This window comes from Chanodichthys erythropterus, chromosome 16 (genome assembly GCF_024489055.1).
Source record: "Chanodichthys erythropterus isolate Z2021 chromosome 16, ASM2448905v1, whole genome shotgun sequence".
In the NCBI taxonomy this organism is placed as follows: Eukaryota; Metazoa; Chordata; class Actinopteri; order Cypriniformes; family Xenocyprididae; genus Chanodichthys; species Chanodichthys erythropterus.
This window is the reverse complement of record NC_090236.1, coordinates 31,634,226-31,922,583: the sequence shown is the minus strand read 5'-3', so window position 1 is coordinate 31,922,583 and position 288,358 is coordinate 31,634,226. Positions and strand designations below refer to the sequence as shown.

Genomic DNA, 288,358 nt, shown 5'->3' with positions numbered 1-288,358 from the left:
ATATGTATTTTGAGATCATATAGTCACTATGATCTGAGGAATGTTCATCCATGCTACTTCATTCAGTAGGCAGACCCCCAATCCTTCATGCCGTCCGTTGAACATTTCTCCCAGCCAAAGTACTCAACTGTTGGTGAAACTCAAGTCAGTTTTTTCTTTGAGAACTGACTTGCCATTCCACATCAGGGACAGCTTTAACTTCTAAAGTTAAACTGGTCCCTGCACCCCTCATTTTGACACTCTTGAGTGCTCCCCTCCTTGGTACCGTGCACCGATCCATCCACATGAGTGGCTTGTGTTAAGTGTTCAAACACTGGCTCTCACTCCTGGGCACCTCTTCTAGACTATAGGTGCCAAACCAGAGGAGGAGGCCAGTTCACTAGAAGCCAAACCAGGAGATGAACCAGATAAGGTTGAGCCCAAACCAACAGATGAACCAGATAAGGTTGAGCCCAAACCAACAGATGAACCAGATAAGGTTGAGCCCGAACCAACAGATGAACCAGATAAGGTTGAGACCCAACCAGGAGAAGTTGCTGATAATATTGAACCCAATCCAGGAGATGCTCCTGATAATGTTGAGCCCCAACCAGGGGATGAAACCAGTAAGGAGGGTGCTGCAAACAATGGGAATGAGGAGGTAGATATTCACCTGTGATTCTGCACTTTGGTATGCAGACCATTGACAAGACCCTGGTTTCTTTAAACCTCACTGATTATAATCAAAATGCTTTTAAACAAATCTGTTCTGCTGAGTTTTTATTTTGTAACTTGATATGTGAAATGTCAATTATTTTTCGGCAAGGTCTAATAATGCATTAGCTAGCATAAACCAACATGAACAATTAATTTTTACATCATTTATTAATCTTTGTTAATGTTAATCGAGCATGAAGATTAATAAATGCTGCATAAGTATTGTTTGCCGTTAGTTCATGTTAACAAATGAGACCTTATTGCAAAGCGTTACCTATTTTTCTTTTATACGGTTGTTTTCACTTTATTACATTCTCTCAAGTATGTGTTATGTGCATAAAGCATGTGTGGTCTGTTTCATGTGTATTACGTAATTGTGTCAAGTTGTTGGTCAAAAATATACTTACAAATCTTACCTTAAGGTTTGTCGTTTGCACATTGAGTGATTCTATTTGTTTGCCTCACCTCAGGAGAAGATGCCTATCCCTTCTGTTGTTATTGAGCCTGCCTCTAGTAATGAGGGCGATGATGACCGTGATGGTGATATCACATCTCCAATAGCAACCAGTGACAATGGGGTGATCGCAGAATGCCAGACAACCAAAGACATCTCCTCTGGAATGCCTTCTGGATACCTTTACAAGGTGAATATAAAGCAAACACCATTGAAGTAAGGGATAATTGACAGTCACACATTTACTTTGCAGTAATGATAGAGTGACTGTACATTATCCTGTTCATTACATAGTTACTCACCAAATAAGTAAACACATGGTGAGGAAATATTGATTTTGCCCATATCCACCTAACTTTGTGCAAGACCTCCAATTCATTAGCCAGTATAACTGAAAGGATAAAAATGTGCAGGAAACGGTAAAACATCAGCATGTTTATGATTACGATAAAATATTAAAATACTATGATAACAAATATCAGTTTGCCATTTCAAGCAGCACAACAAACTGGCTGGAACCCGGAAGCCTTGCACAATCAAGTTAAAAATTACCAAGCTCCCTCTTACCTTAAAAAGATATAACCCTAAAGCTACCGCTAAGAAAAAATATAGTCCATTACAGGTTACAAAACATTTTGCCTATAGCAACAAAACAGACACTGCAACAATATTACAGCAATATTAATTAATGAAGTCCTCTATTTAGGGTGACCAGATGTCCCATTTTTTTTCCGTATTTCATCTCTATTTTTAGTGTCCTGACTTATTAAGAAAAAATCATGTTTTGTCCTGTATTTCATCTTTCCTAAAATTTCGTTACGACTGGGTGATCATATAGTAGTAGTAGTAGTAGTAGTGATCTGTCATGTGAGATCAGCACAAACAAATTCCTCAAAATTACCATCCAATCACAATTAGCTATCAAATAACTTGCTGTTAGTGAAGGCGGGATAGGCGGAATCGCACTGAATGACATACACCGCTCTCTCTCGCGCGCGCACGATCCTCTCAGACAGAGCGCAATCAGTTCTCTTTGCGCCTAAATGGTCAAATGCACGCATAGTTGCCAAAATGTCCATCATGTGGAGTATCTCATTTAAATACAGTAGGTTATGGCTTAAGTGGTGAAAAACCGGATACGTGTCAGTATATTACATCCATGAATTCGGTCTTAAAGGGACAGTAGCCTAATTGAATATTCTTCTGTCACTAATGTTAATCCATAACTGAGACACAAGATGCCATCAGTTGCATTTATGAAACAAAAGACATACACTATATTGCCAAAAGTTTTGGGACGCCTGCCTTTACGTGCACATGAACTTTAATGACATCCCATTGTTGATTTGTTTAATATGGAGTTGGCCCACCCTTTGCAGCTATAACACTCTCAACTCTTCTGGGAAGGCTTTCCACAAGGTTTAAGAGTGTGTTTATGGGAAATTTTGACCATTCTTCTAGAAGCGCATTTGTGAGGTCAGGCAGTGATGTTGGTGAGAAGGCCTGGCTCGCGGTCTCCGCTCTAATTCATCCCAAAAGTGTTCTATTCCTCCACACCAAACTCACTCATCCATGTCTTTATGGACCTTGCTTTGTGCACTGGTGTTCAGTCATTTTGGAACAGGAAGGGGCCATCACCAAACTGTTCCCACAAAGTTACAAATTGTCCAAAATGTCTTGTTATGCTGAAGCATTAAGAGTTCCTTTCACTGGAACTAAGGGGCCAAGCCCAACCCCTGAAAAACAACCCCACACCACAACCTTTACACCACTGCATCTGACGCTTTGCATTGCACTTGGTGATGTAAGGCTTGCTCAGCCATAGAAACCCATTCCACAAAGCTCTCTATGCACTGTTCTTGAGCTAATCTGAAAGCCACACAAAGTTTGGAGGTCTGTAGCTATTGACTGCAGAAAGTTGGCAACTTCTGCGCACTGCATGCGCTGACCCCGTTCTGTGATTTTACGTGTCCTACCACTTCATGGCTGAGTTGCTGTTGTTCCCAATTGCTTCCACTTTGTTATGATACCACTAACAGTTGATCGTGGAATATTTAGTAATGAGGAAATTTCACAAATAGACTTATTGCACAGGTGGCAACCTATCACGGTACCATGCTTGAATTCACTTGAATTCACTGCCTAGGTGCTTGATTTTATACACCTGTGGCCATGGAAGTGATTGGAACACCTGAATTCAGTGATTTAATTCTAGATGGCGCTATTGCCATTGACAAATCAGAATCAAGTGTTCTAGAGAGCCGTGGAATTAAAGTCACCATGAAACGGAAGGCTTTTCATCCCTATTGTGATGTATATCCGAATGAAACTGCTTCTTGAAGAAGAAAAAATGTAGGGCAAGACTTGATTTTGTTTATCAGGAATTGATTGGATTGTTGTTGCTTGCTATTGCTGTGATCTCATGTGACTGACAGGTTGTCCCGCCCATGAGCCAGTAAGAACATCATCAGAGAAGAAAAGAGATATCGCTGCAGGAGGGATATGCACGGATGCACACAATAATGATGTGCTCAGATAAATCATACTGCATGAAAAAATTGTCAATTTTGATTTCATAGTGACTTCACACTGAAAATTACCAGAGCTTTTAAGTATATGTAATAATGGTCTTGTTCTTATGCTGTCCTGTAGGTTGAAACGATGCATGACTTTGAAGCAGCAAACCCAGATGAACTGGAGCTGAAGAAAGGAGACATTGTTTTGGTAGTACCTACAGAGCTAGCTGAAGATCAGGTAGGATTTGCTTGAATGTTTAAAGGGTTGGTTCACAAAAAAATGAAAAGAATCCCATAATTTACTCACACTCAAGCCATTCTAGGTGAATATGACTTTCTTTCTTTCAGTCAAACACAATCGTAGTTATATAATAAAAAATATCCTGACTCTTCCAAGTATAATGGGAATGAATGGTCCCATAGATTTTGAAGCCCAAAAAAAGTACATCCATCCATCATAAAAGTAATCCATACGACTCCAGAGGGTTAATAAAGGCCTTCTGAAGCGAAGTGATGGGTTTTTGTAAGAAAAATACCCATATTTATAACTTTATAAAATATAATTACTGGCTTCCGGAACAAAAGTCGAATTCCAGTGGAAGAATGTAGGAGTAGCATAAGCTTAGACGCCTCTCGCGGTTTAAACAAATAGGGCTGTGCAACAAAATCAAGCTCCTCTTCTCTTATATAGAAACTGATATTTCTCTTTAAAAAAATCTTGTTTTAGACTTCTAATTTGTTAGCAGTGTTTTGTTTCGCTCTATCCTTCGCACTTACGCGTTTGTCAATACATCATATGTCGAGTCAAAGGTCACTTTTCGGCCAGGAACACGACTCGCGTACATCCGTTACCGGAAGCCAGTGATTATAGTTTGTAAATATGGATATTTGTCTTACAAAAACCCATTGCTTTGCTTCAGAAGGCTTTTATTAACACCCTGAAGCCGTATGGATTATTTTTATGATGGATGGATGCGCTTTTTGGGCTTGAAAAGAGTCAGGAAATTTTATATATATTTTATATATTTATATTTTTTAATTTAACTCCGATTGTGTTCCCCTGGAAGAAGAAAGTCATATACACCCAGGATGGTTTGAGGGTGAGAAAATCATGGGATGATTTTCATTTTTGAGGTGAACTACCCCTTTAACTTTTGTTTTGTCTTATTATCTTTTCTTATTTTGACATTGTGATAGTCAGAACTTGATTTTAAAGCAAATTTTTTTTTTTTCTTTAGGATGCTGGTTGGCTCACGGGCATCAGAGAGAACGATTGGCAACAGCGCGGAAGCTCAGCTAAGAAAGGACTGTTTCCTGAAAACTTTACACAGCGCCTAGAGTAAATGACCTCAGCGTGTCACGAGAAGGCGCGTGGACCTGGACGTTTGCAGACAGAGCCACCCACCATGAGGTCTGATGTACTGATGACAGCTGTCAATCAGGCCAGGCAAATACCACATAAGAGGAAACAACAAAATCGACTAAACGAAGCAAGTGGAGACACAAATACCTACTCGGAGCATAAAGAAAATAACCAAGCATGACGTGATAGTATGGTAAACCTTTTCTCGCAAAACCAAGATAAAATCCCTGTTTTTTGTTTGTTTACCTGTGAGCAGCAACGAATTGATGTGTGCTTTGTTGGAACTCTGGTGACCTCCACATATAATCCCTGTCTGTTTAAAGAAGAACTAAAGTAAGAGTTTCCCCTCTCAAGACAAAAAAGTTACCTTATCCTCTCTGCACCAAGTGTATTGTATTGACTTTGTTGCTCTGCAGCGAATTTTATCAGAATTTGTAGTGATATGATCTATTTAACCATTCTAAGTGTTACACAAAACTTAGGTGTTTTCTTTGAGATATTTCTGATATAAATGTGACATTGCATCATCGTTAGTGTTCTCTGTAGTTTCACGGCTGGCCGTGCGCGGCTATGGTGGTGGTATTTGGCATATATTTGATATTGACATAGTTTATGGCCGAGACTTTCAGTGTTTATGCCAAATTAATCAAAGTCCTCTTGAAGAATATGGATTTGTGTTGAGTTTACAGCATGAGAAATGTTGTGAGAAGAAATCTGAAATATTGCACCTGGCTAATTCAGCTTTGCAAAACACAACATGTAGCTCCCTATAATTACAGACATTATGTGTATTATATTCACATTGACATAAATGCAGAACTTATCCTTGAATGGACGTGGAGACATTAATTTGTGAATGATGTTTTATGTTTGGAGAAATTGTATTTATTCAACTCTATATTTTTTAAGCCAATGATGAGTGGGAAAGTTTGGGGTGGGAAATCGAAAAAATATGCAATACATGTAATTGGTTAATAGAGTAATCATTGTCTTTGTTTGGTTCTGAAACAACAACAACAACAAAAAAAAAAAAACAGCATCACTCCTGTGTTCGTATTGTTAGCCTTACTGTAGAGCATTTCTGTGATGTACATATCTGTGCTAATTTAACTGTAAAGTGAATAAAGAATAGTTCATATGAGTTTTGGTCCATCTTCACAAATGGAAATAACATAAATGACATGTTTACATAATGGTATTAGCTCGACAAATCAAATATCACTTGTTTTATAATCACTGTTCAGGGTGGAGCGTTTAAAAGCAGTTAGTTGTGCAGTTTAGCAGTAAAAAAAATTAATTTTGTTTGTAATGACAACCAACTAACGCAAGGGGAAGACATTTGTCTTTTTCCAGCTCTCTCTCTGTGTGTGTGTGTGTGTGTGTGTGTGTGTGTGTGTGTGTGTGTGTGTGTGTGTGTGTGTGTCTGCGGAGAGCTTTTATAGAATGGTACAAAACCTATAGAAATTAAAAAACTGGTTTAAACAGTTGAAGCTCTAAAAGCACAGGTAATATCCATTTCAAGCGTTTACCAGAAAGTGAAAGTAGATAGGCTATACTCAATATGCTTCCGCAGGTTGGATGGAGAGTTTTAGTAGGCTGTGATGTGGTTTGTTTTCGGTAAACAAAGCAAACATTTCAAAAGAAAAGAATATTTACTAAGAACATACATAGAACATACTAAGTATGGTCATGGATGCACGCACTGCGCCGAGGATCTATCTTCGTCCATTTTGCCGCCAGTTGTTTAGTCTTCAAAAAAAAAAAAATGATGGGAAATCGCCGAACTTCACGGCACATGTGACCTACAAGAGTGATACTGATAGGCTGTCATCTGCAAAAAACAAAGAGTGTAGGCTACTTAAAGGTGCAATATGTAATATTTTTGCAGTAAAATATCCAAAAACCACTAGGCCAGTGTTATGTATTTTGTTCACTTGAGTACTTACAATATCCCAAATGTTTTCACCTAACGTTTGTAAATCGTTTAACCAAGGCTCCGGGACGTGTCATCATACCCACATTACCCTCGGTATCCGGTTTTATTTTGTAGAAACCATGGAAACACCAAAGACGCTTTAATATATTATACGTTTTATTAGACATCATACAATACGTTTTAAAGTTAATTGCATGCCATTTATCAACACAAGCCCTACAGTATTTAATATGATATTCTAAAATGGATCTATCTTACTGCAGTGTGTAACAGAGTCTCACAGCAGCTGAATGCACAGAGTCAGGCACGTGCACACATAGACAAAAAAGGGGCTTGAGCCCCTGCCCTTTTTCTTCCTCGAGAGAAAGTGCCCTTTTTTCTGGGGTGTTTTTTTTTTTTTTTTTTTTTTTTTTTTTAAATAAATAAATAAATGGATATATATTCCTGTTTGCGCAACTTCCCTGTCAAACAAATATATTTACTGAATTAAAAAAAAATACTATATCAGGTCGGCTTTGTCAAGTCGAGTTCAGATGACCTCACTCCGCGACGCGCCATTCATGCCCGCGCGCGCGCCACGCCCCACCTCACGTCGAGTTTGCTGCTGGCTGAAAACTTGTGACAACTATTCCCGCGAAAATGCAACTGCTGTCTGGCGATAAGAAGCGAAAAAGAAAAAAGCCCTAGATGGATGCATCTCGTGCATTTCTTTCAGGTAGGCTAGCCTATGTTCACAAACCTTAAAGTTTTGGCTATTTAAGGTTTATACATTTAACGCTGCATTAATAGTTGTTACCACAATCAACACATCTGTCTGATTTGATACTAATGAAATTTATGTCATATTATAATTTCAATTATTTTATTGTGCTATGCATTGCGTTTTGAACCATGGTAAAGATTTCGGTTGGGCTGTCGATACCAGAAGAGGAGCATTCCATGGACGCACATCCATGAACCACATTATTAGACAGTTTTCTAAGGATGCATGGTTTATTAAAACTATTTAAAAATCATAATACAGCATCAGCTACATAATGCTACCCACTGAGCAAATTACGCCCAGAAGACGTCTTTTTGAGGTCTTGTCTCAGGTTGAAAAGACGTCCACTGAGGGGCCAGAATGAAAGTTTTTATGACGTCTTTTTTGACGTCTTCTGGACATCCGATATAGACGAACACGCAGAATCACCAAAGGAGAAAAATCACAATTTTTAAGCCACCATCGTGGAGATGAGTGTTTGTTTTAGTTGTGCTCTTGACCCTTGCCTTATTAATATTAGAGTTTGTTTGGGCTGTTAACTGAGTCATAACAGCCAGACAAGTAAAGAGAACTGATCAGGTGTTGATTATATTCTCACATAACCATTATTTGACCTGAATCACTGAACTCATGAAGAGCCCAATCTCTGAGTTAGATTTACATTATTGATTACAGGAAAACTGTGAATCTACAGCACAAGATCAGCTTTTACAATATGATTCAAATGATTTCAGAAAAGGTGTGTTGAACAAAAAAAAAAGTATTCATTTTAGGCACACACAGACATCAAGAATCAGCCCGTGAATCTCAACAGTGGTGACCATCAAAAAGCATGTTGCAGTGCATTCTGGGAGCCACCAATCAAAATTCATCCATGGCTCCCATCATGCATTGCTGCATGAATAAATTATGAGCTTAATTGTCTTAGTAATTTCCTTTATTCTCATATTTTATTTTGTTCTGTTTATGCGACTTTTTAGTAGCTTGTTTTCTAATGTTCAGAGTTGATCTGTTTATCAGAATATGTTGCTTGTCACCGTCATTGAGATTCACAGGCTGATTCTTGATGTCTGTGTGTGCCTAAGAGAATTTTTTTTTTTTTATCCTTTATATTATATTGATAAAGCTGATCTTCTGCTGTAGAATCGCAGTTCTGCTATAATCAATAACATAAATTTAACTCAGAGATTGGGCTCTAAATGAGTGATTCAGGTCAAACAATGGTTATGTGAGACCATAACCAACACCTGATCATTTCTCTTTACTTGTCTTGCTGTTATGACTCAGTTAACAGCCCAAACAAACTCTAATATTAATAAGGCAAGGGTCAAGAGCACAACTAAAACAAACACTCATCTCCACGATGGTGGCTTAAAAATTGTGGTTCTTCTCCTTTGGTGATTCTGCGTGTTCGTCTATATCGGATGTCCAGAAGACGTCAAAAAAAGACGTCATGAAAACTTTCATTCTGGCCCCTCAGTGGACGTCTTTTCAACCTGAGACAAGACCTCAAAAAGACGTCTTCTGGATGTAATTTGCTCAGTGGGTATTCTTAAATCTACGCTTACACAGGATAATACGTCAATAAAAGTTTAAACCCTCGCTCTGTCTTTGCATGTTTGATGTCCACATATTCTTGTTGAAGAAATTACACTGGCTGTAGCATTTCTTTCACAAAGAAGTGGCCGAATATTATTATTTAACTAATAATAAATTTTTAATTATGGTGGTTGGATTTGATCGTGCTGTGCTGTCTAACAACAAAAATCAGCAGGCTTTTGGCGTCCTCTGCAGGAATTTGTTATAATATATAATATATTAACAGTTCAGGGAAAAAAAAATCTTGATGTGTTTAAATATGCAGATTAGCTTATTTTGGTTAATTTAGAAGAAGTCTACAGATGCAAACAGACGGAGTGTAGTAGGCTTAAAACAAACTCCATCTAAATGTGTAGGGTTAGGGATAAGTTTTCTTTCCATTAGAGTAAAAGACATGGCAGCAAAAATTGACCACAATCTTAAAATTGTCCACTTCATGAAAGAAGTATTCCAATAACACCAAAAAAATTAAAACGATTTATTGATTTGTGCAAAATAAACAAATTATTAGTGAAACTATGTCCCTCTCCTTGGTGCAGTCATTTATTCTAAATATATATAGTTGCTGTTGACTTCTCTTGTGATAAACCTAGTGAATACTAAAGAAGACCATGGTCTCTGTGTGAACTAATTATTTTGTAGAAATCTGTGGAGTATAAAACAATTGCGTGAGTGGAAGTCAAAGTTGTCTTAATATATTTAAGGGTTCATTATTTTTTAAATAAATAATTATGAGAAGTGCCCTTTTTTCCACTTGAGCCCCTGCCCCCCAAAATGTCTGTGCACGTCCCTGCACAGAGTAACGTTATAACATAATTTTTAACACTCTCAAATGTATCTAATATGATAAACAGAGCTGCGTTACCTCATACTCATGACCGGAAAAGCGGAAGCAGCGCCGGCGACTGTGTCATAATAAAAGTACCGCTGCTCTTGAGGCGTGTGTTGTGCACTCGCTCCAGCGGCCTCATTCAGCTCCCGCAACACTCGCTCCTGCTCTGCTTCCATACTAAATCACCTCCTCCATGAACATGATTTGCTCCCGAGTCCTATCCATATTCTTTACCCTATTCTGCACCGTCCGTTGAGATGCAGACCACATGTCCCAAGATTCCGCTCTAAAACTTCAAGCTACGCCTTTGTTTTGAATAGGCCTCTAGCAACCTCTAGCGGCCAAAGTTATTACATATTGTACCTTTAAAGGATTAGTCCACTTTTAAATAAACTTTTCCTGATAATTTACTCACCCCCATGTCATCCAAGATCTCCATGTCTTTCTTTCTTCAGTCGAAAAGAAATTAAAGTTTTTCATGAAAACATTCCAGGATTTTTCTCCATATAGTAGACTTAAATGGGCACCAAACAGTTGAAGGTCAAAATTAGTTTCACTGCAGCTTTAAATTATTCAACACGATCCCAGATGAGAAATAAGGGTCTTATCTAGTGAAATCATCGCTCATTTTCTGCAAAAAAAGAAAATTATATAAGTTTTAACCATAAATGCTCATCTTGAACTAGCTTTCTTCTCTATTTGAATTCCAGCAGTGTAGACACTGCTAAGTGTATTACTGCCCTCCACAGGTCAAAGTTTGAACTAATTGTTATATACTAAACTAGCATATTGCATATAAAAATTAGCTCAAACTGGAATGTTTTCATCAAAAACTTTAATTTCTTTTCAACTGAAGAAAGAAAGACATGGAGATCTTGGATGACATGGGGGTGAGTAAATTATCAGGAAAAGTTTATTTAAAAGTGGACTAATCCTTTAAGTACAGTACAGTCCTCTAGTAAATGTAGGCTACTTCGTTACTGTCAACCTCTGACAAAAACAATGTGGACACTTTCTGGACGTTAGTATTGATTTATGTTAATACTTGCCTGTACAAAACATCTGGCCCATCAACCTATAAAAGTTTAATTGATTAAAATAACTTTAAAGTCCCCCTGTAGTCAATAATTGTATCCCTTAAAACTAAACTTTGGTCACAAAAATGACATATTTGACATATAAAAATATTTCATGCCTTATAGCTTAAATGTAACTCCACAACCTTGCTTCATTTAGTATACGCGGATCAATGAATATGCTAATTAGCCCCACCTCCACTCACTTGCACGAGCTCAGAGATCCACTCGGTCAACTTACTGATTTAAACGCTGCACAATGGTATTGTTTTTTACAATGTCAGACACATAACGGTAATTAATATGATTACTATTTTCCTTTACTACATTATTAAACAGCTAATTATGTTACTAATGTTATACAAACCATGTTTCTGTTCTTCATCTCAGAGTCAGATGGCTGCCTTCTAAAAATCACTATCCTTAGAAACACTTTGAACACCTTAGAACGTCAGTGGAGAAAGGCATATATTTCATCATAACATCGTTATATACGTCATATGCCTGCTATATTGCTAAATCTACATGATTTTTCATATCAACAGAAAAAGTTTATCAGGATAACCTGGCTGCTTTAGAACAGTCATATTTAATGATATGCTAAAGCCTGCCAGCACATTGACGTGATTGGTTACAAGGTAGTTTGTGACATCAGAAACACCCGTGATTTCAAACTGCGTTTTTGAAACTGTCTTTAGATCACTGCAGTTTAAAAGAGAAAACACTCAGCAATGCTGTTGATTTATGAATTTGCACATGGTTTATCTTAAAGCATATTAAAACACCACATTGACATAAACACCACTGAAAACTTGATTTTCACCACAGGGGGACTTTAAGCATTGATGTTGCATTGATCAAACAAAAAGGTGTATCTCTCTAATAAATAAGCAAATATCTTATAGATATGTGGGTATAATATAACATAATGTAACATCAGTTAGTGTAAAAGATGCAAAATGTCTGTTCAAATGGTTTCTAAGGTAACTCCATTTCAGGAAATGACATCAGCACCTTATTTTTGAAGCTCATACAAAAGCAGTGTGAAAACCGGAAAACTACACCAAGGATGAATTTTTCTTTTTTTCCAGCAGATGAATGATGCTTTTATACATTTATATTTTCCTCCTCTTAAAGATGCCAGGTAAGTAAAATTTATAAAATAAAAAAAAGCAATAAAAAATGAAAAACTGATTTAAATGTAATGAATTTGGTTTTGTCAAAGCAGCAGTTCTGGGAGTGAGTTTGGATCAAGGGTCAAAGGCTGTGGCTAAAGCAGAGGGCAAAACCGTGTATCTGCCCTGCAAAGTGACCGGTCTGAGTTCTTCAGATTATATCCACTGGTACCAAATAAAAGACGGCAAAGCCCCGTCAAGACTGCTCTATATCAGTACAGTTGGTAGTATCATTCGTGATAGCAACAATCCCCAAGCAAACGACTTCACAGTGGACAAAACAAAGCTTTATAATCTAAAACTGAGTGACACTAAGAAGAATCACAGTGCCGTTTACTTCTGCGCTTACTGGGAAAGAGGGATAAGAAGCAGCCACAGTGAGAACATTTACTGTACATAAACTATAATGACTGAAATATTTATATACTTTAATATTTATTTACCTATCACATTCTGTTTAAATTCTCAATTTGAATTAAGCTGCATATAGGATGACTGGATGAAGGTATTTGGATCTGTTCAGATCTGAACTTTATTGCCCTGCTGTTCATGGATACATTATGCATGCATGTATGAGGTTCCCTTTCAGTCGGTCACTTTGGGGATCACTTTAAGAGACCAATCTACTTTGAGTGTAAACTAAACGAACCAATACACATTGCATGCAATCTTCGCATTCAATGCTCCACCCCACCTTTCAGGAATAAATGAGGAAGTGTATACATGGCATATTTGTTTTATGCTCCGGAGTTGAGTGGCTCTACTGTTCCTGCTCTGCAAGGCCTTGAAGAGGTTTCTGAAGAAAGCCTCTTAAAGTTGGTGTTGGTGTGACAGCGCAGACAGTGGTGGATGCAGTCTCACAGAGAGTTGTCAAAAACAGTTCAGGGGCTGTGTACAACATTAAACAGAGCATTATTAGGCCTATACTCTCCCACTTTTAGAATGATGTTTGCATACATTTATATTGTCCTTCTCTCAGAGATCCCAGGTAGGTGACATTTAAAATTAAGCCATTACAATGTTTTTAATTTTTTTCAATCAAAGCAGCAGTTCTGGGAGTAACTTTGGAACAAGGTCAACAGATGTTGGTCAAAGCAGTGGGCAAATCTTCATATCTCCCCTGCAAAGTGACCGATTTGCAGTCTTGGAATTATATCCATTGGTACCAAAAGAAAGAGGGTGAAGCTCCATCAAGACTACTGTATATCAATGCAGGCGGTAGCTTTACTCATGATACCAACAATCCCCAAGCAAATGACTTCACTGTGGACAGAACACAGCTCTATAATCTAAAACTGAGCAACACAAAACCCATTCATGCTGCAGTTTACTACTGCGCCTACTGGGACACGAGCAACCACAGTGAGAACATCCACACTCATACTGTACATCAACTACTGGATATTATCATAAGATAGTATTCATTATTGACTTTTGAATAGAAATATCAACTATTCATAGAGCTGATATTTCAAGTAAACCCAATTTCCACGTCCACTATTGTAAGTCCCTGAAGTTCAACACATGAAGGTGTGATTTTTTTCTTTCTTCAAGCTTTTATCAAATAATCTCCTATATTTGTAGTGTTTGTTCACAGTTGTTTGTTTGTCATGCAGATCTTCAACAGTGGATGGTGCTATTGAGCTGCAAAAGAGGATCTGTTTCAGCTTTAAGGCTCTATGAAAGTTAATACATTACTTCTTATAAATTGCATTTTACTAAATTACTTCTGATAAATTAAAGAGAATCTTGATGCTATATCAAATACATCAGTCAAATGTATCAGCTTTTAAAATATATTTTATTCTGATTGCTGTACAAGAACAAATCACATCACAACAGCATTTATGTTTATCATAGCTCCACATCAGGAAATGATGTCACTGAACAATTTTCTGCAAAGATTTTGGCAAAATAATCTAAAGAAGTGTAGAGGAAACTTTATGAGCCATAAATCATCTCACATAACCAAATGAACAATGCTTGTTTTCATTTTGTGCTTCACTTTTCTATGCGTTTGACTTCATGGCATTGTTTTGACATGTGGCTAGAGTCCAAAAACTGGGCGTGTTCAGCAGGCCTGAGCTAATGTAATGTAAGTTTTATTAATGTTACTGTTTTATGAACAGGGCGGGGCGAGAGCCGCGGGACAGGAATGAGGCCGCTGAAGTGAATGCTAATGTGAGACACCTGCGAGCAGACACGTGCACACATAGACAAAAAAGGGGCTTGAGCACCTGCCCTTTTTCTTCCTCGAGAGAAAGTGCCCTTTTTTCTGGGGTGCTTTTTTTTTTTAATAAATGAATATATATTCCTGTTTACGTACAGCTTCCCTGTCAAACAAATATGTTTACTGAATAAAGCAAATAAAAAAATACTATATATCAGGTCGGCTTTGTCGAGTTCAGATGCCCTCCCTCCTCGACACAGCATTCATTCCCGCACGCGCGCGCGCCCCGCCCCACCTCATGTTTGCTGCTGGCTGAAAACTTGTGACAACTATTCCCGGGAAAATACAACTGCTGTCTGGTGATGAGAAGCGAAAAAGAAAAAAGCCCTAGATGGATCCATCCCGTGCATTTCTTTCAGGTAGGCTAGCCTATTTTCACAAACCTGAACGTTTTGGCTATTTAAGGGTTATTTATACACGCTGCATTAACGCTGCATTAATAGTTTGACCACCATAAACACATCTGCCTGATTTGATACTAACGAAATTTATGTCATATTATAATTTCAATTATTTTAATGTGCTATGCATTGCGTTTTGAACCATGGTAAAGATACCTGTAGGGCTGTCAATACCAGAAGAGGAGCATCCATGAACAGCATTATTAGACAGTTTTCTAAGGATGCACGATTAAAGCTATTTAAAAACCATAATACAGCATTACATAATGCTATTCTTGAATCTATGCTTACACAGGATAATACATCAATAAAAGTTTAAACCCTTGCTCTGTCTTTGCATGTTTGATGACCATATTTTCTTGTTGAAGAAATTACAGTGGCTGTAGCATTTCTATCAAAAAAATATTATTAATATAATGGCCGAATATTATAATTTAAATAATAATATATTTTTAATTATGGTGGTTGGCTTTAATCATGGATTTGATCGTGCTGTGCTGTGCAGTGTAACAACAAAAATCAGCACGCTTTTGGCGCCCTCTGCAGGCATTTGTTATAATATATAATGTATTTATAACATTTCAGGGGAAAAAAACTCTTGATGTGTTTAAATATGCAGATTAGCTTATTTTGGTTAATTTAGAATAAATCTACAGATGCAAACAGACGGATGATAGTAGGCTTAAAACAAACACCATCTAAATGGGTTAGGGTTAAGTTCTTCCCATTAGAGTAAAAGAAGACATTAAAGCAAAAATAGACCAAAATCTTAAAATTGTCCACTACATGAAAGAAGTATTCAAATAACCAAAAGAATTAAAACAATTTATTGATTTGTGCAAAATAAACAGTACATAATAGTGAAACTATGTCCCTCTCCTCAGTTCAGTCATTTATTCTAAATATATAGCTACTTCAAAATAGTTGCTGTTTTCTGCTCTTGAGATAAACTCTTGTGAATACTAAAGACGGTCTTTGTGTGAAATGATTATTTTGTAGAAATCTGTGGAGAGTGTAAGGGAAGTCAAAGTTGTCAATATATTTAAGGGTTCCTTATTTTGTAAATAAATAATTATGAGAAGTGCCCTTTTTTCCACTTGAGCCCCTGTCCCCCAAAATGTCTGTGCACGTCCCTGCCTGCGAGAAACACTGGCCTTTAGTCTGGAGCTTTTATTATGCTTATGCTGCAGTCGGCCGCTTCTGCTCTTTTCATGTGTATGTGGAGTAACACAGCACTGTTTTACATGGTTAAAACAATCATACTAAACACATTTGAACGTGTTGAACGTGACACTCTGGTATGAGAGACTTGTTGCATTTTGCAGAAATCTAGATTGATATTAGAATATCATAATAAAAACTGGATGACTTGTGGTGCTAAATGACATTAAATTCATTTTAAAATATATTGTATGATGGAGAAAGCTCTCTCTGATAATGCAGGTAACGCAGAAATTATGTAATTGACATGCGACACAATGACATGGTCTGTGTCCTGATTAAAATTGATGATTTCTCTGGATTTAAATATTGTTGGAAACGTTTGGGATAATGTAAGTACAAGTCAACAAAATATTGTTCTTTCGGTGTTTGGAAATGGTTCTAAATGCTAAAACAGACACTGTTATGAAGACAAAAACTATTTGGACACTTTCTGGATGTTAGACACTGAATCATGTGTATGGTTAATACTGACTTGTACAAAACATCTGGACCGTCAGTTTTTTCAGTTCCACAGTTGCTTTTTATTCAGCTCTTGTTTTTCCACACAGTCATCTTACTATAAAAGATTAATTAATTCAAATAACCTTAAGCATTTGTTCACATAATCATATTCAAAGAGAAAGGTGCATCTCTCTGATAAATAAGCAAATATCTCACAGATTATGTGGGGATAATGTAACATTTGAAATTTGTTTCAGCATAAAAGGCACATGTCAAATTTCTTTAAAAATGGTTTCTAAGGTAACTCCATTTCAGGAAATGACATCAGCACACTTTTTTTCATACAGCACCCTAAGTTCATACAAAAGCAGTGTGAAACCTGAAAGACAGCTTTACACCAAACAAGGTATAATATTTTTTTCACCGGATGAATGATGTTTTTATACATTTATATTTTCCTCCTCTTAAAGATGCCAGGTAAGTGACATTTATAAAAAAAATAAAGCTATAAAAAAATGAACTGATTTAAATGTAATGAATTTGGTTTTGTCAAAGCAGCAGTTCTGGGAGTGAGTTTGGATCAAGGGTCAAAGGCTGTGGCTAAAGCAGAGGGCAAAACCGTGTATCTGCCCTGCAAAGCGACCGGTCTGAGCTCTTCAGATTATATCCACTGGTACCAAATAAAAGACGGCAAAGCCCCGTCAAGACTGCTCTATATCAGTAAAGATGGTGCTGTCACTCGTGATAGCAACAATCCCCAAGGAAGTGATTTCACAGTGGACAAAACAAAGCTTTATGATCTAAAACTGAGTGACACTAAGAAGAATCACAGTGCCGTTTACTTCTGCGCTTACTGGGACACCAGCAGCGGCCACAGTGAGAACATTTACTCACATCCTGTACATGAACTACACTGGTAAATCTAACTGATGAATGACATATTTATATACTTTAATATTTATTTATCTGTCACTTTCTGTTTAAGTTCTCAATTTGATTTAAGCTGCAAATGCACAGAATAACTGGATGAAGGTATTTGGATCTGTTCAGATCTGAACTTTATTGTCCTGCTGTTCATTATGAGGTTATTTGTACACACTGTATTCTTGTGATTTTGGAATATGTCAGGTGTATCTCATATTTGTTATGCTTTGTGAAGATATAAATAAAGTATTTGGCATTTACAGATTTGTAGTTTTCAGTTTGATGAAGAGCTCAAATATCACTTGTCCTTGTGTGGTGAAAATTAATTCTATATATTCAACCCTATAGTGCCAACTTTATGTGCTTTTCACATGTATTTTAAGTCATTTCTGAAGCTGACAGACATTCCACAAATATACTGAACTCTAGTCTAATTGAACAAATGTATGAATATTGTAGGCTATAATATAAAACTGATCTTACAATTTATTTTACAAATAAAAGCACAAAAAGAGTGACTCCTTTTTTCTCTTAAGTTTATCTCTGTGACCAATTTAGCAATCGCCTATCACTGTTTTAATTAATTACATCACAGATTTAAACTAAATGTTAGCCTACTCAGAGCATCTTGTCAACACAGACAATCTGTGAAACATCTTCACCTGTTCAGCATCTGTTTAAATCCACACAAGCCACTTTATACCGAGTGCCACTGAGGAAGAGCCGCTTACTGTGAGATCTGCTCTGGAGAAGCTTTTAATAAACCAGGGTTAAATTACATGTTTAATGTTGCCTAACCCATGATTGGTTTAACTTGTGTGAAAAACCTTCTTGTGATAGTGATGACGATGAGATAAAGAGGAAACCACAAGGACATCATCATATCTTCTGATTGGCAGATGCAGTTCATAATTCATCAAACTCCTGGATGACAGATGTAGACATGGCGATGTCTGGAATGATCACATTTGTGTTCTTAGTAATCTTGATAGGTGAGATTTAAGTATTATAATTATTAACATTTCTCAGTCAAGATTATTTAGTGATTTTCTACTTTTAAAAATGAATTTCCGTCAGTAATTTTAGGGGTTTCGTCAACTATCTCAAAACATTTTAAACAAAACTATATTTTTGTTGTAGGCTATATACCTACTTATGATACCAAAATTACAGATTATACTATCAGAAAACACTCGCTTCTACGCTGAGCTTCTACTTTAGTTCCTCCGAACTGCTGATTAAAAAGCCACTGAAGAGAGTTTACACACTCAGCGCATTTTAATTGTTTCTCTTATGGTTTTAGGTTGTTTAAATGGACAAAATATTCCTAAGCATTCTGGTCCTCCTGTAATTAAGACAAAAGGTAGAACTGCTGTACTCACATGCCAAGTGAGTTCATCGACGCTCAAGTCCAACGCTCTCCACTGGTACAGAGCTCAGCCAGGGGGAGCTTTCCAACGATTAATGTATTTCGAAGCTGGATCGTCAACAGCCAAAATCGATGGGGGAAATACTAAAAAATATGCAGGATCGGTGAGAAATGACCAAGTGTCACTGACTGTCTCTTCACTGACGCTCCAAGATACAGGAACATATTACTGCGCGCTCTGGACTGACAGCAACACAGTGCTAACTGTGAGAGGAAATCATTACAAAAACCTGCTTTCAGAATCAAAGCGGTTTATGTGGAACAACAGTAGCAGCAAGTGGAATATTTTAACTGTGGCGTTAATTTTTGATGCCAGTATGTCATTAAAAACGATTTTAAACCTTCAAAAAAAAAAAAAAAAAAAAGGTGTATGAGAAGAACCCTAAACACAAAACTGTAGTAAACACAGAGACTGTTAACAACAGGCTGCAATAAAAATGTTTCTTCAACTTTAGGCTAGTCATCTTTATAGGCTATCCCATAGGTTACTCTTTAGCTATTACAATAAAAAGCATTTTCTTTTTGTTAAATGAAGGTAACATTACTTGCAAACGTTTTATTGTGTCTTGATTATGTAAAATGCCTTTTGTGAATATATATATATATATATATATATATATATATATATATATATATATATATATATATATATATATATATATATATATATATATATATATATTTACACTTGTCACAAACTCAGATCCCAATCTTAATTTATGGAAAAACATTTTACATTTACATTTAAAATAGCACTGGGGATTACAGTAATCTTAGTTAAACGATATAGGCTTATTTGAGCATTTGTTGTGTGAAAATTTTTAAATAAAATTTTTTTATATCGATACATTCAAACTGTCCCACAGCTGTGACATCACTTCCTCCACTATCAAATGTTTTGCCTGTAATAAAAGTTTTATCAAAAATGAATGTCTTGACATGCAGATCTTCAACAGTGGATGGTGCTATTGAGCTGCAAAGAGGATCCGTTTCAGCTTTAAGTTTCTATTAAAGTTACTAAATTACTTCTGATAAATTAAAGAGAATCCCAATTCTATATCAAATACATCAGTCAAATGTATCAGCTTTTAAAATATATTTTATTCTGATTGCTGTACAAGAACAAATCACATCACAACAGCATTTATGTTTATCATAGCTCCACCTCAGGAAATGATGTCACTGAACAATTTTCTGCAAAGATTTTGGCAAAATAATCTAAAGAAGTGTAGAGGAAACTTTATGAGCCATAAATCATCTCACATAACCAAATGAACGATGCTTATAAACTTGTGCGCTGTTGTTCTCATAATGATTCATGGTAAGTACACTTTAAAAAGGGGTTAAATAGGTCAAATAAAATAGATTAATATGTTAATAAAACATAAATGTGAAAACTTATTTAAAATAACTGATTTACATTTTATTTCATCGCAGGAGTGGAAGGTTTGAGTTTAAATCAACCTCAAAAGGTTTTGATAAAGTTAAAGGGTAAAACTGTGTCCTTCAGATGTGAGGTCACCGACTTGAGCTCTGGTAACTATGTTCACTGGTACCATAAGAAAGTCGGTGGAACATTTAAAAGAATACTCTACATCAGTCATTCTGGGGTTATTACAAGTGAAGCAAAAGAATATGCCTCTGAAAAAACTGGAAATTCATATGGTATAAAACTCAAAGAGATAAAGGAGGATCATGCTGGCACGTATTACTGTGCATGCTGGGAGAGCAGCCACAGTGAGAGAAAGCTTTGACATCCGTGACATAAACCATGAGAGACTGTTATTCCACCACAGGAACAATGACAAAATCTAACAGTTACAAACCACATTTATTACAGTATTGAATCGTCTGAGAACCACAAAATAGTGCGGTTTGGTGTAGCAAATATGTTTGCAGATAAAAACAACAGCAGAGAGTTAGGATGATGGTTATGAAATATAGTGAAAATGCCTCATGCAGGCCTTCTCAGTGCTGCAATATTAAGAGATGCTGTACATCATCTAATACAAAAGGAATTCATGAACAACACACAATTCAATGCAGTATTTTCAACACAATAACACATGGCCTACTGATATCCCTACAAAAAATAAGTATACTTCAAGGTCATTTTTATTAAGTATTCTTAAGTAACGTATATAGTATAAAAAGTATATTTTTAAGTATACTTTATGTAGTAAGTATACTAATATCAATGTACTATACTTGTACTTTATACACTTTTTAGTGTAATAACTTTTAGTGTACTAAGTCTACTTTTATCTATACTTTAAGTGTAACAGACTATATGTTAAATACACAACTAGTTTATACGTTTTTTTGTTTGTACTGCAACTATACTTATTGGTATACTGATAGTTAAATACTTGTAGCACATTTTTATTCAATGAAAGTACACTTTGAAGTATATTATCAGTGAACTACTAGTATTTTTATACTGCAAGCATATTATGGAGTCAAATCAATGCCACATATATTTACAAAAGAATAAAGTATTGCAAAAGAAAATAAAGTTTTAAAAGGAGAAAAAAAAATGTTTTGCAAACAAAAATGAAGAATTGCAAAATAAAAACGAAGTAATGAAAAAATAAAGATATAATTAATTGCAAAATTCAGTGACAGCTGTAAATTAAGCTTAAGAACTTTGATCCTATTTTATCTCTGCAACATTTTTTTTTTTTTGCAGCAATGATTTTGAGACATATTTGCGACAACCTTACTATAAAAGATTAATTAATTCAAATAACCTTAAGCATTTGTTCACATAATCATATTCAAAGAGAAAGGTGCATCTCTCTGATAAATAAGCAAATATCTCACAGATTATGTGGGGATAATGTAACATTTGAAATTCATTTCAGCAGAAAAGGCACATGTCAAATTTCTTTAAAAATGGTTTCTAAGGTAACTCCATTTCAGGAAATGACATCAGCACACTTTTTTTCATACAGCACCCTAAGTTCATACAAAAGCAGTGTGAAACCTGAAAGACAGCTTTACACCAAGCAAGGTATAATATTTTTTTCATCGGATGAATGATGTTTTTATACATTTATATTTTCCTCCTCTTAAAGATGCCAGGTAAGTGACATTTATAAAAAAAATAAAGCTATAAAAAAATGAACTGATTTAAATGTAATGAATTTGTTTTTGTCAAAGCAGCAGTTCTGGGAGTGAGTGTGGATCAAGGGTCAAAGGCTGTGGCTAAAGCAGAGGGCAAAACCGTGTATCTGCCCTGCAAAGCGACCGGTCTGAGCTCTTCAGATTATATCCACTGGTACCAAATAAAAGACGGCAAAGCCCCGTCAAGACTGCTCTATATCAGTAAAGATGGTGCTGTCACTCGTGATAGCAACAATCCCCAAGCAAGTGATTTCACAGTGGACAAAACAAAGCTTTATAATCTAAAACTGAGTGACACTAAGAAGAGTCACAGTGCCGTTTACTTCTGCGCTTACTGGGAGAGGGACTCAAGCGGCAGCACAGTGAGAACATTTACTCACATCCTGTACATGAACTACACTGGTAAATCTAACTGATGAATGACAAATTTATATACTTTAATATTTATTTATCTGTCACTTTCTGTTTAAGTTCTCAATTTGATTTAAGCTGCAAATGCACAGAATAACTGGATGAAGGTATTTGGATCTGTTCAGATCTGAACTTTATTGTCCTGCTGTTCATTATGAGGTTATTTGTACACACTGTATTCTTGTGATTTTGGAATATGTCAGGTGTATCTCATATATGTTATGCTTTGTGAAGATATAAATAAAGTATTTGGCATTTACAGATTTGTAGTTTTCAGTTTGATGAAGAGCTCAAATATCACTTGTCCTTGTGTGATGAAAATAAATTCAGTATATTCAGCAGAGTGCCAACTTTATGTGCTTTTCACATGTATTTTAAGTCATTTCTGAAGCTGACAGACATTCCACAAATATATTGAACTCTAGTCTAATTGAACAAATGTATGAATATTGTAGGCTATAATATAAAACTGATCTTACAATTTATTTTACAAATAAAAGCAAAAAATAAAGAGCTTTTTTCTCTCTCAAGTTGATCTCAGTGACCAATTTAAAAATAGCCAATCACTTTTTAAACTACATTGTGAATTTTACAACCAATGTATTCTGAATTACATCACAGATTTAAACTAAATTTTAGCCTACTCAGAGCATCTTGCCAACACAGACAATCTGTGAAACATCTTCACCTGTTCAGCATCTGTTTAAATCCACACAAGCCACTTTATACCGAGTGCCACTGAGGAAGAGCCGCTTACTGTGAGATCTGCTCTGGAGAAGCTTTTAATAAACCAGGGTTAAATTACATGTTTAATGTTGCCTAACCCATGATTGGTTTAACTTGTGTGAAAAACCTTCTTGTGATAGTGATGACGATGAGATAAAGAGGAAACCACAAGGACATCATCATATCTTCTGATTGGCAGATGCAGTTCATAATTCATCAAACTCCTGGATGACAGATGTAGACATGGCGATGTCTGGAATGATCACATTTGTGTTCTTAGTAATCTTGATAGGTGAGATTTAAGTATTATAATTATTAACATTTCTCAGTTAAGACTATTCGGTTCGTGTCGCACAAGTGACTTGCAAAACATTTTAAACAAAAATTTTTTTTGGTAGGAGCTATACGGCTTTGTAGATTTGTTATAAAGTCATAAATAATGACAATTCGTTTTATCGATGCAATGTCCAATACGGATTCGAACATGTTGACTCCTCCTCTGGCTGGAGCGACCGCGGTTCCGAGCTTCTGTTCTGACTGTAGTTCGTGTGATGAAACGTTTGAAAAGCAGATGAAGCTTATGTGAGCTGTTTAAAGGTCTGTGACAAAATACAAGTGCTTTAATTTAACTGTTTCTCTTATGGTTTTAGATTATTTAAGTGGGCAAAATATTCCTACGCATCCTGAACGTGTGGTGTTTAAAGCAACGGGTAAAGCCGTTAGAATCAAATGCACTGTGGATTCATCGACGCTCAAGTCCAACGCTCTCCACTGGTACAGAGCTGAGTCAGGGGGAGCTTTCCAACGATTAATGTATTTCGAAGCTGGACAGCCAAAAGCCACAAACGACAAGGATGTGCCCACTGGACCATATGGTGGATCGGTGAAACCTGAGATAGTCAATAACACACAGCAAGTGTCACTGACTATTTCAAAACTGGTGCTCCAAGATACAGGAACATATTACTGCGCGCTCTGGACTGGAGATAACACAGTGCTAACTGTGAGAGGAAATCATTACAAAAACCTGCTTTCAGAATCAAAGCGGTTTATGTGGAACAACAGTAGCAGCAGGGGAGACATGCGGAATATTTTAACTGTAGCATTGCTTTTTGTTGTAAATATTTCATTAAAAAACTTTAAATGTTCTTGCGTATCAGACTATACTGTTAACAACAGGCTAACTGTTTCTTCAACTGTATGCTGTGGTCATCAATAGGTTAATCTTTATCAAAATGATAAGCTTTTTTTGTTGTTGTTTTTGAAGGTATAAAAATTGCTTGCAAACCTTTTATCATGCCTTGTTTCTTAAAATGCCTTTTATGTGTAATTTTCTTTTTGTCACAAACCCAGATCTTCAATCTTAATATACATTTTACATTTAAAATAACGTTTTAAAAAGAGGTTAAAGGTGCAACAGAGGATGTTTTCGTCGACTGAGAAACCAAAGACCGCTAGTGAGTTTTTGAAATGAGCGCATGCGTAAGAACAACCCCCCTGATCGCGTAAACGATTGGCTGATGTTTTTAAGGTCCTACCTCGTGCACAGATGATATATATTAATATTATTCCTTTCAGTGCACCTCATAAATAGTCTTTTATCAGTTAGTAAAGACAGTTTCAAGTAATATTGCAAAAATGTATAAAACAAAACATCCTCTGTAGCACCTTTAAACAATCACAGACTATTTAACCATTTGTGAAATTTATTTTTAAATACATGTTTAATATCAGTTTATTCAAATTACAACTGTCCCACAGCTGTGACATCACTTCCTCATCAAACATTTTGGCCATAACAAAGTTATCAAAAATTAATGTCTTGCATACAAACTAGACAAAAGTGTCAATGAAGGGCATGTCTGAAAAGAAATATGAGACACGGTGTGTGAAGAAAATCAATAAAAATGAAGATAAAGCAGTTGATTGAAGAGAATATTTTTATTCCAAACAAGAAGACAAGAAGTTTATTCAAATTAGCTCACGGATATTATCATTAGATAGTATTCAGTTGACTCTTTCAATATGAATATGAGCTAATTTTTAATGCCACATAAGTCATTGATGTTCAACGCATCCTGATTTTTTCTTTCTTCAAGTTTTTATCATATATTCTCCTATATTTGTAGTGTTTGTACACAGTTGTTTGTTTGACATGCAGATCTTCAACAGTGGATGGTGCTATTGAGCTGCAAAAGAGGGTTTTTTCAGCTTTAAGTTTCTATGAAAGTTACTAAGTTACTTCTTATAAATTGCATTTTACTAAATTACTTCTGATAAATTAAAGAGAATCCCAATTCTATATCAAATACATCAGTCAAATGTATCAGCTTTTAAAATATTTTTTATTCTGATTGCTGTACAAGAACAAATCACATCACAACAGCATTTATGTTTATATAGCTCCACCTCAGGAAATGATGTCACTGAACAATTTTCTGCAAAGATTTTAGCAAAATAATCTAAAGAAGTGTAGAGGAAACTTTATGAGCCATACATCGCCTCACATAACCAAATGAACGATGCTTATAAACTTGTGCGCTGTTGTTCTCATAATGATTCATGGTAAGTACACTTTAAAAAGGGGTTAAATAGGTCAAATAAAATAGATTAATATGTTAATAAAACATAAATGTGAAAACTTATTTAAAATAACTGATTTACATTTTATTTCATCGCAGGAGTGGAAGGTTTGAGTTTAAATCAACCTCAAAAGGTTTTGATAAAGTTAAAGGGTAAAACTGTGTCCTTCAGATGTGAGGTCACCGACTTGGGCTCTGATAACTATGTTCACTGGTACCATAAGAAAGTCGGTGGAACGTTTAAAAGAATACTCTACATCAGTCATTCTGGGGTTATTACAAGTGAAGCAAAAGAATATGCCTCTGAAAAAACTGGAAATTCATATGGCATAAAACTCAAAGAGATAAAGGAGGATCATGCTGGCAAGTATTACTGTGCAAGCTGGGATGGCAGCCACAGTGAGAGAAAGCTTTGACATCCGTGACATAAACCATGAGAGACTGTTATTCCACCACAGGAACAATGACAAAATCTAACAGTTACAAACCACATTTATTACAGTATTGAATCGTCTGAGAACCACAAAATAGTGCGGTTTGGTGTAGCAAATATGTTTGCAGATAAAAACAACAGCAGAGAGTTAGGATGATGGTTATGAAATATAGTGAAAATGCCTCATGCAGGCCTTCTCAGTGCTGCAATATTAAGAGATGCTGTACATCATCTAATACAAAAGGAATTCATGAACAACACACAATTCAATGCAGTATTTTCAACACAATAACACATGGCCTACTGATATCCCTACAAAAAATAAGTATACTTCAAGGTCATTTTTATTAAGTATACTTAAGTAACGTATATAGTATAAAAAGTATATTTTTAAGTATACTTTATGTAGTAAGTATACTAATATCAATGTACTAGTAGTATACTTGTACTTTATACACTTTTTAGTGTAATAACTTTTAGTGTACTAAGTCTACTTTTATCTATACTTTAAGTGTAACAGACTATATGTTAAATACACAACTAGTTTACAACTACTTTTTTTGTTTGTACTGCAACTATACTTATTGGTATACTGATAGTTAAATACTTGTAGCACATTTTTATTCAATGAAAGTACACTTTGAAGTATATTATCAGTGAACTACTAGTATTTTTATACTGCAAGCATATTATGGAGTCAAATCAATGCCACATATATTTACAAAAGAATAAAGTATTGCAAAAGAAAATAAAGTTTTAAAAGGAGAAAAAAATGTTTTGCAAACAAAAATAAAGAATTGCAAAATAAAAACGAAGTAATGAAAAAATAAAGATATATAGTTAATTGCAAAATTCAGTGACAGCTGTAAATTAAGCTTAAGAACTTTGATCCTATTTTATCTCTGCAACAAATTTTTTTGCAGCAATGATTTTGCAACATATTTGCGCCAACCTTACTATAAAAGATTAATTAATTCAAATAACCTTAAGCATTTGTTCACATAATCATATTCAAAGAGAAAGGTGCATCTCTCTGATAAATAAGCAAATATCTCACAGATTATGTGGGGATAATGTAACATTTGAAATTCATTTCAGCATAAAAGGCACATGTCAAATTTCTTTAAAAATGGTTTCTAAGGTAACTCCATTTCAGGAAATGACATCAGCACACTTTTTTTCATACAGCACCCTAAGTTCATACAAAAGCAGTGTGAAACCTGAAAGACAGCTTTACACCAAGCAAGGTATAATATTTTTTTCATCGGATGAATGATGTTTTTATACATTTATATTTTCCTCCTCTTAAAGATGCCAGGTAAGTGACATTTATAAAAAAAATAAAGCTATAAAAAAATGAACTGATTTAAATGTAATGAATTTGGTTTTGTCAAAGCAGCAGTTCTGGGAGTGAGTTTGGATCAAGGGTCAAAGGCTGTGGCTAAAGCAGAGGGCAAAACCGTGTATCTGCCCTGCAAAGCGACCGGTCTGAGCTCTTCAGATTATATCCACTGGTACCAAATAAAAGACGGCAAAGCCCCGTCAAGACTGCTCTATATCAGTAAAGATGGTGTTGTCACTCGTGATAGCAACAATCCCCAAGCAAGTGATTTCACAGTGGACAAAACAAAGCTTTATGATCTAAAACTGAGTGACACTAAGAGTCACAGTGCCGTTTACTTCTGCGCTTACTGGGAGTGGGACTCAAGCTACAGCCACAGTGAGAACATTTACTCACATCCTGTACATGAACTACACTGGTAAATCTAACTGATGAATGACAAATTTATATACTTTAATATTTATTTATCTGTCACTTTCTGTTTAAGTTCTCAATTTGATTTAAGCTGCAAATGCACAGAATAACTGGATGAAGGTATTTGGATCTGTTCAGATCTGAACTTTATTGTCCTGCTGTTCATTATGAGGTTATTTGTACACACTGTATTCTTGATATGAATATGTCTGAATATGTCAGGTGTATCTCATATTTGTTATGCGTTGTGAAGATATAAATAAAATATTTAACATTTACAGATTTGTAGTTTTCGGTTTGATGAAGAGCTCAAATATCACTTGTCCTTTTGTGGTGAAAATAAATTCAGTATATTCAACAGAGTGCCAACTTTATGTGCTTTTCACAAGTATTTTAAGTCATTTCTGTATCATTTCTGAAGCTGACAGACATTCCACAAATATATTGAACTCTAGTCTAATTGAACAAATGTGTATATTGTAGGCTATAATATAAAACTGATCTTACAATTTATTTTACAAATAAAAGCAAAAAATAAAGAGCTTTTTTCTCTCTCAAGTTGATCTCAGTGACCAATTTAAAAATAGCCAATCACTTTTTAAACTACATTGTGAATTTTACAACCAATGTATTCTGAATTACATCACAGATTTAAACTAAATTTTAGCCTATTCAGAGCATCTTGCCAACACAGACAATCTGTGAAACATCTTCACCTGTTCAGCATCTGTTTAAATCCACACAAGCCACTTTATACCGAGTGCCACTGAGGAAGAGCCGCTTACTGTGAGATCTGCTCTGGAGAAGCTTTTAATAAACCAGGGTTAAATTACATGTTTAATGTTGCCTAACCCATGATTGGTTTAACTTGTGTGAAAAACCTTCTTGTGATAGTGATGACGATGAGATAAAGAGGAAATCACAAGGACATCATCATATCTTCTGATTGGCAGATGCAGTTCATAATTCATCAAACTCCTGGATGACAGATGTAGACATGGCGATATCTGGAATGATCACATTTGTGTTCTTAATAATCTTGATAGGTGAGATTTAAGTATTATAATTATTAACATTTCTCAGTCAAGATTATTTAGTGATTTTGGACTTTTAAAAAGGGAATTTCCTTCAGTAGATTTAAGGGGTTCGTCTCGCACAGGCTTATTTTGTCAACTATCTTAAAACCTTTTAAACAAAACACTATTTTGCTGTATAATATGCCTATTTTCTCCAATAAGCTTCGCTTCTATTTTAGTGCGCTCCGAATAACTCGTTGTTGATGACACATTTTAAAAGACACCGAATGTCTACTTACACAGGTCTATGCTAAAAATGTCATTATAGGATTTCAGATACCTAATTGTTGTGTTTACACACTCAGCGCATTTTAACTGTTTCTCTTGTGGTTTTAGATTGTTTAAATGGACAAAATATTCCTACGCATCCTGAACGTGTGATGTTAAGGCAAAGGGGTAGAGCTGCGAGAATCAGATGCATTGTGGATCCATCGACGCTTCAGTCCAGCCCTCTCCACTGGTACAGAGCTCAGTCAGGGGGAGCTTTCCAACGATTAATGTATTTCGAAGGAGGAAAGTCAAAACCCATACTCGATCAGGGTGTCCCTCGAAGATATGCTGGATCAGTGAGTGGTAAGGAAGTGTCACTGACTATCTCAACACTGCAGTTCGACGATGCAGGATCATATTTCTGCGCGCTCTGGACTGGAGATAACACAGTGCTAACTGTGAGAGGAAATCATTACAAAAACCTGCTTTAATAATCAAAGCGGTTTTATGTGGAACAATAGCAGCAAGGGAGAGACATGCGGAATATTTTTTTAATTGTATAGCATTGCTTTTTGTGGCAAATATTTCACTAAAACTACAAAATAGATACTGTAGCCTACCATACACAGAGACTGTTAACAATAGAACAGTAAAAATATGAACAAGAAAACGTACTCGGTTACTAACATAACCTCGGTTCCCTGAGATATGGAACGAGTACTGCGTATGGGGGAAAAGTCTCCCTTTTTCCCCACTACTGAAGCCTTTTCAATAACGCAGTGTAACTGCACCGTCATTGGTTCACTCATAGACAAGTTGTTGAACCAATGGCGGCGCGGCTCAGCTGCGCGGCCTATGAGAAGAGAGCGCGCGAACATTCCCGCCAAAAGGGGCGGGGTAATGTGCTATAGCGAGCGTTTCGCCATAGGCCATAAGGCCATATCGACTGAAGTGACGACCTAAGCCGCAGCCTCGTGGCACGGCAAGTAACGCAGTACTCGTTCCATATCTCAGGGAACCGAGGTTACGTTAGTAACCGAGTACGTTCCCTTTCGGTATTTCACTCGTACTGCGTATGGGGGAACAAATTCAACCGCGCCGTGCCACGGCTGGGGAACGACAGAACTTGACCGGACGCCAATAGTGGGGACCAAGGACAAGTGAAGGCCGAAGCCGCCGTTACCCTGTTACACTACAAAGGAGAGAACTCCTGGGTTTGTCTAAAAAGCGGAACACCTAGAGGGCCGCGAAAAGCCCTAACAGGGCATAAAGTTTCCAGCTCTGGCTCTTCCGATGAACGGTGAAGCGCAGAGAGTGAAATCACTTGTGCTCTGTACGGCGTTGAGAGCACTTTGGGAACGTAGCCAATTTTTGGTTTCAAAACGACCATGGAGTCGTTTGGACCGAACTCAAGGCATGCAGGGCTCACCGAGAGTGCCTGCAGATCGCCAACTCGCTTTACTGATGACAGAGCAAGTAGTAAGGCAGTTTTGAGTGTTAAGGGTCTGAGGCCCGCTAGATGCAGTGGCTCAAAAGGAGGACCTTTAAGAGCTCTGAGGACCACGGAGAGGTCACAGGGGGGAACGGTGAGGGGATGAGGAGGATGCAATCGCCTAGAGCCCCTTAGGAACTTAATGACCAAATCGTTCCGCCCTACTGATTGTCCAGCAATGGGCAAGTGAAATGCTGCAATGGCTGCTACGTAGACCTTAAGCGTAGAGGGGGCTCATCCCAACTCTAAACGCTCCTGGAGGAAGGTCAGGATGAAAGAAACATCACATCCTTCTGGGTCGATGTTGCGTGTGGAACACCAGCTAACAAAGACCGACCACTTCTGGGCGTAGAGGCATCTTTTAGACGGGGCTCTCACCTGTGAAATGGTATCTAGCACTTCCTTCAGAAGGTCAGATGATTCCCGTCGAGAATCCACAGATGTAGAGCCCAAAGCTCCAGCTGCGGGTGCCAGATTGTTCTGTTCGCCTGAGAGAGGAGGTCCCGTCTCAGGGGGATTGGCCATGGGGCTTTTGTGGAAAGCCGAAACAGCTCCGAGGTCCAAATCTGGCTCCTCCAGAGTGGGGCCACTAGCAGAACTCTGTGCTCGTCCTCTTTGATTCGCCTGATAACCTGAGGGATCAGGGCAATCAGAGGAAAGGCATAAAGAAGGGTATTGGGCCATGTGTGGGCCAATGCATCGTCCTCCTTCGAATAATAGGTTGGGCAATGAGAGTTGTCTTCTGAGGCGAAGAGGTCCACCTATAGAGCTCCCATATAGTGAGAACTGTCTGGGGGTGGAGCATCCACCCATCTGAGGGAACGTTGTTCTGAGACAGAATATCTGCTCCCAGATTGTTCTTTCCGGGTATATGAGTCGCTCTGAGCGACCAAACCCTTGGGGATGCCCATTCCAGAAGGCTTTTCACCAGAGCGCATAAGCGGCTGGACGAAAGACCTCCCTGGCAATTTATATAGGAGACCACTGTCATACTGTCCGACTGGACTAAGACGTGGCGATCCGTCAGATGAGCCCGAAAGGCATGGAGGGCTCGTGCCACTGCCAGCATTTCGAGACAGTTGATATGTAGGTGGCTTTCCTCGTGTGTCCACGAGCCGAAGGCCAGACTGCCCTCGCACAGAGAGCCCCAAACCGAGTTGGATGCGTCTGTCGAAAGTAACGTTCTTCGTGATACCGCCTGAAGGGGTACTCCGAGTGTGAACCAAGTGGGGTTCATCCAGGGCTTCAGGGCTTCCAGACAGGCCTGATTGACCTTGAGGCGCAGGCGACCGTGGCGCCAAGCGTAGGGAGGTACCCGAACCTTCAACCAGTACTGCAGAGGCCGTATGCGAAGTAGGCCAAGCTGAAGAACTGGAGAGGCGGAAGCCATGAGCCCTAGCAACCTCTGGAACAGCTTCAGAGGGAGGTAGGCTTTGTTCCTGACGGAGGCCGCAAGCTGCTGAATGGCCAGAGCGTGCTCTGGCGAGAATACTGCCGTCATACGGACAGAGTCGAAAACTGCGCCCAGGAACGGGATACGTTGAGTGGGAAGCAGCGAGCTCTTGGCTGGGTTGACCCTGAGACCCAGGCACTGTAAGTGGCTGAGAAGCACGGATCTGTGGTGCTCTAGTTCTGTGTGCGAGCTGGCTAAAAGGAGCCAGACGTCGAGGTAGTTTAAAACACGTATTCCCATCTGTCTCAGAGGGGAAAGGGCCGCGTTCATGCACTTCGTGAAAGTGCGAGGAGCCAGGGAGAGCCCGAAAGGGAGGACCGTGTATTGGTAAGCCACACCCTCGAACGCGAATCTCAAGAATCGCCTGTGATAGGGGGCTATCTGGATGTGAATGTAAGCATCCTTCAGATCCAGTGAACAGAACCAGTCCTCGTGGCAAATCTGCGCGAGGATCTGCTTCAGCGTCAGGACTTTGAACTTTCGCTTCATGGGGGAAAGGTTCAGTAACCTGAGGTCCAGAATGGGTCTGAGACCGCTGTCTTTCTTCGGCACCAAGAAGTAGCGGCTGTAGAAGCCCGACTCGCTCTCTGGGAAGGGAACTATTTCTATAGCCCCCTTTCTCAACAGGGTTAAAACCTCGGTTCGGAGGACATGTGCGTCGTCCGCTTGTACCGAAGTCTGAATGACCCCGCCAAACCGTGGAGGTCTTCTGGCAAATTGGAGCGAGTAGCCCTGGATTATGACCTTCAGAATCCACTCTGACACGCCGGGGATGGCTTTCAAAGCCTCGGCCCGGGTGGCGAGAGGGAGAATAATATCGGATGACGGCCCACTTAGAAGGGGGTTGAGCACCGTATTGGGCGGAAGAGGATATTTGCTCTTTTGTGAAATATTAAAAAAATGGGTCGCAGGGCGCAGCACATGTGGGCTTTATTACAGCAGATTGTGTTTCTCCCGCGCCCAGATATAAACGAGGCGGAGGGGAGTTTGCACGGCAGCGTTTTTGGGGGGGGTCCGGCCGCGGCGGGACCTTCCCCAATCCTCTTCCTTCTCAGACTAGGATGACTTAGGAGTCACAGGGTCCAGCACAATCCTGGGCCGGGGTCCCTGGCGCCTGGGGAAGGAGGAGCGCTTAGAAGAGCGCGAGCGCTGGCGTTGCTCCTTGGGCGGTGCTGCTTGGGAAGCAGAAGGGGCGGGCTTGGTCTGCTGAGCCGGCGCAGGCCTGGGGCGGCTAGAGGCAGACGCGGAGCTAGAACGTTTCGGCAAAAAGTGTCTCATAGCCTGAGAGGACTTCTGCGCCGCAGTAAAGCATTCTGTGAAGCCCTCCACCGCGGGTCCAAAGAGTCCTGACGGGGACACAGGGGCATCCAAGAAGGCCGTCTTGTCCTGCTCCTTGATCTCCGTCAGATTCAGCCATAGTTGGCGCTCCAGCACAACAAGGCTGGCCATTGACCTGCCAATGGCCTGGGCCGTGGCCTTCGTGGCCCGCAGGGCTAAGTCAGTAGTGCTGCGGAGGTCCTTAAAGGCAGGTGCATCAATACCGGACTCGTCCAGAGAGCGGAGGAGTTTGGCTTGAAAAACCTGAAAGATGGCCATAGAGTGAAGTGCTGAGGCGGCCTGGCCTGCTGAGGCGTAGGCTCTACCTGCTAGGGCGGAGGTGGTCCTGCAGGGTTTGGACGGAGGGCTCTCTTGGCTTTCCATCCCACGGCCGCGGGAGGGCAGAGATGAGCGGCCACTGCTTCGTCCAGGGGCGGCAGGTGTTCGTACCCTTTTTCCTCTGCGCCGTCCACGGCGGTGAGGGCCGAGCGGTGGGTCGTGTGTAGGCGGGCAGAGTAAGGGGCGCGCCACGACTTTGTCAGCTCCTCGTGGACTTCGGGGAAGAACGGGGCGGAGCGTTGGCGAGGGGCCTGGCGGCGGCCTGGAAAGAACTACTCGTCCAAGCGGCTCCGCGATGGCTCCTCTGGCGGAGCCCAGTCGAGGTCCAGTTCCTCTACAGCCTTAGACAGGACGCGGAATAACTTGGCGTCCATGCCAGTGCCGTGATCAATAGGCTCCAATGAAGGCAGGGGGGCGGGGTCGTCCGGCTCGCGGGCATCCTCAAATGTTTTTTCTATAATAAAGTTCTATCAAAAATGAATGTCTTGAATATAAATAAGAAAAAAAGTGTCAATGAAGATCATGACTCAAAAGAAATATGAGACATGGTGTGTGAAGAACAAAATGAAGTTAAAGCAGTTTATTGAACAGAATATTTTTATTCCAATCAAGTTCCAAACAAGGAGTTTTATTAAGTTTGTAAAAGGCAAGACAAATTGGTCAGCCTTTTTAAACAAGTACATTCAGTTTTTTAATCACCTCAGAGTACTAAACACAATACATAATTTTAAATGTCATGGAAGTAATACATGGAATGAAAGAATTTCAAGAAAACATGACAGGGACCTTCTATGTTTGAGGCATTTCCTACCCTGTTTTCCCAATCCACTTATGCATATTGTTTTAAAATTGTTTGAAAACAATGCACACTGCTAATATTTAAAATGTGTGCATTATTTTAAAGTGTAGCATATGTTTTGAAAAATAATGCAAGTGTGAAAACAGGTAATGGGAGTTACTCAAGTTTAGATCAACTAGACTGAAACATGATGACTGAAATTAAATGTTTTGTGCAGAAAACAATCAGGAAATGACATCAGCAAACTGTATTTGAATGCCATATAAGGCTGTGTACAATATAAAACAGAACATTACTCTCCAAAAGTCTTTTTCAACTAGAATGATGTTTGCATACTTTTATATTGCCCTTCTCTCAGAGATCCCAGGTAGGTGCCATTTAAAATTAATCCTTTATGATGATTTTATTATTATTATTATTATAATTTTTTTTTTTATGTTTTTTTTAATGTTTTGTTCAATCAAAGCAGCAGTTCTGGGAGTAACTTTGGAACAAGGTCAACAGATGTTGGTCAAAGCAGTGGGAAAAACTTATATCTCCCCTGCAAAGTGACCGATTTGCAGTCTTGGAATTATATCCATTGGTAGCAAAAGAGAGAGGGTGAAGCTACATCAAGACTACTGTATATCAATGCAGGCGGTAGCTTTACTCATGATACCAACAATCCCCAAGCAAATGACTTCACTGTGGACAGAACACAGCTCTATAATCTAAAACTGAGCAACACAAAACCCATTCATGCTGCAGTTTACTACTGCGCCTACTGGGACACGAGCAACCACAGTGAGAACATCCACACTCATACTGTACATCAACTACTGGATATTATCATTAGATAGTATTCATTAGATTTGACTCTTTTGAATAGAAATATGACATCAGCTATTCTTAGAGCTGATATTTCACGTGTATATAAACCCAATTTCCACCTCCACTATTATAAGTCCCTGAAGTTCAACACATGAAGAGCAACAGGCATGATTTTTTCTTTCTTAAAGCTTTTATCATATTTTCTCCTATATTTGTAGTGTTTGTTCACAGTTGTTTGTTTGACATGCAGATCTTCAACAGTGGATGGTGCTATTGAGCTGCAAAAGAGGATTTTTTTTTTTCAGCTTTAAGGCTCTATGAAAGTTAACTACTTCTAATAAATTGCATTTTAATAAATTACTTCTGATAAATTAAAGAGAATCTCGATGATATATCAAATACATCAGTCAAATGTATCAGCTTTTGAAATATATTTTATTCTGATTGCTGTACAAGAACAAATCACATCACAACAGCATTTATGTTTATCATAGCTCCACCTCAGGAAATTATGTCACTGAACAATTTTAAACATTTAAACATTGTTGGAAACGTTTGAGTAGTGCTTACCCTGGGACATGTGTCAAAAAGTGATTTATGGCCCCTTTGATTGATGACTTGACAGGTGTGACCTTTTGTCCTTCCGTTTCCGGACTGTGTCAACACAACCTTTGACCCCGATGTCATTGACCTATGACCTCCGGATATTAGGATGAATGTAATGTTGTTTGTGTTTGTCCATCTGTTTCTGGACTGTGTTTATGAGCGTCATATGTTTTTATGTTCAGGAAGTGGAATGGTGTTGGGGGTGTTTATACAGGTGTGGTGGCCAATCTGTCGATTGTATTGGATGTGAAATGGTGTGGGAATGTTTATAACAGGCGGTGGGAATTTGATGATTGAACGTATGAACTTTGACACGATGATATCCGCATTCCGGCACGTGTCTGTAAATGAAACAATACAAACAAGATTAATAAATTAGAAGCGCTGTTGTTTCTATGAAACCGTATTAAAGAAAGCATATGAAATAGTGTTTATATGAAATAAGATGAAATAAACTGAAATTATTATTAATATTATTATTAAACCTTTATTTAACCAGGAAATAAAACTCTTGAGATTTAAAATATCTTTTACAAGAGGGCCAAGACAGACAGCACATTTAATTGAACATATAGCAAAATACAGTAATTCACAGAAATACACAAAATCACTCAGATGACACAGAAGCTAGATCCTTTAAAATACCCTTAAAATCATTTAGTGATACAAACTCTTTTAAATGTAAAAGAAATAGAAATTATATGAAAAAAGTATTTTGAAAGCTTTGAGAAGTTTGTTTTCCAGCTTAATAAAATACTGATTTTAAATAATGCAGTTGAAATATCTATCTTATGAATTAAGATAAAATAATATTTTTGATGCTTTAAGAGGTTTTTAACTTTAAGAAAAGTATGATGATAAATGAAACATATAAAAAGGGTTTATATGAAACAGTATTAAAGCATATGAAATAGTGTTTATATGAAATAAGATGAAATAAACTGAAATTATTATTATTAAACCTTTATTTAACCAGGATATAGAACTCTTGAGATTTAAAATCTCTTTTACAAGAGGGCCAAGAGGCAGTACATTTAGTTGAACATATAGCAAATACAATAATTTACAGAAATACATAAAATGCACTCAAAAACAATTACAATCAAATGACTCTGAAACTAGATCCTTTAAAATACCCTTAAAATCATTTAGTGATACCAACTCTTTTAAATGTAAAATAAATAGAAATTATTTGAAAAAATATATGTATTTTGAAAGCTTTAAGAAGTTTGTTTTCCACTTTAAAAAGTACTGATGTTAAATAACGCAGTTGAAATTTTATGAATTAAGATAAAATAATATTTTTTAAAGCTTTAAGATATTTTTAACTTTAAGAAAAATATGATGATAAATGATACATATGAAAGGGTTTATATGAAACTGTATTAAATTTTACTGATGTTAAGTAACGCAGTTGAAATAGTGATTTTATGTAACAAGCTGAAATAGTATTTTTAAGGCAACTTACCAGTTGAGTTGAGATGCATGCAGTCCATTTACTTAACTGAAAATGAGTTGGTTTCCCTATTGCTGTGGGCGGGTCTAACTCTGTCTGTGGATGTGATTGGTTTGCAATGTGTCAAACTATTAAAAGTGAGTTAGGGTGGATATAACACCTCTTATGGTTTATTATTGAGGGATGAAAGCTAAATCTTTCTTCCTTCCTAACTTCCTTCCTTCCTTCCTGGCTCCCCTGACACTGACAACCTGGGAGATGAATAATAACAAATATGTTACTAACATTTCTTTAAACCTTTATAGTTTTAGCTGATGAAATTATGAAAATATAAATACAAATAAATAAATACCATAACTTTAAAATGTTAGATCAAAAAGTTCATTCAAAAACATACACTTCTTTTAAACGATTATAAATAGTATTTATGATTGTATATAACACTCCCTACAATAAACGTGCTACTAAAACAATGTTAAACATTTATTATAGTTTTTAGTTAAATAAAAGTATAAAAGATCTTATATTCTCAGAGAGTTGAAGATGTAACTCCTTAGGCTATATGATGTATATTTATTGAATGCAATAAGTTGAAACATAAACTCTCTCTCTCACCCTATCTGCCCTAACCGCTTCTCACACCAAGGTGTGGAATGTGAGACAGTCACAGCAGTGGGGCAGGGAACAATCTGTGGATACTTCCACATGTGGGGATTCCATGTTTTATGGGGGTTTTCCATAGACATGATTTTTGTAGTGTAACTGTATATTTTAGCCCATACACAAACACACGACCCTCGCAGAAACCTTTCTGTATTTTTACATTTAAGTAATAAATAAATAAATATATTTTAAAAGCTGTTTTTCTGATGGGACAAATTTTGCTCAGGGGTAAAAATGGGTGGTATTACTATACTTTTGGCCGCATTTTGTCCACACAATTAAAAGCAATTCATCTCTATTTTAAATGAAATGATTATAAAAAAATATATAAGACAATGAATAATAACAAATATGGTACTAACATTTATTTAAACCATTTTAGTTATAGTTTTACCTAATTTAAATGTATATATATATATATATATAAATATGAAAACAACTTACATTTTCAGAGAGCTGACAAAGTAGTCCTTTATGTAAAGATAAAAAATAAAATAAAATAAAATAAAAGTGAAATAAATAGTTGTATCATAAACAAGACACTCCCAGATCCACCCATTCAGGGATAAACTCCAGTGTGAAATGATGCTTCAGACCCTCACATGGACGGGGGAGTCAGACTACATGAGCCTCTGTGTCACAGCATATGTTAAGACCGCCAACTCCTTTCCAGAGTGAATGTTTTTTGTACTAAATTTATTTCAAAGCACAATCTTAAAAGTTTAAAAGTGATCTTTTAATTTTAAAAGGTTGTTTAAATCCAGTCTTTAAAGATTTAATAATCTTTTTATCTTTCTGGAAGTCTGCTGTATAAAGATAACATCTGACGAATGATGGTAGAAACGATTTCCTTAAATTTTACCTAAAGTATTATTTTTTATTTTTATTAATCAAGAACTGTAAAATGTTGAAATCAAAAACCTGTACTTAGTTGTCTTAGATCTTATTTCTCAAAGATTGAAACAGTATTTTCGTCCATGCAACACACAAAGTTTTTGAAAAATCTGTATGTTTTTAAGATAAACTGCGAATGTTTCATTCAATTTTTAAAAATCCAAATGTGAAGGTGTCTGTGTGTTTGATGCCTCACAACTCTCACGTAACCTCAAACGAGGGCTTAACATTGCTCTTGTATAGCTTAAGTTGTATCTTTAAGAAATTCACACATATTCAAACAGAGACCAGGAGTTCCTCTGGGCTGTTCCCATGAAAAAAATGTCTTGAGTGAATATTTAATTTTACTCGTCTTAATTCGAAGCATTATATTATTTTAAACTTCAAATAAAAAAGTGGTCATATGTTGTCATACTCTTATGGTGTGCCTGAACTCAACATCTGACATAAGTGCAATACTAGATCATGGCTACTGCAAAATAAGTTACATTCAAAAAATTAACTTTCACTGTTGTTAATTTCACTCAATCCATCCCTGTTCACATTACTAAAAAAAAAAAAAAAGAAAAAAGAAAAAAAAATCATGCAACTACATGAACTTAATTTAACTGAGTTGTTTTTACTAAAAATGAATATTGTCAGGTTTACTTAAGTGTTTGTTCAGTCAACTTAACATTGCCGAGTGAAACACACAAATTAATGTAGACATAACTAACTGGGCAGTGGATCCGTAGTTCCCGGCATGCTTTGCAAGGGTCTGCATTAAGAGAGAAAATTTTCCATTTTTCAGTAAAGGGGAATATGTTGGTTGTTTATGATAGTGTTTCATGTTCAGTTATGTTGGACATTTAGAGAAGTTTCTGTAATGTTTTTGAATTTTGCGGTTACCATTATGCAGAAGAGTGTCGCCTGTGTTTAGGCTGTGTGCACTCGTATATGCATGTTTAGGTTGGAATTCTTGCTCGCAGTTCAATTGAGTTTGATCAATGAGTTAATTTTGAGTGCATTTTGTATAACAAATAGGTAATTCAATAAGGTAAATTAAGTCAATAAATATATTCACCATACATAATAAACATGACATAACAATAAACTGCACATATATATTATGTAACTGACAAATTCAAATGATTTGTATTTACTCAGACATTCTGTCAGCTTTAAATTGTTATTTGTAAATTACTCAATATAGTTGCGACACTTTTCATTTTTATTTATTTTATTTTATTTTTGTAAAATTATTTTATTTTGAATGTGGTCTTTATCAGTGTGGAATACCCTTTACTGAAAATATACAAAAATGTATAATATCGGTTATCTACTCAAAATTGATGTAGAATTTTAAAAATGTTGATGCGACAGTTTGTCTGTTGGTCGCAGTGATGACTCTAGCAGGAAGAATGCCCTTTGACACCCAGCGTTTTTGCAGGGTGTTAAACACCCTACAAGGTAGTCATTATTTGTCATTCATACTGTTAAAAACTAGCGTATGATGTCTGTTAAATATGTTTATTTGTGTTTAAAAACCTTTTAAGGTGAAGTAGGTCACACAAAGCCATCTGATTTTACTTTTCTTATTTCTACAAAGTTTCAATTCCTAGTAAATATTAATTAAACATATGATAAAACAAGAGAATACTGTTGACAAATATGTTTTTTAAGAAATAGGGATTACCATAGTCCAAACAGTTCCTCACATAATGACACCATTAAGGAAGGCCGACACATCTACTGTCTGTGTGTGTGTGTGTGTGTGTGTGTATGAATGGATGTACTGGCCAGATGAACTGCCGCTGTCCATGAGTAGCTAGTTTTACCCCAAATTAAATATTGTATTACACTTTTTCTTCATACCTGTGTTCTGACACAATGTCATTAATTAGTGCTTTTTGTTTTATAAAATGTTCACACTACTTTTATCACAGCTAAACCAGATAACACGTCATTTTTCTTTTTGACAAACCCCCATTTCAGATCCAACAGTGAAGTGGAATAGGTCTTATTCTCAAAGTTTTGGAATTGATGCAAACATGCGATACAGGTATCTGGCTAAAACCTCGTACTAAACAAAGAAGGGAATATGCCTCAGCATGTATAATACAACATTTTTACTCAAAGTATCATGGTTTCAGACCATTTTTAAAAGGTTTTAGTGCAATTTCTACATTTGGTCTCTTTGTAGTTTTTAGATGAAGACTACTCTTTGAGCATAGTAAAACATGCATAGGCATTAATGAACAAATACAGCATAAGAAAATTGAATGGCAGTCCTTATACATTAGACACCTTATGCATTTTTGTTTTGTTTTTTACATATATGACTTTTACACAAGTTACAAATTACAAGTCAATCATGTCACGGACACACAATTTGACATGTTTCTCTTAATAACTTGTTCTTCTTTAAGAAAACCAAAATGTTTTAACATATCGTAAATTTCAATAGTTAGCCAGCAAATGCAAGTGAACTGTTTATTACTGAGATAATTTACAGATATATGTGAAACAAGCTCTGTCACATCAAAGTTAAATTCTAGTTGAACATTGCTATTTCCCCCACATGTTTAACAATGCTAGTGTTCTTGGTCACAAAGTTCTCATTGTAGCATACTGGCTCTGAACACAGACCAAATATTAACATGTAACAGTTTGCAGACATTTGTGTTTTTTATGTTTCTTTCATTTTGTTTACCTTTTTCTGAAACACACTGTTTTACCACGGTTTCATTTTTAACATCACCATTCTTCTTTTGTCTGTAATTGTTTTCCTTTATCGTTTTACCCATTCCATTTTGTCCGAAAAACTGTTTCCTAGAATCTGTTGTAATGTTTGTGAACTTTAGGTGTTCTCTGCATCTCTTTGTTCGTAGCATTTGGTTGATTTAATAAAATGACGGTTTAAATCATCGTCTTGGGTCATTTTATATACTATGTTATATTTTGGGTAATAGAATGCAGAGCAAAGATCTTTGAAACATTTTATTTTGAAAAACATTCAAATAAGGCATTATCGATGTGTAGTGTTATATACAATATGTAGGCCCTACATTGCGTTTAAATTTTACTCGAGACACTTTAATATGACAGTGTCAACAAAAGTCTTTAACTCTTAAAAGCCTTGAACCATTTTTAATATCTTAACATCTTAACTTAATTCTTAAGTAAATGTTAAAAGTCTGCACAAAAAGAAATTCCATCTTATCTACTTTCTAAATGCATGTCATGGAACTATTGCAACAATTCATAAGTGCTTGTTTTTGTTTTGTTTGTGTTCATTTTATTTTATCTATTTTTTAAAACTCGTATAGAATCAGGATTGCATGTTGTGTAATACTGTTTTTAATGATCTCAGACATAGTCATAAATAACAACAAGTGATTCAAACTTTTATTTCAAAGTTATTGAATATTGAAGAAATGACATTACATACATAAGTAAAACAGTAATCATGAAATTACAGGTGATCTAACCATAAAAGAAAATCTCTGCAGACTATCATGTTTCGGTCTAGGATGTGACTGACCAGCGTTTCAACAATTTCGCTGATGGTGGTATCATCAGCATTGTTTGAACGCAGTGAGATACAAACATCTGTAACAATTGTACACATACAGAGAACCACAGTAACTCCTAACTCTTTGGTACATTCAGACATCACATCCAGAATTTTTCTTATTATTACACAGATTGGTTCTTTGGTGTAAACACACGTGCTCGTCACATCAGAGTACCATGAATTTGCCAGGCCTCTTACTACATCCATCTAATTTTTGAGATTTGTTACATGCTTGGTATCCCCCTCACAGTCCTTATTCGAATCAAATGCAGCATCAATGATCTGGTGCATCAGCTGAACCATCGGTCCTCTGAAATAATCTTTAAACATACAGTCCAAGACCCCTTTTAGTGGGCACTCATTGCCCGTGGCGCACAGGCATGCAGGGTGTCGGTGCACAGCCTCATCAGAACTCAAAGGTGGGTCGTTCTCCATCAGCTTTGCGTAGACATTTCAGAAATCCTCTGCATTTTCAGAACTCAACACGGTATAAACTTTGTCCCCTATTCTATGCTGAAAGATTCTAATAGTTCCTGGAATCTCCTGTGAGTCAGTCCTTAAGCCTAGGCCTTGTGCGTTCACGGTTTGAAATTCAGGTTTTTGGGTCTGATCTCCCAAAGTGTGAGTCAAAGATGCGTCAGGCTCAGACAGACAGGAATGTTGATTATGGTGGTCCATGTAACAACCAGACAATGTTCCCTCTAATTTTGCTCAAAGAGATGTTTGCAGTAGCGCAGCAGTCCGTGTTGGTACAGTTGTCTATAGGTTGCAGCACCAGCTCCCGCACACAGAACGGTTAGGAAACTCAGGTTGCTTGCGATAAGTGAGCTCTCTGTAGAGTTTATCAGGACAGCCGATTGGGGACAGCCCTCACCCCCTGTTGTGAGGGATGTATTGGGGTAGCCATCACGAAGTCATAAATAATGATATAAAATTAAAGAAACACATTGTGCAACAGAAATAGCAAAATGTAAAAGTCCTACATCTATCAAAAGAGAGAAGTTTACTCACTCATTTCACTTAATCCAGATATTTTGATTAAAAAGTTATGAGGTCAAAAACAAACAAAACAAAAACAAGCACTTATGAATTGTTGCAATAGTTCCATGACATGCATTTAGAAAGTAGATAAGATGGAATTTCTTTTTGTGCAGACTTTTAACATTTACTTAAGGATTAAGTTAAGATGTTAAGATATTAAAAATGGTTCAAGGCTTTTAAGAGTTAAAGACTTTTGTTGACACTGTCATATTAAAGTGTCTCGAGTAAAATTTAAACGCAATGTAGGGCCTACATATTGTATATAACACTACACATCGATAATGCCTTATTTGAATGTTTTTCAAAATAAAATGTTTCAAAGATCTTTGCTCTGCATTCTATTACCCAAAATATAACATAGTATATAAAATGACCCAAGACGATGATTTAAACCGTCATTTTATTAAATCAACCAAATGCTACGAACAAAGAGATGCAGAGAACACCTAAAGTTCACAAACATTACAACAGATTCTAGGAAACAGTTTTTCGGACAAAATGGAATGGGTAAAACGATAAAGGAAAACAATTACAGACAAAAGAAGAATGGTGATGTTAAAAATGAAACCGTGGTAAAACAGTGTGTTTCAGAAAAAGGTAAACAAAATGAAAGAAACATAAAAAACACAAATGTCTGCAAACTGTTACATGTTAATATTTGATCTGTGTTCAGAGCCAGTATGCTACAATGAGAACTTTGTGACCAAGAACACTAGCATTGTTAAACATGTGGGGGAAATAGCAATGTTCAACTAGAATTTAACTTTGATGTGACAGAGCTTGTTTCACATATATCTGTAAATTATCTCAGTAATAAACAGTTCACTTGCATTTGCTGGCTAACTATTGAAATTTACGATATGTTAAAACATTTTGGTTTTCTTAAAGAAGAACAAGTTATTAAGAGAAACATGTCAAATTGTGTGTCCGTGACATGATTGACTTGTAATTTGTAACTTGTGTAAAAGTCATATATGTAAAAAACAAAACAAAAATGCATAAGGTGTCTAATGTATAAGGACTGCCATTCAATTTTCTTATGCTGTATTTGTTCATTAATGCCTATGCATGTTTTACTATGCTCAAAGAGTAGTCTTCATCTAAAAACTACAAAGAGACCAAATGTAGAAATTGCACTAAAACCTTTTAAAAATGGTCTGAAACCATGATACTTTGAGTAAAAATGTTGTATTATACATGCTGAGGCATATTCCCTTCTTTGTTTAGTACGAGGTTTTAGCCAGATACCTGTATCGCATGTTTGCATCAATTCCAAAACTTTGAGAATAAGACCTATTCCACTTCACTGTTGGATCTGAAATGGGGGTTTGTCAAAAAGAAAAATGACGTGTTATCTGGTTTAGCTGTGATAAAAGTAGTGTGAACATTTTATAAAACAAAAAGCACTAATTAATGACATTGTGTCAGAACACAGGTATGAAGAAAAAGTGTAATACAATATTTAATTTGGGGTAAAACTAGCTACTCATGGACAGCGGCAGTTCATCTGGCCAGTACATCCATTCATACACACACACACATACAGACAGTAGATGTGTCGGCCTTCCTTAATGGTGTCATTATGTGAGGAACTGTTTGGACTATGGTAATCCCTATTTCTTAAAAAACATATTTGTCAACAGTATTCTCTTGTTTTATCATATGTTTAATTAATATTTACTAGGAATTGAAACTTTGTAGAAATAAGAAAAGTAAAATCAGATGGCTTTGTGTGACCTACTTCACCTTAAAAGGTTTTTAAACACAAATAAACATATTTAACAGACATCATACGCTAGTTTTTAACAGTATGAATGACAAATAATGACTACCTTGTAGGGTGTTTAACACCCTGCAAAAACGCTGGGTGTCAAAGGGCATTCTTCCTGCTAGAGTCATCACTGCGACCAACAGACAAACTGTCGCATCAACATTTTTAAAATTCTACATCTATTTTGAGTAGATAACCGATATTATACATTTTTGTATATTTTCAGTAAAGGGTATTCCACACTGATAAAGACCACATTCAAAATAAAATAATTTTACAAAAATAAAATAAAATAAATAAAAATGAAAAGTGTCGCAACTATATTGAGTAATTTGTACAAATAACAATTTAAAGCTGACAGAATGTCTGAGTAAATACAAATCATTTGAATTTGTCAGTTACATAATATATATGTGCAGTTTATTGTTATGTCATGTTTATTATGTATGGTGAATATATTTATTGACTTAATTTACCTTATTGAATTACCTATTTGTTATACAAAATGCACTCAAAATTAACTCATTGATCAAACTCAATTGAACTGCGAGCAAGAATTCCAACCTAAACATGCATATACGAGTGCACACAGCCTAAACACAGGCGACACTCTTCTGCATAATGGTAACCGCAAAATTCAAAAACATTACAGAAACTTCTCTAAATGTCCAACATAAATGAACATGAAACACTATCATAAACAACCAACATATTCCCCTTTACTGAAAAATGGAAAATTTTCTCTCTTAATGCAGACCCTTGCAAAGCATGCCGGGAACTACGGATCCACTGCCCAGTTAGTTATGTCTACATTAATTTGTGTGTTTCACTCGGCAATGTTAAGTTGACTGAACAAACACTTAAGTAAACCTGACAATATTCATTTTTAGTAAAAACAACTCAGTTACATTAAGTTCATGTAGTTGCATGATTTTTTTTTCTTTTTTCTTTAATTTTTTTAGTAATGTGAACAGGGATGGATTGAGTGAAATTAACAACAGTGAAAGTTAATTTTTGAATGTAACTTATTTTGCAGTAGCCGTGATCTAGTATTGCACTTATGTCAGATGTTGAGTTCAGGCACACCATAAGAGTATGACAACATATGACCACTTTTTTATTTGAAGTTTAAAATAATATAATTCTTCGAATTAAGACGAGTAAAATTAAATATTCACTCAAGACATTTTTTTCATGGGAACAGCCCAGAGGAACACCTGGTCTCTGTTTGAATATGTGTGAATTTCTTAAAGACACAACTTAAGCTATACAAGAGCAATGTTAAGCCCTCGTTTGAGGTTACGTGAGAGTTGTGAGGCATCAAACACACAGACACCTTCACATTTGGATTTTTAAAAATTGAATGAAACATTCGCAGTTTATCTTAAAAACATACAGATTTTTCAAAAACTTTGTGTGTTGCATGGACGAAAATACTGTTTCAATCTTTGAGAAATAAGATCTAAGACAACTAAGTACAGGTTTTTGATTTCAACATTTTACAGTTCTTGATTAATAAAAATAAAAAATAATACTTTAGGTAAAATTTAAGGAAATCGTTTCTACCATCATTCGTCAGATGTTATCTTTATACAGCAGACTTCCAGAAAGATAAAAAGATTATTAAATCTTTAAAGACTGGATTTAAACAACCTTTTAAAATTAAAAGATCACTTTTAAACTGTTAAGATTGTGCTTTGAAATAAATTTAGTACAAAAAACATTCACTCTGGAAAGGAGTTGGCGGTCTTAACATATGCTGTGACACAGAGGCTCATGTAGTCTGACTCCCCCGTCCATGTGAGGGTCTGAAGCATCATTTCACACTGGAGTTTATCCCTGAATGGGTGGATCTGGGAGTGTCTTGTTTATGATACAACTATTTATTTCACTTTTATTTTATTTTATTTTATTTTATTTTTTATCTTTACATAAAGGACTACTTTGTCAGCTCTCTGAAAATGTAAGTTGTTTTCATATTTATATATATATATATATATACATTTAAATTAGGTAAAACTATAACTAAAATGGTTTAAATAAATGTTAGTACCATATTTGTTATTATTCATTGTCTTATATATTTTTTTATAATCATTTCATTTAAAATAGAGATGAATTGCTTTTAATTGTGTGGACAAAATGCGGCCAAAAGTATAGTAATACCACCCATTTTTACCCCTGAGCAAAATTTGTCCCATCAGAAAAACAGCTTTTAAAATATATTTATTTATTTATTACTTAAATGTAAAAATACAGAAAGGTTTCTGTGTTACAGATCCCTTGTTCTCCTAGACTCCATTTCCCAAGATCCTCCTGTTCTCCACACCTGCACTCACTTCCCTCGTCATCTCCCTATCATCACGGATCACCTGCACCTGGACTCTATTGTTAGCACTCCCTTTATATGACACTCACTCCCTTCACTCCTCGTCCGTCTTAATGTTATGTTTACGTTGTATGTTTGGTTCTTCTTGCCTTTTGGATTAAAGTATTGTGTATTGTGGAAATCCGTACCTGCCTCATCTCTTCTAACCAGTACAACTGTAACATTCTGCGAGGGTCGTGTGTTTGTGTATGGGCTAAAATATACAGTTACACTACAAAAATCATGTCTATGGAAAACCCCCATAAAACATGGAATCCCCACATGTGGAAGTATCCACAGATTGTTCCCTGCCCCACTGCTGTGACTGTCTCACATTCCACACCTTGGTGTGAGAAGAGGTTAGAGAGATAGGGTGAGAGAGAGTTTATGTTTCAACTTATTGCATTCAATAAATGTACATCATATAGCCTAAGGAGTTGCATCTTCAACTCTCTGAGAATATAAGATCTTTTATACTTTTATTTAACTAAAAACTATAATAAATGTTTAACATTGTTTTAGTAGCACGTTTATTGTAGGGAGTGTTATATACAATCATAAATACTATTTATAATCGTTTAAAAGAAGTGTATGTTTTTGAATGAACTTTTTGATCTAACATTTTAAAGTTATGGTATTTATTTATTTGTATTTATATTTTCATATTTTCATCAGCTAAAACTATAAAGGTTTAAAGAAATGTTAGTAACATATTTGTTATTATTCATTGTCTTATATTTTATTTATAATCATTTAATTGAAACTAGAGATAAATTCCTTTTTATAGAACCAATTGTGTGTGTTTGTGCTAACTGAGCGAAATTTGTCCCATGAGCAAAACAGCTTATAAAATATATTTATTTATTTTAACTATTTATTACTTGAAATGTGGAAACATGGAAACCCCTACATGTCTGGACATGACCACAATATCTCTTATGGTTTGATCTGGCTGTTTCTTCATTAGAATCTTATTTTTGTTACTTGCAACATAGAGAGAAGGTATTGACAAGATTCAGTGAGCAGGCCTAGAGTAACACTTTTAGTGTGTAAACAATTTAAAAACTGTAAGATTAAAATGTTTGGTAAGATCTCTGTCATGTAAACTACAAATATGTAATGCAATAGAAAAAGTGAGTAAAAGTCTTAATAGAAACAAAATAAAGCAAATGGAATATCTTCAGTAGGTGTCAGAAATGAGGTGTCATTTGGGGGGGGGGGGGGGGGGGTCTCCCAGGTTGTCAGTGGAGCCAGGAAGGAAGGAAGGAAGGAAGGAAGGAAGAAAGATTTAGCTTTCATCCCTCAATAATAAACCATAAGAGGTGTTATATCCACCCTAACTCACTTTTAATAGTTTGACACATTGCAAACCAATCACATCCACAGACAGAGTTAGACCCGCCCACAGCAATACGGGAAACCAACTCATTTTCAGTTAAGTAAATGGACTGCATGCATCTCAACTCAACTGGTAAGTTGCCTTAAAAATACTATTTCAGCTTGTTACATAAAATCACTATTTCAACTGCGTTACTTAACATCAGTAAAATTTAATACAGTTTCATATAAACCCTTTCATATGTATCATTTATCATCATATTTTTCTTAAAGTTAAAAATATCTTAAAGCTTTAAAAAATATTATTTTATCTTAATTCATAAAATAGATATTTCAACTGCATTATTTAAAATCAGTATTTTATTAAGCTGGAAAACAAACTTCTCAAAGCTTTCAAAATATTTTTTTCATATAATTTCTATTTCTTTTACATTTAAAAGAGTTTGTATCACTAAATGATTTTAAGGGTATTTTAAAGGATCTAGCTTCTGTGTCATCTGATTGTTTTTGAGTGATTTTGTGTATTTCTGTGAATTACTGTATTTTGCTATATGTTCAATTAAATGTGCTGTCTGTCTTGGCCCTCTTGTAAAAGATATTTTAAATCTCAAGAGTTTTATTTCCTGGTTAAATAAAGGTTTAATAATAATATTAATAATAATTTCAGTTTATTTCATCTTATTTCATATAAACACTATTTCATATGCTTTCTTTAATACGGTTTCATAGAAACAACAGCGCTTCTAATTTATTAATCTTGTTTGTATTGTTTCATTTACAGACACGTGCCGGAATGCGGATATCATCGTGTCAAAGTTCATACGTTCAATCATCAAATTCCCACCGCCTGTTATAAACATTCCCACACCATTTCACATCCAATACAATCGACAGATTGGCCACCACACCTGTATAAACACCCCCAACACCATTCCACTTCCTGAACATAAAAACATATGACGCTCATAAACACAGTCCAGAAACAGATGGACAAACACAAACAACATTACATTCATCCTAATATCCGGAGGTCATAGGTCAATGACATCGGGGTCAAAGGTTGTGTTGACACAGCTGGACACTCAAGGTCAATAGGTCACACCTGTCAAGTCATCAATCAAAGGGGCCATAAATCACTTTTTGACACATGTCCCAGGGTAAGCACTACTCGTTTGGTATAATGTAAGTACACAAGTCAACAAAATATATAACATTGTTCTTTTGGTTTTTGGATATTTTAATCCAAAAAACTTACATATTGTGCCTTTAAAAGAAAAAAAATCTAAAGAAATTTTCAAATGGTTAATACTGGCTTGTACAAAACATCTGGATCATCAGTTTTTTATTCAGCTCTTGTTTTTCCACACAGTCATATGAATCTTACTATAAAAGATTAATTAATTCAAATAAGCATTTATTCACATAATCATATTCAAAGAAAAAGGTGCATCTCTCTGATAAGCAAAAATTTCTCACAGATTATGTGGGGATAATGTAACATTTGAAATTTGTTTCAGCATAAAAGGCACATGTCAAATTTCTTTAAAAATGGTTTCTAAGGTAACTCCATTTCAGGAAATGACATCATCACCCTATTTTCATACAGCACCCTAAGTTCATACAAAAGCAGTGTGAAACCTGAAAGACAGCTTTACACCAAGCAAGGTATAATATTTTTTTCACCGGATGAATGATGTTTTTATACATTTATATTTTCCTCCTCTTAAAGATGCCAGGTAAGTGACATTTATAAAAAAAATAAAGCTATAAAAAAATGAACTGATTTAAATGTAATGAATTTGGTTTTGTCAAAGCAGCAGTTCTGGGAGTGAGTTTGGATCAAGGGTCAAAGGCTGTGGCTAAAGCAGAGGGCAAAACCGTGTATCTGCCCTGCAAAGCGACCGGTCTGAGCTCTTCAGATTATATCCACTGGTACCAAATAAAAGACGGCAAAGCCCCGTCAAGACTGCTCTATATCAGTAAAGATGGTGCTGTCACTCGTGATAGCAACAATCCCCAAGCAAGTGATTTCACAGTGGACAAAACAAAGCTTTATAATCTAAAACTGAGTGACACTAAGAAGAGTCACAGTGCCGTTTACTTCTGCGCTTACTGGGAGTGGGACTCACGCGGCAGCACAGTGAGAACATTTACTCACATCCTGTACATGAACTACACTGGTAAATCTAACTGATGAATGACATATTTATATACTTTAATATTTATTTATCTGTCACTTTCTGTTTAAGTTCTCAATTTGATTTAAGCTGCAAATGCACAGAATAACTGGATGAAGGTATTTGGATCTGTTCAGATCTGAACTTTATTGTCCTGCTGTTCATTATGAGGTTATTTGTACACACTGTATTCTTGTGATTTTGGAATATGTCAGGTGTATCTCATATTTGTTATGCTTTGTGAAGATATAAATAAAGTATTTGGCATTTACAGATTTGTAGTTTTCAGTTTGATGAAGAGCTCAAATATCACTTGTCCTTGTGTGATGAAAATTAATTCAGTATATTCAACCCTATAGTGCCAACTTTATGTGCTTTTCACATGTATTTTAAGTCATTTCTGAAGCTGACAGACATTCCACAAATATATTGAACTCTAGTCTAATTGAACAAATGCATGAATATTGTAGGATATAATATAAAACTGATCTTACAATTTATTTTGCAAATAAAAGCAAAAAATAAAGAGCTTTTTTCTCTCTCAAGTTGATCTCAGTGACCAATTTAAAAATAGCCAATCACTTTTTAAACTACATTGTGAATTTTTCAACCAATGTATTCTGAATTACATCACAGATTTAAACTAAATTTTAGCCTATTCAGAGCATCTTGCCAACACAGACAATCTGTGAAACATCTTCACCTGTTCAGCATCTGTTTAAATCCACACAAGCCACTTTATACCGAGTGCCACTGAGGAAGAGCCGCTTACTGTGAGATCTGCTCTGGAGAAGCTTTTAATAAACCAGGGTTAAATTACATGTTTAATGTTGCCTAACCCATGATTGGTTTAACTTGTGTGAAAAACCTTCTTGTGATAGTGATGACGATGAGATAAAGAGGAAACCACAAGGACATCATCATATCTTCTGATTGGCAGATGCAGTTCATAATTCATCAAACTCCTGGATGACAGATGTAGACATGGCGATATCTGGAATGATCACATTTGTGTTCTTAGTAGTCTTAATAGGTGAGATTTAAGTATTATAATTATTAACATTTCTCAGTTAAGACTATTCGGTTCGTGTCGCACAAGTGACTTGCAAAACATTTTAAACAAAAATTTTTTTGGTAGGAGCTATACGGCTTTGTAGATTTGTTATAAAGTCATAAATAATGACAATTCGTTTTATCGATGCAATGTCCAATACGGATTCGAACATGTTGACTCCTCCTCTGGCTGGAGCGACCGCGGTTCCGAGCTTCTGTTCTGACTGTAGTTCGTGTGATGAAACGTTTGAAAAGCAGATGAAGCTTATGTGAGCTGTTTAAAGGTCTGTGACAAAATACAAGTGCTTTAATTTAACTGTTTCTCTTATGGTTTTAGATTATTTAAGTGGGCAAAATATTCCTACGCATCCTGAACGTGTGGTGTTTAAAGCAACGGGTAAAGCCGTTAGAATCAAATGCACTGTGGATTCATCGACGCTCAAGTCCAACGCTCTCCACTGGTACAGAGCTGAGTCAGGGGGAGCTTTCCAACGATTAATGTATTTCGAAGCTGGACAGCCAAAAGCCACAAACGACAAGGATGTGCCCACTGGATCATATGGTGGATCGGTGAAACCTGAGATAGTCAATAACACACAGCAAGTGTCACTGACTATTTCAAAACTGGTGCTCCAAGATACAGGAACATATTACTGCGCGCTCTGGACTGGAGATAACACAGTGCTAACTGTGAGAGGAAATCATTACAAAAACCTGCTTTCAGAATCAAAGCGGTTTATGTGGAACAACAGTAGCAGCAGGGGGAGACATGCGGAATATTTTAACTGTAGCATTGCTTTTTGTTTTAAATATTTCATTAAAAAACTTTAAATGTTCTTGCGTATCAGACTATACTGTTAACAACAGGCTAACTGTTTCTTCAACTGTATGCTGTGGTCATCAATAGGTTAATCTTTATCAAAATGATAAGCTTTTTTTGTTGTTGTTTTTGAAGGTATAAAAATTGCTTGCAAACCTTTTATCATGCCTTGTTTCTTAAAATGCCTTTTATGTGTAATTTTCTTTTTGTCACAAACCCAGATCTTCAATCTTAATATACATTTTACATTTAAAATAACGTTTTAAAAAGAGGTTAAAGGTGCAACAGAGGATGTTTTCGTCGACTGAGAAACCAAAGACCGCTAGTGAGTTTTTGAAATGAGCGCATGCGTAAGAACAACCCCCCTGATCGCGTAAACGATTGGCTGATGTTTTTAAGGTCCTACCTCGTGCACAGATGATATATATTAATATTATTCCTTTCAGTGCACCTCATAAATAGTCTTTTATCAGTTAGTAAAGACAGTTTCAAGTAATATTGCAAAAATGTATAAAACAAAACATCCTCTGTAGCACCTTTAAACAATCACAGACTATTTAACCATTTGTGAAATTTATTTTTAAATACATGTTTAATATCAGTTTATTCAAATTACAACTGTCCCACAGCTGTGACATCACTTCCTCATCAAACATTTTGGCCATAACAAAGTTATCAAAAATTAATGTCTTGCATACAAACTAGACAAAAGTGTCAATGAAGGGCATGTCTGAAAAGAAATATGAGACACGGTGTGTGAAGAAAATCAATAAAAATGAAGATAAAGCAGTTGATTGAAGAGAATATTTTTATTCCAAACAAGAAGACAAGAAGTTTATTCAAATTAGCTCACGGATATTATCATTAGATAGTATTCAGTTGACTCTTTCAATATGAATATGAGCTAATTTTTAATGCCACATAAGTCATTGATGTTCAACGCATCCTGATTTTTTCTTTCTTCAAGTTTTTATCATATATTCTCCTATATTTGTAGTGTTTGTACACAGTTGTTTGTTTGACATGCAGATCTTCAACAGTGGATGGTGCTATTGAGCTGCAAAAGAGGGTTTTTTCAGCTTTAAGTTTCTATGAAAGTTACTAAGTTACTTCTTATAAATTGCATTTTACTAAATTACTTCTGATAAATTAAAGAGAATCCCAATTCTATATCAAATACATCAGTCAAATGTATCAGCTTTTAAAATATTTTTTATTCTGATTGCTGTACAAGAACAAATCACATCACAACAGCATTTATGTTTATCATAGCTCCACCTCAGGAAATGATGTCACTGAACAATTTTCTGCAAAGATTTTGGCAAAATAATCTAAAGAAGTGTAGAGGAAACTTTATGAGCCATACATCGCCTCACATAACCAAATGAACGATGCTTATAAACTTGTGCGCTGTTGTTCTCATAATGATTCATGGTAAGTACACTTTAAAAAGGGGTTAAATAGGTCAAATAAAATAGATTAATATGTTAATAAAACATAAATGTGAAAACTTATTTAAAATAACTGATTTACATTTTATTTCATCGCAGGAGTGGAAGGTTTGAGTTTAAATCAACCTCAAAAGGTTTTGATAAAGTTAAAGGGTAAAACTGTGTCCTTCAGATGTGAGGTCACCGACTTGAGCTCTGGTAACTATGTTCACTGGTACCATAAGAAAGTCGGTGAAACGTTTAAAAGAATACTCTACATCAGTCATTCTGGGGTTATTACAAGTGAAGCAAAAGAATATGCCTCTGAAAAAACTGGAAATTCATATGGCATAAAACTCAAAGAGATAAAGGAGGATCATGCTGGCACGTATTACTGTGCATGCTGGGATGGCAGCCACAGTGAGAGAAAGCTTTGACATCCGTGACATAAACCATGAGAGACTGTTATTCCACCACAGGAACAATGACAAAATCTAACAGTTACAAACCACATTTATTACAGTATTGAATCGTCTGAGAACCACAAAATAGTGCGGTTTGGTGTAGCAAATATGTTTGCAGATAAAAACAACAGCAGAGAGTTAGGATGATGGTTATGAAATATAGTGAAAATGTCTCATGCAGGCCTTCTCAGTGCTGCAATATTAAGAGATGCTGTACATCATCTAATGCAAAAGGAATTCATGAACAACACACAATTCAATGCAGTATTTTCAACACAATAACACATGGGCTACTGATATCCCTACAAAGAATAAGTATACTTCAAGGTCATTTTTATTAAGTATACTTAAGTAACGTATATAGTATAAAAAGTATATTTTTAAGTATACTTTATGTAGTAAGTATACTAATATCAATGTACTAGTAGTATACTTGTACTTTATACACTTTTTAGTGTAATAACTTTTAGTGTACTAAGTCTACTTTTATCTATACTTTAAGTGTAACAGACTATATGTTAAGTACACAACTAGTTTACAACTACTTTTTTTGTTTGTACTGCAACTATACTTATTGGTATACTGATAGTTATTAGTTAAATACTTGTAGCACATTTTTATTCAATGAAAGTACACTTTGAAGTATATTATCAGTGAACTACTAGTATTTTTATACTGCAAGCATATTATGGAGTCAAATCAATGCCACATATATTTACAAAAGAATAAAGTATTGCAAAAGAAAATAAAGTTTTAAAAGAAGAAAAAAATGTTTTGCAAACAAAAATGAAGAATTGCAAAAGAAAATTAAAGTATTGAGAGAGAAGTTTTGCAAACAAAAATAAAGAATTGCAAAATAAAAACGAAGTAATGAAAAAATAAAGATATATAGTTAATTGCAAAATTCAGTGACAGCTGTAAATTAAGCTTAAGAACTTTGATCCTATTTTATCTCTGCAACAAATTTTTTTGCAGCAATGATTTTGCAACATATTTGCGCCAACCTTACTATAAAAGATTAATTAATTCAAATAACCTTAAGCATTTGTTCACATAATCATATTCAAAGAGAAAGGTGCATCTCTCTGATAAATAAGCAAATATCTCACAGATTATGTGGGGATAATGTAACATTTGAAATTTGTTTCAGCATAAAAGGCACATGTCAAATTTCTTTAAAAATGGTTTCTATGGTAACTCCATTTCAGGAAATGACATCAGCACACTTTTTTTCATACAGCACCCTAAGTTCATACAAAAGCAGTGTGAAACCTGAAAGACAGCTTTACACCAAGCAAGGTATAATATTTTTTTCATCGGATGAATGATGTTTTTATACATTTATATTTTCCTCCTCTTAAAGATGCCAGGTAAGTGACATTTATAAAAAAAATAAAGCTATAAAAAAAATGAACTGATTTAAATGTAATGAATTTGGTTTTGTCAAAGCAGCAGTTCTGGGAGTGAGTTTGGATCAAGGGTCAAAGGCTGTGGCTAAAGCAGAGGGCAAAACCGTGTATCTGCCCTGCAAAGCGACCGGTCTGAGCTCTTCAGATTATATCCACTGGTACCAAATAAAAGACGGCAAAGCCCCGTCAAGACTGCTCTATATCAGTAAAGATGGTGTTGTCACTCGTGATAGCAACAATCCCCAAGCAAGTGATTTCACAGTGGACAAAACAAAGCTTTATGATCTAAAACTGAGTGACACTAAGAAGAATCACAGTGCCGTTTACTTCTGCGCTTACTGGGACACCAGCAGCGGCCACAGTGAAAACATTTACTCACATCCTGTACATGAACTACACTGGTAAATCTAACTGATGAATGACATATTTATATACTTTAATATTTATTTATCTGTCACTTTCTGTTTAAGTTCTCAATTTGATTTAAGCTGCAAATGCACAGAATAACTGGATGAAGGTATTTGGATCTGTTCAGATCTGAACTTTATTGTCCTGCTGTTCATTATGAGGTTATTTGTACACACTGTATTCTTGATATGAATATGTCTGAATATGTTAGGTGTATCTCATATTTGTTATGCTTTGTGAAGATATAAATAAAATATTTAACATTTACAGATTTGTAGTTTTCGGTTTGATGAAGAGCTCAAATATCACTTGTCCTTGTGTGATGAAAATAAATTCAGTATATTCAACAGAGTGCCAACTTTATGTGCTTTTCACGTGTATTTTAAGTCATTTCTGTATCATTTCTGAAGCTGACAGACATTCCACAAATATATTGAACTCTAGTCTAATTGAACAAATGTATGAATATTGTAGGCTATAATATAAAACTGATCTTACAATTTATTTTACAAATAAAAGCAAAAAATAAAGAGCTTTTTTCTCTCTCAAGTTGATCTCAGTGACCAATTTAAAAATAGCCAATCACTTTTTAAACTACATTGTGAATTTTACAACCAATGTATTCTGAATTACATCACAGATTTAAACTAAATTTTAGCCTATTCAGAGCATCTTGTCAACACAGACAATCTGTGAAACATCTTCACCTGTTCAGCATCTGTTTAAATCCACACAAGCCACTTTATACCGAGTGCCACTGAGGAAGAGCCGCTTACTGTGAGATCTGCTCTGGAGAAGCTTTTAATAAACCAGGGTTAAATTACATGTTTAATGTTGCCTAACCCATGATTGGTTTAACTTGTGTGAAAAACCTTCTTGTGATAGTGATGACGATGAGATAAAGAGGAAATCACAAGGACATCATCATATCTTCTGATTGGCAGATGCAGTTCATAATTCATCAAACTCCTGGATGACAGATGTAGACATGGCGATGTCTGGAATGATCACATTTGTGTTCTTAGTAATCTTGATAGGTGAGATTTAAGTATTATAATTATTAACATTTCTCAGTCAAGATTATTTAGTGATTTTGGACTTTTAAAAAGGGAATTTTCGTCAGTAAATTTAAGGGGTTCGTCTCGCACAGGCTTATTTTGTCAACTATCTTAAAACCTTTTAAACAAAACACTATTTTGCTGTATAATATGCCTATTTTCTCCAATAAGCTTCGCTTCTATTTTAGTGCGCTCTGAATAACTCGTTGTTGATGACACATTTTAAAAGACACCGAATGTCTACTTACACAGGTCTATGCTAAAAATGTCATTATAGGATTTCAGATACCTAATTGTTGTGTTTACACACTCAGCGCATTTTAACTGTTTCTCTTGTGGTTTTAGATTGTTTAAATGGACAAAATATTCCTACGCATCCTGAACGTGTGATGTTAAGGCAAAGGGGTAGAGCTGCGAGAATCAGATGCATTGTGGATCCATCGACGCTTCAGTCCAGCCCTCTCCACTGGTACAGAGCTCAGTCAGGGGGAGCTTTCCAACGATTAATGTATTTCGAAGGAGGAAAGTCAAAACCCATACTCGATCAGGGTGTCCCTCGAAGATATGCTGGATCAGTGAGTGGTAAGGAAGTGTCACTGACTATCTCAACACTGCAGTTCGACGATGCAGGATCATATTTCTGTGCGCTCTGGACTGACAGCAACACAGTGCTAACTGTGAGAGGAAATCATTACAAAAACCTGCTTTAATAATCAAAGCGGTTTTATGTGGAACAATAGCAGCAAGGGAGAGACATGCAGAATATTTTTTTAATTGTATAGCATTGCTTTTTGTGGCAAATATTTCACTAAAACTACAAAATAGATACTGTAGCCTACCATACACAGAGACTGTTAACAATAGAACAGTAAAAATATGAACAAGAAAACGTACTCGGTTACTAACATAACCTCGGTTCCCTGAGATATGGAACGAGTACTGCGTATGGGGGAAAAGTCTCCCTTTTTCCCCACTACTGAAGCCTTTTCAATAACGCAGTGTAACTGCACCGTCATTGGTTCACTCATAGACAAGTTGTTGAACCAATGGCGGCGCGGCTCAGCTGCGCGGCCTATGAGAAGAGAGCGCGCGAACATTCCCGCCAAAAGGGGCGGGGTAATGTGCTATATAAGCGAGCGTTTCGCCATAGGCCATAAGGCCATATCGACTGAAGTGACGACCTAAGCCGCAGCCTCGTGGCACGGCAAGTAACGCAGTACTCGTTCCATATCTCAGGGAACCGAGGTTACGTTAGTAACCGAGTACGTTCCCTTTCGATATTTCACTCGTACTGCGTATGGGGGAACAAATTCAACCGCGCCGTGCCACGGCTGGGGAACGACAGAACTTTACCGGACGCCAATAGTGGGGACCAAGGACAAGTGAAGGCCGAAGCCGCCGTTACCCTGTTACACTACAAAGGAGAGAACTCCTGGGTTTGTCTAAAAAGCGGAACACCTAGAGGGCCGCGAAAAGCCCTAACGTGGCATAAAGTTTCCAGCTCTGGCTCTTCCGATGAACGGTGAAGCGCAGAGAGTGAAATCACTTGTGCTCTGAACGGCGTTGAGAGCACTTTGGGAACGTAGCCAATTTTTGGTTTCAAAATGACCATGGAGTCGTTTGGACCGAACTCAAGGCATGCAGGGCTCACCGAGAGTGCCTGCAGATCGCCAACTCGCTTTACTGATGACAGAGCAAGTAGTAAGGCAGTTTTGAGTGTTAAGGGTCTGAGGCCCGCTAGATGCAGTGGCTCAAAAGGAGGACCTTTAAGAGCTCTGAGGACCACGGAGAGGTCACAGGGGGGAACGGTGAGGGGATGAGGAGGATGCAATCACCTAGAGCCCCTTAGGAACTTAATGACCAAATCGTTCCGCCCTACTGATTGTCCAGCAATGGGCAAGTGAAATGCTGCAATGGCTGCTACGTAGACCTTAAGCGTAGAGGGGGCTCATCCCAACTCTAAACGCTCCTGGAGGAAGGTCAGGATGAAAGAAACATCACATCCTTCTGGGTCGATGTTGCGTGTGGAACACCAGCTAACAAAGACCGACCACTTCTGGGCGTAGAGGCATCTTTTAGACGGGGCTCTCACCTGTGAAATGGTATCTAGCACTTCCTTCAGAAGGTCAGATGATTCCCGTCGAGAATCCACAGATGTAGAGCCCAAAGCTCCAGCTGCGGGTGCCAGATTGTTCTGTTCGCCTGAGAGAGGAGGTCCCGTCTCAGGGGGATTGGCCATGGGGCTTTTGTGGAAAGCTGAAACAGCTCCGAGGTCCAAATCTGGGTCCTCCAGAGTGGGGCCACTAGCAGAACTCTGTGCTCGTCCTCTTTGATTCGCCTGATAACCTGAGGGATCAGGGCGATCAGAGGAAAGGCATAAAGAAGGGTATTGGGCCATGTGTGGGCCAATGCATCGTCCTCCTTCGAATAATAGGTTGGGCAATGAGAGTTGTCTTCTGAGGCGAAGAGGTCCACCTCCGCTCTCCCGAAGAGCTCCCATATAGTGAGAACTGTCTGGGGGTGGAGCATCCACCCATCTGAGGGAACGTTGTTCCGAGACAGAATATCTGCTCCCAGATTGTTCTTTCCGGGTATATGAGTCGCTCTGAGCGACCAAACCCTTGGGGATGCCCATTCCAGAAGGCTTTTCACCAGAGCACATAAGCGGCTGGACGAAAGACCTCCCTGGCAATTTATATAGGAGACCACTGTCATACTGTCCGACTGGACTAAGACGTGGCGATCCGTCAGATGAGCCCGAAAGGCATGGAGGGCTCGTGCCACTGCCAGCATTTCGAGACAGTTGATATGTAGGTGGCTTTCCTCGTGTGTCCACGAGCCGAAGGCCGGACTGCCCTCGCACAGAGAGCCCCAAAACGAGTTGGATGCGTCTGTCGAAAGTAACGTTCTTCGTGATACCGCCTGAAGGGGTACTCCGAGTGTGAACTAAGTGGGGTTCATCCAGGGCTTCAGGGCTTCCAGACAGGCCTGATTGACCTTGAGGCGCAGGCGACCGTGGCGCCAAGCGTAGGGAGGTACCCGAACCTTCAACCAGTACTTTAGAGGCCGTATGCGAAGTAGGCCAAGCTGAAGAACTGGAGAGGCGTAAGCCATGAGCCCTAGCAACCTCTGGAACAGCTTCAGAGGGAGGTAGGCTTTGTTCCTGACGGAGGCCGCAAGCTGCTGAATGGCCAGAGCGTGCTCTGGCGAGAATACTGCCGTCATACGGACAGAGTCGAAAACTGCGCCCAGGAACGGGATACGTTGAGTGGGAAGCAGCGAGCTCTTGGCTGGGTTGACCCTGAGACCCAGGCACTGTAAGTGGCTGAGAAGCACGGATCTGTGGTGCTCTAGTTCTGTGCGCGAGCTGGCTAAAAGGAGCCAGTCGTCGAGGTAGTTTAAAACACGTATTCCCATCTGTCTCAGAGGGGAAAGGGCCGCGTTCATGCACTTCGTGAAAGTGCGAGGAGCCAGGGAGAGCCCGAAAGGGAGGACTGTGTATTGGTAAGCCACACCCTCGAACGCGAATCTCAAGAATCGCCTGTGATAGGGGGCTATCTGGATGTGAATGTAAGCATCCTTCAGATCCAGTGAACAGAACCAGTCCTCGTGGCAAATCTGCGCGAGGATCTGCTTCAGCGTCAGGACTTTGAACTTTCGCTTCATGGGGGAAAGGTTCAGTAACCTGAGGTCTAGAATGGGTCTGAGACCGCTGTCTTTCTTCGGCACCAAGAAGTAGCGGCTGTAGAAGCCCGACTCGCTCTCTGGGAAGAGAACTATTTCTATAGCCCCCTTTCTCAACAGGGTTAAAACCTCGGTTCGGAGGACATGTGCGTCGTCCGCTTGTACCGAAGTCTGAATGACCCCGCCAAACCGTGGAGGTCTTCTGGCAAATTGGAGCGAGTAGCCCTGGATTATGTCCCTGGCGCCTGGGGAAGGAGGAGCGCTTAGAAGAGCGCGAGCGCTGGCGTTGCTCCTTGGGCGGTGCTGCTTGGGAAGCAGAAGGGGCGGGCTTGGTCTGCTGAGCCGGCGCAGGCCTGGGGCGGCTAGAGGCAGACGCGGAGCTAGAACGTTTCGGCAAAAAGTGTCTCATAGCCTGAGAGGACTTCTGCGCCGCAGTAAAGCATTCTGTGAAGCCCTCCACCGCGGGTCCAAAGAGTCCTGACGGGGACACAGGGGCATCCAAGAAGGCCGTCTTGTCCTGCTCCTTGATCTCCGTCAGATTCAGCCATAGTTGGCGCTCCAGCACAACAAGGCTGGCCATTGACCTGCCAATGGCCTGGGCCGTGGCCTTCGTGGCCCGCAGGGCTAAGTCAGTAGTGCTGCGGAGGTCCTTAAAGGCAGGTGCATCAATACCGGACTCGTCCAGAGAGCGGAGGAGTTTGGCTTGAAAAACCTGAAAGATGGCCATAGAGTGAAGTGCTGAGGCGGCCTGGCCTGCTGAGGCGTAGGCTCTACCTGCTAGGGCGGAGGTGGTCCTGCAGGGTTTGGACGGGAGGGCTCTCTTGGCTTTCCATCCCACGGCCGCGGGAGGGCAGAGATGAGCGGCCACTGCTTCGTCCAGGGGCGGCAGGTGTTCGTACCCTTTTTCCTCTGCGCCGTCCACGGCGGTGAGGGCCGAGCGGTGGGTCGTGTGTAGGCGGGCAGAGTAAGGGGCGCGCCACGACTTTGTCAGCTCCTCGTGGACTTCGGGGAAGAACGGGGCGGAGCGTTGGCGAGGGGCCTGGCGGCGGCCTGGAAAGAACTACTCGTCCAAGCGGCTCCGCGATGGCTCCTCTGGCGGAGCCCAGTCAGGGTCCAGTTCCTCTACAGCCTTAGACAGGACGCGGAATAACTCGGCGTCCATGCCAGTGCCGTGATCAATAGGCTCCAATGAAGGCAGGGGGGCGGGGTCGTCCGGCTCGCGGGCATCCTCAAATGTTTTTTCTATAATAAAGTTCTATCAAAAATGAATGTCTTGAATATAAATAAGAAAAAAAGTGTCAATGAAGATCATGACTCAAAAGAAATATGAGACATGGTGTGTGAAGAACAAAATGAAGTTAAAGCAGTTTATTGAACAGAATATTTTTATTCCAATCAAGTTCCAAACAAGGAGTTTTATTAAGTTTGTAAAAGGCAAGACAAATTGGTCAGCCTTTTTAAACAAGTACATTCAGTTTTTTAATCACCTCAGAATGCTAAACACAATACATAATTTTAAATGTCATGGAAGTAATACATGGAATGAAAGAAAACATGACAGGGACCTTCTATGTTTGAGGCATTTCCTACCCTGTTTTCCCAATCCACTTATGCATATTGTTTTAAAATTGTTTGAAAACAATGCACACTGCTAATATTTAAAATGTGTGCATTATTTTAAAGTGTAGCATATGTTTTGAAAAATAATGCAAGTGTGAAAACAGGTAATGGGAGTTACTCAAGTTTAGATCAACTAGACTGAAACATGATGACTGAAATTAAATGTTTTGTGCAGAAAACAATCAGGAAATGACATCAGCAAACTGTATTTGAATGCCATATAAGGCTGTGTACAATATAAAACAGAACATTACTCTCCAAAAGTCTTTTTCAACTAGAATGATGTTTGCATACATTTATATTGCCCTTCTCTCAGAGATCCCAGGTAGGTGCCATTTAAAATTAATCCTAATGTTTTGTTCAATCAAAGCAGCAGTTCTGGTAGTAACTTTGGAACAAGGTCAACAGATGTTGGTCAAAGCAGTGGGAAAAACTTATATCTCCCCTGCAAAGTGACCGATTTGCAGTCTTGGAATTATATCCATTGGTAGCAAAAGAGAGAGGGTGAAGCTACATCAAGATTACTGTATATCAATGCAGGCGGTAGCTTTACTCATGATACCAACAATCCCCGAGCAAATGACTTCACTGTGGACAGAACACAGCTCTATAATCTAAAACTGAGCAACACAAAACCCATTCATGCTGCAGTTTACTACTGCGCCTACTGGGACACGAGCAACCACAGTGAGAACATCCACACTCATACTGTACATCAACTACTGGATATTATCATTAGATAGTATTCATTATTGACTTTTGAATAGAAATATCAACTATTCATAGAGCTGATATTTCACGTGTATATAAACCCAATTTCCACCTCCACTATTATAAGTCCCTGAAGTTCAACACATGAAGAGCAACAGGCATGATTATTTTCTTTCTTAAAGCTTTTATCATATTTTCTCCTATATTTGTAGTGTTTGTTCACAGTTGTTTGTTTGACATGCAGATCTTCAACAGTGGATGGTGCTATTGAGCTGCAAAAGAGGATTTTTTTTTTCAGCTTTAAGGCTCTATGAAAGTTAACTACTTCTAATAAATTGCATTTTAATAAATTACTTCTGATAAATTAAAGAGAATCTCGATGATATATCAAATACATCAGTCAAATGTATCAGCTTTTGAAATATATTTTATTCTGATTGCTGTACAAGAACAAATCACATCACAACAGCATTTATGTTTATCATAGCTCCACCTCAGGAAATGATGTCACTGAACAATTTTAAACATTTAAACATTGTTGAAAACGTTTGAGTAGTGCTTACCCTGGGACATGTGTCAAAAAGTGATTTATGGCCCCTTTGATTGATGACTTGACAGGTGTGACCTTTTGTCCTTCCGTTTCCGGACTGTGTCAACACAACCTTTGACCCCGATGTCATTGACCTATGACCTCCGGATATTAGGATGAATGTAATGTTGTTTGTGTTTGTCCATCTGTTTCTGGACTGTGTTTATGAGCGTCATATGTTTTTATGTTCAGGAAGTGGAATGGTGTTGGGGGTGTTTATACAGGTGTGGTGGCCAATCTGTCGATTGTATTGGATGTGAAATGGTGTGGGAATGTTTATAACAGGCGGTGGGAATTTGATGATTGAACGTATGAACTTTGACACGATGATATCCGCATTCCGGCACGTGTCTGTAAATGAAACAATACAAACAAGATTAATAAATTAGAAGCGCTGTTGTTTCTATGAAACCGTATTAAAGAAAGCATATGAAATAGTGTTTATATGAAATAAGATGAAATAAACTGAAATTATTATTAATATTATTATTAAACCTTTATTTAACCAGGAAATAAAACTCTTGAGATTTAAAATATCTTTTACAAGAGGGCCAAGACAGACAGCACATTTAATTGAACATATAGCAAAATACAGTAATTCACAGAAATACACAAAATCACTCAAAAACAATCAGATGACACAGAAGCTAGATCCTTTAAAATACCCTTAAAATCATTTAGTGATACAAACTCTTTTAAATGTAAAAGAAATAGAAATTATATGAAAAAAGTATTTTGAAAGCTTTGAGAAGTTTGTTTTCTAGCTTAATAAAATACTGATTTTAAATAATGCAGTTGAAATATCTATTTTATGAATTAAGATAAAATAATATTTTTGATGCTTTAAGAGGTTTTTAACTTTAAGAAAAGTATGATGATAAATGAAACATATAAAAAGGGTTTATATGAAACAGTATTAAAGCATATGAAATAGTGTTTATATGAAATAAGATGAAATAAACTGAAATTATTATTATTAAACCTTTATTTAACCAGGATATAGAACTCTTGAGATTTAAAATCTCTTTTACAAGAGGGCCAAGAGGCAGTACATTTAGTTGAACATATAGCAAATACAATAATTTACAGAAATACATAAAATGCACTCAAAAACAATTACAATCAAATGACTCTGAAACTAGATCCTTTAAAATACCCTTAAAATCATTTAGTGATACCAACTCTTTTAAATGTAAAATAAATAGAAATTATTTGAAAAAATATATGTATTTTGAAAGCTTTAAGAAGTTTGTTTTCCACTTTAAAAAGTACTGATGTTAAATAACGCAGTTGAAATTTTATGAATTAAGATAAAATAATATTTTTTAAAGCTTTAAGATATTTTTAACTTTAAGAAAAATATGATGATAAATGATACATATGAAAGGGTTTATATGAAACTGTATTAAATATTACTGATGTTAAGTAACGCAGTTGAAATAGTAATTTTATGTAACAAGCTGAAATAGTATTTTTAAGGCAACTTACCAGTTGAGTTGAGATGCATGCAGTCCATTTACTTAACTGAAAATGAGTTGGTTTCCCGTATTGCTGTGGGCGGGTCTAACTCTGTCTGTGGATGTGATTGGTTTGCAATGTGTCAAACTATTAAAAGTGAGTTAGGGTGGATATAACACCTCTTATGGTTTATTATTGAGGGATGAAAGCTAAATCTTTCTTCCTTCCTAACTTCCTTCCTTCCTTCCTGGCTTCCCTGACACTGACAACCTGGGAGATGAATAATAACAAATATGTTACTAACATTTCTTTAAACCTTTATAGTTTTAGCTGATGAAAATATGAAAATATAAATACAAATAAATAAATACCATAACTTTAAAATGTTAGATCAAAAAGTTCATTCAAAAACATACACTTCTTTTAAACGATTATAAATAGTATTTATGATTGTATATAACACTCCCTACAATAAACGTGCTACTAAAACAATGTTAAACATTTATTATAGTTTTTAGTTAAATAAAAGTATAAAAGATCTTATATTCTCAGAGAGTTGAAGATGTAACTCCTTAGGCTATATGATGTATATTTATTGAATGCAATAAGTTGAAACATAAACTCTCTCTCACCCTATCTGCCCTAACCGCTTCTCACACCAAGGTGTGGAATGTGAGACAGTCACAGCAGTGGGGCAGGGAACAATCTGTGGATACTTCCACATGTGGGGATTCCATGTTTTATGGGGGTTTTCCATAGACATGATTTTTGTAGTGTAACTGTATATTTTAGCCCATACACAAACACACGACCCTCGCAGAAACCTTTCTGTATTTTTACATTTAAGTAATAAATAAATAAATATATTTTAAAAGCTGTTTTTCTGATGGGACAAATTTTGCTCAGGGGTAAAAATGGGTGGTATTACTATACTTTTGGCCGCATTTTGTCCACACAATTAAAAGCAATTCATCTCTATTTTAAATGAAATGATTATAAAAAAATATATAAGACAATGAATAATAACAAATATGGTACTAACATTTATTTAAACCATTTTAGTTATAGTTTTACCTAATTTAAATGTATATATATATATATATAAATATGAAAACAACTTACATTTTCAGAGAGCTGACAAAGTAGTCCTTTATGTAAAGATAAAAAATAAAATAAAATAAAATAAAATAAAAGTGAAATAAATAGTTGTATCATAAACAAGACACTCCCAGATCCACCCATTCAGGGATAAACTCCAGTGTGAAATGATGCTTCAGACCCTCACATGGACGGGGGAGTCAGACTACATGAGCCTCTGTGTCACAGCATATGTTAAGACCGCCAACTCCTTTCCAGAGTGAATGTTTTTTGTACTAAATTTATTTCAAAGCACAATCTTAAAAGTTTAAAAGTGATCTTTTAATTTTAAAAGGTTGTTTAAATCCAGTCTTTAAAGATTTAATAATCTTTTTATCTTTCTGGAAGTCTGCTGTATAAAGATAACATCTGACGAATGATGGTAGAAACGATTTCCTTAAATTTTACCTAAAGTATTATTTTTTATTTTTATTAATCAAGAACTGTAAAATGTTGAAATCAAAAACCTGTACTTAGTTGTCTTAGATCTTATTTCTCAAAGATTGAAACAGTATTTTCGTCCATGCAACACACAAAGTTTTTGAAAAATCTGTATGTTTTTAAGATAAACTGCGAATGTTTCATTCAATTTTTAAAAATCCAAATGTGAAGGTGTCTGTGTGTTTGATGCCTCACAACTCTCACGTAACCTCAAACGAGGGCTTAACATTGCTCTTGTATAGCTTAAGTTGTGTCTTTAAGAAATTCACACATATTCAAACAGAGACCAGGAGTTCCTCTGGGCTGTTCCCATGAAAAAAATGTCTTGAGTGAATATTTAATTTTACTCGTCTTAATTCGAAGCATTATATTATTTTAAACTTCAAATAAAAAAAGTGGTCATATGTTGTCATACTCTTATGGTGTGCCTGAACTCAACATCTGACATAAGTGCAATACTAGATCATGGCTACTGCAAAATAAGTTACATTCAAAAAATTAACTTTCACTGTTGTTAATTTCACTCAATCCATCCCTGTTCACATTACTAAAAAAAAAAAAAAGAAAAAAGAAAAAAAAATCATGCAACTACATGAACTTAATTTAACTGAGTTGTTTTTACTAAAAATGAATATTGTCAGGTTTACTTAAGTGTTTGTTCAGTCAACTTAACATTGCCGAGTGAAACACACAAATTAATGTAGACATAACTAACTGGGCAGTGGATCCGTAGTTCCCGGCATGCTTTGCAAGGGTCTGCATTAAGAGAGAAAATTTTCCATTTTTCAGTAAAGGGGAATATGTTGGTTGTTTATGATAGTGTTTCATGTTCAGTTATGTTGGACATTTAGAGAAGTTTCTGTAATGTTTTTGAATTTTGCGGTTACCATTATGCAGAAGAGTGTCGCCTGTGTTTAGGCTGTGTGCACTCGTATATGCATGTTTAGGTTGGAATTCTTGCTCGCAGTTCAATTGAGTTTGATCAATGAGTTAATTTTGAGTGCATTTTGTATAACAAATAGGTAATTCAATAAGGTAAATTAAGTCAATAAATATATTCACCATACATAATAAACATGACATAACAATAAACTGCACATATATATTATGTAACTGACAAATTCAAATGATTTGTATTTACTCAGACATTCTGTCAGCTTTAAATTGTTATTTGTACAAATTACTCAATATAGTTGCGACACTTTTCATTTTTATTTATTTTATTTTATTTTTGTAAAATTATTTTATTTTGAATGTGGTCTTTATCAGTGTGGAATACCCTTTACTGAAAATATACAAAAATGTATAATATCGGTTATCTACTCAAAATTGATGTAGAATTTTAAAAATGTTGATGCGACAGTTTGTCTGTTGGTCGCAGTGATGACTCTAGCAGGAAGAATGCCCTTTGACACCCAGCGTTTTTGCAGGGTGTTAAACACCCTACAAGGTAGTCATTATTTGTCATTCATACTGTTAAAAACTAGCGTATGATGTCTGTTAAATATGTTTATTTGTGTTTAAAAACCTTTTAAGGTGAAGTAGGTCACACAAAGCCATCTGATTTTACTTTTCTTATTTCTACAAAGTTTCAATTCCTAGTAAATATTAATTAAACATATGATAAAACAAGAGAATACTGTTGACAAATATGTTTTTTAAGAAATAGGGATTACCATAGTCCAAACAGTTCCTCACATAATGACACCATTAAGGAAGGCCGACACATCTACTGTCTGTGTGTGTGTGTGTATGAATGGATGTACTGGCCAGATGAACTGCCGCTGTCCATGAGTAGCTAGTTTTACCCCAAATTAAATATTGTATTACACTTTTTCTTCATACCTGTGTTCTGACACAATGTCATTAATTAGTGCTTTTTGTTTTATAAAATGTTCACACTACTTTTATCACAGCTAAACCAGATAACACGTCATTTTTCTTTTTGACAAACCCCCATTTCAGATCCAACAGTGAAGTGGAATAGGTCTTATTCTCAAAGTTTTGGAATTGATGCAAACATGCGATACAGGTATCTGGCTAAAACCTCGTACTAAACAAAGAAGGGAATATGCCTCAGCATGTATAATACAACATTTTTACTCAAAGTATCATGGTTTCAGACCATTTTTAAAAGGTTTTAGTGCAATTTCTACATTTGGTCTCTTTGTAGTTTTTAGATGAAGACTACTCTTTGAGCATAGTAAAACATGCATAGGCATTAATGAACAAATACAGCATAAGAAAATTGAATGGCAGTCCTTATACATTAGACACCTTATGCATTTTTGTTTTGTTTTTTACATATATGTCTTTTACACAAGTTACAAATTACAAGTCAATCATGTCACGGACACACAATTTGACATGTTTCTCTTAATAACTTGTTCTTCTTTAAGAAAACCAAAATGTTTTAACATATCGTAAATTTCAATAGTTAGCCAGCAAATGCAAGTGAACTGTTTATTACTGAGATAATTTACAGATATATGTGAAACAAGCTCTGTCACATCAAAGTTAAATTCTAGTTGAACATTGCTATTTCCCCCACATGTTTAACAATGCTAGTGTTCTTGGTCACAAAGTTCTCATTGTAGCATACTGGCTCTGAACACAGACCAAATATTAACATGTAACAGTTTGCAGACATTTGTGTTTTTTATGTTTCTTTCATTTTGTTTACCTTTTTCTGAAACACACTGTTTTACCACGGTTTCATTTTTAACATCACCATTCTTCTTTTGTCTGTAATTGTTTTCCTTTATCGTTTTACCCATTCCATTTTGTCCGAAAAACTGTTTCCTAGAATCTGTTGTAATGTTTGTGAACTTTAGGTGTTCTCTGCATCTCTTTGTTCGTAGCATTTGGTTGATTTAATAAAATGACGGTTTAAATCATCGTCTTGGGTCATTTTATATACTATGTTATATTTTGGGTAATAGAATGCAGAGCAAAGATCTTTGAAACATTTTATTTTGAAAAACATTCAAATAAGGCATTATCGATGTGTAGTGTTATATACAATATGTAGGCCCTACATTGCGTTTAAATTTTACTCGAGACACTTTAATATGACAGTGTCAACAAAAGTCTTTAACTCTTAAAAGCCTTGAACCATTTTTAATATCTTAACATCTTAACTTAATTCTTAAGTAAATGTTAAAAGTCTGCACAAAAAGAAATTCCATCTTATCTACTTTCTAAATGCATGTCATGGAACTATTGCAACAATTCATAAGTGCTTGTTTTTGTTTTGTTTGTGTTCATTTTATTTTATCTATTTTTTAAAACTCGTATAGAATCAGGATTGCATGTTGTGTAATACTGTTTTTAATGATCTCAGACATAGTCATAAATAACAACAAGTGATTCAAACTTTTATTTCAAAGTTATTGAATATTGAAGAAATGACATTACATACATAAGTAAAACAGTAATCATGAAATTACAGGTGATCTAACCATAAAAGAAAATCTCTGCAGACTATCATGTTTCGGTCTAGGATGTGACTGACCAGCGTTTCAACAATTTCGCTGATGGTGGTATCATCAGCATTGTTTGAACGCAGTGAGATACAAACATCTGTAACAATTGTACACATACAGAGAACCACAGTAACTCCTAACTCTTTGGTACATTCAGACATCACATCCAGAATTTTTCTTATTATTACACAGATTGGTTCTTTGGTGTAAACACACGTGCTCGTCACATCAGAGTACCATGAATTTGCCAGGCCTCTTACTACATCCATCTAATTTTTGAGATTTGTTACATGCTTGGTATCCCCCTCACAGTCCTTATTCGAATCAAATGCAGCATCAATGATCTGGTGCATCAGCTGAACCATCGGTCCTCTGAAATAATCTTTAAACATACAGTCCAAGACCCCTTTTAGTGGGCACTCATTGCCCGTGGCGCACAGGCATGCAGGGTGTCGGTGCACAGCCTCATCAGAACTCAAAGGTGGGTCGTTCTCCATCAGCTTTGCGTAGACATTTCAGAAATCCTCTGCATTTTCAGAACTCAACACGGTATAAACTTTGTCCCCTATTCTATGCTGAAAGATTCTAATAGTTCCTGGAATCTCCTGTGAGTCAGTCCTTAAGCCTAGGCCTTGTGCGTTCACGGTTTGAAATTCAGGTTTTTGGGTCTGATCTCCCAAAGTGTGAGTCAAAGATGCGTCAGGCTCAGACAGACAGGAATGTTGATTATGGTGGTCCATGTAACAACCAGACAATGTTCCCTCTAATTTTGCTCAAAGAGATGTTTGCAGTAGCGCAGCAGTCCGTGTTGGTACAGTTGTCTATAGGTTGCAGCACCAGCTCCCGCACACAGAACGGTTAGGAAACTCAGGTTGCTTGCGATAAGTGAGCTCTCTGTAGAGTTTATCAGGACAGCCGATTGGGGACAGCCCTCACCCCCTGTTGTGAGGGATGTATTGGGGTAGCCATCACGAAGTCATAAATAATGATATAAAATTAAAGAAACACATTGTGCAACAGAAATAGCAAAATGTAAAAGTCCTACATCTATCAAAAGAGAGAAGTTTACTCACTCATTTCACTTAATCCAGATATTTTGATTAAAAAGTTATGAGGTCAAAAACAAACAAAACAAAAACAAGCACTTATGAATTGTTGCAATAGTTCCATGACATGCATTTAGAAAGTAGATAAGATGGAATTTCTTTTTGTGCAGACTTTTAACATTTACTTAAGGATTAAGTTAAGATGTTAAGATATTAAAAATGGTTCAAGGCTTTTAAGAGTTAAAGACTTTTGTTGACACTGTCATATTAAAGTGTCTCGAGTAAAATTTAAACGCAATGTAGGGCCTACATATTGTATATAACACTACACATCGATAATGCCTTATTTGAATGTTTTTCAAAATAAAATGTTTCAAAGATCTTTGCTCTGCATTCTATTACCCAAAATATAACATAGTATATAAAATGACCCAAGACGATGATTTAAACCGTCATTTTATTAAATCAACCAAATGCTACGAACAAAGAGATGCAGAGAACACCTAAAGTTCACAAACATTACAACAGATTCTAGGAAACAGTTTTTCGGACAAAATGGAATGGGTAAAACGATAAAGGAAAACAATTACAGACAAAAGAAGAATGGTGATGTTAAAAATGAAACCGTGGTAAAACAGTGTGTTTCAGAAAAAGGTAAACAAAATGAAAGAAACATAAAAAACACAAATGTCTGCAAACTGTTACATGTTAATATTTGATCTGTGTTCAGAGCCAGTATGCTACAATGAGAACTTTGTGACCAAGAACACTAGCATTGTTAAACATGTGGGGGAAATAGCAATGTTCAACTAGAATTTAACTTTGATGTGACAGAGCTTGTTTCACATATATCTGTAAATTATCTCAGTAATAAACAGTTCACTTGCATTTGCTGGCTAACTATTGAAATTTACGATATGTTAAAACATTTTGGTTTTCTTAAAGAAGAACAAGTTATTAAGAGAAACATGTCAAATTGTGTGTCCGTGACATGATTGACTTGTAATTTGTAACTTGTGTAAAAGTCATATATGTAAAAAACAAAACAAAAATGCATAAGGTGTCTAATGTATAAGGACTGCCATTCAATTTTCTTATGCTGTATTTGTTCATTAATGCCTATGCATGTTTTACTATGCTCAAAGAGTAGTCTTCATCTAAAAACTACAAAGAGACCAAATGTAGAAATTGCACTAAAACCTTTTAAAAATGGTCTGAAACCATGATACTTTGAGTAAAAATGTTGTATTATACATGCTGAGGCATATTCCCTTCTTTGTTTAGTACGAGGTTTTAGCCAGATACCTGTATCGCATGTTTGCATCAATTCCAAAACTTTGAGAATAAGACCTATTCCACTTCACTGTTGGATCTGAAATGGGGGTTTGTCAAAAAGAAAAATGACGTGTTATCTGGTTTAGCTGTGATAAAAGTAGTGTGAACATTTTATAAAACAAAAAGCACTAATTAATGACATTGTGTCAGAACACAGGTATGAAGAAAAAGTGTAATACAATATTTAATTTGGGGTAAAACTAGCTACTCATGGACAGCGGCAGTTCATCTGGCCAGTACATCCATTCATACACACACACACACACACACATACAGACAGTAGATGTGTCGGCCTTCCTTAATGGTGTCATTATGTGAGGAACTGTTTGGACTATGGTAATCCCTATTTCTTAAAAAACATATTTGTCAACAGTATTCTCTTGTTTTATCATATGTTTAATTAATATTTACTAGGAATTGAAACTTTGTAGAAATAAGAAAAGTAAAATCAGATGGCTTTGTGTGACCTACTTCACCTTAAAAGGTTTTTAAACACAAATAAACATATTTAACAGACATCATACGCTAGTTTTTAACAGTATGAATGACAAATAATGACTACCTTGTAGGGTGTTTAACACCCTGCAAAAACGCTGGGTGTCAAAGGGCATTCTTCCTGCTAGAGTCATCACTGCGACCAACAGACAAACTGTCGCATCAACATTTTTAAAATTCTACATCTATTTTGAGTAGATAACCGATATTATACATTTTTGTATATTTTCAGTAAAGGGTATTCCACACTGATAAAGACCACATTCAAAATAAAATAATTTTACAAAAATAAAATAAAATAAATAAAAATGAAAAGTGTCGCAACTATATTGAGTAATTTGTACAAATAACAATTTAAAGCTGACAGAATGTCTGAGTAAATACAAATCATTTGAATTTGTCAGTTACATAATATATATGTGCAGTTTATTGTTATGTCATGTTTATTATGTATGGTGAATATATTTATTGACTTAATTTACCTTATTGAATTACCTATTTGTTATACAAAATGCACTCAAAATTAACTCATTGATCAAACTCAATTGAACTGCGAGCAAGAATTCCAACCTAAACATGCATATACGAGTGCACACAGCCTAAACACAGGCGACACTCTTCTGCATAATGGTAACCGCAAAATTCAAAAACATTACAGAAACTTCTCTAAATGTCCAACATAAATGAACATGAAACACTATCATAAACAACCAACATATTCCCCTTTACTGAAAAATGGAAAATTTTCTCTCTTAATGCAGACCCTTGCAAAGCATGCCGGGAACTACGGATCCACTGCCCAGTTAGTTATGTCTACATTAATTTGTGTGTTTCACTCGGCAATGTTAAGTTGACTGAACAAACACTTAAGTAAACCTGACAATATTCATTTTTAGTAAAAACAACTCAGTTACATTAAGTTCATGTAGTTGCATGATTTTTTTTTCTTTTTTCTTTAATTTTTTTAGTAATGTGAACAGGGATGGATTGAGTGAAATTAACAACAGTGAAAGTTAATTTTTGAATGTAACTTATTTTGCAGTAGCCATGATCTAGTATTGCACTTATGTCAGATGTTGAGTTCAGGCACACCATAAGAGTATGACAACATATGACCACTTTTTTATTTGAAGTTTAAAATAATATAATTCTTCGAATTAAGACGAGTAAAATTAAATATTCACTCAAGACATTTTTTTCATGGGAACAGCCCAGAGGAACTCCTGGTCTCTGTTTGAATATGTGTGAATTTCTTAAAGATACAACTTAAGCTATACAAGAGCAATGTTAAGCCCTCGTTTGAGGTTACGTGAGAGTTGTGAGGCATCAAACACACAGACACCTTCACATTTGGATTTTTAAAAATTGAATGAAACATTCGCAGTTTATCTTAAAAACATACAGATTTTTCAAAAACTTTGTGTGTTGCATGGACGAAAATACTGTTTCAATCTTTGAGAAATAAGATCTAAGACAACTAAGTACAGGTTTTTGATTTCAACATTTTACAGTTCTTGATTAATAAAAATAAAAAATAATACTTTAGGTAAAATTTAAGGAAATCGTTTCTACCATCATTCGTCAGATGTTATCTTTATACAGCAGACTTCCAGAAAGATAAAAAGATTATTAAATCTTTAAAGACTGGATTTAAACAACCTTTTAAAATTAAAAGATCACTTTTAAACTGTTAAGATTGTGCTTTGAAATAAATTTAGTACAAAAAACATTCACTCTGGAAAGGAGTTGGCGGTCTTAACATATGCTGTGACACAGAGGCTCATGTAGTCTGACTCCCCCGTCCATGTGAGGGTCTGAAGCATCATTTCACACTGGAGTTTATCCCTGAATGGGTGGATCTGGGAGTGTCTTGTTTATGATACAACTATTTATTTCACTTTTATTTTATTTTATTTTATTTTATTTTTTATCTTTACATAAAGGACTACTTTGTCAGCTCTCTGAAAATGTAAGTTGTTTTCATATTTATATATATATATACATTTAAATTAGGTAAAACTATAACTAAAATGGTTTAAATAAATGTTAGTACCATATTTGTTATTATTCATTGTCTTATATATTTTTTTATAATCATTTCATTTAAAATAGAGATGAATTGCTTTTAATTGTGTGGACAAAATGCGGCCAAAAGTATAGTAATACCACCCATTTTTACCCCTGAGCAAAATTTGTCCCATCAGAAAAACAGCTTTTAAAATATATTTATTTATTTATTACTTAAATGTAAAAATACAGAAAGGTTTCTGTGTTACAGATCCCTTGTTCTCCTAGACTCCATTTCCCAAGATCCTCCTGTTCTCCACACCTGCACTCACTTCCCTCGTCATCTCCCTATCATCACGGATCACCTGCACCTGGACTCTATTGTTAGCACTCCCTTTATATGACACTCACTCCCTTCACTCCTCGTCCGTCTTAATGTTATGTTTACGTTGTATGTTTGGTTCTTCTTGCCTTTTGGATTAAAGTATTGTGTATTGTGGAAATCCGTACCTGCCTCATCTCTTCTAACCAGTACAACTGTAACATTCTGCGAGGGTCGTGTGTTTGTGTATGGGCTAAAATATACAGTTACACTACAAAAATCATGTCTATGGAAAACCCCCATAAAACATGGAATCCCCACATGTGGAAGTATCCACAGATTGTTCCCTGCCCCACTGCTGTGACTGTCTCACATTCCACACCTTGGTGTGAGAAGAGGTTAGAGAGATAGGGTGAGAGAGAGTTTATGTTTCAACTTATTGCATTCAATAAATGTACATCATATAGCCTAAGGAGTTGCATCTTCAACTCTCTGAGAATATAAGATCTTTTATACTTTTATTTAACTAAAAACTATAATAAATGTTTAACATTGTTTTAGTAGCACGTTTATTGTAGGGAGTGTTATATACAATCATAAATACTATTTATAATCGTTTAAAAGAAGTGTATGTTTTTGAATGAACTTTTTGATCTAACATTTTAAAGTTATGGTATTTATTTATTTGTATTTATATTTTCATATTTTCATCAGCTAAAACTATAAAGGTTTAAAGAAATGTTAGTAACATATTTGTTATTATTCATTGTCTTATATTTTATTTATAATCATTTAATTGAAACTAGAGATAAATTCCTTTTTATAGAACCAATTGTGTGTGTTTGTGCTAACTGAGCGAAATTTGTCCCATGAGCAAAACAGCTTATAAAATATATTTATTTATTTTAACTATTTATTACTTGAAATGTGGAAACATGGAAACCCCTACATGTCTGGACATGACCACAATATCTCTTATGGTTTGATCTGGCTGTTTCTTCATTAGAATCTTATTTTTGTTACTTGCAACATAGAGAGAAGGTATTGACAAGATTCAGTGAGCAGGCCTAGAGTAACACTTTTAGTGTGTAAACAATTTAAAAACTGTAAGATTAAAATGTTTGGTAAGATCTCTGTCATGTAAACTACAAATATGTAATGCAATAGAAAAAGTGAGTAAAAGTCTTAATAGAAACAAAATAAAGCAAATGGAATATCTTCAGTAGGTGTCAGAAATGAGGTGTCATTTTGGGGGGGGGGGGGGGGTTGTCAGTGGAGCCAGGTTGTCAGTGGAGCCAGGAAGGAAGGAAGGAAGGAAGGAAGGAAGAAAGATTTAGCTTTCATCCCTCAATAATAAACCATAAGAGGTGTTATATCCACCCTAACTCACTTTTAATAGTTTGACACATTGCAAACCAATCACATCCACAGACAGAGTTAGACCCGCCCACAGCAATACAGGAAACCAACTCATTTTCAGTTAAGTAAATGGACTGCATGCATCTCAACTCAACTGGTAAGTTGCCTTAAAAATACTATTTCAGCTTGTTACATAAAATTACTATTTCAACTGCGTTACTTAACATCAGTAATATTTAATACAGTTTCATATAAACCCTTTCATATGTTTCATTTATCATCATACTTTTCTTAAAGTTAAAAACCTCTTAAAGCATCAAAAATATTATTTTATCTTAATTCATAAAATAGATATTTCAACTGCATTATTTAAAATCAGTATTTTATTAAGCTGGAAAACAAACTTCTCAAAGCTTTCAAAATACTTTTTTCATATAATTTCTATTTCTTTTACATTTAAAAGAGTTTGTATCACTAAATGATTTTAAGGGTATTTTAAAGGATCTAGCTTCTGTGTCATCTGATTGTTTTTGAGTGATTTTGTGTATTTCTGTGAATTACTGTATTTTGCTATATGTTCAATTAAATGTGCTGTCTGTCTTGGCCCTCTTGTAAAAGATATTTTAAATCTCAAGAGTTTTATTTCCTGGTTAAATAAAGGTTTAATAATAATATTAATAATAATTTCAGTTTATTTCATCTTATTTCATATAAACACTATTTCATATGCTTTCTTTAATACGGTTTCATAGAAACAACAGCGCTTCTAATTTATTAATCTTGTTTGTATTGTTTCATTTACAGACACGTGCCGGAATGCGGATATCATCGTGTCAAAGTTCATACGTTCAATCATCAAATTCCCACCGCCTGTTATAAACATTCCCACACCATTTCACATCCAATACAATCGACAGATTGGCCACCACACCTGTATAAACACCCCCAACACCATTCCACTTCCTGAACATAAAAACATATGACGCTCATAAACACAGTCCAGAAACAGATGGACAAACACAAACAACATTACATTCATCCTAATATCCGGAGGTCATAGGTCAATGACATCGGGGTCAAAGGTTGTGTTGACACAGCTGGACACTCAAGGTCAATAGGTCACACCTGTCAAGTCATCAATCAAAGGGGCCATAAATCACTTTTTGACACATGTCCCAGGGTAAGCACTACTCGTTTGGTATAATGTAAGTACACAAGTCAACAAAATATATAACATTGTTCTTTTGGTTTTTGGATATTTTAATCCAAAAAACTTACATATTGTGCCTTTAAAAGAAAAAAATCTAAAGAAATTTTCAAATGGTTAATACTGGCTTGTACAAAACATCTGGATCATCAGTTTTTTATTCAGCTCTTGTTTTTCCACACAGTCATATGAATCTTACTATAAAAGATTAATTAATTCAAATAAGCATTTATTCACATAATCATATTCAAAGAAAAAGGTGCATCTCTCTGATAAGCAAAAATTTCTCACAGATTATGTGGGGATAATGTAACATTTGAAATTTGTTTCAGCATAAAAGGCACATGTCAAATTTCTTTAAAAATGGTTTCTAAGGTAACTCCATTTCAGGAAATGACATCATCACCCTATTTTCATACAGCACCCTAAGTTCATACAAAAGCAGTGTGAAACCTGAAAGACAGCTTTACACCAAGCAAGGTATAATATTTTTTTCACCGGATGAATGATGTTTTTATACATTTATATTTTCCTCCTCTTAAAGATGCCAGGTAAGTGACATTTATAAAAAAAATAAAGCTATAAAAAAATGAACTGATTTAAATGTAATGAATTTGGTTTTGTCAAAGCAGCAGTTCTGGGAGTGAGTTTGGATCAAGGGTCAAAGGCTGTGGCTAAAGCAGAGGGCAAAACCGTGTATCTGCCCTGCAAAGCGACCGGTCTGAGCTCTTCAGATTATATCCACTGGTACCAAATAAAAGACGGCAAAGCCCCGTCAAGACTGCTTTATATCAGTAAAGATGGTGCTGTCACTCGTGATAGCAACAATCCCCAAGCAAGTGATTTCACAGTGGACAAAACAAAGCTTTATAATCTAAAACTGAGTGACACTAAGAAGAGTCACAGTGCCGTTTACTTCTGCGCTTACTGGACAGGCAGCACAGTGAGAACATTTACTCACATCCTGTACATGAACTACACTGGTAAATCTAACTGATGAATGACAAATTTATATACTTTAATATTTATTTATCTGTCACTTTCTGTTTAAGTTCTCAATTTGAATTAAGCTGCATATGCACAATAACTGGATGAAGGTATTTGGATCTGTTCAGATCTGAACTTTATTGTCCTGCTGTTCATTATGAGGTTATTTGTACACACTGTATTCTTGTGATTTTGGAATATGTCAGGTGTATCTCATATTTGTTATGCTTTGTGAAGATATAAATAAAATATTTAACATTTACAGATTTGTAGTTTTCAGTTTGATGAAGAGCTCAAATATCACTTGTCCTTTGTGATGAAAATAAATTCAGTATATTCAACCCTATAGTGCCAACTTTATGTGCTTTTCACATGTATTTAAGTCATTTCTGAATCATTTCTGAAGCTGACAGACATTCCACAAATATATTGAACTCTAGTCTAATTGAACAAATGTATTACAAATAAAAGCAAAAAATAAAGAGCTTTTTTCTCTCTCAAGTTGATCTCGGTGACCAATTTAAAAATAGCCAATCACTTTTTAAACTACATTGTGAATTTTTCAACCAATGTATTCTGAATTACATCACAGATTTAAACTAAATTTTAGCCTATTCAGAGCATCTTGTCAACACAGACAATCTGTGAAACATCTTCACCTGTTCAGCATCTGTTTAAATCCACACAAGCCACTTTATACCGAGTGCCACTGAGGAAGAGCCGCTTACTGTGAGATCTGCTCTGGAGAAGCTTTTAATAAACCAGGGTTAAATTACATGTTTAATGTTGCCTAACCCATGATTGGTTTAACTTGTGTGAAAAACCTTCTTGTGATAGTGATGACGATGAGATAAAGAGGAAACCACAAGGACATCATCATATCTTCTGATTGGCAGATGCAGTTCATAATTCATCAAACTCCTGGATGACAGATGTAGACATGGCGATGTCTGGAATGATCACATTTGTGTTCTTAGTAATCTTGATAGGTGAGATTTAAGTATTATAATTATTAACATTTCTCAGTCAAGATTATTTAGTGATTTTGGACTTTTAAAAAAGGGAATTTCCGTCAGTAAATTTAAGGGGTTCGTCTCGCACAGGCTTTTTTTTTTTTTGTCAACTATCTTAAAACCTTTTAAACAAAACACTATTTTGCTGTATAATATGCCTATTTTCTCCAATAAGCTTCGCTTCTATTTTAGTGCGCTCCGAATAACTCGTTGTTGATGACACATTTTAAAAGACACCGAATGTCTACTTACACAGGTCTATGCTAAAAATGTCATTAGGATTTCAGATAGGCCTACCTGTTTATGCGCATTTTAATTGTTTCTCTTATGGTTTTAGATTGTTTAAATGGACAAAATATTCCTACGCATCCTGAACGTGTGATATTAAAGCAAAGGGGTAGAGCTGCGAGAATCAGATGCATTGTGGATCCATCGACGCTTCAGTCCAGCCCTCTCCACTGGTACAGAGCTCAGTCAGGGGGAGCTTTCCAACGATTAATGTATTTCGAAGGTGGAAAGTCAAAACCCATACTCGATCAGGGTGTCCCTCGAAGATATGCTGGATCAGTGAGTGGTAAGGAAGTGTCACTGACTATCTCAACACTGCAGTCCGACGATGCAGGATCATATTTCTGCGCGCTCTGGACTGGAGATAACACAGTGCTAACTGTGAGAGGAAATCATTACAAAAACCTGCTTTAATAATCAAAGCGGTTTTATGTGGAACAATAGCAGCAAGGGGGAGACATGCGGAATATTTTTTTTAATTGTGTAGCATTGCTTTTTGTTGCAAATATTTCACTAAACATACAAAATAGAGACTGTAGCCTACCATACACAGAGACTGTTAACAATAGAACAATAAAAATATTAACAATAAAACTGTTTATTCAACTGTAATCTATATCTTTATAGCCTATCATAGGTTAATCTTTATTAAAATGAAAAGCATTTTCTTTCTGTTATATGAAGGTAATATTTATACATGACTTCACTTGTAAACGTTTCTAAAATGCCTTTTATGTATAGATTTTCTTTTTTAATTTACACTCATCACAAACTCACTTTTAATTTATTGAAAAAGATTTTACATTACAATAATCTTAGTTAATCAATCATCATTTGACCATTTGTTGTGTGAAATTTATTTTTAAATACGTTTTTTATCATGCAGTACATTCTAATTACAACTGTCCCACAGCTGTGACATCACTTCCTCCACTATCAAATGTTTTGTCTATAATAAAGTTCTATCAAAAATGAATGTCTTGGATATAAATAAGAAAAAAGTGTCAGTGAAGATCATGACTCAAAAGAAATATGAGACATGGTGTGTGAAGAACAAAATGAAGTTAAAGCAGTTTATTGAACAGAATATTTTTATTCCAATAAAAGTTCCAAACAAGGAGTTTTATTAAGTTTGTAAAAGGCGAGACAAATTGGTCAGCTTTTTTTAAACAAGTACATTAAATTTTTTTAATCGCCTCAGAATGCTAAACACAATACATAATTTTAAATGTCATGGAAGTAATTCATGAAGAATTTCAAGAAAACATGACAGGGACCTTCTATGTTTGAGGCCTTTCCATAATACCCTGTTTTCCCAATCCACTTATGCATATTGTTTTTAAAATTGTTTGAAAACAATGCACACTGCTAATATTTAAAATGTGTGCATTATTTTAAAGTGTAGCATATGTTTTGAAAAATAATGCAAGTGTGAAAACAGGTAATGGGAGTTACTCAAGTTTAGATCAACTAGACTGAAACATGATGACTGAAATTAAATGTTTTGTGCAGAAAACAATCAGGAAATGACATCAGCAAACTGTATTTGAATGCCATATAAGGCTGTGTACAACATAAAACAGAGCATTACTCTCCAAGCGTCTTTTTCAACTATGATGTTTGCATACATTTATATTGTCCTTCTCTCAGAGATCCCAGGTAGGTGCCATGTAAAATTAAGCCTTTATGATGTTTTGTTTTTGTTTTTTATGTTTTTTTTAATGTTTTGTCCAATCAAAGCAGCAGTTCTGGGAGTAACTTTGGAACAAGGTCAACAGATGTTGGTCAAAGCAGTGGGAAAAACTTATATCTCCCCTGCAAAGTGACCGATTTGCAGTCTTGGAATTATATCCATTGGTAGCAAAAGAGAGAGGGTGAAGCTACATCAAGATTACTGTATATCAATGCAGGCGGTAGCTTTACTCATGATACCAACAATCCCCAAGCAAATGACTTCACTGTGGACAGAACACAGCTCTATAATCTAAAACTGAGCAACACAAAACCCATTCATGCTGCAGTTTACTACTGCGCCTACTGGGACACGAGCAACCACAGTGAGAACATCCACACTCATACTGTACATCAACTACTGGATATTATCATTACATAGTATTCATTAGATTTGACTCTTTTGAATAGAAATATCAACTATTCTTAGAGCTGATATTTCACGTGTATATAAACCCAATTTCCACCTCCACTATTGTAAGTCCCTGAAGTTCAACACATGAAGAGCAACAGGCATGATTTTTTCTTTCTTCAAGCTTTTAATAAATAATCTCCTATATTTGTAGTGTTTGTACAGTTGTTTGTTTGACATGCAGATCTTCAACAGTGGATGGTGCTATTGAGCTGCAAAAGAGGATTTTTTTTTTCAGCTTTAAGGCTCTATTAAAGTTACTATAAATTACTTCTGATAAATTAAAGAGAATCTCGATGCTATATCAAATACATCAGTCAAATGTATCAGCTTTTAAAATATTTTTTATTCTGATTGCTGTACAAGAACAAATCACATCACAACAGCGCTGACATTTATCATAGCTCCACCTCAGGAAATGATGTCACTGAACAATTTTCTGCAAAGATTTTGGCAAAATAATCTAAAGAAGTGTAGAGGAAACTTTATGAGCCATACATCGCCTCACATAACCAAATGAACGATGCTCATAAACTTGTGCGCTGTTGTTCTCATAATGATCCATGGTAAGTACACTTTAAAAAGGGGTTAAATAGGTCAAATAAAATAGATTAATATGTTAATAAAACATAAATGTGAAAACTTATTTAAAATAACTGATTTACATTTTATTTCATCGCAGGAGTGGAAGGTTTGAGTTTAAATCAACCTCAAAAGGTTTTGATAAAGTTAAAGGGTAAAACTGTGTCCTTCAGATGTGAGGTCACCGGCTTGAGCTCTGATAACTATGTTCACTGGTACCATAAGAAAGTCGGTGGAACATTTAAAAGAATACTCTACATCAGTCATTCTGGGGTTATTACAAGTGAAGCAAAAGAATATGCCTCTGAAAAAACTGGAAATTCATATGGCATAAAACTCAAAGAAATAAAGGAGGATCATGCTGGCACTTATTACTGTGCATGCTGGGAGAGCAGCCACAGTGAGAGAAAGCTTTGACATCCGTGACATAAACCATGAGAGACTGTTATTCCACCACAGGAACAATGACAAAATCTAACAGTTACAAACCACAAACTCTCTGAAGAGAACGGCAAAATAGTGCGGTTTGGTGTAGCGAATATGTTTGCAGATAAAAACAACGGCAGAGAGTTAGGATGATGGTTATGAAATATAGTGAAAATGCCTCATGCAGGCCTTCTCAGTGCTACAATATTAAGAGATGCTGTGGAACAACTTCATATCTAATGTAGAGGGAATCCATGAACAGCACGCAATTCAGTGCTGAGCTTCAATTCATTGAACGCAATAAAACATGGACCACTCATACGCATGTCAACAGTGCAGTCACTATGTTTTGAAGTCTTCTATTATTTTATTGCTTTGATTAGGTTTTAAGGAAAAATACAATGAAGTATATGGAAATAAACAAGCAAAAAAATTCCCTAAGACTGAGGTTAGATGAGATTATGCAACACTTCTGAGATCTGAGGATGGTAGACTATCAATAGGCAGAAAGGTTTGGTTATCTTTAATGTCACTTTGTGTCGCAAATTTACTTTAGGATATGAACATAATGCAAGTTCAAAGACTTTAACCACACAGTGAAATATAGCTACTGGAACTACTACTTCATGCTCTGTTTCTTTTCTCTTGGTGCTGAGGCAATCCAAACATATCAGATATCATGTTAATTGCAGACCACTGGACATGCTCAACATTCACTCATAAAAGAATTGCAAAAATGATACCTTTAATACAACAGCTTGTCAACTTTGTAGGTTCAGGATTAGATCTTTTCTGAATTAAAATTTCCTGATAATTTACTCACCCCCATGTCATCCAAGATGTTCATGTCTTTCTTTTCTTTCAAAAATTAAGGTTTTTGAGGAAAACACTCCTGGATTCTTCTCCATATAGTGGACTTCAATGGGGTACAACGGGTTGAAGGTCCAAATAGCAGTTTCAGTGCAGCGTCAAAGGGCTCTACATGATCCCAGCCGAGGAATAAGGGAATAATATGAAGGAATTATATGTATTGCTACTCTAATGCACCTTTTAGGGCAGGGGTATTCAATTAATGTTCCAAGAGATCCGATCCTAAACACTCAAAATAGTCATCAAATATGCGAATCTTTGGCCCATAGACTCAAGGCAGTGATGTCTTAGAATTTTTTACCAAACAAAAGCAAATATTTCTCCAAACTGGAAATGAATAGGCCTATAAAAAAAGTTAGATTAGATGTTTTAACAGGATTTTTTATTTATTATTTATTTTACATTTAGACACCCACGTGAATGGCACATAGAAGGCCTTGGTACTGAGAAAACATACTGGGTAAACAGGGGTTACCTCTGAAGAAAAGTATGGACCATTTTTATATTTTGCTCAAAGCAATAAACTACTAAAACATGAGGACAAAACAAAACTAGTCATTTAAAAAAAATAATTTGTCTTCTCTAGCCATCTCTAATTAATTTTCCAAATTATAACATTGTTTATTATGAAATGCCCTTTATATGCTGATTAATAGCCTAATACTAAATGTATAAAAACATCTAAAGACGCCACACATTAACTTGTCTCAAACCTGGGTTAATAGAATTTTTCAGTCAGAGTCATCTGGATGACAGATAAAATAATTGTTTATAAAACTGATAGTTCGGGCCCTTGATTCTGATTGGTTGAGCCGCATTAGAAATTCCTGAAAACATACAGCTGACCGATTTGCATAAGTATCGCTGCGCCACTGAGAGTGTATGTTGCTGCGTCTGTCTTAGCAACGTAAACATATGTTTGTTGACTGTTCGCAAAGAACCGCCCCCTTTCGTTACTGTTGCTGTGTCCGACAAGCCATGCCGATCTCTCGCCACACATCATGTTTACATACATTGTAGAGCAAAGAGGACACTGACAACACGTTGACAGACAAGACAGGTTACTTTTGATATGAAACAAATTCTCAAATTTCAAATTTTGTCATTTTTAAATATATTTTAACAATAAATACCATTCGTGACAGATCACTGTAGCGCCTCAGTCCAAACGGCTTGTGAACCGATCATCTCTTATAGCATCAAATAAATAAATAAATGTTGTTTCAATCGCAGAAAGACGTCAATACACACAATTTTTCAAGTGCAAGTCCATCTATGTTAATCTGCTAACTCCCCTGACTGCTTTGTTGGACAAATTGTCAAAATTATGATTGGTTAGATCGCCTGTCAATCAAACTCCTGGCGAAGGATTTTGTTCATTGAAGCTTACTGCATTATGTAGAAGAGAGAGAGATATTGAGTGATTTTTTTTTAGCATTTTCCTTCAGGTCAGTCCTGAAAAATCTGTTTGAATGTCCGCTGCGAACTTGTCCTTTTAACATTTAATGGATTTCCCCGTGCCCTGCTGACACTGACAGCACTAGTCGAAGCATTCGTCATTTGCGTCTTGTTCCGTGTTCACAATGAGTTTCAATATAAAAGTCTTTGCAACTGAGTGACTCGCTCATAAAGACAATCTTTGCTGCCATCTAATGGCGTAATAATGTAATTTCTGTTGCTATTCACGGTCAGGGACTATTTTTCCAGAGGAAGGAAGGCCTTTAATGATTTTACTTCATGAAAGTTGCATTTCTATATATTTTTTTGGCTTTAATATTTGTATTGTGTGGTAACCGTTTTATAAAAGTAATAAGCCGTGTGAGGCCATGGTTTACAGTGAATTTATAATAGCTAAAGGGGTTTTAGGCCTAACAACACCCCTTAGCTGTTATATAGCCTCTTAAGAAGACCTCAGATGACCAACACTTATGAAGAGATGGCGCCAACCCCTGCGAAGAGCTCAGAAGATGAAACATGCACATTCCCAAATTTCTATATATCCTAATTATTGTTGATGTATTTCATTTTTCCAGGAGCTCATTGCTTCTACCTTAAAATTAAATGCTAACAGTGTTGTAAATTACAGTAATTGCACAAATTATTACATTATTTGCTAACTGCATTCTTCTAATATTGTAATTTTAACATGCATTCTCTGTAAAGCTGCTTTGAAACAATATGTATTGTGAAAAGCCCTATACAAATAAATGTGAATTGAATTGAATTGAATATAAATTTACTGTAAACCAATTTTTTTTTTTACAAAATAAATATTTGTTAATTTACTTGGATAACTTGAGTAGCTCACTTAATTTGGATTTGTAGCAAAAACTTATTTAGTATAATTATATATTGCACGTCTTATCTTGAGTAATCTAGACAAGGTTTTGTAAACACGTGCATTTCCAACATACTATTTAAGTAACATTTATTTAAATATTTACTGCTGGATTTGGCAGATGCAATGGACCCTTTTCACATGCTGACGACGGTTTTTTTTTTTTTTTTTTAATATTGCAACATAAATCTAGCAATTTTTCACATATTTCATATTTTAAGGCATTTTTTTTACAGTGTTGTCAACAACAGCCGTGACCGTTGTTTCGCGCCGCACCGCGCAGCTTACGGTCCGTAGACATCGGTCTATACACTGCGACGCATCAATGGAAACTTTACAAATCCCGACCTGGAAGCTTCGCAATCGCGTGCATTACCTCAGGTACAGGGCATCTGTTTACCGTCTCATCGCGCTGCACCGCATATTGTTTACCTTGCTTTTGACGCGTTGAAATGCTCCTCGCATTGCTGTAATCTTGTCTTTATTTATTTAATTGTTTGGAAAGTCGTGGATTTTTGTTTTGTTTTACTACTGATATGGAATCACTCAGTCTAAACGAGGATGTTTGCTGCTTTTTCAATAGGCCTAAATGAACATTTACTTAATTTTATTGTGTATAATCTACTTACTGGGGGATATCTAGTTCCCAGAATGCTTTGCATCAGATTTAATTCGAAGAGAAAATGTTTATTTTGTTTATCTTCACGTGTTTATAAGCAAGATAAATAAGTAGAAGTCTTGTTATTATTGTTTAATGTTCTATTAAGGTGGGATTTAGAAAGGTTTTTGTCTTGTTGGGAGTTTTGGGGGTTACCGTCGTGGTGACAAGTGGAGCCTGACGTTAAATTGACTACAGATTAGAGTAGAATGGCATGTAAAACGAATACTTAATCAGTAATTGATAGTAGTAACGTTGCTATGCGTCTTACATTGACAACATACTGTTCTTTATGTGACGTAAATCTTACGTGTGTCTAAGTGAAGCCATAATAGTGATGTTTGGAATTAACATAGTGTATATTTAGTATAACTATGTTGTTGTTACTCAATTTCTTTGCATTATTATTATAAGAAAAATTGAGTAGAAATGACTCATAGGTGCATGTTGAAGACATGTAAAAGCCAAGTGGTCAAACACAAATTAGATGAGTTCAAAATACTTAGAAGTCTGATGCAAATAGTTGCCTCAATTTTTTTGAGTAAAACCAAGGCAAGATTTTTTACAGTGTGGGGCTAATTGCTTTTATAAACCCTGAGTGCTTGTGGTGTGGCACTATTTTTTTAGCCGTGGTCCGCCATTTGAATAACATTGTTTTAGTGGGAAAAAGGGGTAGTGATTTAAGGGTACAGCCCCAGTGACAAGCCATCGTACCTTTAAAGGTACAATTTTTACAATGTTTTTCTGAGAGTGTTCTAAAGTGGTGGAAATGAGGAAGTCCATCAATGATATCCCAAAATCATTGGACAGGAACAAGCTTTCTCTTGGGTTAAGCTCAGAATGGGGCATGTCTCGATTAGCAATTAGCACGAGGACTGGAAACTCAGTAGCAATGCCACTTCCTGTTTGTTGCTGACTAAAATATATTCCTCCTTCATCACAGAGCAAACAATGAATAAGGCTTTCTCTGCTACTATGACTGCTCTTTTGACGCTTTCCTTTTTCCTGCTTATTCAGTTCATATGCAAAGGTGAGTCTATTATTGCTTGTCAATATAATTGAATCTGTATTATAAAACTAGTTTTTAAAGAAAAAATGTTATATATATATATATATATATATATATATATATATATATATATATATATATATATATATATATATATATATAAAAGAAGAAGAAGAAAATATTATGATCTAACCAAATATTCTATAGTTTGATTAGTGAGTTACTTTTTGCAGTGGATGGAGCCATTAAGCTGCAACAGAAAATCTCACTGACCAAAGCAGAGGAAAAGTTAGCCATTATAGACTGTCACTTCCCTTCAAACTGCTTGTACTACATCCACTGGTATCAGCAAAAAGAAGGAAAACCCTTTAAGAGGATACTGTATGCTGACATAAATGATGGAACTGCAAAAAATGATGCTGGATTTGAGTCCATAAAATCAGAAAAGAAATCATCAAATCATTTTGCTTTGAAAATCACCAAGCTGAAAAAAGAGCATTCAGCGATGTACTACTGTGCTTGCTGGATCTCAGGCAGCACAGTGAGTATAAAAACTGAAGCCCCACACAAAAAAACCCACAACCCTTCCTCTGATGTTGATATAAATACTATCATGACATTCTAAAGAATTACCCTGAAAGATTAACAGGGTTTCTGTCATTCTTATGAAGCGCAGGATGTATTTTTATGTTGCCTCTGTCTTTCTGCTGCAACATAATCTAATGCTTTCATAGAATAAAACCTAAGAACATCCTGAAAAAAATTGCTGACAAATTTACAGTAAATTAGCAAGCATATATATATATATATAGTTAATATCAGTTAATATTTATATACATTTTAAAACATTATCCCCCCCCAAAAAATTTTTTTTAATAAAATAATAATAAAAAAATTATAAAATGAATGATCCTAAAAATGTCAAGTTATCAAACTATCAAGTAACAGGAGTATACACAACTTTGCAAAAAATAAAAAAATAAAACACATTTTTCAAGTTAAAATATCATATCATTAAATCATGAATATATTTATGAATAGCCTTATTTGACTTGAATTAACTGTGCCTTTTCATAAAAAGGGTCAAACTGACTGACTTTAATCCAAAAGAGAAAGATCCAAACATAGTGTGAACCTGTATCTAAAACCTCATTTAAACTCAGATTAGCATGAGGACAGGAAACTCAATAGCACTGCAATTTCCTGTGTTTTGTTCATATAAATAAATTCCACCATCATCCCAGAGAAAAGACAGAAGCTCAGTATATTAAATCTGCCATCATGAGTCCTCAGCCGCAATTATTCTTTTTGCTGTTTATTCTCCTTACATGTAAAGGTAAGTGTTTAATGTGTGGCCATATCATCTTCATATCATCTTTAAACCTTTAAATTTAAACTTTTAAAACCAGAAAATATTAGCTCAAATAATTGTGTATCATTACATTACCTTATGATCTATTCCCCATATATATATGAAAAGGTAGTTTGATTTGTGATTGTTGTGTTGTTGCTTTTTGCAGTGGATGGAGCCGGTGAGCTCCAACAGAAAATCTCACTGACCAAAGCAGAGGACAAGTTAGCCATTATAGACTGTCACTTCCCTTCAAACTGCTGGGACTACATCCACTGGTATCAGCAAAAAGAGGGAGAACCCTTTAAGAGGATACTGTATGCTGACATAAATGATGGATCTGCAAAAAATGATGCAGGTTTTGAGTCTATAAAATCAGAAAAGAAATCATCAAATCATTTTGCTTTGAAAATCACCAACCCAGGTAGCAAAGACTTCTGGCCCTGATTTGGCATGAAGCCGGCACAGCTGGCATTCAGTCGGCACTGGCATGAGGCATGTGAACCGAACATGGCCCGGTTATGGTGGACATGGAACCGTCTTTAAGACGGCAAACAAGATATGGGCCAATTGTTAAGTGTATTATTTGGGCCACATGTAAAATATAGAACTGTGGGCCACATATGTGTGGCCAGACTTTTCCCACAGATATTTCATAATTGATAATATTTTCATGAACACAGCTGTTTCCCCTATTCCTGTTTACAACGTGGGTTTATTGCTCTCCATCAACAAGGTTTAATCAATTATGGGACACCATAAACTTTAAATTTATATTACATTTAGGCTACATTTAATCATTCAGCAAACTCTTTTATCCAAAGAGATTTACAATAGAGGACAACAAACCGTAAGCAAACCAACAAAAGCGCAATACTAAGACAGTCTAACACAGTACACAAAGCATATATATGTATGTATATATAGCTATATATATATATATATATATATATATATATATATATATATATATATATATATATGTATGTGTGTGTGTTTGTAATAATTTTGTTTGTGTGTAATATTTGCTTTATATATATATATATATATATATATACATATACCTACATATTAATGGTACCTATATACTGTATAATAGTGTTAGAAGGAAGCAAGCTTTTTAAATTAGCAGCAGATAGAAATTTAATTGTTTGATTATCTTAATTTATGCACAAACAAGGCCAATTTCACACATATGTTTTCTTTCTGAAAATGTCCTAGTATTATTGGGCATATTGGAGCAAGAAAAAAAATCTACCAATCAGGTCGCATCTAGAAAAGCGCGCATAAAGCGCAATGCTTCATGGGTTTGCCGTTTTAACCTCATTGCAGTCAGGACACACTCAGACTCAATCTTGTACCTTTATTGTTCGATTTGGATTTTTTTTTTTTCTTCATTTAAAAGTGTGTAATCTTGCGATTTAGCTGGTTTGGTTAACGTTTTAGAACGCTTTAACCAAAAAAAAAAAAAATTACTCCCGGAATCAGAGTTATTGAAGAATTGGGCGGGCACTGAATGCACTTGAGGCTGCACATCTCTAACGGCCGTGGACTCCTCAATTGACTCGAGCATAGCGAACGAAGTTTGGTAAGTGAATATTGTAAAATATATTTTATAGCCTATATTTGGTTTAACGTTACTTTTTTTGGATTGTAGAGTAAGTATGAACAATGCATAATCGTAGCTGTTAGGCCTATATTAAAATGTAATCAGTTCACTAATGTTAAATGTTCGTCGATTACATTCCCAGATAGCAAGCTATGATCAAAATAATGTTGAATCAATGTTAATTTGTCAACGTTAACATCATTGAATCAATATCACTTTTGCACCCTCAATTAATGTTGAAAATATGTTGAAATTTCAGCAAATAAAAGTCAATGGTAGTGGCATTGAATAAATGTTTGCACTCTCAGAAAATGAAACACAACTACAACTGACTTCAAGCCACAGCCTGAAATCAACTGAAGATAAAAGACGACAATAAATCTCTCAAGATAATTCTTTTTGAGAATTAACAGGTTTAGATGTTGATGTTTTATTGAAAATGTTTGGTCACCAACATTGGTCATCATTATTTAAAAAAATCTGAATATGATCAGTGGCAAGAAAGTATTATTGGTAAATATTTCAATAACAATTAACCACTTTTGGTCAGGAACAAGGTTAGAAATATACTCTGCTTTGTGAGGCAGAAAACTGTCTTATATACTAGTTTATTGTTTCTTGTTTCTTTGCAACAAATGGTGTGTTTTAGTAAACACTGTTACAAAGAGCACAAACTCACACAAAAAGCCCAGAGTCAAACTGCCCAACTAAAAGAACCACTGACCACCAAAATGGTGACCAAACATTTTCAATAAAACATCAACATCTAAACCTGTTAATTCTCAAAAAGAATTATCTTGAGAGATTTATTGTCTTCTTTTATTTTCAGTTGATTTCAGGCTGTGGCTTTAAGTCAGTTGTAGTTGTTTCATTTTCTGAAAGTGGAAACATTGATTCAATGCCATTACCATTTATTTATTTATTTATTTATTTATTTTTTGTTGAAATTTCAACATTAATTGAGGGTGCAAAAGTGATATTGATTCAATGATGTTAACATTGACAAATTAATATTGAATCAACATTATTTCGATCATGGCTTGCTATCTGGGTTCAGATTGTAATATTCAAGTTGTATAGATTTAATAATACAATGGTGTTGTTTGACAAATTATGTAATGAGAGCAAACGGGTTTATGTGTTTGTTTTGATAGTTTGTCTTTCAATTTGAAATGAAATAAGCAGAAATTAAGAAAACAACAACACCGTTGTTCATTTTTCCATTTGTTCAACAACAACAAAAACAAAAATATTTCTGCTTGATTTTTTTGGTTCATGTTTTTAACCTGTCAATCAAAAAATATTTTTTTTGGAACAAATGAAGAAAACTATTAAAGGTGCCAACAACTATCAAAACGTACATGGACCTTGTAGTTTCACCAATTCATTTATGATTTTCTTGATTGTGTTTGGTGTGTGTGTGTTTGCTTTCTGTATTATTAATAATTTATATGATTCATTTTACAATTTGAAATATTTTCTTTTATTTGTTGTTTCAGGTTGAAGAACAAAAGACCTGAGTAAAGCCACGGTATGGAAAAGACTTGGATGTACAATGATAGGGGCAATTCACGAAGAAAGGCATTAAGGGTAGTCAGTAAACTAATGGAAAACGAGCATGATGGGGAAAGAATTGTGAATGATGAGACAAGTGTTAATGTTGATGATTCAGAGGAATCTGACATGCAAATTGGTGATGAAAGTGATGATGATCTAGTTGATGGCACTGAGGATAAGGAAGTACATGAAAAGAGTGCAGCTTCTGTTGAGGATCTGCCTGATCTTGGAGAACAGTGTAGTGAGATGGATGGTGGTTTGCAGAGTTCTCTGGCAGACTGGGCAATTGAATTTGGAATATCTCTAATAGCTCTGTCAGCGCTTCTCAGCATCCTCAAAATCTGTCATCCCTCTCTGCCAAAGGATGGACGAACGTTGTTGAAAACAAAAACGAGCTACAAAATTAGCAGTGTGGCAGGTGGTGTGTTCCATTATTGTGGAATTCTGAATTCTATTCGGAAAATTCTAGATGTCATTTGGCGTAATGTGCCAGACAGACATGTTTTTAAACTGCAATTAAATTTTGATGGATTACCTATCTTCAAGAGTACAACTACACAGTTTTGGCCAATTCTTGGTTTGTTGCAAGGATACACCAAGAAACCTATTTTGATTGGACTGTTTTGTGGTACTTCTAAGCCAAATTCCTTGACTGAGTATCTTCATGATCTGGTTCAAGAGCTAAAAGTGTTGAAAGATGGGTTTCTGTTCAAGCAGAAAACTTTCTTTTTGAATGTTGTTTCTGTTGTGTGTGACACCCCAGCACGAGCGTTCATCAGAGGTGTGAAGTCACACACTGCTTATCATGGATGTGACAAGTGTCACCAAACAGGTATCCGCAAATCGAATAGAATGACATTTCCTGAGGTTAATGCGAGGCGCAGAACTGATGATAGTTTTAGGCAAGCCACAGATGAAGAACACCACATCCAACACTCACCTCTTACAGAGGTTGGCATCGACATGGTCACTTGTTTTCCATATGATTATATGCACCTGGTTTGTCTGGGTGTAATGAGACGTCTCTTAGACTTGTGGATCAGCACCACTGGTCCCTTGTACTGTCGCATTTCATCTAGTCAAGCTTCCATAGTTTCAGATAGACTTCTTGCACTGAGAAATTACATTCCAAGCGAGTTTGCTCGAAGGCCACGGGTTCTGGCTGAAAGATGTAGGTGGAAAGCCACAGAACTACGCCAATTCTTGTTGTACACTGGTCCAGTTGTGCTGAGGGGTATTCTGCAGCCTCAGATCTATGACAACTTCATGCTGTTGTCAGTAGGCGTGTATATTTTGGCAAGTCCACAATATTGTATGGAGTTGAATGACTTTGCTAAAACTCTTTTGGTGTCATTCGTTGAACACTTTGGCCTGCTTTACGGTGAGGAGTTTTTGGTATACAATATTCATGGTCTGGTGCATCTCAGTGATGATGTCAAAGTCCATGGTAATTTAGACCTTATATCAGCATTTCCCTTTGAAAATTTCTTAGGAAAACTAAAAAAATTGGTTCGAGGTCCACTTAATCCTTTGACTCAGGTGATACGAAGATTATCAGAGATGGAAAATGACAGCTACAGTTCTGATGTTAAAGAGGCAACTCAAAAACTGGAAAATGAGCATATGGATGGGCCAGTGCCAGAATGCTTCTCACAACAAGTTCGTCAATATAGAGTGCTTGCTACAGATGATGTAGTTGTGAAGGTCAAAGAGAGAGATTGTTGCATCAAAATTGATAAAAAGTTGTTGTTAGTCCAGAACATTGTTGAGGATAAAGGAATAGTGTACATTGTGGCCAATGAATATAAACAGGTGGAACACTTCTTTACATATCCTATTGACTCAAGAGAGCTGGGAATTTTTGTTGTTTCCAACCTCTCTACTAACATCAAATGTTTCATGGTTAGAAATAAGCCCCAGAAGTATGTGAGACTACCATTCCAAAACCGATTTGTTGTTGTTCCACTATTGCATTGAGACAAATAGCCCTTTTGTTTTAGCATTTCAGTTGGCTAAAGAGTATGTTACTGTGGTTTCAATTTTTTCTCATTAGATGTTTCACATAGTTGTTTTTGACAACACCAATGAGGTTGAAGTTGTACCTTCCATTTGGATGAAAAATGGAGAGTGCATGTGGCCTCCAAATAAAACTGATGTAGCAAAAGCTGTAAAATTACAAGAATGTCCTGGAGATGAATGGAAGCCCCATAAGGCCAGAATTATTTACACATCACGTAAGTTACATTAATTCACCTCTTTCTTCAAACTGAACTAGTGTTATGTATTACTTAAAATTGCTTTTTTTTTTTTTTTTTTTTTTTACTTTCCCAGATGACTACAATGAAGCTAGACGGAAACTTCCTCAAGCTGTTGATCACACTGACATTGGAAGTGATGGAGGGAACTCACCAATTAAATTTAAAAGAAGAAGAATGTAGGGGGAAGAATGTGTTTCATTGTTTTTTTTTTGTTTTTGTTTTTTTATTATTAATTGGTGGTGCACAACATTTACTAATAATTGCATATCTTGAAATGATGATATATGTTCTTAGACCTAAAAACAATTTTTTCCCCGGAGAGGATGATGATGATGAGATGGAAAGCACTGTGAAAGAAAAAAAAATCAAAAAAAGGGTAAGAACCTACTGCTATTTTAAATTATAGTGTATTTTATCATACCAGATAAAGTGCTAAGATCTGTTGTACTTCTAAGCAGAAAGTATCCATTGCCCAATGCTCCAAAGATCGTCAGACAGCACAAAAGTCCTGCATTAGAACCAGTAAAGCAAAACATCCCCAAGCTTCACCAAAGAGGCCACGGTGTTCCTGAATGTCACTATGATGACATGGAAGGCACCCTGGAAGGAACAATGTCAAGAAAAGGGTAGGAAGCTTCAGTATTTTTAAAAATTTTATACACTTTATCACAGCAGATAAAGGACTAACATATTTTGTACATTTGAGCAGAAAGTATTCATTGCCCAGTGCTCCAAAGATCAGTAGGCAGCACACCACTCCTGCATTAGACCCAGGAAAGCAAAACAGCCCCAAGCTCCACCCAAAAGACCACAGCACTGCTGACATCCACCCAAAAGACCACAGCACTCCTCAGGTCCACCCAAAAGGCCACAGTGCTGCTGACCTCCACCCAAAAGACCACAGCACTCCTGACCTCCATCGAAGAGGCTACTGCACTCCTGAGCTTTACTCAAGTGATGACAGCACTCCTGACCTCTACCCAAGAGGCCATAGCAGTCCTGAGCACAACCCAAGAGGCCACAGCACTCCTGACCTCTACCCAAGAGGCCATAGCAGTCCTGAGCACAACCCAAGAGACCATAGCAGGCACATTATCACTGAGCGCTGTACATCGAGGCACATCAGTTCTGAGATTCGTCCATTAAGGCATGTCAGCAGTGAGATCCACACATCAAGCAGCATCAGCACTGAGACTGGTAGATCAAGTCATGCCAGCTCTGAGAGCCATAGACCAAGCCATGCTGCACCTTCTCTAGTCCCATCAAAGCATATTGAGCCACACCAGACCAGGGAGCAGACATCTAGTTTGCAAACATGTGAGTATATTAATATTTATTATAGTTATGTTTGTTTTTCGTAATTTTTTTCCTCTGGCAAATTACTATTTGTACTTCATATTGTTTTTTACACTCTTTCTTATACAAAAAATGACTACAAGTTAAAACTTAGATGAACGTATGTTTGTGCCATCAACTTCCAAAAATTCATATCTCAAGAATGTTTTGTTGAGATGTTGTAATTTGTGATGATAAAGAATAGTCCCAATGGTGATTAATCCACAATTTTAGTCGTTTGGCATGTTAACTTGCAAATTTGACTTGCATTGGAATACAGTTTTGGTTTGGACAAGCAAATGGTCAGTGTTTACCTAATTAAGTGACTGAAAACTTATATTTGTCTTTCTTGTTTTCTTCCTAGCCCTCCTGCGTAATATATTAACAAAACAGGAAATGATGATGGACCAACTGCGAATCATCTTCAAGACCCTGCAGAGTATGAAATCGGCTGATGAGACAGAGACAGTCCTGGATCGAAATTTGTTGCCACTTAAAGATGTCAGTTCTCTTCAGGAAATGGAGGAACAACTACATAGTAATCCTGACCTCCAGAAACAGTTGGTATGTTGGCAAATCATCACATTTCCTAAAACTGAGGTTACTATCTTCAGTGTTTTCCACAGACATGCACTCTATTTGTGGTGGCACTTACCCTGTTAAATGTGGGGACAGATTTATAATTGATTAAACCATTGCTTAAAAAAATAATTCATGGTGATTTCAGGTAAACACGCTGGCTCTCAAAGGTGGGGTGGACGTCCACGAGTGCATTTGGAGGATTATGCAGGGCCTGATTACTAACTCTTTGGCGCAAAAAATCAACATGAGAGGAATAAATGGAAAAATTGGTTTCCAGCGCTTACGTTTAAGGGATGTTGTGATTGGTAAGTTGTACTTTATGCCATAAGAGTGCTTTAAGTGTTTAAAAATCTAAATTTATTTAAATTGATAATTAAGGTTACAAGGGGAGTAGAGGAAGAGAGGAGAACGAGATGAGGAAATGTGAGAGAAGGGATGGAAAGAGGGAGGGAGAAAAAAGGGCAGAGGAAAAGGATAGAGTGGAGAAATTGAGGGATGAGGGAAAAAGATGAGAGGAGGGGACAAAATGAAGTTATGCAGAGAAGGGAGGAGGTAGATAAGAGGTGGTGAGCAGGGGAGAGGAGAGGAAACACAAGTGTTATTTTTTATTTTACAGTGTCCTTGCTGCATGTTACATGTACTTAGAGTAATAATAACAGTTACTTATGAATAGTTGCATGCAGTAACTTTAAACCAAACCCTAATGCTAACTATAGTAAGTACTTCAATTATATTACACTGTTCTTAAATTAACAATTACACTGTGTAACAAGGAAACCATAAAACATAGTGTAACTGACAATTCCACTAAAACTGAACCCGGGACATTCTGGTGTATACATGCAAAGACCAGTTTAAATCGAAAGTGTAGACATACATGACTAGTTCACATGATTCATATTGTCCTTATTATTTTCTGCTGAACAAATGGTATTGAAACTATCATAGCATTGCACTAAGGCCAAGATTTTTTTGAAAAGTATATCTGTATTGTATATCTGTACTTAACCTGGTCGGATGATGGTGCCAGCTCATTACTAAACTGATCTGCATTAATTTACATTCTCTATGTGTAGATGTAACTGAATGTCTGTAAATAGGTTCTGGGTTCAGTTTTAATGTATTTCTCCTTTAAAATTCAATAGCCACATTAGCTTTTGATACAGGAGCTGATTTCAAACCATGTTTACATGTATGTTTCAGCGGCTGTGAGGCGTAACCGTCTGACGTCTGCGGCCACAGAAAAGGACATTGATTCCACCATCAAAAGATGGCTATATCTGGCCCCAGATAGGGATGGTGGCAGGAGAGAGAGGATGAAGAGAAAAGAGTGTCAGGAGAGTACAACAGGTTAACGGATCTGTGACTTGTTTGGATTTTCAAGAGTTGTGTCCAGTGCCGCTTGTTCATAAACTGAATCATAAGTTGAAGAGTTGTGTACACAGTGCTGCTTGTTCATTAACTGAATCAGATGTTGAAGAATTGTGTACACAGTGCTGCTTGTTCATGAACTGAATCAGATGTTGAAGAATTGTGTACACAGTGCTGCTTGTTCATGAACTGAATCAGATGTTGACGAATTGTGTTCACAGTGCTGCTTGTTCATGAACTGAATCAGATGTTGACGAATTGTGTACACAGTGCTGCTTGTTCATGAACTGAATCAGATGTTGACGAATTGTGTTCACAGTGCTGCTTGTTCATGAACTGAATCAGATGTTGACGAATTGTGTACACAGTGCTGCTTGTTCATGAACTGAATCAGATGTTGACGAATTGTGTACACAGTGCTGCTTGTTCATGAACTGAATCAGATGTTGAAGAATTGTGTTCACAGTGCTGCTTGTTCATGAACTGAATCAGATGTTGACGAATTGTGTTCACAGTGCTGCTTGTTCATGAACTGAATCAGATGTTGACGAATTGTGTACACAGTGCTGCTTGTTCATGAACTGAATCAGATGTTGAAGAATTGTGTTCACAGTGCTGCTTGTTCATGAACTGAATCAGATGTTGACGAATTGTGTACACAGTGCTGCTTGTTCAATAACTGAATCAGATGTTGAAGAATTATGTACACAGTGCTGCTTGTTCATGAACTGAATCAGATGTTGAAGAGTTGTGTTCACAGTGGCATTGACATGCAAGCATTGTTTTTTGTTTCTTTTGTTTAAATGTGAAACAATAAATATTTTTTCAAAATACTGTTGTTGTTCAGGCATTTTTCATTTGGGCCAAGGGTGTGTATAAAGTGGCTAGATTAAGGTTTTGTTGAGGCTGACATGTGGAACCAAATGTTTGGTCCTGAATAGTACCAGAATAGGGCCAGCTATTGTCATACATTTGGCTGAGATATGGCTATGCCATGGGCCATATGTGGCCCGGGTTCTGGCAACCTGACCTGGTCCAGTCATGTACCGTAATTCACTGCTGTATTTGGGCCAAGTGAAAGTGGGTTGTGTGGCCCATCACTGGGCCAAACCAGTTTTGCTATGTGGGAAGCTGCAAAAACAGCATTCAGCGATGTACTACTGTGCTTGCTGGATCTCAGGCAGCACAGTGAGTATAAAAACTGAAGCCCCACACAAAAAAACCCACAACCCTTCCCATTTATGTTGTATCTGTCTTTCTGTGCAACAGAATAAGATGCCTCCACTGAATAAAACTTGAGAACATCCTGAAAAAATATATTAGATTTTTTTGCTGACAAATTTACAGTAAATTATCGTCCTGTCCTGCCTGCAGAGTAATGAAAGAACAAACCCCAAACAAATAAATATTTTTTGTACAGTTATACAAAGCATAAAAAACAACCATAACTAAGTATTAAGTAACACGTGTACGCAACTTTGCAAAAAAATTGCAAACATATTTTTCAAAGCATCATATATCATTAAATCATGAATAGCTCATAAGTTTGGTTAATTTGACAAACTGTGCCCTAAAAGGATCAAAAACCTCAATACAAACTCATGAGCACAGGAAATAGCACTGCAACTTCCTGTTTTTGCTCAGAAATTCATTTTACCATCATCCCAGAGAAAAGACAGAAGCTCTGTATCTTAAATCTGCCATCATGAGTCCTCGGCTGCAATTATTCTTTTTATTGTTTGTTCTTCTAATATGTAAAGGTAAGTGTTTAATGTGTGGCCATATCATCTTTATATCACCATTGTTCTATCTAACCATAAATGTTTTTTTAACCAAAAAATATTAGCTTGATTTGTTAGTTTAATTTGTGAGTTGTCACTTTTTGCAGTGGATGGAGCCATTAAGCTGCAACAGAAAATCTCACTGACCAAAGCAGAGGAAAAGTTAGCCATTATAGACTGTCACTTCCCTTCAGACTGCTGGAACTACATCCACTGGTATCAGCAAAAAGAAGGAAAACCCTTTAAGAGGATACTGTATGCTGACATAAATGATGGATCTGCAAAAAATGATGCTGGATTTGAGTCCATAAAATCAGAAAAGAAAGCTTCAAATCATTTTGCTTTGAAAATCACCAAGCTGAAAAAAGAGCATTCAGCGATGTACTACTGTGCTTGCTGGATCTCAGGCAGCACAGTGAGTATAAAAACTGAAGCCCTGTGCAAAAACTTTTCTCAAACCTTTCTCTGAATGTTATATTAACATAATTGTACTAGTTCAAACATTAGATCATGGTGCTACTGCTGCTAATAAAACCAAATTACCCTGAAAGATTAACAGGGTTTCTGTCATTCTTATGAAGCGCAGGATGTATTTTTATGTTGCCTCTGTCTTTCTGCTGCAACATAATCTAATGCTTTCATAGAATAAAACCTAAGAACATCCTGAAAAAAATTGCTAAAGGTTGCTAAGGGTAAATTAGCAAGCATATATATATATATATATATATATATATATATATATATATATATATATATATATAGTTAATATCAGTTAATATTTATATACATTTTAAAACATTATCCCCCCCAAGGGGGATAATGATTATTACCATAATTATGGGTTTGATTCCCAAGTAATCAATCAACTACTAAAATGTATATCTTGAATGAAATGGAATGCATATATATATATATATATATATATATATATATATATATATATATATATATATATATATATATTTTTTTTTTTATTTATTTATTTATTTATTTATTCTTTTTAAATAAATGGGCAACAAAGGCAGAAATAATTTTTCAAATAGTTAAAAGAGAGCTAATTACTTTGCTTCACGACCATGTGGTCCTTTGCAGGTGTCTGAATGATGTCACTTCCTGTCACATGATGTTGACTGCATGACTTGATCCAAAATGGTCCCTTTTTATTGGTTACTCCGAATGACATCAATGAAATTCATTTTTCCGGACATTCTTTCTCATAACAAAGCAAAGTATTCTACTCATAATTTTAATATCATTTTGTACTATGTTGATATATGATGTTAGAAAATCATGTCAGAAAATAAAATATATACATTTATTTCATTTTAAGATATTTTAATCACAAATGAAATGGCTGTATTGGGTGGTTAAACCGAATGACCTTTTGACACTTCAAAATCTTTAAAATACATTTATATGTAGCAAAATATGTTTGGATTCAATAAAAGAGATCTAGTTGTACTACCTGACATACTTTGGATGTCATATTTTTGTTTTTTATTATAATTAAGACCTTTGGACAAAAAAATGACAAAATCAGCGGATCCTGGGTATGAAAACCTCATAGAGAAAATGGGTATTGATGCCGTTCTGTTCGGCATCGTGGTGATGGGCTTGCAAAAATGTCCTCATACTTTACACCTTATTTTGGAAAGCGGAAGTAGGCCTAATCTATTTTCTGTTAATGTGCAAGACTTCCTTTTCATAAGTAAATAACTAGAAGAATATCAAATGGCAGTAACTGGCAAAGCTACAAACCAGTGTGCTTATGATTTTGAAAATAAATTAAAACAATGTAACAAATGCCAGTTTTCAATATCAAGCAGCATAACTGAGTGTTTTTGTACAGCTTAAATAACTGGAAGTGGGTGACGGTTGCATAAAACTTCCTTTTCAAAAGACGTGAACTTATAATGTGGAAACGATTAAAGTCCTCATGTAGTCGATAATTTTATCCATTAAAACTCATCTTTGATCACCAAAATGACATATTTAAATGTTTTTTTTTTAGCTTGAATGTAACTACACCCTTGCCTCATTTAGTATATGCGGATCAATTAATATGCAAATTAGCCCCGCCTCCACTTACTCACACAAGCTCAGAGATCCACTTGGTCAACTTACTGAGGTAAACGCTGCACAATGGTATCGCTTTTTACAACTTCGGACACATAATGGTTATTAATATGATTAGCATTTTGCTTGACTACGTTATCAAACAGCTAATAATGTGTTGCTAATGTTACACAAACCATGTTCACATTCACGAGTCAGACAGCTGCCTTCTAACAATCATATCCTTGCAAACGCTTTGAACAACTCAGAAAGTCAGTGGAGAAAGGCATATAGTTCATAATATCATTGCAACATCATACACCCGTCATATTGCTTTTTTCTTATTTCACTTCAGTTTTAAGAAGAAAACACTCAGCAATGGTGTTGACATATGAATTTGCACATGGTTTGTCTTAAAGCATATTTAAAACACCACATAGACATATGAACAACATTAAAAACTTTAACTGCTGTCTAGACATTGAAAATATACATCCCCTGCTGGTGAAACTGTGGTAATATTTTGCACATAAAGAAATAAGAGTTCACAAATGTCTAAAAACATACACAGTCTAAGCTGCTCAAGGATCAACATTGCATTTCTTTTCCCAGAAAAAATACCACATTGTGTGTCAATCAGATTCATTACCAATATTTTTGTACAATATCGTATTGTCAGAGAAAAATCATATAAGTACACATTAGTGTAATACTGAAGGACAGAGTAGAAGCTGTGGAATCTGTCACATCTGAATCATGAACCACAAAACGAACTCAGATTAGCACGAGGGCCGGAAACTTAATTTTATAAACGTCCCATATGATTTCCCCTCATCACAGGATGAAGACAGAAGCTCTCCAGACACTCCCTGCCATCATGAGTCTTCAAATGCAGCTACGCTTTTTGTTTCTTATTAACCTTTTATGTATAGGTAAGTTTTTTATTTTAATCATTTTTATCATTCCATAATTTTTTATTCCATAAAACGCTAATATGATAATCTTTATTAATTTAACATTTATGTTGGCTATCTTACCTTGGGTAACATACTGTTATGCTATTTTTTTTGTAGTTGATGGAAACGTGAAGTTGCAACAGAAAATCTCCTCAACCAAATCTGTGGATAAGACAGTTGTTATAGACTGTAATTATCCTTCAGACTGCAGTGGCTACATTCACTGGTATCAACTAAAAGAGGGAAACACCTTAAAAAGAATACTGTATTCATCAATCTCAGATGGAAGCACTTACAATGATCCTGGTTTTGAATTGTTTAAAGTAAATAAGAAAGGGTCAAATCTGGCTCTGAAAATATCTGAACTAAAAAAAGAGCATTCAGCGATGTATTACTGTGCTTGCTGGGTGTCAGGCGGCACAGTAGTTATAAATACTGAAACCCTGTACAAAAACTCAGCAGGGTTTCTCTTTAATCTGAAACCACAAGCCACAATATTTAACAACCATCTGCTAAAAAATGAAACAATCCATTTCTTTCAGCCCTAATATATTAATTCACCCCAAAGAGTGTTTGCTGATCCTCAGCATTCGAGGAAAGAGGGTTTAAAATGGGTTATGAATTAAGTTTAGACTGATGAAGGACAAATGTGATGTTGAACAGTGAGAAACATCAATAGGCTTTAGGATTCAAGGAATTAAAGTTGCAGAGATTAGTTGAAACAGACCCATTGCTTAAATTAATTCATTAATATTAAATATTTTACTCAGCGTTTAGAGGGTCCTCTTTGGACACATGCCCTGGACAATTATCCCGTTTCCACTGTCTGTCTGGCCTAAAGCGTGTTCAAAGCGTGTCGCAGGACTTGTAAACAAACTATTGCAGCCCCTACTGGTAAGAGTGTGACATGACACTGTACAGAACACTTGCTGGATATATTCACCACAGAAGTAAATTAAGTTTTAGCACTCCAGTGATGAAAAACATGACTGATATAGCTTTTTACTTTCTTTTTTAGTATTTTAAAAAGTATACAGGGATATTCTTAAACAATGTACATGAGGAAACTGCAGATTCTCCTCTGCACAAACTCTGTCTTTTTGTTTAGGAGTAAATGACTGTGGGAGACAAGAAAGTCTTCGGTTCGGGTACAAGACTATATGTGACAGGTAAGACAAAATTCACATAATTATGGTCTACTAAACCTGTGTTAAGCATTTTAAAGTTAGTTAATTATTTCTGTAATTCAGCTGGCAACTCAGAGCTGAATAACTCTTTAGAGATTCCAGCAATTCCATCTTGAGTGCTTGTTTATGTTTATATAAAACAGGAGAAATTTTGTTAAAGGGATAGTTCACTCAAAAATAAAAATGTTGTCATCATTTGCTCACCTTCATATCATTATAAACTGGCATGACTTTCTTTCCTCTGTGGAACACAAAAGAAGATATTTTTAAACATGTGTCAGTGTTTATTTGTCCATACAATATAAGTAAAGGGTTTCAATGTTGTTTTGAACTGTACTGGCTTTTATTGTATGGACAAACACTGCTGAAACATTCTTCAAAATATATTTTGTGTTCCACAGAAAAATATATTTTTAAAAAATATATAAAGTCATACAAGATTGAAACGGAGAGCGATGATGACAAAATGTGTATTTTTGGGTGATCTATCCCATTAAAATAGTGTAGATCATCAGAAACAGTGGTCTTCATCAACTAAACCAGGCTACAAGTTTAGTATTATTCATTAGTATTTGTAATAGACTTAATCTGAGTGGGCGCCTGGATCAAAAGGTTTGGAACAGGAACACGGCTGACAGTAACTGGTAAGAAAAAGTGTCAGAATTTATTCAGACAAAAGAAGATATTTAGAAATATGTGTCAGTGTTTGTCCATGTAATGAAAGAAAAGGGTTTCAATGTTGTTTTGAACTGCACTGGCTTTTATTGTATGGACAAAAAACTGTTGAATCTTTCTTCAAAATATATTTTGTGTTCTACAGAAAAATGCAGGATTTTTTAATAAAGTCATACAGGTTTTGAACGGCATGAGGGCGATGATGACAAAATTATACTTTTTGTGTGAACTATCCCTTTAAAATAGTGTAGATCATCAGGAACAGTGATATAACAGTGATATAAAACTAAACCAGGCTAGTTTTACTTTATTCATTAGTATTTGTAATAGACTTAATCTGAGTGGGCTACGCTATCAAAAGGTTTGGAACAGGAACACGGCTGATAGTAACTGGTAAGAAACTGTCCGAATTTCTTCAAACAAAAGAAGTTATTTAGAAATGTTCATCAGTGTTTGTTTGTCCATATAATGAAAGTAAAGGGTTTCAATGTTGTTTTGAACTGCACTGGCTTTTATTGTATGGACAAAAACTGCTGAAACATTCTTCAAAATATATTTTGTGTTCTACAAAAAAATGCAATTTTTAATATAAAGTCATACAGGTTTTGAACGGCATGAGGGCGATGATGACAAAATGTGTATTTTTGGGTGATCTATAACATTAAAATAGTGTAGATCATCAGAAACAGTGGTCTTAATCAATTAAACCAGGCTAAAAGTTTTGTATTACTCAGAAGTATTTGTAATAGACTTAATCTGAGTGGGCAACTATAGGATCAAAAGGTTTGGAACAGGAACGCGGCTGATAGTAACTGGTAAGAAAAAGTGTCAGAATTTTTCAAACAAAACAAGATATTTAGAAATGTTCATCAGTGTTTGTTTGTTCATACAATGTAAGTAAAGGGATTCAATGTTGTTTTGAACTGCACTGGCTTTTATTGTATGGACAAAAACCGCTGAAACATTCTTCAAAATATATTTTGTGTTCTACAGAAAAATGCAGGATTTTTTAATAAAGTCATACAGGTTTTGAACGGCATAAGGGCGATGATGACAAAATTAGTATTTTTGGGTGATCTATAACATTAAAATAGTGTAGATCATCAGAAACAGTAGCCTTAATCAACTAAACCAGGCTAGAAGTTTTGTATTATTCATTAGTATTTGTAATAGACTTAATCTGAGTGGGCAACTACTTGATCAAAAGGTTTGGAACAGGAACACGGCTGATAGTAACTGGTAAGAAACTGTCCGAATTTCTTCAAACAAAAGAAGATATTTAGAAATGTTCATCAGTGTTTGTCCATAAAATGAAAGAAAAGGGTTTCAATGTTGTTTTGAACTGCACTGACTTTTATTATTTGGACAAAATCTATTGAAACATTCTTCAAAATAAATTTTGTGTTCTACAGAAAAATGCATTTTTTGTAACACTTTACAATAAGGTTCATTAGTTAACATTGGTTAACTGCGTTAGTTAACATGAACTAAAAATGAACTGCACTTATACAGCATTTATAATCTTTGTTAATGTTAATGTCAACATTTACTAATACATTATTAGCAACTGTCTGAATTTCTTCAAACAAAAGAAGTTATTTAGAAATGTTCATCAGTGTTTGTCCATATAATGAAAGAAAAGGGTTTCAATGTTGTTTTGAACTGCACTGACTTTTATTGTATGGACAAAAAAACTGTTGAAACATTCTTCAAAATATATTTTGTGTTCTACAGAAAAATGCATTTTTTTAAATATAAAGTCATACAGGTTTGGAACGATATGAGGGTGATTATGACAAAATTAGTATTTTTGGGTGAACCCATAAAATTTTTGTGTTCTACAGAAAAATGCAGGTTTATATATATATATATATATATATATATATATATATATATATATATATATATATATATATATATATATATATATATATATATATAAAGTCATACAGGTTTTGAACGGCATAAGGACGATGATGACAAAATGTTTCTTTTTGTGTGAACTATCCCTTTAAAATAGTGTAGATCATCAGGAACAGTGATATAAAACTAAACCAGGCTAGTTTGACTTTATTCATTAGTATTTGTAATAGACTTAATCTGAGTGGGCTACGCTATCAAAAGGTTTGGAACAGGAACACGGCTGATAGTAACTGGTAAGAAACTGTCCGAATTTCTTCAAACAAAAGAAGATATTTAGAAATGTTCATCAGTGTTTGTTTGTCCATATAATGAAAGTAAAGGGTTTTCAACGTTGTTTTGAAATGCTTATATTGTATGGACAAAAACTGCTGAAACATTCTTATATCAAAATATATTTTGTGTTCTACAAAAAAATGCAGGATTTTTTCATAAAGTCATACAGGTTTGAAACAGCATGAGGGCGATGATGACAAAATGATTCTTTTTGTGTGAACTATCCCTTTAAAATAGTGTAGATCATCAGAAACAGTGGTCTTAATCAACTAAACCAGGCTAGAAGTTTTGCTTCATTCAGAAATATTCGCAATAGACTTAATCAGAATTTCTTCAAACTCATAAAATGATGTAATTTCCAAGTGAAAACTTTCTAAAGTCACCCTCTATTTGTTTCTTATCTCATTTGCTTATTGATCACTGAAGTCATGTTCAACATGTGTTTCTCTTAAGACCAAGGGAAGGACAAGGTCATTGCACCGACGGTATCAGCATACCTACCATCAAGAAAAACAAGTGGCAAACAGGCAATGTTATGCCAGGCCAGTAAAATGTTTCCTGACTTGGTGACATTCACCTGGAAAAAGAAGAGCAATACAGGAGATTGGACGGATGTATCGAATGATGATGTTGTGGAACAGAGTAATTCTGAAAATTCAAAAGTCACCTCCGTGACGAGTATGGTGATTGTAGATGAAAACACGGCTAGAGACAATCTCTACAAATGTATTGTTAAGCATGAAGGAGGCAAGGATCATGAGGGTATTGAACTGAAGAAAGGTAATTTGAAGAAACTCCTATTTGCTACATTCATGTGTCAGACTCCTTAGAAAGAAAGTTTAAGACAACTGACACAGGTTGCAGATAGAATCATGAGCTTTGATTATAAATCATACAAAAACTTTTTTTTTAAAAAACCTTTATTTCAAAAATAAAGTAAAAGTACATCATTTTCTATTCATTTGTATTAATATAACAAAAAATGAATAGAAAATTAATAAAAATCATGTACTTTTAATTCTAATTAACTCTGTACTGTATCTATACACTGTATTGTATTGTATAATATACACTGTATTGTTATATTTCAGATAACAAAGAGTCAGCAAAGAAATCGAATGAGCCGGAGCCAACGTGCCCACCCGACACTGATGACACTGAGAAGACCGATGAAAACCAGATATCAGGTGAATAAATAAAAATGACTATATAAATGAAATGCAAATTAGGATGGATTTTAAACTAATTATTTTTGTGTTTAAAAATCCAAGCCAACATTTAAATTATATATATATATATATATATATATATATATATATATATATATATATATATACACACACACGCACATAAATTTTAACCTAAGATCTTAATGTTGATCAAAAACAAAATGTTCACAGACATGTTATGCCTCGACACCCTATAGTATATTAAAAAAATTATAGACGTGTAAATGTTTCATCAAAGCATTCAAATGTGTTTTTTGTTTTTTTTTACAGACAATTCGGAGCAAGTGCCCAGCCTGTACCTGTTTGTCTACGCGTATGGTGTCATGCTTATGAAGAATGGACTATATTTTTGTGCCATCTCTATCTTTCTATTAAAGAGAAAATTTGGAAAGAAAGAATAAAGCTCTTAGAGACTAAATGCATAAGATAAACATCAAGCAAACAAAGATTTATCATACAGAGTATGTTTAGCAGCTATCTGCAGCTATGTTAACTTTGCTTAAATGTATTGTTTTTAAATGTAGTTGTTGTAGATCAGCTTTGCACAACTGGGTGAAACTTTACAATAAGGTTCATTAGTTAAACATGAACTAATAATGAACTGCACTGATACAGCATTTATTAATCTTTTAATAATACATTATTAAAATCTTGTTAGCATTAGTTAATGCAACAACTGGATTTGCATTAACTAATGTTAACGAAGATTAGTAAATACAGTAACAAATGTATTGCTCATGGTTAGTTCATGTTAGTTAATACATTAACTAATGTTTAACTAATGAACCTTATTGTAAAGTTATGCACAAATTTTATTTTTTCATCTTTGAAATGCAATATTTTGATTTTTTTTAAAAAGTGTATAATATACCAACATTTTTAAATGTTTTGTATTTGTCTTTGTGGCATTCTCTGAATTTGTTAAATAAAATCTGACAAACATTTCTTCTTCTTGCTCATAAATAAAAATGTTAATTTCATATTAAAATGAATTCTCTACAAATGCACTTTATGCTTATGAATAATGAAATAAATTATTAAAGTTTAAAAAAATCTTATCTTAAAAATGAAATGAAATTATCATATAAAAAAGTTGTTTGCCTAGACATTATTTTAGAAATATTATATGAATATTTATCCAAATACCAATACAATATGTAGCAGATACATATTTAATTATGTGCCAAAACTTAATTGAATAAAATACAGTAAAATAATAATAATAAAACTGACTATATGATAAAATAAAATAAAACTTTTTTAAGATTTACGCAATTTAATTAACAGTAAAACTGGTAACACTTTACAATAAGGTTCATTAGTTAATATATTAACTAACATGAACTAACCATGAGCAATACATTTGTTACTGTATTTACTAATCTTCGTTAACGTTAGTTAATGAAAATACAGTTGTTCATTGTTTGTTCATGTTAGCTCACAGTGCATTAACTAATGATTTTAATAATGTATTAGTAAATGTTGAAATTAACATTAATAAATGCTGTAGAAATGTAGTTCACTATTAGTTCATTTTAACTAATGTTAACTAATATTGTAAAGTGTTACCTTTTAATTGAATAGTTGATTAAATATTTAAGGATAATTTAATTTAATTTGACAGAAATTTACAATTAAATTGCATAAAACTTAAAAAAAAGGCTCACGTTTTTTTGAGTTTATGTCTGCTAAATGACTACCTAAAATTACTACTTAAAAAAAGAACACTTCTAATCTAAGAATACTTTACATCTTTATATGGTTTACTGTTTTAGCTACAAAAGAGCATTTCTTGTATCAGATTTAATGAAGTTTAAAGATCAAAACCCCAGACATGAATTTGCAAACATGACGCTGGTGATTGAAACTGCTGCGGTAGGAAAATTTGGTTGGGTATGTACATGCCACAGGCGGAGGCGCTTACTGGAAAGAAAACAAGCAGCAGTTTAACCACAGCATGATTGGCTGATAATTTATTAGCGGCTGCAGCCTGTTTGTCTTGTTAACCTAAGCTGTTATTTGCGGGTGACGAGCTGCACCATCCGTGAGAGCAGCAGGGGTTTCCGCTCCCCTCGCTGTAAAACTGATGCATAAAGACTTGCATTTAATAAAAACATTGTTTAATACACAACCAAAGAAGAATATACAATCTGCCATTATCCTGCATACTTTGTAATGGATACATATGGAGATTCTCTATATATATTCATAGAAAACTGAAGGTCCCAGACCCAAACCAGGTACATAAGCCCTTATTCAGTAAGCATGGCACAAGTAAACTCAACAGGAAGTAGATCTATTTAACGTACTTAAGATGATTTAGGAATGCTTACTGAAGAGGAGCCAAAGACAAACATAAAAACTTTCTTATATACCCATTCATCATTACAAGTCAGAGTTCTTCATTTAAGTGCTTTTCATGCAAAACTAAGCCAGTCCTTTATTTTGCAACTCTCTCTGTTCATTCCGAACACGCTCAGACTGGTAGAAAAAAAATCATTTAAAAAAAGAAAGAAAAGGAGAATAAACTGAAAAACATGAAATCTTCACATACTAAAGAGTGGCAGTGCAGACCTGAGACTTTACTGCTATTCACATGTAGGTCTTGTTAATACACATTTGAGCTTTACTGCATGAACATGTGGCAGTCGTTTTGTTACACGGAAGCAGAGTTGAAGAGTGTCGTGTGAAAACAAGCTAAATGTCGTGGTCAACACTGGTATTACTTGTTGATTAACTTCAAAATACACATTAAAATCCTTCATTTTTTCAGTAAGTGCTGCATAAGCAGAACAGTGTTCAGTGGGAGAAATTAAGACGCACACAAAAATGTGACTGCACTGAGAGCTTGTGTGGGCATACAGAGACAGATCAACAAACTGCTGATGGTGGCGATGGTGGATCTAAGGCAGCGTGAATGTCTTGTTCTGGTCACCCATGTACACAAACCCATATTAAGACACACAGCCCGAGGTCGAGCAGCGCTGGAAGAGGCTGATGTACTCCAGTAGTCAGTGTTTACTCCAAGCTCCTAATAAAAAGTGAAATACAATCATATTAATTAGATTAAGATAGATGGAGGAATGAAAAAAAAGTTATAATAATGTATTTTGAATACCTGTTAGACGATGGGCTTCTCTAGATCATGTTTGTCATCGAGGTCTTCATCAGAGTCTACAGAAGCAGAAGATCATATAGTGAGTGTTTAACATTGCTGTAGGCCTACTGTATGTACATGCCGGTTGTTTACACACAACAACAAGGATGTTTTATGTCATGTTACTAAAGTACACATAATTTTGATGTCTGTGCTGTTTTTTCGAAGTGCTAAAAAACTGAAATAATATTAGAAAAAAATTTATAAATGTTCTTGAATATATACAGTACAGTCCAAAAGTTTGGAACCACTAAGATTTTTAATGTTTTTAAAAGAAGTTTCGTCTGCTCACCAAGGCTACATTTATTTAATACAGTAAAAACAGTAAAATTGTGAAATATTATTACAATTTAAAATATAATGTTTTCTATTTGAATATATTTCACAAAGTAATTTATTCCTGTGATGCAAAGCTGAATTTTCAGCATCATTACTCCAGTCTTCAGTGTCACATGATCCTTCAGAAATCATTCTAATATGCTGATCTGCTGCTCAAGAAACATTTAATGTGTACAAAATAAATTTGTGTACAATATTTTTTTTCAGGATTATTTGATGAATAGAAAGTTCAAAAGAACTGTGTTTATCTGAAATCTAATCTTTTGTAACATTATAAATGTCTTTACTGCTGAATAAAAGTATTCATTTCTTTAATTTCTTTTTAAAAAAATAAAAATAAAAATTCTTACTGACCCTAAACTTTTGAACGGTAGTGTATAATGCTACAGAAGCTTTGTATTTCAGATAAATGCTGTTCTTTTGAACTTTCTATTCATCAAGGAATCCTGAAAAAAAAGTACACAACTGTTTTTAACATTGAAAATAATCATAAATGTTTCTTGAGCAGCAAATCAGCATATTAGAATGATTTCTGAAGGATCATGTGACACTGAAGACTGGAGTAATGATGCTGAAAATTCAGCTTTGCATCACAGGAATAAATTACTTTGTGAAATTATATTCAAATAGAAGCAGTTATTTTAAATTGTAATAATATTTCACAATATTACTGTTTTTTACTGCATTTTTAATTAAATAAATGTAGCCTTGGTGAGCAGACGAATCTTCTTTTAAAAATCTTAGTGGTTCCAAACTTTTGGACTGTACTGTATATACAGTGAATAAAAATCGTTCGGGTAAGTATTCATTCTGTGTTTCAGAAGCTCTGTTTAACAAGATGAACAACAGCTGTCTGAATTAAATCAGCACAGTAAAGTGATCCTTTTTTCTGGCTGTGAATCTAAAGCACAGGCATGTGGCCTACAAGGCGTGTCCTACACTCTAAAAAATGCTGGGTTAAAAACAACCCAAGTTGGGTTGAAAATGGACAAACCCAGCGATTGGGTTGTTTTAACCCAGCGGTTGGGTTAAATGTTTGCCCAACCTGCTGGGTAGTTTTATTTAAACCAACTATTATTTAAAAATTGCTATATGGCTAGCTTAAAATGAACCCAAAATAGTTGGGAAATTAAAAACCAGATGCAATTAGAGACAACAATAATAGACAAAAGATGAATGTTTATTGATAAGCTTTAATAGTTAATTAATATAAATTTATTAATAAGCAATTTAATAAATGTTTATTGTTTAATAATTATTCATCGAACATTAATAAATGTTAATTTCCAACATACTTTGGGTTAATTTTAATTAAGCAATACAGTCATTTTTAAACAATAGTTGGGTTAAATAAAACTACCCAGCAGGTTGGGCAAACATTTAACCCTACCGCTGGGTTAAAACAACCCAATTGCTGGGTTTGTCCATTTTCAACCCAACTTGGGTTTTTTTTAACCCAGCATTTTTTAGAGTGTAGCGCAAAGACATCTGCAATCATTTAAAATGAGTGCATTGAATATGAAAGGGAAGTGTTTAGTTGCCCCCAATGGACTGGACACTGCTGATTCAAGTGTAAAACTGAATGCAAACACAAGTCAATAAATAAATAAATAAGCAAATTTAGAGATAAATGAGCAAATCCACAGATAGATCAACAATACTGTGAAATATCAATTTACCAGTAATTTAGTATAAATGTATATGCAGATTTGCTCAAGAAACATTTCTTATTATTATCCATGTTTAATTATTAGGATTCTTTTATAAGTAGAATGTTCAAAATAACAGCATTTATTTGCAATAGAAACGTATTGACTATTATATATGCAGTACTGTGCTAAAGTCTTGGGTCAACGTTAGATGTTTTAGCAATAGTATAATGACCATATAGAATTATTTCTCTTTATTAGAACAATATTAGAACATAACCAGAAAATACAGGAAATTTGTATGTGCTGTATAAAAAAAAATAAAATAAAAAATAAAAATCAGAAAAAACAACAGAAGAACATTTTTGGGTCATTGCAAAAAAGTGTGTAAATCTCAATTAAAAAAAAAAAAAAAAAAAAAAAAAAAAAGCTTTTATAGTCTAAAGCGACAAGTATTTATTGACCTCCCCTTACACTTGAGCAATAGCTGGAAAATGGCTCTATTAATCCCATATGAAACGGAAAAGGACTGGGAGGCCAAGAAAACTTTCAAAATCTGATGAGAAGTTTCTCAAAGTTTCTTTTTTTGGAGAAAAGGGAAGAAGTCCAAGAGGTCACACTTAATACTGATTTTTGCTTAAAGAAGCATTTTTTTTTTTTTTTTTACATTTTGTGTACATATTTCCTGTATTTTCTGTTTGTATCGTAATAAAGAGACTGAAAAATAAATATGGATGGTCATTAAAACATTGCTAAAACAATAAAACTGGTGGTGGCCTAAGACTTTTGCACAGTACTCTGTGTTTTTTTTGTATATATTACACAATATATATTCAAATACATTGAATCAGTTAAAATCAGAGTAAAATCATTTGTACCTTTTCTTTTCATGCTTTATAAAGTCATTTAACTGACTGATCTAACTGATCTAATTGTACCCCTTAATGAACCAAAAAGAAAAGACAAAAAGGGGAGGAAAATGTGCAAACATTGTCAAAATGTGTACAATATATGCATAGTTTACATGAATTATTGCTAGGAAAAATGTTTTTGGATTGACATGTAAAACTCTATGATAAACTTTAAAGAAATGCAGATGAGTCATAGCACCTAAAATATATGTGTGCATATATACAGTACTGAGCAAGTCTTAGGCCACCATTAGATGTTGTTTTAGCAATGGTATAATGACCATATATAATTATTTCTAAGTCTCTTTATTAGAATATAAACAGAAAATACAGTAAATTTGTATATAGTATTTAAAAAAAAACCTTTTATAGGCTAAAGCGACAAGTATTTATTGACCTCCCCTTACACTTGAGCAATAGCAGGAACCGGCTCTCTTACACCTATATGGAACGGAAAAGGACTGGGAGGCCAAGAAAACTTTCAAAATCTGATGAGAAGTTTCTCAGAGTTTCTTTTTTTTTTTTTCTAAAAAAAAAGGAAGTCCAGGAGGTCACATTAAATACTGATTTTTGCTTAAAGAAACAATTTTGTTCATAATTACGTATCATAATAAAGAGACTGAAAAATAAATATGGATGGTCATTAAAACACAGTACTGTATACACACACACACACACACACACACACACACACACACACACACACACACACACACACATACATATATATGTAGTAATCTATCAAAAACTTGTTTAAAACTAAAACTTTTATTGATCTTTATTAGGCAAACAAACTGAAACAACTAAATTGTCTTTATTTACACATAATAACCTATATATGTGTGTGTGTATGTACATACACATATATATACATATATATACACATATATATATATACATACAAACATTTTATTCTTATTTTGTATGGCCTAATTTGGCCTTGAAAACAGCTTGCGTTCTTGCTGGACTTGTTTTTATGTACTTTTCCAGTCTCTGTTGTTATTGACTTACAAATAGTTTCTAGTTGTTCCCAAAGACCTGCTTTTGATGAAAATTTTGTTATCATTAAATCGTAACAATAAATATATTTTAGCATTAGAAACACTACTGTGACTTAAGAGCTTACATTGGTGTAGATTAACCATTACAGAAACATAAAAAAATGTTAGTTTAGGACAGCTATGGCACAAACTTACATTGGGTGGTGGTCTAATAAATTTGTTAAGCACTGTGTGTGTGTATTTATATATAAGATTTTATCATTATATATATATATATATATATATATATATATATATATATATATATATATATATATATATATATATATATATATATATATATATATATATATAAAAATAAATAAATATATATGAGAGAGAGAGAGAATTTTATTATGTATAAGATATAAAATGATAATGGCGCAAAATATACACTTTGTAATTTATTAAGAGGAGACGGTAATGGTTTGAATTTTTTTTTTTTGCGCTTTAATACTGCTGCAACACCTCTAAATACATTTATCACTGATAATATCTAGCGCTCACCACAGCGCACCTGAGCTCTAGCAGTGCTATTTCCTGGAAATACACGTCTGTTACTGTTGTATAAACGTGGTGAGAACATTAAATCTCTCATTTGTAAGACTAATCTCTGTTTAAATAAAATATGACTAAAAACAATGCAACATATACTAAAAAAATAAGGATAACACATAAACAAGAACAAAATTAACAAAAAGATTTACTAATCTTTCAAGCTATAAATGGTTCTCATGGTTGCCCGGCTAGTATTGGACAGTTAGTGAGCTATTACCTGCCATGGATTCAGGAGGAGAGTAGAACTGGCCTTCCGAAACAGGTCCTCCTGGGTATAAAAGAGGTTCTCGATCTGGCGCACTCTGCGCTGAGAGATACCCTGTGACACAAGACACACATGATAGCTAAACACCATGATACTGACATACTGTGAGAGCAAATGAGTTGTTATAATGTCGTCTACGTCCATTAGCCTGCACTGACAATGCTTGTGATCACTGTTTGCTTGTCTCACTGTAATTAGAGATTATATTAGATCATTTGATTCTCACTGATTTCATCACCAGCCTCCTGGGGCAGGACTTTGAAGTCCAGCAGCCACGTCTCTATCCATGCCAGAATGAAGGAGATGATGGGTAACAAATACCCAAACGCCCCCTGAGACAGGAGCTGGACAACAGAAGAACATTTTTGGGTCATTGCAAAAAGTGTGTAAATCTCAATTTAAAAAAAAAGCTGAATGAAAAACATCTCATACCTTTGATACAACTACTTTCACTATTAAGAAACCAGTGGTGATTGCTGTAGTTATCTGTAATGAAGAAATGTAAATATATAATGATCATTACATAAATCTATATCTAATCTACTATTTTTTTTTATAGTTATATGTTTAAGTGAAGCTCAGTCATGTTAAGTACTGAAACAAAGTTCCATCATGTTATTAATGAGTAAAGCAACAGTGCCCTCTGGTGGAGGGTGGAGGAGAATAAATTAAAAGGCTGCCTACCGCAATGGCCCACCAATGACGCAGTCTGCACACTGCATAGGCCAGAATCAAGACTGCAAAGCGGAACACAGCCAAGAGCTGAGGAGAAAAACATTCTTTCTGTAACATTAGCTTTTGCTTCTATATATACAGCATAAACAGATTATTGTTCAACAGTTTGGGGTGTGTAAGTTCTCTTTTTTGGAATTTTTTTTTTTTTTAGAAAACTTATTTATCAAAAAATAACATTTTATTCATTTTGAAAGAAATTCAAAATAAATATTAAAGCTGCAAGCAGCGATGAAAGGGCCCTCGCACCCGGGCTCACCGCCACCCGTTGGCCTCAAGAAAACAGCGAACAGTGGGCGACATGCATGTAAGCGAGTAAATAAAGGAGAATTATAGCAACATCATGTAAAAGTGCCACACTTCCTGCTGCCAACAGGTGGCGCTATAGCTAACTGAATATTGTCATATAGATGTCTTTAGGCCAGGACTTTTATCACTCATGTAAAGTTTGGGGCAGATCAGACATAGTATGCATGAGTTACAGCAGTTTCCTCTTTCATGGCGAAACATCAGACTTTGTCAGGCCGCCACGGACACGCCCTTCAACGAAAACTCTAGATCTTTGCAATTTAACGTCACAAAGGCCTTTAGATTAGACTGACCAACATATGATGTTGATCTGATTAAAGCTATAGGAGGAGTTAATCATAGTGTAAAACATGTCATTTCCAGTTGCCCCCAGGTGGCGTTATGACTGTAACTGAATATTGTCATATAGATGTCTTTAGGCCAGGACTTTTATCACTCATGTAAAGTTTGGGGCAGATCAGACATTGTATGCCTGAGTTACAACAACTTCCTGTTTCATGGCGAAACATCAAACTTTGCCAGGCCACCACGGACACGCCCTTCAGCAAAAACTCTAGATCTTCACAATTTAACGTCACAAAGGCCTTTAGATTAGACTGACCAAATATGATGTTGATCTGATTAAAGCTCTAGGAGGAGTTCGTTAAAGTACAACGTCTGGAAATGGCAAAAACTGCCAAAATTTTGTAGAGAAAATTAAAAATATCTCACTTCCTGTTGGGTTTACAAACTTTGCACCCAGGGGCTTTTTTGTAGGTATTGGGCTGTTACATCTTTCTACCAAATTTCATAACTGTACCTGAAACGTAGCATGAAGGGCGCTTAATTGAAATTTTGTAGGTGGCGCTATCGAGCCATTTTGCCACACCTAATTCTGAAACCCATATCAGATGTAAATTTTCACCACTTCTGACGCGTGTGCAAAGTTTTTGAGAACGTTTAGGCCCTCAAAAATGCGATTCATTTTGGAGAAGAAGAAGAATTGGCTGAGCAATTCCAATAGGGTCCTCACACCATTGGTGCTCGGACCCTAAAAATTTTATTCATTTTTTACATTTTGAAAGAAATTAGTTTTATTCATTACTTTTTATTCATTTATATTCATTTATTCATTACTAAGGATGCATTAAACTGATCAAAAGTGACAGAAGTCATTTATAATGTCACAAATGATTTCTATTCAATATAAATGCAGTTATTTTAAACTTTCTATTCATCAAAGAATCCTGAAAAATGATCATGGTTTCCACAAAAATATTAAGCAGCACAATTGTTTTCAACACTGATAATAATTAAAATTGTTCCTTGAGCATCAAATCAGCATATTAGAATGATTTCTGAAGGATCATGTGACACTAAAGACTGGAATAATGATGCTGAAAATTCAGCTTTGCCATCACAGGAATAAATTACATATATAAATATATATTCAAATAGAAAGCACTTTTTTAAAATTGTAATAATATTTCATTATTTAACTGTATTTTGATCAAACTAATGCTAAAAGGTTTGTACTGTAGTGAATGACACACTACACTGTGTGCTATCTACCATTCAAGACTGGTTTATCAACATTTCATGAAAGATTTGTTGCTTTAAAACTTCAGTTTAAAGAATGCTGTCAGGTAGCATTTTCAAAATAGCATCTCACTGTGTATTTGTATAAATCTAGGCCACACCGCAACTTATAGGGCAAAGTCTACAGGTTTATTTCGCAAATACCAAGCTGTCTTAAAATAAAAAGTGTTGACTTATTTTTAAACCCTGCTTAAAATAAGGCAGAAGCTTGCACATTTAAAGGATCCAAAACAACGATTTTAAAGGGTTAGTTCCCCCAAAAATGAAATTTCTGTGATTAATTACTCGCCCTCATGTCGTTCCACACCCGTAAGACCTTCGTTTGTCTTCGGAAAATAAATGGAGATATTGTGATGAAATCCGAGAGTTTTTTTTTATCCTCCACTGAAAGCAATGAAATTACCACAATCAATGTTTAAAATGGTCAACGTGACTACAGTGGTTAGGGTCATTCTGCTCAGTATTGGTCAGCTCTTGCATCAGCATCACACACATGCGGCCATCCAATACTGAGCAATGCTCTGCAACGTGGAATAAAGTCATTATTTTTGTTTTGTTTTTGCGCACAAAAAATGTTCTCGTCGCTTCATAAAATTAAGGTTGAACCACTGTAGTCACATGGACTACATATTTTAATGATGTTTTTACTACCTTTCTAGATAATTTTGTTGCTTTCAATGGAATAAGAAGGACAAGAAAACCTCTCGGATTTCATCAAAAATATCTTAATTTGTGTTCTGAAGATGAACAAAGGTCTTACAGGTGTGGACCGACATGAGGGTGAGTGATTAATGACAGAATTTTCATTTTTGGAAGAACTAACCCTTTAAACACCACAGAACAACTGAATGTGTACATCAAAGAAGCAACACACTATAAGCATGTGACCCAAGATAGAAGGGTTAAAGAGTTAAATTGGTTATTTCTTCACCCATGTATTGTTCTTTCTTTTTTCTGTGAAACACAACAGAAGATAATTTTGAAAAAAAATGTCCACATAATGAAAGTCAGTAAGGTTCTTTGTTTTGTACAACAATGGGCAAACAATATATATGGATAAATCATTCTTCAAATGACCTTCCTATGTGCTCCCCAGAAGAAAAATAGTCATATTAGTCATTTGGAGATGGGGATGAGTAAATGACAACAACGTTTTTGGGTGAACTATCCCTTTAAGAACAATAATGAAGTTTTCCTGGACAGAAACCATGTGGTTTGAAAGAGGTATAAGTGAAGTCATCTCTCTTATCATCTCACTCATGTTGAGAGAGAAAAGTCAGCTTTGAAAAGGGAACTAAAATTTTACCACAACAGTTTCATCTTAAAGCACGTCTATAAGTGTTGGTGATTTCCCTGCTAAAGAGTTAAAATGGAGTATATTCGTAAAGAGCAGATCCTGAGACTTTATGTTAATATTTCAATAATTTAATTCACATGTATGTATGTATAACACATTCACATGTTCATGGTTCTCTGATGTTTATATATATGTATTAATTAAATCATAAAAATGTTAAATAAAAAAAAATATATATATAAAACAAAAAAAAATAAATATATATATATATATATATATAAAATAAAATAATAAATATTTTAAATATAATAAATATTTTAAATATAATAAATATTTTATAATATATATATATATATATATATATATATATATATATATATATATATATATATATATATATATATATATATATATATATATATATATATATATAATAAATTATTAGCTTTGCCAACTCATGCAATCAAGGGGCTTGTGAACCCCAGTTTGGGAAAGCCTGCAATAGAGGCCAGTGTATTGGCCAGTACTTACAAATATGTCAAAAAAGGATTTGTGGTAATCATACTGCAACACCTCTTTCGTCAGCTGCTCTTGTATTCCTCCATTGACCTGGATGAAGATAGATAAAAAAAACAAAATTACATTTATTTGCATTCAAACAAAATGCAATGCATCTGAATCACTAAAAAACGCATGTTTTTCCACTTAAATTGAAAAGAACTTCACATTATTAATAATATCTAGTGGAGATGTAAAACCACAGCATACATTGAGCTCAATGATCCACAGCAAAGTGACGAACAAAAGGTCAAAGGTCACGAACAAGCAAAAGGTTCTTCGAACATCAGAGATGCACTTCTTCTCTCCTGCTTCGTAGGACTCGATACGGGAAGAAATGAGGGTGGAGTTAATGTTGCCCACACCCCCTAGAGTGGCCCGGGACCCCACACTGCTGCTGCACTGGCTGTCCATGACTTGTCAGTCTTGTCCACTCGTGTCACTCCATTCACACTTCTTGAGAGTCAGACTCTATAGTCATGCCTAGTTCTGACAGGACACAGAAAGTAGAGGCATTTCACACAGCGGTCAAAGGTTTACAGTTATTGCTGTCATATGATCAGGACTTTGTGACGTCTTTATATCAACAAAACCACCCAACATTCTGTAACACCTCTCAGTGGATATACTCAAAATAAATAAAATAAAAATAAAACAAGAAAGAACTGATGAAACACTAATGGCAATTATAGAGTGCAAGTTCGGTGTTGTGCCAAATTATTACCCCCTCGTTGAAGTCGCCACCTAATTGGCTAATCTTAACCCCACCCCTAATCCTAATCCTGCAATAAAAATATATTTATTTTACATATTCCCTAAATTAAAATGAATTGAATGCGAAAAAGAAATAACTGTCATTTCATGTTATGACCACCAAACAAAATGTTTTTATGTTTGTATATGATACATTTTATATAAATATTATACATTTATATACATTTCCCAAAATTTGCAATTAATTCCCATAAATGCCGTAAATTCCTGTTAAGTTTCCAAATTGGAATATTTCCAAAATTCCCCAGGTTAAGTTCCCCTGGAAAGTTTCCAGAAATTTACCGGTATATACCGGTATTACCAATACTAGGGGCGGAATAATCTGGCAGGGGGTCGAAATTTGGCACAACACCAAAAGTGAAAATTCCATTCATTTTCTCCATAGGGGAATTGATTTTAAACAGTAACTTAAAATAAACCTTTAAAGACAGACCTATTGTGAGCTACAACGGGTTTTTTAAAGTTATTTGCTTTTGCTTTAGCCATCAGCCTTCATTATTCAACTTATTTTAAAAAAAAAATCTTGTTTAACAGCAGAATTCTGGTGAAAAACTACATTACCCATGATTCTGCAGAGAGCTCTGTCACATCTGACACCATGACAGTAATCCTGCCTTAAATACAAGTTTCCTAAGTAAAAATTGCACATTCGCCTTCCCATTTCAAAACTTGAATGCGATAAGCTTGTAATCACGACTTCAGAAGTAGGAATGATCAAATTCTCAATAGCATGTGAAGGCAGCATAATAACAACTCAAATTAATATTGTGTATATATATTTTGTATTTGCCAAGCAGCAGTGTAATAAGCAGGATAATGTATGATCATGACGAAAACAGACAAGAACTTGTACCTAAATTAACACATCATGACAAAACTATCAGCCAAATACTCTGAAGTGGATTCAACAAGGCTTGCTATAATGCAATTTTAATCAAAATTGAAAAGACTGTTGTGGAAAGTAAGGGAATATAACTAGTCTTAATAAAAGAAAGAACATTGAAATCTAGTCTTGCAAGTCTTATCAGGAAGACCAGGAAGTACTCGAGAAAAAGTATAAAACAGGCACGAGTTTAAGAGAACAGTAAGTGTCTGTCAGGTTAGTGGGACGAGTTCCTCTTATGAGGTCATTTACCAAGAAACAACGAGCACAGGAATTTTCATGCATTGTTTGCATATCACTCAGTATGACAGATCTGAAGATTTATACATGAGAAGTGAACTGACTTCTTCATATAGTTGTGAACTACCCTTAATGACAATATGGGAAATTTGGCTTTATTGCTTTTTATATGACACTTGCTAATACAAAATGGGCCTAGTTCCTTCTATTAAATGGACAATTTAAGTATACAACCCAATTAACTGATATGAGTTATGAGTTCGTCTGTGTTTATGTTGTGAAGTGGTTATTTCAGAGCTCTGCCAAAACAATTTGCATGCTATGAGCTAGCATGATAATACAACAACGGTATAACAGGAAACCCAGCGAGAATTTCCTAAAAATGTGAAGCACAGTGTCATAATAACACAGCATAGATTTCTATCTTGCTACCTAAAACGGTAACAAGCGGAATAAACAATCCTGAACTCACAATCTCTCTTGAAAACAATCTATCCGGTTACACTGAGTCAATCAATCTGCACAACAGAAGCGGCTCATTCGTTGCGACATTAGCATTGATTTATCAAAATAAATGCGAGTTAACGATCATGTCGCTTACCTTGGTGTGCAATCCTATAAAAGTACGCGTTGTATTACAGTCAACATATAATTCAATGAGGATCTATCTCGCTAAAAAAAATTCCGCACCATCTGATGACTTTCTTTAAATGAACAGGAAATAGTGTGATGTTGTTTTGGAAAGAGGATTCTGGGATATGTAGTAGAATCCGGAACTGCGTCAGGCCTGTCAACTATTCTAACTGAATTCATTTATAGTTCTGCAGCATCAAGTAAATATTATAACAAACAATCAATAGCAGTTTGATTACATTTATTTTGCTATACAAAGCTATAATATACTCATACAGAAATTTCATTGCATTCAGACGAAAACAAGTGACATCCGCACACAAATGGTGCCAGAGCTCCTATCAGGTCCAACTTTGCTCATTTCTGACTTTTAATAAACTGGTGTGAAGGTCATTTTAGTCAATGTGTGAAGTCAGTTCTCCTCAAATTCACAAAAGCATTCTAGCGGAGTAACCTCAAATGTAGTTCATCACATTAATTTGTGGTCCAAATTGTTTTGTTTTCATTTTTGTTCCATTCATGTTAAATGTTTAAAGCCTTTAGTGCAAAGACATACAGACAGTTTAGGTTTTAAGTCACTGTATTCTCTTAAAGGGTTAGTTCACCCAGAAATGAAAATAATGTCAATTATTACTCACCCTCATGTAGTTCCACACCCGTAAGTCCTTCATTCATCTTCAGAACACAAATTAAGATATTTTTGATGAAATCCGATGGCTCAGTGCATTGACAGCAAGTTAATTTACACTTTCAAACACCCAGAAAGCTACTAAAGACATATTTACAACAGTTCATGTGACTACAGTGGTTCAACCAAAGCCTTGTTTCATGAGACTTTGCCATTCCGAACCTCTGATTCAAAACAAAAGATTTGTAAAGCTTTGAAACTTCATGAAACAGTGTTTTGAAATCGGCCATCACTAGATATTATTGAATAAAGTCGTTATTTGGGGTTTTTTTGGCACACAAAAAGTATTCTCATCACTTCATAACATTAAGGTTGAACCACTGTAGTCACATGACATGTTTTAAATGTCTTTAGTAGCTTTCTGTAGCTTTCTTTAGTAGCTTTTCTCACTGAGCCATCGGATTTCATCAAAAATATCTTAATTTGTGTTCTGAACATGAATGAAGGTCTTATGGGTGTGGAACGACATGAGGGTGAGTAATTAATGACAGAATTTTCATTTTTGGGTGAACTAACCCTTATGCTAATCAAGATGATACAAGCAAACATTACTTGATGACATTATGCATGATGATTTCATTTCAATTTACAAGATCTTTATTTCAAACCTCTACAGACTGGAGCAGAAAAATAATGCTTTCATTAAACAACCGTATTACGGAGCATGACATGCAAGAAAAAAAAATGTAATCGTGCACACAATTTACTATTTTGTTCCCTCGATTTACTAAAACATGCGCATGATTTACTATTTTGTTTGCTCGATTTACTAAAATTTGCGCACACGATTTACTATTTTGTTCGCTCGATTTACTAAAATTTGCGCACGATTTGCTATTTTGTTCGCTCGATTTACTAAAATTTGCGCAAGATTTACTATTTTGTTCGCTCGATTTACTAAAATTTGCGCACAATTTACTATTTTGTTTCTCTCGATTTACTAAAATTTGCGCACGATTTACTATTTTGTTCGCTCGATTTACTAAAATTTGCGCACAATTTACTATTTTGTTCACTCGATTTACTAAAATTTGCACACAATTTACTATTTTTTCGCTCGATTTACTAAAATTTTTGCACGATTTACTATTTTGTTTCTCTCGATTTACTAAAATTTGCACATGATTTACTATTTTGTTCGCTCGATTTACTAAAATTTGCGCACAATTTACTATTTTGTTCGCTCGATTTACTAAAATTTGCGCACAATTTACTATTTTGTTCGCTCGATTTACTAAAATTGGCCCACAATTTACTATTTTGTTCGCTCGATTTACTAAAATTTGCGCACAATTTACTATTTTGTTCGCTCGATTTACAAAAATTTGCGCATGATTTACTATTTTGTTCGCTCGATTTACTAAAATTTGCACACGATTTACTATTTTGTTCGCTCGATTTACTAAAATTTGCGCACAATTTACTATTTTGTTCGCTCGATTTACTAAAATTTGCGCACAATTTACTATTTTGTTCGCTCGATTTACTAAAATTTGCACACGATTTACTATTTTGTTCGCTCGATTTACTAAAATTTGCGCACAATTTACTATTTTGTTCGCTCGATTTACTAAAATTGGCCCACAATTTACTATTTTGTTCGCTCGATTTACTAAAATTTGCGCACAATTTACTATTTTGTTCGCTCGATTTACTAAAATTTGCGCACAATTTACTATTTTGTTCGCTCAATTTACTAAAATTTGCGAACACAATTTACTATTTCGCTCCCTCGTTTTAATTATCACGCGCATGTTTTAGTAAGTCGAGGGAACGAATTAATAAATTGTCCGCATGATTTAGCCTACTATTTTTTTCCTGCATGTCATGTCCAGGGCTCCGTATAATCTGATGTAGAAGGTCTGAACTCTATCGCAGCTTTCATTAGCCATAGAACGCCCAAGAGGACGTTTGACTGACATGTAATGCAACCGATCAGTTTGTTTTGTTCACGTTTAGGGGCTTGAAAATATAAAGTCGATGTCCCTACAATTACAGACCGGCATGCATCTAATAAATGATTCAATAATTCAAGAACGTGTGCAAGTTTATTGCAACAATGGAGCCGCGAACTTCACATACTTTCGAAAATCCAGCATTTAGTTGATCCTGGTAAACGCTCATTGTCACAGTAAACATGATGGCATTCTTCTTCCATTAGGGGGTTTGGCATCACGGCATTTGTTTATAGGTGGACCGTTAAAGAACGCAACACACACGTCTCCCGGACATCCTGTAAAATTCAACCAACCAGATGATGACTTTGAAAATCCTGAAGTGTTTCCAGATAAGTGTGCCATATGCATCTGTGGTCGTGACGTCTGAGACTACTGTCTATGTAACATCACTGGTTAATTGTCTAATAAAAGCTATATATTGTTAAATTAATTTGCTCAACAACAGTGGTAGTGAGGTAAACAATTTTATTGAAATTCAAATTCTAGAGGTTTCTTCAACAATTACAAACAAAATAAACTATAAGCATCCACACTGTAAACCATCTTAAAGGCTAAATAAAAAGTAGTTGAACAAAATATTAACTGTAAAACAAAACAGTAAGTACTACATTAATCCACCCTGGATCAGCACAACACATAGTTTGCCAAAAACATAGCATATTAAAAACGAGGCTTCAGTAATATGTGAGGCACAGTTCACACTGTAAATCAACAGGAACTAGTGAACTTAAAACTGACATTCTTGGTTTATTTCAAAGCTGATTATATTTAACAGTACCTGCATTCATTTCATGTGCTCTTTGTCAGTGCAATTTCAGTTATTTAGAAGCTGTTACTGTATTATGGGTAATATGTACTGTGATGAGCAGAGATGAGCGAGGTATTCAGCAGTCAGATTTCATCTTCTCGGACAGTGCTGACTGGCAGGTGCTGGGTGGGTTGAACACGCCAGGGTCACTAATGCCCAGCTGAAGGTCAAAGAAGCGAGTGGACGTGGTCACGCTACTGTTCTTTGTGTATGTCTCCTGCACAGGATAGCAGTCCTTCAAAGTGTACACACCAACCCAAGCTTCATCTGTGAGGGAAAATGAAAAAATTTAGATAATCAGGACTTAATCATATTAAGAGTTCTTGCAAAATTTACAACATAACTATAACAAACATACTTTTGCGAGCCGGTTTTCGATCAGACCATTCTTGAACTTCGATCATGTCTCCAGGTCCTCCAATGAAGTACTGGTCCTCATATGTAGAGTTCAGGGGTATGTCATAAGGGTCCCAGGCCTCCGTCAGAGTGATCTTTGCACACTGTTTGGTAATTTCCTCAATCTGGAAAAGCACTCCACTCTTGAACAAGTAGATGTACTCAAAGAACCTCGAAAACAAATGCACAGTACAAATAAATGAATGCAAGTAAATTTACATAAAATCAATTAAACTTAATCTTGTTTTAATGGTTTTTCAGAACAGAGTAACTGTGAGTGGTCATTCTAATTTTGACTATAATGGATCATCTGCATCATCTTGATAAGCAAAATAACATGACGGGTCTTTTTTTTTTTTTTTCGTTCAAAGGTCTTAATAATAGTAAAAAACAAAGATATGACATCCAAAGTATGTAAGGTAGTACAACTAGATCTATTTTATTTAATCCAAAAGGTTTTAATTATATTTTGCTACATATAAATGTATTTTAAAGATTTTGACGTGTCAAAAGGTCATTCGGTTTAACCGTCCAAAGGCCAATACAGCCATTTCATTAGTGATTAAAACATCTTAAAATGTAATAAATGTATATATTTTTTTATTCTGGCATGATTTTATAACATCATATATCAACATACTGCAAAATGATATTAAAATTATGTGTAGAAGTCATTGCTTTGTTATGAGAAAGAATGTCTGGAAAAATGAATTTCATTGATGTCATTCGGGGTAACCAATATAAGGGGACCATTTTGGATCAAGTCATGAGGTCAATATCATGTGACAGGATGTGACATCATTCAGACACCTGCAAAGGACCACATAGTCATGAAGCAAAGTAGCTAACTTTCTCTTAACTACTTGAAAAATTCTTGTTTTTACTTGCTCATACGCATATCCCGAAACATCAGGTCATTCGGTGCAACCGCTATAAAACATGGAAAATGTGGTAATATTTTAAAAACTTGTACTAAATATAAAATGTTTGATTGTCCTTGTTCAGCTAGATATCAGTCTGTTAGCATTGTTTGAAAATATCGTCATTCGGTATAACCAAAAGTGTCATTTGGTAAAACCGAAATTTTGGTTAAACCGAATTACTTTTTTGGTGACAATATTTGTCCATCTTGTAAAAAATGACAAAAGCAGAGTTAATTGATTATAAAAACCACAATTTCATTGTTAACACTTAATAAATTATTATTTTTTTTTTTTACACTTTTATAAACCTTATTCGTCAATGACCCAGATACAAAGTCAAATTTTCTGTAAAATAATAAAATAAATAAATAAGTGACCATTTAAAAGCCATAAAAACAAATCCCTTTAAATTACCCCATTGGCAGATATTGCTACTGTTTTTAAGGGTCACTTAATTTTGATAATTTTACATTATGACATTTTGCTTCTCAAGTAAGTGTATATCATGGTAAGAATGTTTAGATGGTTGTACTGCAGAACAAGACAAAAGGTACTGAGTATTTTGCAGTGACAAGAAGAAAACATTAAAATGCATTTCATAACATTTGATGAATTCATACTTTTTACAAGGTGTGTGTCCCGTCTTCTGCTCCAGAACCCTAATTCGCTGATTCTGTGCATCATAGGTGACCGCTGCCCGTGTGTTTCGTCCCGTGCCGTGGTCATATTGGACGGTCCGACCCTCCCACTGTAGCGGCGCGAGACAGGGCTGAGGCGGCTCAGAGCCCAGACAAGACACTGTCGCGGACAATGACAACACTAGCGCAAAAACAACAAAACCTGACATGCCTGCTTGTGCAAAGCGATATTTACATGGAAATTAAATACTGACCCAACGATCTGAATAGTATTTTTTTTCTAGCCAGTGTTTGCGCTGGTGCCTAATCCTCACAATACCAACACACCATCAGCAGCAGCATCCATGTCACAAACACGTCAGAAACACCGATTGGTCAGATGTCAAAACCGCATGACGGACCATAAGACTATTTATTCTTCACTCGTTGAAAGGAAGTATAGCCTATAGTTTATTTTTATTACTAAAATCTATTAACATTGTATAATTACATTTATTAATAATTATAATAATACAATTTATTATTAATAATAATTACTTTTTTTTTTGGTTGCAAAGAAACATACGATTTCACCATAATAATTACAAATATTTTGAACGATCAATATTATAAATAATAGTTTGTATGGTAGTAGTAATGTTAATAATAATAATAATAATAATAATAATAATAATAAAAACGTAGGTTATTATTATTTATTTACTTTTTTTGTTGTTGCAAGGAACCATAAGATGTCACCATAATAAGCAATCGAGCATTTTGAATTATCATATTACTAGTCTGTATGGTAGTAGTAGTAGTAGTAGTAGTAGTAGTAGTAATTTTAAAATGTTATTTACGTACTTTTTTAGTATTTACTGTAATAATGCATAATACAAACTGCAGGGAATTATGAAATACAAATATTAAATTATAAACAATATCTAGTTATACTTATCTATGTGTACTTTTACATATAAATGTGATGATCTTATCTGGCGCTATTATTATAAACTCCGCCATTTGCATCAGTTTGTTTACGAGCAGATATTGCAGGGACATCCGAACCACCAGATGGCAGCAGTTATTGCAGCCAATACTTGTGACTTTAGTCTGCCTGTCTTTAATGTATGTTTAACGTTGTTGGCGTTTAATATGGCGATTCCCTTCCAGCGTGTGTACTAAAATCAGGTTTACTACGCTAAAAGAGACTGATAAAATGTCTGAATTGACCCAGGCTGAGTTTGAGTCCAGTGATGATGAGCTCCCCGAGGAGGTCGGCTTTGATGAGTCCAAAAGTGCTGCGCTGAAGAGCGTTAAAGAGGCACTGGAGTCGGCTAAAAGGTCTGTGAGTGTCCGCTGGTTTCAGACACACAGAGCACATGAGCTCATGGGGTTTAAACCTTTTTATGCTTTTCTTTCAGAGAAAAGAACCTATTGAAGGAGAAGCGAAGGAAAAGACAACAGTTATATCAAGAACAAAAGGTGAATACTATCCCCAGGACGTCTAACGTTACTATATTATTATTACTAGAGACTTTACACACTTTCACTCAATAAATTGTAGATTTAACATCATGAAATGTTTCATCTGTTGTTTTTCAGTCGAGAAAACGTCTTCCAGAACACCTCCTGGAGGAATTTGATACAGAACCCCAGAAGTAAGCTCTCCAGAGGAAAACAATCCATTTGATTCCTTAAATCATTTTGGAAACTTAATAAACTGTTTTTCTTTCATTTTAGACAGACTGAGCTATCAGAGAATGACAAAGCTAACAATCAAACAATCAAAGGTAAGCTGTTACACTGGAATTTTATAACTTTACACATTTTTTTTCTGTTGGTCAGTTTATGTATTAAATGACAAAACTATTTTATAGATGAGGGAGAGAAGACAACGTCAAAAACAAACTCCAAAAGGTAATATTAACTATGTTTATGTTGACCTTACCTCATATATATATTTATATATATATATATATATATATTATTTGAAATATGGAAATCTGATTTCAGTTTACCAGACAGCTACAGCGTAAAGAGAGTGAAGGATGAAACCGCTGCCAAATCACTGCAACAGAGTGCCATGGACTTCATTCAGTCCCGTCTTTATGGACCAGGAACCAAAAGAACAACCAGTAAGATAACACATTGTGTTATTCAGACCATTTTCCAAACCAAATTTAGTAGAAAAACGAATATTTTTGTGTATATTTCTCTTCAGATGCAGAGATTCTGTCCCTCAAAAGGAAAAGGGGTGTCAACCAAGGTGCAGCTGTGGAGTTTGCGAGTAAAAAAATGGGTGGGTGGTGAGATTTTCATGTTCAGCAACTGTATTTTTGTTTTGGAAAGCAACAGTCTGAGCTGTCTTTATTCATCTACAGGTGCCAATGTAAAAGCAAAGGTTGCACAGTCCAATAAAAGGTTTTTACAGAAAAGGAAACTGGTTCCTTCCTGAGATCTAAAACAGGAGAAAGAATTGCTGGATTATGAGTTCAACACTTGAGAACTGGAAACCGCCCTCGGAGACGCCTTCCATCATCCAGGTGTTTTTGACCATGTGGATCACATTTTACAAAAGGACACTTAATTTAGTACCTTTTCCATTAACTCATAGTAAACATATATGAAATGGTATCATCAAATAAGATTCAGTCTCGGCTCATTGAAAAAGAATTGACTTCCATTTTGTTTAAATAAAAAAAAAAAAAAAAAAAATTGTGGCAGAAGCTGAATGTTGAAGTTTGTGTATTTACTGTACACTTTAATAAATGTAAACCTGATGTAAGGACTGACATTTCTTGTTTTAGTTGCTTTTTATATACATTTGAATATCAAACTACATGACTATGATGACCAAATGGACAAATCATGGTTGTAGCATTTCTAAAAGTTAACATAAAACACCCTGGTCATCCTCGGTTTCACAGACTTAAATGCATGTTTGAGCTGTTTTAAATGAAAGCAACTTGCACTGATATATTTTAAAATGTCAGTGCCATTGTTTTGTCTCAAGATGCACACCAGTATTTTTTTCTAAGGCAGATTTATAAAAGCTACTTAAATGCCCTATTTGAACTAAGGCTTAATCTAAGCCCCGTTTGTGAAACTGGGCCTTAATTTACTTCCACCCCCCCCGGTAAAAATCAAATCCTGGGGGGTAAAAACCACAAAAGGCTATAGCTATGCAGCTGTCAGTTTGATTGACTGGCATGCAGTGTCTTTGTCCAATGTGGCGTGATTGTCTACAAGGACATTAGCGTATCTCGAAAAACAACCTCCATTGGTCAATTAAGTTCGAGCGGCTATCAAACAAAGGCCAGTTGAAAAGACATTCACTGGGCCTGTTTGACTAGAGGCCTGTGAGAAATGCAAAAGAAATCGGCCACCGGGGGTGCACCTTAGTGTTTTTTTTCACATGGATAGAATGCAGAAAGATCCCCTGGGCCCGGTTTTTCAAAAGTAATCCACTAGGTTTTTGGATAACGGATTGGATCAAATCTTGAAAATGTGTTTTTCAAAAGAAAAAAACGGATTACATAATCGGATTAGATCACGTAATCCAATCTTGGTTTTGATCCGGATCAAACCTTTAGTTTGGGTTTTTCAGAACTTTTTTGTAGGATTTGGATCACTTTGATCCAAAAAAACAGGATTATCCTGATCCCAACAGGGGGTAGGATTTCAAGGTGGATTCCAGGAGGAAAATGTAGTAAAACTTTAAAACTAATCAAAAAATACAACATTTTTATCATGTAATATACATACACATTTTTATCTTGCTCTTGATTAGTTTAACTGTTAAAGTAATAAATTAAATGCATACATTAGTCTACATATTTAGCCTTTCGGTAACCTACTCTAAAGTAAAAATAAATTTTGGTGCCATAAAACAATCCCTAAACAGCTGTAAATATCCAACAAAAATATATTTAATTCAAAACCCATATTCTTTCTATCAACATGTCCCTTTAGGGCCTCCGTAGAGCACTGGAAATCCAGATTTTGTGATCCTGAAAAGTTCCTATCCGGATCAGATTGATCCAATCCGATGTTGCTTTAAAAAACTGGCTCCAAAAGTAAGCTGGATTACGTGATCACGGATGGCAAAAAAAGGATTATTAAATCCGGATCAATTTTATCCAGATTAAACCTTTTGAAAAACCGGGCCCTGGAGTCTGATTGTCAATAATTATCTAAAAGAAGTCGAAAGTTCAAGTCACATCTGCAACGGGATGCCAAAACATTAAAAGTGGACATGGCCACTTTTATTAAAACGGCTATCCCTCTTGAACGGAATGATATAATTTCACCCAATTCGGTACACCTATGTACGGGATCAGTCTGTGGTTGCGTGAAAAAGAATGCAGTGACTGGCCACTTGGTGGCGCTATATATATATATAAAAACGGCTATAGCTACACATTAGTCAGTCTGATTGACATGAAAACTGGCATATAATGTCCAAGGTGGCGCGATTGTTTACGAGGACATTAGCGCATCTTGAAAAACACAACCACTAGGGGCGCACCTTAGCATTTTTTTTTTCACATGCGTACAGGATTGTATATCACACGACTTCTTTCGCACATACCCACAACATTCATACCTTATGGTAGGACTTCTGATTCGGAGCAACTTTGCCTCTAGGACCGCCACTGTCAATTGAACAGTTTGTTAAATATCAGAGATTATTTCAAAAACCTACTTCCGAAAACTAGTCCTAGGCTTTTGGTGCACCTCCGATAACTATTAAAAAGCTAAGATATATTGTAAATGACCTGTTTTGGCTGTAAATTGTCTTTTCCATCTATGATCTAGGTGGTTACAGGCTTGCTAAATAAAACAATACCTTTTTACACATGTGCTTAAAGGCCTTAAAGCGCTTGAAACCAGTTAGTTGCTGCTTCCAGCTATATTTGCATATTTGTTACTCACTGAACCTCTGAGCACTCACTGCGCTTATCCAAACACAAACTGGTGTATCTCGTTCAACTGGGTATTTATGTTTTATTACTGAAAATGATAAGACAGTGTTGATGACAATACTGTACCATTCTCCTTGTTTTAAAAGTACTGATGGTCTGAGGGATTGACTGGTAAACAAGAGGAGAAAAAACAATGGAGCAGGCTTGCCTCTCGGAGACTGGATATGACCTTAATTTCACCATGTTCCTGTCGCACATCCAAACTGCACAAAAACACAGTGCAGGCAACGATGATGAGAGAACGCCTGAATACGGATTTTTTAAAAGATGGAATAAGGGATTGGGTGGATGAAAAGACCATAGACATCAATACAATTACAAATCAAAGTGTCCAAACATTGCATCAATCCTGCTGTGCAGTTGGCAGAGGGAGGGTGCGCTTGCACAAAAAAAGGGCATAACTCATACAGCTCACACTAACGCTCTATACTAAATACCACCACTAAGGATGACTTCAGCAGTGTTAGGTTTTCTCGGTTTTAATTTTTTTACTGTAAGATAACTAAATGTTCCACTCCTCGTGTTAATATAATTTCAATATTTTTTCTTTTTTTTTTTTTTTAAATGGTAAAGTACACAAGCTGAGACCTGAAAATAGCAGGGTGTTGCCGCAGTGGGACCTTAGGTATTCGGTCTCGCTCACTCTGCCAGCTTTCAACCAAGAACAAATATATCTTATATGCAAGTTTACTGATAATAACATTAATTATGTCATAATAATTTTCCTCATGCCTTGTAAATTAGGAAACAAACAATCAGAGCCTGCTGCACCCCCCACCCAACACCTCCTCCCCTCCCCCAAAATAAAAAAGACAAGGAAAAAAAAAAAAGAAAAAAGAAGACCATAATGATTGGGGATTTTATCTGACTTCTAAGGACCCCTCTCCTAATGTGTCTTTAGGCCCGGTTTAGGCCCGGGTGAGGAGGATCCAGTCTTGTATGAGAGCCAGGATGGGTCTGGCCATGTGAAGGCTCAGTACATCAGGCCAAAGCTGGCCCCAGTTTTTTTTTTTTTTTTTTTGGGAGTCTGGGATGGACTGGGATGATGTGGGCCTCTTTCACGGGGTCATTTATAGGGATGATTGTCCAGAGGTTAGTGCAGGTAATCATCCACTGATGCAAAGGCGCAGGATCCGCTGCCCGTGCGAGCCATGAGGGACAGACACTGAGCTGCCTGGCCGACGGCGAGCGCCAAGGGAGGCTGCTTTGGCAGGTTATGAGTCTCTGCATGAGAAAAAAAAAAAAACATTGAATGCTGAAATGAAAACAATGACATACACCACAGTTCAAAAGTCGGTAAGATTTGTTTTTAAAAGAAATTAAAGGGATAGTTCATCCAAAACTCACCCTTAAGTTGTTCCAAACCTGTATGAATTCCTTTCCGCTGCTGAACACAAAAGATGATATTTTGAAGAATGTTGGTAACCAGACAGTTGATGGTTGCCATTTACTTCCATAGTGTTAAAAAAAATACTATGGAAGTCAATGGCTACCGTCCTCTGTTTGGTTATCAACTTTCTTTAAAATATCTTGTTTTGTGTTCAGCAGAAGAAAAATTCATACAGGTTTGGAACAACTTAAATGATAACAAAATGTTCATTTTTGGATGAACTATCCCTTTAATACTTTTCTTCAGCAAGGATGCATTAAATTGATCAAAAGTGAAAAACACGTTTATAAATGTTAAAAAATTTCCATTTCAAATATTTATCTATTCTTTAAAGAATACTGAAAACGAAAGGTTTAAAATATATTAGGCAGCAGACCTGTTTTCAGCACTGAAGACTGGAGTAATGATGCTGAAAATTCAGCTTTGCCATCACAGTAATAAATGACATTTGAAATTGTTCAAATAGAAAGCAGATATTTTAAATTGTAATAATATTTCACAATATTAACATTTTTACTGTATTTTTCATCAAATAAATGCAGCTTTGGTGAGCATAAGACACTTCTTTCAGAAACATAAAAATAATCTTTTCCCCCAAAACTTTTAAATGGAAGTCTACACCAATTAAATATAAACTAACACTCAAATGCATATCATAGTGTGGCAAGGTGAAGAAAGTTGCATTGATCAGCACAATTTTAAAAGAGCAGCAAAAAACAAACAATCCAAGATACTGGAGATATTATCCTGTTTTTCCTGACAGTAAGCATCTAGACGCTTAGTTTCAGGAAAAGAAGGCTTTTTTGGCTCAGATACATGAGATGCAGTTTTAAGCATGGTATCAATATTGTATGAGCCTGACCATGAGAGATGAGAAAAGGGAAACTAAAATTTATTTTGTATTAATGTGTATTAACTAATGTGTGCAATTACATTGTAATCCATGCAAAATATTAAAGGTGCCCTAGAACCAGTTTTTACAAGATGTAATATAAGTCTAAGGTGTCCCCTGAATGTGTCTGTGAAGTTTCAGCTCAAAATACCCCATAGATTTTTTTTTTTAAATACCCCATTAATTTTTTTAACTGCCTATTTTGGGGCATCATTAACTATGCACTGATTCAGGCTGTGACCCCTTTAAAATCACACGCTCCCTGCCCCCGAGCTCTCGTCTATATTACAGTGCATTTACAAAGTTCACACAGCTAATATAACCCTCAAATGGATCTTTACAAGATGTTCATCATGCATACTGCATGCATTTGTCGGATCATGTGAGTATAGTATTTATTTGGATGTTTACATTTGATTCTGAATGAGTTTGATAGTGCTCCCTGGCTAAAGCTAACATTACACACTGTTGGAAAGATTTATAAAGAATGAAGTGGAGTAATGGTGTTTGAGACTCACTGTATGTCTTTTCCATGTACTGAACTCTTGTTATTAAACTATGCCGAGGTAAATTCAATTTTTGATTCTAGGGCACCTTTAACATGGTGTGTGCTTGTGATATGTGAGGTGACACTTCCAAAGTGTTTTGCAGCACCATGACTAATCTGAACTACAGGGGTATTAATTTTTATCAAAAAAAAAAAAAAAAAAAATCAAGAATGCTCACTTAGGCTTTTTCACTTACTCAGTTCGGAGTTTAAAGAGATTTGCTCAGTGCTGCAAGAGGGATCGGGTTGGTGACTAGGTGGTATTTAATTGTTCTGATTTAATCAAAGGTTGTAAGAAGACTGATGCAGTACCTAATATTGCACTGTTGAGTGTAGAGCAGACAGGTTCTCTCTGGATGGAGTCTAGCTGGTAGCCAACGGGGCTGTTCCATGGATCCGAATATGCCAGCAAACTGAACGCATCCTGCAAGAATGGAGATAGTAAGAGGCTTTACCATAAAACATACATATCGTTGATGTCGGGCGGAAACCTTATATCTCCTTATTTTGTCATATTTCTTTTTTTTCCTCAGAAATCATTACTCTTGGTCACCCTTTATGTCCGTCTGTGGGCTTTACAAATTTTTAACCAATGAAAAGGATGAAAAAGAGCTTGTGACTAAACCTCACAACTTGATAAAACCTCATAACTCCACCCACCTTTATTGTGAATAAAGTGCTGCATGTAAATGAATAACTGGTTCTTTGAATAAGTACAGCGTTTTCTTTCCTCAAGGAACACACGCACACACATATATATATATATATATAAAAGTAATGTTTTTTGTATTTGAGAAGTGGAGAATAGTGTCTTAGTCAAGCATTTGTCATTGAGTCATAACATGATGTCTCTACATGAGATATATGATCTAAATGATATTATAACATGAGATCTTGATCAAATGACAAAAAAACTGAGTGCCACTTAGCTACAATAAACTTTATAACCTAAAGTTGATGAAAACATAATGCAGCTGCCTCAAATGCAGCTGTTCTAAAGACGGTCAAAACATGCATTTCTCAAATTCTCCAAAATTCGCTGGTCAAAAAACTTTAACTCCATTTGAGCTTGATTTTGGTAAAATGTTGATAATATAATGACACTTTTAAGTGTCAAACAATATATAAATCCACAATAATCAACTTTGACAACACCATGTTTATTTATTTAAAAAAAAAAAGAGAAAAAAAAAGTGTTTTTTCCATTTTCTGAAAAGTAGTGTTTTTGGAAATACAAGGTTTCCACCAGACAGCGACGATATACATACATGTCCATGTTCACTGGTCATTACCACCATAACCAAAAGATGTTTCATAGATGTGATTAGCTACAAATATCACCTACAATACAGAATAAGTGTGTATTGATGGCAGTACCTTGAGCATCTTCTTATTGGCTGAGTTTTTTCCCCGCTCACGGCGCAAGTGTTCACTCATGCTCTGTAGCTCTCGGCCGAACTGGATCATCCTCTCGATGGCTGCCTGGCTCCCACCGCACAACTGCCTCTTAGATTGAGCGCTTTCCACTTCTATGTACAAAGCATTTAATCCATTTAAAATGGCGAACTGGATTCATTTGCATAACATAATTGACTAAATTATTGGGAGTCACATGTAGATTTGTAATACAGATCACACAGGGAAAAAAAGAAAGAAAAAAAGACAGATTTTTTACAACAAATCTCACTGCAGATGCACAGGAATTTAACAAAAAAACTAAACCCAATTAATCTACTCACCCATATCTGCATCACAATCCTCCAGCTCTGTCCCATGTGTAGAGCTGCCATTCAGAAATCCATTTGAAGAGGATTCAGACACTCCGTTTGAAAAGTGATCAACCTCCATCTCTACCTCAGCACTGCTAGGAAGAGTCAACAAGAGATAACAGGCTTATTCTGTGCTGTACAGTTATGTTCTTAATTAATATGCCCTTTGGTAATATAAAAATGTGATCAAACAGAAGTAGTGACAGATCTTCACCAATTGTGTGACGGATTATTGAAAAAAAAAAAAAAATGCTTTTAGGTTGTTTTTGAGCATCGTTTTTTTTTGGCTCTAGTTGGACGCCATCAGGTTTTTTTGGGCCGTCGGTGAGAGAGAACTCTGATTGGCTGTCGAAGGAGTCAGTGCACAAGAATAAAAGCGAAAGTGATGAAAGCAAGGAAAGAAGTCAAGACAGTACAGACAGAAGACCATCATTATTACATACCTCACATTGGTCTGCTGGCCCCGACTGCCATTCAGGACACCAAGCTCGGGACTTGGCAGGGTAGGGGGACAAGACTTGTGACTGTGGGTTGAGGTGTGGCCTTTACTTGATGAAACTCCATTACAGTAATTACTATCAAAACCTGGAGACCGATGGAAAAACAAATGATCAGCGATAACGGTCTAAGTTTAGCCTTGATTTGAAAATGATTTTTTGATTACAAAGTACCCCTATGACCAAGACAATGTCCTTCTAAGCTGATATGTACCTCTGATACTTCTTTTGTAATATATGATGTCAGTTTAAGATTAAGGGCACACTAGTGGGCCCTTGGTTGAGAACCACTAACCTAAATAGCTATTTCAATGAAGATTACATTTTCGTACAATATTTTTGGTGAGACATTTTTCACCCATGCTGGCTGAAGATATCAGAAGATACAGTATAAATTTTCTTTAATTCATTTAAAAGTGTGTATGTAGTGCACATACCTGTCTGGTAGGCCTGGGAGCTGCTGGCTTTGTGAACAGGGCTGTTGAAGAGGCGAGGGGAGCCTGGGTAACTATCCTGTGACTTAGGGCTCCTCCCACCGAGACACCTGACCTCACTGTCAGTACCATTCACCATCTCAATGAACTGCCTGACTCTGGAATGAGATATAGATACATCACGTACATCATCTTCACTGGAGATGCGTCGATTCTTATAAAACTGCACACATCACACTCACTTCAACATGAAGAGGAGGTCTGGGTTTCTCTCTAACAGGCTGGGATAAAGTTGTTGAGTGGTCTCTATAGCCTCTCCCATTCTGCCGGAGAGGACCAGCTTCTGGATCTCTGCAATCACAATCGTGAGGTCATTACTCCACATTCAGTTCACCCTTGAAAGCATGCATTAATGAATCGCTCAGAATTAAACCAGGAACTTTAATTAAAAGGCACACTATAGCCGTGTTTCCACCGCAGGAACTTGCCCCAAGAACTCGGAATTTTGGAGTGGTACTCGACCAGTGAAGTTCCAGGTAAAAATTTCCCCCTCAGAAATTCCCTGCTCATGAGGTAGTACTTTTTCAAAGTTCAGCAACGGGGGTGGGACTTGGGTGCTGAACATGCTGATTGGTTGAGTTGTTTGCTATTCAAATCAACAATGGAGTTTAAAACTATGACAGATGGACCGTCGGCGATGTCAGGCTTTATTAAGCTTATATGCGGAGGACGAAATCCAGTGGGGACTGGAAAGTCGTGCGCAGTCCTACGTTACCGGACCAATTTGCCTAATCTTCACGGTACTTTAGACCATGATGGAAATGCAGACAGCAACAGGTCTGGGGGAAAAAAAGTTTCTGGGATAGAAATTCCTGGGACAAATTGTTTTAGGTAATTTCAGTGGAAACACGAAACACACGTAACTTTTGCCCCTCTAGCGCTTACGAAACAAAACTGCATGCATTTTGAGGAAGAACACTGTTTTGGTTGTGCTTCAGCTCTTGGTTCTCCATTCACGCCTATAATCCTCAATATCAAAGTCAAAGGGATCCTGCCCAAAATTGTTGTCCATGACCTCCCCTAGGGTCTGTAGACCAACTGTGGAAAATAAGTTGGGCTGAAAGGAAAATAAGCACATTTTACTGCTTAATTTTACTTTTTGTTAAAAATCCAGTGGGAACTGGAAAGACGCGCGCAGTCCTACATCACAGGAGTAATTTGCCTAATCTTCATAGTATTTTAGAGATGGAAACGCAAACAGCAACAGGACTTGGGGAAAAAAATTCCTGGGACAAATTTTTTCAGGTAATTTTGGTGGAAACATGAAACACATGTAACTTTTGTCCCTCTACTGCTTAAAAAACAGAACTGCATGCATTTTGCGGAAGAACATTGTTTCAATTGTGCTTCGGCTCTGCGTGACTGTGCAGATGAATATAGTTATTCTTCCTCTCATGAAGCATACACTACTAGGCTTATAACCAGTTTAGATGGAAAGGATCTCAAGCTGATTAGCTGATGTTAATGTAGCCCATTAATAGACAGGTTACTTCCTTGAAAATAAATTCCAGCACAGCGCTACAACAATCATAATGAAACAACCCTTCACATTAGATAATGCTTTACATTGAACTCTGTTAGAGCTACATATGCCAACTTATCTGTTCTACAAATTACCTTACTCACATGTTGAGAGACAAAAACGGCATCTCCGAAAACCAAGTTAATGTTGATTCTTGTTTTATTACAAGCTCTGTTGTATTCTCTTTTTGCAAGAGTTTGGCGTGTTTTTGAAAACGTGCGATTCCCCGGAGGTTTGAGATTTAGCTGCTCCATGTCAACCTTTCTCGCATGTTGTGACAACTAACCTATGCCACTCCCACATTCGTCAAAGTAGCTGGAGCAACTTTTCTCTACTTACGGATATGACGAGACATGCACGGGTGAGTACGCAATTTTAAGCAAAAAAGCAGCTTGCTCGGTCTAAAATATAAACACTTATAATGGGCTTACCATAGTGAATCAGTGTAAGACAAAAAAAACAAACAAACAAACAAAAAAACATTTTGGAAGAAGGATTGATGGTGTATTGACTTTTGTTAATTTTGAACAAAAAAGTTACATAGTGAACCTTTTAGAAAGTAAATAGAGTTAATTAGATTTTTTGTTGATCTTAATTAGAAAGACCCAAAATGCCTGACAAGAGTCTGAACAGCCTATTTTTATTGACTGGGGAGACTCACTCTGTCTATTTTTGATAGAAGCAAGTTCCTCATGTACGGCCTGGTCAGTTGATTTGGCAAAGGCCTCCGCGGTGGCACAGTAGCTGTGGTGAACAAGATAGGAGGCCACCATTCTGGGAAGACAGAAGAAAGCGAATAATTCAGAAAAAGAAATGGGGAATTATGCAGAAAGAAATAAGCAACTAGGCACATAAATTAATTTCATTTTAAAGGTTCTGAAAACAAGACACATTATAAAAAAAATACTCCAAATCAAAAGTACTCACTTCTGAATCATGGCCTGCCATTCTCCTTCTCTTTCGCCAATGGGGAAGCGATCAATCTGGGCTTGGATCTTGGTTCTCCATTCACGCATATAATCCTCAATATCAAAGACAAAGGGATGCTGCCCAAAATTGGCGTCCACGACCTCCCCTGGGGTCTGTAGACCCACTGTGGGATACAGGTTGGGCTGAAAGCAAAATAAGCACATTTTACTAAATCTGGATCACTTATTTTAACTTTCTGTTAATGATGTTAATGTAAGCACAATATCGAAAGACGTTCTGATAAAACAACTGAGAGTAGCGTGAAAGAGATGATGGAAAACTGCAAATCTCGACTGCTTGATTGCTTGTGTATCATCACAAAATGTAAACTATATTATTGCCCAGCGCTAATGAAGGCATGAAGATATTAGATGTTTTTTTAAAATAATAACCTTGGTTCATGTGAATCGTTAGGCGTTCAAACTGAGACGGATTAGAAAAAACATCAGATTTTAATCGGATTACAAATCAAAACTACATTATTATTTTTCTTTTCTTTTTAATGCCTTGGCAGCTTTTATGGCTATGTTCATGGTGAGAGCCAGGTTTAGTTAATCAAAAGCAAAACTAAAGATGTTTAATATTTATTTTTTTCTAAAAATCTTATAATCTAAAAACCTTGAATTTACTTGGCTTTTCAACAGAATAAAACAAGTTCCTTAAAGGTGTAGAAGTGTTACAGTCCAGCAAAATATGTTTAACGGACAGTGGATTCTGACAAGATGGACACTTTGGTGAATTTTCTCCTGATAATAAAAATGTACGTGTGAGTCTTGAGTGTCCTATCCGGCATTGTGTGTAAATTACTTGATAAAACTACATAATTCAAAGGTTGCATCTCGGTCAGGTCAGTGGGCAGGCACATATTAGTCATTTTGTGATGCTTTTAGGAGAATAACTCTGAGAGGGTCTCTGCTCATGGACCAATAGAGAGAAAGGTCAGGGCTGCTAAACTGACATACTTCACAGAAGTACTCAGAGTAACATGAATGCTGGTCACCAGCCAACTGTGTTTTCTGCTCAATGGATTATTGTTATAGCCCCAAACAGGCCTCTGTTTATTCAGCGAGAGAAATGCTTAGGGGTTTTCAGTCCAAACATCTTGAATGATGAAGAAAGGAAGGAAAGACAAAACAATAGCAAAAAGCTTCCTCCAGAACATCTAAAAATGAAAGATTATTACAATAGTAAAATAAATATTTATATATATATATATACACAAATGATCAATAACCACATGACCTTCAGTCAGAGAAAACAAAAACTAATCTGTAAAGTTACAAATGATGTGACTTGATATTTTCAAAAAACATATGTGCATATATTGGAATGTAAACTAGATTTATTTATCTAATGAAACCATCAGGGGATGCACTACATCAAATATAATATTATAAACCACAAAATATACAATACCGTTTCAAAAGTTTGGGGCTAGTAAGACTTTTATTCAGTAAGGTCACATTAAATTGATCAAAAGTGACAGTAAAATACTTTTATAATGTTACAAAAGATTTCCATTTCAAATAAATGCTGCTCTTTTGAACTTTCTGAATACTGAAAAAAATGTATCACAGTTTCCACAAAAATATAAAGCAACAAAACTGTTTTAAACATTGATAATAATCCAAATCAGCATACTAGAATGATTTCTGAAGGATCATGTGACACTGAAAAAAAATGGAGCAATGGCTGCTGAAAATTCAGCATTGCCATCACCGGAATAAAAAAAAAAAAAAATTAAAATAGAAAACAGTTATTTTAAATTGTAATAATATTTCACAAGATTACTGCTTATGCTGTATTTCTGACCAAATAATGCAGCCTTGGTGAGCATTTAAAAAAAAAATCTCACCAATGGCAAAACTTTTGAACTATAGGGTATAATATGATATGAAATAATATAGCAACAAATTCTTAACTTCAATATCAGAGGTGATTATGAAAAAACAGACTTACCGGTAAATCTGTAAAAGCTATCCCTGTAAGAAAAAGAAAAAAAGAATTACACATAAATTCAATATTTAACTGTGTGCATACATGGTGTGTTAATAGCCAAAAGTGCTTTAAACTTCCCATACACTTCTAAATCATCCTAAATGAAAAATATTCTATTCCTAGAAATGTATATGTAATGTTAAAGTGCCCACTGAATTGATGGAGGAGGATGTGCTGTTACTGAAACATCAGTAATAAAGAAAGAACTAATATCCAGAGTTTAGTTGAGACTTTTAATCTTAATATGCAAAACAAATGTTTACTACCTAGACTGTGGCCATTTTTTGTGTAGAAACAGGTATTGTTGATGAGGTTCACACAGCAGCCAATCACATCGCCTGTTGTAAATGTGGGACCATAGGGCTGTCCAGTGCCAGAAGAGCAGAAGGAGTGGCCATCATCGCCATGGTAGCCATATGAGTGTTTGTCCCAACCTAAAGGTAGAACATTGGGCACATACGGTTGTTTTTTGGGAAAAATGTACTGCAAAAACACTAAGGAAAGAGCACTAAGCGTTCTAAAAGCTTATCTCTCTGACAAGCTGCAGGCTCACAGAGGAACCACCCAGTGTCTGTGAGCATCAAAAAGGTGGCTGATCAAGTTAAAATGCCCACTAATTGCATCTAAACTTCAAACCTTGTATATCTCTAGTGATTCAGAAACAGAATAGGACTCCTAGACACCTTAGACACAAACAACCTGAAAATATGACATAGCTAATATGTTACTAGCAATAAAAGTCCAGTGAATCCTCAATGTCTGAATGTCATCTTACCTGGAAGTCTGTTCATGTTGACACCTTGAGCTGACAGGCCAATCCCCATGTACCTGGTCACAAAAAACAGCATTTATTTGATGTAAAAGGTTTTATTAGAGAAAGTTAAAATCAGTCACCCTAAAAATTAAAGGTGCACTCAGTAACCTGGTCCTAATTACAAAAGTTTTATTCCTAAAGAAATGAACAGTATGACTGAAAAATTTCAAAATTCATACTTGTGAGACTAAATCTATTATTTTAGTTTCATTTTATTAATATTTTAAATGTTCTTAGATTTTTCATATTTTTTATTTTAGTTAGTTTCAATAATTTTGTTGCATTTGTCATTTTTATTAGTTTTCATTTTTTTATTAGTGCTGTCAAACAATTGATCGCGATTAATCGCATCCAAAATAAGTTTGTTTATGTAATTTGTGTGTGTACTGTGTATTTTTATTATGTATATATACACACACATACATGTATTTATTTAAAATATTTACATGTATACATTTATATTTATATATAATTTATATTATATATAAATATTTTATAAGTTAAATATATACATGTATGTGTTTGTGTGTATTAATATATACATAAATATACACAGAACACACAAATTATGTAAACAAAACTTTTATTTTGGATGCGATTAACCGTGATAAATCGTTTGACAGCATTATTTTTAAAATATACATCGTTTTTTGTTCAGTTTTAGTTCTTTTTGTACATCAAGATAAAAGAGAAATGTTGCTTTGATAACTAGCTGAAATAAAAAAAGGGTTTCATTTCATTTGAATTAACTATAATAACCCCCAGCCTGAATAAAACCTGAATGGTGCAGGTCACCCCATGGGGGCTGCCATTTTGAGATCACGTGATTAGATCACATGACCAGAACAAACATACTAATCATTTTATCTCAGTAAACCTCTCATTAGCTGAATTCTTCGCTCATAGAATAAATTAATCATGGCTGACTTCTACTAGGTAATTTCTACAAAGGCATTAGTAAATGAAAACTTTTGCATAATGCTACATCTGCGCCACTAGGTGCCAATATAAATCCTGCTGCATCAACAAAAAATTACTGAGTGCACATTTGAAGTTTTCCAGCTGATCTCAAAATACTGAATCCTTCACATACCCATCTCGTCCTTTACTGATAATTTTCACCTCAAAGTAATAGACCCCGCAAGCAGCTGGAATAGGGTGTGTTGCACGGACAGATGCCGCATCTTTCGGGGTCTTTCCATGACCTGGATGACATAAACAATCATTTTCAACTGCAGATGGATAGTGTCACTCACAAGGAGAACTGGAACATTTGTAATATTATAACATCGCCAGAGGTCATGATGGCAAAAAAAAAAAAAAAAAAAAAAAAAAAAAAAAAAATTAGCAAAATAATCAATGTTTTGCTGTGAGAGCTGTACGCTTCAGGCTGATAACATTTTGCCTGGAACAGAAAAGAAACTGCCTATTTGCTCTGATATTTAAACATGTTTACTTGTTTAACATATATTGTCAATTTTATTAGGAAAAAAACAAACCAGTGTCTGAATTTAATTATTTTTTTTCATTATAAAAGGGCAATATTTGCCCCTTTAAAAATTGACACCTCATTCACTCATACTTCTAAATTCTAAAACCAAATCTACATCAAATACAAAAGTAGCTGTTAATAATGCACAAAATAAAACATGAACACAAACAAATTAAATAATTGTATAACAAACTATATATAGCTCGCTAAAGTCTAGATTTTGATGTTTAGGTTTTTTTTTAATCAAAACCACTTCATATTAGCTGCAATATTTAACAACGCTCACCTCTGAGACAGCAAATAAATATATCTAAAAGCTATAGTTCCCTAAAGTGTCTGAAGAGGCATTTAACCTATTATTAACGCACAAATAGACAGGCACTGAACAGAATTAGCCACTTAGGTTTACTTCATTATCCATACATAATTTTTAAGAAAAATCAGGTTAAAATGTATGCATTAAACATGAGACAACTGGCTTCTGGGGAATTTTATTTGTACATCTCTCAATCCTCATTGTACCGCCTTTCATTATCTGTTCGCCCCCAAAGCATTGATCATAAATCTAAGCATTTAAATATCATCTTACAAAGACATATTCATGGGACATATAGTATTTTATGCAAATAGTCTGCTATACTGTTATAATAAATCTCTGATTTACATTACAAGCTATCAGAATTTTTTACATTTTGGAATAAGTACAAATCTTTTTCTATCCCAGTGGGGACTTCAACCTGAATGCACACCGACTCATGGGGACTAAATTGAGGTCCCCATGAGGAAACAAGCTTATAAATCATACAGAATGAGTTTTTTTGAAAATGTAAAAATGCAGAAAGTTTTCTGTGATTGGTAGTGTTAGTGTAAGGGGATAGAATATACAGTTTGTACAGTATAAAAACCAATACATCTATGGAGAGTCCCCATGTATGTGTCTGTGTGTGAGCTCTGTATTATCACTATATCATACTTTACTGGCAATTAAAAGCCTGATGTATCAAATATAATACAAATCATGAAACACATAAGCAAATTTTTTTGTCTATATTACATTTTGTCTTAAAGATTCACTTTGTTCCATTTCAATATATTTGATTTTTCTGACTATTATTAATATGTCAATGTATGAGGCATTTTTGGTAACATTTCAGTCCTGAACCCTTGGCAATCAGACATAAACATATCTAAAGTAAATCCATAAGCTTATATGCAGCTTGTACATTTAAGACATCTTGGCCTACTGGTAATTTAACGCAGCCTACCTGAAACCTACCTGTCAACTGGCCTAATTAATTCTGTGGCCTACCTTTATGACTCAGCTGAGGGAAATGGCAGACACCTCACTGGATTAAAAGAAATTACTTATTTAATACCTAAATATGTTTATCAAATTATACATATATTACAGCTTTTCTTTATGTGCTAATTTTCTACTCGCGGTGGCAGGAAACCTGCCTCTGCAGATAAACACACACACAGGCCTCGCTAGAGCTTATGCGACAGGCTCGATCAGTACCTACATCAGCATGTGTGTATTAAGACATGGCCTTTGTGCAAAGATCATGTTGTCAAAGGAGCTGACAATGACTGCATTTCAGCAGTGAAACTCTATAGAGTAGGAGCTTCCGGAAATGACTGAAGCATCTTTATAGCTCGCTACCATCTCATTGCTACAGTACACGAACTTCATACTTTCAAACTTAACACCTTTATCATTAATTTCCAAAGGCCATATGTGTACGTTAATTATCCACATGCACACACTGTTATGCATACAACATTATATTAAAGCAGCAGCTCAGTTAACAGACAATGCTGACTGCTCAAGAATGGTGCTAAATAATGCTAAAGGGAGGCTATTTTTATTCAAACACGTCGTCTAAGCAGTTAGTTATTACTTGTTAACACTCGTATATTTATATATCGACTAACGTGCTCGATTATCACTCCATATCCGTAACGATCTGAGCGGCTTTTGTGAACAAACATAGGTTTGATTTACACACAATACAAGTACGCAGGAGCTAATAGAAGTGTCTTTTTAAGATCACTGATCAGATGTGCAACTTGATACGAGCTAACCTGGCTAATGCCTTCAACATTTAGCTGGTAAACAACTTGGTGTTTGTGTTCATCTGCTGCTGTTAGCCGTGGTTACCTTTGTAATGCACCCGAAGGTTGTTTTGAGACAGGCCGATGTAGCTGAATTTATCTTTGGGGCTCCAGGATCTGGGCAGCGGGGTCTCCTGCTCGTTGACGGCCGGGTAAAGGCGTCTAAGCCGCTGGTTGAGCTCTTTTTCCTGCTCATTGAGAGCCAAGTCTCCGTGAACGACAACCGACATCAGAAACCCACAGCCCGATGACGGTCCTGACATCGCGATCCGATTCCTGCCGTCGATACCAACAGCTTGCCAGCTATCTTTAGCTGGACAGCTTTCTAACAGTGTCCAGGGACTAAAGCGACTGCTGTCAGACACCGCAGGAGAAGAGCCGCTGAGATTTCGGGGTTGTTTTATTCGGATCTGACGGCTGGCTAGCCAGCCAGCTAACTGCGATTAGCCCGCAAACAGCCTCTCTGATACGAGTTAGCAAGACGCTAGAGAGAATTAATCACGCCAATACAGCGAAACGACAGCTTACAAAAAAATAACAGACATCCAGAAAGTTGATCCTTGTTATTTAAGACGACATCCAGGCGATCGGACAGACTAAATCGGGTAAAAGGAGCAGAAAGACAGCAGCAGAAGGGAACCCCGATCTTTTGTTTGTTGTTAGTGTGGAATACAGCGATCTGATTGGCTCTCTCAAGGTCCAGTCATACTTCCTCGAGGACTTGGTACATGACTAGACGCAAGCTACCAATAACATGTCCTAATTCTCACTTGACTTGTTATCGATATTTGAGATGGCTGTGACAATGAGAATAAACATGCACACTTATAAATGATAATGTTTCGTTATTATATCATGGGACAATGCAGTCGTGATGCAGATTAGGACCCTCTTACCTTCAGACTTTTTAGTGACATGCATTGAGCTAATTATATTTGTATATCCCCTACCCCTTAATCTAACCCTCAAATATTTTTCCTGTTTTTTTTTTTTATTCCATTAAAGACTGCATACATTTTTTTAGCAATAGCCTATTTATTTATGTGCAGCTACACTGTAAAAAAAGAATTGTTGGTTTAACTTAAAAAAAGTGTAAGTTACCTGGTTGCCTTAAATTTTTGAGTTCATAAAAAATTAACATTTTGAGTTAATACAATAAAAGTGATTGGTTTAATCAGCAGAAACTCAAAATGTTATGTTATCTGAACGACATTAATTATTGAAGTTGATTTGACAAAAAAAATGTCATAACAAATCATGAATATAATTTTTTAAAGTGCACATGCACACCATTTTGAACAACTTGATTTTCTTTGAAACATCAGTCCTTCTTTATTTTACATAAAGTACATCATTGACCATGCAACATAAATTATCAATTAAAGTATTTTATTATTATTTTACAGTCCAAAAGATTTGTGGTTTAACAGGATCAGTGCATGTAATCTAGTTGGGGCAGCATCAAAAGTTTTACAAAAAAATAATATATATATATCTATACAAAATATGTGAATTATAGTCTTTCCCAAACAAATATTCACATTTGCATGTGTAAAAGTGGAATGTAATAATTTATCACGAATCATGATTTGATGTTTTGTTTTTCCAGTTTTTGCAACAAATCACACATGTAATGAAAGCCGCATGTGATGTCTTGGTCTTCCCATTTGACTTGGGATGTAAAATACTTTATACAAACTATAGAGTGCATTCTCCAACATTTCATAATCATTCATACATTTGTCACAAAGTGTAAAAACATATGCATGTATGTTTCTTTAAAACATGTTCTGACATGTTCATGCTTCACATGCATTTGTGTTCCAGGTGAAAAATTGCAAAGTCAAACTAATACACTATATATTGCAAACATCCAATGACTTGCAAATCTTTAAAAAAAAAAAGTTATTGTATGTTAATTATTCAGACAGAGAAAATGTACATTAGTAAGCCTAGAGTTATTGAATAGACCATTTCAGACACTCCAGGTAAAAGGCACATTTAACAATCATATACAGACATATGGTGGATCATTTTGTTGGTGTGAATACCAGTTAAGTATTCTAACATGGCATTGATTTGATTTGCAGTGTTGGGGTAATGCATTAAAAGTAACTTGAGTTAGGTAATCAGATTACTTTTTCAAGTAACTAGAAAAGTAACACATTACTTTTTCAATTTAATTCAATCTAAGTTACTTTTTCAAATAAGTAACACAAGTTACACTGACTGACAGCTCTCCTATCCCCATGTTGAGAGAAATAAAGTGCAGAGGTGTTGTGTGCGCTGTGTGAACCTGATGGTTATTGTAGTTCTAGACTAAATATAAACTTGCATTTACTCATCTCACTTGCACGAAAACATTCAGTATTCCTCAGAATGAATAAAAACAGTGAAATGCAATCTCAGAAATGTATGCAAACCTGTAATAATTAGATAATTTAAATTACAGAAAATATACTTTATGTATTTAATCTCACTTTATTAACCAATGTCTTTGCTGCTGACATTCAATGATCCAATTCAATCATACTAATAAGCAAAAATTACTTCAGATTAGATTTAGAAATACGAGTGTGAACTTCCTTCTCCTGTATCCTATTCTTCTTTAATCCAGAATGGCAGAACAGCTGAAAAGGTTGTTTGAGCGGCGCCCTCTACTGAACAGGTGTAAATATGCATTACCTTCAGCCTGCGGCTTATTCATTCCACTTTTGGTGTGAAAGTAACTTAACATTTGCCAAAAATAGAACTTTTTTGTTGTTATTAAAAAACAAACAAGCAAGCCCAGCCCAGGTGAGAAAAAGTAACGCAAAAGTAATGTAACACATTATTTTTCATAAAAAGTAACGAATGCAATTAGTTACTTTTTTAAGTAACGCAATATTGTAATGCATTACTTTTAAAAGTAACTTCCCCCAACACTGTTGATTTGTATGATACTGAATTAAATCTGTGCACTTTTATTGTTTGTATTTTCTACATTGTTTATCCATGAGCAGGAGAATTCACTAGTTTCAACAAATCGGCATTAGCGCATCCAATCATCAAATATAACAGTTACACTTATTGCTTTGGTCATTATGGTGGCACACAGTCCCAAAACTCACGACAGAGGCATTGGCAAAGGCCGTACACCATGACAATGAGAAGACTGATAGGTACCAGACTGACCATCAACACCCCCGTTGTGGTATGCTGCATGATTAGCAGGTAGACACCTAGAGGCAGTGAGCTGAAGTACAGCAGCCCCAGCAGCCAGACCAGGATTCGCGCTGAGGTCTGGCACAACAGGGCCGCACAGTTCCACATTGTCCATCTATTGGTAATGGAGGCCATGGAGTCCAGACTGGAAGAGCGGTAATCCCTACCCAGGGCTGGAGTAACAGACTCCTGCCGAGGCTCCATAATGGTGATCACCACGTAATTGGAACGAATCGAGGTGGGGGAAGCTGAAGCAGAGTGTCCCACCAGGGAGTTGAGGTGTCTGGGACTGAGGAGAATCTCGCCTTGGGTGTCATTCAGGTTCTGGTGTTTCCGTGCCTGGACGGACAGAAGCGCTGACACCAGGTTATACTCATCTGGTAGACTATCCACAACTTCTCCGGGAAGGTCCGTGATGTAGCGGCAGAACGGACATACAACTGTATTCGGAGAGGATTCACCTAAATCAAGGATTTTTGCAAGGCACTTGGCACACAGACAATGGCAGCACTTGAGAACCTTGGGCCGTCGTCTTGACAGGCTGTAAGCACAGTAGCAGATCTTGCATTCCAGTTCCTCTGAGGTGAAGCCACCCACCACATCCTCCGGGAGCTGTCCCATCATGTCTCCTACCTCTCAACGCTTTCTCATCGGCTGGTTGTAATCAAAGCTGTGCGGGAACATGGTTGGGAGGCAGCTGCTGGGCCGGTCCTGGTGTCTGGATAGTGTCCTATGCAGAACGGAGCATCTCCTGCACTGTGCCACAGAGGCTCTAGACGGGTTTGTGCTGAGGAACATTTCATGCACAGTGTGGAAGGGTGGGGAGAGGCCACTACCGAAAAGATAACTGTTAACACAGCAGTAGAGAACAAACACTGCAGCAACAAAGCAGGCCCTGTAAAACCAGGGCTGGAATTTTCTAGCCAGGGCTTTTGTTGCCACTGAAATTCAGTCCAATTAGTAGCTCCACACTTTCTGGTGCTGATTTTGCTTGCTCAATGCAATGCTGTTCCAAAAAAGGAGGACATTAGTTTGGAATTACTTTACGTTTAGAATAAACAATAATATAAAACATTTGAAACTTATTTGAAACTTGTTTCAAGCTGTAATTTTGAATACCAGCCAGGTCAGCAGTACACAGTTCACTGTGCAACATTAGAAATTAGGTCATTGCTGTTCACTGAGCTTGTCTCTCAATGCAAGGTATTACTGAAATTTTACCATGTGAAATGAGATTTCACTGACATTTGATTGACATTTCTTTCCAAACATAATACTTTGTCTGCTATATTCTGATTTATTATAGAGCACAAGCCCTTTATATGTGACTGGCGAGGCACACATAACCTGACCAGTGGAATTCGGTCTATGCCTGTATGACTAAGCAAGCTACCTATTTCCTTTTTCAAATGTACAAAAATGATTGCTTTGGAGTTTCACAACACTGCCACTGATTAAATGCTGAAGAGATAGGGTAATGTGGTTAGGGGTAATAGTAACATTTGAAATCATGATATTAACTTACTGTATCTCATAAGTGCGCACTTCAAAATAATATAATTGCTTTAAAGGATTAGTTTACTTTCAAATGAAAATTACCCCAAGATTTACTCACCCTCAAGCCATCCTATATGACTTTCTTCTTTCTGATGAACACAACCGGAGTTATATTAAAGGTGACAGAGAGGATTTTTTTCATCGACGGAGAATCCAAAGACTGTTACTGAGTTTTTGAAATGAGCGCATGTGTAACAACCCCCCTCCTTCACAGCTCATTTCAAAGGAACGCCTCCCAAAACTCATGCACGAGTATTGGAACACGAGTGTTTGTTTACCACCAGCATTCGCTGTGTCGTGTTAGTGGATTCATTATGTCGGACTCACCGCAGGCAACTCATAATCTGCAGTTGTTACTCCTGTCTCCTGACAAAAACATTGAATGCGGCGCCTGTGGAGTGTGGAAAGTTACCGGAGCGCGCAGCCGCGCTCGTCTCTCACAAGGAACGTCACGGCAGTGATTGACAAGCCAGAGGGCCAATCGTTTACGCGATGATCACGTAAACGATTGGCTGATGTTTTTAAGGCCCTACCTCATGCACAGATGATGTATATTAATATTATTCCTTTCAGTGCACCTAATAAATAGTCTTTTATCAGTTAGTAAAGACAGTTTCAAGTAATATTGCAAAAATGTATAAAACAAAACATCCTCTTTAGCACCTTTAATAAATATCCTGACGCATCCAAGCTTTATAATGGCAGTGAACCAGATCAACGAGTTTGAAGCTCATGAAAGTGCATCCATCCGTCATAAACGTGCTCCACACGGCTCCGGGGGATAATAAAGGCCTTCTGAATCAAAGTAATGCACTTGTGTAAGAAAAATATCCATATGTAATATATAGTAATCTAGCTTCCCCCAGACCGCCTACTGTATTCAGATTACAAAAAAAGTTGTCAGTTACACTTTTTTCGTAAGTTGAATAGGGAAGGTGTAGAACGTAGCATAAGCGTTTTGAACAGCGAGAGTTTTACACTTTCTTCCTAAGTTGAATATGGAAGACGGTTTGGTGGAAGCTAGATATTTTACTTTTTAACTTGGATATTTTTCTTACTCGAACACATCGATTCACTTCAGAAGGCCTTTATTAACCCTCCAGAGCCATGTGGAGCACATGTTTATGATGGATGGATGCACTTTCTTGAGCTTCAAACTCGTTGATCCGGTTCACTGCCATTATAAAGCTTGGATGCATCAGGATATTTCTTATTTAACTCCGATTGTGTTCATCAGAAAGAAGAAAATCTATACACCTGGATGGCTTGAGAGAAAATCTTGGGATAATATTAATTTTAAAGTGAGCTAATACTTTTATACTTATTAATGTAGTTTTTGCCTTAATATGGTACAAATTATTTAAGGCTGCCAGGAATAATACGTTTAAATAAAAATTATATATATATTTTTTTTACTAAGATTTGAGCACCTGAAAAGTCAAGTCTGTGTTCTGAATACTGCAGTAATGATCAATAACATATTTTAAATACCTTTCAGTCAAACATTTTCATAACTAGTGTTAAAATTAGCTCTGACCTTACAACCAAGATAAAAATCTTGTATGAGTGTTAGCAGCTGTCAGTCTTGTCAGCTATTAACCAATGACATTCACTTTCTCAAAAGCACCACAACTTTAAACAGCAGATGTTTTAGACATTAAAAAAAAAAAAAAAAAAAAAAAAAAATATATATATATATATATATATATATATATATATATATATATATAATATATATACATAAATATACAGTACGGTCCAAAAGTTTGGAACCACTAAGATTTTTAATGTTTTTAAAATAAGTTTCGTCTGCTCACCAAGATTACATTTATTTAATTAAAAATACAGTAAAAACAGTAATATTGTGAAATATTATTACAATTTAAAATAACTGTTTTCTATTTGAATATATTTGACAAAGTAATTTATTCCTGTGATGCAAAGCTGAATTTTCAGCATCATTACTCCAGTCTTCAGTGTCACATGATCCTTCAGAAATCATTCTAATATGCTGATTTGCTGCTCAATAAACATTTAATGTGTACAATTGTACAAAATATTTGTGTACAATATTTTTTTTTCAGGATTATTTGATGAATAGAAAGAGTGAATGAACAGTGTTTATCTGAAATCTAATCTTTTATTAGATTAGATTAGTATTTACTGCCACTTTTGATTGATTTAATGCATCCTTGCTGAATAAAAGTATAAATTTCTTTAATTTCTTTTCAAAAAAATTAAAATAAAAATTCTTACTGACCCCAAACTTTTGAACGGTAGTGTATAATGCTACAGAAGCTTTGTATTTCAGATAAATGCTGTTCTTTTGAACTTTCTATTCATCAAGGAATCCTGAAAAAAAAGTACACAACTGTTTTCAACATTGAAAATAATCATAAATGTTTATTGAGAAGCAAATCAGCATATTAGAATGATTTCTGAAGGATCATGTGACACTGAAGACTGGAGTAATGATGCTGAATATTCAGCTTTGCATCACAGGAATAAATTACTTTGTCAAATATATTTAAATAGTACACAGTTATTTTAAATTGTAATAATATTTCACAATATTACAGTTTTTTACTGTATTTTTAATTAAATAAATGTAGCCTTGGTAAAAACATTAAAAATCTTAGTGGTTCCAAACTTTTGGACTGTATATATATATATATATATATATATATATATATATATATATATATATATATATATATATATATATATATATATATATTGTTAGTGGCTACTTACAATACAATTTAAGTCAGTGATTCTCAACCTTTTTTGAGTAATGGACCCCCATCATATTTGGAACCATCTTCAAGGACCCCAGAATAAAATTGACTCATTGGTATCATTAATGACTTTGTGACGACCAAATGTAATAGACTATAATTTACTACTACGTTAGTTGATTTGTCCTATATTTAGTCATATAGTCAGTTATATTATACATATATTAACTTTTTTTATGGGAACATGTCAAATGTCAATATATACAAAAATTCATATTCAGATATTTTATAAGGACCCCCTGGCTTTATGTCAAGGACCACTAGGGGTCCACGGACCCCTGGTTGAGAAACACTGATTTAAGTGGCTAAACTACTTCAACAAGCAATTTACAGTAATTTACACTGCGCCCTAGTGGTTAAAGAGTTTATTGAACTCATTCATATTTTGTATTTTAGAAAAAATAAAATTTTAGATGACCTAGATATTAAAAGTTGCAAGATGAAATTTGTATTTTTTAAACTTTAGAATGATGGCTGATAATGAACTAGAAGAAGAAGACGACGACGACAATGCATTATTTCCATGCAATATGAATGAAATCAAGCAAAACATTAATTTGGCTGTAATTTCGAGCAATAATCCGCATGCATTAGTAACCTTAGAGCAGGTGGAAGTTACACAGCTGACTTAACGATGACGTAAGAGTTCCCAACAGCAACCCGGGGCTGCCTCTGAGTGACGTCAGCGACTAAACAACAACAAAATAAATAGCAGCTGGCAGTGCGCGTGAGGAGAGGGGAGCGGGTTCGCGTTCGTTTGCTATGGCTAATCAGGGTGGATGCGACGGCCCGGATGCTTCAGAGGTGGAGCCGGTGGGCAAGAGCGCCGGCGAGACTTCCTCCCGATCACTCAGCTCAGGTGGAGGAGAGATGGCGGAGAAAGAGGAAGAGCAACCTTCGGGAGTCCAACACCCTGCAGACAATCATCCGCTGTGTCGTATATCAAAGCTGATTAACTGGAAAAGACCATTATGGACTTCCGCTTTCTTCGTAACTACAAATATAGCGTTTTGGTGAGACATATGACGCAGCGCATTTTCCTTATGTACATATTTATATTATATCACTAGAATGCAGAATTTATGTATGCAGATATTCTCATTGAAGACATCATGATTTTGGAGTTTGAATAAAATGTTGCATTAATAAATTTGGGTCAGTGCTTATCGCTTTCCAATGCACTATATTTAATCGAATTAAATCAGCAGGCCCAACAGTTTTTGGCTTAAGGCATTTTCCCTTGACCATTTTCTCTGTATCTGTGTTTGCACTGGACTTGGCTACAGTTGCATTGCTCTAAGTACAGTGGTGTATCTTTTGTGCAAGTGATAATTGTTTCTTTTGTGTAACATGAATAAATATTTGAAGACAAACTTAATATTTAATTCAAAATTGCAAATGCATTTTCCTACACGTACAATGTATTCATTGCTTAAATAAGTTTGAAAGAAATCTTGTTGTGGATTGCAGGAAAAAAGTGTATCGGTTAACTAACATGACTGTATAAGTAGTAGCCTAATTTGGTGTTCCTTTAGGAATTAGTTTCACTCAAAGCACATGATTTTACATAAGAGGTAACTTGAATAATAACACGAGTGTATAATTGTTTAATGTTTTCAAAGATGGCAGATTTATAGCATTTATCTTAAAAAACAAGCACTATACAGTACATACGAATGTGATAGATGTCTGTTGACTTTAATTGTGTGCATGTGATTATAGATAGGAAACCTGTTTCTGTTTTTCTCTTCCATGCAGGTTTGTTTCACTCAGTCCGTGTCGAGTGTTCAGCCTCATCTGCATGTGTGTAGCTCTCTTAGTGATTATACAGCTAATGAGAGATGTGGCTCTTTCCAGATCAAGAGGTGTGGGTTTGTTTCATCCCATAATACTCTAACATGTATCACTTTACTCATAGGAATGGAAGCAAAATTTGATCCCACTGACGTTTATTTTCCTCTTTATAGGAGCTGCTCTATGGAAGAGTATGACGAGCAGGTAAATTTAGAGCATGTGCACTTATAGACATTCTGACCAAATATACGGTTCAAAAGTCTTCTATGCTCACCATTGCTGCATTTGGTCAAATATACAGTAAAAATAGAAATGTTGTGAAATTTTATTATAAGTCCAAATATCTGTTTTCTATTTTAATATATTTTAAAATATAATTTAATATTTTTATTACTGTAATGGCAAAGCTGAATTTTATTATCAATGTTGAAAACATTTTTTTGTGGAAAATCATGATATAGTTTTTACAGGATTGTACAGGATTTATTTGATGAATGGCCTTTAAGTAGAATTTTGTAATATTATAAATCCCTTTTTACCATTTATTGTGTCCTGAATAAAAGTATTCACTACTGTTCAAACTTATTTTTTAAATAAACCATCAACTTACATTTGAAAAGTATACAAATGCACAAATCTGAGTGCATGTATAAAGGTGTTATTAAAGGGTTAGTTCACCCAAAAATTAAAGTTCTGTCATTAATTACTCACCCTCATTTCGTTCCAAACCCGTAAGACCTTCATTTATTTTCAGAACACAAATTAAGATATTTTTGATGAAATCCGAGAGGTTTATGACTCGTCTATAGATGGCAATATAATCACCATTGTCAAGGTCCAGAAAAGTACTAAAGACATAATTAAAATAGTCCACGTGACTACAGTGGTTCAACCTTAATTTTATGAAGCGACGAGAATACTTTTTGTGCGCAAAAAAACAAAACAAAAATAACGACTTTATTCAACAATCTCTTCTCTTCCCTGTCATTATCTTTATGCAGGTGATGCAGTAAGCACAGTGAAGGCTTCCGTGTTTATGTCCAAATGCCGGCTCAGTATTGGCCAAAGCTGATCACGTGAGCGGCACGATGCATGTGTGTGATGCTGGTGCAGGTGCTGGCCAATAATGAGTCCGTGTTCTGACGTAGAACCTGGAGGCGCTGGACATAAACAGCGTGAGAGAATGACACAGAAGAGATGAGATTGTTAAATACAGTCCTTTGTCTTTAGTACCTTTCTGGACCTTGAAAGTGTTGATTATATTGCTGTCTATGGACGAGTCATACACCTCTCGGAGTTCATCAAAAATATCTTAATTTGTGTTCTGAAGATGAACAAAGGTCTTACAGGTGTGGAATGACATGAGGGTGAGTAATTAATGACAGAAATTTCATTTTTGGGTGAACTAACCCTTTAAGCATTTTCCATTCATCAGTTACAGTCCAGCCTGTAACCACTAGAGGGTGTCCTATACCTCTTAATTGCATTATTGTTGACATACAGCAATCCATAAAGCCTGTCATGTGAGCTTGGAAATGTCAGTGAGATCTGCTGTGGAGGAGCTGTTGTGTGATCAAACTAATTAAAAATTAACAAAGCACAGCTGACCCGCTTGAAACTGGTGACCTTTTTCATATATGATTTAGTTTGAAGAGTGTCCAAGTGAAAAAAAACCATTATATAATCAATATTTCCATCAAATCTTTGCATTTGAGAACATTGAAAAGTCAGCCTAAATTTGTTAAAGTATTGGATTAGTGGAAGGCTTGATGAATTTATCCAATACTGCTTATCATTGGCCTTCGGTTTTCCATTATTTCAATCTGGGTTGCGCCATGCTGTACTCTGACCGGAGTTGCAAATGCAATGGCACCATTGTGCTCAAGTGGGTGAGATGCCAGTGCAATAATCTTCAGTGTGGTGTTTATGTGAGGCAGGCCTCATTAAAACCTTGGGTACTTGACCAACAGCTGCTGGATTGCCTAAGCTTGTTCATTTCTGCTGGCTGCTGTTAATGCGAGTCCTGTTCAGACAGTTGTCTTCGCCCGGATCTTCATTCTGACCTCTTTGCCCCTAACCCCCCCCCCCCTCTCCATAGCTATGGGATCAAAGAGTTTTCTGTTGTGCCCTACTTTATGTATTTCTGTAAGAACTGATAAGATCGATAAGTCATGACAACATGTTTTATTAATTACTTTAACTCATCAAAATTGTTTAACCAATTTTAAGATTTTAAAAAAAAATGAGTTGAAATGACCGCCAATTTGATTATACTTAAAAATTTGAGGCAGCAACTGAACTTAAGTTTTAAAGTTGAATTATAAAACGGCTAGTTCCTGTCCTTGATTCTGTGTTTTATTCACGATAAAACGCGGCTGTGACTGCTTCACCCAACGGTTTTGTGTATCACTACACAACACCCTTAGTAATCACTCTTAGCAAAGTAAACTGTATGTTCTCTATTGATATTATTCATTAAAGCTTACTGTATTATGTAGAAGAGTATTGAGAGAAAGAGATCGAGTGAGCGAGTTTATTACCTGCATTCAGATTTAGCATTTTCCTTCAGGTCAGTCCAATGTTCATAATAATTAATCTGTTTAAATGCCTGATGTATTATCTGGTCCTTTTAACATTAAGGGGTTTTCCCATGACTGACAGCACTAGTCAAAGCATTTGTCAGTTGCGTCTTGTTCCGTGTTCACAACAATTCAGTCTTTTCAATATAAAAGTCTTCGTTACTGACTGACACACTCATAAAGACAGTCTTTGCTGCCATCTAATGGCGTAATAATGGAACTTCTTTTGCTGTTCACGGTCAGGGACTATTTTTTTTCGGCGGAAGGAAGGCTTTTAGTGATTTTACTTCATGAAAGTTTTGGGCTTTAATATTTGGGCTTTAAAAGCAATAAGGGACTCGAGGCTGGTGCTGTATCCAGAATAAGTCACGGCTGAAGGGGTTGCAGGCACTCCGCTTATTCACGATACAGCACAGTCTCTCATACCTTTTTTGCTTATACTTAGAGGAATTTTTACATTTATGTATTTCATAGACGTTACATTACATTTAAAGTGTGTTATTTTTTTAAAAGTCTGTTATTTTATTTTTTTATATTCCAACAGAAGTTTAGTAATATACATTTTTTTACACCGTGCAATAATTTGTACTAATATAATATATGTCATCTTTAGTGAAATGCTTTGTTTATGTGTATTGTGAGTGTGTCACATGCTCTAATGGGTTGTTTTGTCCTATGGTGTCATGTTGTGAAACCTGAGTTTATGTTTCAGACCATTGCGTGCATGTGTGTGGCAAGTTGAGTAGAATGACACAGCCATTTGTGCGCTCAGGAGTGATAGTAATCCTTTTTTGCATTTCCTCACCGTTCTTATTGGGGGGGATTTTGGAGTGTCCCAACCAAGAAGCCAGTCACATCACAGGATACTAAATAACAAAGGGTGTGGCTAGGGACTGGAGTTCTCATTGGAGGAAGGCTGAGTGATGATTAGATTACTGGTATTAGCTGTTCGCTGACCAACTGACCAGTCACGTTGCTTTCGTCACGGTCAAATGACCAAATAACAATGAGATAAATAAAGAAGTGATATAAATAATAAAGAAGACCATTACTGTCTGTATTTACCGGGGAGACGTGGCAAGTTTTCACACTATTTACTCCACTGAGTAGTTTTTGAAAGTTGATTTCTGTATATATACATTGAAGTCTTACAAAAAAAGTTGTTGAACATATCCACCATTATTTACCAGGAAAATTGCATTTAATTTATGTCACATACTGTGGGGTAAGCTGGCCCAGTGGAACCTGCCATTAAACCGCCTGTTATAGGCTTTTCAGCAAAATTTAAACAATAAAACGATTGTTAAAAGATGAAATGGCAAATGTAAAATGTACAAAAATAGAAAACCATTGTTTTGGCCAATAAATATTTTAATAAATTATTGATTTTATACCTTTTTAAAACCCATGTAATGAAAAATGAGGTTTCATGAGCTGAACTACTTTAGTTAACATGAACTAAGAATGAACAATATATTTTACAGCATTTATTATGTTAATGTTCAATTCAACATTTACTTATACAATATGGAAATCAAATGTCGTATTTGTTAACATTAGTTAATGCAATGTGAACTAACATGAACAAGCAACAAACAGCTGGATTTTTATGAACTAACTTTTAACAAAGATTAATAAATACATTTGTAACAAATGTATTGCTCATTGTTAGTTCATGTTAGTTAATAACTAATGAACCTTACTGTAAAGTGTTACCAAAAAAAAAACAATAAACATATGAAAACTTGCCCCATTTGTGAAAAATAAATATTTAAATAAATAATTTGTATTAATAAAGATTTGACAACCTATCCCAAATGAATATTTGTGAAAAATAAGCATTTAATTAATAAACTGTATAATTTTATATTAATTTTATATTATAATTTTTTTTTTTTAAAAAAGGTGAAAACTTGCCCCAAACAGACGTTTATGAAAAATAATTTTAATTAATAATGTAAAAAAAGCAATGGAAATGTGACAACCTGCCCCATATGAACATTTATAAATAACACCCTTGCCCTGCAAAACATTTCTGTTGAAATCTGCCTTCATTATATAGTCTTAATGTTTGCTAGTGAGCGTTATTTTCATTTTTTTTAATACGATATGTGCCGTATATCGTATTTACCTAACATGGTGAACCAATGGAGTTCTATATTGACAATATAATTAATTTATAAATAAATGTTTTTCAGTAGTATAAGATTTTATATCATCATGAAACCCTAAATCATCATAAATCGATGAGAAGAACAGACAAGCCCAGACTAAAATGCATGTTTGAGGTTTTAACTGAAAATATATATATCTTAAAATATGTCGGTGTCATTGTTTTGTCTCAAGATGCACACCAGTAATGTTTTTTCTAAGGCAAATTTATAAAAACTTCTTAAATGTCCTAATTAAACTAAGGCCTAATCCTGGCTTAATCTGTGAAAAGAGGTAGCTTTGCACTAAAAATGATACTCATGTACCTGTATGGAGATCATTTTTCAGTGAGAAAAATTGTCTCATTCTAAATACTCTTCAGAGAGGGTCTCATTCTGTGAAGTGGGGGTATTAAGGGGGTATTATATGAAGTGTTTGTACGTGTGTGTGTTCATGCCCCAGCGCTGTCTGTCTGATGCCTGCTTGTGGAATGCTATGTGACTCTGGTATTTTTAGACCTGACTAGTTGAAATAGTGAAGCTCAGGCCTTGATCAACATAAACACTAGCTCATGTGGTTCATGCAACACTTCATTTGTGACTCTGTCTGAACTCTGGAACTTATCACTGACACACTCACCTTCTGACTTACCTTCTGAACGCATTTCATGTTGAAACCTAGAGCTTTTGAGATGATGGCTGAAGACCATGGACCAGCATTGAGGTAAAAAAAACAAAAAACTGTATTGAAGAAACTGGCACAAAGAGTGGATATTAACTCTTTGAATACTAAGCATCAGAATTAAGCTGCCAATTTTATATATCTCGTATGACTTGAATATATATTTTGTCTTTTTAAAAATATGTTTTATTAATTAACACTTGTCTTTGAAGAATATAGTTTTAATATTACTTACATTGCACTTAGATGTGTCATGTTTCTGATATGAGCTTGTTCTGTATTATTATAAATGTCAGTCATCGTGTATCAGATGCATCTGGAGTCGTGCGGTCTCCATGGCGGCCCTTGTTTTGGAACATTTGCAAGGGGGAATTTCATGTTGATTGTCCCAAGGACTTTATAGGTATTGATACGTGCATGTATGCCACGCACCAATGGAACATGTCAGTCATGTGTGGTGAGGTTTAAGTGGACACAACCACAGACAGGCTAATAGCATTGTTAAAATACTGCAATTAACAATGCTAGTGTTTCTCCTGCCCTTATTTTACAAATTAAGAGACACTGTGGATTTTAACTGCCATTCCTCAGCTGTTTGTTTTGGGCTATTTTAGTGCCCTGTTACTGGGCCTGTTTGAGTGTCAGACAAGTAGCTTTCTGTGTTGTTTTTAGCGATTAGCATGGGAGTCAGCTAGTCCAGCGGTTTGGTTTTCAGAATCACCTGTTGTTAGAGAGGCTTTTCTACATATTTGTTTTGGTTTTAAAAGATTTAAGGCTTGCTAGAGACAGCATACTTTAACTTTTGTTTTGGCTTGCACATAATAATAATACTAAGCAACATATTTACCATGCAGTATGATATCAAATAGTGTTAACTATCAAACACCACATGACGTCAGTCAACAACCAGATTTCCCGAAAACATGTAACAAAAGATGACATGAAACCTCATCATACGTTTACAAGTGTCATATGAGTATTACACCTCATTGATCTCTAGTCGTCAGCTCTGGTCTGGGTTGGGCAAGCCTGAGCTTCACTTTCTCTGGCACTTTCTCTTGTATGGTGAAATGCTAATGTGAGCTCTGTTGCCTCATAGTCACATGCACCCCATGCGCCCTGTTTAATAGGAAACCTCCGGTGGGGAAACATGTCTCTGAAATGTTGGAGGGGACTGGTTTATGACCTTTTGGAGGAAACACAGTTCGAGCTGATCTGTAGGAGGCGGCCTAATTGCTTGGGTTATGTGTAGCAGTTTTTTTTGCTTACGTTTGGGGTCGATCTGTTTGAAAAGTTTCGACACATTTACCTACTCTAGGTGGCGTTGTTTGGTTTGTTCAGGTGATGGGAAATATAGGGCGTCAGCTGTGAGGGGACAAGAGTAGGGGCGCATAACCAGAGATAAAGGGCATTAACAGGCTGCCTGTTAATAGATTCTTATCTAGTGCCAAGAAATTCTCAGATGCCCGTTCTAAAAGTCACTGAAAGCCAAATGTTTACCGAAGAAATATTTGCTAGGCTTTTAAAACTTTAACCCCCGGTTTCACAGACGAGGTTTAAGCTAGTCCTAGACTAAAATGCATGTTTGAGCTGTTTCAGTGTCATTGCCAGCAATGTTTTTTTCTAGTGTACTTTTATAAAAGCTATTTAAATATCCTAATTGAACTAAGGCTTAATCCTGGCTTAAGCTAAGCCCTGTCTGTGAAACCAGGCCTAAAACTAACTTAATGTAAAATTTTCATATAGCGTCAAATGTGTTTTAATCTCACCAAAGTGTCTAACTTTGACCCCAACGGACTTAAAGAATAGTCATTTATGTGATTAATGATATGTTTGTTAATGTAGGCCATTGGTTAAAGACCTATAAATCCATTAATATGTAATTTGTAAATGGCAAAATAAGATGAACCCACAAATACCCAAAGCATTTCAATGTGCAATAATTCCCTTATATATAAATCAGGTATTTTCAGGTTGACTCAGTTTTAGTTATCTCATGAACCCATTGTAGTTAAAAGTGAGAAGAATCCTTTTGTACATTTCTGCAATCGTCACTCAGACTGTGAACTATTTCACACATGCAGCGTTCACGCCGATAGCGCTAGATTCTGTCTGTATAGCTAATGTTAAAGACACTGACATCTATTTATTAAAAACATGATTTTGTCAAATCGAGACATTGACTGTGATCTAATCAGTGTATTTATGTCACCTATAAATGTTCAGATTGTGCAACATAACACAATTCCACTGATTGGCATGACTAAGCCTTAAGGTCTAAATGAATCCTTTCCATTCTCCAAAACATGGATTTAAACATTCTTTGTAGGATGTCATATAACATAGTTTCAGAGGCTGAAAGGAGGCCACTCATATGTATATTGCAGTAAATGTGTTTAACAGATATGTAGTGATAATTAAAAGAATGAATGAATGAATGAATGAATGAAGTGCTGTTTCAAAAAGGGTCAGTCTTCTGGTTCAACATTAATGATCATCTCTGATCTTTTTAATTGTAGCTGGGAGGTCATTGATTCTGCCCAGGAGGGCAAGTCAGGACCAGGATCTCCATTCACAGACTTCTGGACAAGCCTCAAGCTATTCATTGAGGAGACTTCCTCTTTTAAGCAGCAGAATCCAGGCAAGGTATGGATGGATTTGAGTAGATGACACATAACATGTTCTTTTTTACATCAACATCAAGATTGTATAAATGTATAAGGGAAACTATATCTTTGGTAAGTGTCAGTTTCTTCTACATTTCCACCTTTTTGCCTTCAGTAGTTCATTTTTTAACGGTCCTACAGTAGTCTTAGTAATTAATATTATAATTTAACATTGATTTTCATTTTAATTTAATATTAATTAAGATGTTTTATATTTATAATAATATTTTTAGTTTAAATATTAATATTAGTTTTAAAATAATAATTTATTTTTTTCACAGTATTCAATATAATCCTAATATGAGCTCATAAAAGCTGAATGTATAATAATTATAAAAGAATTAGCAAAATGCTGTCTAGAATAGTTTTAGATCGAGTATAGCATGTCACATTGCAGGTAATATTAACTTTCCAAAAGTATTTCATGTCATCCATCCATTTCAAGTGAACTAAGATGTTGTGAATTTGTGTGTCGTTGCAGTTCTGTCTTCTGGTGTGCAGTATGTGTTCTTTTCTGGCAATACTTGGACGTTACATTCCAGGGGTTGTTATTTCATACATCTTAGGTAAGTGGTAAGTTAGTACCTACATACACAAAAAAGATGCGTATCAATTGTTTTTGTCCTACCTTTTCATTTAAGTTTCCATACAAATGATTGTAACCATGCTACTAATGGCTGAGGAGAGCAGACCCTTTCCTGGATTTACCTCCAGCACACTCGAGAACATCCAACAGTCCGTTTGTCATGTGACAGTGGGTTCCTAGTAATGTAACCAGGACGACATTCTCACTCAGTCTCTGGTTTCTCTTTCCTCCTAGCAGTCAGCAGGTTCATAAACACACTGGTAGTGACACCTACATTAATAGTTTGTACATCTGTTTACTGCAGTGCTGGGCATTTTTCTCTGGCCTTTGGTGTCGTCACATGAGTTTGGGATGTGGTTGGAACCAGTTCTGCAGAAACTGGACTTTGGAGTGGGCGAGTTTATTCAGAAAATCAAAGAGAATCATGGTAGGTATCAAATACATTCACACGCAAAGCGTCTTTACATTTCTGAATTCTACATTATTTCCAGTTCTTTGTTTGACTAGAGAGGCTACAGCTCTGTTTCAAAACCTACTGAGCTGTGTAGAGACAGCATCCTAACCTTCATGGAAACTGTTATTGTTAACTTAAAATTAAAAGCACAAATATAGTACTAGACTTATAATAGAGGGTATGCACGTGACGTCACCGTCGACCGTTAGGACTGCGGTCACGTCCACTGAGTGGCAAAAGACTGAGCGGCAACGTTTGTTTTCAGCGTGAATGTCGCGAAAAACGCACAAAACACTTTTTGATTGACTGTACAAATAGCTTTGACACAAAACCTGAGGTACATATTTAAAAACTGCAGAAAGCAACAGAAAAATAAGCAAATGGATCACTGAAATTCACAGAAACAGCTGGACTCCAGCAGAGAAACATGGATTTGCAGTTATCATTTTGTGTCAAATTGTTGGATTTTGAGGTAAAATCATACCGTATATATTGTATTGTTATACGTTATATTATGTTGACAACTCATCAATTAAATATTTGCCATCCTATATTCTGCATAATTTGGTGTTTTTAAATAAACAACACTGACAAAAACTATACTATAAAACTATATATGTTTTAAGGCTGGACAATATGACGATATAACATTGATATAAGTGATTACTCGGATTTAGACCTACCGATATTGGAGTCATATAAAATATTCACAGGCAGATTTGCTTTGTTTTTCCCCACCGTCGAAATCAGGCACATATAAATGTCAGGAAACACGACTCCTGACTGCATGTCAACATCCATGGATTAGGTTTATTTGACATGTTATATAAGGAACACTTTCGAGTCCAACCTTTAGTGTAATTCGTTAGTTTTAGTCACGTTTTCGCAGTTTCCTCTATTAAATCCAGTCATGCAGCAGGTTCTTTTGCCTCTCAGTCCAGCTGAGGGAGCGCGCTTTCGGCGGGAAAGTGACGTTGTTGCATACCCTCTTTGAGTTTGGCATTAGCATGTTGCTAAGCTAACAGCGATACGCTAATAAACATAAAACAAAGCCCTTTTTTTAATTTCTCAACTACACTGAAGTATTTTTTTAATGATTCATTTCCAGTTTAAACAAAATATTTATTTAAACTTATAAGTCATTCCTAAATTGCATTTTCCATATTCCCTCTCTTTTCCAGAGAAAAGGATACTCCAGTCAGAAGCCGAAAGAGAGAGCATTGAAGCAGATCTGTCTGCACTTTTCCCCAAGGTCAGTGCATTGTCACACCTATACACTCTTATCATGTGCCACTGAAGACTAGTAGGGTTTTATGATATGGCTATAATATAATATACATAATATATCGATGTCCTGTCTATGTGTGATATTGCTGATATTGAGAGATCTATTACAGATGGACTCCACTGTGTGCAAAGAGCTTTCTATATCAGACACAGAGGTTTCTGAAGTAACGTGGACAGACAATGGCACCTTTAATCTTTCAGAGGGAAACACACCTCAGACAGAGAACTCTGAGGGTAAGCTCCCTTATCTTTTACAGAAATTTATGCTCAGCAGCATCGTTCACCTTGAAAATAAATGCATTAAATTGATCAAAAGTGCAGATTTTTATACTGTTACAAAAAAATCTATTTCAAATAAATGCTGTTCTTTGGCACTTTCTGTTCATTAAAGAATCCTGAAAAAAAAAATGTCACAGTTTCCACCAAAATATTAAGCGACACAACTGTTGTCAACATTAATAATAATAATAGTAAATGTTTCCTGAGCAGCAAATCAGCATATTAGAATGATTTCTGAAGGATCATGTGACACTGAAGATTATTTTAAAATATATTAAACACAAATAAGGTATTTTAATTAAAATATTTAACAGTATTACTGTTTTTCCTATAGTTTTGATATGGTATTTATGAAAATAAATTAAAACATAAATGATTATTAATAAAATGTATGCCAGGCTTCTATATTAGAAAGCCATTCTTCATATATTATAGCCGGTCTTTAAGTATTATCTATTATTATTATTATTTCATATTAATATGTATATAGCAATTTAAAATATTATAGAGTTTTCATGACATTTGAATTTTAGATATTAGACAAATTATTCCATTTGAATGTCAATTTCAGTTTTCATTTTTTTTTAAATGTATTTTCTACATTATTTATTTGATGTAAAGGGGACGAGGAGGTCTTCACCGGTGGACTACCAGAGTTTCCCTCCCTGGACAATGGCTTGGTGACGAACGGAGAGGACAGTGAAGACCTGAGCATTGGGATGCCCACCCCTCCAGCCCATCCCAGCAGAGTCGGGTCCACACAGTCAGAGGAGGAACCTGCGGTCCAGGCCTTAGAGGTTGTGCAGAGGCTGGCTGGAGACGTAATTACGGCAGCAGTCACCGCGGCCATGCAGGAACGCCTGGAGGCGGCGGTAGCGCCTGCGCTGGTCCAGGCCCTGGACGAGGAATCAGACAGCGAGGCGGAGGACTTTGAGTTGTTGGACCAATCAGAGCTGGAACAGCTGGAAGGCGAGCTGGGGCTGGACCGGGCGAGCCGTGCAGATCCGTCTAAATCTAGCAAACCTACTTCAGGCTTTCTGTCCAAACTACTGGGGCGCCCCTGATCTTTTTCAGAGGGGCGTCCGCTTCCCTCTGTGATGGGATGTGGGTGGAAGGATAAATGTTGGGTTTACAGGGCAAGGTCCAGAGTAATGAAGGTATTCCATTGTTTTACTTTGCCGGTGTGATTCGGTTGTTTTGCTATAAAAACAAAGTCAATCTATGGAAGAGAGGTTAATTGTGTATTTCACGGGGAATGTGATAGTGGCTGGTTTTGGCGTAGCTCCATCTCAGAGGGTCATTGGAGGAAATAATTTTCACAATGTTTCCTGTAACCTCCAACCCGCCAATGACCAGAGGGTTATGGACCAGAGTAATGTCATTAGTTTAGCTGTTAAAGGGCTGGTAGATGCAGGATACTCCATATTTTGCTGCCAAATATTTTTCTCTATTTAACTTCACATCATTTCTCCCTTAAAAAAAAAAAAAAAAGAAAGAAAGAAAAGAAAAAAAAAGCTTAATGGCCAAAGAGAAAGGGCCTCCCACTAACTGACAATCAGGACAGCACTTAAGCAAACAGAAACATCTTCTAATGAAGTACACATGTGGTGAAAATGTATTTTTATTCAAAATATTTTGTTTTCTAATTTTTTTTTTTGTATTTTTTCATGAAGGATTTTTGAAAAGCCGGTGGTCTTAGTGTAAACCTTTGCATGGATAGTCATGTTTGTTTCTATTTGCACCTTCCTTTAGAGTGAACCAACTAGGAACTAGAGCACATAGGCACCAAAGTTGAACAGATTGTTTTATATTCATATAAATATTCATCAAATAGTGCTTAAAGGGATGGTTTACCCAAAAATAAATATTCTGTCATCAGTGGTGTTTAACCCTTGTGCGTCAATGAAAAAAAAAGTTACACATAGGTCCATAGTGGACAAAAATGTGCGTGTCAAATCCATAAATCAAAGCCATAAATCTAAACAAGCTGTGTTCCAAATTTGAGGTTGATATCTCAAAAAATTAGCTTTCAGTAAGATTTTGTTTGGGTGCAGTACCACATTTTCCCCAATAGATGCCAGCAAAACTCCACTGGTATACACAGAGTTTTTCAGTGAGTATTTGCTTTATAGGCCGAACCTGAGAAAATGGCACCATCTGGTGAAAAATAGTAAAAATTAAAATTTTGAAGCCTTGCCATCTAAATGAAAGCCTATTACCAAAGATTACAACATTTTATAGTTAAATAACCCTGGGATTAAACATTGCAATGGGGAAATTTTTATTCAAAAGGTCCTGAGAGGAACTATTTTGTGTACAAATAGATTTTTTAAATGAAATGGGGGTGAAATAGTAAAATTCCAATTAAAAATACACTCCTGTGCCAAAATTTATGTAGTTGGCATTAACATAGGCAAAAAAAAAAAAAAAGACAAAAATGTCCATAAGGTCGCACAAAGGTTAATTTTGCTTTGGGCACCACTGTCTTTCATTTTATAGATAAAATCAATTGAAACATCTCCAAAATGTATTCTTTTGTATTCCACAAAAATTTACACAAGTTTTGAATGACATGAGGGTGAGTAAGTAATGCTCATTTTTGGGTAATCTATCTCTTTAACATACACAAATAACATTAATATTCATTTTCAGTAAAAGGTAACATGGAAAATGTATTTAATCCCTAAAAACAATCTATCACATAAATCAGAATGTCTCTTTGGGGGATCATTATTTGCTTTCTGTGAGAAAGTAGTCTTTTATCAATTTACCTATTATTCATAACTGCCTTTTCATCAATGTAAGTACAGTGGCACATATAGCCAGGACTGTTTCTGTTCACAGTGTGGTGCTTGGTGTGTATCTAAATTTAATGTTTCTAACAAACTACTGATGTATTATGAATTTTGTTTTGAGATGTATCAACCGCTTTCTATAATAACGTAGCTGAATATGAATTTCTGCCACTCACTATGACTGCTATCTAAAATTGATTCTAATCAGGTGTCAGTTTGATCATTTTTTTTTAATTTAAAAATATTATTTATTCCTATATATCTCTCTTATTAGATAGCTGCCACGCACATATGATCGACTTATATGCCTGTGCAAGTTTGTCTGTCAGAGCGGAAGAAAAATAATCAAAATATAGTTATAAACAATCTCAAGAATGTAATTAAAACCATATGATTCAAAGACAGTGGTTTCTCTCTTTTTTATGAATGAGGTTGAGTGAAATATATCTGAAGTGACTTTGAAAAGATTCCAAACGGGGTCAAAACATATACAATGAGGTTCAAATTTTACATTAAAAATCTGGGATTCTTTTCCGCTTCATTTAAACTTGGAAATAAACAATGCTTTAAGAAATTATGAGGTTAAACTGAAGAAATATAAGAGGTTTGAGTGCTGCTATCATCAAAAGCAATAGGGGAATCTAATAAATACTAAGACATTATATAGGACATTTTCATATTGTAATGCTAATACATAAATTATAAATTTTATTTTTAAAAAACTATATATTAAATTAAAATGATAAACACTAATGATCTCAGACTTTTGTACCTCAGTGTATAGTTAATTATCAAATGCATGATTACCACATACAATAAATGTATTCTCACTGGTATTTTCAAGTTTGCAGGTTTACCAGGTAAAGGGGAGGCACAGTCCTCCTCATAAATCTGACACCAGGTGATTTACTCATACCTGTAAAGCACTCCATCCATACATCACCATACATTTCCTCAAGTCAGCATGAACAAAATAGTCATGTTTCAATCTGTATGATTTATGCTTGGTAACTAACATCACTATGAACAGCACGAAATTAAAGCATTTCATGATTAAAGCAGATAAAAAGAATATCAAACACATTCATGATTTAGAATGAACAAACAGCTTCTGAATGGATACAACATTATGGCTAAACATACTGAAACAATTAAAAAGAACCTCTTCCATAATTCTGCGTCTGGTGGTCGTTTAAAGGTTCAGGCCCAGCAGGAGATGTTTTTACAACCACTGCATTTCTTTATGAAGTGAGTGGTTTAATGTGGTGTGATTTGTGTCTTAGGGCCAAAATAAAAATCAAACATGCCACAAAACGTCCACAGACCAGTCAGGGTGCTCATGCTGACCTCTGTCCACCGCCAAAAGCACCAACAGTGGACATGTGAGCATCAGAACTGGACCATGGAGTAATGAAAGGTGAAATCACGTTTTCTTACATCATTTCTTACATGACCTCTTTCAGCAGGATAATGTGTTTTGCCACAAAGCAAAAATGGTTCAGGAATGGTTTGAAGAGCACAACAACGAGTTTGAGGTGTTGAATTGGCCTCCAAATTCCCCAGATCTCAATCCAATTGAGCTTCTGTGGGATGTGCTGAACAAACAAGTCCGATCCATGGAGGCCCCACCTCACAGCTTACAGGACTTAAAGGATCTGCTGCTAACATCTTGGTGCCAGATACCACAGCACACCTACAGGGGTCTAGTGGAGTCTATGCCTCGACGGGTCAGGGCTGTTTTGGCAGCAAAAGTGGGACCAACACAATATTAGGAAGGTGGTCATAATGAAATGCCTGATCGGTGTATATAGCAGGATCCAATGAAATTTAATTTATGAAATTATACATGAAACATTTAGTTACTTGTCCTTTCTGGCATGTAAATTATATGGTACCATACATACAATTTCTGTTATAATTTCTATGAAAACAAGCCTCAGTTCTTTTGAGAAAGGTCTTTAGTTTTCCATAAAATGCTGTTTACGAATCATGTTGCTGGAAATATAATAATTTTACATAATACAACATCTCAGAGTAACAACAGGTATTTCATCACATTGACTATGTGTTTGACAGCCAGAAACTGTTTTAAACAAGATATCTATATTGTTTTAGCATGTGAAATTCAGCTTGAAAAGAGTGTTTGTGATCTTTTTTTTTTTTTTTTTTTTTAAATAAATGCTATTTGGTTTGATATTGTACTTTCTAATGCAATCACATTTGTGCATCTTTAGGGGTGACTTGAATAGCTAAATGCTTTTGGGAGCCATTGTATGTGCGGAGGGAAAGGAATAGCACCCTTTAAGGCAAATAGGTGAGTTACCTGGGAAGAAGTGAAAACTTTCTTGAGACAAAAGGAGATAAAAAACAGAACTCCTCAGAATTTTATTACCTTGACCTTCCTTGCATGCCACACTCGTCCTGTCAGAAGTTATAGGCCTACAAAAAAAAAAACTAAAGTTTAAAGAAACAGGGCTGATATATGATTTGATATTAATTTTTTACTGTAGTAGATATAATGTATATATTCAAACAAAATAGGGCGAAGGGCAAGTTTTTTGTGTGCGTGTCTTCTAAGTGATTTTAAAGTCTTCTCTGGCGCCAGGTGTTCTGAAATTTTGAACGTCACATTCTTCTACATGTGGTATGTTGAAATTATGAGGCCGTATCGTGTTAGTGTGCTCAGCTGCTTCCAGGTTGGATTGCAGGTTTATGTGCTATGTAAAACACCTGTTTGCAGCAAGCCTGAAGTTTAATTATATATGTGTAACTGGACGTGCTGATCCGGCTGTCCCATCATCATGATGAATGGATCTGGACACCATTAAACATACAATCGCATACAGTATACCATGCTGTATACATACAGAGATGCATGTTATTCTGAATCAAAAGCAGCCACATAGCTAAAACTATACATTTTTTTGCTGGTTTTAGTGGAAAGTAATGATGTTCTGGTCATAAAAAGCAGTAATCTCTGATCTTTTATAGCATTCTTTAACCTTCTGGCCTTCAGTTGCCATTAGTTTCGACAGTGGTCGACACTTTCTGCTTTTGCTGTGGAATCTTTAGTGAGTGTGAAGAAACTGCCAGATAACACCTTCAAAACACTGCTGACAGGAATCTGCTTGTTGGAGAGAGTTTTTTTTAACAGCAATGGTCTGGTTTTTAATTAGTTTGTATTACACAATATTGTATACAGATTTCTAAAAAAAATCTAAAAATAATTTGTGTGCTAAGCTCACCTGTACATATTTTTGCATACCTTTACAAATAGAGTGCTGATTTTGTCAGTTTTATAGGCGCAAAATTGCAAATATGACAAACATGCCTTAAATAATCAATTCTCATTGTAATTAAAGGTGCTAAAGAGGATGTTTTGTTTCATACATTTTTGCAATATTACTTGAAACTGTCTTTACTAACTGATAAAAGACTATTTATTAGGTGCACTGAAAGGAATAATATTAATATACATCATCTGTGCACGAGGTAGGGCTTTAAAAACATCAGCCAATCGTTTACGTGATCATCGCGTAAACGATTGGCCCTCTGGCTTGTCAATCACTGCCATGACGTTCCTTGTGAGAGACGAGCACGGCTGCGCGCTCCAGTAACTTTCCACACTCCACAGGCGCCGCACGCAATGTTTTTGTCAGGAGACAGGAGTAACAACTGCAGATTATGAGTTACCTGCGGTGAGTCCAACATAATGAATCCACTAACACGACACAGTGAATGCCGGTGGTAAACACTCGTGTTCCAATACTCGTGCACAAGTTTTGGGAGGCGTTCCCTCGAAATATTTTTAGAACAAAACTAATTTAGATGTTACCACATAAAGATTATTTTACCTGTCGAAATGTCTGTTAAAGTGCAGTACAAAAATAAGTCTATTAAAAATCTATTTTTCGATTAATTTATTAAAAAATATTCAGCAGAAGCATATGAATAGATAATTACATAGAGATACACAGAGATTCAGAACAATGTGGCACTCAAAGATAAACTGATCTATGTGAAATGATCACAAACTGATTATGTATATGGCAGAATGGGGGAAAAAGTCAATGTTCAGTTAAAACATTTTTTCTTGCTGCTTTTCTTCATAATTACAGGACTCTCATTGGTCAATGAGCTGATTTTGCAAGAGCCAATCCCAAAAAGGCTAACAGCAAGCTCCTGACATATGACATGCCTTGTTGTTCTTAATGATCATGGAGCTCCTTAAAAACGTCGCCATCCACCACAGAAGCTCAGAGGGTTCGAAGGGGAGTGCAGGGGTTGTGTGAAGAGTTCAGTACGCCCCTTCAGAGCCCACCAGCAGCTTACGAGTATCTCCAAACATTTCTGCTGGAACAGGTAAGTGCTTTTGACGTGTTCCTTTTTCTCATTCAGTTGGCTGATAGTAAGAGTTTCCAAAATAGTCTTATTAAATTCATGTAAGGTTGAGTTAAGACCACTGAAAACTGGGTAAGGGATGTTTTGCTGGAGATCTCATATGGATTGTCATATCTGTTGTATTATTTGATATGAATAATATAAAGATTTATTAAAAACACAATTTGGGATTAAATAAGACAGGATGAAATAGTATTTAAATGTTCAAGAAGAAACTTTGGGGAAAGCCAAAGAAGTACTTATAAATAAGAAAAGTAAAAATTTGTTTACATTTAAATTAAAAAAAAAAAAAAAAAAAAAAACGTTATTTAATATGTAAAACATTTATGTATTTTTTTTTCAATTAACTTATTCTTACTTTTCAGATTTATAAGTACTTATTTGGATTTTTACTTTACATATTTACACATTTTTACAAGAACAGTGAATTGTATCTACACTGTAAAAAATATTTTCATGATTTAATCAACTTCAATAATTAATGTGGTTCAGATAACATAATATTTTGAGTTTCTGTTGATTAAATCAATCGCCTTCATTGAATGAACTCAAATTATTAATTTCTATGAACTCAGAATTTTAAGGCAACCAGGTGACATTTTTTTTTTTTTATAAAATAGCCATTAAATAGCAACACAATATTTAAGTTACTGGTCAGATTAAAGAAATCATGCATTGTTTAAAAGATAAAATAGTTAATAGCTCAATATCATTTAATAATCAACTATTGAAAAACCCAAATGGCAAAGTACTATTTTGGTACTCTCTCATGTGACAATTTTTGTTTTCAGGATTCAATAATCAAGAAAAATGGCCAGACTTACATCTGTTATGATCTGTGGAATGGCTCTTGCAACTGTCTTTATGTCAGGTGAGAATCCATTTTGATCTAAACAAAATATTAAATCTAATATTTTTCAAATAAAATTCAATTTCTGCTCACGTCTTTGACATAAAGTCAAAAATTAAATTACTGTAGCATCAGAAAACATGAACCAAATTTCTAAGAAAACAAATGAGCAACTTGTGAATTGTCATTCTTTTTTGGGAACACTTTTGTGAAGACGAACAGTGCCCATAGCAAGGAGTCCTTGTGATTATCAGCCAACTACTTTTTCCATGAGCTATAAACATCTAAAGAGACCAACTGGAGGTGCAGATATATGCCACAAATAATGTTGCATGTACAGAACGTTTTACATCCTTCATTTTATTTTACAGCAGTGGTAATTATAGCAGCAGCCTCTGGGCTGGTTCCCCAATCTCTTTGTAGTTTAACAGGTACACTTGCAGGGGGTCCCGGAAGTTTAAGCCCCATTTTAAAGCACTTAGAGCTCCCAGAGAGCCGAGACAGAGCAGTAATCACTAGAATAAGACACAGCCATCACTGACGGGAAAAGTGCCTGCTGTGTGCATAAGAGCATTTTAGTCAGTAGGCATTTTCCTTGATTTCAGAAGTGTGACATTTGATTCATAACATTTTTTTTGCAATGTTTGATAGACTTTCTGAATGCTGGTCCTGTAGGGCGCAATGAAGAAGAGGGCGGTGAGTTGGACTTTTTTGTGTAATTATATCAGCTGCTGTATTCTGTAAATGGCAACGACATCACTCTGACGTGAGATAATGCCATTAAATATGAATCATTATGTTGCACACTTAAAAATGGCAGTGGTTCATTGTCTCATATATAGCATCTCTACATCATGGCCCTAAAATAGAACGTCCTCATATCATTTTAGGTTATATATTTAGAAAATGTTAACATGTCATAGTTATGAACTGTGATATGCTGGCAAAGATTCTTAATATTGCAATCAAATCACCACAATGAATTTTCCTCTTACTTCCCCCATACTTCTCATCCTGTACACTGCCAGTCAAAAGAGTTTTTCTGCTCATTATGTGTTATCAATATTTTTCATATTTTAAAATAATAGTCATCAAAACTATTAAATAACAAAAAATATGTATAGACATAATGTCTGTGCATATATGTATGTCTAAAATTTATTCAATGAACCAAAACTATGTTTTATGTAAGATATAATATTCTATATAGCATAATGCTCTTATTTTATAAAATAGACTACTGTTAGAAAGTTTGGGCTAAGTATGATTTTTTTTTAAAAAGAAATAATACTTTTATTATGCAAGTGCACATTAAATTGATTAAACATGACAGTAAAGACTTTTAAAATATTACAAAATATTTTTTTATAAATAAATGCTAAACTTTGAAGAATCCTGAAAAAAATATTAAAGCAGAATAGTTATTTTCAACATTAATTATAAGAAGAAATGTTTCTTGAGCACCAAATCAGCATATTAGAATGATTTCTGAAGGATCATGTGACACTGAAGACTGGAGTAATGGTGATGGAAATTCAGCTTTTACATCACAGGAATAAATTGCATTTTAAAATATATTAAAATAGAAAATAACTTTTTTAAATTGTAATAATAATTCACATTATTACAGTTTTTATTGTATTTTTTATAGACTTCTTTCAAAAACATTAAAGTATCTTACTGACCCAAACCTTTGAATTGTAGTGTATATGTGTATATATGAAGAAATTCATACGTTGGAGCATTCTCTATGTAAATTCTATACCGAACTACTTTTAAGTGTTTAAACATAAGCCTCTAGATAAAAACATTTTTAAAATCATGAGAAAAGTAAATTTAGTCAAGTGTTTAAATATTGTAACTGGTAGTTTAAGTTTATAGTATCGTGCTATTTTGTAAAACAAACATATTTTCAGTTCTAAATGAAGCATCCATAAAAAGGTATCTTCTACAATTAAAAATAGGTATACATCAAAACCCCTCCACAAGAACTCCACAATAAGTGTAACAGTATAATTGAGATGCCTTTGTTGATACTTTTGAAATGTGCTGGTTCAGTCACAGAGGGCGCTTCTGAGGTGAAGACAGACAGCAAGTCATCACTGAAGAAGCTTGTCCGCAGCAGGAGGAATGTTGCCTATTACAGAAGCCAACCTGATTTCTGGGGCTGGTATAAATACTTCATGGAGACCAACAACCAGGAAGGAGTGAGTAACAAAAGCAGAGTTTGTCAGTCATGGTCTTTTCATTGACTTTTTAGAATATAGTTCTTTAAACAAGCCAACTGATGTTTTCAGAAAATTGTGTCAAGCATAATCCAATCAGCCCGTTTCTTGTTTCTCTGTGATTACCTCCAAAGGTTGAGAACATGGATCGCATGTACCTTGCTTACCTGCAGAACAAGCACAGAGTAGAAGACGGCCGCTCTTACAACCATTACCTCACGCACCTGAGCGAAATTTACAAAGCCTGTGCCAACTCCGACGACCCAGACTGCATTGCAGAATCCACCAGTAAACCCAAAGCCAAGATTGTCATGCCTGTTCCGGTGAGGCAAGCTACTGTGACGGTGTGCAACCCTTACCTCGACCCATACTGCCTCTATGCTGTTAGACCAAAAGCTGCAGAAGAAGAGCCTTCACCTGCTCCGGCGAAGGTCCCTGCTCCGATTCTGTCCCCTCTACTCCCTCTGCCTCTGAAAACCCCACCGGCTCACTACTACTACGCTCCGGTTCTGGAGCCTTTCTTGTCGGCTGAGCAAAGAGCAGAGCTGTTGCGTATCTGCAACCCTTCGGACACTGAGTGTCTGCAGTATCACCTGCGTGCTGCGTATGGCTACAGGCCCTCGCTTGGCCCTCTGCCCTCTTATGCTCACCTTGGATGTGATCCTACCAAAGATCCTTACTGCCAGCCCAAGCTGGTGGCCAGATCACCCTCAGGTTTGTATCACCTGTACCCCACCTGTAACCCGGCCACTGACCCCCTTTGCGTCGCCAATATAGTTGCACCTGCAGCCCAAACTGCAGAGAGTGCAGAAACCCCCAAAGACAAGTTTTGCAATCCTTTGTTTGATGAGGCCTGCAACCCCCTTACAGCTGCCAAACTAGGTGCACTCAATAAGCCTGTCTTGGAGTATGCTCCAAAAGATGAGCCTGCACCTCTCAACCTGGCCTGCGATCCTCGTTACGATCCGTATTGTCTGATTGGTGGAGCCGCCGCTCTCAGGAAACCCCCTCCAGCTCTCCCGGAGTTCCAGACCCATCACCGTCTGGGCGTCCGTGGGAAGACCAAGGAAGGTTATGACTGCTACGTGTACTACGATAAGGACTGCACCCCGGTCGAGAACCAGGAGTTGAGGGCCAGTGCTGCCAGTTCTAAACCTGACTGCCACCCGTACGACCCCAACTGTGGTAGGTTTGCCGCTCATCCGTCCACTCGAGCAGAGGCAGCCAAGACGGTCAAAAATGGCATCATTGAGCCCCATCCGGACTGTGACCCAGAAATCGATTACAACTGCCGCTTACGCAGGGCAGAATCCACAGGTGAAGAACACAAAGATGAACCGGCACAGCAAGAACAAGGTCACAGCAACCCTGCCCCTGAACATGTGGCTCCTGATTATCCAGTTCCACGATTCGAGGACTTCCTGAGAGGATATATGGGTGGCTACAAGAAATGAGAAGAAAAAAATGGATCTTAACTAACAAGTTCAATCATGCTTATACAAATTTAGCACAAGTTTAGGTCTATGCAAGAAAAGCAATTCAGGGTAACCCAAGAATAATTTTTGTATTGATGTTTTAGAAGCTCTAGAGATTAACATTTCATTTTGTCTGAAATGTCATGCTGGGAAACAAATCAATAGATTTGGGGGTTTTGTTATTGGTAATGTGAAGCAATATACAGTATGTATTTATGTATTATATAGTGTAGGATTAGGGTAATGGAATATGACTTTAACTGATACTTAAATCTGTATCTTACCTTTTCTTTAGTTTTGTTATCTGATCCCTTTTATATATATATTTAATGTAGCTCCAACGACTTTGATAAAAACAATGTCTTTTTCCTCAGCATTTTATGCTTCATTATTTCAATAAAAAATAAATGACTTGAAATAAATCATTGGCGTTTTTCTATTCTTCTTGGAGTATGCATATATATATATATATATATATATATATATATATATATATATATATATATAGACACTAAGTTCACATTACAAATTGTGTGATTTTCATAAAAAAGTGTCAACACCTGATATAGTGGTACATCTATTGTGACAAAAAATGAGAGTATTGAATTGTTAATGATGTGTTATGCAATATCAGCCTTTAAATAGAGAGCAAGAAAACAGATGAAAGAGCTCAAACTTAAAAAAAGAAAAAGAAATCTACTGAGGGCAAATAAATAAGTCATTCATAATATAAACTTGCATGACAAGTTACATAAGTATACATTTTTGTTCTTCAATATACAGGCCTTCTGTTGAATAGAAATATCATTAATTGTAAAACCATGATTTAAATCACCCACAACAGCATCTGCTCAAAAGATCCCTCAGGCAGATGAAAAGTGAGTGCACTCTATGACTGTTTTAAAACAGCTTGGCATGCCAACACGGTAACATTAATGACTACTCACATAGACAGTGAACATGTTGAAATATGCATTAACTGCAAGTGCACTGTAAATATGCCACTCTAAGAAGGTGCCTAGTGGACAAATCAAAGTTACCTAAAAAGGGCAATGATGAAGTAAAAATACCTTGGATTATCCATGGACACACGACAGATTTTATTGGCAAAATTCATTCTGGGGATATATTACCCAGGTGCATACTCAGCAGTTCGCATGTTCATACCACTGGCACGTCTGTTGTGGTTCTTTCCTCACTGTCTAATTGGCCTTAGGTGGGCTTTGAGAGGGGATTGAGCAAAAGCTATGAGACTTTGAACTGTTGCTTAGTGCCTCAGTCAGCATGAGTCCGGTTTGTGCTGACTGCACCTCTCCATGGCCTGCATACCTGCGGGACCAGCTGAATGTCATTAAGTGGATGGGAAAGGGCCCTGAATAGTAATGAGGGTAAATATGTCCTCTGCATAAGCAAACAGAAATTAGCAGTGTACTTCTGTGTGCTGTATTCAGCAGTGCTGCAGAGTTTCTCATTTTTATGTGGTTAGTGAGTGAGTTTGTTTTTGAAACACTGCTTTCTTGAAAGAGACAGATCTGGCCTTGAACAGAGATTTTGATTATTTTGATGGCAATTCTATACAGTGATATGTGGCCATTGAAACATGTATGAATGCATATGAATGTATTTTTGTAAACATTCACACATAGTCAGAAACAGAATAATGATACTGTATGTTTAGTATTGTTGTAAGCTGAATACAACTGACCATAGAAAAATCAGTAGAAAAATGTGTTATATACACTGATCAGGCATAACATTATGACCACTGACAGGAGAAATTAATAACATCTCTTCATCACGACACCTCTTAGTGGATGGGATATATTATGCAGCATGTGAACATTTTGTCCTCAAAGTTGATGAGTTAGAAGCAGGAAAAATGGATAAGCATAAGGATTTGAGCGAGTTTAAACAAGGGCCAAATTGTGATGGCTAGACGACTAGCATCTCCAAAACTGCAGCTCTTGTGGGGTGTTCCCGGTCTGCAGTGGTCAGCATCTATCAAAAGTGGTCCAAGGAAGGAGCAGTCAGGGTGCCCATGCTGACCCCTGTCCGCCACCAAAAGAGCCAACAGTGGGCATGTGAACATCAGAACTGGACCACAGAGAAATGGAAGAAGGTGGCCTGGTCTGATGAATGACGTTTTTTTTTTACATCCTGTGGATGGCTGGGTGTGTGTGCACTATGGGAAGAAGGCAAGCCGGCGAAGGCAGTGTGATGCTTTGGGCAATGTTCTGCTGGGAAACCTTGGATCCTGCCATCCATGTGGATGCTTCTTTGACAAGTACCACCTACCTAAGCATTGTTGCAGACCATGTACACTCTTTCATGGAAACGATATTCCCTGGTGGTTGTGGCCTCTTTCAGCAGGATAATGTGCACTGACACAAAGCAAAGATGGTTCAGGAATTGTTTGAAGAGCACAACAATGAGTTTGAGGTGTTGACTTGGCCTCCAAATTCCCCAGATCTCAATCCAATCGAGCATCTGTGGGATGTGCTGAACAAACAAGTCCGATCCATGGAGGCCCACCTCGCAACTTACAGGACTTAAAGGATCTGCTGCTAACATCTTGGTGCCAGATACCACCGCACACCTTCAGGGGGCTAGTGGAGTCTATGCCTCGACGGGTCAGGGCTGTTTTGGCAGCAAAAGGGTGACCAACACAATATTAGGAAGTTGGTCATAATGTGATGCCTGATCGGTGTATATTTATAACATTCAACATAAAGTTCATATACATATAGGGACTATATATATAAGCTTGTAAAACTGACATGAACTGCTGTTTGCGGTGCTGTTGCACATAATGACAAATAAAGTTTGACTTTGACAAATGTTTAGCCCTAAAGGAACTGCGTCTGACAATGATTTTCAAACCAGATGTTACATGGACCTTAAAATCACACGAAGGTCATATATCTACCTTATAACTGTCCATTTTAAAGTTGGCTAATGCACTGAAGGTGACCTTTTGGCAAAATGAGAGACGCCCTAGTTACATGAACAGTTTTAACTACTTTAATCTCTCTGGGTGACACACTTACAGAACATTGATGACAGGTTCTTTGTACTGTGCTTCAAATGAGAAAGTGTCTTTGCCATGCAGGCAAACCTGCGGGGAAAGAAAAAATAACATCAATATCAAAGACTTCAGTATATTTATGCATTCTGGTGTGTCTGTTCTTATAAACGCTAACATTTATTTATGGCTAAATTGTTAAAGTAGAATGTTAGCATAATAAAACTTTGTTGTGCTCACGGAAAGAGGGAGAAGAAGAGAAGATTGTCAGCACTGTTGTGCAGCAGATAGACACAACGTCCAACCTCCTCATGCAGGCTCTGAAGCATGTGATGACATGGTGCAAAGGCTTGACAACCCATGAGGAACATTTTCAACTGCTGGTTCAGATGGAGTTGTCTGGTACGCTTTGGTTTATTCTCAAAGATTTAATTTAAGATAAAGTTGTAGTTTTTCCTCTAGAATCTATAAGTTTGACAAGTCTGAATCACTGCAACACATTGTAATTTTTTACTGAATCAGAGAGACCTGTGATTGATATCGAAAAAAATACATCCTGATTTTCTGAATTCCTACATGTCATTTCTTACTGGGACTAGTGAAACAGTATATGATCAATTTAAATAAGCTTTAAACTTAAACTTGCATTTATATTGTATAAGAATGCATTAAAAAAAAAATGGGTAATGTTATGGAAAGGAAGTATTGCACTAAGAACTGAAACACGCAGCCTTCTGTGGTACAGAAGATTTGCAGAAACACAGTTTATACAAAGATTTATAAAAGAGACTACATGTAGGTAAATATGGCATGTTTAGTTGTGAACATAAAGATTTGTACCTAATATTTTTTTTTATTTTGTCATAAGTACAGCAGAAATTATAGGCCTATTAAACAGATATAGTTATACAGTTTGTTATGCTTTCGATCTATGGACATTTTTGACCCTGTGGGCTTTTAAAGCACAATTTTCCCACTCATTAAGTGTTTTCAGTGGACAAGCTGAGTTCTGTCATTTTACCCCGGTGTCATTTCCACCACATTTTGTGTGTTCTGTGATGTAAAAGAGATTTTACACATTGTTGTCTTGCTAAGGCTAATTTCATCAGCTAGCATGATTAGCTAGCATTAACTAACGTAAATTCACACAATTACATAATATTCAGAGACATTTACCTTGCTTTCTCTTTGTTTTCTTCACATTTCTTATCAAACAGCTATAGCCTACACCGATACTGTTGTGTACTTGGTAAACTAGTAGCCTACACTAACTTTTGAAAAAACTTTATTGAAGCATGGGACAGATGGAATTTCGCACAATAAATATAGAAATGTTTATTTACACTATTTTATCACTACATTTTTCAACATGCAATAATTCCTTCAGTTCAATTCAAATGTTTATGATGGATTTAGATGTAACATTGAAAGTCCGGGTCTGGTATAAAAGTAAAACAACAAAATCTATACATAAAAAGCATTTGAAAGTTACAAAAATGAGGAAGACATGGCAAAAACTTTCCAAGACAACTGACAGTCGTTAAAAAAAAAAAAAAAAAAAAAAAAAAATAAGAAGAAAAAAAAAATTCTTAGTTCTCCTAAAATCAACCCCTGTGACAAAAAGAAGGGGAAAAAGGAAATGTGAACATAATAAAGTGGAAAACAACAACAACAACAGGCTAAGTACCAATAACAGGCTAAGCCAGCTGTGGATGAATGGATGCAGTATGGAGGACATGTGGATGATGAAGCGGGCAGCAGCTGCTGTCACATGATCCAGTGAGGCTGAGATCTGAACGATCCAGAAGCGCAGCGCTGTGCACTCGCTCTCCATCTCATCTGATGCTCGGACTTTGTTATTGGTGAGTAGCTCCTGTGTTTTACCTGCTGTCTTTCTCGATTCTTTTAATCGTTGTCAAATGTTGAAATGCTTTTACCTGAGGTATTTTTTTAAAGAGGCAGTAGCTAGCCTACTTTTAATTATGTTTTGACGTCGCGTTGATTTCAAACTAATAGGCTAATTATTTGGGCTATACCTAAAATTGTTTTCTGTGCATGATTAATGACTCTTGGGTTGGCTCCGAAGTTTGCAGCACTACTTTAGTTAAAGGTTCCAACAGAAATCAAAAAAGGGTTTTCAATCTGATTCCAAATGAGAACCTTTTAAGTTCCATTAAGAACTGTTCTAAAACGTGTGCACTTGTGCTTTAAAGGAACCAGAAACCAATACACTTATTTGAAGAACCTTTAATGTGAGACGAAAAACTTTTTGAATCTGCAATGTTGGCTGCGTTTGTCACTTTCATTATGTAATGTGCTGCATTTTACAGATGGACCAGTCTTATTCATTGTATCCATATTGCTGACTGATCTTGGCATTATTAAAATCATAAGAATTGGTTTGTCTATGAGGAAATGCCTAAAATTTGACAGACACACACACACACACACACACACACACACACACACACACACACACACACACACAAATCTTTATTTCATCAGCATTTTATAAGTTGGCTTTCATTTTATCAAGCCAATTGCAATATTTATTTCATTAATTTTGTACAAGATCATGGTCCAAACCATAATAATCAGTCTATGTCAACCAGGTGAACCAACTCTCAACTAGATACGATACTCAAAGTCTTCCTGCAAAATCCTCTTCTTTAATCGATATTGTTCTTTTAGTGTCAAGAATGATAGTGCTGAAGATGTATGTTATTCTGAAGAAGAATGATTTACTATTCAGACTGTGTCAGTCAAGGGACAGGTGGGGGAAGCCAGCCATGAAATATCCTTTCCCCAAGTAAAGCTTATCTCTCATTGGGAATTCTAGGAGGGATGGGAGTATAAACCATACGATACCTGGACAGAATTTTCAGAGTCTTCCTCAGAGACCCACATTCTGCGTACACATACAGATAATGAAGATAAAAGTGTGTTTATTTATGTAACATATCACCAGTTTTAGTCGCAGGACGAGCTGCCACAAAGTATCATGCTATGTTCTTCTTTAGAGATGGCAGATAGATCAAAATAACTCTATCTGAGGTACCTTAAGGGTTAGTTCACCCAAAATTAAAATTCTGTCATTAATTACTCACACTCATGTCATTCCAAACCTATGAAACTTCCGTTCATCTTTGTAACACAAATAAAGATCTTTTTAATGAAATCTAAGAGATTTCTGTCTCTCCATTGACAGCCTATTCAACTGAAACCTTGATGCTTCAAAAAGTTCATAATGAGATTGTAAAACTAATCCATATGAATTGAGAAATTTTCTGAAGAGAAACAATCACTTCATATGATGAACAGATTGAATTTAGGCTTTTATTCATATAAACATTCATCAATTCGTACATCAGTTGTGGTAAGCCAGTGAAAGCTCAAGCATTTTCGCTTTACGCATACAAAAACCAATGAGGCTGTGTGTTACGCAGCACGTCTGAGCTTTCGCAAGAGGTTTGTTCTTGTGCGTCAAACAGGTTTGGTAGAGCTTCTGTTTATGTTCACTGATCAATGTTTATATGTGAATAAAACCTAAATCTGTTCATGATATAAAGTGATCGAGTCTCTTCAGAAAATTTGGACTAAGGGTGCGTTCACACTTGTCATGATTGGTTCGATTAAAACGAACCCTGGTGCGATTGCTCGGTTAGTGCGGTTCATTTGAACATATGTGAACGCTGCCATCCGAACCCTGGTGCGCACCAAACAAGCAGTAGAAACGAACTCTGGTGCGGTTTGAATGATATATGAACGCAACACGGACCAAAGACATGCAAACGAACCAAAAACAGGAAGATGAGACCCTAAAAAGGACAGAATCCTCACGCATGTCGGTTTTTCTCGTCATAGTTGCAAGTTTGCCCATGACAGGCATCAGACGCGCGTCTCCACACAGCAGATTGTTTGTGTGTGTGACGGATGGATTCCCGCCGGTGTTTTGACTCCTTTACACATTTTATAAGCTCTTCACGAATTCCCAGCTGGCCAAAATACCATCACATACAGGCTACGGACAGCTACGCACACGCAACGAGCGCATTTACCTCAGCACACAGCATTGTTTTGGATGTTCGGTAAGTTCCGCCTCATAATAGGCATTACGTCATAAAATCCAACCAATCATGTTTTGAATGTATCCCTATGCCTTAAGGTTCAGTATCTTTTGGTTCGGTGATAAAATTGACAATCTGAACGCTAATCGGACCAGGACTAAATGTTTTTTTTTTCTTCTTTGGTCCGGACCAAATGAACCAAACGAACCGAACTACAAGTGTGAACGCACCCTTAATCGCATGATTCATATGGATTAGTTTTACGATCTCTTTATGAACTTTTTGAAGTGTCAAAGTGGTAGTTGCATAGCTGTCTACGGAGGGACAAAAATCGCTCAGATTTCATCTAAAAGATCTTCATTTGTGTTCCGAAGATGAACAAAAGTCTTACGGGTTTGGAACGACATGAGGGTGAGTAATTAATGACAGTATTTTCATTTTTGGGTGAACTAACCCTTTAAACTCCCATCCTCTCTTCCAGTAAAGTTTTATATTGTAGACACCTGTCCTGTAGACTGAAAGATTTTTTTTCTCTCTAGTTTACTTGAGAAAAAAACATGAGTGGGAGGAAGACGATTGCATAAAAGCACCTCATTTTGTCATGTTATTTCAGAAACACAGCCTATTAGGTTTTACACCGAAACCACTTTACTGTCTGGCCTTCTGTCTTCACGATGCTCTATTATGATTTAATTCCTCCGGTTTGTTTAGAAGTTCATTGTTGATAGAGAATGAAGAGATGAATGGAGTCTGCTTGTATAATATGCTATTATCTACAGATTTCATTAACTTATTATTTAAAAGAACAACTTATTATAAAGAACTGCAGTAATTGTACCTATAAGGCTTTAACCCACTTAACAGTGATTAACTCTCACCGTTCAAAATATATATTTGTTAATCTTATCATATACAAGTTTGTCGTTGAGGAATGCATCATTTACAATTAAACACAGTGAAAATGAATAAATAAATAAATGTGATGACACAAATATGACTTCATGGAGATGTTTTGGATTTATTTTAGCACGTCATACTCACTGTTCATGTAAAAGTGAATGGATTTCCACCTTAAAATGACCTTGTATTGTCTAAGCAGTGCACCTGTCATGTCAATTGCAGCTCATTGTGTTACCAGCTAATTAGTCACTGCTCTGGTGACCCACTTACACATGCCTGGTTGAATTTACTCTATATTTGGGATCACCCAACAGAGGGAGTAAGGGATGAATAAGTCTCCTTAATGCCAGAGGTAAAGGTTTTGAAAGAATGTCATGGCACTAAATAATAAACAAAAGAACATTATAAACATCAAATGTTATTTCATTATCTCATAGATGTAGATGTGAATACTCAGTGTTGGAGAGGTGTGCTGTATAGTGGATTGGTAGGATCTGTTGTGATGTTTTCTTACATTGTTTTTTTTTTCATGAATTCTGTGTGAAGTGTGAAGAGCTTTCATGCAGAAACTGTAATCTGAACAAGCACAGCATCAGGGACAGCTACTATATATAGAGTTATACAGAAACAAAGAGATATAAAACACATCAAGTTTAGAATCAGAAGCGGCTTGTAATAAATACACCAATATTATCCCACTTATTACAAGGCTACTCACCAAATAAATAAATAAATAAATATGTGACTATAAACTGTCAATGAGGCAAGGGTGTAGAGTTACATTCAAGCTATTTTAAGGCATGAAGAATTTTAAATATGTCAGAAAAACTTTTAAATATGTCATTTTGGTGATCAAAGATTAGTTTTACAGGATCAAATTATTGACTACAGAGGAGCTTTAAAATGTGTATACATTAGTGAGATGATTCTAATGCTGAAGCAGAGATGGCTTGATGCCACCTTTTTTTTTTGGTCATGTACTTTTCGCACTGACCAACAAATGGGAAAAGTGTGAAGTACTGTACTGTGTAAGTAGAGAGTGTTTGAATGGGGAATGTATTATAGAATAACAGACTGCATGGGATCAGTGGAGCTGGCGAAGTGATGGGGTTTGAATGGGAATAGAAATGTCATGTCCAGTCACAATGCCAGAGCTCTGCAAGCCTGTCAACCTGAGAGAATGAGGTGAGGTTATTGTTAACACAGGGAAGCAAAAGGTTTTCATGCATCAGTGATTCGGTAGAAATGATGGTGTGTATTGAGAGCAGGATGCTGGTGTTGCTGAGGATCAGTCAGACGGTTGGCTCACTGTCTCACAGATGAAATGGATTCTGTGTCAGTCTGCTGATTTGCAGATCTTTTGTTTCTAGTGTGTTGAATGGTAGATTATATGAAAAAGAATCTGAAGAAATTGCAGTATTCCTTCTAAAATTATGTTGTACTTTAAACAGAGATAAACATTTAACATTTAAAGATCACATTTATTATTAATGGTTAATGGTTTTTATTTTGTTTTTTAAAAGAAAGACTTGAATTTCTGTTGAAGTTGAGGCAAAAATATTGAAGTTTGTTCTTTATTTAATAGCTAGACTTTAGTTTATGTCACAGTCATTAAAGTTGATTTGCTAGTATTCAGAAGAAGGCGGTATTAAGGCTGGAACACACTAAATGACTTTGAAAAATCTGAACAGATTTTAAAACACTAGACATCATAGAGTTGAAGAGAGGAAAACTCTCTGTTTGTTTTTCTGGCAGTGAAAGAATGTATCACAGTTTTCGCAAAAATATTATGAAGCACAACCGTTTTCTACGGAGCCCCGCACATGACATTCATGACATTAAACGCGTGCACGATTTATTAATTTGTTCTCTCGATTTACTAAAACGTGTTCACGACTTACTAATTTGTTCCCTCGATTTACTAAATAGTGCACACGATTTTCTATTTCGTTCCCTCGATTTACTAAAACGTGCACACGGTTTACTATTTCGTTCCCTCGATTTACTAAATCGTGCACACGATTTACTATTTCGTTCCCTCGATCTACTAAAACATGTTCACGACTTACTGATTCGTTCCCTCGATTTACTAAATCGTGCACACGATTTACTATTTCGTTCCCTCTATTTATAAATCATGCTCTATTTAGTTTGAGGGAACTAAATAGTAAATTGTCCACTCAATTTAGTAAATCGAGGGAACTAAATAGTAAATCAACGAATTAGTAAATCATGCGCACATTACATATTACGTGTAATATTACCATTTTATTCTTTCAAAATAAAACAAAAACATGCAAAAATCCATTTAAAGGTGCCCTAGAATCAAAAATTGAATTTACCTTGGCATAGTTGAATAACAAGAGTTCAGTACATGGAAATGACATACAGTGAGTCTCAAACTCCATTGCTTCCTCCCTCTTATATAAATCTCATTTGTTTAAAGGACATCCGAAGAACAGGCGAATCTCAACATAACACCGACTGTTACGTAACAGTCGGAATCATTAATATGTATGCCCCCAATATTTGCATATGCCAGCCCATGTTCAAGGCATTAGACAAGCCAGTATTAACGTCTGGTTGTGCACAGCAGAATCATCAGACTAGGTAAGCAAGCAAGGACAATAGCGAAAAATGGCAGATGGAGCAATAATAACTGACATGATTCATGATATCATGATATTTTTAGTGATATTTGTAAATTGTCTTTCTAAATGTTTCGTTAGCATGTTGCTAATGTACTGTTAAATGTGGTTAAAGTTACCATCGTTTATTACTGTATTCACAGAGACAAGAGCTGTCGCTATTTTCATTTTTAAACACAGTCTGTATAATTCATAAACACAACTTCATTCTTTATAAATCTCTCCTACAGTGTAGCATTAGCCGTTAGCCACAGAGCATATAGCCTCAAACTCATTCAGAATAAAATGTAAACATCCAAATAAATACTATACTCACAGGAATCGATGCATGCATGCAGCATGAATGACACACATCTTGTAAAGATCCATTTGAGGGTTATATTAGCTGTGTGAACTTTGTTTATGCACTGTATAACTGCACTTACAGTCGAGAGCTCGGGAGGGCAGGGAGCGAGAGATTTAAAGGGGCGGCGCAGCCTGAATCGGTGCATAGTTAATGATGCCCCAAAATAGGCAGTTAAAAAAATTAATTAAAACAAATCTATGGGGTATTTTACGCTGAAACCTCACAGATAATTCAGGGGACACCTTAGACTTATATTACATCTTTTGAAAAGACGTTCTACGCCACCTTTAACCGGTATAAGCTAGCAGACTACAAGTCACACAACTCCAATTTTTAATCATAATTGTAGTTGAAACTGGATGCTTCACATTTGAAACGGTCGCACCATGATAAAGTTTTGTTTTTTTACTGACGCCACTGTCTCAGACCTGTTTTTTCCTTATTTAAGCTGAACTCATATGTCCTAGAACTCATAAAGTCTATATTGTTTTGTCTTTAATACCCATATGTTAGCAGAACCCTTGACAACTCAATGATTTTGCACTATTGGTTATATTTACATTTAATGCATGTGAGGGAATGCAGGTGGGAATCCTGAAGAAACACTTTGTTATCACTTGGAGCGAAAGACAGGAGAAGCCTTATATGTGAACCCTTTTTTTGAGTGTGAACTTCACACGTCTCATCATTCACACTCTGTAGTGCTCCTCACAGCTCATCCAGACTAGTGTCTTCTCTGGTGTCATCCCTAGTGCTGCCACATTCAGCAGGATGTATAGCCTCTGTATACATGAAAAGAGTGTTTAAAAAATCTGACTGGATCATCTTTAAAGAGATGCATAAATAGTGCTCAGCAAAAGATCTTCTTCCTTCTTGGTCCATTTACAGCAACTGCAGAATATTGGAGGAAGATTTGAAAATGCACATGAAACAGTTAGCTTGAGTTTGATGCGCTGTTTAGATGTGGCTATATCAGCATTTGTGTGTGGTACGGTTTCGGGAAGAGAATGGATGGAGTAGGTACAGTATCTGAAAATAACTTTCTTTCTTGATCATAAACATTTAATGTCTGTTGCCATGGAGATAGGAAATGGGCAGGTAATGAATGAGTCAGTATCTGTTTAAACCCCACTGAAAAACTCATTATTTCACCAATACATGTACAGTGGGTACGGAAAGTATTCAGACCCCCTTCAATTGTTCACTCTTTGTTATATTGCAGCCATTTGTTAAAATCATTTAAGTTAATTTTTTCCTCATTAATGTACACACAGCACCCCATACTGACAGAAAAACACAGAATTGTTGACATTTTTACAGATTTATTAAAAAAGAAAAACTGAAATATCACATGGTCCTAAGTATTCAGACCCTTTGCTGTGACACTCATATATTTAACTCAGGTGCTGTCCATTTCTTCTGATCATCCTTGAGATGGTTCTTCTACACCTTCTTTTGAGTCCAGCTGTGTTTGATTATACTGATTGGACTTGATTTGGAAAGCCACACACCTGTCTATATAAGACCTTACAGATCACAGTGCATGTTAGAGCAAATGAGAATCATGAGGTCAAAGGAACTGCCTGAAGAGCTCAGAGACAGAATTGTGGCAAGGCACAGATCTGGCCAAGGTTACAAAGAAATTTCTGCTGCACTTAAGGTTTCTAAGAGCACAGTGGCCTCCATAATCCTTAACACTCTGAGGTCTGAAAACGCGCCGGCGCGTTTTGCAGGGTTTTTTTCACATTGCAGCAAAACAGACTTAAAATACTCTGTCATTTTTTGTCATAGAGACATAAGTAATATATCAATTGAAACTATAGAATATCTTCTTTTATTTGTATACACTCAGAGTAAAAACACAATGTTGTGCTTTTTGTAAAATAAAGAAAACTAACATGATGCGTGATCTCTCCTCTCCCTCTGAACGAAGTCCAATCTGATAGTTCTCAGAAAATGAACTGTAACTTAGTGAATACTAATCACAGAAAAATTAAACTTATGTCCTAAAAAACGTTAAGATGTCAGGTTTTAAATCATGTAAGTCAAATCGAAAACAAACCTTCTGTGTTTATGTAATCTGTATGAAAAGAGAGCCATGTCAGAAGTCCGTGATTCAGCTCATTATCTGCTAATGCGGCCACGGCCACGGAGACAGCGCTATTCAGAGGCAAATTCAGAGGCAATACATGCATTCATCGTCTCAATCGTGTATTTATTGTCTTGAAAAGTGTTTATCTGGTTGTAAAAGTCATGGTTAGGGAGTTCTAGAAGACATGCAGTTAGTTCCTGTTTTCTTTTCTTCTTTAGATGAATTTTAGATGAGTTTTTGTTTCTTTAGCGCCCTCCTGCTGCTGTATGAATTGGAAACTCCATTCATGGAATAGCCTCTTCTTCTTTTAGATGAATTTGTGGACTAAAAATGTACAGAGCGCCCTCCGACTTCAAGGATGAATTGAAAACACCAGCACTCATAGGAATGACAATGAATATTAAATATATATATCTCCTGTGTATAGAAAATTGACATAAGCATATGAGAATCCAATATTTCTCCAAATGTGCATGCTTTTAAACTAAAAGCCTATATTCAGACTCTTTGCATCACAGAAATACATTATATTTTAAAGTATAATATAAAACCATTATTTTATATTGTAATAATATTTTTCTGTAGGTTTCATATATCATAATGAGCTTGAGACATCACAGAAGGTTTTTTTCACAGCCTACCTGACTGAAATGCCTCATTAATATGCAAGTCATTTCAGCTCATTACTATCCAATTCTTTTGTCTTCTCGGGTGAGAATGGCCCATTTTCAGTGGTGATTCACGCCTCCTCGCATACTGTGTTTCTTGGCAAAAAGTGTCTTACAAAAACTAAATCAAAATATTGTTTTATATGAAGGAGTAGGCAGCATAATTTTTACATAATTTTGAAGCAAAAACTCTAGTTTACAACCTCCAATACCCAGAAGTCTTGTAAACACAGATTTACTATACTTTTTTTGCCCTTATTTCAGTGACTTAAGTTTTTTGTTTTTTCAATAACCATGCATAAATGTTATTCCTTCAAAAACACAAACATGTACATACATGTTCCTCACATATTATGGTAACCTAGTTTGTGCTGAATACAGTGTAATGACACTTTTTCCATTAATAGGTTTATGAACAACTGAAAAAAGCACAAATGTCAGGGCATGTCAAAACTTCTTCAGGCCCCAAATCAGCCTCAGACTCCAGAGGGTTAAATGGAAGACGTTTGGGACGACCAACCCTTCCTAGAACTGGCCGTTCGGCCAAACTGAGCTATCGGGGCAGAAGAGCCTTGGTGATAGAGGTAAAGAAGAACCCAAAGATCACTGTGGCTGAGCTGAGATGCAGTCGGGAGATGGGAGAAAGTTGTAGAAAGTCAACCACCACTGCAGCCCTCCACCAGTCGGGGCTTTATGGCAGAGTGGCTCGACGGAAGCCTCTCCTCCGTGCAAGACACATGAAAGCCCGCATGAAGTTTGATGAGACCAAGATAGAACTTTTTGGCCTTAATTCTAAGCGGTATGTGTGGAGAAAACCAGGCACTGCTCATCGCCTGTCCAATTCAGTCCCAACAGTGAAGCATGGTGGGGGCAGCATCATGCTGTGGGGGTGTTTTTCAGCTGCAGGGACAGGACGACTGGTTGCAATCGAGGGAAAGATGAATGCGGCCAAGTACAGGGATATCCTGGACGAAAACCTTCTCCAGAGTGCTCAGGACCTCAGACCTCCAACAAGACAATGACCCTAAGCACACAGCTAAAATAACGAAGGAGTGGCTTCACAACAACTCTGTGACTGTTCTTGAATGGCCCAGCCAGAGCCCTGACTTAAAGCAAATTGAGCATCTCTGGAGAGACCTAAAAATGGCTGTCCACTAACGTTTACCATCCAACCTGACAGAACTGGAGAGGATCTGCAAGGAGGAATGGCAGAGGATCCCCAAATCCAGGTGTGAAAAACTTGTTGCATCTTTCCCAAAAAGACTCATGGCTGTATAAGATCAAAAGGGTGCTTCTACTAAATACTGAGCAAAGGGTCTGAATACTTAGGACCATGTGATATTTCAATTTTTCTTTTTTAATAAATCTGCAAAAATGTCAACAATTCTGTGTTTTTCTGTCAATATGGGGTGCTGTGTGTACATTAATGAGGAAAAAAATGAACTTAAATGATTTTAGCAAATGGCTGCAATATAACAAAGAGTGAAAAATTGAAGGGGGTCTGAATACTTTCTGTACCCACTGTACTTTGAATCAGCCAGTCTACTTTTTATAATTAAAATATAAATGAGAGTTCTTTTATATAGTGTTATCGTCACAATTCTGTTGTTTCTGTTTCATTTTTAAGGACTTTTAGTTTGTTGTCATCATTTCCTTTCACATCTTTCCAGTGAAATTTTGATATGCACTGGTACAAATGCAATATTCTATAAATATATTGTGTAGCCAGATTTGTTGATAGTATTGTATACAATATTTAAAGGGGACCTATTAAGTCTCTGGTTTCCCCAGAATGTGTCTGTGAAGTTTTAGCTCAAAATACCCCACAGATCATTATAGCTTGTCAAATTTCCCCCGATTTGGGTGTGAGCAAAAACACGTTGTTCTTGTGTGTGTCCCTTTAAATGTGCTGCTGCTCCCTGCCTTCTTTCCAGAAGAGGGCAGAGCTTTAACAGCTTGTGCTTCAGTTGCTCAACAACAAAGCTGGAGAATCTCGCACAGCCAAAATGATGATCGTCAGTAACGGTGTTCGGCCTTACATTGTTCAAACTGGCTTTGGACACTGAGACTCAGGAAGAAGTTACATCTTTTAGAATGCAACTGGACGTTTTTGAATGGTTCATGGATACATTTATGTAGTTGCTGTGGAGGTGATTCAACTCATTGTCCGGTGTAAAATGACGGCATGGTAACAACACTCTACTACAACAACTCTTTCTCTTCTCTAAAGTGGCCTCACCCCCTTTGTTGTGTGTTCTTGGAGGCGGGGTTTATGTAAATTTTAGTGTTCGTGATGTCACCAGTCCGGGAAGAAACTCATTGTAGACCCTAACAGCCATTTGTTGCAGTCCTTAAAAAGCATTTTCTGTAAAAGAAAACATCTCCCTTTGCATTGAACTTTAAGCATTGTAACTTTGCAGATGTTTATGTTCAAACAGCAACATTTAATACTAACTAAAGATAAAAAAGTGAAATCATAATCAAGGACCCTTTTAAAAATCTAGTTCTAGTGTTAAATAATAATAGAAAGTTCTAAACCAGTGTAGACTGTAATTTTTGTTTTCAGTGAATAGCACCCAAGGTCAAAAAACAAATCTCACAGAGTCTGAAATGGTTTGATCAAGGATCCATTTCTCTAAACCCATTCTTTCTGAGAGCCTACTCTGCTCTGATTGGTCATGGCCCAGTCTGTTGTGATTGGTCAACCAAAGGAAACGAAATGCCCATTACCATGACTGAATTTCTGTTCCTGAGGCTTCCTCAGCATAGCATTTGTGATATGAACAGTAACGTTGGTGTTGGTTTAACCGTGTCAATTCTAGCCAGAGTCCTCATCCTTTTGAAGTGCATGCAAAGTGGATTTGCTTTCGCAGTGCAGAAAACAGCGTCTTCTCAACATGTTGTCAACACAAGCCAAACTCTTTCAGGCCTCAGCTACAACTACAGTGTTTGTGGGCGGGTCAAAGTAGACGTTGTTCACAGGCAACCAATGAAGACGATATGCAGGTGTTATGCAAATTTGCTAGACACTTACACAGGTTCTTGCTGAAGGTAAGGCTAGAATTACTGACTGCAAGACAGACAGTCTCCATTTATCATGCACTTTGATCTATGAAACTTTGCAGGCCTTTTACATTCACAAACAGCTATATTACATACTAAAGGAAAGGTAATATCTGAAAAAGCACAATAGGGGCATTTTAATATTTGTTTATATTTGTGTGTTTCAGGACATCCTGAGAAGGATGACTGGGAAAACTCAAACCAGCAATATAACAAATAAGACAGATCCTCACTCTCTGAATTCCAGAGTGTTCATTGGAAACCTCAACACAGCTGTGGTCAAGAAAACTGACATTGAGCTCATTTTTGCCAAGTATGGCAAGATCACCGGCTGCTCTGTGCACAAAGGCTTTGCTTTCGTCCAGTATGCCTGCGAGAGGAACGCTCGCTCAGCTGTGGTTGGCGAAAACACCAGGGTGCTTGCTGGACAGACCTTGGGTAAGTGATATTTATTTCCCTTTTTATTTATGTAAGTGATTTGGACTGAAACAAGTGACAATGATTTCGATGACAATGAGGAGGAAGGTAGAAAACAAAGGAAGGAAAGAGGTGAGATCTGCAGGCACAGAGAGAGTTGATCTTAGGTCACAGTCATTCCCATGGCTACCTGGTAAATATTCATCATCCTTTATTAAAAATGAAATTCCTGCTGTCACTGTTGCGGCTGTGGCTTGAGTTGAACTCAAATGGGTCTCTTGTGCTGAACTGATTTGGGTTAGTTCACCCAAATATGAAATTTCTGTCATTTATTACTCAGCCTCTTGTCGTTCCAAATCCGTAAGACCTTTGTTCATCTTTGGAACACAAAATAAGATATTTTTGATAAAATCCGAGAGCTTTCTGATAACTATCCCTCAAGGCCCAGAAATCCCTCAAGGCCCAGAAAGGTAGTAAAGACATTGTGGACTATTTTAACAATGTCTTTGCTACAGTACCTTTCTGAGCATTGAAAGTAGTAATTACATTGCAGTCTATGGGGATCAGAAAGCTCTCGGATTTCATCAAGATGAACATGAAGAAGGTCTTACAGGTTTGGAACGACATGAGGGTGAGTAATTAATGACAGAATTTTTATTTTTGGGTGAACTAACCCTTTAAGGTTACAGTTATATTTCTCTCTCTCTCTCTCTCTCTCTCTCTCTCTCTCTCTCTCTCTCTCTCTCTCTCTCTCTCTCTCTTTTCAGACCACTTTCCTTGTAAAAAAAATATTAGTAACTTGATTTTACTGAGCAGTGCAGAGCTGGGCATATGTAACCAGCAAAGCGTATTGTTATAATTTCAGTAGTATTTTGGTGAAAAATTTAAATGGCTTTGGAGTTTTTTCCTTTTTTTTTTTTCTAAATAAACTTTATTATATTATATTATAAACTATAACTTATTATATTCTTTCCATTCAAATCATTTAATACATTAAACAATAAATAAATAAATCTTTCGTGATAATACCCACCACCCAACACAAAAATCACATAAAAAAAACAATAGAAAAATACATAAAAAGATACTTTTACATCTTCAATATAAATAAATAAAAAAACATATATTCACACACACACAAGTTTGTTTTGCTATCAAAGTGGGGACATTCCATAGGCGTAATGGTTTTTATACTGTACAAACTGTACATTCAATCCCCTACACTACCCCTACTCCTAAACCTAAACATTCTGCATTTTTAAATTTTTAATAATTGTTTAGTATGTTTTTAAAGCTATTTTAAATATGAGGACTCATGAAATGTTCTCGTATTTCATGTTTGCATCATGATACCAGTGTAATACCCATGAATCACAAACCATGACCTCATAAATCACAAAATCACCTCATGACCTCATAAACCGTGACCTCATAAATCACAAAAACGCGTGCACACACGCACACACACGCACACATAATTTGTAACCACACATAATATCTACACATAAATAATATATAAAGCAAATAATACAAATAATATAGTCAAAACATCACAGAAAAAAAAACTACTACTACTAAAAATTACGATAAATAAGTTAATAAATGATGGTTTTGGGGGGGGTTTAGAGGGTTTTTGGCACTTTTCAGCTGGTCAGGTCAATGCTCCTCATTTTAATGCTAGTAAGTTTTTTTTTTTTTTTTTTTAATAGTTACTTTTTAGTAACCAGAGCAACATCGTATCTTTAAAAATGAATATAGCTCTTAACAGTGATATTGAATTGAAACAATTTGAATAGTTTCAAGAATCAATCTTAACTATTATTCTGGGGTGTATAGAGTGAGTTCATTTGACATGTGACTCATATTTACAGTGTTTTATTGCCCCCCTATGTTGGCAAGAGGAAGTACTGGTAAGAAGAAGAAGAAGAAAAAAGTCATTTTACTGAATAAAAAATAGGCCAATGTCAGTCACTAGATGGCAATATAAATATACCATAGCCATCCATGGCACTGCAGTGGCAAAGACAAAGCACAAGAAAAAAATAAAAAGCTCATTGTGGAGGATTTATTCATAACTCATGACCCCATTCAATTCACGCTGAGTGCTTTTACTCAGAAATATAACAGAAACTAAAAGTACTCCAGAAGAATACTAAAATCTCATAAACGAAATCATCTGATATATTTCTGCATATTTGAAGAACTCTTCCATGAATAAACCATATAATGTCAAACTTAAGATTTATGTAAGCTTCAAAAGGAATATGAGTCAGAAATCTAACCTTTAGTTTCTTTAACAATTTAGAAACTCCCAGACCTAAGTAAAAGACTTATTTTTCAAAATTATTTTCTTTAAGCTTTTCTTGAAAAAAGCTTTTATAAGAATATCAATGTCACAGTGAATGTGTGTGTGTACTCATGTCACTATAATTAGTTTTTCTATGTCTGAAACCCTCTGACAGATATGAAGGCATCACAATGTCTTCAATTTCAGAGCCTGTCTTTAATTCAAAGGAAAAAGCATATTCCTGCATGAATAGCCTCCGGGCTTATAATGTTAATAACTACCCAGCATTTTCAAATGACTGACAGCAGCTGTGTGATGCTGTTCTTTTGATGTATAATATGATCCAAGATAAGATAAACAATCTGAGGCAAGAGTATAAACTGCATCAATCCTTGATATATATTTATACTATCCATATACATATGTATTTGTAAAAGCTTCTTTTCTCAAACGGTAGTAGATAAACATAAAACGTGTATTCTTAAATAATGCTAAATGTATTTTTTGTTGTTAGTTTTTATCATGCACAGCATGATTTCTGCACTGTTTATTGGGTCCTGATTACTAATTTATAATTGTTTCAAATTTTTTGAACACCCCCATGATGTGTCAGTGGTACGGTCTGGAATGGTGCATGCCTGTATGCTTAACTCTATTCAGTCAGTCTCTCACAGTGACACTACGGTGAAGTGAGTTCAAGGGAAAGGAATCATATGTTACTCAAAATATAGTATGCACAACCTAATGGACATGTACAGAAGAACAATGCATAAAGGGAAGCGCCACAATCAGAGATGTGAGTATTTTACGGACAAATAAGATGCTATTTGATTTATAATAATACTTGAATTATAACATGCATAATAATAAGACTTTTGCAGTTTTTTTTTTAATGAAAAAAGTGTTTTTTTACAATTACGTTATGTATTTACATTATATGCAATAAAATTATAGTTGTTTTTTCTTGTTTGATGTATAAAAATCTGTTTAATTATTAATAAATACATTTAATGAATACAGTTAAAATCATTAGTTTGTAATTAGTCAAAGGAGAACTCTGGTGAAACTGTCTCTGGACTGCACAGTTGCTGTGGACATAAAAAATCTGCTAAATGACAAGTAACCAAATAAATATATGCTGTAAATTTCATATATGCTGTAAAAAAAACTGAGAATGTGCTGTTGTTTCCATAAGGAGTTATTTCTACTTGATCTGAAATTACTTGTAAAATTAATTGTAAGTAAGAAATACATCATTTGCTGCAACCTAGTATAGTTATTAAACTTTAAAAATAATAAAATACTATTATATTAAAATATAATAATAGTGTTTTAATAATATTACAAATTATTATTTAAAATAAAATTATTCTTTTTTGACTAAAAAATAAAAACTGTTCATTTCAATGTTGACATATGAAACACACTTTAAGGCTAAAAACATTTTTACAACCTTTTGGTCAACCATTCTGAAAGCTCTTAAAGGAGGAAATACATAAGAAACTAAACTGCATCTGTAAAAAAATGTTGTGACCTGTCTGAAATGATAACCTGTCTTTATTCTTTCTGAGGGTTCGGTATGTGTTCTCCATATCGAAGCACATCACCTTTAGTAGATGAGCACGATTTTGGTCTTGAAGGATTAGTTCACTCAGAATTAAAATTTCCTGATAGTTTACTCACCCCCATGTCATCCAAGATGTTCATGTCTTTCTTTCTTCAGTGAAAAAGAAATTAAGGTTTTTGAGGAAAACAATCCAGAATTTTTCTCCATATAGTGGACTTCAATGGGATGAAGGTCCAAATTGCAGTTTCATTGCAGCTTCAAAGGGCTCTACATGATCCCAGACGATGAAATTAGGGTCTTATTTACTGAAACGATCAGTCATTTTCTAAAAAAAAATAAAAATGTATTTACTTTTTAACCACAAATGCTTGTCTTGCACTAGCTCTGTGATGTGCCACGCATTACATGATCACGTTGGAAAGGTCACGTGTGACATAGGTGGAAGTACAGAGAAAGTGCCTGCAAAGCGAACGTGCAAAGACTAAGAAAAAAGGGCTTTACAAAAAAAAAAAAAAAAAAAAACAGGTTAAAACAACAACGTTGGAAGATTTTGAAGTTGGAGGAGAAAATGAGATTACGTTTTTCGGTACTTCTACCTAAATCACACGTGACTATGCATTACGCATCGCAGAGCTAGTGCAGGATGAGCATTTGTGGTTAAAAAGTATATAATTTTTTTTTATATATATAAAATGACCAATTGTTTCACTAGATAGGACCCTTATTCCTCATCTGGGATCATGTAGAGCCCTTTGAAGCTGCACTGAAACTGCAATTTGGACCTTCAACCCATTGAAGTCCACCATATGGAGAAAATAGGAATGTTTTCCTCAAAAACCTTAATTTCTTTTTCACTGAAGAAAGAAAGACATGAACATCTTGGATGACATGGGGGTGAGTAAATTATCAGGAAATTTTAATTCCAAGTGAATTAATCCTTTAAGTTTTTCCCCTTGAATACATATTTTTTCTGCTTTCACTTGTTCATATGTTTGACCACCAACTCAAGAAGATTTGAATTGGCCAAGTAAATAATTTAGAAATGGATGTTGACACAAAATTCCAAAAGCTGATAAATTTGCATGCAAGTTGAATCTGTTCATGATGAGCATTCATGTTTTGTGTGCATGCGTCTAATCAAAGACGGCACATCAAAGTTACAAAGCAAAGTTTTGTAGCTGTGCACACACACGACTCCAGGGATAATGAGTGACACTGAAAATGGATATGATGTCCTCAAGTGTACAAGCCGTTCCAGACAATTGCGCACATCAGTCACTGAATTACATCACGCCACAAAGGAATGAATAAAGGAAGTGAAAGGAATGTTCGATAAGTAGGTCATGTATGGAAAACACTCATTAGTGAAAGAAATGCAACCAGTGCCAGAGGTGCCTGAATCATATTCATATAGGCAGAAAAATGAGTTAATAATGTTTATAATGTCTGCAAAATGCTTTTCTCTGGAAATAAATAGAGTCCTTGAAGTTCTTTCTTGATTAGTCAGGTACATCCTGATTCACTTTGTTTACTGAGATTTATCAGAACATATTTTTCATTTAGAGTTTAGCACAAGTCTTCAGTAATGTGCTCTCAAATGAATCACTCAAAAAACTCCTTTAAGCTGACAGGCGGACACTTTGACATTAAGCCGAGGTCATCACTAAGAGAAACGCCAATCTTCTCTCTTTGCTAAGCCTGATAGACCTTTGGGAGAGCAGCATACTGAGTAGAAGAGGCTCATTGATAAACTGACATTAAAGTATTGATATGGCTTCATGTCTTAAATATGGTGGTATTTTGAATGAAATGTCTGGCATGTTGTGGGAAATTCCACTGATTATTGGTGCAGTTGGATGAGTTAGCCTGTTTCGGATCATATTGTCGACCAAGAAACCATTATTAAGATCTCACAAAATCATTATCGCGAACTTGAATCACTTGCGTCTACATTAAACCAGTCAAAGAGACTCAATAAAGTTGTTCCTGTAACTCAAACAGTAAAGGATGGCACTAGTGTCAGGGGTTTGATTTCCCAGGGAATGCATGGACTACAAAAAATGCAAAGTGGATAAAAGTGTCTGCCAAATGCATTAATGTAAATCAAAAGAGATGAACGGCAGCCACCTCAGTGATAAGTATAAAATGCCAAGTTCATTGTGAACATACTCATTATGACTTCCTTTTTCATCCCACACTCTAAAAAATGCTGGGTTAAATATGGACAAACCCAGGGATTGGGTTGTTTTCACCCAGCCATTTTTTTCAACCAATTTTGGATTTATATTTTTAGCCAGCAATATATTAATATAGTAAAAGGCATATTTTTGCTCACCCCCAAATAGGGGTGAATTTGTGGGGTATTTTAAGCTGAAACTTGACCAGACCAGAGACTTATATTACATCTTGTGAAAGAGGGCATAATAGGTGCCCTTTAACCCAACCTGCTGGGTTTGTCCATATTTAAGCCAACTTGGGTTGTTTTTAACCCAGCATTTTTTAGAGTGCATGAACTTTAAATGCAGATTACTTCACCTTAGAAATATACGAGAACCTAAAACTACTAAAGCAGAATACTAACATCTTATCATGGGCCATACCTTCTGATGTTTGCTTGACAATCTTAAGATTCCTTAATCTTAAAGAACCATGCTTTGAAAGTGCTATGTACGCTCTAAAAAATGCTGGGTTAAAAACAACCCAAGTTGGGTTGAAAATGGACAAACCCAGCAATTGGGTTGTTTTAACCCAGCAGTAGGGTTAAATGTTTGCCCAACCTGCTGGGTAGTTTTATTTAACTCAACTATTGTTTAAAAATGACTGTATTGCTTAATTAAAATTAACCCAAAGTATGTTAGAAATGAACATTTATTAATGTTCAATGAATAATTATTAAACAATAAACATTTATTAAATTGCTTATTGATACATTTATAAACTATAAATAAACTATTAAACTATTAAATTTATATTAAGAAAATATTAAAGCTTATTAATAAACATTCACCTTTTGTCTATTATTGTTGTCTCTAATTGCATCTGGTTTTTAATTTCCCAACTATTTTGGGTTCATTTTAAGCTCGCCATATAGCTATTTTTAAATAATAGTTGGTTTAAATAAAACTACCCAGCAGGTTGGGCAAACATTTAACCCAACTGCTGGGTTAAAACAACCCAATCGCTAGAATCGCTTAGATTTAGAGTGTAGGATACGCAATGGTGTTATAAATAACAGTGTGTCTCTTCTGTTTATGTAAAAACAATTAAATGTTTGGAAAAATGGACAGTATGTGAGCCCTTTACAATGTTAAAAGGAAAAAGTGATATAAAGTCATGTGATGGCTTTAATGTTTTGTGTGAATGGGTATGTTTATGCTAGAGTAATACTAAAAAAAAATTTGAATAAATTCAATATCTCTGTTACTTGGTGGTGGAAGAAGAGAAGAGAAGTGAACTGAATAGAGCTGTTAAACTAAAAAGAGAAAAAGACATGTCTGGTAGAAAACCAGTAACAACTTGAAAGTTAAAATTTATAGACATTTTAAGAAAAAAATAATTTACTTGTTGAGAGTGTGTTGACAGTCTGTGTAATTGGATGGCTGCTGAGCTCCAGAAAATCAGTAATGTGGTGGCTTTGACAGTTACAGATTTGAAAAACAAAAAGGTGGGAAAAAAGAACACAAAGAACCATTTCATAAAGGGTTCTTCAAGATGATACGGTTCTAAATAGAATTGTTCCTACTTTTTTTTAGAGTGTATTTGAAATAAAACTTAATGCCAAACCTTTTTGTTTTAAAAATCAAACTTAAATAAAAAATAATAAAATAAATATTATTTAAAATAAACAAATGCATAAATATCTTTTTAAAATGTATACAAGTGAGTCAGAAATGGGATCTTAAAGAAATTAAAAAAATTAAAAAATTCTCTCATCAATTATTCACCATCATGTTGTTTCAAACCTGTAAGACTTGAATTTTTCCCCCCCAGAAATCATTTAGTGTTTTTTTGTCCTATTTTTTTATCCCATAAGGGTGAGTAAATGATGGAATGAAATTTTAACTATCCCTTCAAGTTTCTTTAACATTTTAGAAACTGACATCAAACTCACAGCAATATCCTTTGAACCCCAAAAACGTCAACGTAATTACATTCATTTGAAGAGAATTTCTTTTTATATAAAGCTTTTGTGTTAACGTCAAACTTTTCTGTGGAAAACGTCCGTTCTCAATGCAGAAGGTTAGCTAATTAGTAACTGCTCATTAAAGAGGATGAAATAAACCTGATCTTCCCGGTCAACTGTTTTTCCTCTTGCTTTTCAGTTGCTATATGCACTCCAATATGTTTGAGTGTACTATTTTCCAATGTATTCCCTTAGCGACCCTCTCAGTCAAATGTTTTGAAACTTCAATCTCATAAATATATTCTGAGCGTGACAGTCTCCATTTAAAAGGTCTGTATGCTTCCATAATGAATTTGGCTCAGTCAGGCAAAGACTAATCTAAACTCTGAAAGTGCACTACTTTTCCTTACAGATTTAGTGCTTTGTTTTGTGCTTCATCAGAGTGAAGGCTTAAATTGCTTGTAAATGTCTTAAAGCTCCGAATTGTGATTTAGTCAGGCACTCAGGCAGCCCGTCCTTCTGGATAACGTGTCGGGTGACCTTGACAGGCACTCAGGAGTGATTGTGTGTGTGTGTGTGTGTGTGTGTGTGTTGAGTGAGGCTGTTGCTCTGATAGCATCTCTCTTTCTGATGAGACAGATGAGTGCCATCAGTTATTTATTCTGTGGCATAATGCCTATGCTCTTTCAGAGGGCACAGAGGCTTTTCTGTGTCCATTATATTCACCAGACATTTTCAGCCATTTATTTGAAGGAGACTGATTAAAAAGGAAAGCGTATGCTGTTTTTCTTTATAATGTCCTTTGCTCTTCCCACAGACATTAACATGGCTGGAGAGCCCCGTCCTTACAGGCCAAAAGTGGGATCTAAGCGTCCCTTTTCCTTATACAGGTGAGCCACCTAAATGTATTTATTTATTTTGCTTTTTTCATTGTTTCAGACTGAAATAAACATTTTTCTCATTTTTCTTAAGTGGCTATGAATTTGATTATGATTTCTACAGAGATGATTTCTATACCAGGTATGTACAATTATATTAATTCAAAGATACCAATAATTTTATAGAGTTCCATTGGTATTTCAGTAGTTGAAATTGTAATATGTTTTTGTTAATTAAATTTTTAGTTAAGATCCACCATGTCTCGTTTGACCTTTTCTGTGCTATGAAAAAGTAAGGTAAGGTGAAGAGAAAAATAAAAGCTAAAAAGTAGAGGAAGAGCTTCTCCTAATATCCATAATTAATGTCATTTTATTGGTTTGACTTCGATCCTTTGCTCAGGCTAATGATGAGCACTACTCTCCTGTGAGACATTAGCTGAATGTCAGAAAGCTGCTGGGTCGTTAACTGAGCAGCGCGAGTTACGCCGGTCATCTTTTCTCTGACATTTTCATGTGTTTGCTTTCACTCCTCATTTGGCAGAGCTGAATTTTTTTACTTCTCCATGGAAAATATATGTGTGCTAATGAGCGAAATGCCTTCAGTGTGCCTAATTATGCTCATCAAGTGTTATCTCAGGGAAGAGGGACTAAGAAGTGATCTTGCTTTTGCATGTAGACTAAGTAAGATATTCTCTTATCTCTTTATATTATAGCTTTTTGGAATTCTATATAATGATGTAATGATGTATATGTCAGTTGCTGGATTACACCAGGTCATTTTAAATTGGATACAGTGTCTTAGACCATTAGTGAAAATGCTTCTATTTTTGTAAATTATTAAAGGTAGTGACTATGTAACTTTTTTGTTGAAAATTAATGAGCCAATACGTCATCACTTCTTCTTACAAAACAGGTTTTTGTCTTACCCTGATTCACAATGTTAAAGGATTAGTCCACTTTTAAATAAACTTTTCCTGATAATTTACTCAACCCCCATGTCATCCAAGACGTTCATGTCTTTCTTTCTTCAGTCGAAAAGAAATTAAGGTTTTTGATGAAAACATTCCAGGATTTTTTCCATATAGTAGACTTCAATGGGCACCAAACAGTTAAAGGTCAAAATTAGTTTCACTGCAGTTTCAAATTGTTCTACACGATCCCAGATGAGAAATAAGGGTCTTATCTAGTGAAACCATCGCTCATTTTCTGAAAAAAATTGAAAATTATGTAAGTTTTAACCATAAAGGCTCATCTTGAACTAGCTCTCTTCGTCTTCTTCTCTATTAGAATTCCGGCAGTGTAGACACTGCTAAGTGTATTACTGCCCTCCACAGGTCAAAGTTTGAACTAATTGTTATATACTATTGAACTAGTATATTGCATATAAAAATTAGTTAAAAACTTTGACCTGTGGAGGGCAGTAATACACTTAGCAGTGTCTACACTGCCGGAATTCTAAAGGCCGGAACACACCAAGCCGACGCCGACGAACTAGTGGCGATGAAAGCAGACTGCGGGGTTGGCTCACATTGGCAGCGTCTGTGTCCAAAGTTGCCCTGACACACCAAACTGACGCTAAACAGCCAACGGCAAAGAAGCATGTCAGCCAATCAGAATGATCAGATGGCCCGACGGACCGACGAGCTCCAACGCTGATTCAACATTTCGATTCGACGGGGAAAAAAAAGACGAGGACCAACTTCAGCCGACGGTGCAGAACACAATGAGAAAACTTAGTTGGTTGAGGAAGAAAAACTGCCCGACGGCTGACCATCGGCTTGGTGTGTTCCTGCCTTAATAGAGAAAAAGAAGAGGACTAGTTCAAGATGAGCATATGTGGTTAAAAAATGAGTGATGGTTTCACTAGATAAGACCCTTATTTCTCATCTGGGATCGTGTAGAACAATTTGAAGCTGCAGTGAAACTAATTTTGACCTTTAACTGTTTGGTGACCATTGAAGTCTACTATATGGAAAAAATCCTGGAATGTTTTCATCAAAAACTTTAATTTCTTTTCGACTGAAGAAAGAAAGACATGGACATCTTGGATGACATGGGGGTGAGTAAATTATCAGGAAAAGTTTATTTAAAAGTGGACTAATCCTTTAAGCCTATTATAAGTGTTTATATTTTAGATCTGAGGGGACACTTTTTATGAGAAATTACATACATATGTCACTCACCCATGCGTGTCTTGTCATATCCGTAAATAGAGAAAAGTTGCTCTGTCTACTTTGACATGTGTATGGTGTGGGAGTGGCATAGGTTAGTAGTCACAACGAGTGAGAAATGTTGACATTGAGCATGCTATAATCTCGAACCTCCGGGGAATCACATGAAAAAAAAAAAAAAAACACAAAACAGAGGAGAATCTGCTGGCAAAAAGAGAATGCAACAGAGCTCGTAATAAAACAAGAATCAACATTGGCTTAGCTTTTCGGAGATGGCGAGAAATGAGGGATTTGAAATGTTGTTTTTATTACTCAACAGGTGAGTAAGGCATTTTATTGAACTGATAAATTGTTATATGTAGCTCTCTGTAAAGCATTATCTACTGTAAAAGGGTCAAATTCATCCGCAGAGCCAAAGCACAACCAAAACAATGTTCTCCGCAAAATGCATGCAGTTTTGTTTTTAACCACTAGAAAGCCAAAAGTTACATATGCTGCATCCCAATTCGATTACTATTCATCCTAAATAGTATTCTGAATTAGAATTAGTGTGTCGCAAATTGTAGAATGTTGAAATGAGTATTCCAAAGATACCCGGATGGTCTACTTTTTCCGGTTAGAATCCGAAGTGCAGATCGACGCACTCTCTAATAGCTAATATGGCCCACAACCCATTGCGTGTTGGACAAGGATTCGTTTAGAACTACAAACACGAGTAAAAAGTGTTAAAATACATGGTGGATGTGCAAGGACTACAGATAAGATAAAGGGGTTATATATAACCTATAACCTTACGATATATAACCTAATGAAAAGATATTTATTAAATATTATGCACATGATATGATACTTTTATAACAATGCGTTTGGTCATTAACTATTAAATGCATTATTATGCAAACATGAGGAGAGTTCTCCGCATGAAAGACCCATGACTGGCAGATCAACATGCAACTACATTTCTCTCCAAAATGGTAGGAAATTTAATTGAATGTGGAGGATTTTAACTTTGACAAGGCAGGGCAGTTTAACCGGTTACAGGTTGCACGTAACTAAATGACAGAGCGTCAGAACTTTTGAAAATGATCATTAAATAATAATAATGATATATAAAATATTTTGTACAATATCTTTTTCAGGATTTTTGACATTCATGGGCGATTCGCACCATCCCCTCGGGCTATGATACCTATCAAGCATTCCCGCTTGGTTGCACTCTCAACACGCAGGACGAAAAACTCTTTCCAGCCAAAGATGTCCACTTGCTCTTCTTATCTAAGAACGCTGTCATCAGGTTCCTTACGCTCTATGGGTTTGTCCATCATTCCGAGTCAATTTTTGTCATATTTCAGTTTCCATTATTATTTTTTTAGCCCCAAGAACACCATGTCCCATCCTGAACTTTGACGTATGTCCATACGAACCATAATCTACTGTCAACCATAACTACTTTAAAAATAAAAGTAACACAGTGAGCTGATAAAATCAAAGTGATATATATTCATCCTCATCATTTTTTTGTGTGTGTGTGTTTTTTTATCCAAGTGAAATCCGATCAACTCCTGACAATCAAGAAAGAACTGTCTCAGATCAAGATTAAGATCGACTCCTTACTGGGAAGGCTAGAGAAGATTGAACGGAAACAGTTAGCAGAAGCAGGTAAGAGGATGAAAATAACATTGCTGTCAGGTTAGAGGCCATGTTGGCAGGAGGTAGATTAAAAACACTTGTCTTCATCACTTTCAATGTCAGTGCAGGAAATCGAAAACAGCAGCACTCTGTCCCTCTACACACACAAAATATTGGGATGGGAGAGGGGCATCCACATACCTGTGTTAGTCTTTTTAATTTATTAAATATTCGCTGTAGCCGTTTGATGCACATTCACCTCTTTGTCTGCCATCTTTATATCGTGTAGAAGCCCACAGGAAGCACGAGAAGGCCTATCAATCTCTCTATAGTGAGACAGAAGAAAATTCTGGAGAGGATATGGATCAGGAACATCAGACATGGGATGTGACTGATGAATGTGATGATGGATATGATGACCGGGTAAACAATGAACTGGTGAGCTGTCATTAAACTTATATGAGAGTCATTTGTTTTATTATAGATATATGAGTAAGACCACTTAGGATAGGATTTAATTGTGTGTATGTGTTTTAAACCCCAGATAGAAAACCACATATCTGATGTAGACAACTGAACAAGGTTTGTACATTCATATAAAATGATGTTTAAAAATCTTCTCTACTTTTAATTGACATAATCAAAAAGTAGACAATTGTCTCTGTCCTTCAAGAGTTTTGTGAAAGGTACTGTCTGACACTGTCTGCTCTCATTGTACTGTGCAGTTTTTATTCAGACAGACCTCAGCATTTAGAAGCAATGCCCTGTAAACTAAAACTATTTAAGCCATTCATTTATGAGTACTAATGTCTCTTGAAATTTCTCATCATTTGACCTTCAGTCTCAAGCAAGCAAAAAGTTCTCATTTGTTTTATTCTGTGTAAAACCAACACTTATTGATACTGGAAGTTTCTGATACTAAAAAGTAATATTACCACAGACATTTTGTGATATATCTATTATATTTTAATATATAATATTTATAATAATATATAATATTATTTAAGTTTTTCTTCTTCTTCTTCTTCTTTTAGGACTGAGACCAGTGCACCTATAATGTTTACTATTTTTTGGAAGATATCAAGCTGGAATTGTTGACTTTTCCATGTCAAACTATTTATGTATTAAGTATGTATGTATATGTACATGTATTTATTTTGTTCAATCATTCTTTTTTGTAAGAAATTTGAGATCTATGAAGTTATTCTGATATCTGCACACATAAACTAAAGCTAAATGGTGAAAACTGTAACTTTGATTTCAACTACGTAAAATAATTCATGTATTTTGTCTAGAAAAAAAGTGATAAACTTAAGTGTCATTGTCATAAAGGTTTACAAATAAATGGAAAATGTTATATTGTAGTGTATGTGCATTTTATTTTTCAGCATTAAATGATTATGTTTAAGTAATATTTATTGAATGCACATTTATGTATAGCCTAGGCATAAGTAAACTATCATAAAATGAGTGATGTCTCACACATTATTAGCTACCTTTTACATCTCTGTCTAGTTCTTTTCTATATTTTATTGTTTATTTTATGTGTTTATATTGTGTGACATATTTGTGAAATAAAATCAGCCAGACATCAATTGTAGCAGCTTTTTGACTTTTGGTATTTCACGTTGGTTGTAGCTGTGTATAAACCAACTGCAAACAAAAAATACTCGCTAGGTAGGCAGCTCAGGACACATTTGGTTTCTTTTTTGGGATAGAAACTTCTGAAAGAGAAGCGGAAGTGATTACAAAGCCGGAAGTAGGAATTACAACTAAGCGGGACTTTTAATTTCTGCAGCGGTAAAGTATAATGGAAAGCTTTGAATCCTACCCAGGCAGTTAAAGTTTACTACATGTCAGGTAAGGTGATAGTAACACATTGCCTTCTATGTTAATGATAGTAAAATGGAGACGAAGTTATTGTGGAATTTAAAAAAATAAATAAACCGAGGCTAGCAGAAGAGCTGACGTTCAACTAACGTCACAGCACTGCATTTGAAATTAAAGCTTTAACGTTACCTAACAATTTTGTACTTTTATACGACCCTGGCAGCTCCACATGCCATTTACTAATAGGAGATTTTGCCTGTTATTTAACGTTACACAATCTCCTCAAGTGTGTGAAAACGATCAGACTGGGCTTTGTTTACATTATGTGTTGTGTTGTCAAGTGCTGACGTTCAGAGTCTAAAACTTATTTCAGCTCTTCGTCTTAATTCTCAGTTTCTGAATCAGTGACTCAATTTAACATGTATTTCGTTGCGACATTGTAAATAAACGTGAAATAGTAACACGCTGTGTTGTGGTTAATTCACCCTCGTCTATTTTGTTGTGACTTATTTGGTCATGTGACCATGGTCTGCGGGTTATTTCTTATATATTTGACAGGTTGATAAAGACAGAAACTTGTTCTCACTGTGTCTGTAGCTTCATTATGGCTGTTGGAGAGCTTTGTCTAATTGATAAGGATATTTCAAGGTGAGTTTAACTCAATCTAGATTTACGCAGTAAGTACAACAGTGTGTGATCGTGACTTCACTGAAGGTATTTATTTTTAGTCTACTAGAGGTCCAACTGAATCCCAGCATTTCATCCCTGAATCTTCACTGCAATCGCCTCACTAAGATTGAGGGCTTGACGACAGCATGGCATATACGACATCTGGACCTGTCATCCAATCACATCTGTCGTATAGAAGGATTAGCTTCCCTGTCCTCACTGCGCACCCTGAACCTGTCCTGCAACTTGATTACCAAAGTAGAAGGTAAAGCTCACACTTTTTGAGGCAGAAAATTATGATGTATGTTTGTTAGCCTTGTAGTATATATATATATATATATAATATATATATATTTTTTTTTTAAACAATGATAGAAAAAATGGTAAAATGAAAGTGTGTCTGTTTTGAATTTGATCGTAAATGGGTCCTTCCAGCTGTTAATAAGGTATGTAATTTGTCAATACATGGATTTCTTTCAGGACTTAATGGGCTAACTAACCTCACAAGACTGAATTTGGCCTACAATCAAATAAATGACCTAACGGGTAGGTTAAATTTTTTGAAAGAAGTCTCTTATGCTCACCAATGCTGCATTTATTTAATCCAAAATACAGGAAAAACAGTGAAATACTTTATCATTGCAATAAAAAAAAATGTTTTCTAATATACTTTTCTAATATAACTTTTAATATATAATTTGTGTAATTTATTCTTGTGATAGCAAAGCTGAATTTTCAAGGTCTTCATTGTCACATGATTGTTCTAATCTGTTGGTTTTGTGCTTATTAAATGTTTCTTATTAATAATATTGAAAATAGTTGCTCTGCTTAATATTTTATTGGAAACCATGATGCATTCTTTCAGGACTCTTTGATTAATAGAAAGTTCAAAAGAAAAGCATTTATTTTAAATAGAAATCTTTTTTAACAATGTTAAAATCACTTCACTGACAAAAAAAAAAGAAGTATAAATTACTTTAATAAAATCATTTTTAATGATCCCCAATTTTTAAACAGTGTAGATCACAATTGGACAACTGTGTATTCACTTTCTACTCTGTGCTTTTAGGTCTCTTGTATCTCCATGGAGCGGAATACAAACTAAAGTACCTGCAGCTTCACAGCAATCGTTTGGAGAGTTTGAACCACCTGCTGCAGTGCATGGTGGGACTGCAGAATCTGAAAGATTTTTCTCTTAGCAAGGACGGCGCACAGAATCCAATCTGCTCGCTGCCAGGTTTGTTGGAAAAAGTCCTGACATGTAATGAAATGTGGTGAAAACTCTGAAATAGTGAAAAAAGCGTAAAAAAAGAGAGCGACATCTGGTATTACTTGTATGTTCTTCCTATGTTTTAGGCTACAGGGAGATGGTTCTTCAATCTCTGCATCAAATCACCACACTAGATGGAGTAGATCGCCTGGGAAACACATCTCCTTTAGCAGAGGACAGTCCAATGGATGTTCCTGGTCTTGAGGACTTTCTCGAGTTCCTAATTTCATCAGACACTAGTGTTAATGGAGAACTGGTAAAATATTTTATGATACTTTTTGATTAGCTTTTTAATTAGCTAACCCTAACATATATATTTATCTGCTTTTAGACTGAGAATGACATGTAAATCATCTTGAGATGGTAGTGAGATGCATGCTCATGTTCAGAGTGTTTCTTTGTTATGAAGGCAAAGTCAAATGCTCCTCTCACTACTCCACGGATTGATGAAGTCCTGACCCAGTTTCGTCAACGAGGCGGAAAACCAACTGCAGAAAATCAAGAAAATGAGCAACGAATTAAAAAACTAGAGCAGCAGGTTTCACATCTAATTCAGAAGGTACAGCATGGAAAAATTATTACATTTTATTTATCATTATTTTAAGTCTTTAAAAAAGCACAATCCAAAATTTAGCAAATAGTATAATACATTTTCCCTTTGTACTTAGATCCCTACTGGGGCTGGTGTTAACACCATGAGTTCTGTAGCCTCTATGGTTCGTAAAGCTAAAAGAGACACTGATCAGACATCAGAGAGCGAATGTGACAGTGGAAAAGAGAACCAACGGCATTCCAGAATCCTGTCTCATCCCAGAGGCTCTGCAGGGAAAAAACTGTCTAAGGACACCAAACCCAAACAATCTGACTGGTGAAGTACTTGTACACATTCATATTTATATGTGCTTTTTGTCCCAAACTGAATTTCGAGTGTTTATTGCATCAGTTTCACAAACACTTCTCATTACAGTTTACTGGATTTGATTAATAATATAATACTGTTTACTCCGGCACAGATCTTGAATTGTCTTGTGAGAGGCTGTTCAAAATATTTACTTGCTGGATTCTTTACTCAATACAAAAGGAGTGGATGGTGCATCGACCTTAATAAGGTTCAGAATCATAGAAAAGCTCCACACTTTAGACAAAGGCTTTGCATTAGTCCAGTAATCAGGGCACTTTATAAATTGTTCTTGCTCCTCCCACTTAAAATTGCTTGTACACAAGAATGATTACACTGTCACAATGTTCATTTAGCTTCATCAAAACTTAAACTGCAATTAGCATGAAACTAGAGAAAGCAACTATTGAGGAGTTACAGCAATAATATTTGAATACATACAATAATGCACCCTTATGTTAATTAAATATTATTTATATATAGTTATTAGGGCTGTCAAGTGATTAAAATTTTTAATCTAATTAATTACATGATGTGGTGACTAATCTCAAATTAATCGCACATCAAATTTGACTGAGAAGTTACACCCAAAAGATAATTTAAAGTTGTTGTTTTTTTTAAAGCATCAAATAGACATTACAAAAATAAATATTTTTGGGTGAACTATTCCTTTTAATGTTTTTTTTTTTTTTATTATTATTAAAATGGAAATATGAAACAATTTTTTATGAAATTATACTGTAAATAAGAAACTAAAATTGCCAGTAGGTGGCAGTAAATGTCTAAATGAGAAAGTCATTGAGTCATCATTCGTTCGTTCATTCATTCGATTCATTCAAATGGCTGATTCATTCAGTAGTGAAGTAAATGGCTCTCTTTATGAATCGTCAATTGAATCATTGGTTCACACGATTTGTTCAAAACGCAGATTCAGAAATGAAACGCCGCTGCAGTGTTGCCAAGTCCACGGTTTTCCCACTGAATTTGGTTACTTTTAAGTTGTTGCTGTGCCCCCATATTAATATATATTAACGTACCACTCCCGTACATGCGTGCAAAACAGACAAGATTGTCTCTACAATAACAATATTAACTTATTTATTGAACTATTGTATAAAATAAGTATCGCATTTGCACTTGTGCAGCACTCATGTGATATTGCATTCATTGCTTGATATATTTAATATCTAAACATATAAATTAAACATTTAATATTTGGCCATAAGTTGTAATGACCTACTATCTTTCACTAGTCTGAAATGGATTTTGTTTCCATTGCAGTGTGACAAATACACAGAAGCAGAAGTCGATGAAGCTGGCTGTTGGTGCCCGTAGGAGGACATCAGTCCAGAGCTCTGGGTCTGTTGAAACCATAGAGTCTGTAAAAAAGGCCCCAAAAAACATCAAAGCAAGTCCTAACAAAAGCTCTACTCAGTCTCAAGAGGAAACCTACAGGGTATGTAAACTGCACTGCTCAGGTCCAGCATTTTTTATTAAGCTATTGTGTATGTAAATTCGGAAAGAGTAAAAGACTTTTGTGTTTACATGTAGGCAATAGTGGAAGAGCGAGACCAGGAGCGGGAGCGGCGCTGGAAGGCAGAGCAGGCTGCAAAGAGACTTACTGAACAGGTCAAGAACCTGCAGTCTCAAGCGAGCGAGGAAAAGGACCTTCAGAGTTTGGCCTTACACACCACAGACAGGTGAGGACAAACTGTTCTCTGCTAAAACAGAGAAATATAGTTTCACTTTGTTATGATTATGCCTTTGATGAATGTGAATGAAATGTGAATGCAAATTGAGCTGCCTAATTAAGAGTTTTACTGCTGAGAGTCAAAGTAATACATATCTTTTTTTTTTTTTTACCAATGAGCACAATTAGCTGCACATATTATCTCGCTCATTCAAACATTCTCTCCCATCAAGGACACCTTAAAAAATCTCCAGACATCCAAGTGTTTGCAGAGAATGTTTGGCATGATGTATTGCACCTAATTGGTGTCAGCTCCATCTGAAATGTTGGATCTGAATACACTTGAGTATAATTAAATTTTATTAGAAGTTTCCAGAGACCCCACTGCAGGGCCCTGATGTATGAAGCTCTGCCATCCCACCTGCAAAGCAGTTTCTGTGGCATGATGATGGCCCTGATATTGTGCTCCGATATTATAGCCCACGCGCTCCCCCTGGTGATAAATCGTAATTATAATGGAGATTAAAGTCATGGTGACAGGCACATGTCTGCTGCAGATCATCAATCAATCCTAATTGCCAGCCCTGCAGCTCTCTGCTGCTAATGACTCTCGCCTCACAGACCAGTATCGGTTTCGTTAACTCTTCATCTGCTGGGTGTGTGTAAATAACAGTGAATATGACAGTGTCATATTTTAAATGTCATTAAACAGAAGTTTTAATGTGTTATTCACTTTTTGCTATAGTGCAATGTGTTGGAGCTATGGCCTAGGAGGTAGTGTTGACATGTTGAGCCTTGTTGCTTATGCAAATGTATATTTGAATCTAGTTAGAAATCGATTTTTGACTCATTTCCCAATTATGTTGCCAATTCTTTTCCAGATCACTTTCAACTATCTCTGAAATGTCCTATCAATAAACATTTTTAATAAAGCCAAATTAATTTAATTGAATTTGAATTAAAATTTGCTTCAGTACCGTTCAAAATTTGTAATGTTAATATTGTTAATAAAAATTTGTATTAATATAATGAATACTTTAATTCGGCAAGGACGCATTACATTTTTTAAAAGTGTCAATAAAGACATTTTCAATGTAACCATTTCAAATAAATGCTGTTCTTTTGAACTTTCTATTCATTAAGGAATCCTAAAAAACAGTATCATGGTCTCCACAAAAATATTAAGAAGCACAACTGTTTTCAACATTGATAATAATAAGAATTTTTCCTTGAGCACCAAATCAGCATATTAGAATGATTTCTGAAGGATCATGTGACACTGAAGACTGGAGTATTGATGCTGAAAATTCAGCTTTGCAATCTCACGGCAATAAATTACATTTTAAAATATATTAACAAACAAAACATTTATTCTAAATTGAAGTAATATTTTACAATTTTGCTCTTTTCACAGTATTTTTAATCAAATAAATGCATCCTTGGTGAGCATAAAAGACACTTCTTTAAAAAATTCAAAAATCTTGCCAACTCCAAACTTCTGAATGGTAGTGTGCATGAATGCATGGTGAAACAAAACGATTATTCAAAAATATTATGAGAAATCAGATCTGTCTTTTCTTTTAGGCTGAAGGAGATGTTGTTAAAAGAGCGCTCGGATCGGACAGAACTACAGACTCGTTTGCAGGAGTTGGAGGAGAGGTACAGGTCTACGTTAGAACAGCTGGAGCAGGTGCACAACAGGGAAGACCAACACAAGAGGGCGCTGCACAGTCTGAAGGACAGCATGACCCAAGCAGAGACTCTCAGGGTACAGCAGCGTGCAGAAGAGGTAGAGTAATAGTTGCAGTACATGGCTATGTCTAAAATCGTCCCTATTCCCCTAATTAGGGCACTATTTGAGGGAACAGCCATTTGTAGTGGTGTCCGAAACCATAGTGGATGTTGTGGAGCGCACTCATTCAATGCCATAATGCACCTCAATAACAATTGTACAACAGACATACACTCAATGGCTAGAGAATACCCATAATGCACTGTGAGGGTCGCGTCAAACAAATTCCTGTTACGCCACAAGATGACACAATAACGAATGTACAGCAGACATACATTCAATGGCTAGAGAATACCCATAATGCACTGTTTGGCTCGCACCGAATGAATTCCTGCGTCATGCCAGAAGATGGCAACCTCAGCAGAATCATCCATCCATTTTCCAAACTGCTTATCCAATGTGGGTACAACGTAATGTCACACAGGTATAAAAGTCCTTTTTAATTAATTATTATATTGTTTAATTGAGGATTGTAAATAGTTTCCATGACTTCAAATGAGTATTAAACAGCAAGCAAACTATGCCAAAGCGGCAGTCCTTCCAGAGCACTCAGTGTTTGAATTCGCTCACTTGTTTTTATTCACTCCTTCAAGTGAACTATATTAGTGGACTAATGTAGGGAATAGTAAATGAGAGTATAGGGAGTGATTTCGAACACAGTTCATATCAGGGGGGTGAGATCTGCTTGGTTACAAACATTCTTGCAAATATCTTCCTTTGTGTACAGCAGAACAAAGAAATTTACACAGGTTTTGAACTACTTGAGGGTGAGTAAATGATCACAGAACTATCCCTTTAAATAGTGACGGATCCATAACTGAATGCTCCAATATAGTGTATGATATAAGATTCATGAGTGGACTTGTTTCATTAACCACAGACCTTTGTGTTAAAATACATTCAATAATTTTATCGATTCTCATTTGCTACATAAATCTACAACTTTTTTTTTTTAAATTAGCGCAGAATCAATTTTGCTCTGCTGTCCGCAGTCAGGTCAAGGATCAGCCAAATTTCCACGTGCATAATCAAAAGTGGTTGTTAAAGGGTTAGTTCACCCAAAAATGAAAATTCTGTCATTTATTACTCAACCTCATGTCGTCCCAGACCCATAAGACTTTTGTTCATTTTCAGAACACAAATGAAGATCCTTTTGATGAAATCAGAGAGCTTTCTGTCCCTGACTTTTTTTACCATTAGAAAGCTACTTGAAGTACCACTTGAGCAGTTATCTATGTATAAATTGAAAAACGCTCTTCAAAATGGTATAGTTCTCTGTAAACAACATTAAAAGTGAATGAACTGCTATATTATTTCAGATGAAGAGGACTCAGGAGTTAGAGAAAAAAGCATCTGCCTTAAAAAGGGAGGTTGAAATTCTCCGCACATCAGCACGACAGCACAAAGAGAAGCTGCAGCAGTTGCATGAATTGTTGGCCTCCAGAGAGGAGATGCACAGGTACACAAGCATCACATGAAGTCATGTCCATGATCATTTTTCTTAGTCATACTAAGAGTGAAGGTTTTAATTTTTTTTTATTTACAAAACAGGAAATTTCAACTGTTTCATCTTGCACCTGTTTGACTGTTTAACTTTGTGGGACAGGAAAGAGCTTGCTACACGGCTGCTTCCTGGTGGGTCTGAGTTTAAGGAGGCTGTAGCCAAAGAGGTGGTGGCGACAGAGCAGAGATTTGCTCAGAAACAAGCTGATTTGGAACAGAAGATCACTGATTCTAGAAGACAGTATGCTGCGCTAGAGGATGAATTTCGCATTGCTCTCACCATTGAGGCAAAGCGTTTCTCAGAGGTAAATCTAAATTTGAGGTAACATTTTTAGTCTGATTAGTCTTATAAGAATTAAAACCACAACAACAACAAAAAACAAGGATTTTGTGACACTACATTTTAGTTTGAATTGATTCTAAATTTGAACATAGTTAACATTGTTAAATATAAATATATTTTAAATAGAATTAGCTTTCATTTTCATATTTTTTTTTTTAGTTTTCATTGTGTGTGTGTGTGTTTCAGGTATACCCTACATTATGGGGGCAAAATGACCCCACAAAGATGGCAATATCTAAAATTCTTGTTCTTGTGGGGACATTTTTTGGTCCCCATGAGGAAAACGGCTTATAAATCATACTAAGTGTGATGTTTTTTGAAAATGAAAAAAAAGTTTCCAAGATGGGTTGGTTTAGTGTTAGGGGATAGAATATACAGTTTTTTACAGTATAAAAATCATTGATTTTTTGTCTATGGACAAAAATCATATCTATGGAAAGTCCCCATAAAACATGGAAACCCAACGTGTGTGTATGTGTGTGTTTTTGTGACTAATCATGACACAAATTTGTATAATGACATGGGTATGAAATAGGTTATTACAAGGAGAGGGTGACTTATGAGGACATTACCCCATGTGCCCATTTTTCGAAAGGCTTATAAATCATACAGAATGAGTTTTTGTGAGAAAGTAAAAATGTGCACAGTTTTCTATGATGGGTAGGTTTAGGGGTAGGGGTAGTGTAGGGGGATAGAAAATATGGTTTGTACAGTATAAAAACCATTACGCCTATGGAATGTCCCCACAATTCATAAAAACAAACGTGTGTGTGTGTGTATGTGTGATTTCTAGGTTAAGGAGGGGTTTGATCAGGTGTCTGCTGAACTCCTAGACGTGAAGTCGAGCCTCAGCCAGTCTCAGCAGAAAGAGAAGCAGTCAGCTTCTTTGGTGCAGGAGCTCACAGCTATGGTAAAAGAGCAGAAAACACGAATTACTGAGCTCCTCAAAGCCAAAAAAGAAGCTGCCACTGAGTTCAAGGTAAGACCAAAGTTTTTACTTACAAAAAAAAAAAAAGGTTCTTGATTTGGTTGTGTCCTTCATAGAAATTGGCAGCATTATAGCACATAAATGTCTAGAAATGTAGCCACATGTTCTTTTTTTATTATCGAATCTTAGGAAGTGCCTCATAAATCATATTATGCTCTGTTTTTGCATGTTAGGCCCGTGTACAATCATTGGAATCCAGGTTAGAGGATGATAAACGACTTAACCTACAGGTGGAGCTACTGAAGAAGGACAAATCCAAGTTGATATCCCAGCTTACTGCTCAGGAGTCTGTCATAGATGGACTACGGGCAGAGAGGAAGATCTGGGGGCAGGAACTTGCACAGCAAGGTACATCATCAACTTCAAGAAAAGAGAGAGTCTAAGAGTGCCGAGAGAGTCTGTTGTATTTAAGCTAAGTTTTGTTTGTTTGTTTGTTTAGGTGCATCCTTAGCACAGGACCGTGGTCGACTGGAGGCCAGAATTGAGGTTTTGTTAACCGAACTGGAATCACAGAAGAAGCAGAATGAGAGAGACAATGATGCACTCAGGATTAAAGCTAAGATTGTTGATGACCAGACAGAGACAATTCGTAAACTGAAAGAGGTGAAGTCCTACTCACTCACAAAACCATAAACTAAGATTTAAATTAGGGCTGTCAATTGATTAATTCTTTTTTAACTGATTAATTGATTATTACAATTACATGATATGTTTATTAATTAATCATATTAACAACCAATATTCCATGAGTGCCATGTTTATTAGACAACATTTGCAGTTAAATGGTACAACTTTTCAGAATTGCTCCTGTGGTAAGACATTCTTTTTAATACAAAATCTACACTACTGTTCAAATGTTTAGGGTGGGTACGATTTTTTTAAAATCTGTTTTTAAAAGCAGTCTCTTATGCTTAACAAAGCTGCATGTAACGGTACACAAACGTGACAGTTTGATACGTACCTCTGTATTGAAGTCACGGTTCGGTACGGGTTTGGTATAGCTGGGGGAGAAAACTAAACATAGAATTGCTTCTTTTTCTTCTTTTGTATTAAATAGTGGTAATTATGTCTTTCTCTTTAAGTAAATTCAGTTATAATTAACATTTTCTTAATTTCAATTAATGCTGTAAACTATATACAGGGAGCCCTTTCTTGCATTACTATAATATTAAAGTGAATATTATAAATAATAATAATAATAATAAATATTAATATTAAACAATTAACAACAGAGCCCAAACTATTAAATTCAGTTGCTATTTATTTTTAGATATAATACTCAACACTTTATAAAAAAACATGTACATTGCACATAAGACAGGTTTCCTTCTTAATCTAATTATAAAATTATTTTTCAGTTATTTTTCTACTTCAATTCATTTTTGAAATATAATCATTTACACATTTACTGTCATAACTTGTTTTCATGACAAATTTATTTAAACATATATTAAATAATTCAGACATTACTAACAGGGAAAGTAAATATAATGAATATATAAGCTAATGTAGTGCATATATTTATTGAAATACTCCTCTTTAGAGTTCATTTCTCTAGTGAACTAACATGCTGTGGGCACTAAATGACTTGCCTGAGGTAAATGTAACGCTACATGAGATGTTATTCTCAAGCTGTTTTATTGACGTCTTTCCGAAGTTCAAACACAAGTTGAGAGATCACACGCAAACATATCTTTGCATAGATCGTATGATCTTCTTCTGCGCTTTTTCCTGGTGTGGAGGTTCACAAACAGTGTTGCATTACCGTGTGCGTCCCCTTCTGGATTGGAGTGTGGATCACCTGTGACCGACTCTATTCGTCATCTGAGTGCATGCACCGAACTGCGAAGTCCGTACTGTGACAGTTTGCAACGGATACACCCCTAATTACAGCTGATTTCTATTTTAATATATCCTAATTTATTGCTGTGATGGCAAAGCTTAAACTTTGTTTTTGTTTTTTTAAATGTTATAATTTTTGGGAAAAATAAATTGCCCTTGCTGAATAAAAGTATGTCTTTCTTTAAAAAAAAAAAAAATTACTTACCCTAAACTTTTGAACAATTTTGTAATGTAGTGCTAATGTAATTAATTAAATGCAAAACAAAATGGTTTTCATCACCTGGCTCATTTCACTCTGACATATTGCTTCTAGGCATTGCTGGAGCGAGATGAGCAGATCCGTAGACTACGTGACGAGAGTGTGCAAGACCAGCGAAAGTTGAAGCAGCAGCTGGAGGAGGAAATGGCCTCTGCAGTTGATCTCAGAGACACAGTGGAGCAGCTCAGTCTCAGGAAGGAGGAGCTGAAACAACAGCTCCTTGATAAGGAGGTAGAGCTTAATGAAGTTAAAGAGACGTACAGGTATGGATTGTAATCACCAATATGTTATGATTCCAAGCTGTAACCCTGACTTATTGATTATGGAACAGTATGTTGTTGTTTTAAAGGCTGGCTGCTGATGTCTGCTGCACTCCATCACACAGATATATTTTAAATTCAACAGCTATCCAAAATACACTAATATATTAAACTTTTGCAGGGCATCAAGTAAGAAATGGCAGGAAAAGGCTGAACTGTTGAACAGGCTTGAGAGCCAGGTGAAGCGAATGAAGGACGGTTTTGATTCCAAAGAGAGAACGCTAATGGAGGAAAGGGACAAAGCTTCACAAGCACACAGGTATGAGATGGGCAGCAGGTCCTAATTTGGCCAATGTAGTATAGATTTTTATACATTTAAAACTGATTTATTGATTTATTAGAGCGGCAGTGGAGAAGCTTCACAGTGTGGACGATGCCTTCCGTAGACAACTGGAGACTCTACAAGCTTCCCATCAGGCTGAACTACTCCGTCTTGCGAATGACAAACAGAAGCAGATAGAAAAAGCTAATCAGAAGGTATTACTGCCATTTTAGTATTGATTTCTATATTGATTTGCATTCATATTAGTAGTGTTGTCACGTACAGATGTAGAAATGAGTGACTGATGATTGAAAAGCACTCTTTCTTAAGTCCAAATTTCTTTTCTTTTTTTTTGTAACCACAGGTGCTCCAGGTGGAGGAGGAAATGCGCCAGCTGCTTGAGGAAACTGAGAGTAATAAAAGGGTAATGGAGGAGAAAATGAGACGCCTCACACAAGTGCTGAAAGACTTCTAACCTCCTACCATTACAAACCAAAAGACAAAAATACTTGAAGATGCCTTATGTCTTATATAAGAAGATTTATGTCTCTCGAAGTCTGGCTGCCAACACGAACGTATCCTGAAATTATTGCACTTATGAGTGACCAGCCTACTGTGTTTAACTATTTTTGGCATTTTTTTTTACATTACATAAATAGTAAATGGCTGTGAATTATTTGTAACAGTGAATTATTTTTCTTTATAATGTTTAATTATATATATATATATATATATATATATATATATATATATATATATATATATATATATATATATATATATTTATATTTATATTTATATATATTTATATATATATATATTATTTTATGTATTATGTTATTTATATATATATATATATATATAACTGTTGTACCTTCAAAATACAGCGTCATAAAATGCATTTTTATATAACATTGCATTTTTGTTCGCTTTTTTATTTACATTTTTAATTAAAATTCTAAACTTCCAAACTCTAAATTCCGTGTTCGGTGTGTTCTTTTTTTTTTTTTGGTTAATTACATTTTTAAATATTTTATTGGCACGAACCTCTGGACGAACTCTCAAGCGGAGACGTTGTCATAGTAACAGTAATCCTACGTCATTTCCTCTCATTTAAAAACCCTCGAGCCATCATCATCAGTAGTAGAAGTATAGCCTGAGGTAAATAAGTGCCAAGAGATGATTGTTGCTCCCCCTCACCGTCACCAACTAAACTGAGGTCGACCTCCATACCTCTAAACCGGACAAAGAGGGTGTTTTCGAGTTACACCGGGCGTTTGGATGGTATGGCTGAGTCGAACAGCGCGAGTTTTCCTCACACGACACCGAACGGGTCCAGTCGCCATGAGAAGAGTTTGGGTCTCCTCACAGTCAAGTTCGTTACTCTGCTTCAGGAGGCCAAAGATGGAGTGCTCGATCTGAAAGTGGTGGGTTAATATACAATTACCAGTGGCTGAATGAATGAATGAAAGTCGACAGGCTGTTCAGTGAGGACTGAGTCTGTCTGGAGTTGCACAAAGAAACTTTTACCTGAGTGGACCTTCGCCGTCTTTTAAGGCTTTTGCATACCGAATTACTACGTGTTTGGCTTAACACTTGTTAAAGTGTGTGTTAAAGTGTTAAAAGACCGAATATAAATGGCGTGTTATTGTGATAGAGGGACTTTTGAACAAAAACCCGTGGGATTCTCGCAGCAGGTGTTTGTTACCTGACGCTTGAGGCAGCAGAGACGCACTGCGTGAATTCATTGGAGACATTTTTCAGTTTAATCACCTGCTACTTTGCGCTAAAATGCTAGAAAATAAGGCCCTAAAGGCCCTAACTCTTATTAAAAAAAAAGAGAGAGAGAAAAAAATTCTTTCAACAAATGGGCATTGAAAAAATGGGATGTGCTCAACGTCCAGAAAATGATTTACAGAATATATGTATTTTTTTATAAAAAGTAAACATTTTTGCAACTTTATTGTTAAAATTTAGCAGGGTCTAACTAATTTGGGACCATATGTTAGTGTGTTATTGATAGACTAGATATTTTTCGTGCATTAAAATATTTAAGTAAATAATTTGTATAACAGGGCTGCTTGAATGCAAAGTTTTTATGTAAAAACTAAGAACATTTGATTTTAAAATTATTTATTCGCATGCGACATGCTCTAGAAATTTATTTCTGGGGTGTCACAATTTTAAAGAATTTTCCTTTTTGTAACGGTAAATTTGTACATTAACAGTGTATTGTTATTATTTGCCCTATTATTTTTTTATTTATTTATTTATTTTTTTAGATATTTTTAAAATATGAGCATTTGTGTCTTTGCTTTAAAAACATAATGGGACATCAGTGTGTAGAATTCACAGAATGTGCACGTACATTTTGTTAATTTCCATTATATTCCCATCATTCAATGACAGATGGGGTCAGTTTGACCAGCGTTAACGCACCTGCCACTCATCATGATGGCACTCTTACACTTGATAAACTCTTCTGATAACAGTTGAGAGCTACTGAGTTATCTAAACCCAGTGCCCAAGTATATGTCAACCCGAGCAATTGTTCAGTCCCCTAAATAGCCAGTTCCTCTCTTCTGATTAGACAGTCTTTGTAACGCCATTGTGCTTTTCATAGGCTGCAGACAGTTTGGCAGTCAAACAGAAGAGGAGAATTTACGACATAACCAACGTTCTGGAAGGCATTGGACTCATTGAAAAAAAGACCAAAAATACCATTCAGTGGAAGTGAGTACAAAGATTAAGAAAGTTATCACTGTGCTACCAATTGTTGATTGTACTGACATTATATAAATCTAAATATGTTTCTTTATATGATTATATATGTATTTTGTAATGTGTGCATTCTTTGCACCATGCATGCGCAGTGTGACATACTTCGGTTGCGCAAGTCTCCAAAGCAGTTGCTTTGTCTTAATTAGGGGGGAGAGTTCAGGCTGCCAGCCTCAGGAAGTTCTCGAGCAGGTGGAACTTCTCAAGGCAAATATTGCTGATCTGGAGATGCAAGAGAGAGAGCTGGACATGCAAAAAGCATGTCTGCAACAAAGTATCAAACACCTGAATGAAGACTCCTCCAGCTGCAGATATCCTTACCGTCAGTGTATGAGCCAGAAATATTTATCTGTTTTTCTTCTTCCTTATTCTCGTCTGATATTTTTCCATTTTTGGGTGGTTCCCCATGAGATTAACAGTCCCAGAAAATGCCATTGTTAGAGGAGTGTACCTAATTACATGTTGAACGTTATCCTTCCTGGTCCTTCCTTGCCTGTGTGGTGTTATTTTTGGGTATTTGTGTGCCCCTAATCCAGTTTTTCCAGTCTCTAGTCTATGGCAATTCATGCTAGAGTTTCATAACCCTCACCCCACCAGTTATTCCTCTTTGGATTAAACTTAAAGTGGTTTATGTACTAGGGTTGTCAAAATAATGACTTCGGTACCAAGTATGTATGGAAATTTTGAAAATGTGAAGGAAAATTCCAGCATTTCCTCCTAGAATTTTGAGCGGATTCTTAAACACCGGTTTGGCCATGTTTCTTTTATATTGTCATTTTCTGCTCATCCAGCTATTTGCAACAACACCACCCTGTTTCTGCAGCGACTTTCATCATGTTTCCTAATTCCTAGAACAATGTCTATGTCTTATGTGGCGTGAGAAAGTCACAAACCACGCAAAATCCAACTAGAGCAGTCAGACTGAAATGTTTTTTAGAAATGCAAATAGAATAGTATTTCAAACCACATATGAATGTAGTTAAACTGATTTATAAAATTCGCATTTCATGTTTGTTTTTGTTCACACTTGCTAAATCTGATCTGATTTGCACAAAAATCAGATTTGGTATGATGGTCTGAATGAGGCTATATAGACTTTTCTTTGGGGAAAATGTATAAAAGAATTGGAGATGCATGGTATTAGCCCTTGCTACATGTTCCTTAGCACTGTGTACATACAGCTATGTGACGCATGAGGACATATGTGATGCGTTCGGTGGGGATACTCTTCTAGCTGTCATGGCACCATCAGGGACACAACTGGAGGTCCCAGTGCCGGAGATGGTATGATAAACCAACCTTGAGATGTGCATAATTTTTTATCTTTATTAAAACGGTTTGAGTGCAAAAGTTTATATGTAAAAGGTGTTCATCCTTGTGTTTTTCATTGACACAGGGCCACAATGGTCAGAAGAAATACCAGGTGAATCTGCGAAGTCACTCAGCTCCCATCCAGGTGATGCTGATAAACAGAGAGACGAGCTGCTCCAAGCCTGTTGTTGTCGCCGTCCCACCTCTAGATGACATTTCTGCCATGCCAACTCCTCCTAGTACCCCAGCAGGGCTGCAGAGATTCCCCATCTCCTCAGCCGATCTCTGTGATCTGAAGCGTGGGCCGCTCAAAAGCCCCGCTGCAGAGCACCAACTCACTCCGTCCTCCACATCCCCCGATATACACATGGGTACTGCTTTCATACTACCTCCATTCCTTATTGTGTACCAGTCATTGTTCCCTCTCCATATCAAAAAGGGATAGGAGAAAATATTTTTAACAATGAAAAAATTATATATATATATATATATATATGTATATGTATATGTGTGTGTGTATTTATGTATATGTATGATCATACAGTATTACCATTCAAAAGTTTGAGGTCAGTGAGATGTTTTTGAAAGAAGTCTCTTATGCTTATCAAGGCTGCATTTATTGATCAAAATATACATTAAAAATGAGATAATGACTGAATTATTACAATTTAAAAGAATTGTTTTCTATTTTAATATTTTTCAAAATACAATTTATTCCTGTTATGGCTGAATTTTCTGACGTCATTACTCCAGTCTTCAGTGCCACATGATGCTTCAGAAATCATTCTGTGCTGAATATGCTGATTTCACACTCCAGAAACATTTCTTATTAATGTAGAAAATAAATTATTTATATTATCAGCATTCTCTGATGAATAGGAAGTTCAAAAGAACAGCATTTTAATGCATCATTGCTGAAAAGTATTAATTTTTGTATTAGTTTACCAAACCTTTGAATGGTTGTGTGTATGAGAATTTTTATACAGTATTTTAATATGATTGAATTTAGTTACAATTTCTACCTCTTTTCTTTCTTTTTTTCCATTTTTCTTCAAGAATGCAACCCTGAGTCTCCTGCCAGTCAGTGTTTGTTGATGCAGGGCTCTTTAGGTGGTTCTGAAGAACAGCAGAGGGAGATGGGGGGTCAGGATCTGCAGTCCATGCTGGAAGAAATGAGGGATGAGAGAGAAGGTGATGTGGATGCCATTTTACCAATAAAAGATTGTTCCAGAGCAATAATGTGATATTTTTGTATTTTTAAGTGAACTTCAAGGAGATGCATCTTGCCTTTTTTTCTTATTCCTCTAGGTGTTTCTAACCTCATTGATGAACTGATGTCTTCAGATGGTAAGTTCTTTAAAAATATTTTCCAGCCATTTTTTTTTGTAGTGTTGGCCTTCTGCACAGCCCCCTTGTGGTCACACAGAATAGCTTCCTTTGGTTATATTTGTTCTGCCTTGAAGCAGTTCACTGCTGTCCTTATCAATTAATCATATAGCTAGCAGTGCAGATAAATCTTTTTAATATGTCCTGACTCCTGACAAAAGGAGGATGGGTTCCCACAGCTGAGTGATGGTTCTTCTCAAGGTTTCTTTCTCCTGTGCATGCCAGTTTTACTCTACCACTTTTGCCTTTTGCTTGTGTTATGGCATTGATCTCTGTTATGCACAACCTTTTTCAACATTGATGATAAGAAATACTTGACCAGTAAAGTCTGCTGAAAATTCAGCTTCGCCATCACAGGAATAAATGTAATATTTCACTATATAACTTTTTATACTGTATACCAATAAATGCAGCCTTGGTTGAGCATAAGAGCGTTTAAAAAAAAAAACAAACACAAAAAAAAAAACATTCAAAATCCTATCAACCTCAAATTTTTGAACAGTAATGCAGGGCTCGACATTAACGCTTTTCCAGGACAAGTGGATTTTTTGAAAGGGCAAGTGAAAGAGAATTTTACTTGCCCGACTGGATAAGTAGCCTGATTAAAACTCAACAACAAAAATAGGGAATCACCAAAACGCGAGAGTGACTGATTTTATTACATTTAGTGTAAATGGCAATTGATATTGGATAATATATAATGTAGGCCTACAGTGTACTGACGGTAGCAATGTTGTGCTATTGAGCCTCGTGCAGCCTCATCTTAAGGAGAAATAGAAACATGAGCTCAGCAGTTAACATACTGCGGTAAATATTCAAAATGTGGCTTTTTTTTTTTTTTTTGTTTATAACAAATGATACAGTTAAGCAACATCACATGACCAAGAGTGTGGTCTTCCTGAATACAATCACGAGTGAAAATGTGACACTGATTTCATCAGTTCAATAAACAAGTTTGACGCAATATGTCACTTGCTGCCACTTACTGGTATCAGTTTTTTTTTTTTTTTTTTTTATATATATATATAATTTCGTAATTTCTTGTTTGCATTTTCAAAAAATATTTAAAACAATCTCATAACATTTATTTAATGCAGTTGTAACTTTTCAGTGTAAATGATTTGGTAACATTTTAAAGTGTAAAAATTTGGTAACAGCTCTATAGTGTCTTATTTTTCTCATTTTAATTTCTTGATCAAATTTAAGAATTTAAAATGAAATATGAAGCATACATTTATTAAGATGGGGGGGGTGCCTTTTTTTCTGAATATTGCTTCAGAATAAAAAATAAAAGTCCTATTTTTGTCCAGACAAGCAACTTTTTTTACTCTGACAAATGAATGACTGATTTACTTGACAAGCACATGACAAGTGTTAATGTCGAGCCCTGAGTAATGTATGGATTTATATTTTTTTATTAATTTTTTTTTTTTTTTTTTTTTGTAAATGTATATTGGATGAACTCAATCTGTGCACTGATAACTTTTTGTGTTTACCACTGTAGTTTTCCCCTTGCTAAGACTTTCACCAAACACTGGTGTGGATTACAATTTCAACCTGGATGACAACGAGGGAGTCTGTGACCTATTTGATGTGCAGATTCTCAATTATTAAAGCATGATTCATGCAACACCGGCTCACACTTGCATTCTTGGATAAAAGCAAAGGTAATGAGTCCCCCACCTCCCTCACTGCCAACGGCTGCATTCCTGCCTCAGCGCCTGCTCCTTGAACCTTGCCTTGCACTCAGTTTCACATTCATTTACATTTTGCATTGGCAAGTCTTTCAGTGTTGTCCTGTCTGCCTTCAACCATAACTATTGTTTTAGAGGAAGGAGTCAAGAAAAGATAAACCCCTCCCACCTGAACTTTAGACACGCGTGTGTCGATTGTTATTTTGTTTCATACAGTCAGTTTGTTTTCAGTTTTGTGACTTCACTCATTGTTCCTGATGAGTGATGGTGTAATTCATTGAGGTGAATGGAGGGCAGTTTTGAATGCAATCTGAGAAATTAAAACCACCCAAACATGACACACACACACACACACACACACACAAGTTTTGGACAACACTTGTTGGAAGGTGCCTTAAGATAATCTTTTTGTTCTTTGTTTTTTGCCCTTTCTGTGTCTTATTCTTTGATACTTTATAAAAAGTTCTAACTCTTATTAAAACATATTGTATGCAGGAGCTCTACGATGTGACAAATGTATAATATAATTTAACAGCGCACACAAAGACATTTGAGTGGCTTGATTATTTGTGTGTCTAACTATTTAATCACAACACTAATTATTTGTATGTTGGTTGGTTTGTTTTGTAGTCTGTTGATAGAAACACTGACACTCAAAATGTGCATATTTATAGTTTTTTTTTTTTTTCAACTTGTCAGTTACAATTTTGTTCACCATGTTGTGAAATGCTAATTAGCTTTTTGTATTTGTGTAGAGGCAATCCTACCTAATTTAAAAGGGGAATGAATATAATTTATACTGTAGTGTTCTTGGTTTAGAGGACATAAAGATGTTAAACTGCCTTGGCTAATCTTTGTTTATACATTCCACAATATTGTGCCTTATGCAGCTTTTTTCTATTATTGTAAGTAACTTTATTTTCTCTATATAGGTTTTCTAATCAAAAGAGCAATGTTTTTGTTCTGTTGCACTTTTTTTTTTTTTTTGCCAAAGTTTTATATCTATATATAAAAAAATATTTGCTTTTGCTTAAGTATTGTGATTTATTTGTTTTGTGTGGAATCTTGTCTTGAAGAAGTAACATATTTGTTTGTAACTGCAATATAACACACATGAAGCATTCTTCTGGGTTGTCAAAATCTGTCCTCAGTTTTGTTTTCGCTCAACTTACAGAAATTGTAATGCTCTTTTAAAGATTGTGGCCTTAACAAACCAGAAGGGGTATCAAAAGCATACCCCAAAACTAAACAGTTTTATTAGCCGTGTAACCCTATAAACTATATAAACCTAAACTATAACCCTCTACAAAAATGGTAAATCTTTAATGATTTTGTAAAGAAAACATAAAATTACTATTGAGATTATATATGTATTATTTCAAGATAAACATTTACTGGACTAAAGCAAGTTATGTTTATATATATATATATATATATCAGAGGTTGCGTTAGACTTTAACATTGTCCGTCATTTTGAAGGACAGGGTCGTAAAAATTCCGTCATAATCTATTACTACCCGTCATTTTAATTTTCATATTTTAATTATAATAACACATTTAATTGCTTTTATTTTTGTTCACAAATAAAAGCAATTAAATGTGTTATTATAACATTTGAACAAAAATAAAAGCAATTAAATGTGTTATTATAATTAAAATATGAAAATTAATATGACGGGTAATTCACACGCGAAATTTCTCTGTAACGTGACTGTTGTATAGGCTATGTGTTGGTAGCCATTAAAGAAAACATAGTTTCATATTTATGTTTAAATAGTCCTATGTTATATTTTAAATTCATCTATTTGATTATGAAAAGTTAACAGCATGATGCATCATGATATGCGCAGTATATCCGGAGACATGACATGTCAGACATGATTTTAAACACTTCATTAAGTTTTATTTTCTAGAAAGCCTTTCTTTAAAGTGAATTTCGTTTTGTAAAAATTGTATCTTAATTTTAATCAATGTTTCATTAACCAATTGCCTGGATGTAATAAATAAGAAGCAAATATAACAGACAATATAATAATGACATGGAGGCGCGGGCGCGATCACTGGCGCGTGAACTGGAGCGCGTCTTACAGGCTAAATGAAACGAAACTCAGCGGCTGCTTGCCTCAACATACATGGGCGTAGGTTTGGTCTCAGCTTTGGTGGGGACACTCCACATGGGTGGCATCTACAAAGTACAAAAAGGGGCAAAAAAAACCGGAATATTAAAATGTTTTTTTTACTCTGGCCTTTGTATGTGGCAGAGAGACAGCCCTGGTAACTTACCGTCGGCGTCGTCAACATGCGCGCGCGCACACACACACACACACACACACACACACACACACACACACACACACACACACACACACACACACACACACACACACACACACACACACACACGCCACCCGCTCGCTGCTAGTGCAATCACAAAAGTAGTCCCGGCCCGCGCGTGTAGCCTTGTCAGATACCCCGCCGCCAAATTACGGCGTTGTACTGTCGTCGTCCTGGCCGTTAGAATCGATCCAAATAGCAGTTCAAAGGAGCTTGCCAGGGACGTGCACAGACATTTTGGGGGGCAGGGGCTCAAGTGGAAAAAAAAAGGGCACTTATATTTATTAAAAAAAAAAAAATAAACCCTTAAATATATTAAGACAACTCCTGACTTCCCTTACACTCATGCAATTGTTTTATACTCCACAGATTTCTACAAAATAATTAATTCACATATAGAGACCATGGTCTTCTTTAGTATTCACTAGGTTTATCACGAGAGAAGGCAACAGCAACTATTTTCAAGCTATATATTTAGAATAAATGACTGCACCTAGGAGAGGGACATAGTTTCACTAATAATTTGTTTAAATCAATAAATCATTTTAATTTTTTTTTTTTTTTTTTGGTGTTATTGGAATACTTCTTTCATGAAGTGGACAGTTTTAAGATTGTGGTCCATTTTTGCTGCCATGTCTTTTACTCTAATGGAAAGAAAACTCAACCCTAACCTACACATTTAGATGGTGTTTGTTTTAAGCCTACTACCCTCCATCTGTTTGCATCTGTAGATTTATTCTAAATTAACCAAAACAAGCTAATCTGCATATTTAAACACGTCAATAATTTGTTTTCCTGAACAGTTAATGCATTATATATTATAACAAATGCCGGCAGAGGGCACCAAAAGCGTGCTGATTTTTGTTGTTAGACAGCACAGCACAATCAAATACACGATCAAAGCCAACCATGATTCAAAATATGTTATTAGCTAAATAATAATATTCGGCCACTTCTTTGTGATAGAAATGCTACAGCCACTGTAATTTCTTCAACAAAAATATGTGGACATCAAACATGCAAAGACAGAGCGAGGGTTTAAACTTTTGTTGATGTATTATCATGTGCGTAGATTTAAGAATAGAATTATGTAGCTAATGCTGTATTATGATTTTTAAATAGTTTTAATAAACCATGCATCCTTAGAAAACTGTCTAATAATGCGGTTCATGTGCGTCCATGGAATGCTCCTCTTCTGGTATTGACAGCCCTACAGTTATCTTCACCATGGTTCAAAACGCAATGCATAGCACAGTAAAATAATTGAAATTATAATATAACATAAATTAGTATCAAATCAGGCAGATGCGTTGATGGTGGTCAAACTATTAATGCAGCGTTACATGTAAAAATAACCATAAATAGCCAAAATTTCAGGTTTGTGAACATAGGCTAGCCTACCTGAAAGAAATGCACGGGATGCATCCATCTAGAGCTTTTTTTATTTTTCGCTTCTCATCGCCAGACAGCAGTTGCATTTTCACGGGAATAGCTGTCACAAGTTTTCAGCCAGCAGCAAACTCAAGGTGGGGTGAGGTAGGGCGGGGCGCGCGAGCGTGCGGGCATGAATGGCGCGTCGCGGAGTGAGGGCATCTGAACTCGACAATGCCGACCTGATATAGTATTTTTTAAATTTGTTTTATTCAGTAAATATATTTGTTTGACAGGGAAGCTGTGCGCAAAGAGGAATATTAATTTATTAAAAAAAAAAAAAAAAAAAACACCCTAGAAAAAAAAGGGCACTTTCTCTCGAGAAAGAAAAAGGGCAGGTGCTCAAGCCCCTTTTTTGTCTATGTGTGCACGTGCCTGGAGCTTGCTAAATATTGGTGGGGACAAATTTGTCATCTCAAAATATTGATAGGGACTAGTACCTAGCGTCCCCCCCTAAACCTACGCCCATGCTCACATACATGAGAAATATATCTACAGAAAGCTTTAAATACCTACTTTAACGAAAACGAATTAATTCAAAACGAAAAGATGATGAGAGTCAATATCAACTTCATCTTTGCAGCCGACACTGATTCAGAAAACATTACTTTATTAATAGACAATTAAAATGTCTCCTTGCTGTTTTGCGCATTCATGAGACCAATATCGAATCGTAAACCATAGTCGATCTCTTGGTAGGCTATGCTGTTTTCAGTTGATGATTAAACAGTGCATTGTGCGCCTCCCATCCAATAAATCGCAATAGGCTTAACGCTTTGTGTTGCTTTTGATATGGAACAAAAGTCTCAGATTTCAAATTCTGTCCATTTCATTAAGAAATCCAAGCAATAAATACCGTTTTGGCGCTCTTTAATGTGGCGTGATAGAGAGTTGTAGCTTCTGGGTAGGCCTACTCACCTGTGCGTTATCAGTATCAAACGCATAGCAAAAGATTCGTGCCAGTTTTTTTTTTGTTCTGGATCCAGTGCTCTGCTGCTACATTGGAGCGCACTCGCCACCAACTGGACAGGGGTGTGAATTACAGTTACAATTTACAGTAGATCACCCTGAGTGTAATCTGTCACCGTGACGGACGGCCTTCAGATTTTTCCGTCATTGATAAAAAAATTCCGTCAATGACGGAAAATTTTCGGTTAACGCGACCTCTGATATATATATATATATATATATATATATATATATATATATATGTATGTATGTTTATATATATAAATATAATATAATATAATATATATATATATATATATATATATATATATATATATATATATATATATATATATATATATATATATATATAATTATATTATATTTATATATTTATTTATATATATATATATATATATATATATATATATATATATATATATATATATATATATATATATATATATATATAAATCTCAACAGGCACAACTGAAATGACAGAGCATTGATCATAAAAATAAGCATTAAAATATCTTTAGATGTTATTGACAACTGCATTTTATGCAAGTGGTCTACTATAACGTTATAAAAATCTCATTGATGTACATTACAAGCTTTCATAATTTTTATCATACTTTTTGGTCATACAAATAACCTCTGCACCATCTTTTGCACAGTTTGGACTTCTTAATAAAAGTGTTTTTTCCTCCTTGAGTGTGAGTGCCATTTTCTCACTGTCATGCTCGGGGCCACAAAAGCATGATTTTAGTGCATCTTCTTCTTTAGAGGATTAGTCCACTTTTAAATAAACTTTTCCTGATAATTTACTCATGTCATCCAAGATGTCCATGTCTTTCTTTCTTCAGTCGAAAAGAAATTGAAGTTTTTGATGAAAACATTCCAGGATTTTTTTTTTGTTTTGTTTTTTTTCCATATAGTAGACTTCAATGGGCACCAAACAGTTTAAGGTCAAAATTAGTTTCACTGCAGCTTCAAATTGTTCTACAAAAATGTATAATTTTTTTTTTTTTTTTTTTTGAAAATTAGTGATTGTTTCTCTAGATAAGAAAATTATTTCTTGTCTGGGATCGTGTAGAACAATTTGAAGTTGCAGTGAAACTAATTTTGACCTTCAACAGTTTGGTGCTCATTGAAGTCTACTATATGGAAAAAAAATCCTAGAATGTTTTCATCAAAAACTTTAATTTCTTTTCGACTGAAGAAAGAAAGACATGAACATCTTGGATGACATGGGGGTGAGTAAATTATCAGGAGAAGTTTATTTAAAAGTGGACTAATCCTTTAAGTAGGCCTATGGTGAAAGATCCCATGTGTTTAATTTCAAAGGTTTGTTTGGATTGCGCAGCTGGAGTTGATAATACAAATGCTATGCTATGCTATGATAGGAACTGGCCATGATTGCTCTAGATTGCTGCTCTGGTTCTACTTAAATTCTTTAGAACATTTTTGAATAATTTGAAATTACTCACTTCTGTAGAAGAATGGAATGGAAACATTCAAAAACAGAAAATGTGAAAGAAAAGAAAAAACTGCCAAATGAACAACACAGAGAAACATTATTTTATGTTAATACTAGGTCCATAAAGCATTGTATTATGTAGTTATGAAGTCTTGTTATGAAAAATCATATTCTTTATTTAAAAAAGGGTGTTAAGAACTTTTTTTTCCTTTAGACCTAATCTTTGCTCTGATATTCATCCACAGAGTATTTCTTTTTTTTTATTTTGAGGTTATCTGGAATACTTGATTCTGATTGGTCACTTTATTTAAAAAAGAACATTTAAAAACATGCTCACTGATATTGATCTACGTTGTGTATGAATACTTATCCACTTTTTTTATGAGAAATGCTGTCCAAATGTCCTGTTTGTCATGATGATGTCTAAAGTCCCCTCCAAAGGAAGTAGTCCCTTTTAGCAACTTGTTAGCAACCGCCGTTTTTAAGACACAATAAAGGTTTAAAAAATCACAGCGGTGTTATAACTGGTGTGTTTTATGTCATAGATCAAAATGGCTTTGTTAACTACAGACCTTATTTTAGGCGATTTAGCAAAAACCCATTCAAAAAACCCATAGACTTGAGGGCGATGGAACCGGAAGTCCTAAAATGCTAACTAGCTTCTTTGTTTTGCATACAAAAAACACGTCATCTTTGAGGTACTCTATAACTTCAATGGCGGAGAAGAGTTAATAATGGCGCGTTTAAATCATGTCGTAAAGATAAACTGAACGCACATGAATGCCACCACATCACAAATGGGAATCTCTGAACTCGAAAGTTGCGTCCCAAATGACGCACTATGCACTTATACACTATATACTTGTGCACTATGCACTCATCCATGTAGTGCGTGAATTGTATAAGGTTATTTTGTCATTTAACAATGGAGTCCGATCCTCCCTTCCCCTCCACTACATAATTAAAGCTGCGACAGTTGAGTGCATGAAGTGTCCAACATTCCACACTTAATTTTTTCCATTAATTTAGTGCATCATCCGGGTATTTAAAGTGCACTTTTTCTTTTTGAAATTTTCTGTGTGAACACACTACTCGCACTATTTATACTTAAAAACGTCATAGAATAGTGCATAAGTACGCAAATTGGGACGCATCAGAAGTCTCCGACTGGAGCTGGTGGCGTGCCCTTAAACAATATGGCGGACGCAATCCACCTCTTGTAACGTGGAATTAATCTATTTTGTGAATGTGCAAAACCTATGATTTATTCGAAACTAAGAATAACAAAGGTCAGTAAATGGTAGAAATATTTACGTTACTAGCCAGTGTGTTTATGATGATAATTAAAATAATATAAATTCCAGCAGTTTTTGTCACATCGCTCATTCAAGTTGCAAATGGCCGCACCTGCTCTTCCACAAATATAGTGGAGAGATGCCACCTCTGTTTTAATTAACAATACGAATACGATAGTATTGTACAATTATAATAGAAAATAACGATTTAAAATTTACAAAACATAAAAAGCAAAAACAAAAGTGATGCACATTCTTTATTCATCATTAAGTAGAGTTAAGAATTTCTGAATTTATTGTTGAAAGTTAGGCTATATCGCTGTCTTTCTCTGACCAGTAACTTTAACACACCTGATGTCGTAAATATGACTTCCCAACTTGTAAATATGAGCTTCCCAGGAGAACTTGAATGCACCATCAGTTTAGACTTGATATATATGCTTCGATATTGATATATATATATCGATATATCGCGATAATGAATATGCATTATATTGTTATCGTGTATCATTTCAAAATACCGTAAATAATAATTTATTACCAAATATTAAAATTATTATATTATTTTATAATGCATTTAAGAATACTTTCCCCATCAACCGTATAAAATGCACAACACCGCTGTATTCTGCGTCAAAAGAACACGCGCTCAGATGTAAACAAGCCCAACGTGCACGAGAAGCACATGGTGGAACGAGTGAAGGAGACGTGCTGAATGAAAGTGCGCGTTCACTCTCTGACAGCAGAGGGCGCTGATGGAACAGCAGAATGCAGCGGTTACCCCTGAAACCCCATAAACAAAGCAACTGCGCTAGTGAAGTTTTTAAAATGCCTCAAACATATATTTTAATCTGGACTACAGCATGCCCTAATGATTAGAAATGTTCCGATTATTTGTTATTTTCAGTAAAATTTTGAGACATACGTCTTCATTAGTTAACATGTTAATTCATTATTACCAAGCTGACAGTGAAAAATACTTAAGCATTAATTATTCTTAGTTAATGTTAATTTCTTATTTACTGTTTAATTACTTTACTAAAATCAAAAGAACTTATTTAATGGACCTGAGATAAAACTAACAATGATCCATTGTATTTCTTAAGTAACATCAACAAAAAATAATACTTTCTGTAACAAATGTAGCTATTGCTCAATCTTAGTCAATGCGTTAAATTAGACATTATTGTGAAGTGTTGTTCTTTATAGCCTAATTCTTTTGCATTTTAATCTGTTTGAAAATTTGACTTTATATATTTTGTTGTATATTGTATTATTGTATTTAAACATTCAGAGTTATTTTTGTTATTACAAAAAGAGTTCTTAAACCTTTTATACTATAACACTTTTTTTTTTAAAACTTATTTCATTATCGCGATAATACCGTATACCGTGATAAAAGCTTCAGCAATTAATCGCAACATGAAAATGTGATACCGTCACATGCCTACATCAGTTCGCTACTAGTCTGACACTACTTTCATGTCTCTCATATCACTCATTATCCATTTTTTTGTTTTGTTCTTTTTCATACAAACGCAATAACAACATGTTGCGTCTCAACATTTACTTAAACAAGAAATTATTTTTCTGGTCAAAATACTACCTTTTTTACAAAAAAAACCCCAAAGCCACTTTGTGTACATATTTGCCATGGGGAAGATGGTGCAAAGCCTCAACAGGCTGGTAAAAATCTCCTTCACTATGCTCAAATGGAGAAAGTACTGGTGTCCTGGGACTGTGAATGAGAATTCAAGGAGATATCTACTTCTTGTTGCTCTCTCGCGTGTGCTAACCTCCTCCCCCTGTCTCCAAAGTCTTTGGCACACTTCAATACGTGCTGTCTGAAGGAGGAACCGACGCAAGTGTACAAAACAGGATTTAGACAGCAGTGTGTCAATGCCAGGCTTTCTGTGATCTGAGTAGCCCTGTCCAGCTCCTTACTAACCCCACAGTGAGTAACAAACATATACACGATGTCCACGGCCCGGCAGAACTTGACCACGTTGTAGGGCAGCTGCGTGACCACAAAGACTCCCACCATCACCAGCAGCACACGGATGGACCTCCATTTCCTCCACCTCCTCTCCTGAGGGAGCTTCAATAGGGCTCGGCCTACACAGGTGTAGCAGAACAACATCACTAACAAAGGTAGCAAGAAGCCAATCACGATTTCCACCACCTCCAAACTAGCTTTAGCCCTGAGCGCCATGTCCGACGGATACGTTGCAATGCAGCTTTTTTTATGAGGAAGCTCCTTGACTGTTGAAAACACCAAATCAGGGACTCCAAGAAAAAATGCAACAGTCCAGACCACCAAACAGAGTTTTCCACAATGCTTCTTTTGAAAAGCACGGGCAAGGCCTCTGTTTCTGGCTTCCGGCCTTAAAGCCAGGTACTGATCCATGCTGATGTGGGCAAGGAGCATCATGCTACAGGTGAAGTTGATGGTGTACAGGGCAGATACGAGTTTACAGACGGTCACCCCGAGCTTCCAGCCGTGGACGGCATCTGCAGCCCAGAAGGGCAACGTTAGGAGCAGCAAAAGGTCTGCCACAGCCAGGTGAAGTATAAATGTGTCAGTCATCGTTTTCAGCTGCTTGCAGTACGCGTACACCGCCACAACCAGAGCGTTCCCTGCTAAACCTAGCACTAGAGATAACCCGAAAACAGCTGGGAGGAAGATCCTCGCGAAGGAGCGCACGTCACCCTTCTCGCAGATGGTCTGATAATCATCATAGCTGAAGTTGGAGCTGTTGTTTTCGTACTCGGAGTATTCATAGTAATGTTCCTCTGAGATCTCCATTCTTGGAGCTCTGGACATAAAAAATACCAATGATTAGTTGGAAATTTTTTTATGTCCAAAAAGGCATAGCAATTTTCAAGCATTCTCGGATTTACAAATAGTGCTGATCCTTGTTCCAGTAAAGCATATGGCTACCAGACAGGATGTTTTATTGCTGCAGGCATGTAACAACATTCCAAACATTCCCACTCGGCTTTTATCAAATGCTCTTTTTCTATACATGCCTGAAATCACACTGAAACTAGAGATGCGTATCAGTAAATCCTTTCAAGGTTTCCAGTGTCATCCAACATTCGCTCAAAACAAGTCGTACACTTTAAAGTTTCTCTTTAAACATTCCCCCTTCCATATATAAAGTGAAAATCATAACATCTTCAATTCCAAGTTCCAGGAAAATGTTTTCACAAATTAGCTTAAATATCATACTGTAAATTAGTCAAAGGCTATACCATAAATGAGTGTTATTTCAACCCAAACATGTTATTTTCAGTAATTTGGAACATTAAATATAACACTGATCTGTTAAATTCTATAATTCTGCTAATAAGTGCACATTTCAATACAGTTCATGGCAGATTATCTTAATGTCTGCACAATTGCATCATTTCTGTTCAAAAGCCTTATCTACCAAATCCAGCACTGGACATCTGGATCATATTAAAATTCTAGCTAAAATCAAAAGAGTTCACTAAAACTCATAGTACAATGTTTTTCTTACCTTGTAAGATTCTAGGGTTTGCCTGAAGGCAGAGTAGATTGTTTCTGTCTGCTCTTCCTGTGAGAACAGAGTGTGTTTACTGTGACTCATGCATGCAGAGTTTTACTCCCACATTTCGTATCTTTTCTAATGTGCGTTTGCAGCAACTGTCCGCAAACGCCTTTAAAGTCTTTTCAACAAGTTTATCAGATGTAATGCACAGCATATTCAGCAGCATATATTAAGGTTTTTTTGAGTACGGTAATATTGTTTTTTCTTCAAAATGAATGTGCATGCACATTATTTTTGTGTAATTATTATTTTTTTAAGCTAATTATTTCATTTTTTATTTTTGTTTGAGAAAAAACATGCTGTCGACTTTGTTTGTAGTCATCGTATATACCTGTGTAAGTGCAAATTGTAGCTTTTGTATGGTTGCCTGTGGTTGTTTTTAGGGTTCAGTGTGAAAGCAGTGGTGCTGCATACTGGCCTCAGTGTGATTTCAAACAAAATCTTTTTCCCAGCACATTTCAGATGCTTAAATGGCAACAAAGTGAAATGCACAGGAAATAGTTTTGTGTTATTATCAAGAATTATGCAGATAAGGAAGAAAGGGTGTTGGTTTTCTATTTAATTTGGACCGACAATGTGTTTTGACAAGTTCCTGGCAAGAAACGTATTATTTTGCATGTTTCTAACAACTTTTCTGGCACATTTAACTGGCAGAACCACTCAAAAACACAAGAGGAGTGATAATTACACAATTTTTATCTCACAGAATGCATCAACACACACATAACTTCTCAGGCTATTTATGCTTGACAATATCCACATGTCATTCTTTTCATTCTTCACTAAATTTACAACCACAGCCAAATTTCTAAAGAAAGCTATTCTCCATCTACAAGGTTTGGCAATGCGTCCACACAATAAAGAGTGACATTTAAACACAAATGCTTTATTGTAGTTAACAGATAAAGATCAACAGACATCAAATAAACATTGTGACAAGCGGAGCTGGCTTGAGTGCTCATCTCTTTGAGTAAATACTGCCGCCTAGTGATGCCTCTTAGACTTACAGAATTGGGAGAATCTATTATATTTACCATAGAGATTATTGGAAAAATAAAAGCTGTAGAAAGATAAATGATTACTTTCATAAGCATAACTTGAGGCTGAAATGTTCTTTATGAAATCTCTGTATATGCAATCCCTCTTTTTCCCGATTCAGGGATCCTGTAAGGAGAGAACATCTGTTAAGCTTAGTACCATTTTTTATATTATGTAAATATATTTGCAATATATTACCTGGGAAGGAGCCTTGAATGCGTATAATGCTTTAACGTCCCGGCCAGTGTCCAGTGTCCCTTTTGGCACGGACAAGCTGCTTTGTTAGGCAAATGACAAGTTGAGTGTAAAGCAATTTAATATAATATAATTTTTAATATAATGCGTTTAAATAACACATTGACAGGGTGATCAGAGGATGGAGAATACCTTGGGAATTTTGGGACTTCCCATTGCTAAAAGGCTGTAACGTCCCGGGCGATGAGTTCCTTTCTTTTTGCCCTTGCTTTTGCTCTGCCTCTTGGTGCGATAAAGCTTTACCTGAGATAACCAAATGATGAGTTCAGTGTAAAGCAAGTCGATATATTTTTAGAATATAAAATCATGTAACTGGTGAAGCTTGTATTGATTAAAGGTGCAGTGTGTAAATTTTAGCGCCATCTAGCGGTGAGGTTGTGAATTGCAATATAGAAAAGCTACAGTGGCCAACATAGTACAAACATGTCGTTGTCTGAGACAGCAGAGAGTAGACAGTCAAGTAATTGCGCTCTGTAGAGCAGTTTGTCTGTTTAGGGCTGCTGTAGAAACATGCCAGCGCAAAATGGCGACTTAAAGGATTAGTCCACTTTCAAATAAAATTTTCCTGATAATTTACTCACCCCCATGTCATCCAAGATGTTCATGTCTTTCTTTCGTCAGTCGAAAAGAAATGAAGGTTTTTGATGAAAATAATGGAATAAGGGTCTTATCTAGCGAAACGATCGGTCATTTAAAAAAAAAAAACTGTATGCTTTATAAACACAAATTATCGCCTTGCACGTGCTTCTGCTTTCTGTATTCTTCAAAAAGCGTACTTGTATTGTATTGTTTTTTTTTAAATGACCGATCGTTTCTCTAGATAAGACCCTTATTCCTCGTCTGGTATCGTTTAAAGCTCTTTGAAGCAGCACTGAAACTGTAATTTTGACCTTCAACCGTCTGGAGACCACTGAAGTCATAATCATTAAATTATCAGGAAAATTTAATTTGAAAGTGGACTAATCCTTTAACTTGTAATGAGACCCTTGGTGTATGTAGATAGAAATGGCTTATTCTAAGGTAATAAAGACTTAACGGTTCATTATGTAAGGTCTTTATACACCATTAAAAGCATAGTTATGTATATTATATTGCATTTCAGTCAATAGATCCTCCTAAAATTTACACATTGCACCTTTAATTGTTTATAACTCAACTTTTTTCTCCATTTACTGTACCTATAGCCTTTATCTCATTTCACTATTTATATTTGAATTGCATGAGAGAGGATAGTGAATACCTCAGAATCTTTACTGTCTTTTAAAAGGGTGAAAGCTCCTGGATGTGGCCTTTTTCTTCTCATATACTTGTCTTTCTCCTTTAGATCATTAAAAAGAATTAAAGTCAATTTTCTGGTGACATATTTTACATGACAATCTCTGCAATGTGGAACAGGTATGGGGGGAGATATACTGCTGCAGATTATATTTTTTGGCATGTGAAATCTTTAAATAGTTATTTTGTGTTGTACTACTGGCATCTTAGTAGTCATCTAGAGAGAGCTTGATTATGGCTTGATTATCATCCAAACCCATAGGGTTATTTCATTGTGAAACAGCAGCAGCTGGAAAAAAACATCTCACAAGATTGCGCAAAGGCACAAGCTATTAAACATGTACTTACTCTTGATGTCACAACAACTTCTGTCTTTGCTGTGTCTTCTTTCTCTGTGGAAACCGTCTGTCGTCGTACTCTGTACATCTACACAAAAATCATTGTTAAAAGAGTAACTATGAAAACATAAAAGACGTGTTTAATGCACACACTTCAGACAATTGATCCTTCGTTCTGTTTAAGCATGAATAGCTTCCAAAATATCTGCAGAATGGTTTCAGTGACACATGCACATGTTGTCAGAGCTGTGAGAGGATCTTATGAATCTGTTTAAAACCATTCAAAACAGTCAGCATGGTTATTGATTATCATTACCTCAGTCAGAAATGTTCGACTGCTTATTAATAACAGTATTTGAAGCATAATTGCTAATGAAATTAGGTTACAAATAAGCCATTGATTCATTCTATCACTTTGCAAAAAAACATGAACTGTATTTAGGGAAAACGTCCTTTTCACCCCATGATTGACCTCAGTAAAGTACTACCAGTAAAGTTCATCCCTCACCTCAGGCTGATGAAGATCTGGCTCTTCAAACGTAAGAGGCAATTCGGAGCTCTGATCTGTCTCTACTTCCCCATGAAGACTGGAGATGAGCAGGCTGAGACACAACAGCCCTAGCTGCACACTACCCTTCATCCTGCTGCTTTCTGCAGTCCAAGTGCACTTCATCTCCGCTTTATACTCACACATTTAATCACTACCAGATGTCCAAAAAAAGGGGCAGTAACATTTTCCCTGACGAAAACTTTTTGAAACACACATGCAGGTCTGAACACCCTGCTAAGGCATGTATTGATCTGTTGTCTAATACTGACACACGAGATGATTAGTTATGAGTGTTTTGTGTGGCTGAGGGGGCCAATGTCTCTTAAGGCTGTGTTTTGTCATCCAACTTTTGGTCTCGATATTGATTCATATGTTCATTTCTGGAAAATAGATGACGCAATTTGTTCCTGAAACGAAAGAAAAAAAGAAAGTAAAAACTTAGGATTTTGAAAATGAGGAAAAACCCAGGGTACTTAGCCCTTTCTGTGTCATTGTTTTCAAACCAGCTGACTGGATCTACATGTGATCAAGCTTAAGTCTGGAAATGCTGGAATATTTTGCCTTATACAGTCTGAATTAGCAGATCAGTGACAAGGACTGAAGGAAAAAAAATAAAATAAAAGAAGACCATGTAATTGCAAAGTTGAAGACGGCCTATATATGATGTCGAAGTGTGTGCGGGATAAGCATCCGCAAAACAGGACCATAATGTCTTTGCTGAAACCTGTTCAAAATGGTTTGTTGGTTTTAGCTGGTTTAAGATGGTGTCCCAGTCTGGCCAAGTGGCCAAAACTCATATAAATTTATTAAAGGGGTAGTTCACCCAAAAATGAAAATTATACCATGATTAATTCACCCTCAAGCCATCGGTGAATATGTCTTTCTTCTTTCAGCCTAACACAATCAGAGTTATATAAAAAAAAATATCCTGGTGCTTCCAAGCTTTATAATGGAAGGGAATCGTACATTTTTTTTTTTTTTGAAGCCCAAAAAAGTGCATCCATCCATCATAAAAGTAATCCACACGGCTCCAGGGGGGTAAAAAAAGGCCTTCTGAAGCAAAGTGAGGGTTTTTTGTAAGAAAAATATCCATATTTCTACCTTCATAAAACTAATAATAACTGGCTTCTGTTAACGACCGCACACAAGTCTAGTTCAGGCTTGAGGGTGAGTAAATTATGGGATAGTTTTCATTTTTGGTTGAAAAATGTTGGCCCTTTAAAACAACAAACATCTAAGACCAGAAATTGAGGTTAGGCTTATTTTAGACAGGTTTAAACAATGATTAACCACAAAGATGTTCCTTAATGAGTGCTAAATTATTTTTTAGAGGTGCAATATTATTTTGATATCTGTTTGACTGCCTGGGTGGGTCTCTATATAAGTCATTTTTGTTGTTTGTAACCAGGATAACATCTTTTTGACATAAGACAGCAAAGAATACAAGGCAACATGTAGCAGTCAAAACTTTTTAAATAATATTTAAATGAAAAATCTGTCAATCAAATATCACAGACAAACAAACAACACATTTTTTTAATTAACGTGACTAATCTTCTTATAACTAACAAACCATTCTCAATATGGTATCAGCCTTCAACACGTCCAAAAAGTGGATTAGCAGCACTGTTGCAGCCCTGTGTACCGGAGGTTGGCAGATTTTAGGTCTCGTGGTCGTTAATGGCATGAGACCACAGCAGGTACACGCGCTCCGTTTCTGTGCGTTTTCTCTTAAGAGACTTTTGACTTTCTTTTGTCAAACTTGTCAAAAGGTTAACTTCGAACATGCCCGAAATACACTGAAAGCCGACCGTATTGATTTGAGACGGTCTGCGGACATTTATAATGAGTTTGTCTTCAAATCTTGACAGCTTGGCAGTCGCTGGTCGAAGAGAGCCGACGTGAGCGACTGAGGTGAAGACGCGACGGTAAGCGCCTCATGAATATAAACTAGCTCTTTCCAATATAGCATTTTTGTGTATCCAGTATGGCTTTTTTTTATGATAGATTTTATATACATGTGCCTACATGAATAATCGTATTAGAACAGAAAATATACAGCGTATTATAGGCTAACTTTAAGCTGTCTCATGAAGAAATATACATGCATATTGTATAAAAGTGGTTTGCTATCCAAACTCAGCATGAACAGCTTGTTTGTGATCATACTGTCGACTTAAGCAGTCACAAAGTCTGGTTTAAAGGGACAGTTTACTTATTAAAGTTCTGTCATCATACTCACCCACCCTCATGTTGTTCATGACTCTTTTGTGGAGCACAAAAGGAGATGATAAGCAGGTTCAGACACCATTCACTTTCATTGTAAGGGAAGAGAGATGCATCGAAAGGGAATGGTGACTGAGGCTGAGGTGGGTAAATGATCGCGAACTGTCCCTTTAATGCATTGCCACTTTCTGACAGATGAATTGTAGTTATAGCTCATGGGCAAAAGCTTTTTGTTTGCTTTCACTGTTGGCTCAGCAGATGGTTTTGAGGTTGGGGAGAAAGATCTGTTAGTTTTACAGTGTGCATACAAAAAGCCTGTTTTTAAACGGTTGGGGATATCAGTGTTATTTTAGTATTATTTATATATTATTATAATATTTATTCATATTTTGAATATTTCTGTTTAGCTTTCATTTTAGTGCATAAACTTAAACTTATTTTATTTAAGTTTTCAAGGCAACATTTATTAATTTTTAAGTTCAAGTGTCTCATTCAATATTTGTATTTATTTCAGCTTTATTTCAATTAGGGAAAATGATTTTTAATAGTTTTAGTTAGCAATAACAACACTGGGGAACACTAGCTTTCTAAAAATAGACAATTGACATTTTTATTTTCTTTACATCACTGTAGTGTTTAAGGCAAGGTCACAACCCCAGGCCTGTGGCAAAGTTCATGTCATTTTTATGATATGCCAGAATTATCACAGTGGCCTCAGATATAATAATAAAGAACACGTCTACAGCAGTGGATAAAAATGTCATTGTTGGGGTCTTGAATCCCAGGGCCCTCACAAAATTTGTGCCTCAGCTGCAGTCTGATTTAACAACCTTACGCAAGAGCTTTTACTTTGGACTTTTGCAATACACTGTATTATGTTGATTTCATTATGAAACAATGTTAGAATTACAAAATAGTTTTGTCTTCAGATTTGCCTCCCAGCTGCCACTATGAAGCATTAGTCAATCTGTGTCAGAGTATGAAATAAAAAAAAATAACCTCGTAAAATAAAACAATATCTGACATCTGTAAGTTCAAACATGTTATGAATCCAGTGGCGCAGCTGTTTTTTGTTTTTGTTTTATTAAATTGCTCTTTTCTGCTTCTTCTTCCATCATTATCCTCAGCAAACATTTGGGACCCGGCAGGTATCTTATTAACTCTGTAGAGGTGAAGGATGGGGCGTAAACTGGATCTCTCTGGTCTGACGGATGTGGAGGCCGAGCATGTGATGCAGGTGGTGCAACGGGACATGCAGCTGCGCAAAACGGAGGAGACGCGGCTCAGGTGAGTCTCATGCACCTCTTTGTAGCATCACTTTTATGACCCCTGTTCAAAACTACATTGGTTACATAGTCAAAATTTAATGTTAGTAAGATTTTTTTTTAAAGAAATTAATACTTAAATTCAACAAGGATGCATTAAATTGATCAAAAGTGACAGTAAAGACTTTTACATTGTTTTAAGAAATGCACAAAACCAGCATATTAGAATGATTTCTGAAGGATCATGTGACACTAAAGACTGGAGTTATGGCTGCTGAAAATTCAGTATTGCCATTGCAGGAATAAATTAGAAACCAATTTTTAAATTGTAATAATATTTCTCAATATTAGTGTTTTTACTGTTTTTCATCAAATAAATACAGCCTTGGTGAGCATATGACACTTCTTTCAGAAGCATTAAAAATTAAAACATTTCAAAATCCATTTTAAATCATCTATTTTAGCATCGTCTCCCTCGTGATGTCACCCAAATGGCATTCCAGTCATTGATAGAGAGCATGAGGAAGTTCCCATCATTCTTTGTCATACTTTGAAACAAAATGACAGGAAAGGCCCTCCCTTCCCTCTTTATCCGTGACTCACTTCCCTGAGCCCACCATGAATATGATTTCAGCTTTAAAGGAATCTGATTCTGACCTACAGATACAGATACAGATACAGTAGGTTTATCAATCAGGAGAGACAGTTTCAGGTTGTGTCTTGGTCATATTAGACCCATATTTGGTGTCACTTTATAATAATGTTCAGTTATAAGCCATTTATAAGTTATAAGTTAATGATGAACTAATCATTTAAAAAACATGACTATACATTCATAAATGATTAATAAGTCATACACTAACATTTTATGAATGTTTTGTTAATTCAGTTACAAGTCATTTATAGCTTATTTGTTAACCATGAACTAAACATTTACAAAACATAACTATATGTTCATAAAGGTCAGTCTTCCGCCGGAACTCGACTCGACCATGAACATGCGTATGTATGGCTGTTGCTGGAAGCCAGTGATTATAACTTTTAAATATGGATTTTTTAAATCGCTTTGCTTCATAAGGCATTATTATTAACCCACTGGAGTCATATGAATTACTTTTATGATGGATGTATGTGCTTTTTGGAGATTCAAAACTCGGGAACTCGGGAACTCAGGAATGCCATAACAAAGCTGGGAAGGGCCTGGATATTACACCTAGGATGACTTGAGAAAATTGTGGGATAATTTTAATTTTTGGGTGAACATAACATAAAACACTGGAATATATGGACTATAAGTAATTTTATAAATGTTCATTTACTTGAAAACAAAAAAATTATGCTTCTTAGAAATACTGCTTTAGCATACTTGCATGTTTGTGCTTTTAGCTTACAACGTCACGATAGGTCAATAAATTATACACTGAGCATTTACTAATTGTTTTTTTTATAATTTGTTCATGATTAACCATTGTTTATTAAGATAATACAATTTTGACACAAATATTTCAGTGATTTATAGTGATTAATATATAAACTAAAAACCTATTAACCATCTACTAATGATCTGTTTATTTTATGATTTACTAATTTTTTAAGATAACTTACAACACATTTGTAAGTCGTTAACCTGCAACTTATTAATCATTTAGTCGTGTTTTGTAAATGATTAGTATAATAATTAGTATTAGTAATCTATAAATGACAACTGAACTAACAAAACATTCACAAAATGTTAGCATATCACTTATTAATCATTTATGAACATATAGTCATGTTTTGTAAATGATAAGTTCTTCAATAACTAATAACTTATATCTGAACATTATTATAAAGTGTTACCAGTATTTGCCGACCCTTGCTGCATCTGAAATTGCATACTGTAATAGTAGTTAGTACATTTGGATTAAAACCTGTTTTGCAACCATTAAAAAAGTATTTTCTATATAGTATGAATGTATGTATGAAATTCAGACATACTACAATCCAGCGGGAACTGGAAAGTCACGCGCAGTCGTATATCACCGGACTAATTTGCCTAATCTTCATGGTACTTTAGACCGTGATGGAAAACGCAGACAACAACAGGTCTGGGAGGGAAAAGTTTCTGGGACAAATTGTTTCAGGTAATTTTGGTGGAAACGTGGCTAAAGATGCCATGATGCCAAACCCCCTCATGGAAGAAAAAAGCTGTCGTGTTTACAACTGTGACAATAAGAATCAAGTAAACACTGGTGTGTAAAGTTCGCAGCAAAGACACTTCCAAGTGTTTAACACACAGGTCTGTTATTGTACGTACATTTTCACGCTCCTAAACATGACGCGGAACAAAACGATCTGTGATTGGTTGCTTTACATGTTAGTCAGACGGCCTTTGGGGCTTTCATTGGCCAATGAAAGCTGCGATAGAGTCCAGACCTTCTGCCGTCAGTCTGAAGGTCTGGCTACGTGAGACGTGGGCCCTGACTTTTAAAGGCGCCCAAGAATGCTTTTTCACAAGATATAATATAAGTCTAAGGTGTCCCCTGAATGTGTCTGTGAAGTTTCAGCTCAAAATAACCCATACATTTTTAAATTAATTTTTTTAACTGCCTATTTTGGGGCATCATTAACTATGCACTGATTTTTTCAGCGCGCCGCCCCTTTAATTCACCTGCTCCCTGCCACACTAGCTCTCGATTATATTACAGCACATTTACAAAGTTCACACAGCTAATATAACCCTCAAATGGATCTTTACAAGATGTTCGTCATGCATGCTGTATGCATGCTTCGAATTATGTGAGTAAAGTATTTATTTTTGATGTTTATATTTGATTGTCTATGAGTTTGAGGCTGTGCTTCGTGGCTAAAGCTAACATTACACACTGTTGGAGAGATTTATTAAGAATGAAGTTGTGTTTATGAATTATACAGACTGCAAGTGTTTAATAATGAAAATAGCGACGGCTCTTGTCTCTGTGAATACAGTAAGAAACAATGGTACCTTTAACCATATTTAACAGTACATTAGCAACATGCTAACGAAACATTTAGAAAGACACTTTACAAATATCACTAAAAATATCATGCTATCATGGATCATGTCAGTTATTATTGCTCCATCTACCATTTTCGCTGTTGTTCTTGCTTACCTAGTCTGTTGATTCACCTGTGCAGATCCAGACGTTACTGGCTGCCCTTGTCTAATGCCATAATGTCTTTCATAATGTTGGGAACATGGGCTGGCATATGCAAATATTGGGGCGTACACCCCGACTGTTACGTAACAGTCAGTGTTATGTTGAGATCTACGTGTTTTCCGGAAGTCTTTTAAACAAATGAGATTTACATAAGAAAGAAAAAGCAATGGAGTTTGAAACTCAATGTATGTCTTTTCCATGTACTGAACTCTTGTTATTCAACTATGCCGAGGTAAACTCAAATTTTGAATGTAGGGCACCTTTAACTGTTTTTTAACAATGGAACATAACCCATTATCTTTATTTAGTGTGTTTAATGTATTTAGCCTGTAATCTCTGTTTGACCTCCTCTCTTCCCCTCTGCCCCCCATTGTTGTGTCTTTCTTTAAAAAAAAAAAGTATGGCACATTGGCACAGAGAAGCACATTACTCATCACTTTACTTCAGGGTGATAAAAACACTTTGGTTAATGACTTTGTTCTCTGTTGTTGGAAATGCTTGTTTGCTAGAACAGGAAGTAGGAATAATGGTGAAAAAAATTAATTTGGAAAAAAACAAAAACAAACAATGTCTCAGTGAAGTTGATTTCATGCTTTTAGGCAGTTTAGATAAGAAAAGCAGAAACACACTGTAGTCACAAAACACTATTCTCTCAAAATCTGATCACAAGTGCTCACAGTAGACATTTGAGATGCATGTTAATGGCAGCGAGAAGATCTGTCTTGGCTGTCCACTTTATTTGGATTGCTTGAGATGGATGTTAATTACAGGTGTGCACAGATCCTCTGATATAATGTTAAATACGGTATGCATTAGTTTTTTCAGAGCTCCAGGAAATTGTACTTGTCCAATTAAGAGTATTGGGATTGGTTAGCTTACACTGTTAAATCTGTACCATACAATCCTATACCATATTGATAGTCAGGTATTTTTTGTAAATGCTTTTGAAGATAAAGATAAGAAAAATATAGTTTTTATTTGAAGAAAACAGCTATTTCTTAAGACCCACAATTCTACAAAACCTTAAACCATCTAATTTAATGCAGACAGCATTTTTTTCTTCTTCTCCCAAGTGTGTTCTGCCTGCATGCATCTAGCTTTTCAATATCCTCTCTTGACACCTGGTGAGCGTCTCTGAATTTCAAACAGGACTGAGTGAGTTATCAGAAAATGGAAGAGCACAGAAACAAGATTATTAGAAAAGAGCCTCTGAGTAGGGGAAGGAAAATGCACAAAGAGAAACTATGCAACATGATTTCCCTCTTGTAGGAAAGGATTTGATTTGAAATACATACTCATACACATATAAACCTGGAAACCAAATGCGAGAAAACCATTTTAAGTGAGCAATATAGTCATTTTTGGTTGGACCAAACATTTAACCCAACTGGTTTGTCCATTTTTAACCCAACTTGAGTTATTTTTAACCCAGCATTTTTTAGAGTGAAGGATGGAAATTAATGAGCCGGCAATGTAGCTGTATTGGACAGTGTGTGTCATGCACTGTATCTTATCTTCTTCATAATTTTATATTTATTTTATATCTATTTTACATACTTTGTAAAAACCCCTTGGGGCCCACTTAAATAGCATCTGGGGTACGCAAAGCCCTGGTTGGGAACCACTCATCTAAATCAGCTTTTGGAAACCATCTAGAGAGAGACCCTAGAGTCCTTCATTTATCCATGCAATCATCCATGATTTTCCATTTCATTAAATCAAAGATTTCAAACAGATGGCATATTCTGACATTTTTGTGAGGAAACCGTTAATCCATTTCATGAAGAGAAAATGTTATGGAACTGCACACAGAACATAGTGTTTCTGGGCAGGCAGTTCGGATTGTATGACACTATTCAATGGGTAATTTTGATCTAAGACCGTACAAACAATTATGACAAGACAATTTATTTAATTACATGCTGATCCATTAATCATGTAATGCATACTAAAGCCAAGACTGTTTGTTTGGCTTATGTTTATAGCTGTTCTTCATTGGCATCCAAATCAGAATCTCCATAGAAAGACTAGGCATAACTGTATTTGACAGATTTGCAGTCCCGTCATATGGGATTAGTACATGTTTACTTGCATTGCTCTGAAGCCATTCCCAGCACCACATCTTATTTTACCAACTGCTATGCATTATTGTGTTGAAATACCACGGCTGATCTGTGTTAACAAGATGTTCCAGGAATAGGGCATGTAATTGCTACATTGCTGGAGTCTTTGCACTGCATAACACAACTGTAGATTTGGCTCTTTGAGATTGATCCTGTGTGTCAGTGTGTACAGAGAAGCTCTAAATCCTCACGCAACATTTTATTTAATTTAACCTTAATTAAAAAATAATGCATTTTATTTGGTAAATGTTTATACATTTCAATTTGAATAGTAATCTCAGCATAGCCTTTGCAAAATGAACAAATAAAATAACAAAACAACAAAATACCTTTTAATGTTGCATAATTATTTTCATGTTATGATGTTAAATTTGAAATAAAACACTAAAAACTAAAATCAGTGCATTTAAATGCTACAAGTGAATCATGACAATATAATGTACAGTATGAAAAATGGATGCGATTTGCTAAAGATTATTACGGTGACCGGGAGGGGACATGTTCTGTTCGCTTCCATTTTGTCATGGCGACGACATATTAACTCGAACGTGAAACTAAGTCGTGGCCACGAGATAATTTTTTCGTGGCCAAACGATGTAAAGTCTTGGCCTCGAGATCCTATATTTATTGTTAAAGGTGCCATCGAACGTTTTTGTAATATAAGTCTAAGGTGTCCCCTGAATGTGTTTGTGAAGTTGCAGCTCAAAATACCCCATAGATTTTTTTTTATACATTTTTTTAACTGCCTATTTTGAGGCATAATTAGAAATGTGCAGATTCATGCTGCGGCCCCTTTAAATCGCGCGCTCTCCGAGCTCTCGACTCTATCACTGCATAAACAAAGTTTACACAGTTAATATAACCCTCAAAATGGATCTTTACAAAGTGTTCATCATGCAACGTCTAATCACGTAAGTATGGTATTTATTTGGATGTTTACATTTGATTCTGAATGAGTTTGAGGCTGTGCTCCTTGGCTAAAGCTAATATTACACACTGTTGGAGAGATTTATAAAGAATGAAGTTGTGTTTATGAATTATACAGACTGCAAGTGTTTAAAAATTAAAATAGGGATGGCTCTTGTCTCCGTGAATACAGTAAGAAACGATGGTAACTTTAACCACATTTAACAGTACATTAGCAACATGTTAACGAAACATTTAGAAAGACAACTTACAAATTTCACTAAAAATATCATGTTATCATGGATCATGTCAGTTATTATCGCTCCATCTGCCATTTTTCGCTGTTGTTCTTGTTTGCTTACCTTGTCTGATGATTCAGCTGTGCACATCCAGACGTTAATACTGGCTGCCCTTGTGTAATGCCTTGAACATGAGCTGGCATATGCAAATATTGGGGTCATACATATTAATGATCCCGACTGTTATGTAACAGTTGGTGTTATGTTGAGATTCACCTGTTCTTCGGAGGTCTTTTAAACAAATTAGATTTATATAAGAAGGAGGAAACAATGGAGTTTGAGACTTACTTTATGTTATTTCCATGTACTGAACTCTTGTTATGCAACTATGCCGAGGTAAATTAAATTTTCAATTCTATTGCACCTTTAATTAAGGAAAAGCGTGGAATTAAGAAATTATTATATTAACGTTGCCTATTGTAGGTTATTGCATGCGATGGTGCCTATAGCAGCTCTTAAATGAAGTTTGTCATTTTAAATATGTTTTTCTCTTAACATTAACTTTACATCATGTGAACAACGACATAAAGATGTCGTTACCTCAAAAAGTGATCTCGTGGCCACAGCTTATCACGTTCCCATGAGTTAATAATTAATATCTCGTGGCCATGATATATTATCATGTTTCAACAAAACTAAGTGAACCGAACATGTCCCCTCCCGGTTACCGTAGATTATACATTTAACAGTGTTATTAAATTATCAGCATTTAAAAAATAACCTTACCTTTGCCATCATCTAATGGTCACTTAATCTAAATGTAGAAATAGGAGAAAAATATAAAATAGGCTATACCTAATATTGACTGATAAATGTCCAATATCAACCAATACCAATAAATGCAGTCAGTCCAGTAACCATTATAGTGTCGAGTATATCGTACAAGAGTGCATTTATTTCAAACAATGCCGTGAAATGTATTGTGGATAAATACTTTGTAGTGTAACAGTCATAGGAAAAGTAGGGCATAATCATGATTTTGTATTGCAGTTGCATATAACCTGTCATTCATAATAGATACTGCTCTGTCAGATGACTTAGTATAAAATATTGGCTTCTGTTTCCCCCCTGTTCATCGCACCAGCGCCCAGTCTGGCTATCTGGCATGGGTAACTTAGTAGACCTTCCCTTGGATCTGCACCTACTGGCACAGGACACCTCTGCTGTTCTTTGCCAATGGTTTGCTTTGTAAACAACAGACCATGTTTCTGAGAACACGGTGGAAATGGCCTGCTGAGTATCCAATTATAAGTTCTGTGGGGAGACCCCTGATGGGGTATCATCACAGTACATGATAATTTACTTTACTTTAAATTCATCTTGCCACTGATTGAGCCCATACAAACTGGTGGAAGGTTGTTTGTAATCTCTAGTCTGTATCTGTTGGGTCTGAATGTCACATTTAGAAATTAATCTACGAAGTGCATGCATCTTGGATTTAGTGCAAGGGTTGTTTTTTTACAAGCATATGCATGCACAATATGTCCTCAAAGGGAGGTTTTGTCACAAATGTGTCTCCAAACTATTGTGCACACATACGCTTAAAAATGCAGTTATAAATGTGTCAAGCCCATAGTCACAAGACTGGTATCACTGTAAAGTATTATCCCCGCATATGTATCATGTTATTACAGCCTTTTGTTTTCTTTCTTTTCCATTTTTTTCTTTCCTGTCTGTCTGTTTTTAATTTTTTGCCGAGATTATCCTCAGTTCCCCTCTCTCAGTATTCACTGGAGCCGATCCGTTCACGCTGTGGCTCTAATCATTCGAAATGATTTTTTTTGGCATTGTTTAGAGAGACAAAGCAAATGCCACACTTCAAGCAGAGGTTTTCAGTACAAATGCTTCCTTTCTAGTTTTTCATCCCTTTGCTTCTCCTGCCAGCTTCTCTCACTATGAGTCATATGTTTGCTTTTAGAGTAATATTTGATATATGATCACACATTATATAAAAATATATATTTATTTTTTTAAACTGTTCACTTTTGTTCATTTATGTCTTCGCCATACAGATGAATAAGGTCAGTAAAAATGAACAATATTCATAAAAGCTGAAAATTAATATTCTTATTATTGCAGTATATTTTGTATTACTTTTTTCTGTATTCTGATGATATTCAGACCAGCCATGCAGTCATGATGATATTCAGGCCAGTGTGATATTGCTGTTAGACAACACTTTAATAAACTTCAAATTAATATACTGCCTAGTCAAAAACAACAACAAAAAAAAAACAAAAAAAAAAAACAAATGCTGGTTTGGATTTAAATATATAAATACTTAAAAGGTTAGTTCACCCAAAAATGAAAATTCTGTCATTAATTACTCACCCTCGTTCCACACCCGTAAGACCTTCGTTCATCTTCTGAACACAAATTAAGATATTCTTGATGAAATCCGATGGCTCAGTGAGGCCTGCATTGCCAGCAATGTCACAGAATCTCTCAAGATCCAGAAAGGTACCAAAGACATATTTAAAACAGTTCATGTGACTACAGTGGTTTTACCTTAATATTAGTGATGTTTTTATACTACTGATAGGCGATTTCAAAACACTGCTTAAAAGCTTTTTGAGTCTTGTTTCGAATCAGTGGTTCGGAGCACCAAAGTCATGTGATTTCAGTAAATGAGGCTTCGTTTACGCGATCCAAACCACTGATTTGAAACAAAGATTCGTAAAGCTTCGAAACCGTCACTAGAAATCGTCCGTCACTAGATATTATTGAAAAATCTTTATTTAGTTTTTTTGGTGCATAAAAAGTATTCTCATCGCTTTATAATATCACAGAGCCATCAGATTTCATCAAAAATATTTTAATTTGTGTTCCGAAGATGAACTGTACTGGTGTAGAACAACATGAGGGTGAGTAATGAATTCCATATTTTAATTTTTGGGTGAACTAAATCTTTAAAAGTCTATGACTTGATAATTATTGCTGTGATTGCTGTGATTTTCTAGCATGTTATATGTTTGGGAACAGTTCTTGTAAGCCTAATGGATGGCATGTGTAGCTTTTCATTTCTTAAACAACGACATGTAGGAAGACATCATGGCCATATTCCAGGATGACAATGTCAAGATTCATCAGGCTCAAAATGTGAAAGAATGATTTGGAGAATGAAGAATCATTTTCACACATGAATTGGCACCAGACTTTAAATTCATTGAGAGTCTTTAGGAGACTATACAGAGTGCTTGACTCTTGCATAGTCAATACAAGATTTTGACCAAAAATTGATGCAACTCTTGATGGAAAAACCCCACAACATTTATTTCCAATAAGAGGAGCATCAATTTTTGGTAATCTCTGATGAGTATATGTGTGTGTGTGTGTGTATATATATATATATGTATGCTTAATATACTTTATATATACACAGTATATGTATATGATGCCAATATTTAAGATATTTCTTAATTTACTTTTTCATTCAATTGTCTTCTTAGCATGAACCCTACAATTCTGACTTGTTAATTATAAACTAAACCTTTCATTCATATCCTAAAGGCACATCAGTTTAATTGAGCAACATAAATCTAATGGACCAAATTCAAACAAAGTGTATGTGTGCTGGTTGCAAATAGTGTTCTGTTAAATAGTGTTAGGTCTCTTGTCTTTTCGCTAAATGTCAGAGCAATTTTGCAGAATTGCTCTCATCTCTGGAGGCTGCAGTACGGCTGGAAATCCAGACAGATTTAAGACGTTGAAGGGCAAATGCAGTACATCTTTCAACACGCAGATGCCATGTGAACATGATCCACTTATAGGGCACTACAGCCTGCTTTACATAGAGATTAATTATGAATGGTTTTTAATGCATCCCCTAAAACTCATAATATACATCAGCTTATGTATCATTTTTATAGAGTCACATACTTTATATCACATATGTTTTTCTCTTTTTTATACTCTCTCTCTCTCCCTCCCTCTCTCTCTCTCTCTCTCTCTCTCTCTCCAGTGAAATGAAGAAGGCGCTGGTTGAGGAGGGCAGTCGGTCTGTTCTACTGTCACGGCAGCACAGGTTTAATGAGCGCTGCTGCATCCGCTGCTGTTCTCCCTTCACCTTCCTGCTCAACTCCAAGCGTTCCTGCTTGGACTGTTGCTATAACGTCTGCAAAGGATGCTGCGCCTACAGTAAGAAGGACAAAGGCTGGCTGTGCTCCGCCTGCCAGAAGACCAGGTCAGTTTTGCTGTGCTAACAAGAGCTGTTGTGGTTTGGAGACAGAGTGAGAGGAAGCTCCATCAGGGGAGAAAACACCTGCAGGTTAAAGGCTGATGATGCTTGTGTTAGTGGTTGGTATCAGGGGTTAAAAACTATTGATGAATGATATAGTGAATCCTATTGGTTATTGGTTGATATTGGAGTTTTCCTTATACAGCATATAGGTTTGGTGAAAAAAGAAGTGAAGTGTTTTTTAGACAGTTGTTATTTTAAATCAATCTAAACTTAATCTATTGGAACTGAAAAGAGCTCTTTTCCACTGAAACAACAAAAACAATATCCTACAGGTTTCAGGAGTGGTTCTGTGAATGGACAGTTTTAATGTGAAAATGTGCTTGCGTTTCTGTTCATATGAGTTGTGACTCTCGTATGCCAAATCATATTGAGTGTCTGTTTGTTTGTCTGTGGGTGGGTCATTGATGAATAAGGTTTTTAAAAGAGTAAAAAAAAAACGTAATGGAGATATAATTAATTTTGAAGTTTTATTAAGTGTTAACAATGAGATTATGTGGTTTTTATAATCAATTATTGCGTACATGCGTATGAGCGAGTGAAAACATGAATTTTTCGAATAGAATTAGCTACTTTGCAGGTGTCTGAATGATCACACATCCTGTCACATGATATTGACCACATGACTTGATCCAAAATGGTCCCTTTATATTGGTTATCTGAATGACATCAATGAAATTCATTTTTCTGGATTTTCTTTCTCATAACAAAGCAACGACTTCTACACATAATTCTAATACCATTTTGCACTATGTTGATATATGATGTTATAAAATCATGGCAGAATAAAAAATATATACATTTATTACATTTTAAGATGTTTTAATCACAAATGAAATGGCTGTATTGGCCTTTGGACGGTTAAACCGAGTGACCTTTTGACACTTCAAAATCTTTAAAATACATTTATATATAGCAAAATATAATTAAAACATTTTGGATTCAATAAAAGAGATCTAGTAGTACTACCTGACATACTTTGGATGTCAAATCCTTGTTTTTTGTCTTTGGACAAAATAATTACCCGTCACGTTATTGACCCGGGTGTGTTTATACTCATGGTTTAATAAAAGACAGTGCAATAAATGTTTATAATAGGGCACTTCCATTGAGGGTTCAGACAACATTGTTCACTCTTCTACAGTCATCAAAATAATTATGTATTATAAAAGTATGACATTATATGCAGTCAATGGCTTTTGTAAATGTCACAGAGTGCTGTAGCTCACTAATACTCAAAGACAGAAATATTTTTGTGCTTCTTCTATGCAGTCTGAAGGACAAATACAGTACATTCCTACAGTTTAGTTTTAAATTGATTTTGTGGTGGCAGAGTTTTTACTGGAGACTTTCTGTCTTTTTATAGTGTTTCTATGTGATGTGAATCCATAGTGTTGTGACATTTTTAATGAAACCCAAGAGCTTTACAAGCTTTTGCCCTACAAAAGTCTTTCAGTTCTATACAAAATGTCATTTTTATTTATTAAAAGGATTATTTCTTCTCTTTCCTATCTATACATACGCACTCGCACTTGAACAGAGATTACTTCCATCAGTGGAATTGAATGTTGATACTATACACATCCACTCTAGATTTATCTCCTCTGTTGTCATGTAATAAAACTGATGCTTATTCCAGTTTTCATTTCAAATATCAGTGTATTAGAACATTATTAAATGGAAGCAGACAATTTATTTTTTGCTATTTATAGACAGACAGTTATGTACAGTATGCAGTAACGTAGTTATTTATATACAGTATATGATGCTTCTTTTGTCTAGTCAATTAAATAAATGCATGTAATTTCCATGAGCAGAATAAAATGCCTCTTACTTTTCAGTGGGGAAAAATATTATTTGTCCTCAGGGGGTGAAAGGACACAGAATGCTATTATAAACATGAAAACAGCTGTGTTGTCTTAACCAACCTCTCATATAAAAAAAAAAAAAAAAAAAAAAAGATTATAAAAACATGGTTGTCAGTGTAATATTGCAAACAAAATTGGGTAACACTTTACAATAAGGTCCATCATTTAACATTAGTTAACATGAAGTAATAATAAACTGCACTTATACAGCATTTATTAATATTTGTTAATGTTAATTTCAACATTTACTAATACATTATTAAAATCATTAGTTAATGCACTGTGAGCTAACATGAACAAACAATGAACAACTGGATTATCATTAACTAACGTTAACGAAGATTAGTAAATACAGTAACAAATGTATTGCTCATGGTTAGTTCATGTTAGTTAATATATTAATACATAGTTAATACAACTAATGTTTAACTAATGAACCTTATTGTAAAGTGTTATCCAAAGTTGTTGATTGATACACAATTTTGCCTTTGTCCCTTGACCATAAGAATAAATATTCTTCTGATTTTCTTGCTTTTAGTATACAAAAAAAAAATTAAATAAATAAATATTAACTGAAGCAGAAAGCCATTTTTTTATTATTTCATTTTTTTTTATTTCATTTTTTTGTCTAGTAAATTCTCCCTTATTTTCTCCTTGCCTTTTTATTACAACATTTCTTACTGCATACCAACTAAACAACAATCTTATATGTTCCCAGGCATGCTCAAAAGTGCGTTTGGCGCTCTACTCTGAAATTTCTATTGAGACTATTATAGGACCTTGTTTCTATGAATATAGGACAAATGTCATACTCTGCATAATCATAACATACTGTACTTATGTTGTCAAAGGTTTTAATCAGTGTGAAGTAAACAAAATCTCAGGAATGCTCTTGTATAAGCATCATAATGTGGCCTTGTTCATGTATTTTCAGGCTACTGAATACCCAGGCTCTGGAATGGTTCTACAATAATGTGAGAAGGCGTTTTAAAAGGTTTGGCAGTGCCAAAGTGTTAAAGAACCTCTACAGGAGGCATGCGGCCGAGCGTGGAGTGCTAGCAGAGCCTACAGGTACTCGCCATCTGGACTTTTGTATGACCTTCCTTTAAAATAAAGGATGTTTTCACACTGTGACATTTTAGAATGTATTTTGGTGGATATTTGCTACGTTTTGGAGATAAAAGAGTTTTTCCATTTCAAATGTCATCTGCATCCAGTGGATATTTCAGTTTTGGATTGTCCTTCAAGCTCTTTTACACTGTTTATGTTTGCATGTGTATGCATGTATTTAGCACTTATTTATAAGAGTTAAGGATAGAGCAGGGATCCTGTGGTCTGATTTACCTCCTCTATGTCTGATTTAGCAGCAGCAGGATTTCTGAGAATTATTCCTGTTTATGGAGGAAAGGTCACTGTGCAGTTTGATACGACCTGATAGATCCCTACCCTCTTGTATTCCTAACATTTAAATAGCACATAAAATTTATATATGCATATAATTACTTAGTACTTACTTCTTACATTAACAGATAAATCATTTAATCACTTTCCTAAATTAAAAATTCTAGTGGTGCACAGAATTAAATTAATCAGAAATTAAAGGGATAGTTCACCCAAAAATGAAAATTTGATGTTTATCTGCTTACCCCCAGTGCATCCAAGATGTAGGTGACTTTTTTTCTTCAGTCGAATGCAAATTATGATTTTTAACTGCAACCGCTGCCGTCTGTCAGTCAAATAATAGCAGTAGATGGGAACTTCAACTATAACAGTAAATAAAACTTGCTTAGAAAAATCCAAATTAAACCCTGCGGCTCGTGACGACACATTAATGTCCTAAGACACGAAACGATCAGTTTGTGTGAGAAACCGAACATTATTTATATAATTTTTACCTCTAATACACCGCTATGCCCAACTTCGTTCAGCTTCCTGTTAGTGAGGTCAAAAAACGCATTCTGAAGACGGAAGTAATGTCTCGCCCATATACTTCAATGAGCGCGAGACATCACTTCCATTGTCAGAGCGTGTTCAGACCTCACTAACAGGAAGCTGAACGAAGTTGGACATAGTGGTGTATTAGAGGTAAAAAATTATATAAATACTGTTCGGTTTCTCGCACAAACCGATCGTTTCGTGTCTTAGGACATCAATGTGCCGTCACGAGCCGCAGGGTTTAATTTGGATTTGTCTATGGAAGTTTTTTCGACTCTTATTGTTCAAGTTCCCAATCACTGCTATTATTTGACTCACAGACGGCAGCGGTTGCAGTTAAAAATCATAATTTGAGTTCGACTGAAGAAAAAAAGTCCTCTACATCTTGGATGCCCTGGGGGTAAGCAGATAAACATCAAATTTTCATTTTTGGGTGAACTATCCCTTTAAACATTTAGTTTATTTAAAAATGGATGCAACCGACTTGACTATTATTTTAATAATATTATATTAGGCCCATCCATCTGTCCATCCATTCTACTGGAAAATATCCTGTGGAAGTACAGCAACCAATAGCCAGAAATATACCACAGTACACCTTTGTTTAGAAGTGTAAAAAAAGATTATTTTCCTCCTCCAAACCAGCTCAAAGCTCCTTAGCTTGTGTTTGTGTGCACAAAGAGTTATGATCTGTGCTCAGCCTCCGTTTCAGTTTTGCTGTGGACTGTGAACAAAGAATGTCTTCTCCATTAGGAGAAAGGCAGTTAACAGCAAGGCCAATGGCACATTAACAATGGATGACCATGACTGTGGTTGTTTGTCACCACAGCAGACCCCTGTAACCTCTGAGGAAGAGTAGCTCTCTGTGGAGAAGAGAAAAAAGCAATACAGTGACAAAGAGCTTCAGCCACAAAACTCTCTGCACTGAGTGGTCAAGCCTTGGTAATTTGATGCAGAGAAAAGCTAAAAAGATAATCTGTTTGAGTTTAATGTCGGACAAGTGCTAAGAATGGAGCAATAAGCTTATGGCATTATAGGATAGGTTTTTAAGCTGCAACATCAGTCTTCAGCTTTATCTCATAGAAAAAGCTAGATTTATCACATTACTTTGATTTGCTCTCCTCAGTCGAGTGTAGGTGTAAACACTGGCTCAAATGTAAAGGGCAGGTGTTTTTCAGAGAGCGGTAGATGGGGACTTCATAGGCAGTTTGACCTTCACCGGCTCTTTACAGAGCTCTATGTGAAGCTGAGTCCATATTGATATGTCAGTAGTTACCCGTCAAATGATTTGTCATCCCACAGCTCTCTGAGACTGAGACAGTGTCTGTCAGAGAGAGAGAAACCTGTCCACGCAGTTATTAAATCATGTGTCAGAGCTTGAAGTGCTGTCGAATCTCTCAGGAACCGCTTGTCGACAACAAGAACAACAGAAATGTGTGCATATGGTTGTACTTAATCTTTCCCTTTTCATATTGAGCCAGTCTCTATATTCCACTTTTGTCCTAGCTTATCAGCATTGAGAATAGTAGTTTACTATTGGAAAAACTAGAAACTTACCGATTTTATTTTGTAGGTGTTCTATTTTATTATTATTATTATTTTTTGATGAAATAAGCTGTAATATTTTTTTGCACCAACAGAGGGCAGCACTAATGAGGAAAGCATCTGCAATGAAAGTAGTGTGTATGAGAGCGACTCCACATTCTACAAGCAAAGTCAAGGTTTGTGATCAAATATATCCTATTTAGATATGTATGGTTTGTTATATCAGTATTTTATTAGTTTAATTCAGTGAACATTTGAAAACACTTTATTGTAACTATATGGCATAAGTACAGAGCAGCAATTTTCTATTTATAAAGGCTTTAATTATTATGTTTCTCTCCAGAGCACAGCATGGCTGAGACTATTAGCGTGGCAATGCGGGTGGCAGAAGAGGCCATAGATGAAGCCATTGCTAAGGCTGAGAGTCAGACTGACAGTCAAGTAAGACTTTCTCATACAAGATTATTCATTCATTAATTGATTCTTGCTACTCAGTAAATTGGCAAGTTTGACATGACAACTGTTTGACATTTTATTTTGTAGGAGAAGCAGAACGAAGCTCATTATCTGCAACAGAACAGAGGAGAGCTGATAGATGAATTGGCTAAAACCATAGTACAGAAAGTGAGTAACACACATTAGCAATGACCTTTCATGAAGGTAGAGTTTTACATTGTCCGCAATTCAGTATATAGTGATATAGTCAGTTAAAGAAAGAAAAAAGAAAAATAAATTAATACTTACTGTAAATTGATCAAAAGTGACAGTAAAAACATTTATATTATGATTTCTGTTTAAAATAAATACAGTTCTTTTAAATTTTCCATTAATCAAATAATCCTATATTAAGAAGCACAACTGATTGACTCATTGATAATAATAAGAAATGCTACTTGAGCACCAAATCAGCATATTAGAATGATTTCTGAAGGATCATGTGACACCGAAGACTGGAGTTATGATGCTGAAAATTCAGCTTTGCCATCACAGGAATAAATTACATTTTAAAATATATTAAAATAGTTATGTTATTTTAAATTATACTAATATTTTACAATATCACAGTTTTTACTATGTTTTTGATCAAATAAAGCCATGAGCATGTTCTACCCATTATTTTACATGTATTTTACACATAAAGTATGTATATCATAAAGGCATAATTATGTATTATTTATTTCAATACTTTTAAAATATAAAATTTTAAATTATCCATTAATCTGAATGTATCAAGATCTGGGTATCTGTATACATTCACTCACTTCATTTGACATCAAAACGGCATGTTGACTATAAAGATACTATATATCATTTTAATTATTATATACATTTTAAATTATTATATTATTTATCAGTGTTTACAATGTTTGCATAAACTGATTATATTGTAATATTTAAACAACAGATTGTCCACCGGAGGATGGATACCTCTGAGATGGAGTCTGGGAGTAATCTGGACCTGTCGTCTGGCCAGAACATTGTTGAGACCACTCCTGAACAAATCCAGAGTGCCTTCGATGCTTGTCTCTCGGTACACTGGCCTTTTATTTCTTTCAAAGACTCAATCGCCTGCAATTTTGGCCACTTTTGAGATTGACTATTGAATGCACTGACTAATGCACTGTAATGCTTTTGAATTGCTGTTTTGCTTCAATGTTTCCTGAATAAAACATCTCCTCTCTCCTCAGAGGTCTCGCTCAGCTCTCTCTGTTGTGACTGATGAGAAAACAGACACGCATGCTAACACTGAATCAAGACCCTCAGCCTCTAAAAGTCATGCTCTGGAAATGAAGATAGAAGAAACGATGCCTGTCCAGGCCATGCCTAGCTGGAGGAGTGTTGACCGACTGGACAATTCCAGTTAGATCTTTGACTTAAATCCATATAATTCTTAATCAGTTAATTAACTCTTCTTGCTTATAACAGAGAGATTTGAAAAACATTTTATACTTGTTGAAACTGTTGACCACCTCCTTTTATATACTTTGTCTAAATGCTGTGTATATTTCTTCAGTGTTACAGAGTCCTGATGGGAACTGGATTGCTTATCAGAGCAACCTACTCTCTCGACCGGGCCTTTTAACTAAGCGCAAAAGTCTGGTCTACAGCGTCCTAGAAAGGGAGTCTGGCGTGGTGTCAGCTTATGACGAAATGGGCTCCGAAACAGAGCCTGAAGCTAATGGGGGCTGGGGCGCTGCACTGGTAGAGTTTCGTCGTAAATTGTCTGCCAGTAAGCAGTCGAGTTACCCAGAATCCTACAGCCGACAGTCAACCTTGCCTTTGGATGCACAATCACAATACACCTTGAATGCTGACACTGAGAACTCCTCAGGACAGGATGTACCGATGCCCCACAAAACTATGCTGCCCTTCCTGAAGAGAAAAGTGTCACTAGATCACAGGCGACCCTCATTCGCCCGCCGCTCGACCCTCGGGGATATTAATTTCAACCAAGGAGGGGCTGAAAGCAGTGAGGATGGCCTAGAGGACAGCAGGGTCAAGAGGTCACGACGAAGGAGGAAAAATAAGAGAGAGGAGGCAGAGTGGAAAGGACAGTCGGTGTTGTCTTTGGCTGCATCGGTGAGAATGACTGTTTGTTGTACAACATGTATTGGCTTTGAATTAGAGCAGGGGTTTTTAAACCTTTTGATGCCAAGTACACCCAAATAATGATCCCTTTCCTAACATATAAAGACAGCTATATATTTCTACTATATATTACTATATACTGTGTTGTTTCCAAAATTAAATGATTGGTACTGAACCAAAACAAATATCAATACAAATATCTTCTGGAAAAAAAACCTAAACAAAACCAAATTTGTACTCAGTTCACAAAGTCTTATACCCACTACTAATCTAATATAACATTTATGAACCTATAAAATAAATAATAAATAATAATTTCTTTCTATTAAAAACTGTTAGTAGAATACAATAATTAAAAAGAATAATTAGAAAGCAGAATGAAATGAATATTGTTTTTTTAATGGTGGGGTATGTTATTTCTCAAAGTTGTAGCTAAACATTGTTGATATTTGAAATCAACCCACTCTCTTCATTGCTCCGCCTCCAAAGCTCACCCTCCAATCCTAACCACCCTGCTCCGAGTCGGTCTCGAACCAGTGTTACCAAGTCCGAGGTATTTCAGCATAATTGAGCTACTTTAACACTGTTGCCACAGGTTGTTTTTCATGTCCGTAGGTTGAAGTGACCCCAAATTACATTATATTTAGCCACTGGAATGCCAGGGAAACCCCGCCAAAAATGCAGATTTGGGCTAGTTTTGAGTAACAATTGGGCATTTTTTTATTTTTTTTTTTGTGAAAACCTGGCAACTCTGTCTCGAAACCCGATCAACTAACAAGGACGCTAAACAGCAAACACAGTATTCTCTAGTAGTCGTCAGTCTGCACAGCTCTCACTAGCTGGCCTCCCTTACACATGCAATGCAAGAGTGGATGCCTATTTATCATAGCAGAAGTGCAACAAATTGAGTCTTCAGGCCTTCCCGCTTAGCTCTTTCAAGTGCTGAAAAGGTTTTCTAATCTTAACGCAGGTCCTAAAGCTCCTTCCTGATCATAACCCTTCGTTTTCCAGTGATATTCTTTTGAGCTCAGCTTTTTTTCTTTGGTAATGTCGCTCAGCCATCTCTTTTTGTACAGTCTTTCTTCAAATCTCCCTCTTGCTCATTCTGTCTCCTCCAATGTCACAATTCAATGACTTGACGTGCATATTATTTTATGTTTCGTTATCTTAAACCCCCAATATGTCAGGTGGTGCAACTGTCCGAACAAATTAACAAACTAAGAAAACTATTTAAAATGGTGTCTTAGTAATAAAAAATGAAAAATTAAATACTATGGCAACATTTTAGGTTTGAAACCTTTCATATAAACAAATTATATAAATATCAGTAGTTTTAAAGCTATAGAGATAATCGAAAAACTTTTGTCCAGCAATTTGTAAATTCTCAAATGTCAGGGTGGCACAACTGCAAACATGGCTCTTTTATTAAGAATTGACAAGGTAATAACAGTAAACATGATAATGCATCATCCAGAGAGCCCCAACTGATCCATGTGGCAGAGTAAAAAGGTTTGTAGATCTCTTAAATACTGGTAAAAACTGCTAATTTCAAGTATATGTAGGTTGGTACACTTTCCATGTCAGGTGGTACAACTACAGTATATACATTCAACTATTTGGTTGTACCGCCTGACATAAAAAACTAGCCTGACTTCGTCATACTCGTATTCTAGGCAGAATGTGAGTCTGATACTGCTCCATTGCACTTGAATTAGGGGGCGTGTCTTAACCGAACCAGTAAAAAAAAAAAAAAACTTGCACTCAATTGGATAGACCTAAAACCAATCAGAGCAACGCAGTAAGGGACGTATGTTGAACTTGTACTTAAACTTTTGCCGAATCCCGTTGGAAGGACGGCAAACACATCTTTCCCATCGACAAATGCCTTGATTGCGGTTCTTTGTTAATGCGCTGTCGATTTCTTTTATTACAGACGTGATAGCGGAATATAAACATCTTACTTCTCCAGCTGCAGTCATCGTTGGTGAAAACCAATTCAACCCAAGCGCTCTTTGATGACGTGGGTGGTTACGTAACCGCAGATAGCCCCACTATCCCCATCATCGATTAAAGCCCGCCCTGGCAATTTGATTGGCTCGGCCTTCTGGGAGCCGAGCATAATTACTCCACAATGGATCGAGTCCAGACCGAACTTCCCGTCCAAAAAATGTTGTGGGCGGGGTTCGGGCTGGCACCCAGGCTAATAAAAAACAGTCAAAAAATAAATTTAAACACTTTGAAATGTTATTTAACAACTGAATCTTGTTTAAACACATTGTTCATATGCATGATATTTCATGACTATGATTCTTTATCGGCAGGATTCTAATAGCCAACTCTCTGATTCTCTGGCGAAGAGTCGTCATGTGAAACAAGACTTAGCCTTGCATGGAAAAAGACCATGTGATCATGCTCTGGAAGGCGACACTTCAGACACTGCTACCCCTGACATCTTGAGCTCTGGAGCTGTGACCCCTGATCCATTTGGATCTGATCTCAATTCTCCCAGCAATTCGAATCATAGAGCCCATGGTATGGTTGGATCTTTAGATCAGCAGTTGACTTCCAAACTGAAAGAGCTGACCAGTCAAGTCAGAGAGACACAACTTTCCTCCACTGAGGATGAATTGGACCGGTTGGAGTATCAAATGTGGGATGATGATGGTGAAACAAAAGCAACAGTGGGAGATGAAGTTATCGGAGATGCTTTATTGAAGATTAAGGCTGATGAAATTGAAGCCACAAATCAAGTAATGAGAGCTGAGATGTTGAAACAAGATGATCTGACTTCCAAACTCAGAGAGTTGACCAGTCAGGTTAGTGAGACACTACTTTCCTCCACTGAAGATGAACTGGACAGGTTTGAGCATCAAACTGTAAATCAACCAATGAGAACTAAGATGCTGGTGGTAAATGACAGAACAGATGGAGACAAATTGATACAACGTGATAATACAGCACAAAATCATGTAGAGAAGAGACAAAAGGACAAGAAGGAGGCACAAATGACCTTTAGGAGCCAAAAACAGACACTTGCTGAGACCAATGCACAATATAAGATCGCTAATGAGAGAAGTGAGGCGACAGAGAACAAGAGAGATGTTCAGACTGAAAAGAGAAAAGCAGAAATAAAAGATGGTGGAAATGTGGCTAAAGGTCACCAGAGCAGAGCTGAGAATACTGAGATGGTTGATCATATTGAGGAGCAGGGAGAGGCCTTATCCTGTGAATTGGCTTTGAGTAGATTTGTAAGTCAAGATGGAAAAATGGAATTTGATAGGATCATCGATAGTGTAGCGAAGGCTTTGGATGATATGGAAGAACACATAGAAGCTTACACTAGCGATGGGGTATTTTTAGACAGAGAGGGAAGTGAGGGAGAGAAACTAGAGATGATAAAAGAGAAGGAGAATGCAACTGAACAGGACATGGATGATGAGACAACGTTTGAGAGATGCTTTGTTGGTGGAGAATCGAAGAAGGTACAGGAAAGAGAAATGAAGGGCAAAATCAATGAGGTTGTGGCACTAAAGAACAGCACTGAAGATACTGAGGAGACAGAAGACAAGCAATGCATCAAATCATCAGAAGAGAAGGTTCGAGGGAAAGATGGCAAAGGTCACTTGGTTGAAATGAGGAAGCAGAGGGACAAGGACCCCACAATTCAGAACGTTTTTCAGCACAGTGCCCCATCTGGTCAGGAGGAGTATCTGTCACCGGAGGAGGTTTACAAGGTAACAACTATACTACAGTAAACTATAACAGTAATACATTAAACGCTTCAGGCTGCAGTAACCTGCTTGCATCTAACATGCTTTAATCTGCTAATTAATCTCTGAAGCTCTTCTAATTTCTTATTTCATTCTATGTCTTCTGCCTCTTTTTGAACTTCATTAGAATGCACACATTCTGGACAAAGAGAAAAACCTACATTTTATCTCCAGTATACTACAGCAGGTGAAGACTGTAATATGCTAATATGAACAGGATATGCTCTCATTTATGCACTCATAAGCTATTGTACATGTCCCTTCCTCTCTTTTCTGTACGTTTTCATCTGCTGTCTGACTCTTGTCTCACTGTGTATTACATTTGTATTTTATGTATTTTACATTCTATTAGGCCTGCACAATTAATCGATAAATAATTGCAATTACGATCACAGCTGCCACAGAAAAAAACGTGGATTCAAGTTGGGTGAAAAGTTTATATTTTCAAGGTGTTTTTGCAGCATTGCGTATTGTAACAAATTCACAGATTTGTTGGTTGATTGCATGAACCCAATCAGAGGTGTTTAAATCTGCTCATTGCCACTTAAAATGGCGTATTTGTTTTAAGCTTCTCTGACAACATACAAGACAAGCTGTTTCTTCTTCGGCTTTTGCCTTGATACTCAACATGACTGCAAACACTGCCTTGTGGTCTGCATGCGCGTCGACGTGGACAACGGCGCAAAAGAATAAATGAAAACCGACGCATAGCCTACGGTGCAGAAGCTCCTGCGTAGGTCAGACGCAGAAGTATAAATCAGCCTTAAAGCTGCAGTCCGTGATTTTTGCTCTTTGTCGCCATCTCTGTTTGAAACCTGCAATTGCAGTCATATGCGAAACAGTTATCTGTAAGTGCATTGTGCATCGGCACAGCTCATCAGCGCGGATGAATCTAATGCTTGCTGTCAGTTATTGCACCGGTGTGGATACTGCACTTCAGAATCACAGATTCTACGTCTTGAAAGTATGACCAATATAAGAATTTTCACTGTAAAATGTCATCTGAACAAGTAAGCAACATTTCTGCCACTTTTGTTCTGACCAACTGAGGAAAAAAGCATTAGGCCTACAATAAATCACTCTGCTAATGATGATTAAATCTAACGTTCACTTAGCTCGGATCATGCCAAACCGTGCAAATTATTATTACTGTTATATTGTTCTCAAATTGTTACTGTTAACAACATCAGCATTGCTTGACTGTATTTAGTGTATATTAGCGTTACCTATAGATTTCAATTTCTGTAGCCACTCCACAGTCTGAAGTCTTTTGTCACTGATGATTGTCATTTGGACCTTTCTGGATTACTATCCACCATCAAAATGATAAGTTTAATTATTTCAGCTGCTGTGAGAAAAGACTATAAATGATACCAGCAGCGTCCTCACGTGATAAAACCGACTTGCCTGAACTCCTTCCTTTCGTTTTTCGGATGTGACGTAATGACGCACATACGAACTGCTGCATGCTCGAAGTTCCCATGGAAATCCACCATGTTGCTCTTATTATAAAACATTATTACAAGCTTACCGTTGTGAATCGAGACAAGATGATTAGATAGTTTTGAACACTGGCTGGTTCTGTACTTGCTCAAATGGATTTTGGATAATTTTTAACCAAAAAAAGTTACGGACTGCAGCTTTAAAGGCTCATTTTTGCCAGATAAGGAAAAAAAATCATGCTTTGGTAAATCATAATTATAACATAAAAAGCATAAAATGTCAAAATTATGTCAACTTATACAAAGTAGAAATTATAAGTAGAAATTATGAGATGGTCAAAGTTGGTCATAATTATGTTATATTAGGTCACAATTTTGACTTTTTATCTAATAATTTTTACTTTTTATCATAATGTAGACTTTTTGTCTCAATTAATCTTAATCTTTTTTCCCTAAATGGTGGTAATTGGTTTCCATAAATAAGTGTTTCACTGTACAGTGTTCATAGGTGTGTTGGTTATAACAGGTTTTTCCAACGCTCATGTCAAGTGAAGTGAGTAACAGCTTTACTAATCAAAAAACACTCTTAGCTCACTTTCTGCATATAATTCATTTACTATTTAAATATCAGATGCTTTCCTGCTGCTACTGTAGGTAGAACGATGTGACCGTTTAGTCACTGTCTTGATTTGCTGCATGTAACAACAATAAAATACAAGTAATTCAGCATCTCTTTTTTAGATGTGTAGCCCACATCTAATAGAATATGGCATGCAATAGGCCCATACAAAAACATATTTTAATTTCAATTTTATTAATCAATATTAATAACGGTGATTACAATATAAACTGAAATAATTGACTTTGTGATTATGATTTTGTCAAAATTGTGCAGCCCTACATTGTGCTATTGTAGGTATGACATTATGCCCCATTCATTTTTATTCATATGCATGTGAACATTAGTGTGTAAAGTTTACAGTACCGACCTGTCCTTCCTATGTATTTATCATAAAACAGAAGTATTCGGCCGTATCACTGCGCAGCATCACCTCCGAGGTGCTGAAAGTTCTGAACGCCACTGAGGATCTGATTCACGGATCCGTGGGAGATGGACAAAGCCAAACGGACCACAGTGACCTCTCGAGCATTCCCCCTGCCGAAGCCAGAAGGCTGGATGAGCAGCTCAGCAGACTGGAGGAGAATGTATGAACTGTTTCTGAGATTAACATTTCTCACACCACTGGGAATTGATTCTCAGTTTATTCTGATTCATTTCACCGTGTGCAGGTGTATGTGGCGGCAGGTACAGTCTATGGGCTTGAGGCTGAACTGGGGGATCTGGAGGAGTGTGCGCGCAGCATCAGTGGATCCACCACCGAAAGAGATCTCGCTCATCTGGAGGACCAGGTGGCCTCTGCAGCAGCCCAGGTGCAGCAGTCTGAGCTCCAGGTGCGTTCGGCCTGGACGCTGTGCCCTCTCTCTCTTTCTGAATCTCATCAGCAGCGTCTCATAGCTCTGAAGACACAGTAACACTTGAGATAATGAGCAATATAGGTGTTGCAATCTTTGATCACCAAAATGACTTTTTAAACATTTTTCCTGTGAAAATGATTTCTTCATGCCTTAAAATAGCTTGAATGTAAATCTACAGTACAACCTTGCTTCATTTAGTATACGCAGATTCATGAATATGCTAATTAGCCCCACCTCCATCCAATCACACGAGCTCAGACCTGATACGTGCGCTTAACTTTACTTTAGTAAATGCTACACAATGGCAAGTGCAAATACTGGTTTAATTCAGCCATGCATGTTTGAACCAGAAACTGATTCAGAAGAAGTGGGAGAGCAAATTATACAGGGTCATCTACAAGTTGATGTAGAAGTACTAGCAATAACATTTTACATATCAGTCTTTCTGCAAAGCCTTACTGTACACATACTGTGTCATTTTCATATCTGCTTGCCTTGATCTGTGCTATTTTTTTCTAGGTTTCAGACATTTCCTCAAGAATTGCGGCTCTGAAAAGTGCAGGTCTTAATGTAGCTCCACAGACACAATTTACCAAGGTCAACACTGTAAAAACCGAGGTATTGTCTTCATATTTAAGTAATATATTTATACACACATTCTTACATGCTCATATGAGTAATTATGACTATAACTGTCATAATATTTTTGTTTTAGACACAAACCATCGGCTCATCTCGGAAACTGAGGCGGCGACTGCCGGCACCTCCAGTACATGGTAAAAGCTAATCATAATCAATACTTATAATTGATATAATTTAAAGATGTTGCCTGTGTAGTTAAAGGTGAAATGTGTAATTGTCTTAATTTAAAATTCTGCAGAAATTACACACTTCATCTTTAAATGTCTAATATTCAAAGGATTCATATATTCTAAGATGCTGACAATGATTTGAATCTCCCATTTTATACATTTCAGATAAAGAAGCATAAAGAGGATTGTAGGAGACGTCAGCAAGCTTCATCGTAAAGTTAAAAGGTTAATTCACCCAAAAATGAAAATAATGTCATTTATTACTTACCCTCATGTCATTCCACACCTGTAAGACCTTTGTTCATTTTCAGAACACAAATTAAGATATTTTGATTAAATCCGATGGCTCAGTGAGGCCTGCATTCACAGCGATGGTACTTTCTCTCTCAAGATCCATAAAGGTACTTAAAACATATTTGAAACAGTTCATGTGAGGTCAGTGGTTCTTTCTTAATATTATAAAACGACGAGAATATTTTTGTGTGCCATAAATTCAAAATAACTTTTCAACAATATCGATATGGGCTGATTTCAAAACACTGCTTCTGAGCTTTACGAATCGAATCAGTGATTCAGAGCACCAAAGTCACGTGATTTCAGCAGTTTAGCCGTTTGATAGGAGATCTGAGGAAGTACCATTGCTGGCAGATTCAAAATCAGATTTAATCAAAATATCTTAATTTGTGTTCTGAAGATGAACGAAGGTCTTACAGCTGTAGAACGACATGAGGGTGAGTAATAAATGACATTATTTTCATTTTTGGGTGAACTAACCCTTTTAAATAACTTAATACCTAAAAAGCCACTGATCACATGTGCCTTGCTCATGGCTCATAGAAAATCTTTTATAAACTCTTGCGGGATAGATTCAAATAGACTCATGTATTGCTCATGCAGTAATGCCATGTTACACAAATAACTCTTGGATCAGGTCGCTTTATTACCTCTCTCTATACTAGTGTCTGAATTGTTTAGAAATAGTTACTGTGAATGTAAGTTGTGAAATTATACAAAGATGTTGAGCTTTGTTTTGGCATTTTGACCATTACTGTGAATCAAACTCATCGTTCAATCCTTTAAAAAAAATTCTGAAACTGGAAGTACTGGGATAGCTCACCCAAAAGTTCTGTGATCATCAAACTGTTTTGGTTACTATTGACTTCCATGATATGGGCAATTTCTCAGAATATCTTCTTTTATGCTTCACAGATGAAAGAAAGAACTATCCCTTTAATTTCTCACTCACAAGATATAGATATATACAATGACTGCATCCAAAATTGCATACTCTTTTGAGTAGGTAGGTACTTATTTTGAATAAGTAATTGCGTACCAACCGCTAACAAAGTACGTTCTACATAGTGTAAATGTGTGTAGTATGAATGTAATCTGTATGTACTACATGCGGCATGTTGTCATTATCATGTGACCTACTAGCGTCAGTTGCGTTGCTTCACTGCCACTCACAATTCCTCTCCTGTGGCCTCATGGGATAGTAAATTGTCCATCGTATGCACACTTTAGAATGCTCTTTTATGAGTATTGTGAATTCGGACATACTTCTTTTCCGACAATGTTTTTCGCCAACTGTATATAGTAGGAGAGTATGCGATTTCGGATGCAACCAATGTTTTGCACATCTGACCAAATATTTACTGCATTAATTTGTTTTAACACGATTTCTCTGTCGGATTTAAAGTAGACTATTCTAGCCATGTGTCAGCTATATGAATCACAGTCATGCAGAACATGAAAATGTATAATTGCTGATAGTGTAAATTCATGGTGATAAATTTGATAATAGAGAGATTTAAAAGCTATTGTAAAGACATTGATTTATTGTATATGTGTAAATGATCTGTGTAAATTAATAAATGGAATTTTTTAGTTTGATTATATTTAAATTATAGTACATTTTTTGTAGATTTATATAACCTGAACAATTTTATGGTGTTCATTTTCTGAAATTATCAATATATAATTTCAGTTGTTGAGATCTATATTTCTGGTTGGGAGTATTTCAGTTGTTCAGAGTAAAATATACCATTTAAAATACATATTTCATAGCACACAGATATTATGAGGACTGAGGCATGTTAAAGGGATAGTTCACCCAAAATTGTCATCATTTACTCACCCTCAAAGTTGTTCTAAACCTGTAGGAGTTTATTTCTTCTGTTGAACACAAAAGATATTTTGGAAAACGTCAGTAATCAAACAGTTGACGGTAGCCATTCACTTCCATAGTATTTTTTTAAGTCAGTGGCTACCGTCAACTGTTTGATTATCACATTTCTTTAAAATGTCTTTTGTGTTCAACAGAAGAAAGAAACTCATACAGGTCTGAAACAACATGAGGGTGAGTAAATGATGACAAAATGCATTTTTGGGTGAACTATCCCTTTATTGAGATTACCTTGGATGTGCATGTGTGTGTTTTCGGAGTTTGATCATCTTGATACACAGCAAAAATACTTTAATGAAGAAAATTTCAAAGAACTATTGAAGGATTTTTCTTTATGACTGTACCTCATTGAAAACAACTGAGTTATCCACAAGAATTTGGATTTATTGTGACCAGTTACACAAGAGTAAAAAGGTATTACTTATGTTGCATAAACACATATAGCCTTCAGTCTTCCCTGTTTAACACAGGAAGTTCTATGAGGTGTTTGCAATACACAGGCTTTAATGACCCATCTGGTTTGAAGTGGGGCACCAACAAGAGAAAATCCCAGAAACATGATCAGGCCCTGGTAAAGAAGGAGCCCTTTAGAGAAAAATGAAAAGCTCAAATGTGAAGGTTTTTTTCCTGAGCACTGCAATTCCATTGGCGTCACTGGGTTGGAAAAACGTTTATGTGTCCACATTGTTTACATTGCACTTTGGTGTGATGGTGCAATAGATCTCTCACATTTGTAGCACTCCCTGCTATAAGGTTAAACAAATACCACATTTATCCCAGCAGCCAGTGCAACTTCCTCTCAAAAACAGAGGAACTAATTCATAAACCACAGAATTCACATTAGCGGCGCTCCATGATCAGGAAACGTTCTCTTTGATCAGCAACAATAAATCCTTCCCTCTGGTCCGTCAGAAACAAGCTCTCTCTCCTGTCTGACACAAGAAAACTGTCTCTAGGTTCCATCATGATGAATCCTTCTTTGTCTTGTCCCATTGCCTCTACCTCTGCATATGACGGATGTCCTGAACCACGTCGAAATTTCATGGCAGGCCAGTGTGTTGGTCGTCTCTAGATATCAAGAACAAAATTACAACATTTTCAGAGCACCTACAAATAATTACATTTGAAGGCTTGTTTTATATACATACACTATCGTTCAAAAGCTTCGGGTTGGTAAGATGTTTTAAAAGTTTTTGAAAGAAGTCTCTTTTGCTCAAGGCTACATTTATTTGACAGAAATACAGTAAAAACATTAATACTGTGAAATATTAAACTAGCTGAATTGTCAGCGGTCTTCAGTGTCACGTTATCCTTCACAAATCATTCTAATATTCTGATTTGGTGCTCAAGAAACATTTTGTATTATTATCAATGTTGAAAACATTTTTTCCCCCGTGACATTGAAAAGAAAGTTCAAAATAACATAATAAATTTCCATTAGCTGAATATGATTTAGTTACTTAAAGGGGTCCTTTATTATGATTTCACTTTTTTAACTTTAACAAACAGCAACATTACACACTAACTAAAGTTAAACTGAATTAATCTGCAAAGTAATGATGCTCAAAGTTCAATGGAAAGGGAGATATTTTATTTTAGAGAAATCAGTTTTTAAGGACTACAACAAATGGCTGGTAAGGACTACAACAAGCTTCTTCCTGGGTTGGTGACATCACAAACCCCAAAATTTACATAAACCCTGCTTTGTTGTTGTTGAGCAACCAAAAAGCAAGCTTTTAAAGCTCCGCCCTCTTCTGGAAAGCAGCCAGGAGCAGCAGCTCATTTGCATTTAAAGGGACACACACAAAAAAGCTGTGTTTTTGCTCACAACCAAATAGGTGCAAATTTGACAAGCTATAATAAATTATCTGTGGGGTATTTTGAGCTGAAACTTCACAGACACATTCTGGAGACACCAGAGACTTATATTACATCTTGTTAAAGGGGCATTATAGGTCCCCTTTAAAGCTCACCTCTATGAAGAAGAGACTGGCGCTGGAAGTGGGATGGTAGTACATGTATATAGTGGCCAACACAGCAAACACCATGAGGACCATGGTTACGAGGATGCCAATGAGCAGACCGGTCTGCATCTGCTCCTCTCGCTGTTTCTCTGTAATTTCCATCTGAGAGTCTGAAAGAGAAGAGGATATTTACACCAGCTTGTAAAGAACAACAATTACAACTACATTTTTATGTTTTCCAAAAGAAATGTGAGTGGCACTTGACCAAATGCCACAATGTGAGGGTGTTCTGGACTTGCTGCAGTATCTGATTGATTGTATTAAAGGGATAGTTCACCCAAAAATGAAAACGTTTATCTGTTTACCCCCAGCGCATCCAAGATGTAGGTGACTTTTACTCCAGTAGAACACAAATGATGATTTTTATCTCCAACCATTGCCGTCTGTCAGCCGAATAATGGGAGTGAATGGGAACTTGGATCAATAAGGTTCGAAAAACCTTGCATAGACAAATCCAAATTAAACCATGTGGCTCGTGACGACACATTAATGTCCTAAGACATGAAACGATCGGTTTGTGCGAGAAACCGAACAGTATTTATATCATTTTTTACCTCTAAAACACCACTATGTCCAACTGCGTTCAGCACTTGGTTAGTGATGTGAGGTTTTTTGACTCTTATTGATCCAAGTTCCCATTCACTCTTATTATTTGACTGACAGACGGCAGCGGCTGGAGTTAAAAATAATCATTTGTGTTCTACTGAATAAACAAAGTCACCTACATCTTGGATGCGCTGGGGGCAAGCAGATAAACATCACATTTTCATTTTTGGGTGAACTATCCCTTTAAAGGCACAGTTCACCCCAAAACATTTACTCGCACTAATGTCATTTCAAAAATTCTGTGGAATATGAACAAAGATATTTTGAGAAATATCTTTAGAAAAGAAAATAGAAAAATAGAAAAGAAAAATCTCAATACACAGTAAGTTTGTGGGCACCCAATCATGCAGATTTCGATATTAGGGTGAGTAAATGATAGAATTAATATTTTGGTAAACTGTGCCTTTAAGAAGCTTTTTTTTCACCATCTTACAAGGAACTAATATAACACTTGTGAAGGCAGAATTAACAGGCCAATTCAAAATATATGCGGTAAATGATGACAGATTTTGACAGAATTTTCATTTTTGGGTAAATTATGCATTTAAGAAGCTTTGTTTGCTTCAGGAACTTCAAAGTAACATGCAGCACAGAAACCAAAAGTACAGATACAAATGTAAGTTTGTTCTGCAGATGAAAAGTCATTATGGATGACCTCATTCTGCAGATGAAATTTTGCATTATGGATTAAGTGCCATGTTGAAAAAGGTTATAGCCTGAAGGAAGAAGCAGTGCAGGTGTATTTTATTTTTGGTTTTATAGCTCTTATAATTGGTCTCATTTGGAGACCTCATTTGGAAGCAAGGCATACAGTTGAAAAAATAACCTCTCAATGATCTCCACGATGTAATAAAAACTACATACCATCAGTGAGGAAGCTGGTAGGAAGGTTTCTTATGAATAAGGGTGTACTGGTGATCTTGGTGGTGAGCGTAGAGGCTGATGTGGTTGATGTTGTTGTAGTTAGAGATACTGCTGTGACTCCTGTCTGCGCCGCTGGAGTGCTGCTTCTAATGATGGGCTGTTTTCTGTCGCAGCTCTGGTTCTTTGTCTTAAAATACATCCACAACAATTCAGTAAAATTTGGGGACATTGGATGATATATATATATATATATATATATGTATGATATATATATATATATATATATATATATATATATATATATATATATATATATATATATATATATATATATATATATATATATATGTATGATATATATATTCACCTCACTTAAGCACCCACTGTCAACCCAGTCCTGGCGATACTGGTCAAAACCACTGGAACATCTGCAGAAGAAACATCATTTGCAGCTGTTGAATAAATGTAGAGTTGAAGCACACTGCACTTTATCTATCTGGCTTTTTACATCAAAAATACAAGTGAACCAAGCATATACCTCTGTAAGCGACTACACCAGCTACAGTTAAATCCGATCTGAGCCGTAACACACATCTCACAGCTGGAGAACTGAAGGCAGGCTGACAGCAGGAGGAGGAACAGAGCAACGTTTTAACAAAGATGTGAAAGACATGGGTACTACTTTGTAAATGTATTGAAGTCAAACATGGAAAACAACAGTTATAGAATCTTTTAAACACAATGCCAGTACTGGAATAATATCAGTCTTGGTTGTAGGGGAAAATATTAACAAAAATTTCTAAGCATCACTATTTTCCGTGAATGAAGTGTATTCGGTCTAAGCTGAATCTGGGTCTGTCAGCAGTTCAGACTCACTTGGTAGAGGAAGCATCTCAACACCAGTGCCGGTCATGATTTTGGATTTTAAGAGCTCTACCCGATGATATTCGTATATTGTTCTTCTTCTAACATCTGTCATGAAAATAAAAAACAAAAGAATGGAAGATCATTATCATTATTGTTAACTAAAACTGTTAAAAATCATTTTCATTATTTGAAATAAAGCTGAAATAAAATAAAATATAAATGTAAAATAAGTTAGTGCATTAACTGACAATAAGCAATGCATTTATTATTCTTAATGTTGGATAATTTCTGTCTTGACAACTTTCTGAGTGTTTGGATATGACAATATTAATATGTTTGGTCTTGGTCTAGATAGCGCGGTTAATGTTTATAGGATTGTCAATGAATGGGATGCTAAATGTAATTTTGGCTTTAATAAGATTTTCCCCCCAAAAAAGCTAGAATAAACCTGGTGTCCTCCATGATTTCTGTTCTTTCCAACAACAAAGCACTTGAATGCGACAAGCTCGTAATCACGATTTCAGAAATGGGAAGTAGAACATTTCTGATTGCATGTGAAGGCACCACCGATATACACGACATGCTGCCTGCTGCAGTACGGTAGCATACATGAATACCCGTAGCAGATCTATACAGGTGGAGCTGGGGAAGGTGGAGGGTTTCTGAAAGCACTCTGCAAACTGCTACAACAGACTCTGACCAAGTATTTGAAAGCTGATCAGCGAGCTCATTGGCTACTGATACTGCAGAAACCAATCAGCTGTGTGATGTGAGTTAAGGAGCTATCGGCCTGCGCCATCTAGAGTTTCATGACAGAACTTTGTATATAAAAAAAATACAACTCTTCATTGTTAGCTCATGTTATAGCTCAGGTTCATTAAATATTGGAAATAAAGACAAGATTACATAAAATTAACAAGAAAACTGAAAATATAAAATTAAAAGCTCATTCAAAATATTACGATAGTATATAAATAATACTAAAATAACACAATTGAAGGCAGAATTAACAGGTCAATGTAGAAAATGTATGCAAAGAAAAGTATTATTCAAGAAGAGTTACTTACTGGGAAGCTGTTCAATCTTATGAAGGACCACAAATGCATCAGAGAGCCCAACTTTCACAGGATGATTCACTGAGCTGATCTTACTAGTATCAGTGGGAACCTAAAAGCAGATGAATGCCGACAATCAAACACTGCATCATCTACACCATTAAAGTGATGACAGCTGCAAAATCCATGAAGTATAAAAAAAAAAAAATCAACCTCTTTATATGCAAAGGTGATTCTTCCATCGTTGTATAAAGCTGCCTGGAAGGTGAAACTGCTGAGATGAAATGCATCCTGGAGATACACATGGTCCCACAGCACAACAAGAGCTGTGCCTAACAGAAAGGAAGTAGATTAATAATATAGCCAATTAATAAATATAACACATTCTATAATGCAAGCAAATCAGTCTGTTCCGTTTTTACCATTATCACAGTACATGACTGTTGAATTCTGTGAGATGCTGAGGTCAAAATTAGCCATGAGAGGAGCGATGTACTGAGTAGCAGTCAGCATTTTGTGGATAACATCTCCAGTGTAGATGAAACCTGAATAGAAATTAAATAGATGTAAAATATATGCTAACATTCAAAGGTTTGGGGTCAATAAGATTTTTTTTATATGCTTTATATACTTTTATTCAGCAAGGATTGATCAAAAGTGACAGTAAAGACATTTATAATGTTACAAAAAAAATGAACTGTTTTCAACATCGAAATGTTTCTGAGCACCAAATCAGCATATTAGAATGTAAAACTGGAAAACAGTGTCATGTTTAAGATTATAAATATATTTATAAATGTATTTAAAAATATTAAAAAGTTAAATTAAAATATATTTGTACAAAATATTAAAATCAAATAAAAAAAATCACTCATTTGTTTTGCACTTACCCCCTGTCGCAACATGTATTTCCCTTAATGAATGTCCATAGAAAGGGAAATCGAAGGACAGATTCACTTTCTAGAAAAAACAAAACAAAAACAACTCAACTAAATTTTATTATGTGCACAAAAACGAGTGACAGTTACAAAAATTACCTTAAGAAAACTTTGTAGCTGACATACCAAAGTTTGTCGATGTGTGTTGGAGAGAATTTCATGAACTGTTCCCATGTTCATTTGCTCAATATTTACCCACAAATCCTTGCCTGCACTGTCTGTGGGCCCATAGAATTTGGATGTGTAGTAGACATGATCCATATCTCTCTGATGAACAAATATACATGTTATTTCAGATGCGTATATGTGAACATATATATGAGATACAGTAGTACAATCCTGGATGCTCACCTTAATGGATAAGTTGTCATGACTGTCGTTTGTCACAACGTCAGGAAAGCGCTCTGAATCTAATCTGCTGTGCTCTTCATAGCGCTCCAGATCCTGGTTCTGATTGATCTCTTCCACAGATTTGGACGAGAGCATCCATCTCCTCCATCTTTTATTGTAAAGCTTGAGGTTTTCACCAGCACTCTCTTGCTTGGAGAGCCTCTCAAAGGTGAAGTGAGAGACACCTGATGAATTAAATTTATTCACATCATTTTACATGCATTGTCTGTGTTGCTATGCAAAGAGATTCATTAATACATTTCAGATAAAACAGAAGTTAACCCACTGTAACAAGGATTTTTAGCAGCTGTGGGAGTCGATGGATGCAAATGACCCGTAATGCAAATAAACACAGTTCCTCACAATCACATCCTGCAGTGACAGGAGTGTGTCCAAAGTACTTCTTTCACAGGAGAGGGTGAAACATGCTCAGAATTCCTCATAGTGCTGGACTGGGGGAGTGTGAGGGCAGGGCAGTGTTTTGACTGGGGTAACACTTTCCTCTGTCCTTCTCGTTTGAATTCTGCCAACATTACTTCTACACATAAAATATCTCCAATCTAATCTGATATTAATGACAGAACATCATGCAGTAAAAGGTTCCTGATGAAATCCTTCATCTCAAGCACAAAGGTGCACTCTTTTCCTGTTTGGCAATGTAACTAAGTGACATGCCCTCTGTTCTGTCACATTTATTTTCAACATGCTGACAGAGATCACAGGGTACAGTGAGCAGCCATGTGCCAAAAAATGGTCTGCATGGGTAGCTACTTGGTGAGTAAAAAGATATGAGGGTAAAAATGATTTAATTTTTTTTTGTCTGTATCTCAAAAATATAGGAAATCAATAATAATTAAAAAAAACAATTCATACAGTCGATTTCTGAATTAAGTAATTTGTATGGTGTTAAACAAAGTATCTAGGTGGTCTGTTTTGAGATACTTAACACATATTTCATTGTTATCTTCTAGGTTAAATCATTGTAATTTTACTAATAGAGGGCTGGAACGTTTCAGTTAAATTTCAACTTATTTATTTTTGAAGCAAATTTAAAGACAGACGTTGATCCAAAGTGCGGTACAAACTGTCGTAACATAAAATGAAACAAAGCCCTTAACCCAATAAAAAAAATAAGAGAATCAGTATTAAAAGCCACAGATAACCCTTTAAAGTGCAGATTTAACACATGAAAATTAATCTTTCTAGTTTGCCAGTGAGTTAAAAAGAAACATTTGCGAGTAAAGCGTTGCATTAGTAATTCATTTACCTCAGTTTACGTGAAGTGAGAATATCATTTTTAAATTCAGAATCACATTAACTCTTATTCCATATTTTTGACGACTAAATGAAAACATGCTAAATAAATTAATGACTTACCATTAGATGGCAATTCCTGAATGGTAAATTTAACCTGAATGACTGCGAAAATCCCGAATAAAATATGTGGTCCTGTCGGTAGTGCCATAACCGACTAAATTTAAATTGTCTTTGCACAATAATATCGATGGAGAACCCTAGTAAGATGTTGAACTGCACGCGAGCGACGCGCGTAATCCGGCACGTTCAGCTCCGAACACATCCACGCGAGACTGTCCAGTGACGTGCGTACCAGATAGCAACTTTGTGACGGCCCAAATCTGACCCACGTCTGCCACGCGTGGTATGATGATTTGGGCCACATGTGGTGTGGAATGATGGCACTTGGGCGGACCGCTCTGTTTGCCACATCTGCCACAAGCAGGACATAGCAATGTGCAGCCAAAAGCAAAGGAATAAACCAGGACTTGACCTTATCTAAGCCACAAAATCTTTATATAATATTTATAGAATCATCTTAGCATTAACAACACTGTTAAAAAGCAAAATCACTGAAGGAAAGAAGAAACAGAAAAGAAGAGACAAACAGAAACACAAGAGCTACATCTTAATTCAGCCACAGCCTTAGATGAAATCAACTGAAGATAAAAAAAGACATTAATCCTCCTCTGCTGAGATCTCAGCAGAGGAGGATTAAACAACTCCACAAAGAGCATTACAGCTTCACATGTTACAAACCAGATTGACTTTATTTCTGACACTCATCTCTTTAGTTCTTATTGAGAATTAACAGAAGTTTAACGCTGATGTTTGTTTCAAAGAAGTCACCATAATGGTGATTGGTGATTCCATTAATTGGGCTCTTAACTATGTTTATCTTCTCTGGTTGCTGTGACAGTAAATTTGTCAAACACATTTGTAGCAGTAAGGAAATTTTTAAGTTATTGATGGTTTTATGACCATCATGAAAGAGCCTGAACCACTGAGGTCATTTGAATATAATTGTGTTGCGTCATTAATACATTTAAATAACCAATCCTGTATCACTGCAACACGAGGCCACAAGATTAAAAACCGTAAAAAGAAATCAATACAATGCAATTGCATAAAGCTACTAAAAGACAAAACAAAAACCACAGCAAAAATAAACTGCAAATAGTTAGAATTAAAGAAAATAATAGGACAATTCAGCTGCATAATTTATTCATGCTGTGATGCATGCTGGGAGTTTTGTACTATTGTTCCCAGCATGCATTGTGACATAACACTTTTGATTGTCACCATTGCTGAGATTCATGTGCTGATTCTTGGGGTGCTCCTCATATCCTTTCTTGTTACTTTGCTCCTTTGTTTTCTTTTTTATGACCCAGAAAGTGAGTGAATTCAGCTGTACTGAAGGAGATTATTTGAAATCTCATAACCAAACCTTCTAACAAGACAAAACCGACTGTCTTTGAAGTTTTTTAAGAGAACAAAGGAACAAAACTGACTATATTTGAAATCACGTGACTTAACAAAACAGACCTAATGAAATCTTGTAACCGAACAAAACTGACTGTCATTGAAATCTCGTAACCAAACAAAACAGACCATTATTGAAATCTCGTAACTGAATAAAACCGACTGTCATTGAAATCTTGTAATGAAAAAAACAAAACTGACCATCATTGGAATCTCTCAATGAGACAAAACTGACTGTCTTTGAAGTTTAGTAAAAGAACAAAGTAACAAAACAGACCGTCTTTGAAATCTTGTAACCGAACAAAACAGACCGTCATTGAAATCTTGTAACCGAATAAAACCAACCGTCATTAAAATCTCATAGCAGAACAAAACAGACCATCATTGAAATCTCATTATGAGGCAAAACCAACTGTCTTTGAAGTTTCATAAAAGAAAAACCATAATTGAAATCTCATAATAGAAGAGAACCAACTGTCATAAAACTCTGACAGAAACACAAAAACATACCATATGAAGGCTTCAGATGCAAAAGCCTCCAAGTGCCGTCTGAAATTTTCTTCTAAAATGAGTATTTTTATCAAGCTTGCGTGTTTATGTTCAGTTATTTCACATTAATGGCAATGAAAAGGACCTATTAATTGCCATTAAAGTGAAATAACTGAACATAAACATACGACCTTGATAAAAATGCTAATAAAAATGCCTCTCT

The 288,358-nt window shown here is 35.7% G+C and overlaps 17 protein-coding genes, 1 long non-coding RNA gene and 2 gene segments (V, D, J or C); 12 read left to right on the top strand and 8 right to left on the bottom strand.

Annotated features, from left to right (window-relative positions):
• Nucleotides 1–6,028, top strand: part of amph (amphiphysin) — a 41,143-nt gene extending 35,115 nt beyond the window's left edge. Inside the window, 4 exon segments of the mRNA XM_067363171.1 lie at nt 344–640; nt 1,167–1,340; nt 3,803–3,904; nt 4,905–6,028. Of these exon segments, the coding sequence (XP_067219272.1) occupies nt 344–640; nt 1,167–1,340; nt 3,803–3,904; nt 4,905–5,009 (678 nt within the window). The 3' untranslated portion in view covers nt 5,010–6,028.
• The window catches only part of LOC137003130 (uncharacterized), a 30,264-nt gene extending 11,156 nt beyond the window's left edge, over nt 1–19,108 (bottom strand). Inside the window, exons 1-2 of the long non-coding RNA XR_010891945.1 lie at nt 19,013–19,108; nt 1,162–1,331 (exon numbers count right to left, since the gene is read on the bottom strand). This is a non-coding gene — a long non-coding RNA (uncharacterized lncRNA). The remainder of the gene's footprint in view (nt 1–1,161; nt 1,332–19,012) is intronic.
• Nucleotides 19,109–21,628: 2,520 nt separating this feature from the next.
• Nucleotides 21,629–24,541, top strand: LOC137003791 (uncharacterized). Its single transcript, XM_067364072.1, has 4 exons — nt 21,629–22,143; nt 22,225–22,587; nt 23,522–23,614; nt 23,973–24,541. The coding sequence occupies exons 1-4, from the start codon at nt 22,098–22,100 to the stop codon at nt 24,539–24,541; spliced, it is 1,071 nt and encodes a 356-aa protein (XP_067220173.1). The 5' UTR covers nt 21,629–22,097.
• Nucleotides 24,542–51,011: 26,470 nt separating this feature from the next.
• On the top strand, nt 51,012–51,476 carry LOC137003790 (Ig kappa chain V-VI region XRPC 24-like). The segment is given in 2 exon segments: nt 51,012–51,018; nt 51,100–51,476. Coding segments are annotated over 2 exon segments (384 nt in total).
• Nucleotides 51,477–83,906: 32,430 nt separating this feature from the next.
• Nucleotides 83,907–110,413, top strand: LOC137003902 (T-cell receptor gamma chain C region C7.5-like). The segment is given in 6 exon segments: nt 83,907–83,994; nt 84,111–84,410; nt 105,947–105,997; nt 108,678–109,004; nt 109,316–109,411; nt 109,724–110,413. Coding segments are annotated over 6 exon segments (948 nt in total).
• On the top strand, nt 91,664–99,624 carry LOC137003900 (uncharacterized). 2 transcript variants are annotated; one of them, XM_067364183.1, is made up of 10 exons: nt 91,664–92,250; nt 93,771–93,802; nt 95,882–96,062; nt 96,160–96,262; nt 96,381–96,462; nt 96,545–96,712; nt 96,796–97,403; nt 97,786–97,985; nt 98,149–98,308; nt 99,207–99,624. In XM_067364183.1, the coding sequence occupies exons 6-10, from the start codon at nt 96,675–96,677 to the stop codon at nt 99,356–99,358; spliced, it is 1,158 nt and encodes a 385-aa protein (XP_067220284.1). In that variant the 5' UTR covers nt 91,664–92,250; nt 93,771–93,802; nt 95,882–96,062; nt 96,160–96,262; nt 96,381–96,462; nt 96,545–96,674; the 3' UTR covers nt 99,359–99,624. The 2 variants fall into 2 exon arrangements, 1 of the variants encoding a protein (XP_067220284.1); XR_010892041.1 differs by lacking the exons at nt 96,796–97,403; nt 97,786–97,985; nt 98,149–98,308; nt 99,207–99,624 and having other exon boundaries at nt 93,771–96,062; nt 96,545–96,786.
• A 693-nt stretch (nt 110,414–111,106) lies between the features above and the next one.
• stard3nl (STARD3 N-terminal like) lies at nt 111,107–124,460 on the bottom strand. The gene is made up of 9 exons (XM_067364184.1): nt 124,345–124,460; nt 122,057–122,335; nt 121,820–121,897; nt 118,057–118,134; nt 117,805–117,858; nt 117,599–117,716; nt 117,325–117,426; nt 112,572–112,627; nt 111,107–112,484 (listed from the first exon to the last, which is right to left on the bottom strand). The coding sequence occupies exons 2-8, from the start codon at nt 122,258–122,260 to the stop codon at nt 112,575–112,577; spliced, it is 687 nt and encodes a 228-aa protein (XP_067220285.1). The 5' UTR covers nt 122,261–122,335; nt 124,345–124,460; the 3' UTR covers nt 111,107–112,484; nt 112,572–112,574.
• A 3,023-nt stretch (nt 124,461–127,483) lies between these two features.
• epdr1 (ependymin related 1) lies at nt 127,484–130,114 on the bottom strand. Its single transcript, XM_067363715.1, has 3 exons — nt 129,770–130,114; nt 128,189–128,397; nt 127,484–128,097 (listed from the first exon to the last, which is right to left on the bottom strand). The coding sequence occupies exons 1-3, from the start codon at nt 129,994–129,996 to the stop codon at nt 127,907–127,909; spliced, it is 627 nt and encodes a 208-aa protein (XP_067219816.1). The 5' UTR covers nt 129,997–130,114; the 3' UTR covers nt 127,484–127,906.
• Nucleotides 130,115–130,888: 774 nt separating this feature from the next.
• Nucleotides 130,889–132,331, top strand: nol7 (nucleolar protein 7). The gene is made up of 8 exons (XM_067362250.1): nt 130,889–131,110; nt 131,191–131,251; nt 131,372–131,427; nt 131,510–131,559; nt 131,647–131,686; nt 131,783–131,904; nt 131,991–132,068; nt 132,151–132,331. The coding sequence occupies exons 1-8, from the start codon at nt 130,986–130,988 to the stop codon at nt 132,222–132,224; spliced, it is 606 nt and encodes a 201-aa protein (XP_067218351.1). The 5' UTR covers nt 130,889–130,985; the 3' UTR covers nt 132,225–132,331.
• A 132-nt stretch (nt 132,332–132,463) lies between these two features.
• On the bottom strand, nt 132,464–149,935 carry ranbp9 (RAN binding protein 9). 2 transcript variants are annotated; one of them, XM_067362248.1, is made up of 14 exons: nt 149,300–149,935; nt 146,740–146,851; nt 145,608–145,660; nt 145,099–145,266; nt 144,794–144,816; nt 142,793–142,977; nt 142,527–142,639; nt 140,526–140,634; nt 140,287–140,441; nt 139,796–139,937; nt 139,323–139,447; nt 138,961–139,112; nt 137,896–138,007; nt 132,464–135,978 (listed from the first exon to the last, which is right to left on the bottom strand). In XM_067362248.1, exons 1-14 carry the CDS (start codon nt 149,514–149,516, stop codon nt 135,848–135,850), a joined length of 1,797 nt encoding a protein of 598 aa, XP_067218349.1. In that variant the 5' UTR covers nt 149,517–149,935; the 3' UTR covers nt 132,464–135,847. The 2 variants fall into 2 exon arrangements, with proteins under 2 accessions (XP_067218349.1, XP_067218350.1); XM_067362249.1 differs by having other exon boundaries at nt 139,323–139,444.
• A 2,399-nt stretch (nt 149,936–152,334) lies between these two features.
• On the bottom strand, nt 152,335–153,081 carry rnf182 (ring finger protein 182). Its single transcript, XM_067364009.1, has one exon. The coding sequence runs from the start codon at nt 153,079–153,081 to the stop codon at nt 152,335–152,337; it is 747 nt and encodes a 248-aa protein (XP_067220110.1).
• A 4,478-nt stretch (nt 153,082–157,559) lies between these two features.
• retreg1 (reticulophagy regulator 1) lies at nt 157,560–172,060 on the top strand. Its single transcript, XM_067363577.1, has 9 exons — nt 157,560–157,825; nt 158,571–158,677; nt 158,780–158,810; nt 166,537–166,663; nt 167,165–167,249; nt 167,574–167,696; nt 168,905–168,975; nt 169,121–169,244; nt 169,911–172,060. Exons 1-9 carry the CDS (start codon nt 157,575–157,577, stop codon nt 170,351–170,353), a joined length of 1,362 nt encoding a protein of 453 aa, XP_067219678.1. The 5' UTR covers nt 157,560–157,574; the 3' UTR covers nt 170,354–172,060.
• Nucleotides 172,061–177,295: 5,235 nt separating this feature from the next.
• Nucleotides 177,296–181,014, top strand: and2 (actinodin2). Its single transcript, XM_067362044.1, has 4 exons — nt 177,296–177,356; nt 177,987–178,028; nt 179,400–179,542; nt 179,695–181,014. The coding sequence occupies exons 1-4, from the start codon at nt 177,296–177,298 to the stop codon at nt 181,012–181,014; spliced, it is 1,566 nt and encodes a 521-aa protein (XP_067218145.1).
• Nucleotides 181,015–198,023: 17,009 nt separating this feature from the next.
• On the top strand, nt 198,024–212,258 carry ralyl (RALY RNA binding protein like). Its single transcript, XM_067363395.1, has 8 exons — nt 198,024–198,279; nt 207,053–207,125; nt 207,208–207,255; nt 210,424–210,578; nt 210,830–210,943; nt 211,203–211,351; nt 211,458–211,495; nt 211,948–212,258. The coding sequence occupies exons 1-7, from the start codon at nt 198,024–198,026 to the stop codon at nt 211,488–211,490; spliced, it is 828 nt and encodes a 275-aa protein (XP_067219496.1). The 3' UTR covers nt 211,491–211,495; nt 211,948–212,258.
• Nucleotides 212,259–212,674: 416 nt separating this feature from the next.
• Nucleotides 212,675–225,262, top strand: lrrcc1 (leucine rich repeat and coiled-coil centrosomal protein 1). 2 transcript variants are annotated; one of them, XM_067363925.1, is made up of 20 exons: nt 212,675–212,773; nt 213,341–213,391; nt 213,472–213,677; nt 213,893–213,958; nt 214,482–214,649; nt 214,769–214,938; nt 215,092–215,241; nt 215,351–215,550; nt 216,862–217,036; nt 217,132–217,280; nt 218,855–219,059; nt 220,382–220,521; nt 220,669–220,870; nt 221,702–221,887; nt 222,070–222,244; nt 222,336–222,499; nt 224,052–224,260; nt 224,439–224,576; nt 224,659–224,794; nt 224,944–225,262. In XM_067363925.1, exons 2-20 carry the CDS (start codon nt 213,348–213,350, stop codon nt 225,052–225,054), a joined length of 2,994 nt encoding a protein of 997 aa, XP_067220026.1. In that variant the 5' UTR covers nt 212,675–212,773; nt 213,341–213,347; the 3' UTR covers nt 225,055–225,262. The 2 variants fall into 2 exon arrangements, with proteins under 2 accessions (XP_067220026.1, XP_067220027.1); XM_067363926.1 differs by having other exon boundaries at nt 212,709–212,773; nt 213,302–213,391.
• Nucleotides 225,263–225,723: 461 nt separating this feature from the next.
• Nucleotides 225,724–234,408, top strand: e2f5 (E2F transcription factor 5). The gene is made up of 8 exons (XM_067363927.1): nt 225,724–226,006; nt 227,203–227,312; nt 227,507–227,671; nt 228,536–228,641; nt 228,754–229,039; nt 229,725–229,859; nt 229,977–230,015; nt 231,559–234,408. Exons 1-8 carry the CDS (start codon nt 225,866–225,868, stop codon nt 231,666–231,668), a joined length of 1,092 nt encoding a protein of 363 aa, XP_067220028.1. The 5' UTR covers nt 225,724–225,865; the 3' UTR covers nt 231,669–234,408.
• A 3,376-nt stretch (nt 234,409–237,784) lies between these two features.
• Nucleotides 237,785–242,887, bottom strand: ackr4a (atypical chemokine receptor 4a). 2 transcript variants are annotated; one of them, XM_067363929.1, is made up of 2 exons: nt 242,761–242,887; nt 237,785–242,052 (listed from the first exon to the last, which is right to left on the bottom strand). In XM_067363929.1, exon 2 carries the CDS (start codon nt 242,040–242,042, stop codon nt 240,945–240,947), a length of 1,098 nt encoding a protein of 365 aa, XP_067220030.1. In that variant the 5' UTR covers nt 242,043–242,052; nt 242,761–242,887; the 3' UTR covers nt 237,785–240,944. The 2 variants fall into 2 exon arrangements, with proteins under 2 accessions (XP_067220030.1, XP_067220031.1); XM_067363930.1 differs by having other exon boundaries at nt 242,747–242,850.
• On the top strand, nt 241,717–277,933 carry myripa (myosin VIIA and Rab interacting protein a). Of its 4 annotated transcripts, none has more exons than XM_067363922.1 (17): nt 241,717–241,799; nt 248,139–248,195; nt 249,621–249,780; nt 260,227–260,448; nt 263,305–263,441; nt 265,946–266,026; nt 266,194–266,291; nt 266,394–266,474; nt 267,256–267,381; nt 267,539–267,710; nt 267,865–268,430; nt 270,761–272,173; nt 274,672–274,857; nt 274,942–275,103; nt 275,647–275,745; nt 275,843–275,903; nt 276,105–277,933. In XM_067363922.1, the coding sequence occupies exons 3-17, from the start codon at nt 249,671–249,673 to the stop codon at nt 276,116–276,118; spliced, it is 3,528 nt and encodes a 1,175-aa protein (XP_067220023.1). In that variant the 5' UTR covers nt 241,717–241,799; nt 248,139–248,195; nt 249,621–249,670; the 3' UTR covers nt 276,119–277,933. The 4 variants fall into 4 exon arrangements, with proteins under 4 accessions (XP_067220023.1, XP_067220025.1, XP_067220022.1 ...); XM_067363921.1 differs by lacking the exon at nt 241,717–241,799 and adding an exon at nt 247,824–247,967; XM_067363924.1 differs by lacking the exon at nt 241,717–241,799 and having other exon boundaries at nt 247,823–248,195; nt 274,942–275,082.
• Nucleotides 243,682–246,538, bottom strand: si:ch211-106h4.12 (uncharacterized). 4 transcript variants are annotated; one of them, XM_067363932.1, is made up of 6 exons: nt 246,226–246,517; nt 245,728–245,805; nt 245,345–245,422; nt 244,237–244,347; nt 244,048–244,123; nt 243,682–243,975 (listed from the first exon to the last, which is right to left on the bottom strand). In XM_067363932.1, the coding sequence occupies exons 1-5, from the start codon at nt 246,409–246,411 to the stop codon at nt 244,079–244,081; spliced, it is 498 nt and encodes a 165-aa protein (XP_067220033.1). In that variant the 5' UTR covers nt 246,412–246,517; the 3' UTR covers nt 243,682–243,975; nt 244,048–244,078. The 4 variants fall into 4 exon arrangements, with proteins under 4 accessions (XP_067220033.1, XP_067220032.1, XP_067220035.1 ...); XM_067363931.1 differs by having other exon boundaries at nt 244,048–244,126; nt 246,226–246,492; XM_067363934.1 differs by lacking the exon at nt 245,345–245,422 and having other exon boundaries at nt 246,226–246,538.
• A 597-nt stretch (nt 277,934–278,530) lies between the features above and the next one.
• On the bottom strand, nt 278,531–286,495 carry plxdc2a (plexin domain containing 2a). Its single transcript, XM_067363436.1, has 13 exons — nt 286,246–286,495; nt 284,830–285,053; nt 284,605–284,745; nt 284,431–284,500; nt 283,963–284,085; nt 283,754–283,872; nt 283,553–283,652; nt 282,495–282,590; nt 282,157–282,238; nt 281,986–282,046; nt 281,619–281,805; nt 280,098–280,258; nt 278,531–279,192 (listed from the first exon to the last, which is right to left on the bottom strand). Exons 1-13 carry the CDS (start codon nt 286,331–286,333, stop codon nt 278,965–278,967), a joined length of 1,680 nt encoding a protein of 559 aa, XP_067219537.1. The 5' UTR covers nt 286,334–286,495; the 3' UTR covers nt 278,531–278,964.
• Nucleotides 286,496–288,358: the final 1,863 nt, after the last annotated feature.

Coding starts and splice junctions, on each gene's coding strand:
- lrrcc1 (XM_067363925.1), top strand. CDS start 213,348: ATGGCTGTTGGAGAGCTTTGTCTAATTGATAAGGATATTTCAAG. Junction 213,959..214,481: donor TCAAATAAATGACCTAACGG/GTAGGTTAAATT, acceptor CTGTGCTTTTAG/GTCTCTTGTATCTCCATGGA. Junction 215,551..216,861: donor AAACCCAAACAATCTGACTG/GTGAAGTACTTG, acceptor TTTCCATTGCAG/TGTGACAAATACACAGAAGC.
- rnf182 (XM_067364009.1), bottom strand. CDS start 153,081: ATGATGGGACAGCTCCCGGAGGATGTGGTGGGTGGCTTCACCTCAGAG.
- stard3nl (XM_067364184.1), bottom strand. CDS start 122,260: ATGGACAGCCAGTGCAGCAGCAGTGTGGGGTCCCGGGCCACTCTAGGG. Junction 118,135..121,819: donor AATCCTTTTTTGACATATTT/GTAAGTACTGGC, acceptor TTTTCTCCTCAG/CTCTTGGCTGTGTTCCGCTT. Junction 117,859..118,056: donor GTCATTGGTGGGCCATTGCG/GTAGGCAGCCTT, acceptor TCTTCATTACAG/ATAACTACAGCAATCACCAC.
- LOC137003791 (XM_067364072.1), top strand. CDS start 22,098: ATGATGTTTTTATACATTTATATTTTCCTCCTCTTAAAGATGCCAG. Junction 22,144..22,224: donor CCTCCTCTTAAAGATGCCAG/GTAAGTGACATT, acceptor TTGTCAAAGCAG/CAGTTCTGGGAGTGAGTGTG. Junction 22,588..23,521: donor CCTGTACATGAACTACACTG/GTAAATCTAACT, acceptor TCTGATTGGCAG/ATGCAGTTCATAATTCATCA.
- si:ch211-106h4.12 (XM_067363931.1), bottom strand. CDS start 246,411: ATGTGTGAGTATAAAGCGGAGATGAAGTGCACTTGGACTGCAGAAAGC. Junction 245,806..246,225: donor CAGATCTTCATCAGCCTGAG/GTGAGGGATGAA, acceptor ATTTTTGTGTAG/ATGTACAGAGTACGACGACA. Junction 244,127..244,236: donor GAAGTCCCAAAATTCCCAAG/GTATTCTCCATC, acceptor TGCCTAACAAAG/CAGCTTGTCCGTGCCAAAAG.
- and2 (XM_067362044.1), top strand. CDS start 177,296: ATGGCCAGACTTACATCTGTTATGATCTGTGGAATGGCTCTTGCAACT. Junction 178,029..179,399: donor AGGGCGCAATGAAGAAGAGG/GCGGTGAGTTGG, acceptor GTTCAGTCACAG/AGGGCGCTTCTGAGGTGAAG. Junction 179,543..179,694: donor AGACCAACAACCAGGAAGGA/GTGAGTAACAAA, acceptor TTACCTCCAAAG/GTTGAGAACATGGATCGCAT.
- plxdc2a (XM_067363436.1), bottom strand. CDS start 286,333: ATGGCACTACCGACAGGACCACATATTTTATTCGGGATTTTCGCAGTC. Junction 284,501..284,604: donor ACACACATCGACAAACTTTG/GTATGTCAGCTA, acceptor TGTTTTTTCTAG/AAAGTGAATCTGTCCTTCGA. Junction 279,193..280,097: donor CCAGTCTCTTCTTCATAGAG/GTGAGCTTTAAA, acceptor CTTGATATCTAG/AGACGACCAACACACTGGCC.
- ralyl (XM_067363395.1), top strand. CDS start 198,024: ATGACTGGGAAAACTCAAACCAGCAATATAACAAATAAGACAGATCCT. Junction 198,280..207,052: donor GCTTGCTGGACAGACCTTGG/GTAAGTGATATT, acceptor CTCTTCCCACAG/ACATTAACATGGCTGGAGAG. Junction 207,256..210,423: donor AGAGATGATTTCTATACCAG/GTATGTACAATT, acceptor TATCTTTTTCAG/GATTTTTGACATTCATGGGC.
- ranbp9 (XM_067362248.1), bottom strand. CDS start 149,516: ATGTCAGGACCGTCATCGGGCTGTGGGTTTCTGATGTCGGTTGTCGTT. Junction 144,817..145,098: donor AAAAAATGGCCACAGTCTAG/GTAGTAAACATT, acceptor TTTTTCTTACAG/GGATAGCTTTTACAGATTTA. Junction 142,640..142,792: donor TGGCAGGCCATGATTCAGAA/GTGAGTACTTTT, acceptor CTGTCTTCCCAG/AATGGTGGCCTCCTATCTTG.
- retreg1 (XM_067363577.1), top strand. CDS start 157,575: ATGGCTAATCAGGGTGGATGCGACGGCCCGGATGCTTCAGAGGTGGAG. Junction 157,826..158,570: donor ACTACAAATATAGCGTTTTG/GTGAGACATATG, acceptor TCTTCCATGCAG/GTTTGTTTCACTCAGTCCGT. Junction 167,250..167,573: donor TGTTATTTCATACATCTTAG/GTAAGTGGTAAG, acceptor TGTTTACTGCAG/TGCTGGGCATTTTTCTCTGG.
- nol7 (XM_067362250.1), top strand. CDS start 130,986: ATGTCTGAATTGACCCAGGCTGAGTTTGAGTCCAGTGATGATGAGCTC. Junction 131,111..131,190: donor GCACTGGAGTCGGCTAAAAG/GTCTGTGAGTGT, acceptor CTTTTCTTTCAG/AGAAAAGAACCTATTGAAGG. Junction 131,687..131,782: donor TCAAAAACAAACTCCAAAAG/GTAATATTAACT, acceptor ATCTGATTTCAG/TTTACCAGACAGCTACAGCG.
- ackr4a (XM_067363930.1), bottom strand. CDS start 242,850: ATGAGTCACAGTAAACACACTCTGTTCTCACAGGAAGAGCAGACAGAA. Junction 242,053..242,746: donor TACAAGGTAAGAAAAACATT/GTACTATGAGTT, acceptor TTTTATGTCCAG/AGCTCCAAGAATGGAGATCT.
- e2f5 (XM_067363927.1), top strand. CDS start 225,866: ATGGCTGAGTCGAACAGCGCGAGTTTTCCTCACACGACACCGAACGGG. Junction 229,860..229,976: donor AATGAGGGATGAGAGAGAAG/GTGATGTGGATG, acceptor TTATTCCTCTAG/GTGTTTCTAACCTCATTGAT. Junction 230,016..231,558: donor TGAACTGATGTCTTCAGATG/GTAAGTTCTTTA, acceptor TTACCACTGTAG/TTTTCCCCTTGCTAAGACTT.
- LOC137003900 (XM_067364183.1), top strand. CDS start 96,675: ATGGAAGGCACCCTGGAAGGAACAATGTCAAGAAAAGG. Junction 97,404..97,785: donor GACATCTAGTTTGCAAACAT/GTGAGTATATTA, acceptor TTTTCTTCCTAG/CCCTCCTGCGTAATATATTA. Junction 98,309..99,206: donor TTTAAGGGATGTTGTGATTG/GTAAGTTGTACT, acceptor TGTATGTTTCAG/CGGCTGTGAGGCGTAACCGT.
- myripa (XM_067363922.1), top strand. CDS start 249,671: ATGGGGCGTAAACTGGATCTCTCTGGTCTGACGGATGTGGAGGCCGAG. Junction 263,442..265,945: donor AGTGCTAGCAGAGCCTACAG/GTACTCGCCATC, acceptor TTGCACCAACAG/AGGGCAGCACTAATGAGGAA. Junction 266,292..266,393: donor AGAGTCAGACTGACAGTCAA/GTAAGACTTTCT, acceptor TTTATTTTGTAG/GAGAAGCAGAACGAAGCTCA.
- epdr1 (XM_067363715.1), bottom strand. CDS start 129,996: ATGTCAGGTTTTGTTGTTTTTGCGCTAGTGTTGTCATTGTCCGCGACA. Junction 128,398..129,769: donor GGACACACACCTTGTAAAAA/GTATGAATTCAT, acceptor TTTGTTTTCGAG/GTTCTTTGAGTACATCTACT. Junction 128,098..128,188: donor TCGAAAACCGGCTCGCAAAA/GTATGTTTGTTA, acceptor TTTCCCTCACAG/ATGAAGCTTGGGTTGGTGTG.